We start from the raw sequence: 251,181 nt of genomic DNA, 5'->3' as shown, positions 1-251,181 counted from the left end.
GAACACATGACTTATGAGGAGAGGCTGAGGGAACTGGGATTGTTTAGTCTGCAGAAGAGAAGAATGAAAGGGGATTTGATAGCTGCTTTCAACTACCTGAAAGGGGGTTCCAAAGAGGATAGATCTAGATTGTTCTCAGTGGTAGCAGATGACAGAACAAGGAGCAATGGTCTCAAGTTGCAGTGGGGGAGGTTTAGGTTGGATATTAGGAAAAACTTTTTCACTAGGAGGATGGTGAAGCACTGGAATGGGTTACCTAGGGAGGTGGTGGAATCTCCTTCCTTAGAGGTTTTTAAGGTCAGGCTTGACAAAGCCCTGTCTGGGATGATTTAGTTGGGAATTGGTCCTATTTTGAGCAGGGGGTTGGACTAGATGATCTCCTGAGGTCCCTTCCAACCCTGACATTCTATGATGCGGGAAGGACCCCACTTGCTTTTCAGACGCCAGGCTGAGTTACAAAGATCCCAGCCTTGGACATTAGAAACAGAGTAAGTCCTGCAGACACTGAGTCCATTTAAGGGAATCTAGGGGCATTCTCCTCTCAGAAATGCTTGTAAGATAGAAACTCAAAATTGTACTATTTTCAGGCAGATGGTTGTCTAGTTGACCTTTTAACTGATAACTATTTAATTTAAACCCCAGGGACCTCAAATTTTTTGTTAGACTAAAAAAAACCCCCAACCTATACCAACCCTATAGTTCTTCTTAAAATATCTGCTCACACAATTTTAAAAAAAAATCTGATTTAGGTGATTATTCAGAGATTTCATTGTTCAATGTGCAGGTCCTGCCCTCCTAGTACTGTTTGGCTGGAAGCTAGAAGTTTGCAGCATGAGCTGGCAAAAAAAAAAATCCTGTTTTGACTTGTAAACGGAGCATGTTTGATCTAGAAGGCAAAGGAAGGAGAATAAATATTGGACACTGAGATGTCATTTAGACTGAGTCACTTTTCTGACCCTCTCCCGCTTTTAACATTAAAGGGATGTGGAAATAATGACCTGAGGGGCAACCTCTTGGAGCTTTTAAAAGCTGAACTTTTAACATGAGAGACTCTAAATGCTGGTTAAAAAAGGAGGCAACAGATTTGCGCGGAGGCCAGGGACTAGAGGAAGGAGATTTGAATGCAGCTGCTCACCTCAAGCATAGGAAGCACCTCAGGGTGCAGCCAAACCCTTTCATTACCTCCTTCAAGTGTTTGCATCCCCCTACCCTTTGTATGGGTCAGCACCATCTGCTACTCCTGCTGAGACACGTGGATGCCTAAAGAAAATATTTAGTTCTAAGAGAGGTGATAACTGTTTAGGTTTTTGTTTTGGTTTTTGCCCTGAGTGACAATTATATCTGTCTGCAGAACCACTGCACTGCAGGGGACTTGTATGCTTGACCACACACACTGGGAAAGAAAATAATCTGTTGCATTAACAGGATGTAAGGCAGCAGCAGCACTAGCATATTTTAGTCTTGGTTTTGCTCACTGTGAGTAAGAAACACTTGGAAATTGAAACTCAGTATGTGCTGTATACGTGCATATCTGATACTAAGTGTGATGATTTGGAACCACACTAACTTCTGCTCTTTTCCTGGATGGGCTGTAATATCATGATCTGGACATATAATATTTGTATCTGGGGATGCTCTAGTCTAGCTCCATCTCGAAAAAAGCATGAAAAATTAGCCATCGCATGGAAACATAGGGCCCAGTCCTGTGAGGACTGAAAGTGTATCCAGTGATGCAACTTAGGTGCCTAAATTCCAGAGTTAGGTGCCTAAGTGCCCATGGATGGCACCAATGTGATCCAGGAAATTCCCACCTAGCTGCTGCCTACCCCTATAGGTGCAGAGTGAGTTTAACTTTCTGCAGTAAAAGTCTCCTAGGTACCTAAATTCTAGACCCTGGGGCATAGGCATTGTGGTTCCACTCTAAGCACCTGAACACCCATCTGCCACATAAGTCCCAGAATGATTCACAAACTGGGGGAAGATAGGCATTTGGCCACTTGTGTTGTGGGGCCCAATCTGGTGCAGGATAGAGTGGAGGAGGTAGTGGTGGTGCCCACCTTATAACTTAGCCCAGTGGTTAGAGCAGTGACCTGGGATGTGGGACACCCAGGTTCAATTTCCTCATCTCTACCAGAGGGGACAGAGGATTTGAACAGGGGTCTCCCAACTCTCACAAGAGTGCTCTCACACTGGGCAATGGGATATTCTGATATGGGCCTCCCTCAGAGTCTGCTGCTTAATCTGTTCTACTATGGATAAATCAAGAAAGGCTACGACTACACTTATCACTGTACACGGTTACATGTGGTGTTGTGCCATTACCTCCTTATTGCCCACATAGCATATTCCTGAAGGAGAGTGCACAGTGTGAGAGCTAGCACACATGAGGTGTAGGTATGTATATACCTGCACTGTGGCATGGAAAGTTCTACAGTGCAGTGTGGACGGGGGCAAGGGGCATGTGCCAGGTCACAGGTATCAATAGTCCTCCAGGACCATTCCCACAATGCACTGCTCCTTTTGCTGCCTGACCTTTACCAAAGGTGTGGAGGTCCCTGATCCCACCCCACCCTCTGGTTGTCAGTGGTAGTAGTGACCTGCGCTGAGCACTTCTGTTCTCATGTGAACTTTATTGATCAGCACAGACGAGCGTGGATCATGCTCCAAGAGCAGCCACCTGGTCTCCAGAGCACACCTGGGTGCTGATCAATGAGTGGTGAGAGTCCACTATCCTCCAAGCCTTAGTCCAGAGTGGCAGGAACATACACATGTACCAGGACATTTCATGGAGGCTAGAAGAGACCAGCATTTCCTGGATTCTGTCCTAGTGCTGGGAGCGCATGAAGCACCTCAGGCTCTGTCCTGGATGGTGAAGGACTCTAATGGTTGCTCTGGGAGGGGACCTAGCATATGCCAATGTTACAATGAGCAGGACTGTGTGCTCTCCAGGACTGCAAGTACGTAGTGACTTACAACCCCCTCCTTAAACCTGCCAGCTTCCTTGTAGGATGGGAAGCTGATGAGAGACAGGGCATAGAGGCAGCAAGGACCTTGGAGGAAGTCCTGGGAGACCCAGAGGAAGACAAGGCTATGATTCTGCACCTCTACCCAGCAAACCTAGCTAAGGAAGTCCTCCCTCCCGCAAGGAGCCCTAGGAGGATCCCCAAGCTGCAGCAGGAACCAGAGCCCAAGGCTGGTAAGTTACGATATACCCCTACACTCCCCGGAAATATTCCCTCTTGCTCCCATAATGTGTCTGAAGCCACCACGCCCCCCGCTCCACCCTGACATGGTCCCTGAAACAGACATGGCTGTAAATCGAGACTAAGGGTATGTCCACACAGTCAAAGAACACCTCCAGCAACAAGTCTCAGAGCCTGGGACAACAGACTCAGGCTTGTGGGGCTTGGGCTGTTTGGCTAAAAACAGCAGTGTACACATTCAAGTTGGAGCCTGGGCTCCAAGGCCCATCCCTCCTGCCAAGTTTCAGAGCCCAAGCTCCAGCCCAAACATTTATGCTGCTATTTTTAGGCCTGCATCATAAGCCTTGCAAGCTCGAGTCCATTGACCCAGGCTCTGAGACTTGCTGCCACAGAGTGTTTTTTTTTTCCCCGTGTGGATGTAGTGAAAGGGAGCTAACTCCCTCATCTTTATGAACATAATTCATCTTGCCTCAAGACAAGACTATTCCCTTACAAAAGTTTCCTCTATTAATGTCCTGATGCAGCACATTGTACTGCCCTGGCGGTTGGTCTGTACCATCCGTTATCTTCTGTCTTTTATACTTGGATTGGAAGCTCTTTGCGGCAGGGACTGTCTTTTTGTTCTGTGTTTGTACAGTGCCTAGCACAATGGGATCCAGATCCGTGACTAGGGTGGTGGTAATACCGATAATAAATAATCATAGTAATGTTCTGCAAACCCCCTAGGCGATGGCTTATGCTGAACAGAACTTTGCAGTCAGACTGAGGTGACCTTTCATACCTGTAGGACAGTGGGACTTTCTGCACACAACTGCCAATAGTATGGAGGAGAAGTGTGCATTGAGCTACCTCCTTATTTCTCAATACTTTGTAAGTGGTACTCTGGCGAAAAAAACAGTTTTACCAACCTCGCAAGCAAGACCTTTCCCCTTCAGATCTGCAGCCCCTTATTGGACTGCTAACTAGAGAGGTTTCTTAATCTGTTATTGTTTAATAAGTTGGAGGGAAGAGTGCTCCTTTCCTCAGGGTTTTTTGGCACTCAGTGAAAAGGAGTTGTGGTGTTTTCACACTTGGCTTTCTGCTAGGAGGTGGCAGCTCTTCATTCATTGTTTTAATGTGAGTTTAAGACATCTAAAGGGCAGGAAGAGTGCTGTCACTAGAACTCCTCCTTGCCTCCCCATCTGATCTCATCCTGGTACAGCTCAGAAAGGAACTGTGTTAGGGCTTGTCTGTACTTAAAATGCTACAGCTGTGCTGCTGTAGCACTTCACTGTAGGTGCTGTCTATGCTGACAGGAGGGATTCTCTTGTCAGTGTAGATAATCCACTTCCCCAAGAGGCAGTAGCTAGATCGATGGAAGTATTCTTCCGTCGACCGATCATCATCTACATGGGGACTTAGGTCGCTTAATTATGCTGCTCAGAGGTGTGGATTTTTCACACCCTTGACCGACGTAATTAAACCAACCTAATTTTTTTGTGTAGAGAGCAAGAGAGAAAACTGGAGAGTGACACATTGGGAGGTACTGATGGGTTGCTGTGACAGGTTAGATCACAGAAACCCTCTTGGGAACTGCCACCTGATGTGCCAAGACTACTTCTGCCCCTGCTTTCCCTGCCAGCTTGGGACCCCAGCACCCTGTCTTGCTGAGCCAGACACTCCCGTCTGCTCCAACACAGATCCAGGGTCTGAATTACCTGCCTCACAACTGCAGACTTAACTGAAAGCAGCTCACAGAAGTGTGCTTGTCTTTAACATTCAGATGCCCAACTCCCAATGGGGTCTAAAATCCAAATAATCCCATAAATTGTTTGCCCTCTATAATACTGATAGAGAGATATGCACAGCTGTTTGCTCCCCCCTAGGTATTAACACATACTCTGAGTTAATTAATAAGTAAAAAGTGATTTTATTAAATACAGAAAGTAGGATTTAAGTGGTTCTAGGTAGTAACAGACAGAACAAAGTGAGTTACCAAGCAAAATAAAATAAAACACACAAACCTAAGCCTAATACAGTAATACAATTGAGTACTGATAATATCTCATCCTGAAAGATGTTTCAATACGTTTCTTTCACAGACTGGATGCCTTCCTAGTCTGGGCACAATCCTTTCCCCTGGTACAGCCCTTTTTCCAGCTCAGGTGGTAGCTAGGGGATTCTTCATGATGGCTCCTCATTTTGATCTGATCCACCCCTTTGTATATCTTTTGCATAAGGGGGGAATCCTTTGTCCCTCTCTGGGTTCCCACCCCCTCCTTATCAATGGAAAGACACCAGGATTCCAGTTCAGGTGACATGACTGTAAGACTTCATTACCCACTTGCCCCCACACAGGAAGCCTTACAGGTAAAACAGAGCCATCTGCAGTCAATTGTCCTGGTTAATGGGAACCAACAAGATTCCAAACCACCATTAATGGCCCACACTTTGCATAATTACAATAGGCCCTCAGAGTTATATTTCTAGTTTCAGATACAAGAGTGGTACATTTATACAAATAGGATGATCACACTCAGTAGATTATAAGCTTGGTAATGATACCTTACAAGAAACCTTTTGCATGAAGCATATTCCAGTTACATTAGCACATTTTCATAAAATCATATAGAGTGCAACGTCCCAGTTGCCACTGATAAAATCTGTCCTGCCAGGGCCGGCTCCAGACCCCAGCGCGCCAAGCGCACGCTTGGGGCGGCATCCCGCGGGGAGGGCGGCAGGCGGATCCGGTGGACCTCCCGCAGGTGTGCCTGTGGAAGGTCCGCTGGTCTCGCGGTTCCGGAGAACCTCCCGCAGACGTGCCTGCGGAGGGGCCGCTGGTCCCGCGGCTTCCGTGGAGCATCCGCAGGCATGCCTGCGGGAGGTCCACCGGAGCCGTGGGACCAGCGGACCCTCTGCAGGCACGTCTGCAGGAGGTCCACCGGAGCCGCAGGACTGGCGACCGGCAGAGCGCCCCCCGCAGCGCACCGCCCTGCTTGGGGCAGCGAAATTACTAGAGCCACCCCTGTGTCCTGCAGATTAAAAAACTTTGGTGATTAAACAATGGGTTATAAGGAGACCACCACTACCATAGCTGCTGTCATTTAGTATGGGGTCTGATCTCTTAGGTGGCCTCTGAGAACACCCACTGAATAAGGCCCCACAGGTGAGATAGGTGGGGAAATGCCTAGTTTGTGAATTCTGTACATGTGAGTTAGGAGCCAAGCAGCTTGGTGGTGTCAGGACTTAGGCAGCTGCGTGCATGCCCAGCAGCAGAAATGTAGATGCCTAAAGCTACTGATCCCATGAGAACAGGTTGGGGGACGGGGGATGCCTTATGACAAATATCTAATATTGGATATTATATCTGTTACATGTAATATAGGATGCATGATGGGAGTGGATAAAGGTTTTATCAGCATGAGTTTGCAATGACTTCATATGCCCTTAAGAGTGCTAGATTGAGCAACTTCACGGTCCTTCTGCCCTACAAATTGTGCCAGACAGAGCTCACAGCAAGCCAAGAAATGTGGTTCTCAACCAAACTGCTAAAGGAGAAACCAGTTATCTGCTTTCAAGGGTACGTGTGAGCTAACTGTGGCCTCCTGAGTCACTTATACAGGAAAAAGAGGAGGGGTTGGATGGGGTGGCAGGGGTCTGGAGGCGGTCAGGGGACAGGGAGCGGGAGTGTGTGGATGGGGCGGGGATCCCAGGGGGGCTGTTGGGGATAGGGACCACGGGTGTGTGGAGGGGGCTGTCGGGGAACAGGGGGGTTGGATGAGGCAGGCGTCCCAGAGGGGGCTGTCGGGGAACAGGGGGGGTTGGATGAGGCAGGGATCCAGAGGGGGTTGGATGAGGCAGGAGTCCTGGGGGGGGCAGATAGGACGTGGGGGTCAGCCCTCAACCCCCTCCCCGAACTGACCCTCAACCCCCTCCCCTAACCGGCCCTCCATACAATTTACGAAACCTGATGCGGTCCTCAGGCCAAAAGGTTTGCCCACCCTTGGTCTAGATAATACTTAATCCTGCCTTGAGTGTAGGGGACTGGACTAGATGACCTCTCGATGTCCCTTCCAGTCCTATGAGTCTATGAAAAGGCTAGCATTCCCCTTCACACAGGAAAATCCAGAAGGCAATCTCTGCATGGTGCCCCGTACACAGTTATTCCTGATTCCTTCCATTGGGTGATAAGTTCGGCAGGAGGTTCCCTTCTATTGAATGGGCTGCAGAGTGGCCTCCAAAGCCCACAGATCTTGGAGAATCTGCCAGAGATATGCAGCCCTCTGCACTGAGGCTGTCTGGCTGCCTCTGCACTTCCTTTGGGCCCCCAGCTCTGAATGCAGCTCTAATGGAGCCAGGCTGCCTGAGAGTCCCTTGCTGGAGAGAGCTCCCCAAAAAAATGAATCAGCCATAGGCTGTATTAACTTTTGGGCAGAACCAGTGATAGCGGCTACAGTAGTGATACTGAATTAGATCTGCCCATGAGCTGATTTGAGAATTTTAGAGGTGGGCATTGAGTTCTTATTCTGTGACTACATTCCTATGGTCACAAACTCTTGAAGTTCCTGGTGCCACTGCTCAGAATCTTTTGTAGGAAATGTGTGTGTGTGTAGCCAGCTGACTGTTTGATATGGGGGATGGTGTAAATAGCAGCTTTGTTCTACTGACACACACACAAATGGTGTCAAATCTATTTAATGGAGAATTAAAGCTTCACGTAGGACTCTTCCAGCCCACTGTGTGATATACTAGTCCAACTGGACTCCTTTCCTTCTCTCTGTTTCAACAACTCTCTACTCATTAGTTATCCTAACCATCAAGTGGGAAACTTTGGCTGCACTTTGTCATGTTTGGCCCCTGCAGTGACGGTGACAACAAAACTCAAGTCTGTAGCCCTCTCTAATGTAAAGACCTCCCCCACCATGTTGCTGAATTAGCCAGGGAGTGTGTCATTCTTGATGGCATCGCTCTAAGGTTGTTTGTCAGGCTTATTGCTTCTGACTCACCCGCTATGACATACCGTCTCCTTCAACACAGAGGCAGTCAGCCCAATTGTCCAACTGCTTATAATAGCCTCTTCTTGCTGAGAGTGAGTTTAAACAATTGAAATGGAGAATAAATGCGTACACAAAGTAAAATGATTTGGGACTCTACATTGTCCTTCTTAGCAGCATTCATAGTCTTGACAAATGCTCCTGAATAAGATCTAACATTTCAAGATTCTATTTGGTGGCACTTATATCGGTCCATGCAGCTGGGTGGATTTCTGCCTGCTGAAAGAGAATTATACTGGTGAGTAAAGATAAAATATAATTTCTGTTCTTTGGTGATTGAAGTCACCAGTTTTGTGCCTTTCAGCTTCACTAGAGATGTGCAATAGAGTAATCGCTCCCAGCATGCCTGGATGTTTTAGATGAAATACCTGGCATTTTAGTGATGTGGTCAAATGCTTATGTGAAATAGTCACTTGACCAGTTGACTGAATGTTTCCATATTATTATGTGCTATGAAGCCCTAGCCAACATTGGGGCCCCATTGTACTAGACACTGTACATACACATAGCGAGAGACAATCTCTGTCCCTAAGAGCTTACAATTTATATAGACCACACAGACGAAAGGTGAGAGGGAGAACAGAGGGATGAAGTGATTTGTCCAAAGTCTTGCAGCAGGTCAGTGGCAGAGTTGGGAATAGACCTTAGATCTCCTGATTCCAGTATCTGCTGATGAAATTACTATCACAATTATCTCTCTCCAAAAAGGAATTTTTCTAGGGCAGTTGAAGAATGTCATCATTCACAAATGACACTCTTCATCACATTCAACATTTCTGCAAATAAAATGGAACAGTTTTTTGTGAATTTTGGGAAAACTTTTTTGAAGCTAGCTCTGTCATTCCTCAGGGGTGTTGCAGTGTGTGCGTGTGTATTAAGGAAGGTAAATTTAGGGGCCTAATTAAAGCAGAAACCAGCTAGGTGAAGGAGAAAACATAACAGCGATGAAAATATTATTTGTGCAATTTTAAAATGAAAACAAGGAGTAGGAAAAGTTATGGTTAATTATCATATGGAGCTGTGTGCAGTACAGTAGAGTCAACTGGTCAAGTGACTATTTCACTTTGTCATTTGACTATATCACTAAAATGCCATGTGTTTCATCTAAAACATCCAGGCATGCTGGGAGTGATTACTGTATTGCACACCTCTGGTGAAGCTGAAAGGCACAAAGCTAATGACTTCAATCACCAAAGAACTGAAAATTTATTTTATCTTTACTCACCAGTATAATTTTGTGCACTTCCAGATGCTGAGATTATGCTTTGCAGCAAACAAAATTCCATTTCCCAGAGGCCAGATGTGGGATGCTGGATCCCTAATCCTAGAAGAAGTGTCAGGGAGACATATTCCTTTGACATCAGGGAGATATCCAACCAACTTCAGCAGGCTTGCTTCATGCTCATGTGTAGATCTCTGGTCACATGCAACAAAAAAGATGATGTGGGTTCTTCTAATTGAAGTGGTAAAAGGGGGGCATATGTGAGTCTTACCTGCTCTGATGCAGCAAAGACTGACTTGTGTGGGGTTGATTATTGGATAACATGCTTGGATTACGATCTCCACCCCCACATCCTTTCCTCTTTGTCTTGGTTACCGTGTATGTGCAGGAATGTCTCAAGTAGAAATGCTTGGTACTGGAAATCTTTTTCTTGATGTTTGTATGCTGAGGCTAAGAAACATCATGGAAATTCTTAAAAACACCACTTATGAGCCGATGGGAAACATTATTCACATTGAGTATTTTCAGCATTGTGGCAACAGCATTGATGGAGATTTAGAGATGAGAAGGGCACCACGGCCTCCTTAATAAATATTGCTCCAATGCTTTTGCCAGAGTAAATATCAATACAACAATGCATTTAAAAGCTGCCACATTAGCGGTGACCTACCCATGAATAGTGGTCCTGAGTTTTTCACTTTTCCAAAGAAACCGGCTCATTATGTCTTATTCATCTCTCCCTAACTTAAAAGGCACGTCATTCCCAAATATCATCTGGTTATCATGAGGGTTTGAAATTCCTGAGTCTGGAGCATCAATGTAACAGATACAAACAAATACATGTATAAAATGAGAATGAATGTTAAAGCAACATTAGGGTTCAAAATCAAGAGTTCAAAAGTGAGTACACTGAAAAGTTACACTAATTCACTCACAGAACCCTTGTTCCATTTGTTTTTACTGTACGTCAGAATCTCTATGGGCTTGATTTTTCTCAAAGGTGGTGAGCACCTGCTGTTTCCATTAACTTCAGCTGGAAGCATGGCTGCTCAGAACTTCTGAAAATCAGGCCCTCACATACATTTAAGAAGTATATAGAACACTCCTCGTGTGCCAAGTTGCTGAGTTAATGAGGTGGGAGTTACCCCAACTTTTCCATTTCCCAGCTTCTGCGTGCTTGATTTTTCAAGCTGAATGTTGCATTAACACTAATTCTAGCCCCAAGGAGTCTTCTGTCTAATTAGGAAAGAGAGACAAAGAAAGTATTAGTATCCCCATTTCACAGATGGGGAGACTGAGGCACAGAGGGACTGTGATTTGCTTTAGGTCACACAGGAAGTCTGTGGCAAAGCCAAGAGTTTGAACCCAGGTCTCCTGAGTCCCAGTCTAGTGCCTTAACCATAATGCCATCCTCCTTCATGAAGGATGGCCAGAGTCAGAGTGGTTCTCAATCAGGGGGACAAGTACTCCTGGGGGCATGCAGAAGTCTTCCAGGGGGTACATCAACTTATCTAGATATTTGCCTAGTTTTACAACAGGCTACATAAAAAGCACTAGCAAACTAGTACAAACTAAAATTTCATGCAGACAATGACTTGTTTATACTGCTCTATATACTATAAACTGAAAAGCAAGTGCAATGTTATTATTTCAATTGATTTATTTTATAATTATATTGTGAAAATAAGCACTTTTTAAGTAGTGTGCTGTGACATTTCGGTATTTTTATGTTTGATTTTGTAAGCAAGTCATTTTTAAGTGAGGTGAAACTTGGGGGTACGCATGACAAATCAGACTCCTGAAAGGGGTACAGTAGTCTGGAAAGGTTGAGAGCCACTGAGATATGGGATCAAGTGCTGTTCCCAGCACAAAGCCTGAGTAGCCAGAAAAGAGAAATCCTTCTTGCCAGCTCAGGGTGCAGGGGCGGCTCTACGTTTTTGGCCGCCCCAAGCAGTCATGCGCGGGAGGCGCCCCGGAGCCGCGGGAGCAGCGGACCTCCCGCGGGCATGACTGCAGAGGGACCGCTGGTCCCGCGTGGCTCGGCTGGACCTCCCGCGGCTGCGGACAGTTCGCGGGTCCGGCGGCTCTGCTTGAGCTGCCGCAGGCATGCCTGCGGGAGGTCCAGCCGAGCCGCGGGACGAGCGCCCCCTCCGCAGTCATGCCTGCGGCAGGTCCGGTCCTCCCGGGGCTCCGGTGGACCTCCCGCAGGCATGACTGCGGCAGGTCCGCCGGCCCAGCCTGCCGCCCCCCCCCCCCCGGCGGCAGGGAACGCCCCCTACATTTTGCCGCCCTAGGCACCAGCTTGTTTTGCTGGTGCCTAGAGCCGCCCCTGTCAGGGTGGAAGCCTCAGGGGGACAGTAGCCCCTCGGAATTATCTTTGCAGAGGAAATGACAAGAGGATCTGTACAATGCTTGATCTTTAAGCCCTTGCCCATCTCTCCTCTTTCCTGCACCCACAAAAGCAGCAGGTGCACTAGGGCGCAGGGAGCTTATTACTCTGGGGAAATTCTGAGCCACTGCACAATGCAGAATTTTGCAGAAATTAATGTCCCCTCCCCCCACCCCAGAAAAGGGGTTCCGGTGTTACTGGCCACCACTAAGGGTTGCTGAACCCAGCAGAGCCCTGTTCGCAAGTAGAAGACATTGACAGAGGGAGGGAGAGAAGGACCTGGAGGGTTCCCGGCAGCTGCAGTTTCCAGCATGCCCTGAAGGAAGGAGGCAGTGTGCCAAAAATTCCAGGCAAACCTGGGACCCAGCATCAGGCCATTTCTCCTTCTGGATCCCTTGGCTCTGGGGGTGATAGGAGTAGAGGGTATGAGTGTCTGGGCTGGGGGATGGTGTGGCTGGATTCTGGGAGGTAAGGGGGTGTGAGTATCTGGGCTGTGGGAGCACCCTGCAACTGGGCTCTGGGGAGAGGGGGTGTAAGTGTCTGGGCCGGGGGTGGGGGAGGGGGCACAGCTGGGCTCGGGGGGGGGAGGGGATGTGAGTATCTGGGCCGGGGGGCCCCACAGCTGATTTCTAGGGAGGAGGAGGTGTGAGTGTCTGGTCCCTCAGCTGGGCTCTGGAGGAGCGAGGGCAGACAAACAGGAACTGGGCTGTCATAGGGGTTTCTTTCACTCTCTACTCCTGGGGGAATTGTTGTGTGTGTCTGTATTGTTACAGACATACTTGCCAACAGGTATTTTGAAATAAATTACCAAAATAATTGAAACTGGTGTGATTATATAGTGTTAATTTGACAAATACATTTTGCAGAATTTTAAAATATTGTGCGCAGAATTTTTAATTTTTTGGTGCAGAATTTCCCCAGGAGTAGCTTATGCAGAGCTTTGCTCCACAATGTGCAGGTTTCTGTACATTCTCTATAGCCTTGCAGAATCTTGCCTCTCTGCAACTGTTGTGTATTTGGTTGTCATGGTTTTGTTGCTATGGCAACTGAGTTAGATTATTATGGGTTAGCTCAACCGGTTTCAACCGGCTGAGAAGCTCTCTGTAGATATGTAAATAAAATGGAAGTTTTGGTTAGCTGCCTGCTCTCTGGCCTCAAGTGATTGCTTCCTACACCGGCTGCCCCAAGGATATAACACTGGCGACGAGGATGGGATCCTGGTGCTGCTCCAGTAACAGAAGGAAGTAGAAGTCAAGGTAAAGACCAAACAAAGGAAAAAAGCTGCTTGTTTGCACTGACTGTGAAAGTGAAACTAAAAATCATGGCTACTCTGACCAGGCCCCTGGAGCCTTTTGATGAGAATACAGAGCAGTGGCATGTGTATACTGAGCGTTTTGAGCTTTTTTTTATTGCAAATGACATTACAGAAGCGAAGAAGGTGCCAATATTCTTAAGTGTTGTAGGGGCTAAAACCTACTCCCTGCTACACAGCTTACTACACCCTGTTAAGCCAGCAACTAAATCTTACAGTGACATTGTGGAAATCCTGGGGTCTCATTTCTCCCCAAAACCACTGGTAATTGCTGAAAGATATAGGTTCCACAAAAGAGACCAAAAGGAAGATGAAACAGTTGTACAATTTGTAGCCATTTTAAAAAAGCTAGCAGAACACTGTGAATTTAAAGAAATGTTACATGATGCCCTGCGTGACAGGTTAGTGTGTGGCCTGTACAGTGAAGCTATACGGAAGCGCCTACTGACAGAGGCTCAGCTTACATTACAGAAGGCTGTTGATATTGCTGTCTCCATGGAACTGGCTACAAGGGAGGCACAATACATCGGTGCACCCCCTAGGGTGCAAAAAGTGTCACAAGAACCGACCCACAAAACTGTGCAGATTCAAGAATGTTACCGCTGTGGTAAGCCGGGTCACCAGGCATCAGAATGCTGGTGTAAGGACCTGGTGTGTCGACACTGTGGCAAAAAGGGACACATTGAATGTGCCTGTAAACAAAAGAAAAAGAGGCCTGTGGTCTGGCCGACAAAAAGAGGAACCCTGCATACCCTAGAGCAGACCCAGGATGATCAAGGTGACACCTCATCGCAAGAGGAAGTGCCACTGCATGTTTTGTCTTTGGCAATGGGCTCACATGAATACTGGGTAACCCCGTTATTGGATGGCAAACGTATACGCATGGAACTGGACACCGGTGCAGCCGTCTCACTGATCTCCGAGACTGTGTATAAAGAAAAGCTACAGCATCTTCCGCTTAAGGCAACAAAAACTGTTCTGAAGACGTATACGGGAGAAGCTGTGCCTATGCTGGGCACTATTGATGTTAAGGTGGAGCTCAATGGACAGGTGGCTAAATTGCCACTGTTTGTGGTGAGAGGTAACTACCCAGCCTTAATGGGTAGGTCTTGGCTTGGGAAGATTCAACTGAACTGGGCAGAAGTGCACCGGTTGACTAAGGAAGAAACCAGTCTAACCCCTATACTAAGGAAACATGCTGCTGTTTTTGGAGATGATTTGGGAAGTATGAAGGGAATCACTGTGACATTGAACATTAAACCTGGCAGTCCACCAAAATATCTGAAAGCCCGAACTGTGCCATATGCCATCAGGCCAAAAGTTGAAGCAGACCTGGAGCGCCTGGTCACCAATGGAGTTCTAATACCAGTTACCCATAGCTCATGGGCCACTCCTATCGTTCCAATCGTGAAGAAAGATGGCTCTCTCCGGATTTGCGGTGATTTTAAAGTCACTGTCAACCCAGTGTTGTGTGCAGAGCAATACCCGCTTCCCCGCATCGATGACCTCTTCGCAGGCCTGGCTGGGGGACAAAAGTTCAGTAAGATTGATCTGAGTCAAGCATATTTACAGATGCACGTCGATGAAAAGTCCCGAGAGCTGTTGACTATTGTGACTCATAAGGGGCTTTATCGATACTGTCGTCTACCCTTCGGAATAACATCTGCTCCCGCCCTGTTCCAGAGGGCTATGGACCAGATCTTGTGTGGCTTGTCAGGAGTTCAGTGCTATCTGGATGATATCCTGGTCACTGGAAGAAATGAAGAGGATCACTTAAAGAATTTAGAGGCTACCCTACAAAGACTGGAAGAGTATGGCCTACGAGTTCGCAAAGACAAGTGTGAATTCTTCAAGCCCTCTGTTGAATATTTGGGTCACATCATTGATTCTGCAGGTCTTCATAAGGCCCCTGCAAAAGTTAAAGCTATTGTGGAGGCTCCCCCACCTCGAAATGTAAGCCAGCTGCGCTCGTTTCTAGGACTCCTGAACTATTATGGAAAGTTCATCTCACAGTTAGCCACACTGCTAAAACCACTTCATGAGCTCCTTGGGCAGAACAAGGCCTGGAAGTGGACTGAAGCCTGTGATGTTGCGTTTAACAAAGCTAAGGATGCATTGCTAAATTCTGAAGTTCTAACGCACTTTGATCCATCCTTACCACTGCAATTGGCCTGCGATGCCTCCCCTTATGGAGTGGGAGCAGTCGTGTCACATATTATGCCTTCAGGAGAAGAGAGACCTATTGCTTTTGCTTCACGCACTCTAAGCAAAGCAGAAACTAACTATGCCCAAATCGAACGTGAGGCATTAGGAGTTGTTTTTGGAATTCGGAAGTTTCATCAGTACCTGTTTGGGCGAAAATTTACTCTTCTCACAGACCATCGACCTCTGACATCAATTTTTGGACCTTACACAGGCATTCCCCCATTAGCTGCTAGTCGTATGCAACGTTGGGCATTGTTACTTTCAGCACACACATATGAAATCAAATATCGGAAATCCACTCTACACGGCAATGCAGATGGCCTCTCAAGGTTGCCTTTGCCGGTCAAACACCAAGATAGTGCCCACAAGGAAATCTTCTACTTTGAACAGGTAGAGAATACACCCATCACTGCTACTCAGATAAAGAAGGCAACTCGCGTTGACCCAGTATTGTCCCACGTTATGGACCTGGTGATGCATGGAACATCTCGACAAACCTCTCCGGTCTCATCCGACCTTGTTCCCTACATGTCCAAGCGGACGGAGTTATCGGTCCAATCTGGTTGTTGTTTGTGGGGGAGACGTGTCATTATTCCACCACCACTGAGATCACAGATGTTAGAACAGCTACATTCCGGTCACTGTGGAATAGTGCGCATGAAGGAAATTGCACGAAGCTATTTTTGGTGGCCTGGACTGGACAGCGCTATTGAAGAGAAGGCAAAAGCTTGTATGTCATGTCAGGGTGTGAGGAATGCACCCCAGTGGGCACCCCTACACCCATGGGACTGGCCTGAAAACCCGTGGCAACGTATTCACGTTGACTTTGCTGGCCCCCTTGAAGGAAGCATGTTCTTGGTGGCAATAGATGCCCATTCTAAATGGCCAGAAGTCTCTGTAATGCAGTCCACTTCTGCAGAGAGTACTATCCAAAAACTACGAGGACTCTTTAGTCGTTTTGGTCTGCCAGAACAACTTGTGAGCGACAACGGACCGCAGTTCGTTTCTCAGGAGTTTCAAAATTTTATGAAAGCAAATGGGATACACCACATCACGTCAGCACCATATCATCCGTCCACCAACGGATTAGCTGAAAGATTTGTGCAGACAATGAAAAACGCTTTGAAATCAGCAAGGGGACAACACTCCATTCAAAAGCGTCTGGATACCTTCTTACTTTCCTACAGAAACACACCTCATGCTACGACCCACGCATCTCCGGCCTTTCTAATGATGGGACGACAGCTGCGCACTTGCTTTGATCTGCTGAAACCTTCTGAACCCCGACAAATTGTGCAACATCAGCAGCAATATCAAGTCATCAGACGGGCACCCAGAGCAAAAGACCGAACCTTTAGCCCGGGACAGCCAGTTTTGGCTCGGAATTATACTTCCAGAGCTAAATGGGTTCCGGCCACAGTCATCACTCAAACAGGACCTGTTTCCTACACAGTCCGGACTGCAGAGAATCTTACCTGGCGGCGACATGTAGATCAGCTGTTGCCAGGTCATGCCAGTCCTCAGGACCCATCTGCAGTTGAGGGGTCTGACTTCACCTCTTCTGGTGAGGGATCGAATCACGAGTCACCTGTTTCTGACTGTTCTCCTCCATTACTGCCGGCGGCTGAGATACCCCTTTGCCCAGCACGAGCTGATACCACCTCCTCACCTGTTCGTGCTGCGGACCCTGAGCCCCTAGTGCTTTCGGGTGCAATAACACCAGTAGTTCGCCGTAATCCACCTAGAGACAGAAGGCCTCCTCATCGGCTGGATCTTTAGCTAGGGCGAACCCACGGTTATGGGGCAAAATAATCCCCAGGGTTTAGCCGGGAATGGAGGCAGTCTACCCTCCTTCCCTAGTCTAGTGTGTGTTTTATTTAGGGGATGTTCTTATTAGGGGGGGAGGAATATGTTGTGTATTTGGTTGTCATGGTTTTGTTGCTATGGCAACTGAGTTAGATTATTATGGGTTAGCTCAACCGGTTTCAACCGGCTGAGAAGCTCTCTGTAGATATGTAAATAAAATGGAGGTTTTGGTTAGCTGCCTGCTCTCTGGCCTCAAGTGATTGCTTCCTACACCGGCTGCCCCAAGGATATAACAGCAACGAGTTCAGGACCTGCCAGGGCCCCATGCCATCCACAGCGGAGGAGATATTTAGTCCATTGGCTATACTGTGTATTAAACACATTGATACGCCAAAAGGAAGGAGAGAGAGCAACAAGCTTCTGCTGCAGTAACCAGTTATGCAAATCAACAGAGGTGACTGAGTTCTAGTTAGCAATACTAAGGGTATGGCTACACTTACAAATCTGCAGCGCTGGTCGTCCAGCTGTGCAGGGCCAGCGCTGGTGTGTGGCCACATTTGCAGCACTGTTGGGAGTGATGCATTATGGGCAGCTATCCCAGCATTCAAGTGGCAGCAACGGTGCTTTTGAAAAGAGTGGGGTGGGGCAGGGCGTAGTGTGACAGGGAGCGGGGGGAGAGAGAGAGAGTGGATTTTTGGAGCCAACACTGTGTGTTAGCTTCCAGCCTTGAAAAATCAGAACATGTTCCCGATCCCTTACCCTTAACTCTTAACTGCAAACAGCCTGCAGCCAACACGACTCCCTTTCTCCCCTCTGCCCCCGCTGTTTCTGTCAAGCCTACACTCACTCCCTGCCTGCCTCATTATCTCATTTGATTGTTCACAGATTGATCACAGCAAACAGGAGCTGTGTTTGTAGATAAACAGCTCCGGGATCAACGGAGCTACGGAGCTCGGAGTTCACAACAAAACAAAGAGAGGCTGCATAACAAAACAAAGAGAGTAATTTATAAAAGCATTCTGGGATACATCCTTATACCCTGGAGGCCAATCACAGCGCTGGTGTGTGGCCACACTTGATGACCAGCGCTGCAGCACCAGCGCTGGAATCCTTATTCCCCATGCTGAGTGAGGTGTACGGCCAGCGCTGCAGCCAGGGAGTTGCAGCGCTGGAAGTGCCCTGCAGGTGTGGCCACTTACTAATTGCAGCGCTGGTAGAGGCTTTCCAGCGCTGCAACTTGCCAGTGTAGCCATACCCTAAGACTAGAGTATGTGGGGGTTTAGATGCAGTTGTTTTCCTATTTTAACTGAACAGGTTCTGGCTGGATTGGGTTCACCGCCAAGAAGCGGCTGGTTGTTTTAGCTGTGTGGTCTACATACCTCTGTTCTCAGAAGAACTGATTCTCCCTGCCACTGAAAATGGTACTTCCTAGAATGATGGTTCATCAGCAGTCCATGTAAATGGACTGCCACTGTGGTGTGAATTTTAAGTGCTGTCTTCTAGGGCTGTTACTGTTGGGAATGATATAAAAAAGATAGTTCAATAAGATACGGAGGAGTTGTAATGTACAGGAAGATGCCTGATGTGTAATCAGTACATTTGTATTTCCCTAATTCATTTAATCAATGGAAAGTACTGGTTAGCACTGAGAGTTCTGATATTTAATAAGGGAGGCATTGATTCTCCACTAGTACTATGCACCTTGTGTCGTCATTTACACTTATGCAAAGTGAGCGTAAAACACTACCAAATCAGAACAGTACCTGTTCGCCGTTCACTTTTGTACTAATTTGCTATGGGGTATATACTGTACAGAGTGCAAGACAGTGAAGAATCAGGACTGAAACATATTTGTAAATGTTTGGTCTGACAAAAGTCAGGAAACTTCCACTCATAGAGCAGTATCCCTTCTCCAGTTTGCAGCCTCATTTTGGGAGGCATTCATACGACAGCAAATTAGTAAAGCTGGTTTTTAAATTCCAAAATACTCTGCACTGTCATCATAGGGGTTTTTGGACAGTCTGCAAGACCAGCTCTGCTGTCATGAAAGTAACAAATGATGCTTCTTTGGCTATGGATTGAGTGAATGTGACAACTACCATTTTTATATTGCTGCACACAATATACTAATTTTGAACATCCATGTATGACATTTGAATGAAACAGCCTTAATATTTTTTTACTTAAGTGTTGATTCAATATAATAACCTTGCATTTTGCTTTATTCATATTTTCTTTTAAAATGTCATGGACAGAATTACTACTCACGAAAAAGAGGAACAAACACAGTAGCACAGAGGAGAGCCTGGAACAATGTAGGCTACTCTACATATGGCATCTCTGTTAATACAGTCCTAAACTGCAACATCCTCTGTTGATCCAGTCCTGGGTTTTGCACAGCTCAGTTCTGCCAAAAAACCTCAAACTCAGGGCTGGCTTTAGGCACTGGCAGTCTGAGCACTTAATAATTGCATGAGCAGCTTGCCACTCATTGCAAAAATCATTGGGTCATCCTGATTTCACTAGCTCTGCCTTGTGTCCTGCAAGCCCTGCTTATCAGATAATTTTAAAGCACCAAATGCACGTGTTAACTTAATTTTACTCAAGAGTATCTGCAATTCTGTTTATTTTCTGACATCAACAGTAGGAGAAAGGGTGGCAAATGTACAAAGTGCCGTGAATGCCAAATCAAGTGCCCAGTCCTCAGCCGTAGCTGAGTCAGTGGCTGGGAAGACGTGTTTGGTGTTAGAAGGAAAGGGAAGATAAGGCAGCATTCTCCTACCTACGGCTGAAGAGCCACTATACAGAGGATGAAGTAGCTTTTGTGAGCCCTTATTCCACCCTCCTGTGAGGGAGTATCTGCCCACTGGCAGAAATTCTGCTTTCTCCTCTGGCTCCCCCAGGTCCCATCTTCCTCCAGCCCCTGCAGTTATTCATCAGGGACCTCGCACTAAGTAGCACTCCATGCTATACAGGGGGCATGCAACCCTTCCTTTGCCTACCCACTAATAGAGGCACACAGGTTTGGCAGCCATTTGAGGCTTGCCTCACCTGAAAGTTATAATTTAAACTGAATAAGGAATACAGGTATGTCGCAATTCCAAATACATCAACTGGACTGTGGCGTATAAAACGATGTAATTGATCATGGCTCTATTTTCTCTGTATTAAAACTTTCAGTGTCAAAGAAGTGTGTCTGCCAGCAGGGGCAGTAGACACTTTGCAAGCCAGAGTTCAGGCAGTGTTTTAGATCAGACACACACTTTCATTCAGATATTAGTTTAGTCATTTCTCTTCATCTAAAACAAGTCATCCAGACTGAAAGTACATGGTTTCTTCTGTGCGTATGGAAAAATGAATCCTGGGCCAAATTCATCCCTGATGTAACTCCATTGTAGCCAATAGAGTAAAAATAGCTAGATATGATTTTGTCCTGTTACATTTAGACACACAATCAAATGCCTAATTCTATTAAAAATATCTTTGCAAGTTTAAATTGGGGACCACACTCCAGATGCTTCCTACATGCTTTTATTACTATTAGCAATCGTTTTTAGGCTCTGCATTGTAAAAGTGTGTGCAAATGCAGTTGTTTCCAGTCAGATGCTCAGTTTGTTTTTTACAAACACCTCTCTCTGAAAACGTAGCCCACATTTCACAGTTGGGCCTCAAAGCAGAGGTGCGAGGAATGGAGCCCTACTAAGGGCTGGTCTACACTAAGGGGGAAAATCGATATAAGATACGCAACTTCAGCTACGTGAATAACGTAGCTGAAGTCGAAGTATCTTATATCGATCACTTACCCGTCCTCACAGCGCGGGATCGATGTCTGGGGCTCTCCATGTCGACTCCGCCACCGCCGTTCGCGGTGGTGGAGTTCCGGAATCGATAGGAGCGCGTTCGGGGATCGATATATCGCGTCTAGATGAGACACGATATATCGATCCCTGAAAAATCGATCGCTACCCGCCGATACGGCGGGTAGTGAAGACGTAGCCTCACTCTGCCAGTTCTCTTTTCTCATGCAGGGGAATAGAACTCCATAGGAGTTAGAGTTAACATGGCTTAACGTTTTTCATAAACAGAGAGGAAAATATAGTGTGAAGCCAATATTCCACTGGCATATTGTACCAAGTTTCCCATTTAGGTTCCGTTTGAGTTAAATCACTGAAGTGAGCAGGCACACAATGTTTGCAGCTTTGTCTATATGAGGTATAAAATGACAGTTGACAGGAGCTAGTCCATTGATTTAATTCACAACACCTGCTATCTTGCCTTACAGATGTAATGGGACATTAGGGGTCATTAAAGTGAATGGGAGTCATGCAGCTAAAATTCCATGCATCTCTTTGGGAGCTTATGCCCCAGGTCTTGTTACCAGAATTGTAAGTAAACCAATAGGCCTAACTGTGTGTTGCTATGGAAGTTTTGTACAGCTGTAGCTGACATATAGGGCTCAATTCCATTTGGCTTTGACTGGCCTACTACAAGAGGTTGAGTATCCTCCATTGCCACTGCCTTCTGTGGGAGTGGAAGATGCTTAGGACCTTCCAGGATCAGCTCCATAATAGCTGCCAAAGGAGACCGGAGACCGTATACATTGCTCTTGGTTGCGATGCTTGCAACTATCTTCCTTCAATAATTCCAAGAGGATCATATAGACAAAAAGCACCAACATACCACATCCTTGTCTTGGATTTGGCAGCCCATCCCTAGTTAGTAAAACACTTAAGTGGGACTTAAGCATGGGCTTAGATCTTTTGTTAACTAAGGGTCTCAGTGCTTTAAATTGAGCTTGTTGCAGTGGGAAGGACCAGAAGCAATGCTCCTCCCTTGAGAATATCCCTGATTTCTGCCTTGGCCATATTTTAATCTTACTTCTGGCAAAAGCGAGAAAGAGGTACATTTCGGAGATCAGGGTTTACATATTCCCTATGTATCTGAATGCTAGGCTGGAGATGGGATGAAGAGACGGCCAAAAGCTTGCACTCGAGCTGACATAAGTCATCACAAGGGCCACAGCTATTGAGCCGTACAAATGAAATAATTAAAACCGTGCCAGGAATGCATGTGGTGCTGTAAAGCTGCCACAACTCGCTCTGACATAATTGTTCTTTTAAAATAATAGTAATTCCCATGTTTTTATTGCTATGAAGCACCACTGTACACGAAACCCCCATTAAACTGTTGGCCCTCTGCAAAAAGAAAGCATCTGTGTTTCATTTAATAGCTAAAAAACAGTAATTAAGACGCTTTTGTGGAGCCAGGTCTTGGAGAGCTTAAAAAAAATCCATTTATGCACAATACCATCCCTCTGAGCGTCATAAACTTTTCTTTTCCCCCCATCTTGTCCTTCCAGCCCTGTCAGACCCTCAAGTGTAATTCATTTTTGTGCCAAATTGCTGGTTTCCATTTCAGGGTACTGGAGTGAACTCCTGAGAAAGCCCTGGATCAGAGCACAGGTATGCTATACACTGCTTGAGTTTATGTATGTGAGTGTGACACATATGTATGTATAAAATGGACGTTACGAAAGGAGGAATTTTGGACCGTGAATATTTGGTATAATTGGAAGTGCATCAGACCCACTAGCTTAGTATTACAAAAATCTACCAGAAACACTTCTAAAAGAAACCATGTGTTCTGATAAATATTGTAATGCCAGATACCCATACTTCTCAGGCAGTTAAGGGCACTTGGGCATTCAACTTCCTGCCTCACAAGTAACTGCTATGACTGCATGCTATCTTGTGTGGTACATAGGCCCAGTTAATACACACCAACAGAAAAAACTCAGGGAAAGCTGAAGCTGGTTGGAAAAATCTGAACTCAGGGCTACAGAATTTCCACCTCATGCTAGCAGAGATGGGAGGGGGCTTGTCTATCTCAGATCTGGGTATATAAGGTCTGGATGGGAAATCTCCTGGTTATTAGGACATCCTTGGAGAACCAAGGCATCAGTGCAGAGGCCCTGACCCTCTGTGGTTCTCCCTGACACTCCTTGTGATAGCCCTGGCCAGCCAGTCTGCACCTGGCCCAACCCTCCCACAGCATGCAGGGAACAAAAAAAAACAACCATGTGATGAGGTGATTGATGATAATAAAGCTTAAATGTCTATGAGCAAAGCCCTAGACTGAAATGCCTTTGTTCAAAAAGAAATACCTGTAGCAAACTAACACATTTTTCCACGAGCAGGTCACCATTTCCACAATCTGCTGGCAATAAATGGAGCTAACTGCAAAGAATCAGTTGGGTGCTCTGAAGAGCGTGTCCACCTCTACGTGGGACAAACTGTGTGTATGTTACCTAAGGCTGCTCTGCAGCTTGAACCATCAGGATCCTTTAAGCCTATAACCAGGATGCCTATTATTTAAGCAGGTGCTTCAGTTGCATAGCCAAGCCAGTAGGAGCCATACTAAGCTTTTCTCGACAGATAACATAGTCATTTTCTCATATATTGAAGCGTTCCCTGACAAGGAATAGTAAAGGAAAGGATACAATAAAACAAAATCTGTATGTGTTCCGTTTACAGAAAAACTATATGTCTGGACTGGTCTCTCTTTTAATCACCTTCTGTTTTAATTTTTTCTGGCGCCTAGAAACCTCAAACGCTGGTCGGAGGCTGGGCTCTTTTCAGCCAGCAAAAAGGACTTTACATACCCGTGTCTGCCTGATGTTCTTAGGCTAGCAAGGCTGTGAGCTCTCCAGTGGGCTGACACACAGTCAAGTGCCCAGCACAGTATACCTAGCACCTGACATCTGCCACATGCTATTGCCAACCATACATTTGCTTTCATCTTTCCAGCAATGTAAAAGTGGGTAGAGCCTGATTTCACTTTGGCTTTAACCAGGCCTCCCTTGTTGTGCCTACAGTTCTCAAGGTACAAATAGCTGTGGCTGTAAGTTTGCTCTCCTGTACGAGTGCAGACATAATTTGTCATTTAGATGTTTAGCTCCCTTATTATACCTGCATATCAGCTAGTAAGACAGATCAATGACAAATTATACCTGTTTCTCACATTTAATGTGCAAACATACGTTGTGGATGAGAGAATTTCCTGTCCATGAAGAATTAGCCTAGCTTTGGGGTGTTCCCTTTCTGAATTTCCCAAACCCTTTTGCAAATGAAAAAATAATTGTCACGGTTTAGGAAGCAAACAGAAGACACTGAAGGACACAGTTAAATGAAATTCACTCTAAAATGCTAACTGAATTGGCAGGGGTCGTACTGGAATCATAACCATTATTTCTGAGACCTGCTGGGGGACAAATGAGGACCCAGAGCAGTAGAAAAAGCAAATTTCTTAGGCTTAAGAGAGAGAAAAAGAGATGTGGGATTTACACGTCACTACATGGTAACTTTAGCTGGAGCTTGGTAGAAAATTAATAACCCAGTCACTGTGTACTGAGAGGAAAACATGGCAATAAATAGAGAGCCACATGGTTTTGTCAAAAACATATGCCAAGTTAACTTTTTTTTTATTTTAGAGGAAAAAAGTGCATTGAATGCCATAGCTCTTGTTTATGTCTACTTAGGAAGGCATTTGCTGTCATTCCATGTGACATTTTCCTAGGAAAACTAGAGAAATGATGTAGACTTGGTAGAGTAACTATTAAATGGAAATAATTAGCTAAAATCCTAAACTAAGTTGCATCCAAAAAATTAGGTTGTGAGATGTTAAAATCAAGTGGCGGGGTTTGCTTTTGTTTTGGTTTTTACATATAGAAAAGTAAACTGATGTTAAGCGCTGCCTAGAATCGGCACCACATTCTCTGATGTGCAGTAACTTATTTTCCTGGGGATCAGAGGGAGTGAGCTGGGAGTGCGACATACTCCACTAATCCCCGGCTGGTAGAATGGCCATTAGGCCAAGTTAGAGCAGCTCTGTGGTCCAGCAGCTGCTTTAATTTGTGCTGGAGGATGGCTTGGTCTTCTGCCATCCCCAGGATCAAGGGGACGAGTAAGATAGCTCAGAGCTACCCTTGCTTCTGGTCCCTGAGCTTTTGTTCAGCACAGCTGAGGATTGCATTCCCTTGTGAAATGCCCAAACTCATCCTGGTCCCAATGTCATTCAATCCGCCTATTCATTAATGTCTTGGAAAGATGGATTGGAGAGTATGTTAATCAAATTGGTGGCTGGCATGAATCTAGGAGGGATCTCAAATTCTTTGAGTAGGATTAAAAACTCAGCTGGTGTTTATAAAATGGAGAACTGGGTCAGTATAAATAAGTTGAGCGTCATGGAAGAGGTTCTCATGAGCAGGAGTGATAAAATGCACAGCTACAGACTAGAGAGTGCCCTAGAAAAGGAGCTGAAATCAGAATGGATAATACATTGGACAAGAAGCAATGGGATGCTGCTGCTACACAAAAAAGACACATGTTGCATTGGTGTTAGAGACTGGGCCATGGGTAGGGTTGCCAGATAGCAACTGTGAAAAAACGGAACAGAGGGTGGGGGATAATAGGCTCTGTGAAAGTAGAATAAATTATATTGTAAAAATAAGAATGGATTAAAGAAATGTTGTATGTACCTTTAAGCAGAAATAAGAAATGTTGAAATACAGGTGCCAGGAAAAGAAACATTAGGCATAAACAATGGTGCTAATGGCAAAACATTAACAGAAGATGGGTAGTAGTTAGTAAGGGAATAAAATATGCATGCCTAACCCAGGTAAACTTATCTGATTCTGCTCCCTTTGTTATCTTGTTAAGTTCTCATCCTTTTATCTGTATAAATAAGATAGTTTGTGTCTTGCATGGGGCTCACATTATCTGGGTGTTATTAGCAGAAGCGCTGTGCTAATAAAACAGAGTGGTCTGACAAACTGTGAGTCCTGAGTCTAACTTTGACAATTTGGAGGTTCCACCGAGATGGCAACCGTCTTCACTGGGGCTGTGTGATTCCTGACTGTTTTTGTAGGACGACCGTGGAAGCCGGCACCTGGGCATTTGGCCCGAGCGGTCCTCCACCAGAACGGAAAGGTGCACGACCACAGTGAAGTCTACGCCATTGAACCTGTTGGTTCCCACTCTGTTCTGGTAGGGATCCCGGGATCTGACATCAGGAATCTGGTCAGGTAATTATTTCTGTGTTTTGTCCGGACTGAGGACTGTTCTGTCTCTGTGTCTATCCGTCTTCCTGTGGAGTGTTTGAGTCTGGGTGCCATCTCCGTCCGGGGATCGGCCAACCAAGGGGTTCCTGTCCCTGCGGTCTGAGTGAGTGGAATCTGCACAATTGCAGCCGCACCACACTTTGGGTAAATCCCTGGGTGTGAAAGCAAGGGCAATTGAGGCAGTAGCCTGTGGGCTCCTTTTGTGTGTTGCACTGGGCATTGCTCTGACAAACCCGAATTTCCTTCTTGTGCGATTGGTGTGTGAAGTCCTCCTGTATGGGTAACCAGACGTCTAAGTAGGGACAGTTCCCTAAACGAACGCCAGCTCATTTTATGTATTTAGGATGGGTCCAGACTCCTGTAAGAAGGGTCCGGACTCCTGTAAATTTCTGGAAAAATGGTCTAGGCTAACTCAGGGGGATCCCAAAACTCAGTGGCCACTGTTAAAATCTTGGAACAAAGACCGAGTGGACATCTTAAAGGACAAACTCGGCCAACCTAAAACTAAATTGGCTAAAGAAGAGGTTAATTGTTTCATTCAGTGGTGGGAAGAGGCAAATCGTAGCTGGACAAAATCAAAAACTCGCCTCTCTCAAATATTCAAATAATAAGTTGAAAGCTTTATTAAAAGCCTCCTCTCCCACCACCAGACCAAGCGCTCCCCTTTACCCCGTTCTCAGAAAAACCCTCCCCGGATCGATCCAACCCCCTTAATACTCCCATCTCATTGTAAAAAGGACAAAAAGCAGGATCGGGCCCAGAAAAGCAGGCAAGCAACAGATAAAAAAAAACAACTGAAAAACAGGTTGGAAGCCCTAAGGGCATAGTGTAAGGAGTAAGAAAAGCAGTAAGTGCAGGCATGAACCCCTGGAACAATACTTAAAATGGTGAAATCTGAGGTGATAAAGGTGTTATTTTGGGAGATAAACGAGTGATTTAAGGAAAGAGAGTGAAAAGTTAACTCTACAAAGGCTGGAGAGAATTAAGCAGTTAAACTTTGTGAAAATGTTAAAAAGGACCATGTTAAAGAGAGAGAATTCTTGGTTTCTTTGCAGCCATTCTGAAGGGAAAATGGGCCCTTTTCCAAAAGAATGCCTGTAAATAATCCAAATATATATAGAGCTATGTAAAAACAAAGCAGTGCAAAGGAATGTTAAGGAAAAGAAAATGTGTATGTATCTAGTTGTCTGTGAAATATGTAAAGTTCTAAGAATCTAAACCAGCACATCTGGTTTGTAAAACTCCTGTTTTGTAGGTGTAAGATAAATTAGTTTTGTTTTTGTTTTTAATGCCACTAAAAATTCATTTGACTCTTAATTCAAAGTTGCAAAACTGACAGACCTTTTTGCAAGACACAGGTAATTAGTGTTGTTTGGCTTTGGGATTTAGCATTTAACCCTTAAGGGTAACTTGATTCTTTATAAAATTTAAAATGTTTTTTTAAATAAAAACCAAGTCATGGCTGCAATAGGGCAGTCAAAATCAGGAGAATAGGGAGAGATTCTGGAGTCTTTTTGTTTGGTTGGTTGTTGGTTTTTTTGGTAACAATAGCAGATAAGAGCTGTAGTGAAAGAATTAAAATATTTTAACAGTGCCCCTCTGAAGCAACAGCAGAGGTGAGGTGCACAAAACAAAAAGAAGCAATGTTAAAAACACTGAGCCTTAAAATGGCTCTGTGTAATCAGACTGTCACTTTTGATAAGGGTACATGAAAACTCTGTAAGAAAAAAGAAACAGTTACATCGTATGTAAAAATTGATATGGCTAATGTTTAAAAAAAAAAAGTTGTAATATAGAAGGAATGTGCTTTTTCCCTAGGACATGTGCAGTGTATATTGTAAAAAGGGGTAAAAGAAATACAAATGAAATATGCTACTGAATTAAAATCCTATTAGGGCTCCAAAAAGAGCCGCAATAGACTGTTTGTTTTCTTTTTCAGCTCTCTGTGTGTTTTGTAAGCAGGAGTTGAAAGTGGAAAGAAATTAAAACTCTGGTGGAAGTTAATTGTGTCCCTTTTAAGACAAAGTCTCTGAGCTCTGCTAATGGCTTTGAATCCACAAGCCAAGCCTGTGTTAATGCAAATTACCTAACTGATAAAGGAAGGTAAAAACTGCCAGCACAAAAGAAATTGCCTAAATAAAAGACATGGTATAACAAGATCCCTTTAAGAGATTTGATGCTAAATGTTATTGTTAATATTAAACATTGAAATAAATTTAATGTTAGTAAGTACCCCTGTAACAACGTATAGTGTGTATGATTTTTGGAAAAAAACCTTGAAGGTAATATGGTAATAATGCTTCTCAGCTATTACCTGTGAATAAACTTAAAGCTTAACACAGCAGGAAAAACATTACAAACTTGGTCTGCTATATAAGAAGAAAAACTTTAGTTATTAAATTCATGAGGTGGTATACCTCAACAGTGGAATAATTTCCCCATAACTCTTAAAAAGTAGAACCCATTAAAACCTGGCCTGCCTATAGAACAAAAAAACCACAGGAAAATATGGGGGTAATTCCTCTGTTTTGCCTGCAATCAGCAAGGGTATTTGTAAAAGAAAGGAATATTTTAAGCAACAATCAATGCCACCCTGAAAGGGGTAGAAAAATGTTATTTTTGTCTTTCAGAAAATCAGAAACAGCTAATACCAGCTACAGAACAACCTATTACAAAAACAAATAAGTTAAAAAAAAAAAACATACTGCAATAGCTATGAAATGTACTAAAATGCAGATAATTAGAACATAAGATGTTTTGGGTAATATCAGAAAATATTAAGGTTTTGATGCATCTGTTAAATCAAAGGAAAAGATTATTGTTTAATACCTATCAATATAACTGGATGCAGTATGACTCCAGTACGGTAAGACAAAATTTGTTAAGTGAAGAAATTGTTGTTAAAATTGCACACCAACAGGCTCTGGAAGCAAAAAAAATGAAAAGTTAGCCCACTCCACAGATTGCACCTGGGATCCTTCTGGCTACCTCAAACCTCAAGCCAGTGGGCTGGGGAGGAAGGGAAACTATTGGACACTAGAGGTTGTACCACGTGAACTCCTCAAAAGTGGGTATGCTTATCCATGCCTGTTGCTCCAAAGCTCTGTAGTAAAGACACCTCACTAGGATCCTGTATGTGGGATAAAATTAATAATTAGGCCAAAGTATTGTATAACGGGCAATGTGTGTGTTAATTCTTGGAAAGAAGTGTTTTAAAAGAATAAAAGTGTTAGCAACCCACCAGTAGACAAATGTACATGTAATGTAAGTACTGTGTTTACCAATAATCACATTTACTATTTGCCACAACCAAAAAGTCTCAGCTTACTGTAAGCACTGATTTAGCTGAGTTCTCTATCAGTCTTGGCATTAAATGGCAAACAGTTACCCATTATCTGTTTAAAAAGGTAACAAAACAATGTGGGAAACAGAACCATTCATATTATCTGGATGGTCTCCCACAACTACTGGCATACTAATGTTACTACCCCTAATTGTTTTTGGTTTTAAATTGTATGTGTTTAATTAAAATGTTTAAAATATGCTGGTAAATAAAACAAATGTATGCACAGCTAAAGCCACAGGCCCAAATCACCTCCCAGTATTTTACTACATAGGAAGTGACACTGGCGATTGATAATCTTAGTGTCAAAAGGGGGATATGTAGGAGCTGGACTTTATAATGTATAATTTGATTTCATCCTACCAGCCACCCTTTTTGAATAGCAGAAAGAAATGACCCTCTGGGACTATAAGATTCTGTTTTCCCATATGCATTACAAATTGGGCCCTCTCTAACTCTTTGTTTTAAGATTTAGGTAGTAAGAGACAGGATTCTCTATTGTGTCTATGTTAAGTAAATTAGAGAAACATTGAAGGCCTGGGTCTCAATGTAAATTGTCTTGGTTAATTGTAAAACTTAGCAAGGTTTAATTTGCAATGCCTTTTTGCTCAATATAAAATACTACTGTTTGTATTCTCAATCTGTTTGTGTGAATGAGGAATGAATGCATCAGGAAAAGATAAGGTGTGAAGGCCATTGTTATAGCCAGAGTCAAGAAAAGAAGCAAAAAGACTTAAAGAGTATCAAAGAATCATCAGGTACTGCTTACTACCCAAACTGCTGTTAAACTGTCTGGCATCCGCAGCATGAATACATGCTTTGCCGTGTAAGAATGCACCACCCCAGCGAACCAATCATCACCTCAGGACCACGCAGAGTCAATTTTGACTCCAGAAGATGACGTAGAGGAACAGCCTGCAATACCTTACAATCTACGTTCTCGTAAGGGTTGCCAGAAGCAGACGACTACCTAAAGCAAGGCCCAAGAAAAAGCAGTAGTGAGCCTAGCGCCTGCTGCCTGGTGGACATAAAACTGTGACTACAGTTCCCTCAGTTGAGGTTGTCAGAACCAGAAGGGCCCTGCCTCCAACATGTGGTGCCTGTTCCTCGGCTGTTGGTGTCTGAAGGTCGGGGGAGTCCACAATGACAATTCTTTTATCCAGCAGCAAGTGTGGATAGCTCAGACCCTTAATATTTCTAAATGCTGGGTCTGCAGCCACATCTCAGCCCACTGTCAAACTGATGTTCCTGTCCTGGCTATCCCACTCAATTCCCCAGACCTCACTGGAGGACCTCGTCCGTTTAATACAATATGGAACAGTAATGACACCTGGGAAGAGACTATTGGCAGTTCCTTTAACCCACTTGGGGGAGTAATACACCGGGCAAAAAGGCTCCTGAGGTTAAAAGAAGTAGTTAAAATAATGGCAAATAAAACTGGAGAAAGTTTTAAGAGCCCTGGCCAAAGAAACAGGGGCGGTCCGACAGGTGGCCCTCCAAAAACGTCAGGCATTGTACATAGTGCTGGCGGCCAAAGGAGGGACCTGTGCTCTCATTAAAAAAAAAAAAACAATGTTGTGTGTTTATACCTGACGATACCAATAAGGTAATAGATCATGCTAGCCACTTAGAACAAATCGCATATATTCCCCATAAAAAGCCAAGTTCTTTATGGAAGTGGCTAAGTATTCTGTGGTATAGGAAACTGGTTGTTTCAGGAAGCCCTAACTATCCTGTTTGAAATCCTAATAATTTTTGTATGTTTTCAGTTAGTCTCCTGTTGTACCCAAAATTGTGTAAGGCATGCTACTCAGGTAACTGCCCCAGAACAGAGTGCTAATACAATAATTTTAAATATTGCTAATGAACAAAGAGATAAAAAAACGGTTAATATGTAAAACCCAGTAAAATTTTGGTCATGGCGTAAGCTTGACCAAAAGGAGGGATTGTGAAAGTAGAATAAATTATATTGTAAAAATAAGAATGGATTAAAGAAATGTTGTATGTACCTTTAAGCAGAAATAAGAAATGTTGAAATACAGGTGCCAGGAAAAGAAACATTAGGCATAAACAATGGTGCTAATGGCAAAACATTAACAGAAGATGGGTAGTAGTTAGTAAGGGAATAAAATATGCATGCCTAACCCAGGTAAACTTATCTGATTCTGCTCCCTTTGTTATCTTGTTAAGTTCTCATCCTTTTATCTGTATAAATAAGATAGTTTGTGTCTTGCATGGGGCTCACATTATCTGGGTGTTATTAGCAGAAGCGCTGTGCTAATAAAACAGAGTGGTCTGACAAACTGTGAGTCCTGAGTCTAACTTTGACAGCTCCTATATAAGAAAAAGTCCCCAAAAATTGGACTGTCCCTTTAAAAATGGGACATCTGGTCACCCTAGCCATGGGTGGTCTGTTCTAGTGGCTAAAGTGGGAGTTCAGCCTACTGGTTAGACCTGAGTCCAGGAATGCGCCAGAGGGACAGAAGCCAAATGCCAGAGCTGAAGACAAGGTAAGCAGATTATACGTCAGAGGCAGAGCCGAGGATCAGTACTGGAGAGGTGGAAATCGAATGCCAGAGCCAGAGGGTCAGCCAGAGTCGTAAGCCAGAGGTGGAGCCAAGGATGAATACTGGAGAGACAGGAGCTGAAAGGGAACTGAGGCTGGAGCAGAATCTGGAACAGGAACTGGAGCAAGAGCTGCAACAAAGCAGGAGCAGGGACTACTGCACCAAGGGCAAGTGCAGCTGCAGGCATGATTCGCATTGAGCAGCCAGAGCCAGCTGCCAGCCAGCCGCCCTCCCTGACCAATTAGGTGGTGAAGTCAATCAGGTAGTCTGCTGCAGGCCAGCGATGCTTGTTGGGTTGCCAGGAGACTGACTCTGCTGCAGGGCCTGATCCCTGACAATTGGTTCGAGAAGTATTGCATGTAAAACATACAAGGCAATTATTCTGCTCTACTTGGCTCTGATTAGCCCTACCCTGAAAAAAGACAGAGAAATTGGACAGAGTTCAGAGGAGAGAGAAGAGTTCTGGAAAGTCAGACCTATGGGGAAAAGTTCAGTGAATTGGGCACGTTGCACCTAAAGAATAGAAGGTGGAGGGGAGACCTGGTAGCTATCTACACATTTTGTAAAGAGATGTTAAAAAGTGGACAGGGATTAATTACTTTCATTAGTAAACATGGACAGAATTAGAAGTAATGGGCTTGAGCTGCAGCAGGGAAAGTGCATATTATGCACTAGAAAAAGCTTCATAGCTACCTGTATGAAAGCAATGACCGAGTGAACCAGGCTGCGAAAGGAAGATGGCTGAAGATATTGAAGGCTAGACTTGAAATGCATCCCAGGGGTGATTTATGAATAATAAAGATCTAAAGGCTCTCCTAATGTTCCAGGATGAGGACCGTGGTTGAGCGCTCCCTTCCTCTGGCACAATGGAACTTTCTACAGTAAGGAAACAGCTCATTGATGCAGGAAACAGAGCTTTCTGAGGGACCAATCTGTGACAACAGAATAAACTCCCCCAGGACTAAAGACCATCACAGACTTTACCATCTTTGCCTTTAAGTGCAAGGTACACTCCTCAAACCTGGCCTTCTCTAAAATAAATGGGCCAACATGTACACTTAAAAAAAATCCACAAAAACAAAACCCCACCAATACAAAATATTCCATTGCGCACACAATTCCCCACTGGGGAGAGGATGAAAGAAGAAAAAACCAAACATGACCAATGCACTTTTGGAAGGCACTTGACAAGTGGTGGAAGAGTCAGTTTTGAATAGAAATCAGTCCCGCTGATACTTAGAATGATTGATACGACTCACCAGAGGTCGCTTCCAACCCCAATGATTCTATGAAATAAGGAAATACTATACCTGGACCAAGTTTCGATAGATAAATTATTAAACATTGTAAAACCAGGACTGTACACTGGAAACACAGGTACAACCAGAGCTGCTGGAACAATTTGTATAGTGGAGGTGCTGACAGCTATTGAGCCAAACTGTAAACCCTGTATATCATTGAAAACACTTCAAGCTAGGGAGTGCTGCAGCACCCCCATAACCCCTAGTTCTAGCATCTGTGGGTGCAACTTTAATCAACCTTGTTTTATTCTTTTCAGCCAACCAAAATAGGACTTAATTGTCAAAGCATCTTCCACAGTCCAGTGCAGAACACAATATTTCATTCTTGTCAATCCACAGGCATTTGTGCAACTTCCATCCATCTATTTTTATCACCAAAGCGTGTCGCTGTTTAATTTGGTGAGACTAATAGCACTCTCTGAAGCTAGATATAGTGTAGCAGGTGCTATGCAAGCTTCTCTCGGATAAGGTCTGCCAAAGCATCTCATTCCTGACACGCTATACCCCCCGCTCTGTGCCCTCCTTGGACACTTTTCATTTCTACCCATGTACCCGAATTTTGACCTGTAGCACTTGCTTTTGTTGATATTTATCTAATACTGTATGTGTGGTGTTTACAGAGTGTACCCATCACCATAGTATTTCAGGCACAGATTTTTAAAGGTATTTAGTTGTTCTCAGGGTTGTAATGCCTAACTGATTTAGGAGCCTCGGTCTCATTTTCTGAAGGTTTAGGCACTTCGGAAAAAACCTGCCTACATCTTTTTTGAAAAATGAGACTGAGGAGGCTCCTAAATCAGTTAGGCACTGCAACCCTGAGCAGCAATCCTTAAATACCTTTAAAAATATGAGTCTATGTCCTAAGCAACCTTGCTGAGCAGTGTGACGGCTGTGGAGAGTTGGGTTAAGGATCTGTGATCTGGGCAAACATCTCCTGGGAACTATACAGAGACAGCCTGATTTATTTTACGGGTCACTTGAGGCAAATTTTAACTCAGATCTTCATAAGTTAATTTCTTGGCCTTAGTGGCTTTGGTGAGACCCTTCACAACAAAAGAAGTTAAGAGGGTGAGCCAGGAGGAATCCTGCTCCTAGCACACAAGAGTTGGTCTGCACTGTCACTTACCTTTTTTAGATTGTAGAGTTTTTAAGTACTGAATTATCAAGTTAATCCTAGTCTGAAAACCAGGAAAATCTGTAATGTTTCCCCACCGCTTCCTATTTTCTTGGAGGTTACAGCCTTTGAAGTGATGTCGTTTGTATTTTTGGTTTATGCACTTCAGTGTGGACTGAAGCTTGTAATAAAACCTCTGTGTGGCTTTTTTATGTAATCTGAGGTTGTGCAGACTGTCTGAACTCCTCTGTGGTCTCTGCTGACCTGGAGTTCAATGTCAGCTTCAATCATTCTCTAGGTTTGATTTATAATTATAAAGAAAGAACCTTTTTATTGTTGTTTAATTTACACTCTCTCACTTTCTCCCTCTCCCCTCCCCCCCCGATTTCCTTTGTTCTTCTTTCAAAGCTGTGTAACCTCCTAGTGGTTGGTTGCTTTTTCTAAAGTAGAGAAGAACTTTTCATTGACATGTATCATGGTAAACATTTATCTGTGAAACTTTGCTTTCTTCTGAAACTATTAGTTATTCCTGCTTCAGATAAATGGTTCCTAGAAGGAGACCTATTTTAACTCTATCCTTCTTCACTAGCTCCCTCATTAGCCAGTTACAGAAGAGGTTGGAAAGCATCCAAGCTTGTCAGTATAAATCCTTATGACCCTGTTTCATCAGCTCTGACCTTTCAATCAAGTTTCTGAGATTAGCTGGGGTTGCATTTGTTTCCACAACATGATTTAAGTCTCTGGCACATTTTACCTGTTTTTCAGCTCTACAGTTTCAATTGTCAACTTTCCTATTTATCATTGTCTCTCCCCATCCCCACCCATGGAAGGCATGAATTATGCAGTAGTTTGAGGGCATGGGCCTACATGCAACTTTTGTCCTACTTCCTGGCCTAAAACCTCCCAGGTTTGATCACACATCACCACCAAAGAAAATATCTTTCAGGAACTCTGAGGCACAAATGTAGCTGGAGCTTTGCAAAGAAAGACTTTTGTTGATTATTCTAAAAGTAGCTAAAAATAGATAACAATGTTGGTGAAAGGCAGGTTGTTTAAGTGCTGCTTTGGCCTCTGGTTCCTTTCTGCAGGACTCAGGTGATGTCTAATGGAATGATGCTAGACCACAAAGCCCAAGCACTCAAGGATCTAAGAGCTGTATTCAACAAGTTTGTCTTAAATAAAAAAAGACAATGAAATGAAGTTTAGGCTCAAACTTTGACTTCCCCTTTGTAGTAGATTAGTACTTTTTTGCCCAGAAATTAAAGAGTAGGGAAAATCAAATGACCAGTCGCCAAAATCATCCCCCTGTCTCTCAAGACTAAAATCTTGGGAGAGGCCACGGATAGAGATGCTGACTCTGACATAATTTCCACCAGAACCCTGAGCTGACCTTTCACGAGGCCCCAAATCTCGGGCTAGCGAGAGGGCAGACCAAGGTCAGAAGGGGGCAGAGATGGGGACCCATCCATTATTAATGCATCACCATTCTCATCTCAACAGTGCAGTAATTGAGCTAGAATGTTAATAAAGATCAGGCCAGTATTAATTCATTTGCACACATGCTCCGTGCTGTTGAGCAGCACCATGAATCAGGTGTGCTCTGGGGCCAGATGGGGAGGGAGAGCTGAGCTGCCATTGAGCCAGAGGTCTAGGGAAGGAGCGTAGAGGCACAGGGCCTCTGCTTGTCCTGGCCCTTCCTGCTCCCCCAAGATCTATGCAGCTCTTTGGAGTGCAGAGGCTGAACCCTCTGATCATTCCACAAGGGTGTCAGGATAAGCACCGTTCTGGAGACAATCCAGAATGAACTCTGTGAGGGAAGCTCACTGATTTTTCCTGTGTCTGCATAGGGAACTGTACGGGCCATTGTATTTATAGGGCTCCCACAAACCCAATGTATCATGCTTCCTTTGCAGAAACATACAATTAATAACTTCTATTACCAGAGGGGCATTGACATCACTGACAATTTGACAAAGGACAAAATCCATTGAGAAAGAAATTGAATTTTGAGCTTCTAATAAAATTAGTGTAAGATCTGCAAAGGGCTCCTTCCACCTCAACACCACTGCACAAAGTCAGCTAAAAAAGGAGCAGGTGCTGTGCTGAGCCTCCCAGACAGAAGACAGGTGTTAAAATCATAGAAACATAGGTTGGGTGAAGGTCAGAAAGGGAAATAACAGGGGTAAATGAGTGCTAGAACAACAATCCTAAGGACCAATCTAGAGCACCTGCAGTTCAGAGTTATAAGAAAGAGACAACTCTTCCCTAGGAAAGAGCAGCACTGATTTCTATCGACCAGCACAAGAAGGAAATTCACCTCTGTAGGGTGACATGCATTCCATTCCAGGGCAAGCCATTTGCTCCCCGTCCCATATAGATGTCTGGATAGATGGATACTGGATTGGAGAAATACCACTCAGATGAGACACTATGGTTTTAAACTGATGCTGTTGGGAGGCCAAAACTCCAAAAGAAAGAAAAAAGAAGAAAATATCTGCAGTATATTTTCACAGCCCATTTGAGTCTTTGGTCCTGCAGGTTAGTGTGGAGATGCTGGCAGTTCGGTGTGTGGCCTCAGGTCTGAAAGAGCAAGGTTACTGCAGGTGAACCAGGTGCTGTATCAAGATAAAACGGGAAACTCAGGACTCCAGCAAGCATTTGGAGATCACCTCCGGGGAAGGAGGGGATGAAAACCTTTCTGTAATTGCAATTCAGCAGCAAAGTCTCGTAATCGTGGATCCAGTTATAGAAACACATGCGGTTAATAAATGACGGACATCCTCATAACCCCATTTAGTGGAAGATTTACTGTTCTCAGGAGGGATTTTCCTGTCATTTGCATATATTTCCTCAAGATCTCCCTGTAATAACTTGATTTCACAGTTTTTGGTTTATTGTTTCTAGTCAGCACCATAGAATCTTTTACCAAAGCAAAATGGCTTAATGTAACTATGGCTAAGAGCATCTCTATGACTTCATGGAAACCTAGAGGGCAGTCTCCCTTGCAAAAGCAAGCCATAAAATGTGTTTGTGTTTTACTAGTGTTCTTGGAAGGGAACAGGTTAGGGCTCTGTTCTTATATGACATAACTGTAGTTTCTACATCTGGCTGGCCTTGACTGCCCAGGAGAAATGGAGATTTTCACTTAGGCGTTTTTGTAAAATGTATCAAAGTGACTTAGGAACCTTAGTCCCACTGAAAAGCAATAGGACATAAAAGTGGAATTTCACATCAGGGGTCACTAGCTAAGTACAGAGTGTTCATTAATAATTCACATAGTATATACCGTTGAAATCTGTTGATTTCTAACAGTGTCTTGAATAAAAGGTGCAGCAATGCAGAGGTGTTTAAGATGCTTTTGAAAAAATAGCAAAGAGTCTTGTGGCACCCTATAGACTAACAGACGTTTTGGAGCATGAGCTTTCATGGGTGAATACCCACTTCGACGGATGCATCCAACAAAGTGGGTATTCACCCACAAAAGCTCATGCTCCAAAACGTCTGTTAGTCTATAAGGTGCCACAGGACTCTTTGCTGCTTTTACAGATCCAGACTAACACGGCTATCCCTCTGATATTTTGAAAAAATGTGCAAGATGTTTGAAACTCTCATTAATGTCCACAATAGTTTTAGAGCCTCAAAATAGGAACTTGGCCAGATTTTCAGAAGCACACACATATTTTTACAAGTGTCCTGATTCACATGCCTGCAAAATTGCCAGTGTTGGCATGCAGCTCCTGATTTGTGCACACAGATTGATATGTGCCTCTATACGTTAGCAACACACTGGAATTTGTGAGTATGCAAGTCAGGCATGTGTATTTTTGAAGAAAAAGGCCTTTAAACCTTTGCTACCATTTTTTTTTGCCAGGGGTCAGTACAACCCTCTTGAAATTTGCTCAGTGTATCCCCACATTCCGCCTCTAAAACCCATATACCACTTGAAAATGCTCATTTCTTTCATCTTAACAAGGGTTGCTCTTTCAAAATGCAGCATCTTGGAGACTCTGTTGGGAGCAACTTTTTAATATGACTCTTAAAATCCTTCATCATAGAGCTTGAATGCTGGCCATGGCATGTGTCGTGACCATGATGCAGGGAGCCCCGGATAAGCCTGCCCCTCATCTATTTTTCATCTCCGCCCTAAGTTGTGTAATGGCAATTTGCAGGATTGTTTTTACACAGCAGTTCTGAGGCCTAAATGTCATTATATTGCATAGCGATGAGACAAGTCAGGATGACAGAGCTTCACAACATTATAGTTATTTGCCCTATGGGGCTCCAGAAAAGGTGATCAGCCTACTCTGTTCGTATGCTCTTCCCCAGAAATGCATTTATTTTACTTGATCTCTCTCCTTATTTTGGTACCACTTCTGCAAAAGTCTAGCGGTGTATCTGTCATTTACCTAAACCTTCAAACCGTTTCAGTGACTCTCACTTTTTTGCCGCAACCCCCAGATGCTTTTGATAATAGACTCAACTCCGTATTCTGGCAGAGAGCAAGCCTTTTTAACGGGCTTGGGAGGGGTAGTATGAAGACTACAAATGAGGGGGGGAAGAGTGGGATCTGGATTTTACAGTATTTTAAGACAACTTGACAAGAATGTAATGTGCATTATAGAGATTAAAATTGCTTCGGCCAGGATGTGGCTCTGGAATTCTCTCGGGAGCTGTTTTCCTGGCTTGCTCTGTCCCTGTAAGGACTTTTCCATGACACATATGGGTTTCTCTGCTCATAGTTAACATGCTTTTTGTACTTGCTGTGTGTTGGGGGTGGGGGGGTTGTTCTGATGTTTTTTCTTGCATCAGGGATGCTTCCCTCTCACCACTCATGGTGCAGCAGTAAATATTTTCCATTTTAATCTAATCACAGCTCTGCACGTCTGAGGGATGAGGTCATGCTCATTCATAGAGAGACTGTCAGCAGCTTCTCTTCAGTCCCTAGAGGGGAGGCTTTCACTATCTCTGTAAAGACAGTAGGACCATGGACACTACACGACGCTCAGTAGTGTATACTGATGTCAAATGTCATCCTAACAACTAGCGCAACAATGCAGAGTTTAGGAACAAACTAAAATCATGTTAATCAACCAGACCAAACTTCCTCTCATATTCTGTGTGTGTGTGTGTGTGTGTGTGTGTGTGTGTGTGTGTGTGTGTATGTAATGTCACATGTGGTGGCAATCCACTGAACAACTTCAGACAGTCACGTTCAAGAGAACATAAAACAACCTGCGGGAGGCATATCTTCTTTTTCCATTCACAAATTTAAAATTTTCTGCCAAAATCCCCCCTGCCCTGAAGTGCAGGATGGTCAATATTAAGTCTTGGAGCAGTCAACAGGCTGAAAGTCCAATATCTTTTACCACATCAGGTCTGTAAGTGGGATCTTTATATCTTTGGAAAGAGAAAATTTGCAGCTTTCCAGTGGGAAATTAAGCTCTCATTTCTAGCCCTGGTGGGTCCCAAGATATTGGATTTTAAAATCATGATATTATGGGTAGACAAGCTATTTTAGGTAATGTGTAGAGATTTCTCTTCCTATGAGGCCTGCACAGTTGGACTCATGGTAACTAAGGCACTTGGAGGCAAAAAATAACCCCAACTAATTTTTTTAGAACTCCCTCCAATGTTACTAAAATAGCTCTTCTGTAACATGTGGCATGTACAGAATGCATTATAGTGTGGTATAAAGGTTATACTGGCACTCGTTTTGGATTAGCTCCACTTCACCACTTGTTAGTAATTCAGACGTTCCAAACACAGGCCAAGTAAACCCGTATAGCGCACCACACGATCACATGCAGCATATAAAAGTCTGTGTATGCATGTGCATATGATATGATTTTATAGCTATATATTTATTCATGGTTTTGACTAGAAAGGTGTTACAAAAAACAAATGTAATCCTGGGAACAAGAGCAGTGCTCAAAATGAGTGGGAACCAAGCATCTATACTTTTTTTTTTGCCAACAGAAGCAGAGTGCCTCCAGACTAAAAGAGAGCTGCATACTTTTTTACTTGGACAAATGAAAATAATGTAAATATTGAAAGGACCAAATAAACAGCTAAGGCAAATGAAATGAAAATGAGAGGGGAGAGAAATTGAATCTATTCTCTAATACTTAGTTCTGCTTTTCCTTGCCCACTGCAGAATTACAGGAGTTCTCTACTTCTTTTTCCCCCAAGCGCTGAAGCTACACACTCCAGATTCCTCCTGCCACAATCCTTTGATGTTACTATGGGTGTTTGCAGGGCCTGTAAAGGCCTCTTAGCTGGATGAAGGACAATTCCCACCTGATGTAGGCCCTGCAGAAGCCAGTCATAGGTGGTTTCACACAGGCCCCTTGCAAATCCCAGGATAGGAGGGGTGCTGTGCTGCAGAGTAGCCCATAGCCAGCCTGGAGGAGGGTGTGTGGCTGTGTGCCATAATTAGAGCAACTCCCGGTACCTCCAAATTACACCACGGGCTGCACTAGTCCCTGGAGCAGCCCTGAATAGGGAGGAGGTCTTAAAGTCAGCTTTGCTCCCCTTCCCCAAAGGCTGTACCTCTGGTGGTGGAGGGCAGATGCAGGCATCAGCAAGCTGGAGGAAAGACTTCAGGTGCAGATTTGTTGAAACTGGGGACATATCACTGCCACAACTTGTTGACTAGACCAGGGGCGGCCAACCTGAGCCTGAGAAGGAGCCAGAATTTACCAATGTACATTGCCAAAAAGCCACAGTGATACATCAGCAGCCCCCCATCAGCTTCCCCCCACCCCGCTCCGAGCGCCTTCCGCCCACCAGCAGCCCTGCCAATCAGCATCTGCCCCTCATTCCCCGCACCTCCTGATCATCTGTTTCCTGGTGTGCAGGAGGCTCTGGGGGGGAGTAGGGAGGAGTGAGGGCAGTGCAGGCTCAGGGGAGGGGGCGGGAAGGGGTGGAGTGGGGGCAGGGCCTGTGGCAGAACCAGGGGTTGAGCAGTGAGCTCCCCCCGGCACATTAGAAAGTTGGCGCCTGTAGCTCCAGCCCCAGAGTCGGTGCCTATATAAGGAGCCGCATATTAACTTTTGAAGAGCTGCATATGGCTCTGGAGCCACAGGCTGGCCACCTCGTACTAGACCATACCTCTCAGCACTTGACATTATGAGAAGTCCTTGGGGAAGCTAGGCTCTCTAGAATTATAATTAGTATGGCCTCTTAACTGTGTACAAGAAAGAAACAATATAGGAGCCGGGGCCCAGGCTGGTCCTGGTACTAAATCTCCCAGAAAAATATCAGTCTCGGAGAGCTATAGAGATGTCATTGACATATCTGATGCAGAAGAGGAAGGCCTGTTTCATCAAGAAATGTGAGTTCTGACCCAGCCCTGCTGTTAGAGGAAGTGGAAACCAAGGAAAAGAGAGACAAAAAAAAAAATATCAAAAGAGAGGGGTTGGGTGGGGGAAAAGTCAAGAAAAATGTCTACTCTTAAAGTCAAAGACAAAAAGAAAAAGATTAAGCCTAAAAGTCAAAGAGAAGGGTCAAACCAGAAAAGGAGGACGGGAAAAGGCCAAGCATAAAGCCAAAGAGATGAATAGAAAGGCCAAGCCAAAAAGAAGGCCAAGCTTCAAGTCAAGAAGGAGGAAAAGAGCAAGCAAAAAGTGAAAGAAAGGAAGAAGCATAGGAAGCCAAGAGAGCCAGTGGAATAAGAAGCACGTTCTCTGCAAGTCCAGAAGTTCAGGTAGTCATCCCCAGGGGTTCTCAAACTTCATTGCACCACAACCCCCTTCTGATAACAAACATTACTACATGACCCCAGGAGGGGGACTGAAGCCTGAACCTGCCCAAGCCCAGTTTCCCAGGGCAGGGGGCCAAAGCCTGAGGGCTTCAGCCCTGGGTGGCAGGGCTCAGATTACAGGTCCCTCAATTAGGGCTGAAGCCACTGGGTTTTGGCTTTGGCTCCAGGTGGTGGGGCTCAGGCTTTGGCTTCGGTCTCAGGCCCCAGCAAGTCTGATGCCAGCCTGGTGAGCTCATTAAAATGAGGATGCAACCCACTTTGGGGTCCCGACCCACAGTTTGAGAACTGCTGGTCTACCCTGTCCTCCGCCTACAGTTTATAGTTAGTCCTTGTTGGACATTCCAGTGTTAATAAGTGTTTCTGAAACTAAAAAGAGGGGAGATGTTCTGTAAGGCAGTGAAGAAGCTGAGTGAAGGGGCCACTGCACCTGCACCAAGACTGCTATAACATGAAATATATGGCAGAATGCAGGTAAAACACAGAGCAGGAGACATACAATTCTACCCCAAGAGATCAATCACAAATTTAATTAACACATTTTTTTAATGAGCATCATCAGCATGGAAGCATGTCCTCTGGAATGGTGGCCAAGGCATGAAGGGGCATATGAATATTTAGCATATCTGGCACATAAATACCTTGCAATGCTGGCTACAGAAGTGCCATGCGAACGTCTGTTCTCACTTTCAGGTGACATTGTAAATAAGAAGTGGGCAGCATTATCTTCTGTAAATGTCAACAAACTTGTTTCTCTTAGTGATTGGCTGAACAAGAAGTAGGACTGAGTGGACTTGTAGGCTCTAAAGTTTTACATTGTTTTGTTTTTGAGTGCAGTTATTTAACAAAAAAAATCTACATTTGTAAGTTGCGCTTTCACGATAAAGAGATTGCACTACAGTACTTGTATGAGGTGAATTGAAAAATACTATTCCTTTTATCATGTTTATAGTGCAAAAATTTGTAATAAAATTATATAAAGTGAGCACTGTACACTTTGTATTCTGTGTTGTAATTGAAATCAATATATTTGAAACTTTAGAAAAACATCAAAATATTTAATAAATTTCAATTGGTAGTCTATTGTTGAACAGTGTGATTAAAATGGTGATTAATCGTGATTAATTTTTTTGAGTTAATTGCATGAGTTAACTGTGATTAATCGACAGCCCTAGTAAATATTTATGGCAACCCTTATGAATAGGATTATATCTTTTGTATTTATTTATTTGTTATAGGTCTCTAATACATGGGACACCAGCTGAGGTGCACCAGCAGGACTGAAAGCCATTAGTGGGCCTGTGTTCTAGATGGCTCTAGACATCACCTGTTCTGTAATCATATGGTGCCAGATTCCTGATGGCGATCTTTACAGTGAACATACATGATGAGTGAAGCCTCTTTTCTGTATTAGAATTTGTTGAAATGCTGTTTAACTTTAAGGAGAATATTTGTTCTGGGTTAGTCAAGCGAAGATTTAATGGAAGTAATGCACTTACTACTTCTCTGGGATCTCTGTTACGCTACTTCTTTCCCTTTCTTTTCTTACTTTCTCTTCTTGCCCAGAAGACTTTGTGAATAAGCCCTCCCCTGAGAAAGGCTAGGTCTGATTGTCTGATAGTTTTTGCTAGTTCATGGTGTTTATATTTCTAAGCTCTTTGTCCTTCTCATTCTTGTTTGGCAAGGAATCGTGGAACTTTTTTTTTCCTATTTCTACCCATGCTAAACTGATAAGAATGACAATTTATTTTAAAGTTCTAATCACAAATTAAAGTTTATAAAGCAAAACAACAAAGCAAAAAGCTATCTCCATAAATCTTATTCTTAAAGAGCCACTGATGACTCTTAGGCAACTTATGCACAGATGTAGTTAGAAGCCATTCTGCTAGTGTCGTTTGTATTTCTCTGAATATGGGAACTGAGGTCCTTATGATAACTTCCATTTCTGCTGCATACCTCTCACCTGAAGACAGAATTCTCCATTCAGTGGATGTGGAAATAATCAGATGAAAGATGTCTTATGGCTTCAGGTCGGGAATATGCAGCAGAAGATGTAATTTGAAGAAACAAGATCCTAGTCTTATGCAAATGTCCCTAAAAAAAAGAAGAGGGAATTATGAAAAATAAACACAATTGTTTCTAAACAAAATATTTTTAAAAGTTTCCCCTGAGGCACAAGCTGCTCTTTAAGGGATTCAAATAATTTGGTTTGGCCTAGCCCATTGGGCTTATTTGATCAGGATCCACCTTTGGTATGTCACAATTTTGCCAGAACGAACTAATGTGCACAGACCAGTATCAAAATGAAATTAAAATTGTAAATGATTTTAAAAGGCAGTTGTGAAGAATCACGATGGGGCTTCGACTTCTGTGTCTTTGTTTAGGGTGTTATGCATTCTTAGTGTGCGGCATTCTCTCTCTGCACCATATATGGAAATATTATATATCAATAATATTTGCATTTCTGCATCTCTTTACATACAGGCTGAATCAAAAGCACTTCACAAAGTAAAGCGTTAGATGCTGGCAAAGCACCAACTGAATAGGCAAACAGATCAGTCCTTACGCACTTCACCTACACACTTTTCTGTTGCAATCCAAATGGTGTCAATGCTTACAAAGCTTCTCTGATTTTTTTTCTGTAAAAGACCCATTGAACTCAAGGGGGCTGCTCACATGCTTAAAGTTAAGCACATGCTTAGGTGCACTGCTGTATTTGGACCTTAAATTTTTCTTTGCATTTCTCTAAGTCTTTTACCAATTTTGCCATTTTTCTTTGGGTTCTCATTCAATTTTCAAGCATAATGTAATGATTAGTGCAAAAGGCACCTGCACCAATAGATGGTGCTATATCTTAGTGTTAAATTGTGTTGTTATGTTGTTGTATTTGATCTGGTGTGTGTGTGTGTGTGTGTGTGTGTGTGTGTGTGTGTGTCGGGGGGAGGGGGGGAGAGGTTAGCAGGAAGTTCCATCCTCTCTGTGTGTGCTGGAGATGGTACTTGCAGTGTTTCAATAAATCGCTTTGATTGTATAAGCGAGTATCACACTATCACATCAGCAAAACTTCTTTTTGGCTAAAACTGTGGACTGGCAACCATAGGAAAGAAAAAATACTTTTGTCCCAGGTGGGAGGTCTGTTTTGTGTTAAAGTGAGTGGGGGTGTGATTTCCAGAGCGGATGTCCAATTAGTGACCATTTAATGAAATCTGGCTTCCAGAGCTCAGTGCATCAGATGAGGGATTTTCCTTGCTGGCCTCAGTGCATCCCTCTACAGATCCTCCTGGCACAGAAGAAAAAGGGAAACAGTTGCCATTGCCTAGCTTCAGTACAGATGAAGACCCAAAGTCAGGGTGGAAAACCAGAAGTAGTTCATCAAATCCACTCCTTGAGCTTCCAGATGGACACCCCTTTTTCTCAGTCCCTCATAGAATTATATAAATTTAGGGCTGAAAGGGACCTTGAGAAGTCATCGAGTCCAACCTCCTGTGCTGAGGCAGGACCAAGTAAACCTAGACCATCCATGACAGGTGTTTGTCCAACCAGTTCTTAAAATCCTCCAATGACGGGGATTCCACAACCTCCCTTGGAAGCCTATTCAAGACCTTAACCATCCTTATAGTTATAAAGCTTTTCCTAATATCTAATCTCAATCTCCCTTGCTGCAGATTAAACCCATGACTTCTTGTCCTACCTTCAGTGGACATGAAGAACAATTGATCACCGTCCTATTTGTAACAGCCCTTAACACATTTGAAGATTATTATGAGGCTTCTCTCAGTCTTCTTTTCTCCAGACTAAACATGTTGAGTTTTTTTAACCTTTCTTCATAGGTCAAGCTTCTAAAGTTTTTATCATTGTTTCTCTCCTCTGGATTGTCTCCAATTTGTCCATATCTTTCCTAAAGTGTGGCGCCCAGAATTGGACACAGTAATCCAGCAGAGGCCTCACCAGTTCTCAATAGAGTGGGACGATAACCTCCTGTATTTTTCCTGTGACCCTGGTGTTAATACATCCTAAAATGACATTAGCCTTTTTTTTGCAACTGCATCACATTATTGACTTGCCACCTAGCCAATTATCCCCCATTTTGTAGTTGTGCATTTGGTTTTTCTTTCCTAAGTGTAGCACTTTGCACTTGTCTTTATTGAATTTCATTTTGTTGATTTCTGTCCAATTCTCCAATTTGTCAAGATAATTTTAAATTCTAATTCTGTCTTCCAAAATGCTTGCAGCCCTTCCCAGTTTGGTGTCATCTGCAAGTTTTATAAGCATGCTCTTCACTGCCATTATCCAAGTCAGTAATGAAAATAATTAATAGTACCAGATCCAGGACAGACCTCTGTGGAACCCACTAAAAATGCCCTCCCAATTTCACAGTGAACCATTGATAATTACTCCTAAATTGAGTATGGTCTTTCTTTCAGCTAGTTGCGTAGGCTCCTTATAGCAATTTAATCTACACCACATTTCCCTACTTTGCTTATGAGAATATTATGTGGGACTGCGTCCAAAGCATTGCTAACATCAAGATAGATCATGTCTACTGCCTTCCCCATCTCCTAGTCCAGTAACACTGTCATGGGCTGCAGGTGCTTGTAGCTGCATAATAATGGTTGGCTAGCAGGATCGGAATGTCCCTGCCTGTACATCCGGTGCTTATAATGGGCTCCAAGAATTACTGGGTACCATGGACTTTCCTTAGCCTGTAACAAAGCTGTAGGACTAGCACAGCATTTTCAGGTACACTGAGACAGCGAGGGACCTGCCTCTCAGCCGCTTGTTTCTGCTGAAGACCTTCTACCTTTGGCTGCCCCGGTAACAGGGCCCCACCAACAAGACAGCTGGGTTTCAGGGCTGCAAAATGCGGCCACAACCCGTGTCGTGGAGCAGAGGGGCAGGTCTTCGCTCGCAAGAGGAGAGCAGCAGCCTGCTAACAGCCCTAATGTGGGGCTCCCCAGGGGCTCCATCCGCACTCCGCTGCTAATGGCAGCTGTAGCAATGCCGAAAGCGCCACGTGCAAGGGACCTCCCCTCCGCGCCTGTCTGTGCCTCCCCCAGGAGAGGCCCTCGCTGCCCCCCACCTCCCCGGGACTCTGCAGCCGGCCTGACACTCACACGCCGGCGTCACGGCGCGGACCCCCCAGCTGGCACCAGCGTTTGCACCAAGCAGCGGCGGCAGCAGCCTCTCGGGCTCCCTCCCAGCCAGTGTCTCCTCCCTCCTCCCCACTTTGCGTTGCCAGATGCATGGGGGCTTGTCCAACTTGTGCACAGTGCGGCGGGGACCAGCAGGACCGGCTCCTGCTCTGCGTGCGCCTCTGACCGTCTGCAGCACTCCAAGAGGAGGGCGCATTGCTGAGCTCGCCAGATCCCGTTTCGCCGCCCGGCTTCCCGGAGGAGCCGCAGGAAGCCGAGGGGAAGAAACTTCGCTCCATCTCCCTTTGGAGAGCTGCTCCCTGGTGCGCTTGTTTTCGGAGAGAGCCCCCAGAAAACGCTTCGCTAGCACCAAATGGATTATCTCTGTGTGATGCTGTCCTGCTTGTTTCCTCTCAACTACTGGTTTGCTACAGCCAGGGCAGCAAAACCCGAAGGTAGGAGAGTTCCCCTCGCTCACGGATTGAGTTGGTTTTTCTTTTTAACCTATAGCATTCAGACATCACTTAAATCAGTGAGATCGGAAAGAGAAAGGTACATTCACAGGAGCAAAGCCAACAGGGGCGCTCACAGAAGGGAGTTGAACAGAGGGGAAAACTAGTGTGATATTAAGAGTTTAATTTCCTTTACTTTTCTCCTGGCTCATGTGTGAATCTCTCTCTCTATGTGTTCATCAGTCCATCCATCCACCTTCCCTTCCTTTTAACTGTTTTTAGGTTTTCAGTTATTTAAACTGGTGGGAATTTAGCATTTTTCCATATTGCCAGTAAGTGCAGAAAAACACTTTCTTTACATAGCCCCCACCCCTTACCTAAGTCTCATTTACACTCTCAAGATGGGATGGGGGCAGGGAGTGGAAATCAAAGGCTCAAACTGAAATCAGCACGCTTGGTATTACAAGTGCCGGGCCTTCTGTCAGATTTGCAAAGTAATTTTAGCTGGCATTTAAGTGTGCATGGGAAAGACATAATTGCCTAAAAAGTTAGAGTGCAGGATTTGCATTCAGTCATCAGTCTCATTGAAAGCACAAGCTACCTTTCCAGTGTCCCATGTTATTTTTGTCATGCTAAATTTACTTAGCGTGGGTGTGTGGTGCATCAAATCTGTGCAATAACATGCCAATTAAAAAGATACATTACTATATTTGACTTGAAAATGTTAGACTCATTGTATGCTTGTAATTTCTATTTGTCTGCATGTCCGGCTGGTTATTTTTTGCCTTCTCTGATTTAGGCGGTAGGAGTGTTTTAGGCTGTTTTGACAGGTGTATTTTTATGTAACTGGCTGGAACTGTGCTGTGTTGATTGTGATAGGAAATTGCAATAGGGAGGTATGTATCCTACTGGGGGGTCCATTGCAAACACTTCTAAATTGATGCTGATGCTGATATAGCTTTGTTTTAATGGGATCCCTTGTTTTTGAGAAGTAATGTTAGATGGAAGCTGAACAATAAATAGTTTGCATGCTTGGTGTTAGTTGGGTATGCAAGAGGCATAAGTGTATGTCAGGATGAGTTTATTCTGCTACATTTGATATGCCTGATGATTTAAAAATACAAAGTAGACACAGAATAAACAGGAGTTTATAGGAGGGGGAGAAAGTTTATCAGCTTAAACATGTTTATCTAATTTAACAAGAAAATCCAGTGTCGAAATGGCTACAAAATTCCTGATGCATGTGGAAATTAACATACAGTACTGTGGAGGAAATACTTTTCATAACACATTTACAAAGGGTTGCTCTTTGCTTTGAATGTATTGAAGTCTTTCTATCTGTATTTATTTCCACTAGAGCACCTCCTGTCCGGAAAGCTAAGTGAGTATGGTGTGATTGTGCCCTTCAGTACAGATTGCCAGGGACGGTTCCTCTCACACACGGTATCTGGCTCAGTGGCGGATGGCAGTGCTGAAGCCAGCCATCCTTCCACCCCACCCTCTGCTCGGCACAGGGTGGCCCGCAGCACCCTGGATGAGCCACTGCACCAAGGCAGAGCTGGAAATCGCTTGTTATACTTTAATGTCACGGTCTTTGGGAAAGAACTGCATCTCCGCCTGAAGCCCAACCGTCGACTTGTGCCACCTGGAGCCTCTGCCGAATGGCAGGAAGATTTTCAAGAGCTATTCCGAGAGCCCCTCCAGCAGGAGTGTCTCTTCATCGGGGATGTCTCAGGCATGCCGGGTGCCACTGTGGCTATCAGCAACTGTGATGGACTGGTAAGCAGAAGGCAGATCACCCTTTTTCAGGACAAATGTTCCCCCTTTCTCTTCTGCCTCATTATTTAACCTTTGCTGTCTTTCTGTGATTGAATATTTAATTTTGGCTTTGTATCGAAGCAACTCGCATCAGAGCTTCCAGTACCTCTTTGCTGGCAACCCAAGGAATGAGCAGAGAGGCCTATGGCAAGTTTGACGGTATTGGTTTGTTGCTAAAATTAAACCTTCCATCTAAAAGTATAACAGGAAGATGCTGGTTGCTTATTTGCAATTCCCTTCTTCTGCCCTGGAGATCCTATCTGCTACCAATGTGCCCTCAGTGCTCCTCCTGCTGCTAAAAATACATGACCAGGTCTATAATGTGAGGTTATTTCTAGTACAGAAGGAAACGTAAAAGCCAAGGAGACATTTTTCCAGAACCTCGCTGGTTCTTCTCTTCCAGCATACAGAAGTGCCAGGCATTCCTAGAAACTTGCTCTCCACTTTAGAATGTTGAGGGCAGGAACCTTCTGGCCAACTCTGCATGTCTCATTAGATTTTGAATTGTAGTGCCCTGTGTGTGGCACTCTTGAGAGATGAACTACAGATCCAATTAACTATGTTATCTGGTAGTAGGTTGACCACCTACAGCATGCAGCAGGTTGTCATTCATTGGCTCTTTGCCACAGATTAGCTTTCCCTTAGTTGGCCTACAGTATATTGTCTATTACTTCCCTCAAAAGGGTTCTGTCCTGAGGATATCTATTTCCCCTGCCTTTCACCTCCATCTCTCACTGCCTATAGGTCCTCTTATTTTTGTTTTTCTGCATCAGCCTTCTGGGCAAGGAGCGTAGGATTGGAGTCTCTTTAGGACCAATCAGCATTGTTTAATTGGCTAAGAGGTCAATGTTGGTGCAACGTGTCTCTTCTCCTATCGTATGCCCTGAAGCATGAGGTTTGTCAGACAGCCTTTGTTATCGTTGTCTTAGTCGGTGTAACTGCAGGCACCATTTTTGTTCATATAACTTTAGAATCTTACAAAGTTAATGTAATACATTATCTCAATGTAAGACATAGTTAAGTGTAAACCCCCATAGCGGTTTACAAAATATATATGTATATCTGTGTATTTAAACAATGTATAGTCATCTCACCCACCACTAGTTTGCAACCAAGTCAGGAATGGAGGAGGTTTGCTATGTTGTATCAGGGGGTTTCACAACTTGATAGTAAATTGCACAGTAAATATTTTCTTTGACTTTTGTTTTCTTCTGTTAACTTTTAATTTTATTGAACGACCCCTTTCCTTTAATAATGAGAAAGGGCAAAAAGGACTACTTACAAAACATTCTCCACTAACCGTTATTTTCTATACCTCTATGATATTTCCTCATACTATTCTTTTCCCAAATGAAGTACTGCTAAATGTTTTGATAATTTCTTACTCTAAATCATCCATATGTCTCTAATAATTTTAGTTGCTCTTCTCTATGGATGAGTATTAGCTTTGGCTAGGAAATCCATTCCAAATCCAGTGGATGTCCCAGCGTATTTGTCTTGTAGGATTGCTGCTCCCCAACTCTGCTGCAGTTCTGGTTGACAGCATTCCTGGATGATTATAAGGAGATGCCTAATGCACGTTGTTAGTAAGAGGAAACTTCTATGAGCTTGGGGGCAGGAGAGCGTGCTGTGTTGCCCCAGTCTGCTCCTTCTGTGCTTCCAGGCCCAAGCTGTGGTCCCTTCTCCTTAAGATGTGCAATGGAGGGGAAGCAATCTTCCCTCAAAATGGTCTCTAAAGTTGAGTAACCTTAATTGTGTTCATTTTGTTTATAGCAAACGCTGCCACCTCAACATTCACCTGCTTTTCCAGATTGCTAATAAATGCTGTATATTGAACCATGCCAGTCTTGATTCTGATCCTGGGGACAGCCTAGGAGTAATCACGTTCCACATTCAGAACGGGCCATTAATTTTACTCTAGTTTTTAATCCATAAGAGGACTTTTCACTTTTTTCCTGTGGTGATGGTGGTGATCACCACAAATGCTTTTTGTATTGCACTAACAGTATATGTTAGGCACTTTATAGACAGGTATAAAGACAAAGTCCCTGAGCTTTTAATAAGTAAAAATAATACAGTAATAAGGATTCAGGTCTGTAGTGAGCTCTGTGCAGGCTCATGAGACCATCCACATGGAGCCGATTGTAGGATCAAGGCCTAGGTGGAGACTTCCCAGTCGAAGGGCTGAGCTCATGCTGGAGCATTTGTAATTCCCATTGAGCCCTAAATGGCTACCAGGTTGCCTCAATAATCTTTTGTGAGGAGCTTCATTTACAAAAATCTGGAAGTGTAAATGCTTTGTATTCACTGGTTCCATTTTAGACACTATTCTGTTAACTCCTTTGAAAAGGTCTAATGGGTTATAGTGGTGTGACTTGTCCTTTCAAGAGCTGTGCTGGTTCATATCAAATTATACTTATTTGGCTTTATGATTTTATTTCCAAGGAATTTCTCTGCTATGTTTCCTGCTACTGAAGTAAGGTTCAGTGATCTACAGAATTCCTGAGATCACACTAAGCACCTTTTGAAAAACCGGTATCATATTGCTGCCCTCCTTTTCTCTAGAAAACGATAGTAATTTTTTTCACTGATAACGTACATGTTTTTGTTAATAGCTCAGTTTTTCAAGACTTTAATTTCTTCAGAACTGGTAGTTGAACTACATCTAATATTGCTAATTTATTGCTACAGTATTTAAGTTTTTGAGTTATTTCATCACTTCTGTGTACCCTGGACATCCAACTGATATTACCACAGGCTTCTTTTGATACACTTGGGAAATTTCTTATTATTTATTACATCTTTGGATATTTGCCCTTCAAATTTTGTCTGACTCCATTTATTCCTTATTCCACATGCCAATATTTATTATTTTGTCATAGTATCACTTGAGTTATATTAAGCAACCTCCCTTCCCAGCGAATGGATTTTAATTTTTTAACCTGACACCGAGTGCAACGATCTGATAAGATCTGATGAGGATGTCAAACAGTTATGTTATGGTTACTGCTTTTAGTGGCTCAGCCACACTCACTGCCACTCCTTAATCAATTCTTGTGTTTTACTCAGGCCCAAGTCAGGAGAAACATATGCTCCAAATGAGCTCCTCCAAGAAACAGCTGTTTATGGCACCAGGTCTTGATGTTCAATCAGTTTCTTTTTGGGTATCCGAAGGCACTATTTATAGTTATTCTAGTGACTCTATCACACTGCTTCCTTGAGCTGCCTGATTTCACCATCACTGTTCTATCCCTTAGACTAGCTGAACTCCGCCTGGGTCACAAGAATGCAAATAGAAGATTCTACGATTTTCTGCAAGATTTCCTGTGTGCATAATGGTGGATTCCACTAGAAATGGTAGAATCTTTCAAAGCACTCACACATTTTTCTTCAGAAGTGCACATTTTTAAGGTTGCCCTTTGTGCTGTTTGGTATCTGTATTCTCTTAGCCTGCGATTTGTATCCATCTGTAATCTGGGATGCAGATCCTCTTTTCTTTACATTTTAATGAATTTAGTTCTTAAGTGAAGGGTGCCAAGCTGACAGCTCTGGAGACTGAAATCCTCTGCTCCATAAAAAAGCATAAGCTTGGGCAGGTGGAGTTGAAACCAATATACCTCACCTCTGACCCGGAGAGTTCACTGCAGGAGGTCAGAGGTGTTCCCTCTCTCGGCCCATTCAGTCCTTAGGCTCCCTGATCAGTCTAATGACAATAGCACCAATTGTGGAGGTAGCATGTGATGTGGATGCTCCTATACTTCAGGCTTGTCTACCCACAAAAATTGTACTGTTTGAACTATACTGGTATAGTTAAAGTAGTACAATCTCCCCTTGTCTGGATGTAGTTATACTGATATAAAGATGCTTTATACTGGGATAGCAGTTCCTGTATGGGAAAGGTAATAAGCTAAACTAGTATAAGTTACCTATCATTCTGCATCTACATCCAAACTAGGGCTTCTACTGGTATAACTATATTGGTTAAAAAAACCCACACCCTAACCAAAATAGTTAAATCAGTACAAAATCTGTGTATAGGCCAAGCATAAGAAATGGACTAAAATGACCTATTCATTTCACATTGGCAGGGGTTTGTGTATTGTGCTGGATTTTGCAACAAACTCAAAATTTCAGAGCAGCATGGAAAATCATTTTTGAATGGAAGTTTTTGTATTAAATTAAATAAAATATTAAAGTACATTTTAAAAAAGGTCTTTGCTGCATTGAATTCAATAACAAATTGTTTGTGGATGTTTCCCCTTGCATTACAGTTTGCTGCAGAGCTCAGTGCGCTGTAGAAGTTGGAGAGGTTTGACATAATGTTTAGGAAGCAGTGGTTGGTGTGGTGATCAAAGCTCTGGTTCACCTGGAGGAAAGGAATGGTGGCTGGGAGGGTAGAATTAAGATTTTAAGGGGAGGACAGCTCTACTTTGTTAATGGGTAGGTATGCAGAGACTCCCCTGTTCCTGGCTCCTGAGAGTGGAGATCGATGTCTCTTTCCTGTTTGACTTTCAGGAGTTTTTCTTCTGCCTCTTGTCATGGTCCACTGATAGTTATGCTCCTTCTTTTCCCCTTTACCCCTGTAACAGCTGCTTCTCTCATTCTTCACATAGTCAATGACCCAGTGAGTAAAACAATTCTCAGCCTCGTCAGAGGTCTATGAATGCCTCTTTCCATTGGCTAATTTACCACATATCACATGCTTTTGGTAGCCCAAAGAAATACCGAACTATCTAGAAATTTTCTTGTAGCAGATGGATAAAGGATTTTGTATCTTCAAACATACATTCAAAAATTCTCAGTAAATAGTGTTTCTGTAGGACCTGCTGATTTGCAGAGCCAGGGCTGCCCGGGGGGGGCAATTTGTCTCAGGCCCCCACGAGAGTTTTTTGGGGCCCCTGGAGCAGCATCCTTCACTTGCTCCGGGGCCCCCGGAAAACTCTCGCGGGGCCTGGGCCCCCGGAGCTTCTTCCGCTCCGGGTCTTCGGCGGCAATTCGGCAGCGAGGGTCCTTCCGCCCCGGGACCCACCGCCGAAGTGCCCAAAGACCCTGGCGGGGGGTCCTTCCACCTCGGGACCCGCTGCCGAAGTGCCCAAAGACCCTGGCTGGGGGGTCCTTCTGCCCCGGGACCTGCCGCCGAAGTGCCCAAAGACCCTGGCTGGGGGGGTCCTTCCGCCCCGGGACCCACCGCCGAAGTGCCCAAAGACCCTGGCGGGGGGGTCCTTCCGCCCCGGGACCCGCCGCCGAAGTGCCCAAAGACCTTGGCTGGGGGGTCCTTCCGCCCCGGGACCCACCGCCGAAGTGCCCAAAGACCCCGGCGGGGGGTCCTTCCGCCCCGGGACCTGCCGCCGAAGTGCCCAAAGACCCTGGCGGGGGGTCCTTCCGCCCCGGGACCCGTCGCCGAAGTGCCCAAAGACCCCGGCGGGGGGTCCTTCTGCCCTGGGACCCGCCGCCGAAGTGCCCAAAGACCCTGGCGGGTGGTCCTTCTGCTCCAGGACCCACCGCCGAAGTGCCCAAAGACCCCGGCAGGGGGTCCTTCCGCCCTGGGACCCGCCGCCGAAGTGCCAGGTCTTCAGCGGCAATTGGGCGGCAGGGGCCCCATGCCGCTGACAAGCCCAGGCCCCCTGAATCCTCTGGGCGGCCCTGTGCAGAGCAGGATTCATTGGGTTTTGCTGATTTGCAAAGCAAGATTAGTAGAATTGCAGTATGCTGTTTCTCAGAGCTTCGGTAACCATATACTCCCAATGGCTGCAACTCACTTTTTGGTCTCCCCCGTCATCCAAGCTAAATCAAAACAAGATGTTACATCTTTTAAAAAGTAAATACGTTGCCTTTCGGTATTTTCTTTCTTTATAGCTCCAATAGAATCATGGGGAAGAAAAAGGCTGCTAATTTTCCCGACATTGCATTTCTTGTTCTCTTGCTAAAACATAAGTAGCCGTTCCCCAAGCAGCAAATTCCTTCCCATCATTAGTCCAAGTACCTGGAATGGGAATGCCATCTCCAAGTTGGGAGAGGAGGGGTCAGAAAGACAGGACCTAAGTGCAGACTGTGATTTCAGGGTGTCAAATGACATTTTTGTCCAAAGTAGTATCTAGTTTTGCTCTTCTGCATGCAGGGACAAATCCTCAGCTGGTGTAAATTGTCATAGCTCCATTCCCTTCACTGGGGCTATGACAATTTACACTAGCTGAGGATCCGGCCCCCATAGTGGACCTATAAGGTTGAAGGGGAATAAAAGCTTGGTTTTAGTAGATAAAACTCAGAAATTCAGCAGTCATTCAGGGAACAGATATGGGCAGAATTTTCAAGGTAATATTGTTACTTTTCTGACCATCTTGATTTGCAGATGTGATTAAGCGTAGAAAAGATGGGTGTGTTGATTTACAAGGTAGCAGTAAGGTAATTGGGAAATCTAGAAGAATATATACATAATCGCATAGCGGAGCTGTACAAACCTGCCCCTTTAATAGGAGAGAATCTGGCCAAAGGAGTGTTGCATTTCCCTTTGTTATGTACATGTCCTGTAATTGTTAACTTTACTAGTAGTTATCCACAAACTTCAAAAAGAGAATATAGCTCTTACGTTCCAGTATAGCTTGTGTGGGACACATAGGATCTCTTGGTCACTAAGGGTACATCTACACTGCTGTAAAAAACCTGTGGCCCCGAGACTCTGAGCCCAGATCAAATGTCTCTGGATCACGGGGCTCGGTCCATAGGACTGAAAATAGCGGTGCAGATGCTCGGGCTGCAGCCTGGGCATCCTCGCAGGATTTCAGAGCCGGGGCTCCAGCCTGAGCCTGCACATCTACACTGCAATTGTTAGCCCCACAGCCCGAGCCCCGCAAACCCGAGTCAGCTGACCCAGGCCAGCCATGGCCGTTCTGTGTGCCTTTTATTGCAGTGTAGCTGTACCACACAGTGTTGATAAAGTTAAGTGCTTCAAATGAAGAACATGTACAGATAAATTATGTTGTGTCAAAACTGGGAACTGGGACCATGAGTTTTTAGAAAGTGCTTAAAATTATTGTCCGAAATCCATATTTACACACGTAAATAGGTAGCCTGATTTTCAAAGGTGTTGAGCCCACAGCATCTCCCATTTTTATGCCTAGCTATTGGCACTTGTGTTTGAAAATGTTGTCATGGGTAGCTGAGGTACATTTGTAATAGGCTGGTGAGTCCTTGTCTTTCATATTAGTTCCAAAGGCGGCCCTGAGTTCAGAAACAGTAAGAGTGGAATCCTTTGACTTGCCATCACGCTTTCCCCTCCAGACATAGTCCTTTGCAGGCTCCTTAGTTTTCTTGGAAGCTAAGGAATCTCATTTTTTTGGCAGTGTTTTACTATATATGTACACACATGAAATTGAGCTAAGATTCCAAGTATTTTTATGGGAACAGTAATTAGAGCAATTGAGTGTTGCACAGACACAGATCAGGAGCTGAGCCCTTGATGTTTTTTCTGCTTTTCTTTGTGTATCTTGCTGTCACCGTGTTTTGTTAATTGCAGAGGTCATTTGCTGGTGGGGAGAGAACATATCCTGCAGTTATATGAGACACTGGATTCAGGTGTAAAGATGGACACCCATTTTGGGGAAAAATGCTAAAATAATATACTTGACCACTAGTTAGTTTGATCAATGCCTGTGTTTTTCATAATTTTCTTTGCTAATTATCAAGGAGGATTTTTTTAGAAGCAAAGGTTTATTCTCCTTTAAATCACTTCTCTTTCTCCTTTTTGATGCAGCACTAACAATATAATGCTGAATTTGTGACATCACAATCAATTCCAGGGGAACAAACTTGGGGTGAAATCCAGGCCGCATTGAAGGCAAAGGGAGTTTTGCCATTTTTTGATGTTTTGATGCTTTGAACTCAAGATTGTGTCTTAACAGCAGGGACCAGCAGAAGATGAATTTTGGTGGTTGTGGAAATGTATTTATTTATACATCAGTGAGTCTCATTCTCTGTTATCCTGCAACTAGTCATTTACTCCAGGGCAAAGTAAGTGTAAAATGCGACCACATCAGACTGCTAGTATTTTACAACAGAAAAGCAGGGCCCATTGTCTTTAAGAAGCAGCAACAAAGAAAGTGAAGGGATAAATAAATTACTTTTTGAATCTTTTTTTCTCCAGGGTTGTGCACTATGTAAGTTCCTCCACAAGGGCTACTCCTGCTTTCATTGAATATAATGATTGTTTTGCCATGAATCTCAATAGGAGGAGGGTTGGACCCCAAAATGTAGATGTTGGTCTTTTAGGATTATGCTTGTAATTTCTGGAGCATGGGCTTAGTGTTAGGAGGGAGACAGATCACTTGTTTAAAGGTTCATAGGAAGGTGTATCTAATTGCTTACTATAGGCATCATACCAATTCCACTAGACTGATTTTACTGGGGTCTAACTCTATCACTTGAATGGAGTCACTCCTCATTTGCAGTGGTGTAAGTGAGATCAAAATGAGGCTCTATTTTGGTTGAAGAGCTAATTAGTGGAGTGATTCTCTCCCCTTGACTTTCACCTCTGCAAGACCTAGATTCAAATTCCAACTAGGGCACCAGTAACAATGAGTTCAGAATAGTTCCTGTTCGTAGACATCACAAAACCACTGCTCATTTTGGCACACTTTTGCACTGTTAGCAATCTCTGGTAAGGAGAGGCCCATAACTAGAACAGGAAGGTTGTTGCAGGTCAGAATTGATGTGCATAGACAGGGCTGCATGGAAGCCCAGAACTAGAGCAGTAGGAGATGTTGAAGATCAAGACTGAGGTGTGCTGGCAAAGGTTTGCAGGAAAAACTTGCACAGTTCTTGCCTGTACTGTGCCAGGCTCAACCCAGTTCTGTTCTCTCATTTTTCCTGAGCATTAAATCTGCTAAAAAATAGCTACCTAGCTTTCATTTGATTGGTTGCAGGGTTATGGGTTTATTATATAGCCAGTTATTCTTTTTGGAAGATTGAGTAAGTCAAAGGAGGAAGCTGGGAAATTTAGTCTGCACAGGAGTCACGTTTCTCAGACATAGTTGTGCACTAATTCTGTACATATGGGTCCCATTTCAATAATTCTCTTCACATTTGAAGCTAATCTTTTTGATTCCTGATCATTCAGCTTCAATCCAAAGTGCTGTAAGACTAAATTTTACCCTCAGGATAAATGAGCATCCCATTCCCATTGACTTTAATGGGAATGAGGCAAACATATTTGAGGGGAGACTTTAGCTCCCACTTTGAAGTCTGAAAGAAGAACATTTAGACACCTCGCACATCGCCACTCAGCATGTTTTTGAGTTTGTGACACAGGACCAACAGGGTAAATAGGGCAGATAAAGACGTCAATTCCCAGTAACTTCACCTAGCAGAACTGTGCTGGATCAAGCCCATATTCATTTGCAAGAAATGTACTGGTCTAGAGTTATCCAAGTGGCTAAAAAGGCCTCTAATTTAGTTTCAGTATATTTGTTCCATATTTTGCTGTGTTTTATAAAATTTATTCCACATGTAACAATATATAAAATATACTGGAAGTGTGTTACACTGCTGCCCAAATTATGACATATGGGATCGGTTTAAGGTGCAGAGTACTATGCCATAACATATTTCAAAAAGGCTATTAATTTTGTAATATTTTAAATATATTGTCTCATTTGAAACATACCATCTGTGCAATAAATTTTATTATTGAACAGAATTTGGTTTTGAATGGTGCCTTTCATATTTAGGGAATTGTACGCTGCTTTCCAATGTGATGGGTCAGATACAGAGTTCTCTAGCTAAATGCCGCAGCTATCATGCACCCATGACAACAATTGTCAAACATCAGAACCTGTTTTATCAGAGGAGAGAATGTAGGTCAGGGCAACAGGTTTATCCTTTACTCTTTTTAGGGACAGATTCTGTTACCCCTTCTTTAATTGAATAGCACCATTGACTTCAGTCGGACTACTCCTGGAGTAAGGAGCTACCCAACATGAGTATAGATATCAGAATCTGGCCCTTAGAAATGTGTCAAGAGATCAGCTCCCCATGAGATAGACAGCTTCTGTGCTTATCTACCAGTAATGTGGGCCAACGCAGTTGCCAACTTAACACAATGCTGCCTTCTACTGCAACGGAATATAGTAGGGATGAACTCCTACTGATGGGTTTCCAGATGAAAGAGAGCTCAGTTCAGTGTCTAAGCTGAAGGATGGCACCTCTGCTCAGGTATCACTTCTTCCCAGTACTGCTTATCCAGATGAAATGATAATTTTATATTTTTGTGGGAGTTTGAGCCTCTTTTACCCACTGATTATAGAGGATACATTAATGGGGGAGAGATTTACCCCTAGCTCCGTGGGCCATCTCTGGGCCCAACTGTCTGACTTCCGTTCGGAAGGAAGGCATCTCTCCAGCTCTGTGAATTCCACGGTTCCTCAGTGTACATTGACAATCAGTGAAGAACTCACACTCCTCCCATCCCTCCCGCTCATCCTCCAACCTCCTTCCCCAGTAGTCTTTGTAAAGGTTGAGCCTAGATCAGGGCCGGCTCCAGACCCCAGCGCGCCAAGCGCGTGTTTGGGGCGGCATGCCACGGGAGGTGCTCTGCCTGTCGCCGGGAGGGCGGCAGGCGGCTCCGGTGGACCTCCAGCAGGCGTGCACGTCTGCAGAAGGTCCACCGGAGCCGCAGGACCGGCGACCGCCAGAGCGCCCCCCGCGGCGTGCCGCCGTGCTTGGGGCGGCGAAATTGCTAGAGCCGCCCCTGGCCTAGATAGAAATAAGTTTACTATAATATTTTAAATATATTTACGAGTGTTTATGGTGGAATTCTGTCACAAAGACTGATTAGGGCAAGCCCTGCTTTGATAATTATCTTTGACTGAAAACTACAGCCAGCTCCATAAAACAGTGAGTTTCTTAAGTTAGCAACAATATTTCCATCTTGCCAAGACAGATTTAGTTCTAGTTAGTATTTTAAAAGGTACAAGTCAGGTCAATCAAGTTATAATTGGCATTTTTACCAGCAGCTGAGTGGCACTCAAAACAATGTGATTTTTTTCCCCAACCGTTGAAAATATCAAAGGGAATAAAGGAAATGGCTTGAAACTTGTTCCTAATGACCAGTTGTCCGGCTGGTGAATGTGGGTCATATTTCACCATATTACTCATATTGAGTAGTATCTTACTCGTGAGTAATCAGGATTACTTGTGGAGTAAGGCACTATTTAGTATGAGTGTGGATGGCAGAATCTATCCTCTGAGTGATATCCAAATACAACATCAATAGAAATAGATTTTGGAAAGTAATTTTGTATTCAGAAAGCTAAATGAGCTCTACGAGTGATGCTGAGTAAAATCAAATTGCACCATCCTGGAATGGAGCCCATTTAATAAAGCCCTGTCACAGGAACATATTCCCTGGCTCGCTCGTGCACGCACACACAAAAAGAGTGAAGCACTTTACAAGGCATAGATGTTGATAAATAGGAACTGAGTCGTGAACTCCTTACTTAGGCAAAACTCTCATTGACTACAATGGGATTTGTTTTAACACACACTTAAGGATTGGGCCATTTGTGATAAAAAGGTATTCATGCATTTATCATGGAACTACCTCATGATGCTCTAACCATAGTGATAGTGAGGAGGCTTGTGTGCAGAGTGTCCATGTGAATCTAAGGATATGAGGAGCAGAGAGAATAATGGAAAATGACTGATGCTGACAGGCACCCTCACGCTGCATTTGCAGAGGGTGGGGGGCAGAATGGAGCCCATGTTTTCTGATGTCCACTACAGCAGGTGTGGTACTTAAAATGGTGTGTTGCTATTGGATCTCCTGATGTCAATGGATGGAGTAGAGATGTGGGGGCAAGACCAAAAGTGGTAAACTCATTTAATCACTGATGACCCAATAACCCTCTTGTAAAGATTCAGGCTAAGTATTTTGAACCAGGGTTGTTGCATCTGAGAGCTTTTTCCTGTGTCACTTTAATTCTTACACAGCTGAAATATTTAAATAAAACAATACTGGTTTTAGAATGGGCAAACTTGTACATTCCGAGCGCTTTCCTTCTCTTTCAAGCAGGGCTTTGGAGCGGAGCCTGGAGCTGGAGTGCGGAGCAGCTCTGGAGCAGTGGAGCTGCAGGCTTTTGCCTGGAGCTGGCTCGGAGCCGGAGCACAGCTCCAAAGCCTTGATTTCAAGAATCCGAAAGGCTGCTGTGGTTTGTGCTTTACTTTTTATTTATTAGAATACTTTGATTATAGATTAAGTGCGCACATTAGTCATTAGTGTTTCACTTGCCTTGCAGTGGGAATTCTGGACTTTGATAAATGGATTGGAAGCTTACACTCAGCATCACTGTAGACTTTACAAATGACTCTGTGTCCCCTGCTGGTAAAAATGCTCTTTTGTAATTTCCTTAGTTAATACTCAATCTACTGCAGTTTATATCCCCGTGCCTCCCACAACAGCAGTATGCTAGGGGAACTATTTATTGTTTATTCCTCTTTTTTCCAGTGATAGAAGAACACCAGTAGAGCAAAAGGCCAATGGAATTTTTGTGCACTGAAACTGTTAGTGTTTCTACACTGATATGGGAAGCTCTGAAGTTTGTCATTTTTCAAATTTATAATTAACAAAATCATTAGTATCTTAAGATGTAATCACCTCCCCCTCTTTACCCTAATTGCTGAAACTCTAACTTGTACCAGGCATCTGGCAGTGGTCACAGGCAGCTGGCAGTGGTTGCAGACATTGGCAATGATTGCTGAAGCATTGCCTGCTGTCGTCTTGTCTTGGGGCTGCCAGGATTTTGTGCCAAGCAATCTCTCTTGGCTCTGAGCTGCTTAAACTCTGGAGCTGCTCTGCAGAGAAGATTCCTGAGAGAAACATGTGATTTAGTTCACTGAAATGGTTGGTCCTGGGTCTGTCAGGAGAAGTAAAATTATGATATTAGGCTCCTGTTTTGGTTTGGTTTGGGATATGTCACTAGCAGATGTACAGCTATGACTTTGTTCCAAAAGAAAATTCAAAATCACCCAGGTATATTCAGGCAATAGGATTGCTTGAATTGCTAAACGCACCATTGTTTTTTTTCTGAAGGAAAGATGTTCCTGTGTGCAACATGACTAACATTCAAGCTGCTCAGTGACTACTTGAGTATTCTGCCTCTGTTCTTGACTAAGGCTGGATGTTTCAGAACCAGGCAAACTCCCCTGCTATAATGCACTACTAAAAATGTATGACACTATAGTGTATGAAGGTGGGGATTATTTATTCCTGTTGCCAGTTTATATCCTAAAACATGAGGATTTAAAGCCCTTAAAGTTTAATTGTTCTTAGTGTAAATTCATAGAGTATTCTCATATAGGACCAGATTTTCAAAAATGAAGCAGTCAACATTTTTGCACTTGTCTAACATATACATGGCAATCTTCTATGTGCATACCATAATCAACTATTCATAATGCATGGGCAGCTAAGCATCACAAGCAGTTGATTTACACACATGCATCAAAGTTTTGCAAACATAAATTAGGCAAGCACAGTAATTTGGATTTGTCTGACTTTGAAAATCTGGCTCACAGTGTCTAATCCTCTTTTGAATTTTACTGAATTGTTTGCCTCAATATTATTCCACAACAGTTAGCTTCACAGGAATGTAAAAAAGCACAGGCAAGTAATTTTTCTCCAAAGTCATCATGGATTTTGTATCTAATTGACAAGAAAGTATGACTTTTTTTCTGGACCATACGTAATTTGCAGTGTGCACAATTCCAAAACTGCAGAAACGCACTGGGAACTAGGTACTCCCATATTCTAACCCCAGCTCTGCCACTGATTAACTATGTGGCTTTGCTCAAGTCACTAAGGACAAGATTTTTAAAGAAACTTAGGCACTTAGGGATTTAGGCTCCTAAACACGTAAATCCCTTTTGAAAATTAGACATAGGCTCCTAAATCAGGTAGGTATTGCAATACTGAGCACAGCAATGCCTAAATATCTTTAAAAATCTGTGCCTAAATGCCTGATTCAGTGATTTCCTTAAGCACATGCTTAATGTAGTATTCCCATAGACTTCATGGAGTCTCACTGACATCAGTGGAACTACTCATGTGAGTTAAGTGAAGCATATGTGTAAGAGTTTGCAGGGTCAGGGGTCAAAACTCTGTGCTTTATTACCCCATCTTTAAAAAAGGGAAAATAATAAATACTTACATTTTATGGAAATTAAATAGAATTGGTTTAAACACCAACAGAAATTTCACAGGGGTTCCTAAAACTTAAGCAAAAAATATTTTCTTTTGTTTTTGGAAACAAAACAAAACAAAAAAAATTCAGTGGCATTGGTTTTGTTTTTCAAGTCAGCAATTTTTTTAAATGATTTTTTTCTGTTTTTAAATTGAAAACCTTCAAAATCAAAATGATCTGTTTGGAAATGATTGCATTGTGTGGCTTATCAAAATTGGCAATGGAAAATAAACTTTAAAAAATAAACAAGACAAACTGAAAATGGAAAACCCAGACTGGCTTTGTGAAAGTTTTCAATTTTGAAAAACGGTCTATTATTATTATTATTATTATTTTATTTTAAATTTTGTTCAAAAATGTCAACCAATTTAGTTTTGAGCATTATGAAGTTAATTAGCACTTTGTAAATATGAAAAACACTACAGAAATTACTATTATTATTTATTAATCAGCACTATTAGTAAGTGGCTAAGGGAAGCAGAAAAGAATTTAGCAAAGCGATGGGTAGGACAGACAAAACACGCATTACTTTTGTCAATTTGTGGCATTTATAGGAAATGGAAACAGGAGGCTAACTTTCATTTGATACTCAACTCTGATACACCATTCAAGCAACATACCCAACCTTTTAAATACAGGTCCAGCAGGTAGTAAGCCCCAGATCCTCAAATTATTTAGACTCCCAACTCCCACTGATTTCAATAGGAGTGACCCTGTGACTATAGTTGCCAACAGTCTCTTATTACAAGGGACGTCCCTTATTTTTTCATCTCTGTACAACAAGACTGGGAGTAGCTGAGTGCTCCAAAAAGAAGCAAGAAGTGCCCTGGTGAATGTAGGTGAGTACTGATTATTATTTATTAATAATATTGGGAGGAGGGGTGGGGCGAGGGTGCTAAGAAAACAGTCCCTTATTTTTGAAATGCAGTGTTGGCAACCCTCCGATGCTTTGTTCCCTGCATTAGCTACTGAGCTTTTTCCATATCTTGAAGACTTGACAATGGTAGGAAAGGATCTTAATACAGTGAAAGAGACAGCCATAGCTAAAATCAGGGTATGCAATAGCACCTTGTTACGCACATTCCATTTATAGCACAAAAGTGATTTCAATAGGAGTTAGGCACCTAACTACCTCTGGGGATCTGTGCCTAGGTAATTAAATGTCACTCGTCTGGACTAAGTTTATGATTGTCCCAGTATGCTGATTCATAGGATTTTTCCCAGGTGATGTGTTGCATAAAAGGTATTTTATCCATGTTACATTTGTTGCCTTTAAATGTCACCAAGTGTCTTCAAGTATTTTTCAAATGTGGAGAGTTTTTAAAAAGTATAACATCTGTGAGTGCATAATAATGTTGTTAGGAATCTGAAGGAAAAGTGGAGTAAGATGGCTTTGCATTTTTTGACAGTGTAATCTTTCAGTGCCATTGTAATTGGGTTTATGAGAACCAGGGTGAAGAGCTGAGATGGTGTGCACCAGCAGGACACACAAACTGATGCTCTGGTACTACCCAGAAACGTGGAAAGGCCTGTGAAGCTGAAGGTTGCATGATATTTGCAACATATCATATGGCTCTGTAGTTATCACATAGTTATGCAACTATCTCGTGTGTCCCTTTTACATACGTGTATGTGTATAGTCTAAATTTTCTAGGTAGCGTACTCTTGGTAGACTTACTAGGTAGATCCTAGGTGGTGATCAGTGATTTTGAGTGCTCAAGTGGACATCTTAAAGGGGTCTGGTTTTCAGAAAGTACTGAGCACACACCCTCAGAAAATCAGGCCCCTTTAAGGTGTCTCAGGTTGGCCACCCAGAAACGGAGGCACCCAGAATCACTAGTGACTTTTGAAAATTAAGGCCTAAATCTATAAAATAATAAAATCCGCCAGGAATATATCTTCCTTCAAAGAGTGGTACATTTGGGGGCCTAACTGGGTTGACTGTCCCCTTAATGAGTGGCTTCAGCACTCCTTGGCCAATAGGATGGTTAGAAAGTCATGAGTTCACACTACACGATCAAAGAGGAGGAGCTGGCTTGCAAAGGTGAGAAGCCCATCTTCAAACACAGCCTTCTTCAATAATAGTGTAGGGAGTACAGGAGACTAGAGGGAAGGCAAAGATCTTTGTGTTAAATGTTCTATTTTTAAAGTAGTGAAGTATGGAAAAGCCCAAGAAACGATATTTGTGTAACAGGTGGGCTTTGTCATTAAATCAATCCTATATAATGTTGAATGGTCAGTGGATGTTTCCATGCGCAGTAAACTACTGCTGTGGTCCTGTTCCACTTTGGAAAGCACAATTTTCATAGCCAGGAGGAATATTTAAAGTTTTAATAATAAGATTCAAGACTGTTAAGGCATTTTAGTTAATAGGATTGTAATATGCAAATAGATTAAGGAAGTGAGGGTGGAGAATAGTAAGGAAGGAGAAAGGAAAGGAGTTGGGGGGACAAAGAGATGTGAAAAGGAGGAGAGAAGAAGAGGAGAATAAAGACTGGCTGACAACGCTGATTCTACCATCCCAATTCTTAACAATGAGATGTTCAGAGGGAGGAAGAAAAGGAACGGAAAATGTTTAGACACTATGCTGATGGGAGCTAAAGAAAAGCCCAAGGTAACAGATAGAAAGTTACCTCTGTCAGAACTGCACCACCCAATGATGAGCTTCTATGAGATTACATCACAGGGGAGAAGAGAACAGAAAAGGGGAATCTGAAGAGAAGGAAGAAAAAAGGCAGGGGTAGAGGAAAGGAGGGATTGGAGTCAGAGCAGCATTGATCAAGTCTATCCTGGGTTGTGCCACCAGCTAATAACAGAGTGCAGTTGTAATCAAGCTAATCAGAGCCTTGGGAAGCAGCCAGAAACAAGACCTTCATAAGGCTATAGTAAAACGGGAAGGGCCTGAGAAATGGTATTTTAGGCCATTGTTACAATCCTAGAACAACTAAATATACCTATTTTCCTGGGGAAAAACTTGTTTCCAAAAGCATTAAGCAGCTAATAAAACTGAAGTGGGGCAGGAAATTTGGTGGAGTACAAGCAAGCCAGGTTGGCTAATGCCACAATGAATATGACCGTACACAAATATGAAGGGAATCAAATGACACAGTCAGCTTGGAAGGGCCCCAGATTTGCCTTTCCTGTCCCTTCTAAATATGCCTCCCAAGTCCAGTCATTTGTTTGTACTTCTTGTAAAACAGTGCTTTTCAATGCACTTAAATAGAAATTCCATTAGCCTAGTACTGATGTGTAACCCAGTATGTACAGCTCCAGCGCTCATAGGCAATATTATAGAAACAAATCAGTATGCTCAGCCTGGTACTCACAGGCATTCATACAATAATAAACCAGTGTGGACAGCCCATCTTTCATGGGCAAGCCTGCAGGAACAAATTACCATACACGTGCATGATGGAAGCCAACAACTCTCATAACATGACGGTGTTAAAGTTTCAAACTCCTGAAGGAGCCTGTTGATTAATAACAAGGGTAAAAAAATTGAAACTGTGAAAGATATTTAGTCCTGCTGCTGAGTCTCCAAGGGCACTGTGATGTGCGTGTTGTGAAAGAATTTGCTTCTTGGTCACTGGATGAAGTAAAAATGATATGATATAAGGACTTGGTGGCTGCTAGACCGTGGTACTTGTTTTTGCTAAAACTAGGCATCCCTCAGTGTGTGATTTCCTTTTGATTGCCGAAGGTCCTAGCCAGCTGGAGTTTCAGTGCATAACTGATTTGGTCAATTTCAAGCTAAATTTAATGGACGCTTAATGCTAATGAAGAACAGGTGGTAGCCAGAAAACATTTCTAATAACATTTGTTATTTCATACATCCTTTCCTTGTCTGGAAGGTATTACTAGTCATAATACTTTGTATTTATAAAGTGGCTTTAATCCAATGTTCTCAAAAGGCTTCATGGCCAAGGATGATCATCCTCTTGTAGCTGTGAGTGGAATTAATATGTTTGGTAGAATGGCTGATTTCTCTCTTTGTCCTCATCATCTCCACTTTGGGGAGGGCCCTGGAGGGTTGCTGGAGTTTGAAAGCAGGAGTGCATGATAGATGATGGATCCCAGGGTGTGGATGAGTTAAATAGAAACACTTGTAACTGATCAAAAGAAAAGGGATTTTGTAACCACATAAGGAGCTTAGTTTGAAATTGTTTTTTCCTTCATTCCTCTTTTCCATCAAGAAGGAGAAGTTGAGGGACCTTTTATGACAGCTGGTGGTCAAGAGTCAAAGGAAATTAAACAGCTAAAAGATGCCCACTCTGTCTGTCTTCTCTGATAGATTGTCAATCAGTTTTGCAAAACAGATTTGATTTGAATAGATACCTCTCTTGAATCTCCTAAAGAAGTACTGCTACTTGGACTGATGGAAGGGTTGCAGATGAAGGCCCTTCCTGGAAAGTGATGAGTTGTTCCTATGCATGTTACTGTAAGGGGAATAATGGGGCATGGAAAACAAAGGGAAATTATTATTTGTATTGCAGTAGCACCTAAGGGCACCAGTTAAGGATTGGGGCTACATTATACTAGGCACTCTACAGACACATAGTAGGACAGTCCCTGCCCCAAAGAACTTGCAACTTAGGTTATGACAAGATGCAAAATGTGAATGATACAAAGATGCTGTCCAAGGCAAGACAGCAGTAAAGTGCGTACGTCATTGTACAATAGGAAGAGGGCTGAACTAACCAGCTGTATTGTAGACATGACAGTAAAGGTACTTTTAAGGAGATATTTGAAGGAGATAAGGTGGAGGCTTTGTGGCTCTTTTCAGGGAGTTTTCCCCACTCATAAGGAGTGGCATCAGAGGAAACATGGAGGTGTTTGAGAAAGCAACATCCTGGCAGATGACAAAGGCTAGTATGTTGGTAAAGAACAGGTGGAAGTTGACATTATGGTAAAATGCATCAAATGGATAGGGCAGGGCTTAATTGTAAAGGGCTACAGATGGAGATAGCAAGCTTGCCCTTCATGTGGTGGAGAAGGGGGAGCCAATGGAAGATACAAGGAGGGGAAATCTGCCCTATTGGGGCTGAAATGGGAATTTCTGCACGGTTTTGAGTGAACAACTCTAAGTATTGCAAAGGTGTTTAAAATGGTTTTGAGAAATGTCTAAGGGATCTAAGGCAGTATCATAAGGATTATTCAAATCTTTAGGGGTTAGTATGTTTTTGTAAATTATCATGGAACATAAGACAGTGTTCTGGAGAAGAAACAACTGAATATGTCACTAAATTTCTCTCTTTATTGATGTGCATTTTATTTTATTTTATTTTATAGCGCATACAGGTGTAATAGCCTCTTCAGAGAAAATTCACGGAAGACTGGTCCCAGCTCTAAAGAGCTTATGCCATAAGGGACCAATACTGCCACACTCATGGTTGAGTAATATCTTTCTGTGCAAGTAGTCTCATCAGTTAATTTCCAAATTCTATGAATATTGGCAAAAATGTCTCTGGCAATAACGTGAGGTCTGAGAAGGGTAGGCTAACGAATGTGCAAGGGTGTACCTTTGAATTTAAGGTCATAAGTAAAGTGAATTTGCTGATTTCAGATTATCCTGATTTCCATCATCAGCTGTCATTGTTGGTAGTTTATTAATTAAATACAAATCCGAGTTTACTCTAGGAGTTGGCTGTTGCACATGAGACTTTTGCATTTTCTTCTTTTTTCTTTTTTTGTAGTGAGCAGTGATGCTCTAGTGTTAAAGATTTTAATGCAAATTGCCTTGGTCCACACTGTTATGGGGGTGGTCTTGTGTACTCTGGGGTTCCTTTTCACTCCATGTCTGCATGTTCTCTTTAATGCACTCTTTTAGCAGTACCGTGAATGTGTGTATATATATTCTTTCTTTCTTTCCTTTTCCCCTTTCTGTTTTGTGCATTCTAGGCTGGCCTGATTCGGACGGACAATAGTGAGTTTTTCATTGAGCCTTTGGAGAAGGGGCAGCAGGAGAAGGAAGAGAATGGGAGGGCACACGTGGTCTACCGCAGATCTGCCGTCAGACAGGAAAGAGCAGAATCACACAAGGATCTTCATAATGAAGGTAGGACTGTGTGTGTGTGTGTGTGTGTGTGTGTGTGTGTGACTTTACTACGTGCTGCATGCACATGCTTCATTTGCTCTGGCTGAGCTGCGATAGGGCACAAAATCTGATTGATAAGGGGAGCTTTCAGCAACCTTTGTGTTTTCCTGAACCAGGTGTATATTCATCCTTGGTGCTTCTTAGATTATGCTTGGCTACCCACAGCTCCCAGGGAGCTTTCTGGCGGTTGACAATCACTGCTAGCCATGCTGTTTGCTCAGCCATGATACCTGTGCTGGGAAGTGGGAGGAATCCTGGTGAAAATCCTTTGGAGCTCAGTTAAGCTTAATGGTCTCTTTATGCCCTAAAGCACCAGAGAATTTGGCAGCCAGAGTCTCCTAAATCCAGTGAAAGTACCTTGCGATGAATCGGCTCCATAATTTTGTTCCAATGAATGGAAATGATATGTGTTTCATCTGTAGAAAAATAAAAATGCAGGTGACTGGGTGCAGAGAAAACCCCAAGTCTCCTCTCCCTGGATAAACATTGAAATGGAGAAGTCTGCTGTCACTGAGTTCATTTATTCTCTTCAGTATGATAAGGCCTGTTTTTGAATTCTGTACAGGTTTCAATGCAATTAAAGATCTGATACTTGGTCATAATGCCGTAAAGATGTCTTTATTGGAAGACCAGTTTTAAGAAACCAGTAATGATAATAGTAATACTTTGCATTTCTATAATACCTTCCACCTGAAACTCTCAGGGTGCTTCATGAACAGTAACTGATTAAGCCTCACAGTACTCCTGTAAAGTAGGTTTTGTTACAAAGACAGTTAAGTGACTTTCTCAAGGACACATGGGGTCATTGTCAGAGATGGGATTAGAAATTAGGTCTCATGATTTCCAGTCTTTGTTCTAAGCACTACTCCCCCTGGATCCCTCTATCTCAGTGTGACAGTGGAGCTGGTGTCTGGGGATAGCAAAGCTTATCTGGTTCATGGGTTTAATCAGTCTCACTTTCATTCAGTTATATTTGCAAAACCGGTGAGAGATCCCTGTAACTGTCTGGTGCCCAGACTAGATCACTCTAGTCTCCAATATCTATAGATCACCATTTACCCTCAGGGAGAGTCATCATTTGCAGGGTGTGGAGAACTAAGGGCCATGAGCATTTCCCATCCAGGCTGCTGTGGAGAAAGGGGTGAAGGGCTACGGAATCAGGAGGGTGGAGTCAGCTTTGTTCAATCCACTTTGAGATGCCCCCATCCAACATTTCTACTCCTGCTTTTCTAGGGCCTTAAGTATCATGACAATATATGTAAATGATGGTGTCTAGTTGTTAGGCCTACATCATGCCTGCTTAATTTTTTCCTACTGTTTACTTACAGGGTGCCTGTCTTTATGATTTAACTTTTCATAGAGAAGTCTGCTCTTTTTCCTTAAAAAAAATAAGAGTGAGAAAAAAAGAGAAACAAATAATCAGTGCCATCAGCCTACAGCAGGGGTCGGCAACCTTTCAGAAGCAGTGTGCCGAGTCTTCATTTATTCACTCTAATTCAAGGTTTCGTGTGCCAGTAATACATGTTAACGTTTTTAGAAGGTCTCTTTCTATAAGTCTATAATATATAACTAAACTATTGTTGTATGTAAAGTAAATAAGGTTATTTAAAATGTTTAAGAAGCTTCATTTAACATTAAATTAAAATGCAGAGCCCACCAGACCAGTGGCCAGGACCTGGGCAGTGTGAGCGCCACTGAAAATCAGCTCGCGTGCCACAAGTTGCCTGCCCCTGCCCTACAGTAACAAGCCAGCCTGGGCAAATGTGTTGGAGGAAACAAAATTGTCAGAAAGGAACCAGTTTCAGTTTTAACTCCCCCAAAGGGATTGTTATCAACAACAGTGAACAAAAAAAGTCTTTAAAATGATGAAAAATTGCTTGAGAGATCACTTAAACAGAGGCAACTATCTTCTTGGCAGATTTACATTCAGCATTGATTACTGTTAGGGGGTCCAATGAGAGTTAATGCCTTAGAGTTTAACGTGAGGCTAGGGTACTAGTTAGGTTTAGTGTTTTCTGTAGGCTTTTCCTATAAGTAAAATAATTGGACGGTTTGGTCTGTTGTCCAGAGAATCCATAATTGCAACATTTGGAACCGAGTTCTGATTCAAATTTCAATTTTTTCTCCCTCTTCCCTCCTAGTGGCAACAAGAAAAGATGAGACTTATCTTTAAAGTAAATTGATTTTGCTGTCAGCCACTTGTTTCCCTAGCACTGAGATAAAGAGATGAGGCCAAGAAGAAAGGATAAGATAGACAATCTCACATCTTATGATCTAAAGCACCAGGGTAAAGTGCAGTTGGGATAAGGGTGAACTGAGGTTAGAATGGCTGGTTCTGTTTGTAATTTTGCAACTTTTTTGATTTGAAGACAGATGTGTAGATGCAGGTTTTTGTTTTAATTGAATATACTTAGTGAAACTAGGTGTTGATTTTTTTCTGGATGTAAATAACAATCCCTAAATCTTCCTTTTCCTGAACTTTTGTCCTGTGTCTTGTCTTCTGTGTGTTTGTCTTCTCTTTTTTAGATTATTGGGTCTTTTGGGCATGAGGTGTGACTTATTTATAGCCCTGAGCCTGTAGACACTTAAGCATGTGCTTAACTTGACACACATGAATAGTCCTGCTGACTTTTTTACTTGCATGCATAAGGTTAAGTGCGTGCAGAAGTTTTTTATAGGATCAGGATCAAAGTTTGTAAAGCACTGGCACTTTGTATATGTTTGAGTAAGAGTTAACGTTCTTTAGCATTATTTCCTTCTTGTAACATCATACTCATTTCCACAGCTAAAAGTTGTGTTGTTACAAACACAGCATGGAATGGAGGCAGGAGCAAATAAATCCCAACAAAGAAAAGATCCTATTAGCAAGCCTATGTACTTCAGTAGTAAAGAAGGAGGTGAAGAAACACACCAAAAATGCAGCACATACCGGGAGCAGAATTATCTCCGAAGAGAATGGGATTTTAAAAGTCTCCCATGTGATGTCAGCTGCTCTTTAAGATTAAATATATCTCATAAAATTTTTTGAAAAGAGTCATGAAGCAATAGGGGCAAAGAAAAGGTGACAAATGACTTGTTGGGACTGTTGGTTGGAGGTGGAACCTTTCATGTTTGTTACTAGTTCTTGTTTAGAGGAGGCTGGAGGATTGGAATGCTCAGATGATGATGATGCCATCCGGAAATCACTGTTTCCTGTGTGGATTCAATTGGTCTGATTCCGTTACCCTGCACCTTGTCTTATCATTTACACTACTGCAAAGTGGATGTAAATCACTACCTCATCAGAATGGGAATAAGTTACCCCCACTTTGCACTAGTAATAGCGCAGGGTGCAGAAGAAGGGGGAATCAGGCCCTGCAAGTCACCATCACTTGTTGGCTATGTGGTGGGTAATCAAACCAGCGAGTCAGGCACCTTTCACGAGCACTAAATTCACTTTAAAAAGAAAGGCTTTACCATAGGAAGAGTGAATATATCACCTGAGGCAAAGCCCACTGGCTGTGTTTACTTACTTGCATTCTTGTTGGGTCTTTCCCATCTGTCTGCACATTCTATGCTATAACCAGGCACCTGGCCAATGAGGACATCATGTAAGAGTGGATCGACAACTCTGGCGCAAATGTGTGATGTGTCTGTCAAAGCTTGCTCTGTAGAAAGGAGAGAGGATAAAAATAGAGAAGGAATTTCTTGAAACACTGTGACTGGATAAGTTATTTTAAAGGTGGTAGGATGGGGGTCTGGGCCCAAAGTCTGAGTTGTGGTGAGAGCTTAGCTTTTTTGCAACATTTAATGTTCTTGATCAATGTTAAACACAATTTCACAGCTTGGGCCTCACAGTCTTCATCCGTCTGCTTGAAAACGAACCCCTCATTGGCAAATACAGAAATTCTTGCAAGATGTGCTGTGCGGAGATCAGAGCTCTTACACCAGAAGGGAGAGATGCTTTATGTGACTCACTGTTTGGAGCAATGGAATTCTCTTAATGTCATCCAGCTTTATTTAGCTAGATGACATGCTCCCAAATAGGGCACAAGAATCAAAGAATCACGTGGCTATCAAGAGGCCTGGGGGTGGAGAGGTTGCTCAGCTGCCCCGTAAGTTATTATTGTCTTCAGAGAACCCTTAAAACTCATTTTGGGGGCACTTACTCAGATCTTTGGCTTGAGTGGTGAATTTAGTGTTGAATTTAGTGAGGAGTGGGATTGATAATGTTCCTGCTTCCCATGCTGTTAGTATCCTTGGAAGTCATCTCCCTTTGATGTCTAGTCTTGTACTTTTCACCACCATGATAGTCACTTTTAAAATAAAACATGCTCCGGGTCCTTAACTCATCCTTTCTGGTGTTGGCAATGTCTGCTCTCAGTAGCCACTAAGAGGTGCTGCTTCCAGAAATGACATCTGATGGATTTTGACCCAGCTCCTCAAAGGTATTTAGCTGCCTGTTTCCTATGCCTTTGGGGATCTGGGTCTTAACTTTCTGTTTCCTTTTGTCTCCCTTTGATCACTCTTCTCATCCCCTTTCGCTTTCCTGCGTTCTTCTATATATCTTGCCTGTCTATGGTCCTTCTTATATGTATTGTACAACTCCTAGCACAATGGGGCCTAATCCTGGATACAAACACTGAACAGTAACAGTGAAGGTGAAGGTGCATTCTTATTGCTGTCATTAGAGATTTTAAGCAACATAGTAGCCAAAAAATGTTCAGAATGTTGGACTTGCTGTTTTCCCATCAGGGAGATGATAACATTTCACTGCAGAAACAGAAAGCATCTGAAATAGCCACATGGTTATTGGCAGAGGTGGGGAGAGAGTAGGCACAGTGTGGGGTCTCAAGGTGTATGCAGACATGGAGAGTGACATTCCTCTTGGCACCCAGGATGAGCAGTCCTTTGGGCTTGGAGAAGTCGTGACTGACAGAGAAAGCTGACATTAGAAATGGCTGGTTCTGGGCCTTGGAGCCAAAACTGCATTCCAGTTCCCCAGTGAATAAAAACTGGAGCACACATGCACCTTCTCCTTAAATGGAATAAAAAAACAGACACTGCAGCTCTGTTGCTAAACAGCCACCAGGCACTTCTTTATTCCTCAGGCTGACAAAACTGTGTCTTTCCTTCCAGAACCTTCAGGAGGAGGAGAGGGAACTGGAAGAAACACAGGGCTCTCTTCTCCTTCACTGGCCACTGCAGGGCTGGGGGATAACGGGGTGCGAATCAATACAGGGGGCAGGCAGGTATTTTATAGGCATTGATACTGACAGATGACAGATGCATATAAGAAAACAGACAAGTTCCATATATACTTGATGATAAGCTGGTGCATTTATAAGCTGACCCCCCCCCCAAGATGGATAAGTAAAAATGGAAAATTTTTATAACCCGTTCATAAGCCGACCCTATAATTCAGGGGTCAGCAAACTCTGGCTCCCGGGCCATCAGGATAAGCTGCTGGTGGGCCAAGATGGTTTGTTTACCTTGAGTGTCCACAGGCATGGAGGTAAACCTAAGTAAACAAAGTGTCCCGGCACACCAGCTGCTTACCCTGATGGGCCGGGACAGCAACTGGTGGGGAAATGTTTTGTGGGGGAGAAGCTGGGAGTCTGGGGAGTAATCCCTGTGACCACGCCCCACATGACCCCACCCCTAGACCGGAACCCCCACACTCTCCCCATCCCATCCCTTCCCACCTTATCTGGGGAGGGCCAGGGGAGGATGTCTCTGGCCTGGCTGGAGCTGCTCCGGCAGGCTGGGCAGCGCGGCTGCAGCCTGCTCCGGTGGGCCAGACCTGGCGGTGCGGCCGCAGCATGTTCCAGTAGTCTGGGCCGGGTGGTACGGCCGCAGTGTGCTCTGGTGGGCCAGGCGGCGCGGCCACAGCCTGCTCTGGGGGGCGAGGCCGAGCGGCAGAGCTGCAGTCTGCCAGCCCCAGAGCTGCAGCTGCTTTGGAGGCTGGGGGCAGAGCAGCGTGGCCAGAAGTAGAGAGACTCTGGCCTCGCCTCTTCCCTTCTGGCTCTGCTGGCTGTGCTGCCTCTCCTTGCTCCTTCTGTTGGGGGGAGGGGCTGTGTCCCACTGCTCCCTCCCTATACCCGTTCATAAGCTGACCCCCATCTCTGGTGCTTCCCTTTTTTACTAAAAAAAATTCGGCTTATGAACGAGTCTAAACGGTAACTATTAGAGCCAGGAAACATTGTTAAAGCCACATTGTTAAAGCCTTGAAATCTCTCACCATTTCCTCTTTCCTCTCACCCCTTCAGTTCCAAGCTTCAGTGTGGGTGAGCTCCCAAACTCACTGGACCTGATTGAAGACCGGCTCGGTGAAGTGGACCGAAAGAGACGCCACGCCAAGAAGGATGACTACAACATTGAGGTCTTGCTGGCCGTGGACGATACAGTTGTGCGGTTCCATGGGAAGGAACACGTCCAGAATTATGTCCTCACACTCATGAACATAGTGAGGTTTTCTTTTCTTTTATTATTTATAAAGCACTGGTCCTAAAAGGGATGTGGGAGGTTGCAGGGATTGAGTGGATGCAAATAGAAATTGGTAGTGATAATTACTATTGAAAGCATTGCTTTGTTTACATATGCAGTGTGTATGATTTCATATAGTGGCAATTCTATAGCCAGTTTATTCACCAGCGGTTTGGCTGAGTTCTGAATATGAATAAGTCAAGTAATCCAGGTATATTTCGGTGTGCCTTTGGACAAGAGATGGATTTGCCTGATGAAGGCTGTTGGTTCTCCTTTCTGGACTTTGAAGAGGAATTTTCACACGGGGGTCAGACAGGAGACAGAAGGGGCCTGTGTACAAAAGACAGTTTTATTTTTAGTGTAATTTCCCCCTCTTTCTTGGAAATTTGGATCAGAGTTTAGGGTGCCCTTCTAGCTGTAGGCTGTCCTGCAGTGAAGCCCTTACGCCCTGTTTTGCCATCACAGTCTTCTGACACAAAACTTATTGTGATGTCCCAAATCTATTGTTCTGAAAAACAAGCCTTGAGAAGGGTTGTCTTTGACACTTAACAAATGTAGTTGAAATGATGAAAAGTGGATATGCGGCAAAAATGGTTTTATACTCATCTCTGTGACTGTCTCAACCACTGCAAAATGCATACTACTAGGGCATGGATCAGTGTTCACGTGGCACTCCCCGTCAGTACCCAGCCCGGGCCGGGGAAGCCATTGATTCAACCAGCAGACCAAACTCAGTGATGAATTCTGGTCACGTGCCAGTTGTGGCATGTTGCACATACGCTAAAAAGACTGTATAGTGTCCTCCATAATGTTACTGGTCTGTATTGATTGGTGGTTGTGGTTTTCTTAATTCACCGTAACCCAGTTGTGCTATTGCACCATCAAGCTGTATGTGCATTGTCAGTGCAGAGTGTCTCAAAACGGCTTCCTAATCTGTTCCTCTTTTGTTCCTGGGAGTCCCAGGAAGGGGAAGTAGGCAGTGTTTGTTGCCATCTGGCTGGTGTTTAAGTGTCTCACTCAGTTGTTTTATTTAAGGGGTGAAGATTTTTCCTTCTCTTCCCCATATGTGAGCCTAGATCTGGAAGACAGCTTTGGAGCTGCGGTATTTGAGAGAGTGCAGACAAGGCATAGTTATGGGAGAGAGCTCAAGTGAACTATCCCTTTACTACAGTGGTTCCCAACCTTTTCTCTGCCATGGCACATCTTGCTACCTTTAATTATTTTGAGGCACACCACCATATTAAAGTCTAACATCATTGTACAGATTGTGACAAATATTTTCAGTCGACTCACACATGCACATCAATAAGATATCAAATAAAAAAATAATTGTTTTATTATATGGTGAACAACAAATACTACAAAAGTTGTACCAATCAAGAAAGGTCAACTAATGATATTATTATGCATCAAGACTTATGGTATTACCTTTTCATCTTTGAGCCATTTCTTCTTTTGTATGGCTTTGGAAGTGAGCAACAGCAAAAGCCAGACTCCAGAGATTGCAAGCCTAGCACCACCTGACACAGAATGGATCTCTGAAATGCTACCCTGAATTCGATGCACGCTGTGATTCAGTCTGTGATGAATGACCACAAGTTATATACAAGAATTACAAATAACAAAAAGCTTTGAATGAGACACCTGAGCTTGTCTTGATGCGCAGAGTCATTTAGCCTTGGGAGGAAATGTTATCAGTGCCACTCTGAGCTCTTGCTTCACTGACCTCAACTGCTCTCTTTGGTTGTTCTTGATGTAAGTCAGGCTTGAAAAATGTAACTTGCACAGGTTGAAAAGGGCAACAGAATGGAGATACTGTGGTCAGAGATTACAGGATATTCTCCTCCCACCTTCAACCAGAAAGACTCCCACGGCGTATCATAAAGCTTTATTTTCAAAACGTCGTCCATCCTTAATTCAGCAAGCTGACCTTGAGCCATTATTGTAACATTCTTAGGAGCTGTAAGGATCTTGGACCAATCAAAATCTTCTCTATTAACTGAAGGAAAATATTAACTGAATTTTAATTCCAGACTTTCCAAATGCTCAGAAATGACATTGACCAAAATATTGCCAGCAGGATCTGCTGCATTTGCCAAGGGGAACATTTCTATTGTTCCTTTTGCTACTTTTTCATGCCAGAGGGCTAACTTAGACCTAAACCCATGCAGTTTATCCATGTTGGAGAGAAGATGCTCATTTCTACCTTGCATTTTTCTGTTCAGCTCATTAAGGTGGCAGAATATATCAGACAGGTAGGCAAGCTTTACAGCCCATGCCACATAAGCAATCAAGTCCGTGTACATTGATTTATCTGAGTTCAGGACCATTATGATCTCCTCTCTCAGCTCAGACAAGCATGAGAGAACTTTTCCATGGGAAAGCCAGTGTACTTCAGTGTAGAAAAGTAAACTCTGGTGCTCTGTTTCTGTTTCCTTATACAGCAAGGAGAAAATGCGTGATATTTAGGCCCGTGATTTTATAAAGTTCATTATTTTTACTGCTCCATCTAACACTGAAGACATTTCTTCTGGCAGTGTTTTGGTGACAAGAATTTCATGGTTCAGGAAACAATGCATCACCAACACATCTGGGTTTTGTTCCCTGGCCTTGCTTACAAACCCCTTCACTTTGCCAGTCATGCAGGTTGCCCCATTGGTGCAAACACTGATACAGTTTTTCCAGTGAAGTTCTCCTTCTTCAAGGTAGGCTGTTGTCACACTGAATATATCCTCTCCAGTCACATGACCTGGCAGTTCTTTGCAAAATAAAAAAATGTCTTTGATACTATCTCCGTCAACTTACCTTACATTAGCCAAGAGTTGAGCATGGCCACTGATACCTGTTGATTCGTCAAGCTGCAATGCAAATTTTCCACTTAGTTTTAATTTTTCTTTGAGCGCCATCTTAATATCACCTGATGACATCAATGCAGTGACTTATCTTGTTATCTGAAAGGGAAACTTTTTCAATTTCCTTGACTGCATGTGCACCTAACATTACTCTCACAATTTCTTTGCATGCTGGTAAAATTAATGTCTCTCTGATTGTATGTGGCTTTTTTGCCTTTGCTACAAGCTCAGCAGCCATGTAGCTTGCTTCCAGTGCTTTGTCAGAAACAGTTGCACAGTCTATCATCGGTCATGCTTGCTTCTCATTCTGGTCCCTCAAATGCGTAAAACAAAGTGTGTCCTTCTTGGTAAGGGATGAATGTTTGCTTGTAAGGTGTTGTTTTAACTTATTTGGCCCCGTGGCATTGTTTGAGAGTTTCTCCCTGCACATGAGACAATGTGGAAGAGTGCAAGATGGGTCCCCATACTGAGGATAACTCTCGCAGAAGTGTCAGTTCACCACTTTCACTTTCTTAGTTTTAGGTTCAGCTTCATCACCGCAAGTAGATGTGAAATTGCTAAAATCTTTTTTCTTTGAATCATACACATGCATTTGTCCATTTGTGGGATCATAAATTCAGAATTCACCACTGTAACTTTTGAGATTTGTAAGATTTGAAAAACGTACTAACCACCACTTGACTCCCGTAATGTCAAGTTCATATAACCATAGTGTAATGTTGCATCTATCATAGGCCACTCTTAATTTTATCTCATGAATATTTATGAGCCAATCCAGAATGAGGCTAGTAGTGTTAAAATCAAAACAACCATGGCGGCTAATGTTAGATCGCGACCTGTCTTTTGTGCCAGAATTAACATTTTCAACAGTGGAAACTAACGTTAAAGCTAAATATAAGAACTCTGGACAAACGCATGCTCAGTGGAGAAAGTGACCCGCACTTGAGAATAATATTTTGGGATGACAAGCAGTTAATAATTAATCATTTCTTCTCATTCCCAAAATAGTCTTCCCAAGTGTGTGTAACTTTCTCCGCCATTTTTAAATGCAATGTAATTAATTATCATGCAATCCCGGGTCCAGCTCATTCTGGCTTTTACCACAAGTCAAATGTAAATATAAAACTTAGGCTTGACTTGTATGTTTTTTTGTGTGCATCATCATCAAAGGCGCATTGCATTCATCAGGGCACGTCATCTTTGTTTACCGTTTATCCCTCTTAACCTCACTTTGGGGAATGGAACGTGATGCATGCATAATATTTGAAAGGGGCCTCATCCCGCAGAGGAAAAGTCCAGAATGTGATCTGGCTCTGACACTAATTAAAATAAAAGGGAAGAGGTTTTTTGTTCTCACATGTAGTTTTTCAGAGAATTCCGTGGCACACCTGTTTGGGTCTGATGGCACACTGGTTGGGAAACACTGCTCTACTGACACTGTCCTCATTGCAGGGAAATATTAGCAAGAATGGTGTTGTCTTTCTCTGCAAGTATATAAACAATTCATGGTTTTGCAGAACTCTTGACAGGCTGGAGCTGGGGGCTTATGACCTAAACAAAAAGCTCTGTATGAAAATCCCTATAGAGGCCTTGTGGATGATGGCTACTGTCCAGAACACCTGTTTGACTGAGGGGCACTGAAGTTGGGTGGGTGGGTTGGGAGAAAGGGAGAGAACAAAAGTGTGGGGTTCATTCACATTACCTTCTTCAGCAAAGACAGACCGAGAATGTCCTATTTGTTTTGGATGTTCCCAAGAGGGATGGAGAGAGAGAAATGTCACCTCCTTTTGCACCTCCCTGAAAACTGTCCCCCAAATCCCAGGAAATGCTGTGAAAACTGTTCTTCCGGCGTGAACAGAGAAGGGCCTATTGCATTTCATTTTTTTAAAATTATTGCTTCATGTTAGCAAAAGATAAAATTTTCAGAGGCTCCTATGTCACTTAGTTGCTTTTGAAAATTGTGCTCAAAGAGCAGCTATTCATGATGAAAATCAGGAGCTTCTCCCTCATTTCGTAGCTCCTCTTTGGCAATCCTCAGCTCCTCTCCATCAGTTCTGAGTAGCCTCTCCTGGTTTCCCCTGAACCCTCCTCCAGAGCTTCCCTCCTACTGACCTGAAAGAGTTTTCCTTTAACCATTTATTAACAAAAAAGAAAAATTTGCATATTCCAAAAGAGCTGGTTGACCTGGAAGACCAGTATTTATTTTACTACTAATCGTTCAAAGCATTTGCGCTGTTGAGCATTTGGCACCTAAATAGCTGCAGATATGAGCAGTCGTCACAAATATGAGCAGTCGTCTCTCTCTCTCTCCCTCCTCCTCCCTCAGTCTTTACTTCCCTTCCTCATTCCTTCCCTGGCTGAATGTCTCATGCTAGGACAGAGTAGATGCAGTGTCTGTGCACCAGATGGGGCCTGAAGAGAAATTCCTTCTAACCCTGTTGTCTTTCCTGCTTTCTCGTTCGCTGCTTTGGTGTCTGGAAGCTAGAGACGTGGATTCTGTGCTCAAAGCCCTATTTCTTATAACGGGGTTCCCAAATGATGTCAGGTGGACCAGCTGAGATATACTGAGTGGTATCTGTACAGTTGGAAACTGGAGAATGAAAACAGCTATTCTTCCTTTCATGCATTTTCCCTTCCTCCCTGTTTCAATTCTTTTCTGCAGGGTCATGGAAAACGTTATGCAGGCATGACCAGTTCTGAAGTGACAAATCTATGAAGACTTTTTAAATTGTAGAAACCAAAACAGCATTAACTGCAACTGCATTGCTATGGTGCATTGCAACTGACTATTTACCCTCTGCTATGTAACTGCTATGGTGCCAATCAGGCTAGGGGTAAATTATCAGTGTGAGATGTAAGGATTTACTTGTATGTCTCCCATTAATGTCAGTGTGAGTCAATCAGCTAGCTAAATTCCTAACACACCTGCTCGCTATTTACCTCCTGAAGTCTGAATTTTAAGGCATATCAGTATAACGATAAAGAAATAGTAATGCTTCATGGTAATTCTTTTCTGTTAATTGCAATAAACATAGTTCCGACATGGATAGATTACTGTGAACCTACTGTACTGTGCAGTTCCTTAAGCATACCTAACTGGCATTATCATCCTCCATTGCTATCTTGCATTATTTTTTAACACTGTTGCCATCCCCAAATATACAAGTGGGCTTAAAATTACAGCGAGATTTAAATTTTAAAACAAAGTATGTGAAATTTTTTATTCTTGTGCATTCTCCTGATTTATTTATTAAGCACCAAGGGTTTGTTCAATGCTGCACAAGACACAAAGAAATATGAGGCTCCTGCCCCCAGCGCTTAGAGCAGGTGGTCTCAAACTTTTTTACTGGCAACCCCTTTCACACAGCAAGCCTCTGAGTGTGATCCCTCCTAATAAATTAAACACACTTTTAAATATATTTACCACCATTATAAATGCTGGAGGCAAGTGAGATTTGGGGTGGAGGTTGACAGCTCGTGACCCCCCATGTAATAATCTCGCAATCCCCTGCGGGGTCCCGACCCCCAGTTTGAGAACCCCTGGCTTAGAGGGTAAATAGTCAGACAAAGATAAAACTCAAAAATTCACTAAGAGCCCCTCAGCATGGTGGTAACTTAGGCCCTTATCCTGCAAAGTTTTATGTACTTATTTAGCTTTATGCATGTGAATAATCCCATTGAGTTCACTTTAGACTAAGTTTAGACTAGCATATGCAAAGAATGTGGTTAATGTTTGCAGGATCAGGGCCTTGGAGTGTTCATTATTATATCATTTTACTCTGTGTTTGTTTTTATTTCAGGAAAGGTTTGGGGCTGTGTTTTACAGGTATGGTTTAGCATTATGAGCTTTATAGGGGAAATGAGTTTTTCAGAAAGAGACACGAATAAAAAGAAGGCTAAGTATGAGGTGTACTGGACTAGAAAGGGTATTCCAGGCATGTGGGGGAGGGGAACATGGAAGAAGGTACGAAGATGAGAGTGAGAGAGAAGGAAGCTAACAAAGCGGTGAAGCAGAGTGGTGAAAATCCAGTTCCTTCATTACTTACCTGACAGAACCTGAGTTTGGGATTCCATTTTTCCCCAGTAGCAGTTGATGACAGAGCTGGGAATAGCTTGAGAAGGCTGGGTATCTGTGTTGTCTTCAGCTGTTGCAGAGGAAATCTTGAATCTTGATCATGGAATTTGATAGATTCAGCATATGTGGGAAGATCCAATTTCCAGATAATTCATGTAAGGTGTAATTGCCCAGTCAAAGACCCTGTAACTGATCAGGGACTTTACATTGCTTACTACACTTTTATGAGAGCTCTGCATTTCAACTTTAAGCTAATAATATCCAGGTTTGCCTGAAAGTCCACATGCTTCTCACTTGATTTAACGTGAGGATTCTATAATGAGATCTTATTAAGCAACCCCCAAAGAGACCAGCAGACGATGTTTACTTGTTCTTTAACAAAAGGTCAGATGGCTTTTAACTACTGCAAACACTGGAGCTACTTTAAAGTGGTGTCTTGAGAGGTTTGCTTAATGGAGGTGGAATCCTCAGGGCAGCTTTCATGATTTTTTAAAATAACATTTTCAGTTTAAATGATCATTTTAGTTGGCTGAGTGCACTTCTCTTCCTGAGGAGACATCAATGAATGTCAGAGCCTGGATGAGACTAAAATATTTTTAATATTTCCCTGAAACCTTAAAAGCCAATTTATCAGGGGGCCCTTGACTTTGTCTCTGTGTGCCCAGTCATGGTAATAATTCTTTTGTTCTGTCACATCTGTAAAACACAGTTTGACTGTGCAAATTGGTTTCATGTACCTAAATCCTGTCATTTGCATGCACAAGAATTGTAAATGCAAGTAAGTTTCTTATCTGTTCATGAACAGAGGTTGCAGTGAGGCCCCTTCGAAAATTTGCCCTGTTGAATTGTTTGTTAAATTGTTCTGAAATCAGGCGGGGAAGGGGTTACATGCTCTGACACCTGTCTCTCCCCACACTGCTGGTGTCACAGATGATGTCATTTTTTTCAGCTTGGGGGACAGCATGGGAAGCTCAGAATTGTCAGTTTTAATCAAAAGCTTTATTTTCAAACACATTTCATGGTTTATACACAGCGGGGAGTGCTTTTCACTGTGTGAATGTTCAGGATGCTATCTGAGTGAAAGAGGGACAGCTGTCTTTTGAAATAAAGGGCCCGTTTGTGAGTTTAATGAGTTTGAAAGAAAAGATCAATAAAAGGGGAAAACATGACCCCATTGGGTAATATGCTAAATGAATAGTTTACCAAAGCATTTCCCTTCAAGGAGGTCTTTTTCTTTTTTATTTTCTTGCTTCTGGCTCTGACGCATCTCTTGCACTCAGTGGGCGATACTCACAGTTTAATGGACTCACCCGCTGGTTATCCATCATTGTCTGGGACTCCTCTGAGCCTTCTCTTCAAGCCAGTCCCCCACCATGTCATGATGTCACAAAGGGCTACAGGATATATATAGCGGGAGGGGGGAAGGTGTCTTGGTGTGGAGTTTTCCACATCACCTCCTTGCTTCCCTTTTACATACTGTTGTAGTAATTCCCTAAAGTACTGAATTCAGCAGAAAAAGGTTTTAAAATGTACTTGGTGAGCCAAAAGTGTGCCATGAGAATTACACAATATAGTCATAGTGAGATGACAGGTCATAGCACTGACGAGACTGTCCTGGCACTGCGGAGGGAACACAAGAGTGTGCTGGATGGTAACATTCCTCTATAATAGTTCTCTGTTTTTCCTTTTTTTAACTGAAAACATGTTAGTGTAACGTGCACTTCAGCCGCATAGTCTGTGCTTTGTGTTCTGGAGGACACGGGATAGGAGGATGCTTAGGGGTTCATTGGGAAGGAGTGCGCAAGAAGACGATGCCAGCGTCTATAAATCACAACCTGACCAAGACCACACAATTGAGTACTAATCCCATTCGTTCAAGGCGAGGCTAAAGCGGAGAGGCTTGGCTGGTGTGCCATCAGGACTGTAACAAGGGAGGATTTAACGAGCTGATAGCTCAACCATGGCAAGGCTGGAGTGCGGTATGACTAACTAGAAAGAGTGAGGCAGGCTCAGATGAGAGCCAAAACTCCTGGAGTTTTAAAATCTAAATATATCCTAGGTAAAGGGGTTAGACGAGCAATGAATTCAGAAGCTCATCAAGAAATTTTTGCAAAATTTAGAATCATCACAGCTCTTGGGTAACCCCAAGAATCTCAAGGTATTTTAGGCCAGTGGAGGAGGACGGGGCCATTTATTCAAGGTGTTTGTTAGGGATTTCTACCCACTGGTGCTTTTAAACTGAGATGCAGGAGCTAACTTGCCACAAATATTTTGAAAAATCTATTGCCAGATGTCTACTCAACCCTTATGTAATGGAGGTGTATTCAGACATAAACCATCTTTAGTTTTTGCCCAGATCCTGATTCTGAAAGTTCATAGCCTAAGAAGTACTTCTTATAACATATAAACAGAATTATATTTATTTATACCAGCAATTCCCAGCTCAGGATCAGGGTTCTTTCAGTGCTGCTTCAGCCCCGTGCAGGGTCAAAGACCGCTCTACCACTGTTTTGCCCTTTCACAGTAGTGAGCTATTCTCAGCCACTGAGGAGCAACTCCCCACCACACCCCTCCCCTCTCTGCTTCTGTCCCTTATGCAGAGTCTTTGGGCCAGGGCAGTTTGTAGGGGCCTGACACTGTATTGTTAACTGTGTTCATCTCCTTTACTGACGACACTACCCTGGCTGAACGCATCAGGGAACTGTCACCCCAGATGCCATCATTCACAGATTGCTAATTTGTTGCCACTGATCTGTGACTCTGAGATAACATCCCTGACCTCTGGGTGAGCTCAGTTCCATATTGCAACCCAGTCAGGTCCCTGAGGCACCAGTGGTCTGACCAACAAGAGCAATGTCCCTAAGACCTTTCCTGCCAGAGGTCACGCTTGGTTAACAACCTGCACTAAGAAGAAAGAGACGCTACCTTTTAAGATACTGTCAGAAGGCTAATTAAGCTGTTGTTGTGGACAACTGAGTACTGTAAGAACGATGCGACTTCTGCCTGGAGGAGCTCACACTGGGGGAACTGAGGTTTGTATCTGGATGCTGCAGTCAGGAGCATGCCGTGGGGGTTTCTGCAGGGCTTTGTGAGAGCTGTGTGGTTGTGTCCTTCTGTGGGAGTGCATCAGAAGTATGTGTGGGGAGGGTGGAATTGCTAACATCTGTGGCTCTGCTTGGAAATGAAGGCAAATACTTTCTCTTTTCCAAGAACACTGTTGTACGAATGCTTGTTGAACTATAGTTTCATCTGGTGAACAAATTGTTCATTGCTGTACATAAACACTGGTTTAACCCATTCCTCATCCATTTGGAAGTATGTTGAGCTTGCAAAGGTAAACAAAAATAATTTGTCAATATTCATATATATGCAATTTGTTTTTAAATGTCAGTTGGCTGGTTGATCCCCTTTCCCTGCAAAAGCTGGTTCATATTGTGTACAGTAACTCTTCACTTAATGTCATCCCGGTTAACGTTGTTTTGTTGTTACGTTGCTGATCAATTAGAGAACATTGTCATTTAGTTGCGCAATGCTCTCTTATAATGTTGTTTGGCAGCCGCCTGCTTTGCCCACTGCTTGCAGGGAGAGCAGCCCATTGCAGCTAGCTGGTGGGGGCTTGGAACCAGGGTGGACTGGCAGCCCCCATATCAGTTCCCCTAAGTTCCCTGTGTGGCAGCTGCCCAGAAGGCTATCAAGGACTGGGCAATTCAGGTGTCTCTCCTGCCCATTTACACTAATTCTTATGGGGAAATTGGATTCACTTAACATCATTTAGCTTAAAGTAGCATTTTTCAGGAATATAACTACAACATTAAGTGAGGAGTTACTGTACCTTTGCACGATTGGGCTGTAATGATAATGGCACATCACCAGTGCAAAATAGAAAGCCAACCAGGTTGCAGTAATATGTCTAATGGGACTACCCCTGGCAAAAGAGTACAATAGAGGAAGCGTAACACCAGCAGCCAGGCTGCACTGGGCCGTTAGCCCATCAGCCGTGTTAAGTAGAATGGAACTATATTTTTAGAGGAGGATGAAGGCAGGAAATTGCTGTGATTTGTGTTGTAACAGGTCCACAGTCCCCACAAGGCTGTGCACATGCCATTTTCTATCCAGCTTGGTTTGTCAGGGAACCTTTAGAAGAAGTTTTGTTTTGTTTTGTTTTTAATTGATAGTCTCACATTGGCAATGTGAGCAGTGTCTCTTCAGGAAAGCTGTTCCCAAATCCATTTTACTTTTGATTTGCAGTGTGTGCCTTCGTTTCTCTACTCAAAAAATATCTTTCCTTGTCTTGTGCTGGGAGAGATATGCGTGATATGTAAAGAGCCTCTCTGTAAGATAGAGGTGCATAAACATGCCAGTACTTTATTCCTGATGGCTTTACCAGCATGAGACTCTCTTCTTCAAACAGCTATTAATTCTGGAGGTTGTAATGGTGGTAAGGTGCATTCTCCTTTCCTGTGATGCACCCGTTAGCAGTTACTTCTTGGAGCCTCATTGCTGAAGTGAGTGACATAATTTTATTGCAGGGCTTGTAGGTGTCAGTCTAAAAAGGGCTGGTGTCCTGATGCAGTACAAGCTTTTTGTGACAGCGATAGATACGTCCGTTGCTGGTGCCTTCGTGTCCTATTGCTATAGTAAGGATGTTTCACCAAGAAGGAATCATATTAGAAGTTCCAAACACTATTTCAGCACAGGACACAGAAGCACTTACCAAAGAAACAGTGAAAGTAGACAACCTTCCAATCCATATCTCAAAGTACCCAGAGGTCCTGTTTCAAGGTCAGTGAAGCTGAGATAATTATTCAGCAAGGAAAATTAAGATTAAACCATGATCTTGTGGCCAGCTGGGGGTCCACTCTGGGCTGCTTTGAATTGCACCAGGCAGCCAACAGTCCAGGGCTATTGCAGCCGCTGGGGATTGCTGGAGTACAGAGGCACCGTCTCATCCTGGCCACGCTCCCTTTTGGCCAGCCTATGCTGTGAGGGTGTAACATAGTATCAGCTATGCTTTATGCCAGCAGGGGTTTTCTTCAGGTCAGGGGAATCCTCAGCTGGCAGTTTAAGCTGGCTCCTGACCAGAGCAGTTTTGAGAATCAGGACCAGTATCTTCATCTCAGCCAGTATCAGCCAGACCTGAGAATCAGGCCCAATATATTTGCTATGACTCGTTGAATGAGTGTGTCATGCATTCCAAGACAAACAGGATGGAGGCTCTGAAACTGCACTACAGAAATCCAAACAGAGGGAGAGAGAGAAGGCTCTGAGAACCTTCACCAAATAAACTCCCCAGTATTGGGCTTTCCAGATCTTGGGAAGAAAAAAGCTATTTTCCCACATGATCCTCTGCTTAAGGAATTTAGGCTGCTCTCTGTGAGCCTGTTGGCTTTTCATTAGGAGGGCCCACTAGTTCCTGCCACCTTAATCTGATTAGAGGGGGAAAATCCTTCCCATCAGATTCTCACACTGAGCCAGGTTCAATCTGTAACAGTTACCATTTGGCATTAACGAGGTGTCCTGATTATCCAGCGTCCCAAATGCTGGTTTTGGAAGTAAATGGAGCCATAAGAGGGAGGAGTTGGGAGATTGTCATGTATAGTCCATAGGCTTTATTGTCAGCTTGGCATTTGCTGAGCTTAGTACAGCACTGCTGCTGTTAAGGTTCTGTCAATGTCTTCTTTATCATGATCCAGTGGCCAACTGATGGACACTGCAGGCAGCTCGAAATTGCACCAGGCATACCCTTTATTATGAATTCACTCCCAGATCAAACTTACTGATAAATCGGTAGTCACTTGCTTATTTACTTTATTTAGTTGCAGATAATGGGAAAAAGTAGGGTGGTGGATTTTTGTTTGGCTTTGGGAGTTAGATGAAACACCTTACCTCCCCTGATTTGATTGCCTCTTTGCGCTGTTCTGACGGATTCCTCTTTGTGTGTGTGTGTGTATGCATGTGTTTATTTGGGGAGTGTGGATGATTTTCTTTTTAAACAGCTGAGTTACTTAAATACTGAAAAGTTAAAAGTACCAGAGATGACCACCATTGTACATCTGTGGAAAATTTGGAAAACACAAAATTTCAAGCTACAAATGGATTTTGAAAACTGATCTGTGGTGGAAGAAAAGTTGGACTTTTGAAATTTTGTGAAAAACAAAATTTGGAGGAACTCCAAAACCAGATGATTTGGAGAGAAAACATTGTTAATTTTTTTCTACCTGTTTGACACTGCACTAGGGACTCCATGGGAGCAAGTAGTAAATGGACGAGGAACAACTACTGACACTTAGAAATCCCGGATGTTTTGTAGCTCATGGAGAAATCAGGATAGACAGGAGGTCAGATTAGATGATCTAATGGTCTCTTCTGGCCTTAAACTCTATCAGACTGTGAAATAGTTATGAATATTGACTATGACCTCTGATAATATAAACTCAGTCCTGGAAATTCCTCTTGCAACAGGATTTGTGAGACTGTTATAGGTCATGCTCATCTTCCATGGGTCTGTACAGGAGTCAGTCATATTTTCAAAAGAGCTCAGCACCTCACGAATCCCATTGTTCTCAATGCTCCCATAATGTCCCTGAAAAATTGTGCAGTGCTGAATATGAGGGGAAAAGTCCTCTCTGAGCCCCAAAGATGATTGACCAACTTACACGCAGAAGCTTGAGATGTGATCACCCTCAGCATCTTTGCCAGTACTGTGTAGCTACAAATTTAAATTTTCTGTGCATGCACGTATTACACAATTAGAGCCAGATTTACAACAGTGCCCCCAGCAGCTCCGTGGCTCACTTGTCTTACAGCATGATCGTCCAAGAATAATAGTGTGGAATATCTGGTAGTACATATCCCTCTTTCTCATCTTCCTTCCATTTCCTTCTTCTCCCACAATTGTCTTCCTCTTACCAGCCTCTTTTTAAAGCATTTTCTCCAACAAAGAACTTAGTATAAAGTTAATTCTATAACAGAGATAAATTAGCTATGTATACATCCCTATATATGTCCAGAATGTTGTCATCTAGAGATAAGTATTTGATTATCTGTATTGTTTTAAAGCTCCTACTTTGTAAAGTTTGTTGCCTGTGGGAAAAATAATATTAGAATTCCTGTTATTAAAACATTAGCATTTTCAGTGACTATACAGTTTGTGTGAGAGAGGCACTGTATGGTGTGGGGTTCCTGGGGCTGGGAATTAAGACTATATCTAACACTATTTGAGGGACAGAGGAGAGGAAGTGCTTTGTACCCAGCTTTGCTTTTCAATCTGTTGTCATTCCTTTGAGCTCATGAAGAGGGAATTAACCAATTAAGACTGGGACTCTGAGATTCTAAAGCCGAGACATGGGAAACGTGATTTTAGGATTAAAGAATAATGCAAAGGAGTTGTTTCCTCCTTTTACCCCAGCATCACCATCCCATTCACCGTCTGCTGCTGCTACCAGGGTTCATATCATAGCAGTGGGATTTGGCCATCCCTCTAAATCCTTCTGAATTTCTGAAAGGTGGTAGGATGAGAATGGCCCATGCTGGGAGGTGAAAGGATGGAAGGTTGTCAGCTTTTTCCCCCTTCATACCCTTCCCCCAGTGGGGCAGGAACTTCATCCTGTTCATTATATGAGGATTTTTTGTTATATGTGTGCGTGCATCTTTAATCCCTTTAAGGAGATTTCATGGGGAACATTGTCACATAAAGGGTGTCATTTTGCTTTCTCCTCTGGAGTTCCCACCAGCATTTGTCCACTCACGCTTATATTTTTAATGATCAGGCTGGGCCCCACTCTGACAAAAGAAGAAAGGGGATTGCACTCAATACAGAAAATTGTTGGCTGTGGCTCCATAAATGGATATTAGCGTATATGGGCTGGAGCACGATTGCTTAATAAACTGCTCTGGAAGAAGCTTGAATAGCAAGGAATAGGAGTTGGGGGGAGGATTTGGGGTTTTCATTCAGGTTCTGATTTGGAGGGGAGGTTCAGGTACAACAAGAACCCACAGAGAAATCAAACAGATAAAACGATATTCTAAAAATACGACCTAACTCAAAGCAACCAGCCATGTTCAGGCAGAGGAGCCTAAGTGTGCTATGTGGCACAAGACCATAATGGCTAGGAGCAAATATTGGCAGCCAGGGAGCTACAGTAACTGCAGCCAAAGGGAATAGGAAAAATAAAGAGTAAGGAGTGTGAATTTATAACAGAGAAAACAGAGGGACATGGTAAAAAGCTTGATTCTGTTACTGTTTTGAACAAGCGTAGAGTAGGAGCCCTGTGGGACTCCCCAGCGGCAATCTCTGGTCTGTTATCAGATTTCAGACTCCTGCTCCCTTTTGATTGCCGCCAAGCGTTATAAGGAACACAGCCAGAATCCTTCAGTGGAACTGGAATTTCCACTCTCCTAATCTGGGAGACGGTCCCATCTCGCCCAGCTTTCAGGCCACACTGGTTCCCTGTAAGTGCCCTTCAGTTAGATTTTGGGGAGTCATCACTCAGTTTGGTTCTGACTTTGGAAGTTAAACACCCTTTTCATTTGCGTTCATTCTAGCATTTGATTTGACAGGTGATTAGAGGATTTACCCAGAGAGGAATCAATGATACTATATTTCTCAACACAGCACGGGAATGAATTAAAGATGAGGTGCAAAGTGATCCACTCAGGGGGTTGGATTTAGTTTTTATTCTAGGTTCTGAAACTTGCCTGCAAAGCTAATCCTGGGCATTCTTTCTCTCCCTGCAGAACCAATTCTGGATGCTTTGTGCTCACAGAACTAATTCTGGGCATGTTATCCACCTGCAGAACTGAGACAGTAGGCAGAGTAGAACCAATATCATTAGATACAAAGATGGCGTAGCTATAATAGGAATTCTGCCTTCACCATGTTGCTGGAAGAAGGATTTTCATTTTCTACTTCTGTGTAGTGGGGTGGGCAGGTAGACAAAGATTTCTTTCACTGGAACCAGACTGCAGCCTAGGAATTTTCCTATTGGTGTTTTCTCACCAATGCTCTGCATCTACCTATTAAGAAAACCTGGATGATAAGATATTTCCAATGAATTTGCTTGACAATACAAAGTTACTAAGTATTTTCCTATTGTTTTGGGTTGCTAAGGAAACCTCCTGACTCAGAGTTCTGCTAGAGGAGTGACTTACATCCTACCATTCTGTCAAGTATTTAATTGTTTGTAAGTTCTCAGCAAAACAGAACTTTAATGAAGCCTTATTTAGAGATTTTAGAAAACACAAACTACTTTTAGGTGGAGAAACAACTTCCTGTGGATTGTAGGTTTCTAACTCTGGAAAGGGGATTGCCACATTGGGGAAATTCTTTAGAACAGATTTGCACTTTCATGTATTACAATTTTCCTTGACATTCTTATCCAAGATATTGGTGTTTTAATAAGGAACATTACTCTCCTCAGGCCATTTTTATTTTTTGCCTCAATCAGTCACAATGATAGATTTCTGAGATCACAGTCGTTTCCATGGTTGTGATATCAAAAATCAAGTATTATTGTGAATACTTTGAAGGGCCAACTAGCTGAATGTGGTACTATATTGGGAGGGAGAAAGCTCTTATTCAAACACACATCTTCAGCCATGACAGGGTGAATACAGAATGTCAAAGCATTATGCTTTAGGCATAACAGGTTTACAAATTTGCTTCAGCATGAAAAGTCCCTTTTTAAAGCTGACATTGGGGCAAGAAGGGACAACTTGGTACAGTAACTAAGCACAGTGTCTGGGAGCCATCACTACAATAGCCTTATTATTAGGAAGACTTGTTGCAAACAGCAGGGACAGTGTTAATCATAGTAGTACAACCAGCTGCGTGTGAAGGGCCCTAAGGTATGAGCTACCATTTTTATTTCAAAGTTCATATATAGAGAAACTTGTCTTAAGTGGCCACAAAAGGGACCAGCAAAAATCATTTAGCCAGTTCTGTGCCGCGCAGGGAATTCATTTACATTAGGGGTATTCCGTGGTGGGCAAATCCAGCAGGGTGGAAGTCACTCGCAGCGTAAAGTGGTCATAACATAACTTTCAACAGGCTTCTTTTTTATGTTGTAAAGTGGTTAACAGAGGGGGTTGCCTGTTTGGATATGAGGCTCTTCACACATTTGTTGTTGTTTTGTTGAGGAGCCGTATTGTGTAGTGGGTAGACATTGGTGCTAGAAGCTAGGAAGTCCTGACTTGCAGTGCAGTCGTGGACAAATCACTTAATTGTTCTGTGCCTCAGTTTTCCCATCTGTAAAATCTGGATAATTACACTCACCTAACTTACAGAAATGTTTGGAGAGCAACTTAGTTTGTGTGGCACCCAAAAATGTAAGGTGCTCTCTAGTATTAGCTCTGAGTATACTTAGTATAGTAAGTAGTGCTTTTGCCCCCACACTTAAAGCTCCAGAAAAGATTTTTCACACGTCCATATTGGCATGGAAATTGGGGCAGAAGTTAATTTGAGATGAGCTTGCTGAGCTGAATCTGAAATCTGGGATTTAGAAATGGCAGGGATTTTGCTCATTTGGAAAATTCCATTTTTTTGGTCAAGTCATTGCTCAAAGACAGTGAAGTCTAGAAATTGCAAATTTGTTTTGTTGTCATGCAGACCTCTGGTGCCTCTTGCCATGATTACATATTAGTGATATGCGCTGTATTTGGGCAAGTACTCACTGTGAATTAGGAGCATCAGAATGACCCATGGTATGTGGCAGAATTGTAAGGTTCACCTCCAGAACTAGCCAGACTCAGAAAGGACCTGATGGAACTGGCAAGTTTATCATGTGACTGACAGGAGAGATGGTATCCAGTATGTTAATGATCACTTCCTTGTTTTACTGTACCAGCATCATCCACCATGTCAGCACAGTCCTAGGAGCTTTGATGTTACCTACTGCTATACAGCCAGGGTCATACAGATTGATTTTTCTTGCTATTGGGCACCTAAATCATAGATAGACTCTAGGAATTAGCAATAATGTTGGTGATAAATTTGTTTATTAAATAGACATGTTGGTTTTGGAGGGTATTCCTCATCAGAGCATTATGAGGGCTGGGTATATAAACTATCTGATAAGTCTGATAATAAGAGTTTCACGCTAGCTGTTTTCATGTAGTCTGGTCCCTTTAACAGATCCATTTGCTGAGCAGGTATTTGCACAGAGGGATTTTCTTTTAAGACATTGACCAGCTAATGGTATCAGCAGAGGGCATGAAGAGTCATGTCATTCACTTAATGCTCCTCACATGGCAATGAAAATATTCTCTGGGGCTTGCTCCTAGAAACAAGTGCACAGAAGGTTTCCATCTGCAGTAGCCACTCTGCTTTTCTACTCAGTGCAGGCTTGAGCGTGTTCCAGGATATTCCAGTATCTGTGTAACTGTATCTTTCCCATTGATTAGAAAGGAAAGCATATAACAGCATCTCCTGCAAAGGAAGAGTGGCCAAGGATTCCCTCCCCACCCCCTTCCCCTTCTATCCCCTTCAGCTTCAATCCAACTTGAAATCATAAGTGTATATGGCAAAGGATTAATCATATTTGAGTTGTGGAGACAAGGGAAGGGATTTATTTCATGTGGTGGAGAGAAACAAACTGCTACCAATTGGCAGATTTAACCTAACGTTTTTCATGATGTCGAGTTGCAGTTTCTCCCTTCTCTTCTCTACCTCCCCTCCCAAATTCTTGCTGCCCATCCTCTCTCCTTGCCCTCATTCTTACCTCCTCCCCACTCCAGCCAAGTCTAACCCAGTTGGGGGGGTGGCGTAAGCTGCCAAAATGCTTCTTAAGGCACTTCAGGTCAGAGCTGTCAGGTTCAGAAAGGAGCTGGCATTTGGTGTGCTTTTGAAGCTCTGCCAGTTTTTCTCTAACTCAACAGGCACTTTAGCCCGAGGGCAGAGGAGCTGGCCCCGTGCTGGCGTTTCTCCTAGAAACTCTTCCTGATTGGGGTCGGGCTCATCACACCAGAAAGCAACGCACCCCTGTGCTTCTTGCCAGTGCAGAAACTTTTGATTTTGTTCAATCAATTATATAATCTGGATATAAAAAATATGCTGTGCAGTTTACCCCTGGGGCAATGCTGATCCACATGTGGGTTTTTTTAAATTAACCTGTGAAAGTCATATTAGTTTCTATCAGATATGGATCCTTTAGTTTCCTACTAAAGTGTTGTAGAAATGACCCTGATCTCTATCTGGTGGTAGAGAATTAGATTTCTGCTTCAGCACCTATGTACATAAAAGGTAGGAGCTTCTAGCAACAGTCATCTGAGGGAGACGTTAGACTGAAGTTCATTCTGCACATAACTGTCCAGGTGGGAGTTAAAGATCCCAAGATATTCCTTTAAAAAAGGAGTAGGGATGAAATTCCCTCTCTCAGTAAAATAGTTTCCAGCGTCCTACTTTTACATAATCTATTTTTGAGACCGTAATGGCTACAACCATTCCCATAAGCATTGTGCTACTCTAGATCAAGTTTGAATTCATTGCTTTGTGAAACACATTTGAGATATATCTGAACTTAATATGAAATGTGTCATACTAACTCCAGTTCTCTTCTACTTCCCAGTGCCAGAATATTTTTCTTGTCTGTAAGTAGCTAGTGCAGTTTTTGGATCACTGTGTTGCACATGGATAGAACTGTTCTCAAAGAGACTCTCAGATCTTGGTGCTTAGATATTATGATCAGAGCCGTAACTAGGTATTTTTGTGCCCGAGGCAAGAATATAAAATTGCGCCCTCCCCCAGGGGCGGCTCTTTGGCAGCAATTCGGCGGCGAGTCCCTCAGTCCCTCTTGGAGGGAAGGGTCTGCCGCTGAATTGCTGCTGAAGAATGGATGAAGCGGCGGCGGTAGAGCCTGTGATTTTGGGAGGTCAACTCATGATTTTTGACTGCTTGGGCTGGTAATGTTGCTTCCAAGATGGTCTTTGGTTCCAGTCCAGTTCCAATCCAGAGAGGGACTCACAGGTTAAGAGAGGACAGAGGTGCTGGATATCAGCAGTGGCTTCCTAGTGTCCTGAGAATGCTGGGAGTTCAGGCTTGCAGGGCAGGATCAGGGGTGGCAGGTTTGTAGAAATTTGGGTGGTGCCCAGAACCTGTCCCTGCCCAAACTCTACCCTGCCACCCGCCCAAGGCTCTGGGAGGGAGTTTGGGTGAGGGAGGAGGTCTGGGGTGCAGGCCTTAGGCTGGGGCAGGGGATTGGGGTGCAGGCTCTGGGAGGGAGTTTGGGGATGGGAGGGGGTGCAGAGGGAGGGGGTGAAGGTTCTGGGAGGAGTTTGGGGATGGGAGGGGTGAAGCGGGATGGGGTGCAGGGGTGAGGGCTGTGGGTTGTGGCTGCAGATGAGGGGTTTGGGGTGTGGGAGGGGCTCAAGGCTAGGGGCAAGAGTAGGAGTGTGGGGGTGAGGGCTCTGGCTGGGACTGGGGATAAGGTGTTTGGGGTGCTGGCAGGGCTGGTGCTTTCATTAGGCGACCCTAGGCGGTCGCCTAGGGCGCCAGGATTCGGGGGGCAGCATTTTGTGTGTTCCCCACGGGGCGCACGGGAGCTTCCGGTTCCGCTCCCATTGCGCCGCCGAAGAAGGACCTTCTGCCGACGTGCCACAGAAAACAGCGGCAGGCAATTGAGCAGCTCAATGACTGCCGCTGTCGCCTGCGGCATTTCGGCGGAGGGTCCTTCTTCAGCAGCGTGATGGGAGCGGAACCGGAAGCTCCCGCGCGCCCCGTGGGGAGCGCACAAAATGCCGCCCCTCAAATTCTGCCTAGGGTGCCAGAAATCCTGGTGCTGCTCCTGAGTGCTGGAGGGGCTCAGGGCTCGGGCAGAGGGTTGAGGGTGCGGTGCAGGGCTGAAAGCTCTGACTTGGGGTGTGGGCTCTGGGCTGGGGATGAGTTTGGGGCTGCTCTGGGACAGGGGCCAGAGAGAAGGACTCCCCCCAGCCCTTTCCCTGCCAGCAGCAGCGAGCTCTGGGGGAGAAGCCCCCTTTCCTGCCCCCCCCCCAGCAGCGCACTCTCCCCCACCACTGTCACTGCATGTGCTCCTAGGGCCCCTCTCAGGTCCAGGAATCTCCCTCGCCTCCCCCATGGTGGGTGCCGGGGGGTGCTGCGTGCGCCTCCTCCCCTGCTGTTGCCCCTGACTGTAGGCTCACTGGGGGTGAGGGATGGGGCTGCCTCCTTCCCAGCATAGGGCAGGAGGGTTGACTGTCGGCAGGGGGACTCCCTGTGCTTCTGGAGGGTCCCATTAGAAAATGAAAGGGTCTGAGGGGGAAGGGCAGGCTCAGAGTTAGTCTGCCCTGGCAGTGAGATGGGGGGCACTAGGACCCTGCGGCAGCAGTTGCTGCAGGTATTGGAAGCATGGAGATGCTCTGCTCTGGGCGGGGAGAGGGGGGGAGCAAGTCGGGGCTGGGGGACACTCGGGGGAGGCACAGGGGGGCGGCAGGTGGGGCGGGGGGGGGGGAGATCACCTGGGTTGTAAATATCTCTGTGCCAGCCAGTGGCTTTTTTTTTTTTTCCTTTTTCTCCACCACTTTCTGCTCCCCTTGGCTTTGTATGCCTGAGGCAAGTGAGGCACTTGCCTCACCCTTGTTACGGCACTGATTATGATGATGAATATGCTAGAAATTCCAAGATGGATAGATAACTATTTATGACCCTCAGAGAACCAAGCTTTCTTTTTCCAGTAAGAAAGAATAAGCAAGTAATTACTAAAAATATTTCATTATTTTTACAAACTGTACTTCAGAAGGTTACTAATATGCTATGAAATATTATCACAGCTCCACTGAGCTACATTTGCTGAATACATTATCAGAGAACATTTTGTGATGTATTATCCTTGCTATTTTGTTGGGCTTGTTTGCTTGCTTTCTGCACTTGCTGAATAAGGGCCCACTTGTGCAAACTTTGCTTGCATGTGTGTAGTCAGTCTCACAGGAAACACTGAGACAAATCATGTGAGTAAGGGCTGCAGGACCAGGCCCTAAATGTCTAAGGCGAATTGCAGCTTGTTGCACAGACAGTCCCATTGACTTTAATTGTGTCTGCCTGTGCACAACAAGTTGCAGAATCAGGGCTTAAATTACTCCTTTGCAAACATCAGTAATTCTTAGTAGCTGTATTAATCCCTAGAGAGATTTAGCAAGGTTGTACTGTATTCAAAATTGATTTACACTCCAGCTTTTAATTACTGATGCCATTTCAAATACAAAATAAGTACACCTCTACCCCGTTATAATGCCACCCCATATAACACGAATTCAGATATAATACGGTAAAGCAGCACTCGGGGGGGCGGGGCTGCGTGCTCTAGCGGATCAAATCAAGTTTGATATAACATGGTTTCACTTATAATGTGGTAAGATTTTTTGGCTCCTGAGGACAGCGTTATATCGAGGTAGAGGTGTATATACATTCTAGGTTCCATACATTAAAAAGTATTAATGTAGTCTGGAAAATTGCAATTCTGGCTTCATACAATGTCTGTATGAATTCTTAAAGAATCCATAACTTTAGCCATCAAAACAGAGAAGTCCCATAAATCTGGATGACATATTTAAAATATTCTTATAGTCTGGAAATTTATGGAAGAGTAAAGGAAAAATATTTCTCTTTTGGGTGAAATAAGGAAACCGTTTAAGTTAACTTACCATTTTTACTGACATACTGTACATTTTTTTACTGACTGTAACTGACAGTTTTAAATATATTTCCTGATAGTTGGCAATCCAGTTCACCTTTTGCTTAAATCTGTGACGATTCCGGCTTTTGTATTTCCAGTGGTTTAGTTGGGAGACTGAGGAACTAGCAAAAAAAAACTCTGATAGCTTTGGAACCCTTCCTACCCCCACTCCAGCTGTGTGCCCCATAGCAGTGCTAACCTGATCAGCATTTGAAAAAGGCAAGTCTGATGTTATAAAAATCAAAATATTTTAGAGACCAGTTTTTCTGCCAAATTCACATCTGTTTTGTGGGTGGTTGAGGGCCACAGATGTCTCTCTTGCTTTTGTATATATTTTGTCACTGGAGCTGCATGCACAGACTAGATTTCTTGGCATCTGTGCAAGTGTTTTGCTTAGTGGCTGACTTCATTAACAAAGCCATTTTAAAGAGCATTTTCAGTATTTCAGACTTCATTCTTTCCACTTTTCAGACAGCCCCCTTTGTGTTTCCACCAGGATAGTTGGTTTGAATGGACTACATCTCCCAAAAGCCACTAGTGTGTTAAGGAAATTGTACTGGGATGGAAGTTATCACTGCTGGCAGATGTGGTTCATTAGTCTAAAATTTTATTTTGGGCATGTGTTTACTGTAGGCAGGGCCGGCTCCAGGCACCAGCTCAGCAAGCAGGTGCTTGGGGCAACCAAGGGGAAGGGGCGGCAGGTCGAGCTCTTCGGTGGCAATTCATCAGCGGGTCCCTCGGTCCCTCTCAGAGAGGAGGACCTGCCACCGACGAAGAAAGCGGCGCGGTGGAGCTGCCGCTGATCGCGGCTTCTTTTTTTCTCCCGCCGCTTGGGACAGCAAAAAACCTGGAGCTGGCCCTGACTGTAGGACTATCCAATAGCTTCCAAAAGAAAGGACAGAGTAGGCTATTGAGGAGAATAGCAGTAGCAAGGTTTTTTAAAAAAATCTTCAGATCCAGCCCTGTGAGGTCTGCAAGATTCGAGCTTCATGATAATTTTTGTTGGGCCAGATAATATATTGACACATTCTATCACGCCGAGATTATTTCATGAGATAAACAGGCACAAAGAGTACCTGCACATGTTAGTGCTCCTTTCTACTGCAATGACCTACTTCCTGTGCCCCTAAAGCTGTCCCATATCCTCTTGCTCAGTAAAATACTGCAAGAAAACCCTTTCTTGAACTATGGAGAGCAAGGACCAATGGGAATAGCAGTAAGAATTCAGACCCTGGATTTGTCCCTCTTAAAGGTGACCTGCAAAAAATAAACCTTGGCTTTGTCCCTTTTCTCCATGATGTATAATGAAGGTTTGAGGGCCAAGATCTTTAAAAGTGACTAGTGATTTTTTGGTGCCCAACCCGAGACAATTTACAGGGGCCTGATTATCAGAGAGGGGGGAGGCACTGCTCAGCACTTTCTGAATAGTGGGGTCTTTTAATGTGTCTCAAGTTGGGCACCCAAAAAATGAGATATCCCAAACCACTCGAGACTCTTGAAAATGTTGGCTGATTTTTTAAATTATTATTTCCTGCTTGTAGTTACCTTAGAAATTCAAAGAATGTCAAGTCTTTCCCTCTCTGTTTTTGTTGGAGGCATCTGATATGTTTTAAGACTTATTAAACTTTAACTGTAAGGTGCTGGGTGTTATATCTTAAGTAACAGATATTTTCTTCTGGCCATTTATAGTACATGATGTGTGAAATAGGTATTGACAGAAAAAACAAACAAAACCTCTAAACAGATAGTTGTAAACAGTCTGAATAAAAATAACTTCCCCTCACTCAACCAGGTTTCACCTGCTTGCTATATGTGATGTCATGATCCTACTAGTTCTCAAGCTGTCCAGAGTCTCTTCCAGGAAAAGCAGGGTAGACAAGACCTGAATTTCTGCTTTTAAACATATGTGGAAGAAAAGTTTTTCTGAAGCTGATGGGAAAGACCCTTGCAAGCCTCCTTTATACATCCTTGAAAGGGGGAAGAAAACAGCACAAACCCATTTTCTTTCATTTGCAGGTTACCTTTAACTACAAATGTTGACACATCTTTTGTTCTTCCTGATGCTTCGTAAGGAGGTCCTGTCCTTTAAAAATGTATTTGTCTTTTCATTTGGATTCCTCCTTGGCATGTGAATTGGTAGGCCAGATTTAACAGGCTCTTATAGCTGATGTGGACTTTCAGATGACTAATTCATTCAGCTTGATAAGATCTTGTATCTCTCTCTGAAATGCCATTTTTCTCCTTAAAATGCGAGGATATTAGGACATGAAACAGTTCCTTCCACTGGATGAGATCAGACTCTCCGCTGGTAATAACCACTCATTGCAGGATGATCTGAGGTTGATGCAAGTGCCATGGGAAATCTAGCTGTTCTGGACTCAGTTGATGATAACAGGGATATCACCAGACAGCAAAGCGCCCAATCATTTGGAAATTTTGCTTTTTAAAAATGGACCATTTATTAAAAAAAGAAAGACACTAACTCTGCACTGGGCCATGCATGACTTTGTATATCAGAATCAGAGTGAGGAAAGGAGCAGGAGTGGGGTTAGGCAAGGCTTTGGGACAGTGTTTAAGTGTCACTATGGAGACTGTTCAAACAGAGTATGTGTAGATGTGTGTCTGTGTTTAAATATTTATTTGGTGTTACATCTTTTGAAGAGAGTCTGTCTCTTGCCCTGTGTGGAGACAAACAGCCCACTATGTTCCAGTAATGAAAGGCGTTTTCATGTGGGTTATGTGATAGGCACCCCGGAAAGGAAGGATATTCTACCCGTGTCATCCTGCCGTCAGTTTTGCTTTACAGTGTTTTTCTTCAAATGAAGCAAGGGAAGATTATTTTAACCATTTCTTGCTCCCGTGAGGCATGCAAACATGAGAAAGGAAGGGAAGGGCGAAGAGCTGGGAGGAAAGAGAAGGTGAAGAGGTCTGGAGAGACCTCACAGAAGGAATCGGAACAGATTGAATTCAGTCTGCTTTGTTCAAGTACAGGGTGAGGAAGGGGCTTGTGTACTGAAGGGGGCGGTGAGAGAGAGAAGGGTGTTGAATCACATCTAGCAAGTTTCCTTTGTCTCTGTATTATCCTCTGGTGTCTCTGGGACATTTCTGTCAGCTGCCCCTCAAAAAGAACCTCTGATAGGATCTCTTGGCAGTGGCAGAAAGACGATTGTGCCAGCTGGAAGAGAGACTCTGAAAGCTTTTTATCAGAGGCTTTTCCTGATTTTTGTTTTGCTATGGGGGATGGGTGTGAAGTGCATTTGGAAGGCTGGGGGTTGGGCAGTGATGTATCAAAGCAATAATGTACATTCTAAAGCATTGAATGGATGTCCACCTAGTTGAATTGCTGGATTTGCAAAACTTTCCATACCCTGCATAGCCATTGACGGTCCATGGTGTGGACAAGGACCTGCATCCAGCATGCTTTTGTCTCCTTCGATTGAGAGTGATATGGGGTATCTTCTTTCTGAGACTACACTCCCAGTAGTGGGCTAGTGTCACTAGCTACTTATCAAGTACAATGCGTTTTTCTTCAAGGAGTTAGCAACAAAGCCCTTTTGGAAAGAGAACCACCACAGTGCAGGATGATTGCGTTGTGTTCCCCAAGAGAGTTTTTAAATGGACGTAGTGAGAACCATGGATAGAAATACCTGCTTCATAAGAACTGTTACACTGCATCCCCAGAACTGGGATACTACATAAGTCCTTCCCCCAGACCAGAACTACTACATCAAATAGCAGTCCCTCTACGTGTAGGCACAGGAGGAGCTCGGAACAAAGACCTAGTTAATATACTAGTGGTCGTGTGAGGGGAAAGCGGGGTACAGCTGGCACGGCTGCGTTCGGTGTTTGGAAATTAAAGAACATGCTGCTCCACTACACAAGGGTGGAGTAAATCCTGGCGATATCACTCAGCAGGGAATCTCTTGACTGTGACCAGAGACTCCCATGTGATCAAAGAGGTTAATAAGCTGAAATAGGGTTTGAACCTTCAGAGAGATACTGCTTATACCAGCTCTACCTGGAAAGGGATCAGCAGTTACTGTAAGCGTTAATTTCAAGTTTTGAAGAAGCAATTACAAGAGAGACAAAATATTATACTGCTTTTTAAAGATGTTGTCCGACAGTGTCTCCTCTTAGTGTTCCACTGCACCTTTTTAGATCAATAGTCACATGAAGAAAGCTAGCAGATACTCTGTACTGTCACAGGATCTGGAGAGGTTTGCCTATTGTTATAGGCAGGAAGACATTTCAAAAGCCAGTGTTTTTTTAAATAGGGTTATTTTTAACTTTTTATTTTCTATTTTCTTTTCCTTAGGTGGATGAAATTTACCATGACGAGTCCTTGGGGGTTCACATTAACATTGTCTTGGTCAGAATGATCATGGTGGGCTACAGACAGGTAAATACAGGGCTGGAGTGAGTAGAGGATGCTATCTAGGGGAAGGAGATGTTCACAATATACAGCATGCTCAGACTTGGGCTGAGGGATGCAATGAGTTTCCAGACTGGGTTATGTCTATAAAAACGACACCTTCAGCTAACTTCCCCGTCTGTCTGCACCCCCTGCTTTCAGATTGGTGTGTATGTCTGGGGAGATGACTCAGGATTCAGTCTAGTTATATATTAGTGTTTGCATTAGAGATCCTCTTCCACACAGCCAGTCTTCTCCTTGAGCTAATCCTCTGTGCAGATGTATGTGGTATCAAAATCTGTTACGTAGAAATTATTGGGATCTCACAGGGTCAGCAATCAGCATTGTAGCTTCAGCACAGGACCTGCTAGGATGGAAAAACAAAGGAACAAATGCTTTACTTTAAATGCAGATACAATTATTGTTGTTAAAAATAACGTGTGCAGTGTGGTAAATTTGCACTGGGCTTTACAAACAGTAAGGCAAGTTCCCTGCTCTGAAGAGCTATTTTTGATCTTTTGCTAAAGTGTGAAAGGCAAATAGATTCCTGTTTAAATATGAAATATTAGTTCCATTCCCTCTGTAAGCAGCTGTCACATGCTGTGGCTTTGCCAGACTGAAACAAAACTATCTTGAATCTCTCTCAGTTTCACGTGAGACTTGCTGAAATTCCTAGACTCCAAAGATTTTCCTTCTATAGAAGGCGAACATGAGGACATCTCTGCCTTACAGTACCCCTGTGTTTTTGATTGAGAACTCTTACCCTTCCCCCACTGCTGCTGCTAACTCCAGCTCTGAGCTGGCTTGGGAAGGGGTAGGGCAGGAGGGTTAATCTCTCAGTAATTAACATCTTATTTGGTTAACTGAGGTTAATTTTTGGTTGCAGGGATTTTCTGTCACACCACAGTGCAGAGAAGAAGCTTTCTGGACTGGTTCTGTGGCATTTGGTTTTTGTTTTGCTATAGCTGCGCTCATTTTGAGCTCTTCACCAAGACAAAGAGCAGTGTGGAGGGGGCATGTAGTAGTAGTAAGAGTCAAGGCACAATACTCCCCTGTCGCCCTTCAAAAGGGAATTAAGTGCACAGCAACAGTCTGGTGTGGTGTCTACTAGCAGTAATAATTAGCACTTACATAAGCCCCAATTCAGGAAAATGTTGCTACTCAGGACAGGACTTACACACATGCTCAAGTCCCACTGAATTCCAGTGAAGCATATGCTTAAGTGCTATGGTGAATATGCACACACAATTAAATGCTTTCCGACATTGGGGCCTTCATGATTCACCTCTTCAAAGCAGAGGACAAGTGTTAACTAATCCTCACAACAGTCCATCAGGTAACTATTTTAATTCCTATTATACAAATGGAGAAACCAGAATACAGAAAGGTTAGGTGAACTGCCCTAGGACACACAGTGAATCAGTGTCAGGGCCAGGATTGGAGTTAGGCTTAGTTTGCTGCTCAGTCCACTGGACAACATTGCCTCTCAGTGAGTCTCAGATGTTCAAATCCTGATTTTGTCACTTTTTTGCTGTGTGATCTTAGACCACTCTGTGCCTTTTTCCCTATCTGTAAATAGAATATTTAATTCACAGGGCTGGTCAGCTGATGTGGAACACTGAGATCCTCTCATTAAATGTGCTATAACGTACAGCATAAGCCCAAAGTGTTGTGATGATGCTAACAAAATGGCATACAAAGCTTTCTCTGAGGAGTCAAAGGGTATGTCTGCCCTACCAGCATAGCTGTGCTTCCATAGCCCTGTAATGTAGATGCAGCCTACACCGATGGAAGGGTTTTTCTGTCTGGTTCCTGCTGAACTGAAGCAAATAGCCATTTTATGAGCTGCTGCAGATACAGAACACCAGCATTTCCTGGAAAATATCTGATTACAAGAGAAATATTCCTGGTGAGCAGAAACTGCGTGCATCCTGAAGGCGGTGCTCATGGTTTCCCAGGTACATGAAGAAAAGATTTGAGGCAGCCCACATTGTGGCAAGCATCTCCAGGCAGGTGACAACAGAACATCATGTCCATCTGAGGAAGGAGATAGGGTTTCTGGCCTCTCAGCTAAGGTGTTAATGCCGGCATCTAATTGATGATGATATACTGAAGATGCAAAGGAGGCAAAAGCAGAAGGTCTAAACATTGAGATGTGAACTAGAAGCCACAGGTTGCACTCCTGACAGGGCCAACTCAGACCTTCACCCTTCTACAGTACATTGAGTACCAGGCAGTTTGCTGTGTATGGGTTATCTGAACAATCAAGGTCCTCTCTGCTGTGCTTGAAGATCTTACCTAGGTTTTCATAAGATTAGGCACTTACTTTGGGATCTTTGTCCAGCATTACCCCTCCCTATACTGCTATTCCATTTACTGTGTGCCAGACATCCTCCATTCCTGGGGGTGCTGCATGTTTATAATTTCTGGAGGGGGAGGGGCCAAGGAAGGATATTTTTTGCCCCAAATATATTCTGTTTGGGTTTGTTTGTCTCCTTCCTCTGAAGCATCAGAGATGGCCGTGGCTGGAGATGGGACACTGGGTAAAGTGGGCCAGGACTCTACAGTGGCACAAAGCATTTTCTCTCTCTGCTTGGTTGGCTGGGTCTTGCTCACATGCTCAGGGTCTAACTGATCGCCATACATGGAGTCGGGAAGGAGTGTTCCCCTAGATCGTATTGGCAGTGACCTGGGATTTTTTTCCCTTCTTCTGCAGCGTGGGATGCAGGTCACTTGCCAGGATTGACCGGGTATATCTCAATCAGTTCCCTGCCATCGGAGGGGCCTTGGGCACCGGTGCACCTGGCCCCTCCTGTTCTCGCCCTGTGATACACAAGAGCTTAGTCTCCTGAGGGTTGTGATACATTTGTCTGATTTTGGCTGTTGGGTTTGCTGCGCGGGGCTGGGTGGTGTTTAGTGGCCTCTGACATACAGGAGGTCAGACTAGATGATCTGGTGGTCCTTGCTGGCTTTAAGCTATGATTCTATGAAATTTAATATACTATGTTTTCATTGTTAATGTCGTGGAAACTCTATCTGGGATCTTCCGAACCCTCTACCTCAAAACTTGGGACAGGTTCATTGTCACCTGGTAATGCCCCCTCCTTTCTTTTCACCCCCCAGTCAGTCAGCCTGATAGAGCGGGGGAACCCATCTCGGAGCTTGGAGCAGGTCTGCCGCTGGGCCCATTCTCAGCAGCGCTCAGACCCAGACCATGCTGAATACCATGACCATGCCGTATTCCTCACCAGGCAAGATTTTGGTCCAGCAGGTATGCAAGGTACTGTATTCATCTTTATCATGTATGTGCAGTTTGCTGGGCTTGGGGGAAACCCAGCAATTGGAAGGGATTTCCTGCTAACACAGTCTGTGTGCCTACTGGCTGAGGTCCACAAAGGTTTTGGAAAAAGTTATAAAGATGAGAACTTAATAAAAGTAATGGAGGAAAGACAAAATTGAATCCCATGGGGGTCGTCTTATCTTGACCTTTCCTTATGGTTCCTTACATTCTGTTAGGTTTTTTTTAATGCCATTGTACATTGAGTAGATGTTTTCAGAGAACCATCCACAATGACTCCAAAATAAATTAGCTGTTGCCGCTCAAGAAAGACAGACCTCATCATTTTGTATGTGTAGTTGAGATTATGTTTTTGAATGTTCATTACTTTACATGTATCAACATTGATTTTCATCTCCCATTTTCTTGACCAGTCCCCCAGTTTTGTGAGTTCCCTTTGTAACTTTTTGCAGTGTGCTTTGACTTAACTATCTTGAGTAATTTTGTATCAACTGAAAACTTTGCCATGCCACTGTTTACTCCTTTTTCCAGATAATTTATGAATATCTTGAACAGCACTGGTCCAGTACTGATCCTTGAAGGACCCCGCTATTTATCTTTCTCCATTCTGAAAACTGACCATTTATTCCTACCCTTTGTTTCCTGTCTTTTAACCAATTACTGATCTATGAGTTGAAATCCTCCATTATTACTGAGTTTTCTGTTTTTATAGCCTCTTTTAATCTCCTTGAGCATTTCACAGTCACCGTCACCATCCTGGGCAGGAGGTTGGTACAGTAACTCCTCACTTAAAGTCATCCCAGTTAACGTTGTTTCATTGTTACGTTGCTGATCAATTAGGGAACATGCTCATTTAAAGTTGTGTAATGCTCCCTTCTAACGTCGTTTGGCAGCTGCCTGCTTTGTCCACTGCTTGCAGGAAGAGCAGCCCGTTGGAGCTAGCTGGTGGGGGCTTGTAACGAGGGTGGACCGGCAGCCCACTTATCAGCTCTCCCTATCAGCTCCCCGCTCCTCTAAGTTCCCTGTGCTGCAGCCGCCCAGCAGGCTATCAATTGCCAGCAGTTCAGCTGTCCCTCCTCCCACTGCCATGTGCATTGGCCAAGAGCAGCGAACTGCGGCCACTGGGAGCCAGGGGCTTTCCCTGCACAAGCGGCGGAACAAGTTTGGGAGCCACTGCATTATAGCATCCTATTTTCCTATGCCCATAATTTTCCAAAACATTAATCTATTGGTTTGAAATTTTCCGTGCCTGGTCTTTGCCTGAACATACGAATTATAATACTGGGTTAGACTAATGGTTCATCTAAGCTGGTAGCTTCCTCTGACAGTGACCAGCACCAGATGTGCCACAGGAAGGAGTAAACCCTCAATAATGGGCAATAATTTGATAACAGGCAGTTGGAGGAAGTTTCTTACTAAATCCAGTTAGTGGTTAGCATGTGTCTGGAAACAGGAACATTTACGTTACTGAATATTTTGTAATGCTAGCTGATATAACTTAGGACATTTTTATTATCCATATAAATATCTCATCACATTTTGCATCCTACTGTGCTTTTCGCCTCAATAAAACCTTTTGCCAGTGAGGCTCACAGGTTAAGTATTTTTTGAGTAATTTTTTTTATCATTTTCAAATGGATTGTCCTTTTAATTCATTGGGTACCCTCCTTCATTGGTGATCTTCTGTTTTGAGAGAGTAAATGGACCTTCCATTCAGTATTGTACTCTAAACAAAATCTATTCAAATCTCTCCTCATAAAGAAAAACTTTCCATGGGTCTAATCATTTTTGTTCTCCCTCTTGGGACCACTTCTATAAATTTATTTAAAAGGTTTGGCCAGAACTGAACACAGTACATTGTACATTTATTTAAGGTGTGGCCCATACAATGGGATTCTTGTACTTTCAGCATTACTCTCTGTCTTTTTCTTGATTCAGCCTGCCACATCTTGCTTGCCATTTTGACCACCACCTCACCTAGAGCAGATGATTTCGTTAAGCTCTCAAAAATTGTGCATCGGTCTTTTTCTGAAGATAATATTTTTTTGTCTGAAAGTTTGAGTAAAAGTTTGAGTTTGAATAAAGTCCCTTCAGCCATTTGAGTTTGGAGAAGGTGAACACACATTTCCCATGTTAAAAAATTCTCACCATTCTTGTTTGAACAGAAGGCCAACTTGACTTGGGTTGGTTTGAAAAAAAAAAAAAGAAAAATGGTATTTTAAGAAATTTATGATCCTTTGAAAATTCCAGAGTAAGCAGGCTCTATAGAAAATATACATTCTGTTTACAAATTATTCACTTAAAATTACTGGGTTTTTTAGCAAACAATGTAATTGATGAGTAGTATTTCAGCGTTATTGAGCTGGTTGAATATCATTAAAAATTATTTGTTGAAAACCGACAAAATTGCCAAATAACATATTCACCAAATAGTACTCAATCCAGTCTCTCAATAAACATACATAACATGGCACATATGCTGTGTGCACATGCATCTCAGAAGGTGCACGCTATTAAGCTAGAGTCAGAGGTAGCTACCAGAATTGGCCATAGGGTTTCTTATGCAATTGCACCCTGAGGGCGCTTAAATAAGAATGACTGAAAGTCAGGAGTAATCATTTGATAGACTGGTGCCTATTTGTATCATTATTGAATTCTCCTTCTTAAGGAATGATTGGGAATCAGCTGTTCGGGAGACTGCTGCATACTCGCTAGCTATATGCCCCCCTTGTCCTCCTGAAGTGTATTTTTGTTGTTTATACGAGTCAAAACCTCAATAGCTCCTGTCCTGCTCCCCATCTTCCACCATCTGATTTCTCTTTAATGGCCTGGGGATTGTATTGCAGTAATTCTAGTGTGCCCAGCAGTGTGGCCATAACTGGCTGTATCTGACCCAGCACAGCCCAATAACACAACATGGTCTCTTGTAGTTCCTCTATCCTCTCCTCTTCCCTAGTCTCTTCTGGGCTCCATGTGGCTCAGTCTTTGAGCTGCCACCTTCGGACTATTTAAGGGAGGCTTCTTTTTTCCCTGTCCCAAATCCCTGTTTAACAACGGTGGCTGCTAAGTTACCAACCATGGAGCACCTAGAGGTGTATTACACCCTTGGCCCTCGCCCCAAATATGTAGCTTCTATGACTCTCTCAACCTGCATTTCCAGAAGATCCCTGGAAGGGCCCTGCTTATTTACCTCCTTGAGATCCCTATTTACAAAAATGACTCTCATGGCCGCAACCCCAATCCATTGTCTCTGTAGGAGCTGAGAAGTCACGTCTTGTCCAGTTCCATGTTTGCCCAGTTGACTACCTTACTTGTAACAGACCATTACTATGGGAACACTGGAACATAGTTGCTGGTCTTGGAAACTCCTTGTAGCATGAGGTAAACAGGCAGACAGACAGCACAAGTGTAAAGAATTACACAACGATTTAATTGAACTCCATTTTGCTTAACAACTGCCTTTCTCTTAGGCATTCAGTCCTATCAGGGTGGCCATGGAGTCAACTACTGATGTCTTCAGGACCTTCATTTGGGAGGAGTCTTCAGGAAACTGTTCACTTTTGCTTTATTTTATCATCCTTGGCCACCTGTACAAAGTGCTGATCCACTCATTCATTCAGTTTATGAATTAGATTCAGTTCCACTCACATCCTTCCCCCTCCACCTTGTTCCGGAGTAATTAATATTAGTTGTTCCCTCACCACTGGGTTTCTGGGGAACAAATGGCCTAGAAGATACATAGTACAGAGAAGTCACTGCAGTCACAAGCTTCCTGGAAAAGCCGCAGCATAGTGTCAGTGTTCAAAATTGGGATACCAGTCAGGGGAGAGAGTCAGTCAGGCTGAAACAGTCGTTAGAGCACAGCGCCTATAGGAGGTCTGCTGCCTGTAGGAGGAGATGGGGTTAAATTGAACAGTGGTGCCATTCTACACAAGCAGTCTGGTTAGTCAAGATGCATTACCATTATGGAATGGAAAATATTAGGAATGTTTGAGTATGTATGTGTAATATTAGCCTGTTCTTGGCACTGGCAGCCAAGATGACCTCACCGGAAACCATGTCCATGTCCCAATGGGTACTGACCAGTTGAGGTATTTGGTAAACTCCTTGGCTTAAGTTTCTTTATTGGTAGTGTTTGTTTTCCCCTCTTGTCACCTACCTGACATGTTGCCCTCTTAGTTTTGCCTGCTGTGACAGTGCTCCAGATACTGTCACTCACTGCTGAATAACTAGTGCAAATTAAATCAACTTGTGAGAGGGACAGGAGAGAACTTCCCACTCATCCTTGATCAGTTCTCTCCATTTGCTCATTGCCCCAAAATGCCAGGGAGCATTCCAGGGTCCGAGGGATTTTTTTTTTATTTAGTGCTGATGAAAGTTGCCCCAGAGACTATCCCTTGTATATCCATTGCGCTGACAGCTGCAGTGTACAGGCTGCTCCACACCACACCTCTCCTTGACCTCGAAAAGCTGTGAAGCTAGATTGGCTTCCAGGCTGATTAAGTTTTTGTCTGATGAGATTATCAATTGGTGTCCACCTCTCTACTATAAACTGGGCTCAGACTGCCAGTCCATTTCACATAGGGCAGTGGTTCTCAACCAGGGCTACACGTACCCTGGGGGCAGGGCCGGCTTTAGGCCTATTCCACCAATTCCCCCGAATCGGGCCCTGCGCCTAAGAGGGCCCCGCGCCCAGTGAGAATCCTTTCCCTGGCTAGAGGCACCTTTTTAATTTTTACTCACCTGGTGGTGCTTTGGGTCTTCAGCAGCACTTCAGCGGCGGGTCCTTCACTCTCTCCGGGTCTTCGACGGCACTTCAGCAGAGGGTCCTTCGCTTACTCTGGTTCTTTGGCGACACTTCAGCAGCGGGTCCTTCAGTGCCGCTGAAGACCTGGAGTGAGTGAAGGACCCACCGCTGAAGTGCCGCCAAAGACTCAGAGCACCGCCCGGTGAATACAAGCCCCACGTGTTTTCTAACATGTTTTTTTTTTTTTAAGTCATCCCTGCCAGGGCCCCGTCAAAACTGTTTGAATTGGGCCCTGCACTTCCTAAAGCCGGCCCTGCCTGGGGGTATGCAGAGGTCTTCTAGGGGGTACATCAACTCATCTAGATATTTGCCTAATTTTACAATAGGCTACATAAAATGTGCTAGTGAAGTCAGTACAAACTAAATGACTTGTTTATACTGCTCTATATACTGTACACCAAAATGTAAGTACAATATTTATATTCCAATTGATTTATTTTATAATTATATGGTAAAAATGAGAAAGTACGCCATTTTTCATTAATAGTGTGCTGTGACACGTCTGTATTTTTATGTCTGATTTTGTAAGCAAGTAGTTTTTAAGCGGGTGAAACTTGGGGGTATGCAAGACAAATCAGACTCCTGAAAGGGGTATAGTAGTTGGCAAAGGTTGAGAGCCACTGACATAGATTGTCAGCAGCCATCAGATTACAGTTTTCAGGACCTGTGGATTGGATTAGAGTTGGAACAGCAATCTAAGGGTGGAAGACTCTGTAACCCATGAGCAGTCCCTTCTGCCACCTAGTGCAACAAGCTCTGAGGAAAATTACAAGGAAACTACTATGAGATTAATCTGAGAAGGAGCTGGCAAATCAGACATGCTGTCAGAGATGTGAATAGGTGCAGAAAGGGGCGAGGAGGCTGTCAAATATGTTTTCAATCCATCTGTACAGGTGGCCGTTGGATTATAGCAGTTGCTGGTGCATTTGTTTAGGATACGGACAATGTTCACTGTTCCTTTAGTGTGAGAATGAGTCAGGAATGAATGCAACACAGTTATTGCAGGTGGCAAGGCAAGGTTCAAGCAGTGTGTAATTCTAATACCCTCCAAGCCCGTTTCCCTCCATGAGCTATGAGCTGGTGGAACATATGATAGGCTTCATTTATATTCCCAGGCAGCTGTGGAGTCCGTGTCCCTCAGCAGGGAGCTGGGCATGAAATACATTTGGAATGGCTCTAGCTTGTGGTTTTTTCCTTCTCATGAACCGCCCCCTCCCTTCTCTTGCTTTGTCTTCTGTCTTGCTCCAGGTTATGCTCCCGTCACTGGTATGTGCCACCCTCTGCGCAGTTGCACTCTCAACCATGAGGATGGATTCTCCTCAGCATTCGTGGTTGCCCACGAGACCGGCCATGTGTGAGTCATTGGAGGAGACAGTTGGACATTTTATCTTTTTTTTGTTTTCATCGTTGCACGGTGGCTCAGCAGGGTGTTTAGTCCCCCAGGCTCAGCATTGCCATATGCAGTGGACTTGCTGATGTATGAAAAGTTGTGATGTGATGAAATAAGGGCCCTCCAAGTTACTAACACGGCTGCTAAAACGGGCAAATACAGGAGTGAATAAATCTATTTGTAGTATAGTAAGTGCAGCGAGCAACTCAAAGGCAATCTCTGCCTTCGAGTTTACAGTCTACATATCTGCACATCTTAGAATCTGTCACCTTGGTACCAGAATGAGTCTGGAAATTGAATGTCTTTGGATGTTGTGTTTTGTTTCTCAACATGAACTGTAGGTGGAGGTGCTGTAAAGTGGGCAGAAACATAAAATGTCACCTACTACTCATGTATAGATATAAACCATAGCCTCCAAAGCCCTTTAATTATCAGACACCATTCTGGTATGTACAAGTGCCCCCAGGTTGTCTGACTGCTTCTCCTGTGGGTACAGCAGCCTCTCAGTTGAGAACAGAGTGATTCAAGGGGCTGTAAGAGGGAATAATGGGATGGAATCAAGAATAGCAATATTTGGTGTGTACAGAAGGAAATATTTCCAAAAGTGAGAAACACCTAGGCTCTGAACAAAGTGATATAAATCCCTATTGCTTGAATAATTTCAAACTAGACTGGACAAACTGTAAAATATTGTAGTGAGCAATCTTGATATGAATAGACCTCTTCCATCTTGTTTCTGTTATTCTGTTCTCCTCAGGAATGCTAATGGGTGTATGTATATGTATTCAATGGCAAAAAAACAAACAACCTACATTAATGCAGAGTTAAGGTTGCTTGGTGGTTTGTCATCTTGCAGAATGCTGACTTGAGCAAAACTCAAACTTCTGAAAACCAGGAAATGCAGAGTCAAGGTTGCCTATGCAACCTTAACTCTGCCATCTTTCAGCAATGTGCCAATGTGCCCCGTTAACGCACGTATCTTTACTTTTCCAACCCCAGCAATGTACAATTTCTTCACCTCCTTTTATATATCCATTCAGTGTCTCTCATGGGATTCCACCTAGCACTATTAGAGGATAAAATTAAAAAAAAAAATCTGTGCCACTTACCCTCTGCTCCCCTGGACCTCGCAGTAGCCAATGGAAATTGTTTACATACACTCCAGCTGCAGTCAGTGTGTTAAGTTTCATGGGCAATCTTAACTTCGCATTTTATGGTTTTCAGATGGTTGAGTTTTTCTCAAGTCAGCATTCTGAAGTTCCTCTAAAGGAAAAATGCCCAAACTGAAGCCCACAGGCCAAATTTGACCAATAAAGTTGTGCAACAAGGTCTGTGCCTGTGCTCACGTTTAGAATTGGTGTGTAGCAGGCAGACAGTACATGTTCCATCAAAAAATGCTCCTTATTTAACTCTGAAGGGGCTGTTCGGATCAAAATGGAGCATTATCTGCTAGGACCTGTACTGTCTGCAGTCCTTGAATTTCTAGCACATCACTACTCAGGATCTCAGCTGTGAAAAATATAGAAGCCTCTTCTATAAGTTCCTGTCTTGGACAAAGACTTTTCTTATGCCTCTGAGTTAAGCCTGAGCCATATCCTAAAGGCCAGCTCATAGTTCTAATGGACATAGCTGGTAAGTTCAGTTCCTTGCATTTTATTCCTGCTCTGTCTCTGTACAGACCTGCACTCTTAGAATCATAGAATATCATAGAATATCAGGGTTGGAAGGGACCTCAGGAGGTCATCTAGTCCAACCCCCTGCTCAAAGCAGGACCAATTCCCAACTAAATCATCCCAGCCAGGGCTTTGTCAAGCTGGGCCTTAAAAATCTCTAAGAATGGAGATTCCACCACCTCCCTAGGTAACCCATTCCAGTGATTCACCACCCTCCTAGTGAAAAAGTTTTTCCTAATATCCAACTTAAACCTCCCCCACTGCAACTTGAGACCACTGCTCCTTGTTCTGTCATCTGCTACCACTGAGAACAGCCGAGCTCCATCCTCTTTGGAACCCCCTTTCAGGTAGTTGAAAGCAGCTATCAAATCCCCCCTCATTCTTCTCTTCTGCAGACTAAACAATCCCAGTTCCCTCAGCCTCTCCTCATAAGTCATGTGCTCCAGCCCCCTAATCATTTTTGTTGCCCTCCGCTGGACTCTTTCCAATTTTTCCACATCCTTCTTGTAGTGTGGGGCCCAAAACTGGACACAGTACTCCAGATGAGGCCTCACCAATGCCAAATAGAGGGGAATGATCACGTCCATCGATCTGATGGCAATGCCCCTACTTATACAGCCCAAAATGCCATTAGCCTTCTTGGCAACAAGGGCACACTGTTGACTCATATCCAGCTTCTTGTCCACTGTAACCCCTAGGTCCTTTTCTGCAGAACTGCTGCCTAGCCATTTGGTCCCTAGTCTGTAACAGTGAATGGGATTCTTCCGCCCTAAGTGCAGGACTCTGCAGTTCTCCTTATTGAACCTCATCAGGTTTCTTTTGGCTCAATCCTCTAATTTGTCTAGGTCCCTCTGTATCCTATCCCTACCCTCCAGCATATCTACCACTCCTCCCAGTTTAGTGTCATCTGCAAACTTGCTGAGAGTGCAATCCACGCCATCCTCCAGATCATTAATGAAGATATTGAACAAAACCGGCCGCAGGACCGACCCTTGGGGCACTCCGCTTGAAACCGGCTGTCAACTAGACATGGAGCCGTTGATCACTACCCGTTGAGCCCGACGATCTAGCCAGCTTTCTATCCACCTTATAGTCCATTCAGCCAGCCCATACTTCTTTAACTTGCTGGCAAAAATACTGTGGGAGACCGTATCAAAAGCTTTGCTAAATTCAAGGAACAACACATCCACTGCTTTCCCCTCATCCACAGAGCCAGTTATCTCCTCATAGAAGGCAATTAGGTTAGTCAGGCATGACTTTCCCTTGGTGAATCCATGCTGACTATTCCTGATCACTTTCCTCTCCTCTAAGTGCTTCAGAATTGATTCCTTGAGGACCTGCTCCATGATTTTTCCAGGGACTGAGGTGAGGCTGACTGGCCTGTAATTCCCTGGATCCTCCTCCTTCCCTTTTTTAAAGATGGGCACTACATTAGCCTTTTTCCAGTCATCCGGGACCTCCCCGGATCGCCATGAGTTTCCAATGGCTCTGCAATCACATCCGCCAACTCCTTTAGCACCCTCAGATGCAGCGTATCCGGCCCCAGACTTGTGCTCGTCCAGTTTTTCTAAATAGTGCCGAACCACTTCTTTCTCCACAGAGGGCTGGTCACCTTTTCCCCAAACTGTTACTGGTGCTGGAATTGCATGGAATGCTGGAAAAGTGGCAACTATTGGTCCAACCAGTGGAAGAGACACAGTGAATATGTTTCCTTCCTCATCCAGTTAAATAGAGGCTTTTACAGGAAATGTCCTTATTCAGAATGCTACTGATAACTGTCTATCTGGCACGTCCCTTTGGAACACAACTCACAGGCTTTTTTAACAGGTTAGGTATGGAACATGATGGCCAGGGGAACCGGTGTGCAGATGAGACCAGCATGGGGAGCATTATGGCACCACTGGTGCAAGCTGCATTCCACCGTTATCATTGGTCCCGATGCAGCAAGCAGGAGTTGAACCGATACATACAGTAGGTCAATTTCCACAACTATGATTTAGACTAGCTAGTCTATGGTTTTTATTGTACAAATGAATGATTGCATGTATTTGTATGAACTAGCGTATGCATGGAAGAATGAGAGTGGAAGCATCTTATTGCAAAGATACATTTGAATAAGGAAAGAAAAACCAAAAAGAATCTTGTGCAGCAGACACAATATAAACTTTCTCTTAGGGCCTTAACTCTCGTCTCTGAACCCTGACCTTGAAAGATAATGCTTGCTTTAGCTTCCCTGTTAATTCTCCCCTTCTTTTAGTGATATAATGAATTGCACTGACAAGCCTCTGTTAATTTTGTGCTATGGACTGATGATCATTGCTGAATAGGCTCAGAATATACCATACTCAATATATGAAAAAACATATTGAGTGGAGAGCCCCTGGGCCTCTCCAAAGATCATGTTCATATCTTCGTTGAAAAATGTTTATGTGAAAGTGACTTTTGCTGAAATGACACTTATGATCACCTGGGATAGATCTAGCCATTCAGAAACACATTAGAAAAATATGTGAGCTTCTCCACGTGACCTGCCTTAACAAATCAGGTTCTTACTCAATGGACTGTGCAAATAGTAGCCTGAAAAAAGATGCGGATATCACTGAAGCTGAAGTTCACAAAAAGTTACACACACACACACACACACACACACACACACACACACACACACACACACACAATTCAAGTGAATCATTGCTATTTTGAGGAAACATCAAAGCTGATATTAAGTAATTTTGCGGTTTGAGTTGATCAGTTCACATGTTTCTACCTGCAGTGCCCCTGCCTATCCTTTAGACTGGCCAGTGTTCTGCATCTTGCAGAAAGTGTAACACCCCAGTAAGTTATGCATTTGTTTGAAGTAAAATTGAAAAAGAATTACTGGAGGGACAGATTTATAACCAGCTGAATCTAGCCAGGATTTGGTTGCATTTCAACCTGTTTATTTTGGGCAGGAGAAGTAGCAATAAATCCTGGACTGGAATCTTCTGACCACCTTGAATGTGTTGTAACAACAGCACCTATTGCTAACATAGAGTTTTTCCTTGACAGTGACAGTTAGGCACCTGGTAGTGAACTTGCTAGTTCTTCACTCCAAGGGAGAAGTTGTCAGTGAGTGATGATGGACACCACCAGAGCTGTTGTAGTGGAGACAAATTTTTTCTAGGAGGGTGCTGCTCCCAGCCTGTGAAGTGGCTTTGGTAGAGGCCATGCGTCATCCTCTCCTAGCTGATGGGAAAAATGCACATGGTGGTGGTGGCTATTGTAAGGGATGTGGGGGATGGTCAAGACAGCAAGATGTCTTAATGCGGGGGGGTCAGGGAAATAGATAGGTAAAACCACAAAACAATAAAGAAGAAAGGTGTGGAGAAAGAGAGTAAATTTTGCAACATTCAACCCAACTTTGTCTTTGCCTTTACCTGATGTCACTGCAGTTCCTATGACTGCCTGCTAGATGATCCCTTTGAGCATGAATGGCCCAAGTTACCAGAGCTCCCGGGAATCAATTACTCTATGGATGAACAGTGCCGCTTTGACTTCGGTGTGGGTTACAAAACATGCACAGCTGTGAGTATTGCTCCTGTTAATAGGGTCTGGATTTTTTCTCTTGCTGTAGAATGAAAGGAAGTCCCCCTCAGTGATAAAGTGTGCTAAGGAAGCAGCAGGGGGGTTGCGTAGTGGTTCTGTGGGCCAAGTGTGAAGTAGTCCTGGGTTTGGTAGCATCTTGCGATGTCTCTGGTCATTGTCTGGCATGGTTTATTAGGCTTATTTAGCCACCAAGAGGATTCGAGTGGAGGGACTGGCTCCAGTCTTTTCCTTTCCTGCCCGTTCACCAGATTGGATCAGAAGTGATAGCACCCTGGAGGATGACTGCATCTTCTGTTTGCCCTGATGGAAGAGCTGCAACAAATTTCTGGACTGGGGGTTAGAAAAGTGACTTCAAAACGAAGGAGCTAGGATTGTCCACATTCAGACTGTAGGAGAGGGAAGGGGTCCAAGTGGGTTGAAAACAGTTGTCTGAAACAAGAGACACTCTCAGCTCCACTTCAAAACTAATTTTATGAAGTTGCTCCTGCCTCCCTGGGGTCAAAGTCTCTGCAGTGGGAAGGGTTCAGAGGAGGGGGAAGGGATAGCTCAGTGGTTTGAGCATTGGCCTGCTAAACCCAGGGTTCTGAGTTCAGTCCTTGAGGGAGCCATTTAGGGATCTGAGGCAAAAATCTGCCTGGGGATTGGTCCTGCTTTGAGCAGGGGGTTGGACTAGATGACCACCTGAGGTCCCTTCCAACCCTGATATTCTATGATTCTTGACTCTACCTGCTCTCTCTCTTACATGCTCATAATTTCAGGGTTGCGAGTGGATGAGGCTGTTATTTTATCTACCCATTAAAATAACAGAAGGGCTCTTGTTTGCTTCACAGTTCAGAACCTTTGACCCTTGCAAGCAACTGTGGTGCAGCCATCCAGATAACCCTTACTTCTGCAAAACCAAGAAAGGGCCCCCCTTGGATGGGACCGAATGTTCATCAGGCAAGGTACCTGTGGTAGTGGGCAGGATACAGACTGGATTCACTATTACTGGGAAATAGACATGACCCTCATCATAATGGTACATTCAAAAATGTACAAGCACATAGATGCCAAGGCATGCAAATCCACCGATACATGCACAGATATTTACTTACAAGTGCACACACTGACTCACACAGATCCAAGCACGTGCACACACTGAACATACACTGTATTCTGTAAGAAAATTGTTTGTAAGTCGTATTTAAATTACAGGCCTGGGGCAAAGAAGAACTATAGTCTCATGCATCTTGAAAAGCATATCTCTTTTTTTACATCTGCTCTGTACCATATGTTTTATTCAGAAAGATTGGAAGGGCCCATTCCTTTAGAGGTAACAGTGAGCCTTTGAAAGAAGCGTCCATGCTAAGGATTACTTTATAACTCATTCATAATCATTTCCACTTATGTGTCTTTCAACATTTTCCTCACTTAAAGAAGTACAGTTATTTGTTGTTTTTTCCCTAATTATCCAATACATCTATGTTCAGACAAGGGCTTTTCTTCCTTACAGACCATCTGCTCCTGCTACTTGCCTACTGCTTGCTAACTTTGTGATGTTACAGTTAATGCCATGGTAACAGGCTATGATGTCATAAATTCATGATTATGACTTCATCACAGGATCTGTCTACTTCAGGGTTTCCTATAATGTTCGTTACCACAGTATGCAAGTGCCAATGAGTCAGAAAAGCAACTGGAGCGTGGGACTTGATTCTTATTCAGACATGAGGTCCCAGAGGCAATGACAGCAGAAAACTTTGCATTTTGAAGAGGCTGGCCCCAAAATACTTATTTGAAAGAGAAGGGGAAATCTGGATATAAAATGTTTAGATGTTGTAGGATGAAGCTTCCTATTCCACATCATACCAACATTTGAGAAGGAAATTTTTTCACAGTGGATGGACGTGTTTAAAATAATGAACAATTTCTAATAACTTTAAAATAAGTCACAATGATCTCACTCAAGATATTGCCTTATTGAATGGCTTCTCCTTAAATGAGACCTGTCTAGAACTTCTAAAATCAGGTTGTTAATGTATCTGTGCACGTTACATATAATGGTGGTGAAAGGTGCCGAGGCTGAAACATCTGGAGACTGAAATCCATGGTTTACCCACACAACGGGGATAGCATAGGTAGCAGTGGCATCATCCTGCCAGTGTTTCTCAACCCTGACCACAAGCTGTCGCTTCTAGAGGTGAAAGACAGTTTAGTCTCCAGACGTGTTCATTTCCCTTCCTCTCTCCTGTGGCTGCCAAAAAGGATCTAGTTCAGGGGCAGGAAACCTATGGCATGCATGCCAAAGGTGGCACGTGAGCTGATTTTCTGTGGCACTCACACTGCCCAGGTCCTGGCCTTTGGTCCGGGGGGCTCTGCATTTTAATTTAATTTTAAATGAAGCTTCTTAAACATTTAAAAAACCTTATTTAGTTTACATACAACAATAGTTTAGTTATATATTATAGACTTATAGAAAGAGACCTTCTAAAAACATTAAAATGTATTACTGGCACGCAAAACCTTAAATTAGAGTGAATAAATGAAGGTTCGGCACACCACGTCTGAAAGGTTGCTGATCCCTGGTCTAGTTAATGCCAGTTGTGGTGGTGGTTTGGGGCTATGAATCATTGTCCACTGGGATCTGGACTGAGAGGACCAACCCATTTCAAAAAAGGCCTTTGTAGAGACAGTGCCATGTCTCTGCCTGGGCTGGATTTGAATTGGCTGACTAGATGTGAAAGCCTGTGCACCGTATCAAATTATTTGTTATTATTACAGTAGCACTTATTGATCGGAGGTCCATTGTGCCCAGGTGCTGTACATACACAGACTAAGAGACAGTCCTTGCCCGAGGAACTTAACAATCTAAATAGAGAGGAAAGACAAAGGATTGCAGAGGAAACTGAGATGAAGTGACTCACCTAAGGTCATACACCTGTTTAGTGGCAGAGCTAGGAATATAGCCAATCCTGCTAAAATGCTTATTTGTTTTATTATCCATATTTGATTGTCTCCTAACATTCCTTTTCCTAGTGGTTGGGACCTTTTCAGTTTGGCAAATATTTCTGGACATGATTCGTCAAGAAGCAAGCCAACTTCTTTATAAGTTACCAAATGCCTTCAAGATAAGGCAAGTCATAGAATCAGAGAAGATTGGAGTTGGAAGAGACCTTAGGAGGTCATCTAGTACAATCCCCTGCTCAAAGCAGGGCCAGTCCCCAACTAAATCATCCCAGCCAGTCATTTTCTATTCAAAATAACATTTTCTCCTTAAAGGATCAGATCCTGAAATTCATACTCAGTTTTTACTGTAGCAAAATTCCCACTGATTTCAACAAGAGTTTTGCCTGCAGAAGGGCCAAGGAAGTGCTTTGGCTGAATATTCTTATTTGATATCCTATAGAACTCAAAAGTAGAAATCCAGAAAATGTAGAAAGCTGCTGAATATTGAATGCAAACACAGTTATCCTGCCTCATATGCAGACTACAGCGCTAATGACAGGGGTAATTGACATCATCTATGCAGTGCATGCTGGAGTTTCTGGACAGATAGAAAGTTAACAGCTGAGGGAAAGCCAAGCCACGAACCCAAAAAACAGTTTACATAAAAAAGGATCTTAAAGGGCATCTCTTGCCTATGAATCATCTAATGATGTGTGTTTGTGCATTCAACAGCTTCTAGCAAGGTTTGTGCATTCACAGGTAACAAACTTGAACTTGTCCTTCTGCACTTTCTGCCTCTGTCTCTACAGCAGTGGGGCAAACACAGAATATTGTCATGAATAAACAGTGGCCATTGTGTTTTTCAGTTTCTCAGATACAAAGAGATGATTAAAAAAAAACACACCAAAACAAACCAGATGCAAGACCCTCAGCTGGTGTAAATCATTATATTGACTTCAGTTGAATTATGCTGTTTTACTCCAGCTGAGGATCTGGCCCTATATATTTACAACTAGAGGATATTCTTCATCAGTTTGTAACAGTTCTAAGGAAAGTCAAATTTTGAGCCTCAACTGCTTGACAATGTTCCTCTGAAGCATTATAGACTATTAGTCCTGGCCACAGAGTAATTCTATGCTCTTGTGGCAAAGCCACTGGATTTGGATTGCTTCACTGTCTGTTTAAATGCGAAGCTGAGGGACACGTGCCATTCAGGCTGCAGGATCCGTGGGATACACCCTGCGGTCAGCAATAATTAGATGCAGTGTATCAAGCCCAAAACCAAAGTCAACAAAACTATGGCTCAGGTCCTGGGGTGCTGTGCTGCTACTTCACTGTTGTAATCTGGGCACGTAGCTAGCACAACCAGCCCCAGAGTGCTGGCAATAATTGGTGTGGCTGAGAAAAAGGAGGCATGACTAGGACATCTCTATATTCCTCCAGTGCCCCTGGTGCTGTATGTGCCCCTTAGAACCATTGGCAACCATAATTTAGAGCAGCCTTTGCACCCCTTTCTGAACTGAGCTATGTGCTCTCTGGCTGTAGCTGAGGTTCTGGACCCAGGCAATTTTCATGGAGACAAATCTCTGTTTTATGGGAGATTTTGTTATAACATTTGTTACTGAATTTTGTGTTTGTGAAAGGGATAAGTTTGTTGCACATGTGAGAACGAAGCATAATAGAGGCAAATGCCACAGTCCTGATCTGCGATGTCCTTTGCTATTTTGGTCCTGGGACACAGAGAGCTGTACCTGTGCAGTGAACCCTGCCAATCCACTCCTAGCTGTCTTCTGAGCAGAAGTTTTACCTAATGTGATGTGAACAAATGGGAACTAGGATGAAACCACCAAACCCAGCTCACTTTCACTGATGACCTATGTCAGGTTTGAATTTGGCTATCTGGAGGTGATAGGGTAGTTCATTAGTCCACTCCTCCACCCAGGCCCCCGAGACCTTTCTTTATTACTTTAAGGTTTCATGACTTCACAGTTGCCACTGTCTGTCATGTCCATCTGACCAATAGGAGTGGGAGACCCAGATTCCAAACCATGTTGTTAAGCTGGGTGCCCCTGTGGCTATAGAATCTCTCTCCTCACTAACACTGGACAGTTATGAAGAGGCAGGTGTTCCGGTAACCCCTGTTTCTTCTCCTGTTCCAGTGGTGTTTCAAGGGTCACTGCATCTGGAAGACTTCAGAGCAGCCTTACAGCCAGGATGGCAGCTGGAGTTCCTGGTCCAAATTTGGCTCCTGCTCCAGGACATGTGGGGGTGGGGTGCGCTCCCGCAGCAGGAACTGCAACAACCCACCGTAAGTTTGGCCTTCTGCTAATTCTCTCAGTCCTTGCCGTATTGAAAGTGGCAGAGAACAAGGGCCTCCTCCTCCTCCTTCCTGCAGTAGGTCAGTCACAAGGAAGGTGAGAGTGTTGTTCTGGACAGCTGAGTGTAAGCTGGAGAGAGGAAGGGCCATGCCTTGGCACCACAGCACTGAGTGTCAGAGCTTTAAAGGGAACTCTCCTTCCCAGAGCCTAGCAAACTTTAGGGATATGCTTGTCCATCCTTTCTTTGCTTTTGTTGCTATAAATCATGGGCATCTCTTATGGTCAGATATGTAAGATGGGATTGTCAAAGGAGCCTGAGGGAATTAGGCTCTTAACTCCCATAGGATTTGTTTATCCTACTCCCTTAGGCTCATTTGAAAATCCCAGCTGTAATCCCTAAATTTAAACATTGAGCTACAATTCGTTTAACTCCTTCTCTTCACATGCACCTAATAGGATTGAAGCTTGACGTAATCAAACTGAGCTGGTCACCTTCCTTTAACCCAGAGGAGCACTAACAACAAAGAAGCACTGTCAAGGCAGATGGGCTCCAAATGGATCAAACCCAGCTTCTTGGCTCAGTGACCTGGTGATAGCAGCTAGCAGTTATGGCAATACACGTGCACTTTGTACCACTTCATTGCTCTTATATGCTGGCAGGAGACAAGAATCCTAACGTGTGAGCCAAGTGTGCTCACATGGACTGTCAAACTAGCACAAAGTTGGTAGTGATAGGTATGGATTGTGGGCTCACCAGCTTTCACTGTTACTTTGGTGCTTTAAATGACTAACCTAATATAAATAAGTCTTTCTGTGCAAACATGTGTTTGTCCTTTAACACGATGGTAGTCTGGACTGGATTGTGGGGAAAATCAGTCGAGTGAAGAGGAAAAAGTATTTCACGGAGACCTGTGGACAGTGTTTCTAGAGTTAAAGTTTTCATGGGACCTCATGCCATTGTACTAGAACATCCAGGCTTCAGAGAGGCAGTCATGAAAGCCCCCCTCACACACGATCCCTAGTAGGACTGTGTTGCGTCAGGTCTGAGTACCCCTTTCTGAAATAGTTTCAAAATTCTTTATTCCCCTATTTATTTTCTAGTCCGGCCTATGGTGGGCGCCATTGCCCAGGTGCCATTTATGAGTACCAGGTCTGCAATACTGAAGAGTGTCGTGGACCCTACGAAGATTTCCGTGCCCAGCAGTGTTCTAAGCGTAACTCTTATTATACCCACCAGAACTCCAAACACACCTGGCTTCCTTATGAGCACCATGATGGTGAGTGGAGACAGCCCATTCGGCCAGGCAGTGCTCGTGTAGTCATCGACTGGACTTCTGTTTGCTTTGTGGGCTGCGTACATTCCCTGGGGACCATTCAGAAGAGTTTGGATAGGCTACAATATGGCAATGGGGATAGCTCTTTGGACAGTTCTGGGATTGGTCCTGAGTTACTTATGACCTGTATATATATTTTTTTCCTTGCTATTGGAATGACACTGCTGCCACTGTTTGCCTACTGTAGCAGCTCCTACAGGTGTACGTGATTATGCCTTTCACATTGCAAGGACACTATCAAAGACCCCTGCACTGAGCTGTCATTTAAAGAGAAAAATTTGAATTGGGTTTTATGTGACATCTTTCACGCTTGTATGATCTCAGTGCTCTTTAAAGAGAAGAGCTTCATATTCCATCACCAGCCCTTCAGGTTCCCAAAAATCACTTTCCCTTACCTACAGAAGCCTATGCTGAGGGTTTCCATTGCGAGCACTAAGAACATTACAAGCACTGGAAATAGAGCATGAAAATGCTCTTTGTATTATATGTGATATTGTCAATAATTGCAGGGGAAATAAAACCTCTGCACCTAGATCCAGGCAAGCAAGAGGAGCAAAACTGATTTTCATGTGCCACTGGTATTCCTTAATGCGGCCCCTAAGTTGCACCTCTGACCTACATCAGGGCTGGGGACAGTGAAGACAAGCCAACAGAATCAGAGGACCATAAGCAGTGCTCTGATATCTCCCCCACTGACTTTCACCAATAGGAATTTTTTATGCAGGAGAGACTCTGCTGTTTGTTTTAAATATAAATGTATCTGTCTGTACTTTTTTAGGTTGGATTTTTGTCACTGTTTTACAGTCTTTTCGTAACACTGTGTTGCTTTACACAGCTGGATGATATGTTGTATTTGTAGCTGTTGTGGGACAAATTCTGTCCTCAGATACGCACAACTCTCATTGAATTAAAGGAATCAAGTGATTCTGTAGTGCACCTCTACCTCGATGTAACGCTGTCCTTGGGAACCAAAAAATCTTACCACGTTATAGATGAAACCGTGTTATATTGAACTTGCTTTGATCCACTGGAGTGCGCAACCCCGCCCCACCTGAAGCACTGCTGTACCGCGTTATATCCAAATTTGTGTTATATTGGGTGGCGTTATATCGAGGTAGCAGTATACCAGCTGACTCAATGTGTTTGCAGTTGTGAGGATGTCAAAGGGACTTGCACGTGCATATCTGCAGGCAGAATTTGGTGTTTCACTACATAAACAATCATTTCAGATTTCAACAAAGAATGAAAACAGCTTGCCCAATCATGTACTTCTTAGATCATTTAATTTGCTCTGCCAGAGTCAAATATTAATATGTTGTGGTTAACATCCACCTCCCTAAGTTTGCTATAAGAGAATATAGAGTACTGAATGGCAAATGTAGGAGAGACTTAGAGACAAGAAGGGAATGGCTCTTGAGAATATTCTAATTCAAGATAGCAAGTTCCTCTTATTAAGGTAGTTTATATTTTGTATTGACTCCATTGTGTTTCCATGAACATGGGTTTTTCAATGTTTATTTTGCTGCAGATGCTCAGAAGTGTGAGCTGATTTGTCAGTCAGAGGAAACAGGAGATGTGGTGTTCATGAACCAGGTGGTTCATGATGGTACCAGATGCAGCTACAGAGACCAATACAGTGCCTGTGTTCGGGGGGAGTGTGTGGTACGTATGTAACTAATCATTTGGTCTGGCAGTTTTTGCCTGTCCTCTATTCAAATGAGAGAAAGAGAGAGAGAACAAGCATGAACATTTCTGGAGTCAGTGGAATCTTAAATGCTCTACATTTTTCATAGAATCTAAAATTCCTTTCTAAACTGGGGCACTGTGTGAAGAGTAAATAAAGGTTTAGGTACACTGTTATTTACCCAGGCTTCCCTGCACTCACAATGGTAGAGAAGCTGTGTATGTGTAGGAGGCAATTCATGTGCATTCAACTAGTAATGTGGGGGAAGCTCGTTAAATATTTTCCTCCAAGTTCTGTTTTATTATGTCACACTGTTTTTATAAACAGAGAATCAAGGGTGCCAGCAGAGGAGTGGCTGATTATACTGGTGGATGGGCTAAGACTTCCATCCAAAGTTGGCATCCAAGTCTGCACAGTTCACCCCTATAGACTCTTTCTGAGGGACTTAAGGGGACTTGGAGCTATCAGGTGGTGGTCAAGTGTAGCAGAGAATTGAAGCAGGACAACCCTGAAGGCTTACATCAGCCTAAAAGCTCCCTAGCACCATAAAAGAAGTAGGGCACATGATATCAGATCCATCTCCCCATTTGTCATGGGGAGTGACTGCTAGTGAGAATGATTCACCAGCTGACAGAGTTTTTTGTGAGGGTTTGCACTGGAAAGTCACTACCATCTTCCCCTGCCATACACATCTACACAGCTGTCATACTGCTGTAAGACTGGAGGGTGGCTAAAGCCCAGGACAAGCTACGAGGTATGATGCCTGCCTTGAATTTTGAGGCTCTACATATGTGACCTTTTTAAAATCTCTTTTCTCCCTCTTTGGTGACAGCATGTTGGATGTGACAAGGAAATTGGCTCTTTGAAGCAGGATGACAAGTGTGGTGTTTGCGGGGGTGACAATTCCCACTGCCGGACGGTGAAAGGGACTTTCATCAAATCCCCAAAGCAGCCAGGTGAGAGTCTGGCCCGGGGGTAGGGGAAGAGTATTCATATTTTGGAAGTGATTGCTTTAATGTACCTTTGCACGTAACAAATATAATCCACCTGTGGGCTAAAACCTACTCTTAGTTCTGCCTGTGTAAACCTAATCTAGAGTATCTCTGTTGAAATCCATTGGAATTACTACAGATTACACGGGTGTTGCTGAAATGAGAATTTGGCCCTACAGATATATGTACAACTACATCTCATAGTTTATCATCAGTAGTAGTAGTAGTATTTATTTGTATTATCATAAGGCCTAGGAGCCCTAGTCATGGACGAGGACCCCATTGTGAGAAGCACAGTACAAACACAGAACAGGAAGGTTAGAGCGATATTGCTGCTGAAATGAAGGCCATGTCTTTCTAGCCAGAAGTGTATCCACAGGCTCAGAATGCTTGCTTATGTTCCCTCTGGCCAACTGCACATCACTTAACAGGCTATTACATACAGGTTTTGCATTTTGAAATTAAAACAAAATACTGAGAAAGAAGACTAGACCTTTGTCTTACTCTGCAGACCTTTGGCAAACAAAATGAAAGCCCAGAAATTTGATGTCCAAGTGCTGGTTGTGTGCTCAGATATGATGGTCATCAGGTAGCGTATCTGTAACTTCTGGGTAGTCTTCTCCTACAGTGCATTGCATCGGTCTAGCCTGGTGATGCAATAGCTTGAATCATATAAATAGCCAGCTAATAGATAGGCAGAAAGAAATAGATACCATAAATAAGCTGTTGTAATTGACTAAATGATTGGGTCCTTGCTCAATCAACAGAAGACCAAGCACAGCTGGGAGCTATCACTTTGGCAGTTATAGAGCGCACATCCTTAGGTAATATCAACCAGCAGAGCACCAATGAAGTCAGTAAAGTTCTTACAGCACACAGTGGATTACCTGCTAAACCACACAAACTGGCACAACTATATCACACCACTGCTTTTCCCTTTGTGCCAGAGGCCTGATCCAAAGACCATTGATATCAGTGGAAGAAGTCCCCTTTCACTTCAGTGGGGCTTGGATCAGGCCCTGTTTGCCTATTGAGTTCAAGGTTGTGGTCCTCATCTACAAAGCCCTTGATGTACTGGGGCCAGGCTATCCCAGCAACTGCTTCCCTGTCTGCATCCACGTATGGCAGCTTCATGTAACTGACAGAGTCCAGGGCGTACGTTGTGAAGGTTATGGAGCTTGCTTGTGTTGTAGATCAATCAGCCTGAGCTCCCAACCTTGCCAACTTCAGTGCATGTTGCAAGACATACATCCCATGTAGGTGTTTTGCTAACAGATGGGTGGGATCACACTGATGCCACTTGGAGTCTGACCCCTCAAGACTATGAAGGAAGTCAGAAATGAGAGAGCTTTGCTGAGGGCAGCTCTTTGCATAAGAGTAGTCAAGATACTACAGTATCTTTAGCAATCCATGTGAAAATAATTTCTGTCTCTTTACCTAATCTCTCACAGGGGTTAGGAGTAGGATAAAGTAGTGGAAAGGCAAGAGCCTTTCTAGAGAAATGTGGTGTTGCAAGAAGGGAGAGATGTGATAGGAGCAAGGAAGAGTGCAGGGGGTAGCCACAGAATGCTGGGAACCTGACCAGGAGATGAGAAGGATCATGCAATACTTTTGCAGGGGTAGGATTATCAGAAAGAGAAAGATAGGAAGCTGGAAGGCTCTCACTGAAGTAAGATTTAGGGAGAAGAAGGGGAGCCAGGAGGCTCTTAGGCAAATCTTGGGGAGGTTTCAGGAGGAAAAAACAGGGAGTTATGAGAGAACTGCAGAATGAGAGGGCAAACAACTCATGTTCATATACAGTCCAGATAAGAATCCACATTTTTGGATGATTATCTGAATTGAATCACTGGATCTTTTGAATTTGACCCATAGTTAATAAAAACACAGATTTCCTGTTAGCTCAGTAAACTGCCTTCTAGTGCTTTACTGTATTTAGTATCTGCATAATCGGATTGGGGCTGATCTTGCAAACACAGAGTTATATAAAACCAGTCTTTTACCATCAGCAAAAACACAAGGTAAAAGCACCAACCAAAATGCTCTTCTCCATTTCCTTTCTCTCACTGAAGAATCCTGTGGTTTCAAAACCTAGTGGGAGTGTTCCACAGAATTTAAACTTGCCTGCTTTGCTATCAGTTTTGAGAATGCTTTACTTTTGTTTAATTTTCAGTGGGTGTTTTGAAAATGTTTGAGATTCCGGTTGGGGCCAGATATATTCAGATAGAAGAGATGGAGCCGGCCTCCCATAGCATTGGTGAGTACTGAACAACCAGAGAGCACAGACAGACTCAGAGATGGGTATTAGCCAGTTTGGCCCAGTGTTGATTAATCAAAGAAGCTTTCAGGCTTGGGTTATCTAAAATAGATGTGGTAGTCACACTTTCAAAATGTGTATGGAAGTGCAAAGGGGCAGTTGCATGCACAAAATATTCAGGTGCATGGATAAAATGGGAAACTGAGTGCAAAAGGCTGATTTATCACCCAGATCCCAGTGAAATGAGTAGCTCTTAGCCCACTTCCTTGCACAAAAGTCAGAGAAGACCAACATTTGTTCTTACACAGAACTACCAGACAATTTAGCCAGTTCTGTGTGAATATCAGTTGCTGCTTAGGAGGAGGAGCCTTGAAATGGAATAGCAGAGGGTGGTGAAGAATTGAACTGTTTTGGCAGAACTGGGTGTGTGTGCTCAGAAGTGGAATAGCAAGGCATGTTCCATGTCAGAATTGAGGTCTGTTGGCAGAGCTGGGAGCAGGAGGCCAAAGAATTTGTACAACATTTGCCTTTGTTCATGGCTGGCGCTAGCCAATGATTCCATTCCTTCACTTCCATGAGCACTAACAGTCAACTGAAAAAAAAGAAAATGTCGAGTCCTGGGGCCAAATCCTTGGGACAGGGGAAGGATGTTAAGGGGCAACCTTAAAATCTATCCTACCCCACCCAGTCCTGTGGCTGCTGGGTGCCAAGTATGTCATGAGTTGCTTCTAAGAACATCCTCATGGCTGTTCTAAGCTGCACTGGCTGGTAATGGCTCCCAAGGGACCTTACAACAACTGGGGATTGGCTAGATAGAGCAGCTCCTCAGCCACGCCTGTCTATACCAGGAGCATAGGGGATAGTGTAGGAGCTGCTGTGCTGGCCCTAGGCCACTTGAGGATTTCTCCACACTGGGGGAAGCCCATGTATCTGGTTAAGCCAGATTTACAGCCCCTTTGTGCTGCTAGAACAGGGCCAGGGAGGCACAGTGGGGCAACATCCTGGCCTTTAAAGTCTTCTATAGAGCGATCCTTCTGTTTCTCTTACTCCGCACTGTTTAAAAGCACATTGGAGTGAGTGGGTATTTGTGTGTGCGCGTATGACTGAGAGAGAAAGTTACTTGAAAACAGGGCCGCCCAGAGGTGGGGCAGTGGGGCAATTTGCCCCAGGCCCCGGGCCCAGCAGGGGCCCCCATGAGAGTTTTTCGGGGGCCCTGGAGCGGGGTCCTTCACTCGCTCCAGGGGCCCCAGAAAACTCTCGCGGGGCCTGGACCCCCGGAGCTTCTTTGGCAGTGGGAGGGTCCTTCCGCCCAGGGCAGAAGGACCCCCAGCCACCGAATTACCACCGAAGCGGGACCCGCCGCCGAAGTGCCGGGTCTTCGGTGATAATTTGGCGGTGGGGGGCCCCCGCCGCGGGTCTTTGGGGCACTTTGGTGGCGGATCCCGGAGCGGAAGGACCCCCCTCCGCCAAATTACCACCGAAGCGCCGCCGAAGATCCCAGACCCCCTGAATCCTTTGGACGGCCCTGCTTGAAAATGACGAAGGAGTTAAGCTGGAGTAGCTGTTTCCCAGCATCTTGCATCTCAATTTGCAGCTCTCCTTTTCTGCTGTCTCCAAAATCCTTCTTAGTGAACCTTCCAGTGAAGCTGGCCAGTCGAGCTCTGCCTGTGTGATCCTGTAGTGAGAACTCACACAATGCTCCTCTGTGTGAGGTATATTCTCAGAGGGCTGGGTCTTGAAGCCAAATCTCTTTCAGACATAGGAAGGGTGTGTATGTGTCTGTATGTTTTCTTTCTGCTCAGAAGACCATTAATTCAAAGGATGAGTTGGAATGTCAGGGGGATTGGTCTGTCTTGATCACCAGCCCTACACGCACATGCCTGTTCATTCAGTGGAATGTATTTAGGCTCTTCCATGAGCAGCTGCTCACAGCCTTGTTCTCTGCACCGCGGACACAAGCCCCACAAGGATGTATTTTCTTTAGAAGGGCAGAAAAGGGACACTTTCATCTGCCTGCATGTCCCCTCGAATTCTGGGCCTGAGGCCTCTGCCAGTGCCTCTCAGTTCCAACCGGCAATACTGCTATTCCAGTCCTGGGCCTTACACAGCTCTGCCAGTGCATCTCACTCTTGACCTACAGCAACTCTGCTATCTCTTTTTTGGGCCACCCTATATGTAGATTCCTAGGGGTGTTATCTTAAATGGTCGGTTTGTGATGTGGGCAAACCCATTTTGCTTGCCATTTAAGCTACTATTTGAGCCCAGATGTTTTTCTGTAAAGATCTAGTGCATTAACCCATGGCACAATCCAGGCCTGCAGTCTCGTCCATGAATAACGTTACTTTTACCTTTCTGACAGAAGATTAGATCACAATCGAAAGGCTAATAGGACTTGCTTTGCTTACAGTCAATAGTATACAATTGTTAATACACCTCTACCCCGATATAACGTGACCCCATATAACACGAATTCGGATATAACGTAGTAAAGCAGTGCTCTGTGGGGGCGGGGCTGCACACTCCGGCGGATCAAAGCAAGTTCGATATAACAGTTTCACCTATAACGCGGTAAGATTTTTTGGCTCCCGAGGACAGTGTTATATCGGGGTAGAGGTGTATATAGGGCCAGAGTTGCAGGTGCTATTTTGGTACCTAAATAAGAGCCAGATTTTTAATTGCTCAGCTCCCAGCTGCTCCCACTGTGATACTTAATGACCGGATTTTCAAAAGACCAACCAGCTGAGCCCGGATTCTGAGATCTTTTTTATGAATATCTGGTCTGTAATGAGGAATATTTTCACCATGAAGGTCTATCCATACAATTCCCATCCTTAGGGATTTCTTCTGGTCAGTTAAATTCCCATGCATTATGCTCACAATTCATTTTTCTGTCCCTAAAGGTCTTTAACAGGGGAAAATTACTTTGTGAACTTCTTTTCCTAGCTGTTAAGAATCAAGCTACTGGAAACTTCATCCTTAATGCCAAAGATAAGGAAGCCAAAAGCAAAACCTTCATTGAGATGGGCTTGGAGTGGGAATACACAATCGAGAATGGCAAGGAGACCTTGAAAACCAGCGGCCCCCTACATGAAGCAATCAGTGTGCTGGTGAGTCACACTGTCTTGTCCTCAGGAGATGTGATGGGCACAATCATTCACTGAAGCAGAGCACACAGTGAAATCACTGTTGCAAATGCTAGAAAAGCCTGATATACAATGTAGAATGGAATGGCAGAATTTCATAGTGGCGTAATTCCTACAAAACTCTTAAAAGTTATTTTAAAAAATGAAATTAACTAGCCATAATCTAACAGCGATTAAGATACTTCAGGATGTGTAGAAATACACTACGAATGCACTTCTCAGAACCGTGAATGTTTTTGACCTTACATCTGACAAAGTATCAAGGCATACAACCATAGCCTACCATACACACCCTGTTCTGCCTTATCCCAGCATTAACGGGTTCTAGATTCCCCATGCCTCCGTTGAAGAAAAGCTCATCCTCCCTGCCCTGCAATGTCTTGGAATACGTGTTCACTTATTGGTACAGAGTGTTACAAACAACACTTCTGTGTCTCCTTGTATGTCTAAAGTTATAGTACAGTTTTCTATTTATGCAGATAAGGTAGAAAGTTCTGTGTATGAAGTCTAGAGTTTGAGCATATATTTTGATAGATCATGGGCATTTTCTGCACATGTGCAGTGGTCCAATACAGAGTATGTTCCGTGAGTATTTTAGAATCCTTCCAGTCATTTTAGATTAATTGAAATATTTTGAATGGATCAAGAGTTCTTCATGTTAACTACAGTTTTCTCTTTTCTATCTGTGGTATTTGTTTAATTTCTTCCCTGTTTCTTTCTCCTTATTTCTTTTCTTCTACTTTTCATGTTATGTGTCTACATGCTACATTGTCATTGTTTGCGTCCTCTTTAATTCCTCTCCTCCTTCCCCTCTCACCCTATCCCACAATTTCATTCTCTTTCTCTCTTCCTTGCTCCCTCTACACTGCCTTTGTTCTTTCTCTGATCCCAGGTTATCCCACAGGAAGATGAGTCCAAGAGCAGCCTGATGTATAAGTACATTATCCATGAAGACTTGCTGCCGGTGATTGGAAACAATAATGTCCTTCTTGAAGAGATGGATTCCTATGAGTGGGCCCTCAAGAGCTGGTCTCAGTGCTCAAAGGCTTGTGGAGGAGGTCTGTTTCTCTTTTATATGTCTGTTAAGCTGTAATACACGGTCACATGTATGTCGTGCTCAGATTTCTTGGACCTGTAGGGCAGTATGAGTCAAAGTAGACCTCTGGGTTTTAGATATCCATATACCTTAATTACCTAATTCTCTATTCTTTAGCAATTCCAAGCCTTAAATTCCAGGATGCTTGGGGAGCCAATCTAACTTCCTTTGGCAGTACTCTGATATACTGCTTTATTTGGGAGTCTGGTTTGACGCATCATCCGATTCTCCCATTTGCTTAAGATTTCTGTGGCTTCTTAAAACCTGGGATTTCTGAGATGAGAATTTGAGTGTCACAGGGAGATTAGCCCCTTTAGGAGGTTTTGGAGTGGTCCAATGCACTTGTGATATGTCAGCTGCTTCCCAGTTGGATTTTAAGAGATGGAACCTGGGCCATATAAGTGGAAGAGCCTAACAACAGACCAGGTCAGTCTGGGGATTGGAAGGTGAGAGCTGTCAGAGATCAGCAATCTGGAGGATTGTCTCCGGGGAAAGCTGAAAAGAAGGAGGGCTAGTTTGCTGACTTTTCAGCCTCTCAGCACTGGCTCTCTGGCTAAGGAAAGGGCTGAGGGCCAGGAAGCCAATGGAGGGGCTAGCCTGCTGACCTTCCTGGGCCAGAGAGTTTCCATCTTTGCCAGAAGGGCTTGGCTACACTTGCAAGTTGCAGCGCTGGTAGAGGCTTTCCAGCGCTGCAATTAGTAACCGTCCACACCTGCAAGGCACATCCAGCGCTGCAACTCCCTGGCTGCAGTGCTGGCTGTACACCTGGTCAGGTTGGGGTGTAGCGATTGCAGCGCTGGTGATCCAGCGCTGCTCATCAGGTGTGGACACACACCAGCGCTTTTATTGGCCTCCAGGGAATAAGGAGATATCCCAAAATGCTTTTAACTAAATTACTCTCTTTGTTTTGTTATGCAGCCTCTCTTTGTTTTGTTGTGAACTCCGATCGGAGCTCCGTTGAACTGCTTATCTAAAAAAACAAACACTGATCACAGCAAACAGGAGCTATCTGTACCTGGCTGTGAACGATCAAATGAGAGGCAGGGAGTGAATGTTTGCTTGACAGAGAAACAGCGTTGGATGCAGGCTGTTTGCAATTAAGACTAAGGGTTCGCGAACATTTTGTGATTTTTTCAATCCAGGAAGCTAACACACAGTGTTGGCTCCAAAAATCCTCTCTCTCTCTCTCTTCCCCGCTCCCTGTCACAGTACACCACAGGGAGTGAGTGAAACAGCGGGGAGTCCATGTTGGAGGCAGGCTGTTTGCAATTAAGAGTTAAGACTAAGGGTTCGCGAACATTTTGTGATTTTTCAATCCAGGAAGCTAACACACAGTGTTGGCTCCAAAAATCCACTCTCTCTATCTTCCCCGCTCCCTGTCACAGTACACCACCCTCCACCCCCCTCTTTTGAAAAGCACGTTGTTGCCACTTGAATGCTGGGATAGCTGCCCATAATGCAGCACTCCCAACAGCGCTGCAAATGCTGCAAATGTGGCCACACACCAGCGCTGGTAGCTGTGAGTGTGGCCACACACCAGCGCTGTTCCTGCACAGCTGCATGACCAGCGCTGTAACTCCCAGCGCTGCAACTTTCAAGTGTAGCCAAGCCCGAAAAGGCTGGAAAGGGCCGAAGGCTGAGAGCAGCAGAGAGAGATACCTGCTGGCTCTCTGAGCCGGAGAGCTGAGCTGGAGAGCCAGAAGAGGACTAAAGACTGGGGGAGGCATGGTGAGAGACACTGAGCCGTACTAGAAAGGCGAGCCTGGTGAGAGATGTTGGAGCTGTACCAGAGAACCTGAGTATGGTGAGAGATGATGGGGCCATACTTAGTGTATTCATAGACTATTGGGACTTGGAGACTGACTGTACTATTTGGACTTTGCTGGGGAATTCTGGATTATGGTTGTGGGACTGTTGTTATGGTTTATGTGCACAGAGCTTTATTTGGTAATAAACTAACCCTGCAAAGGTTAGGTATCCTTGGAAAGTCTTTGTGGACTATTTCTGAGATGATCCACTGAAGGGGAAACAGGCATGTGCATGGGATGTGCTGCGGCATGACGCTGGTGGGCACCCTAAGGGGCTGCCCCATGACAGTTATAAAGACCCTTGCAATTATTGCAGAGCATTCTCTGATGCAGCTCCACTCCAAACGCACAATGTCATATTTTTCAACATTCTTTTTTAATGATACCTGCAGAAGTTTGAGTGGATATCTTTTGTGCACACAGCATAGGTAATTGTGCACACAGGTGCCACTTTTTATGTGTGAATGTTGGTTTTGCACAATTACAAGGTGCACTAGCAACTTTTGTAGTCTCAGTTAAGGAGGATTCCTGAAAAAGTAACCTGGGGTCTTTAAGTCAGATTTCTGCAGCTTTGCTTAAAAGCACAGACCCAGGCGCTATACAAATGAGAATCATCTCACTGTTATTCTTACAGATTTGGGGAAGGGCCTAATCATAGGAACTTATAGAAATGGAAAGACCTGTAAGACCCAGTAGCACTTCCACCTGTTATTGCTGGTTTGTTCCCGCCGGTACCTGAGTCATTCCCTACACTGAGAAACAGGAAGTGTGTGTCTGTGTGCAGGTTCTAGGGTGCTTGTTACGCAAATGAATGGATAAGACACCACACTTACACAAGTTACAAATCCTTATAGCTCTCGTTTCAGGGCAGGTGAAATCATCATAATTATGGAGCAAATAAATGTAAACTCTATCCAGAGCACTGAAATAAATCAGTTTTTAAAAGTCAAAGCAGATCTGATGGCTCCACCTTGTTCTCATTTCCTTGTAACTGTGATTTTTTAAAAATAAATATTGGCATTTGGGAAGGTTTAGGGACTGGCAGAGATGGAACTGAAGTCCTTGCTTTAGCTACAAGCTGCTGCAATATGACCTTCTCTTATACGTGCTCCACCAATGAACACAATCCTGACATGGAGGGATCACCCTCTAGAAGAGTGAATGGAAGCTCATGCTTCAGGCCAGCTTAGCCCAGACCCGGTCTTTTTCCAAGCAAATGTGACCAGCGTGCCAAATTCTAACAACATGTTGAGGCTGTCTTGTGATGTGGATTCTTTTCTTTTCCATCAGGGGAAGTAAGCTCCAAAGTAAGACCCATCAGATTCTTTTCAATAGTCACAAAATGCACCAGAGCTCAGGGGCTCGTCTGCTAAGTCCACTTTGTCATCCCTGAGGGACCTTATGGCAGTGGCCTAAATAAGAGCTACTCCCTTGCACACTCACCCTGTGTCTGAGCAGAACTTGGATGCAGTCAGGATGCAGTATGGAATCTGGTCCTAGTGTTGCAGAGATGAAATGGCATTTCCCATTTGCTACATAGCAGCCAGCAACCATATGGGTCAGGCAGGAAGATGGGAATGACTGGGGTATTCCAGACTTGAGTAGCAATATCTCACCACCACCTCCTTGTTGACTGCAAATATATTTGGTGCCTTTGTGTGTTTATGTGTGTACAGCCTAGAGGAAGTATTGTCTGGCTGCATTATGGCCCCTTGTATGACATGCTGAACTCCATAGTTGGAGAGCGAAGTCATATCAGAAAAGCACGAGGAGCTAGTTAGGGAGATCCAACTAATGGTCATCAAGGTGGAGTTTCAAACCAAGTTGTGTCTATACTGGTGATTCCTTTACTCCCTGTGTATTTTTCTTTCTGTGGTTCCTTCAGGCATCCAGTACACCAAGTATGGCTGTCGGAGGAAAAGCGATAACCGGATGGTGCATCGGAACTTCTGTGATAATGGCAAGAAACCCAAGCCGATCCGAAGGCGATGTAACCCGCAGGAGTGCTCCCAGCCAGCGTGAGTTCTTCCCCCTACGCTCATGACACTCTGCTATGCCTGCAGGAAGGTGCTCAGGGTTAAAGCTGGAGGCTCTGGTCATTTTCATTATTTGAAAATTGTTGTTTTATTTTAAACACCCCCCACCCCGATCCCACCCCCATCCTGAAAAGTATAAAATCTTGGTGACCCAGTACTGTCCAAATAAGGCAGGGACATGTGCGAAGGAACTGACAATGACTTAAATCATGGAAGGCATAACCATTCCTAATGGGTTATGCAGGCTGTCATAGAGGGACCAAGACAAACTTGCCATTGTTTGGCCTACTGGAGTCCAACACATTAGATCAGCACAAAACCCAACTGTAAGGCTCAGAGAGACAGGTTCTCAGCTTCTGTAAATCAAGTAGTTCCACTGAGTTCAGTGGAGTTATCCTGGTTGACACCTGCTGAGGATTTGCTCCTTAATCTGAAGTCTATGCTGCAGCTAGGAATATGAGCTTCCAGATCTCTTCCAAGGACTCTCAATCTGTGATCTCAAAGCTCCAGAAAGATAAGCCAATCAGAATCTGAAAAAGTCCAAATATTCTCCCCCTCAGCCTGTTGACAGTGCTGTATTTTAATGATTCAGCTGGATGGCAGAGGAATGGGGAGCCTGCAGCAAGTCCTGTGGCAAGCTAGGAGTTCAGATAAGGGTGGTGCAATGCATCCAGCACCTTCTGAATGGCACGAACCGGACGGTACACACCAAATACTGCACAGGAGATCGACCGGACACACGCAGGCCCTGCAGCCGCTTGCCCTGTCCAGCCCAATGGAGGACAGGGGCCTGGTCCCAGGTGCGTGAGCCCAGGTTCTGCAATGGCTACAATGTTGGGACATAGTAAAGCTTTTATTCCACAGATCTGTAATTGGTTGCTACCTGATTCAAAAACTCGAGAAAGCATGATCATCATACATCTCGGGAGCCAGCTGGCTTGCAAAAGAACCTGCTTCACTACTGTGGAAAACCCACCAGTCTTGGGTGATTGGTGGCCAGCGGCCATGCTGAGTAGCTGGGGGTTAGCACTGAAACCTCCCTTATTCTGGTGGGAGCTGAGAGCGTTTTCACAGTCAGGAGGATATTTTTATACAGAGCACACAGTGTAACATTATCCAGAGATATATTTCACTCTAAGTGCCTGATCCAAAGCCCAGTGAAGTCAATAGGAAGATTTCCATTGAATTCCTTGGGCTTTGGATCAGGCCCTAGAGAACAAGGCCTGTGGGAGGACCACATTTGTTATGGGTTAATGTAAATCACCTAGATAGCAAATGAATTTTCTAGTGAACTAGATAATTACATAGACGGCTGCTGACATTATTGTTTGGGTTTGTAGGAAGACAAGTGAAAAGTAGCTTTCTGTGTAGTCCTTTTAGAGGCAGACAGGGGTGTGTATATGTGGGCATGGTAATGCCTCTGTCCAGCCCTGAAGAAAGCTAAGTCATTGGTGGCAGAGTAGGGATGGAGGATTTGGGGGGGCGCTTATAATGGGTGACCAGTGGTATCAAACCTGGGGGAAATGCTTGGTATGTAATTCACTTCAGTGCATTTGGGAAGCCAAACCTTTCATCTCCAGAAGTACCTTTATGATATAGAGATGAAAGTCATTCTCAGTTGGAAGGTTAAGCAGTATCCAGCCAAGGGGACAAATTTCACCAGAGCTCTATCCATTGGTCTGAATACTAATTTGTGTGTGTTTATATACATAATCTTGCACATGTGCGCACACACACAGAATTCTTTTTGAAGCCTCTTGTAGCATGAGGTGCATTTCGATGTCTCCATCCCTGCTTTTTCCCCCCAGCACTGATAGGTGTATTTTTTCCCCTCCTTGGTGATTTGACACAGTGCTCAGTCAGCTGTGGAGAAGGCATCCAGCAGCGCCAGGTGGTGTGCAAGGCCAGTGACAATAGCATTGGGCAATGTGAAGATGAGAAACCAGAGACTGTCCAAGTCTGCAAAATGGCAGCGTGCCCAGGTGAGAGGAGCTGAAATGTCACTGGAGCAGACTCTGCTAGAGTCAGTCATGGAATCAAACTGAGAAACGGTCAGTGGTGTGGTACAAGTTGGACTCCTTTGCATGGTGATCTATTCTACTGATGTGTAAGGCTATGGAAGGTGATGTAGTTTACATGCCGAGGAGCAGAAGAAGGTGTTACAAGATATAAGTTAAGGATTCAGGTTGTTCCTGAAAATCCACTTCCATAGATACAGGTATTCACATATTCCCATTCGCTTCCATTTAAAACAGCCGCTGTTACTGTCTTGGTAGAGTACCTGTGCTGTGCTGCTAACTGTACTAGTCAGTAAGCCCTGATGTTCCATCAGCTTCAGGGGAATGCTAATGACACAGTGGCAACACAGCTGAAGTGACCTTGAGGACCAGCAGGGAAAAACGTTAACAGACAAGACTGACATTACCGAAATGTACAGCACTCCTGGCCTTTCCAGTTTTTGTCCTTTCTTTAGGACCAGAGATCGTGTAAAATTTTCTGATGGTGTTGCGATGTGTGAATAATTGATGATTAAGGTGAGACCATCAAATTTATTTTAATCCTTGGCCAAGATTTTTAACAGTGGTTTTGGATGCCTCCGTTTTGGGTGCCCAATCTAAGATTCCTTACAGGGGCCTAATTTGCAGAAAGCTGAGCACCTGCTCTCAGAAAATCAGGTCCCTTTTTAAGGTGGCTCAGGTTGCACACCCAAAAATTGAGGCACCCCAAAACCCTTGTTACTTTAAAAAATCTTGATGTGTGTCTCTAGAAGACAAGGGCTAGTGCAAGGAACCTTCCCCACCATACCTACTCTCAGATTCTTTTGGAAATGCCTCTGTTGGGCTAATCTTTATGCCTAAACTTTCTGGCCTTGATCTACCTACAGGAAAGCTACCAAGTATTGCAGCAAACGCAGACACCAGTGATCATGTGACTCCGAAAGTACAGTGGGTACCCCAGGATGGGCCCAAAAATCCTGTTAACAAGATATCTTCAAGTAAGTTTTCCCTCTTCCTAAGTTTGTCTCTTGGAGCAGAAGTCTCTTTACCTGCATTCCTCAGGAAGGGATTCTGCTATTAAATGTTTACAAGCTGCCTTCTTCCTCTTCCGTGACTGAAGTGGAAATAACTTAATGGAGGACACCATTTTTTGAAGGTTAGTGGAGGGAGACCTTTCTCAAAGGGAGATCAAAAGGTTAAAGCCCCATAACGGACATCAGAGGAGAATACAAGCTTAGCTTGGTTGCAGTCTGAAGTTATGAAATGCTACCATGCTAAGATGGGTGTGCTGGGAAGTGCCCCACCACCTCCCTATTTCATGCGTAGTGAGATTGAAGTTAGACCACTAACACTGTTCTTTGTCCTTCCCTAAAGTCAGCATTCAGCACTCACCTGAGCTGCCTGTTCAGAAACCAGACCTTTGCAGCACTCTGTTCAAGTGTTGTAGGTTCCCTTCTCCATTTCTTCCCCTGCCATCCTCCCTGCTCCCTTCTGTGGGTTTTGCAGTTGGAGAATGACTCAAACTCTCTTCTGAGTCTTTCCCTTGACAATTAAACAAGTCACTGAGGTTTCACTTTTGCATCTAACCCTGAAATTAGGGTGCCATCTAGTGGCCCTTGATATACAGTTGCAAGGATTTTTGTAGTATCAGAGGGGTAGCCATGTTAGTCTGTATCCACAAAAACATCGAGGAGTCTGGTGGCACCTTAAAGACTAACAGATTTATTTGGGCATAAGGTTTGGTGGGTAAAGAACCCGCTTCTTCAGATGCATGGAGTGAAAATTACAGATACAGGCATAAATATATATTGGCACATGAAGAGAAGGGAGTTATGTTACAAGTGAAGAACCAGTGTTGAAGGCCAATTTCCAATGGCCTTCAACATTGGTTCTCCACTTGTAAGGTAATTCCTTACACACGCACATGCACAAACCCCAATATTTTTTGGCAAGTGAATTCCCTTGTAAATATTGTCATTAATTTTAATGTCATTATTTTTGTGGTGGTACAAAGAGCAGTGACACGTTAGGTCAGATGGCCTTTTCCTAATCTTAGAGTTCTTGGGTTGTGTTAGGAAACTGGATAACTACATGGACAGGGAATTTGTAACTTTTAAGTTATTTCAAATCTGACATAAGGAGGTAGTGACAGGAAGTTATTGTCATTTGATGGCCTCTCTGGATTAAGCTGATAGTCCCATTCTGTTAGTGGGCAAATGTCAACATCATAAAATGATTCTAACAAATGACTTTCTTGTCATTTTTATCTGCTACTACCAAAAGTATGCTAGATTCTTGTCTAGATGTGAGGAAGACAAAGTCCCTGCCCCAGGCCTCAGTTCAGCAAGGCATTTTAACACATGCATACAGAGTAATTCCATTCAAGTCAATGGGATGTATGCTAAAAATTATGCATGTTCTTAGATACCTTGCTGTATCAGGGCTCCAAAGAAGTAGACATGAGAAGGATTAAGGGTCTGATCCAAAGCCCTTGGAATGCCTTCCATTGATTTCACTGGGCTTTACATCAGTCCCTAAATGAGCCTGGAGTCTTTAATTAGCGTCTCATCCTTAAAGATGATTCTTCCTCAGCAGCATTGAGGCCTATTGGCATGGAGGAACTTCCACTGCTGTTGATTTTACTTCTTCTGTCCTGTGGGTGGGTGGATGTCTTCAGCAGCAATGTGACTCCAGCACCTACCACTCAACGCTAACGTCATCTAGTAAAATCAAAACAACGGAGTTATTCGGTTATGTTGGTTTGTAGTGACAATTGTAGCAATGTTTATAAGGCTGCATCTGGAGTCTGTAAACTCCCTCTAAAATGCCGGCCTTATTTGAACTGGTCTCCTAAAGGTGAAAGGTCCTACATCCTATTGCTAATCCCCTCAGCCAAACATTTCACCATTTTGGTTCATTTAAGAAAACATCTGTGCATCTTTGCATGTCTTGATTTTGTTAGGAAGTGGGAGTACCAAAATACCGCAGAGAAGCAAGCTGTAACTTTGGTATGAACAGTTTATCTAATAATAATAATTAATAATTAATATTTTGGTACTTCTGTTCCACCTTTCCTTTGAGGAGCTGAGTGCTTCCAACATGCCTGAAACCAGAAAGTAAAGATGTACAGATTCAGAGAGGGTCACAGGAGAATTCACAGTTTTCAATGCTTAAATCAAGCCTTGAATTTGAAATTTGACCAATGCTAAACATGATGTAACACCAAGTGTAATATGGCATTTTACTCTGACAGCAGCTTTATGGGATAATTTTAAACCCATGTATGCAGTGATTTTGGATCGTATTTTGTGCACATTATTATTGTACGTCCTGGTTATACTCACTAGCTTCTTTATAAATGTCTTTGTCACAGAAGAGCCTTGCCTTGGGGACAAGTCCATATTCTGCCAGATGGAAGTTCTGGCTCGCTACTGCTCCATCCCTGGCTACAACAAACTCTGTTGTGAGTCCTGTGGCAAAAAGGTCTCCACCACCAGCGTGCCGCCCAGTGTAGAACAAGGTGCTTCAGAGACTGGTGCTTTCTTTCCCAGCCCAGTCACACCCCTGCCCTTTCATCCCACTGCCCGGCACCGCCCACACAGGATACAAAGCACAGCTGCCAAAGAGACAGATGCATCCCAAGCTGCTCATGCCCAGCTGCCCAGCACGGAAGGTTCAGCTGCCCATGGAACCTCTTGGGCTAATGCTGCGACCCAATCTCGGGGCACTCCAGTCGATGAGACTTCAAAAGTTGACACTTCAAGACTACTACCTCCTAGCCGGCATGCTGCAGCAGGGCAGAGTTCTGGGGAACTCTGGGGCAGCACTGCCTTTCAATGGTTTTCTCTTGCCTTGAACAAACCTGCCGGTGTAAACAGCGAAAGCGATTCCTCTGTCCCTTCCCAGGGCGTAGCACGACGGAGAAGACATAGTACGGGATCCGAGCAGCTGGGGAACAGTCTCAGGACCTCCTCCCCTGTTGTGACATGAAACATTTCCCCAATGTCTCTCTTGTTGACGGTTTACATGGGCAGAGCAGCCAAGTTTCCGAGCCACTTTCGGAAACGGATGAGACACAGATTTAAAAACCAAACAGAAGGCTACCGAAAAAACGGCTTCATTTTTATGACTTTTCAGCAGTGGCACTTTTTAATTCTTTATTGGAATAACGAAAAAAGATCAAATCAAAGGAAGAAACAAAAGGAAGAAGCAGCACTGGCCGCTGGATTGCAAATGAACCCCAAACAGTGGCTGAGCGCGCACAGCTTGTGTAGACCACGCCTGGTTACCTCAGAGAGTGGCTTGAATCAATTGGGCATTTCCTTCCAAGGTGCTACAAAGAGGTTTTTCAAGCAATAAAACAAAACTCAACCAAAAGGACCTTTGACCCTCAGCTCAGTCCTCACTCACCTGCTGCTGTTATCCATGTGGCAAGGATCACAGTGGATTCTGAAATCCTGTTGGAAATGGTGCTGCAAATAGATTTTCTACTCTTAACCTCAGCGAAGAGCAGAGCAAGGGGGCCAGATGGACTTGTACTCTATATGTGTGGATGGGGAGACCCAGTTTCAAAAGCAGGGTCAGGAGAGGAGCTGTCAGTATCCTGACCTAACTGGGAGAGGGATGGTACATGGCAGGGGTGTTTGGCTTCTCTTGGGGGTGTGTGGTCATTGGACTGCACTGTGCTCACAACCTGTCTCCAGCTGCGTAGGGTGTCCTTTCAAGACTGGCAGTGGGTGTTTGTGTCTGGAGGCTCTACCTAGTGAGGCAATGGCAAGGTCAGTCACCAGAGAAAGAGGCAGAAGTGGGGGAAGAAGTGTGGCATTACCTGCAGAGAGAACGAGGGAATTCAGTACATAAATATGTTGCAAATTCCTGTGTTTGTGAAAGAAGTATGTTTCCCTGAAGGTCCCGAGGAGAGCATCCCCTGCGTAGAACAGTTTGGTTAGCGACGTGTGGATCCGACAATGCACGTCTCTTCATTTGAAATTTTGGCTGTGGGAGTGTGTGCTTGTCCTCTAAAACTGTTCTGTAAGGTGCTGTTTTGATTCCTGCTGAGACCCCATGAGTGGAGAGGGTCCCAGAGCCTGCGTTCCAGCCCAAGCATAAACATCTACACTGCAGTTAAACAGCCCTGTGGCCTGAGCCCTGTGAGCCCAAGTCAGCTGAAACGGGCCAGCCACTGGTGTTTAATTGCAGTGTGGACATACCCATCTAGTCTGACTCTGTTCCTGCTCCCACTGAAGTCAATGGCAAAACTCCCACAAGCAGGATTAAACCCAGTCAAGCAAGGTGCTGAACATCTCCTGAGAGGGCTGACTTCAGTGGGATTTGAGGGCTCTCAGAAGATTGCAGCTGGTGTTCGGTGCTTTGCAGGAGCCAGGCCTAATCTGGACAAGATGGACACAAATAAGACAAGACAACAGTTTGGGCAAAGTCAGGTGAGGGATCATTGCAAATGAGAATAAGGTAGGCAAATTTGCTGGAATAGTAGGTGGGTTTGAAGGCCAGGCCTGGCTTGGCAGTCGGATGTTGAGACATGAGTCCGGCTGCAAATCCGTTCTCACATTTTTCTGACATTTGTGCTTACAGTGGGCTTGTTTTTGCTCCCACTGAAATCAGTGGCAAAATTCCCTGCTGTCTTCAGTGGGAGCAGGATTGCACCCCTGTAGTTGTCACTGGTGCAGGAAAGAATGTGGGTCAGCTGATTTGCAGCATGCCCTCAGTCTCTAGACTGCAAGCCTGATGGAGTTAAGGAGTGTTCAGAGCTCAGTAAGAATCAGATCCACCTCATGCCTCGTGTGAAGGGCTGAGTCCAGACCTCGTCTTGACTTGGCTGCTGAGGAAGTCCAGCCCTTTGTAGGAGGTGCCCAGCATCCTGAAGGGGTGGATCCTAGATAATCTTCCTCTTGTGTCAGAGACCAGGATGCTCACTTGCCTCAAACAGGTGCTGTAAAGAGAAACATCTTGTTGCCCCTTCTTGACGCGAGCAGCTAGTCAAATTTCAGGGCCTTGGGATGTTCCAGCTGGAAGTAACAATTGATGGAGTCTGGTATTTTCTTTGCTGCAATCTTGTTTATTTACAAGGAATGTGCAAAGCCCTGTTTCTCTGATTGCAGGAGGAATCGAGAGCAAAAGGAGCATTTCCTTAGCTTACTGCCCCAAGCCTCTTTAGCCAACAGGTCCAAAAGCTTTTTCCCACTAGCTTTGTCCGGGGTCACACTGTGCTCACAGGCTATTGCTTGGCTTTCTTGCTTTTTTGCGTGCCTCTCTGTTCTTGTCTGTCTTCAGTTTCTGTGTGTTCTCCCCTTCTCCTCCAACTCACCCCTCCACCTACACGATCCAAAACTCCTGGGTGGGCTCTGTTAGGCCTTGTTTTAAGTGTGGTCCCTTAAATGTCTCACAGCTATTTTAAGTGGAAGTCACATTCATATGTCAGTTTCAGTGAGGTTTTAACTTAACCCATAACAAGGTGTAATCCAGTCCATATGCATATATTGTTGGTTAATGCTTTTAAAGCTTTAATTTTAAATGATGTGTTTGCAAGAAGAAGGGCTCTATAGTATGAATGAAGTGCATACACACCAAAGTGACAAAAGGGGTAGAAATGCTCAACCCCCCCCCCAATAATTTGTTAAACTAATGAAATCCTTTGGAGCCTTTTGGCAGGAATGGGAAGTAGTGAAAAATGGTTCGTTCTTTCTTTACTACCTCTTACATTTTCTGTTTTTTACCTTCTGCACTGGAAGGCTTGCTGTGACATTTTAGCCAAGGGCAAAAAATGCTGAGTATCTGGGTTGGTAGTAGCGGCAAAGAGTCCTGTGGCACCTTATAGACTAACAAACGTATTGGAGCATGAGCTTTCGTGGGTGAATACCCACTTTGTTGGATGCATTGGTAGTGACTCTCTGCACCCTCACATGTGGCTGACAAGATGGGTAGGGAACCATCTCTCGGAATCTGAGACGAAGAGGGGTAGCTGGGGTGCCCACATGTTTTGGGCCTGAGTGAGGTCACTGGCAGGCACGGAATTCAGAGTCCCAGCTATATGCTTCTGAAGGCTACATTAAGTATTTAAAGGCCAGCTTAGCCCAAGAAAAGGAAGCCATGGACAGAGTGCCTAGTTGGTACGCTGTGTATGCTGTATCAATAATACCTGCCTTGTCTGTTGCAGCTGGTTAGTTTCTGTTGAAGGGAATTTGAAGCTGTTGGAGATCAGATCAACCAATCCTTGAATGCAAACTGCTTGTGACCCATTGTCCCTCAGAGACACTTTCCCAGCCCTGAGATATACTGGTATATAAAACGGGTTTAGTGAAAGCAGAAACCTGATTGGCTTACAAAGGTTCATTTAATCCAGGTAGCTAGTGCAATTTCATGTCAGACCATTGCAGACCCCTTACCAATATGTAACAAACAAGCATTCTTAAAACTAACAACACATGTAAGGAAACGCAGTAACAGGATGTCTGTGATAGAGGCATGCAGGTTTCCGGAATCATCATGGACCCTTTCATAGGTTTACTGCAGACCTTGGGCCCAATTCTGGCAAGAGCATCACCAATGTAAATCTGGAGTAACCTCATTGATTTTAATAGTTACTCCAGATTTACATGGGTGTAACAAATCAGAATCTGGCCCTTAGACGACTTCTTACTGCAAACTGCACACAACATTAGTGGCTTGTCCCTCTGATTGAAATATCATTATGAACTTTTTAAGGGAGTGCTTGAGTGTCAATGTTTGTTTATTATGCCAAAGATAATGCTTCATTTTGTGTGTTGTTTACTCTTTAAAGAGCATTATTTTCTAAGACTCTCACCTGAAGCTTACAGCTCCCACCAAGGTACATTACCTTGATGGCAACACCCACTGGGAGGAACGGGTTAGGAAATACCGCATCATCCTCCACAATTACTGTCTGTAGCCAGTGGTCATCCCTGATCAGTATTGTGAGCAGGTTTGAGTGCCAGAATACCAGCAGCTCCACTTCAGCCCCAGCCTCTGGAGAGTTTGGGGCGGGGTAGGAACCATTTGCCATCTCACCAACAACTACTCCCAGTGCACCAGCATGACTAAGGTCTGGAAACCTGTCACATGTGGAGTCAAACTGAGCCCTGATTTCAGGTCTCGGGTTCGACACATTATATAAACATAGCACATAATTAATATAAATTATGCACTAGAACATAGTACGTAATTGTGATGACTCACTGCATCAGCTCCAAAGTCGTAACGTGAACTAGTGACTTGTAGGCCACATCTGCTGTGACATTTACTTTGAATCCACAGGGAAAAGCTGAGAGGAGGGAACTGTTCCCTGGTGGATATGATAACATGCATCTCTCCTGCTAGTTCTGTGGCAACTCAATACCATGTTGGGATTAAGATGAACATAGGCAGTTTTTCAGCTTTTTCCCCGTGAAGCAAAATTTTCCCCTTAAGCGGGTTCAACACATTTGCTCTTTGCGTCCCCCAAAACCTGTTTACATCAAGCATTAAAAACCGATTGCTAACAATCATTGCTTGGGATGTCTCCAGAAAGCAGCACATGTGCAGGCCCTTGCACTTCACACACAACAGCTGTCCTAGGTGTTGTACGACTTTTCTATTGCAGCATCTGGGGGCAAGTTGTCTCAGGACTGGCTGAATGAGTAGTTTGTACCTACAGGCTTAGCAGCTACGCCAGCACACCCATTTCTGCCGCCTATGTCCCACAGTGCAGTGTGTCAGATTTGGAAATTACCCCAAAGCCCTCACTCCCTGCAACATGATAGAGCACTATAGGATGGTGCTTCAAGGAACCTGGAACCCACTGGTACAACAGTGGTTGTAAGACTGTGTGTGGAGGTAGCAAGAGAGTTCTGCAAAAGTATTGATGTTGCGAGGACAAGCAACACAACAAACCAGTTGATGCAATTGATGTCCCTAAAATGGTTTTCTTGCTTAGTGTAGACTGATCTGTAGCGAGTTGGGCATTTGTTTGATGTTGGTGAGGTCCTAATACATACCTGGTTTGCAAATCAGAGAAAACACTAGTCACCACCAGAGCTGGGCACAACAGTGAGACTCAAATGTATATGAAGGAGGTGTAGTTTAAGGTCTTGCACAGGGATGTACCAGTGTTACACCAGCTAATGACACTATGTGTATGGGGTAAGTCACATCACCAATCTCTCCATCCCACAGTAATGAAATTTGTCTCCTCCCACCTCTGCCATTCCCACCCACAAGAAGATTGTATGTTGCAGCCGATACCTAACAGGGTGAGTGGAGCTGGGACTTGGGGTGGTTTCCTATCTCCTCCTTGGCCGATGAACACGTCAAATCATTCCTGTGATGTAAACTTGTCCAGTGTTATGATGTATAAAGTTTTGTACATATAAGATTCAGAGCTTTTTAATATTTATTAATTTTGTTGTTGTTGGGTTTTTTTTTTTGAAACTCTTAATGTAAAAAATCCATTCAATGCCCTCACCTTTTTCTGTTGGTTTATTTTTGAGGGCAGTGGGGGAAATATACCATGTGAATAATGCAACCTGTGTGTGGTTATTGAGAAGTGGGTTGAGCAGTAGCAGGGGTCCTGGGCAATAGTCCCAGATTGTATCTCTCTGCACGTTATGCAAGAGGGGAGGAATGGGCAGGAAGTAGATTTCATTCTGGGTTCAGGATATGGGGAGGAAGATTATAAAAGTGATGGGAAAAGTCCCATCATTAGATGAAGTAAAATGCCAAGTGCAGAGGCCCATTGCACTAGTTTGTAGAGCACTTTGAGGTCCTTGCATGGGCTTCATCTCCACTGCCTTGCACCTGTTTAAAATGAGTATGCAGTACTACTGAGTCTGGATTAGTGGAGTGTAACATCCAAAGAATGAGCTTTGTCCATATTTCTATCATTAGGGGACTGTGTTCAATAACCCTTTCCCCACCTCCAGTCCACCTCTCTGGCTGGGGTATAAATCCGAGGCAGTATCAGTTAATTCACGCTTTAAGAAGAGCAGTATTTCATTTCTTTATTTAACTTCAACAAATCCCATACAGACACACACCTGGCTGGGTCCCATGAAATCTTAGAGACATTTTGGCAGTGTTTCTATTCAGTAAATGAGAGTGGCCCAAGAAACACACAAACACATGCACTTATAAATTAGCAAGCACACTGAAACGGCTGCAATAACTACATTTCATAAAAACCAGATGAGCCTGCTTGGTTCATGCAGTCTGACCCACTATTGCAGTGTTTGGTTTTAATTATGTTTCATAGTTTCTGTACAGTGAGACATGCGGCCATCTGTTCGGTGAGCAAAATGGGGATGGATTCATTCAAACAAACATCCCATTTTTAAGAAGGCCATGCTGGTTAAAGGGCCAGAGAAATTGCTCCCAGTGGTTTTAAGCTACAAATTTGGAGTAGTAAGTGTGGTTTATCCTAGTTATAAATGTATAGCAATGCAACCACCAGGAAATCCCATCTCATGGACAGATCATGACCTCTTCTCACAGATTAGAATGTTACTGGAATCCCTGGATGGAATCCAAGTGTATTCGTAACTCACTGCAATTCCATCCCTGTTCTCTGTATAGTTTAATTGTCAGGGCTCTGCCTTGATGGACGAAAAGCGTGTTACCTCATTCAACTTGGCTTAGCATGTTTGGAGAGCCCCATCAAGACCTAGGCTCAAACATTCGAAGCCATGTTACCTGGCCCTGTTTTAACCTAGGCTACATCCTTGGCTAACCCACAGCCTGCTAACATGGCTTCAAATGTGTTAGCTTAATAAGACTGGAAAGCTCCATCAAGACACCAGCTAACATGTTTGAAAAACACACCCTTTCTGCCAGTCAAGACAGGGCCTAGGGCTCTGGGGACTGAAGCTTCCCTCTTTATATCCGGTACCATCAAATTAGAGAAAAATAAAAATCAGTTTAGACTTTCTAAAGAAAAGGTGACTGACCACTTCAAGCCAAAGAACACCATCCAAGTTTTCAATGTCAGATGAAACTGACAACAGACTAAAGCAGAGAAAGAAACTCTGCTTCATAAATGTCAAACAGAAGTCAATATGAAAAAGTATGAAATACCTTGTAGGTCCTCTGGTAGGAGGTGACATACCACTAGAGGGAGCCAGACACCATATTACTGTTCTAGTACAGGAAGTGGTGAGCTCAGTTAGGGGTAATCCTTAGGCTCTCTAGGCAAGTGCCTTGTCATTTGAGATAAGGTAGTGCTAATGAGCAGAGATTATTTCAGTGTCATCTGCTCACTTCCGAACACAGCACAGCAGCCCACTAACTGAGCTCCTGTTAGTGTTATAAGCTACCTGGAACACAACTTGTATGTTGCTGGGGTCACTGCCCAGTTCAGCTCTGGGCAGAAAAGTGGTGGAGAAAGACGTAAGTAGAGAGAAGCCCAAACCATCCCTATAGGCCCTAGCCCTACAATGGGTGCAGCCCATGTGCCGCAGCTGAATACCCACCAAGCTTTGGGGTGTTTCATGCCAGGATCAGAATTTTGCTTTTCAGTTGCTCTCCAGTTGTAATGCCACCTTGGCTGTAGCAGCATTTAAGTAAACATGAAAGGCACAGGCCTAGCGCTTGTTTCCTGCATCCTCCTCCTCCTCCTCCCTTTATGGCAGCCTTGTGCTGTGAGAGAGTCTATCCTCTCAGAAGCTCAGGGGTGTGCTGTGGTGGAAAGGTGCCGACGTAGGTGTCTGATAAAGTCCACTTGAGACTGAGGTAGGACACGGTTGATAATGGACTTGGGGATCCATCCCTTAAAAAAGCAAAACATCTTTAAATAAGCAGGGCTGAAGATGTCAGTGCAATGAATTTTCCAGTGTCAGCTCAGTTTTGGAAAGAGGGCTCCATCAATGTAGGTGCAAATTCAGGAGTCTGGCAGCTTGGAGTCCATCCTGGGGAATGCACCCCCAGTGTGGGGGTGGTGGGCATGTGGATCGGAGGGAGGGGGACACTTTGCAGGTGCAGAACCGGCTGTGTCAGCTTTGTGCCTCCACTGCAGTAGCCCTGGGGTTGGGGTTCATAGAAGGTTGGACTAGAGGAGACAAGGACAGAGACCTGAGGTTATCCTGTGGCCGGGCAATTAAAGCTAGTCTGAATAATGGCGGTGCAAGATGCCTCCTCTTGGTCCCTGCCCCAGTGTCAGCACAGGGGTGAATCATGCCCACACGGCACATCCCTTACTACTGAGGGCGTTCTGTGCCAAAAAAAAAAAAATTCTGCGCACAGATTCCCCCCGGACACAGACTCAGCAGTGAAGTTGCACCTGACCCTGACACAGTGCAAGGACCAGGCCTGCCCCAGAAACACCCCAGGACCCTGCCCCTCTGTACCAGGTGCACCAGGTGTGTTCTGGCAGGCAGGCTCAGCAAGGTAGGATCCAAGTGTGGAGGGGCTTAGTGTGGGGGCAGGGGTGGCTCCAGGCCCCAGCACACCAAGCGCATGCTTGGGGCGGCATGCCGCGGGGGGCGCTCTGCCGGTCGGGCAGCAGGCGGCTCCGGTGGACCTCCCGCAGGCGTGCCTGCGGAGGGTCCGCTGGTCCCGCGGCTTCGGTGGAGCATCCGCAGGCACGTCTGTGGGAGGTCCACCGGAGCCGTGGGACCGGCGACCGCCAGAGCGCCCCCCCGCGGCGTGCCGCCCTGCTTGGGGTGGCGAAATCGCTAGAGCCGCCCCTGTGTGGGGGATCCAGGTGTGGGTTGAGAGAGTTCAGTGTGGGGCAATCTGGACGCAGGTGGCTCAGTGGGGAATCCAGGTGTGGGGGGGATCTGGATGAACAGGGGCTTGTTGGGGGGTTCTGGGTGCAATGATAATGGGACTCTGCAGGGGGGTCCAGGTGAAGGTGGTTGGGGCTCAGCACGGGGGTCTGGGTATGGTGGTGCAAGGTAGGAGCCACCAGTCGGGTCTTCCCCAGTCCTGCCCCCTACCCCACAGTGATTTGCCAGTTTCCCTGGGCACCTGAAGCATACTGCTGGGGAAGGTTGCATGACTGCTCTTGTGGCTTCCCTTTGCTTCCCCGCAGAAAAATGACTTTCTGACGGGGAAGCAAAGAAATCTGCAGGGAACGTAAATTCTGCACATGCGCAGTAGTGCAGAATTCCCCCAGGACTACTGTGTCAGCTTGCACTGTGCGTTCCTTCTCTGAAACAAAGGAAAAGAGAATGCACCCATCCCAGGGGCTCCTGAAAGTATAAACAGTATCAATGTGATGACACACCATGTTAAGGAACGTGAAGTTAGTGTCTGGCTATTATTTTACAGCGATCTATTCCCCAGCTCCCAGAAAGGATCATTGCTTTAGAGTCCTCCTCCTACCGCAAGTCTGCCTCCCACAGGTGCCAGGAGCAAAGTGGTCATATATCCTAGCAAGGCAGCATGAACTTGCCTTGAGGTCCATGCACAGGAGCCAGGTGAAGCGAGTCTGACGTTGGTCACCCTCCAGCGGTTGCAGAACAATGCAGCTCAACCCAGACTCGGCCCTGGCGGTTGCGGGAGAAAAAGGAATTTAGCTTCTTTCCAATGAGAGACCGACTGAACCGTCTGACTTGGACACTAAAGTGGTCCCAGCCACCTCAGGTTTGGATTAGCACATCTGCTCACATTGAAACCTGCTTACAAGCTCTCCATGACATCCCTTCTTACTGGACTGAGCCAATTGTGCATGAATTAAATACAAATAGATTAAAAGTATGTTTATTGAGGTCTAATAATAAGGCCACAGATGGGTAGTTCTTCCTGGGGGAAGAAGTTTGTCTAACCATTGAAGTATACAGGTATCAGCTCTCATCTTAATAGGCATCACCTCACTAGTAACATTTCATTTTAGATTCCTTGCCCAGTCCTTCCATGACATCTGTGCAGGCAGACCCCTGCAGCTAATGTATCTCTGCGTGGCCACGTGGGCATTCCTGTGCAGATGTTATTGTAGGGTCAGGCAAGTGAACCTTTGCAAGTGAATTTAGTGCTCATAAACATAATGGAGTGTACCAGCGATGCAGGCTAGAAACCAGGCATAGCACTCTGTACAGCCCGTCTAATGCACCTCAGGCCTAATCTGCATCAGACCCTACCATTCCAGTCCTGCCCCCCCTACCAAGACATCACATTCCTGAGCTGCACCTTATTCTGTTTCAGATCTTCTCCTGATTAGAGACTGATATTAGTGTCCATCTGTGCACTAGAGGGGCCCAAAAGAGGGCTCGGATCTTCACTTGTAATGGTGCCTTGTTAAAAATAAAATGTAAACGCTCAATTATTTAACGCCTTACCTGTCTTGCAGTTGCTAGGTGCTAACTGTTCAGAAGAGTGGTTTCTGTGTGGCCCTAGATGTGTGTTGTGCTGAACATATTTGTATTCCACCGAAATTCTGCATTCGTGCTCTCTCTCACACACACACACACTACAGCATCTATAGGGAAGATGTACCTCTTGAGTGCACAACACACATGCTAAAATAATGCATGCACAGATTCCTGTTAACATTCAGAGCCTTCACCTGACTTGCCCCTTTTGCATGGGCATGAACTCGGAGTGGGTTGCAGTGCCAACCAGATACACAGTTGTCTCCTTCTTCCAGCAGTGCCGTACGCTGACAAAGTCCCTTTGACCAATGAGGTTCCCAGGATGCTGAGCAGCGATCTCATGAGTCAACAGGGTGTCCTTCCCAATTCTTTGGAGGATCTTTAGCAAGAACACAGACCAAAGAACTGAATAGAAACTACTGGATTGGAAACTGAAATAACCAAACAGTCTGGAAAACCTGGTCCCCTTCCAAACAAGCATAAGGGGTGACAACAGCCCTTGAACCAGCTGGCCATTTTGTTCCCTTAAAGGCACTAATGGTTTTGCAAAACAAATGTTTGTTCTCCTTGCTGGCACCTTTCCATAGCTGTGGAAACCCACCTTTAAATGTATTCTTGGTAGATCTTTGAGTAGTAGAGGTGGAATGTTCTAACTATCCCCCCATCTTTTTCCAAAGCTGCTATGATCAAGGCATATATACAGTAGCAAAGGCTGGATTTCATGCCCCATTTAGAACTTGTTCCTTCCTTGCCTATATAGGCTTAATGATTGGGAAAGTATCAACCTGTCCTAAGAGTTGGCAGGGATGGGGTTAACACTATCTTCCGCAGCAGAGGAAAGATCACAGCTGCAAGCGCTAAGTGCAGGGACTGGCAGGGTGGGAGAGCTTGACCAGCTGCGGATAATTAAGTAATCCTCCCAGTACAGTATAAGGGGGATGTGCTCCTAGGAACTTGGGTTAACCAATATTAGGAAGGATAGACTGTGAGGGCTGAAAGAAGTAGTTAGTCCTATTGACCTAAGAAGAAATGTCATTAGCTAGCAACAGTTTATGGGTTAGGTACTTCACTTCCTTTAAAAGGGTGGGGAGTGTTTCTAATACTAGTGTGGAAGCTAAGCTGAAAGAGAAAGAATGTACTGATTAGGAAATACTGTATGACTCCACTAGCCTGCCTAGAAGCTAGCCAGGGATGTGCCTTGAGCTATAACGCAGTAGAGGTAACATTGATCTCTGACTAACAAGTTACTAAATTTAGGAGAGCAGGAATTAGAGGCCAAATCAAAAGAAAGCAGAGAAACTTAATTCTAAGCTGCAATGCACTCAAAATCCACTCCCAGTGCTGTGTTCCTCCCTGCAGTACAGCAGCATTACTAGCAGTCTTGGGTCCTGAGAAGAACAGAACATTTCTGGGAAAACATCCCAGGGTAGGAATAGTCAGATCTACAGTTTGTTAGCCAAGGGGAAAATGCTGCTTCTGCTCTGACTAGCTATTTCTTTACTTCTGTTTAGGTACTTGACCTCCTATTAAGGCCCATCTCAGAACGCAACCCTCTATTGTTTTTGGGGTGGGGAAAGGAGGTGTGTTTCTCTATTTTATTGCTGAAGACCCCTTCAAAGATCTTTGTATAATCAGTTTAATTATCCAAGTAGTTGTACAGCAGAAACCTATTGGAATGCTGACATCTGACTTGTGAACTTTAATTTACAGGGACTTCATTAAATGACTTAGCACATACATTCATTTCACTCAGTTAATTAGCATTATCTACGCATTAGTTCATGGGCCCTTAACTTGATGGTCTTATAAAGAAACTCTGCACACTGATGTCTGCAGGGGGATATAAAGGCAGCAGCTTGTTTCTGTATAAAAACTAAACTATTCCCGTTTACTGTTTGCTGTGACCCAATGCAAATATCTAACAGCTGATCACACAATGAGGGGATGACCCTCCCATTCTGATTCCATCTTTGGTCTCATAGGCCAGTCACTAATATATTGGACAATGATCAATATAAGTTTCCTACAATCAGGGTGCCCAGGGGAATTGTTTTACTTCCTCTTTCTTGATGAATATGGTATCCAAAACAAAAAGCTGCCCCGCTCCCCAGCGCTCACGCTCTCAAGTAAATCTTAAAATATATATTAGTGTATCACAACTCCCTGCCCCACTTTAACACCTGCTCTTTTACTGCATTTAGTTTCACGTCCATGTTCTCAGCAAGGTGCAATAGTTGTATGTAATAGGCTCCACCTCTTCTAAATAGCCGGAGTCCTTCTGTGCAGTTTTGTCTGTGGGTTTATATCCTGCCCTTTCAGGGAATGGCATTGGCATTCAACACATTTCTCTCTTCTAAGATCCTATATAGGTTCCTGTGATCCTAGGTCTAGTTGGTAGGTGGAGAATCTTATCACGAGTACATTCTGTCGGAGCTCCACTATCAGTATTGGCTGTCTGTGAGTTACTAAGTAAGGTTTGAAGTGTTGGTTTTGACCTACAAAGCCCTAAAATGGCTTATGTCCCACCTATTGGAGAGACCACCTCTTTCCCTGTGACATACTGTCACAGCTGAGATCAGCAGAGGAGCTGGACTTGAAGCCCCGCTGGCATATACAATACACAGAGGGGCTGCTGGCAGGGTGTTCTTGACAATGGCCCCATGGCATCAGAATTCTCCCTTCCCCTTGGCCTGAAATAGCCCCAGCCTGCTGACCTTCAGGCCATGCTACAAACTTCAGCTCTGGATCCAGGCATTGGAAATGGAGGGGAGTGGGAAGCTGTCATAAATGGGGAATTACTTAGAGGGAAAAGGGGATTTGAGCTCCTGAGTTGCCTGGCTTGCTGCTGGAGGGTTATACTGAAGGACACAGCTGCACTTCAGCTATATTTGGGTGTATATTTAATTTGGCTGTTTTCAATTCTGTCAAGGGTCCTGAGAGCATTTATATAAATGTAAAATAACTGCAGGAGGCTTTGGGAGAGATTTGTGAGCAGGCAAATCAGTAGCAGTCAAGAAACTGGAGGCTGTAGAGTATCCAGACCCATCTCTCCATTTACCTTGACTCGACTAAGGGTAGGATTCCACTCAGGCATTTGCTCCAGGTTCTCAAACAGTTCATAGTATAGCTGGTCCACTGGAACGTCCAGCACGGTCTCCATTCGGAAGACTTTGCCGAGCCTGGGAAGAACTGTACTCAGCACCAACTCTCCTTTTCCCTGGGATGAAAGAACACCTGGCAGGGTAATCCTGACCACAGTGATGTAGGAGGCCTGGGTCCTGTTGCCAGCACAATGTCAGTTAGCCTGCCCACACTCCCTGCCAGGTCATGCACCGCAGGGCACTGAATCGCTCACTGACATAATGGGCCTTTCTAATAAATGATTTTGGTCCTTTTTCATCACCATTTGTTTTATAGATGAAAGTCATTATATTTAAATCGTGTCACTGCTACCGGTATTTATTTATAAAATATTCACCACCAGAGGTTCATTCTGTGCTTGCTGTTTCCTTTCTAGCTAAATGAAACTATCCTAGTAAAGATCTTACTATATAAACACATAAATAACAAAAACCAGAACACAGCCATGAACTGGTATCTGTTCATTTTGTAGCATAAACATTCTGAACTTTCTCTGGGACTATGATTGACTGAGTTTTCCCCTCAAAGCCTTTTCATCTTGTCTATTTGTTTAATGTATTTGTGTGTGTGCTTAGCCAATTGTCTGTTAGAAGTTGCACCTGTTTCCTTTTACACTGACCATAATGTAGAATGGTTTCCTGTAAGCACTCCTGTTATCTACCTGCTTTTCTGTATCTTCACACATACCATGTGCCCTGGCAGTCACACCCACTCTCCCCACCACACAGCCCCCTAGCCTCTCAAACTAATTCACCCACAGTCCTTTCCATGCACAGACAGGTGGAAATGTGATAAACACGTTGCCGTTGCTCTTTTGACACTGGCCTTTTAGTCTTGAAATGAGCTCTATGGGAGAGGGCACTGCTAGAGATAGTTATTAACAATAATAAGAGGAAGTGATCGAGATTGATTCCATCTAGCCCTTTCCCATTCCCCAAGATTTTCTCAGCATGAAAGCTTTTTTGGACTACTAGAGTAACAAAAGCAACAAGTGCAAGGACTGTACCTGGTAGGTTTCTGTCTGCCAGCCATCTTGCTGCTGCAGTATCCCTAAAGCCCCACGCAGGGTGGCTTCTCCTTGATTCACATAGGAAAGCTCCGTGTTTGAAAACCAGCTGGAGTTAACTTCAGAGCCATGTTTTTCACCCGCCACTACAGGAGCAAGCGCAAAGTGCTTGTTCATGAATGTTCCAAAGCCTCCCTACTTTGCCTATATACTCAGGCCTTTGATAAGGCTACGTGATAGATCTGCTGTTTTATGAGTTGTGTATGGAAGTACAGTGTGCACTGATGGGCCTCTCAGCTCAGGCTCAGGCCTGTAAGAAGATAGATCTGAATCTTCTCTGACTTTGGAGAGGTCCAGACCTGAACTTTTTTTGCTTTGCTTGGGGGGGGGGGAGGGCATCTCCAATGTAACGTACAGAGCAACATCCCATTGCCAGCTAACCACTTAAATCAGTTTTCCCATCATTGATGTCAGAAGGCTATGAGTCCTAGTCATGACATCACAACTGCGGAATAAAATATCTTTACAGCAGAAAACCATTTAAACAGGTGACTTTTTAAGCAATAGCATTAATATCCAAATAAACTATCGCCAATATGCTGATTGGCCCAGTCACTTCAGGTAGTATCATTCCACCAACTATAACAAAATTTTCCTGAAATCAAACCACCTATATAAGCCTCTTCTACAACAGCCTCACTTGGACAATGGCTCTCAAAAGCTCAGTGTTGACATATCGGCACCTGCATCTACATCACAGTTTTTACCATTATAAGAAACTGTTTTTAAGTGCAAGGTATAAAAACATTTTCAGTGACCATAGTTGTATTGGTCAGTGGAGATGGGGCTTGATAAAATCAAAACCATTTGCAGGAGGCAGGTACTAGCTATGTGCTGACTTGCTGAAAAGTATTTTCAAAAAATTGCACTTAAAACTAGTTCCCAACAGTAATGTGATAGAAACTGAATGCAGATGGGGACTATTTAGTAGCATTATATATACCACATTGCCTCTCCAACCAATGGTTCAAAAGAACAGGACAGGTAGTTCCCATCTGCAAATTTTTAGGTAATCATTAGATGGGCCTAAAAACACTGTCTAGATATAACAAAACACTGTTGACTGGACTTAACCTTTTCTACAAGTCTTTGAATTTCATTTTGTGATGAGTTCATTTTGTCTCTCTTACAAGTCTCAGGATGAATATACCATTGGGTATTACAAAACTCTGGCCTCTAGCCAATATTGAGATGGCTATGAATTATTCAAGGTATTGAGACCTCTCATGTGATGAGAATAACATTAATTCTGTGCTCCCTGCAGTATAGCACTACCTCTGATTAATCAGCCACATTCAGAACAGTCTTTTAATACACATCCATCCATCCATGAGTTTGCAGGTAGCACAGAGGCTGTGCCAGCTGCAGTAGGAACCACCTGTGGGAGATTTCTTAGGACATGCAACATCCACGCATCTGTGATAAACAGAACTCTTACCAGGGTCCTTCCACATTATCCTCTGAATATAATCAGGAACTGTAGAAGATGGGCAGTGAGATCCTTTTGACATGAGTCCTCTTGTGTCATGCCCAGTAGCTGAGAGAGCCATTCTCTTCAAACCTACAGGGGGGACAAACATAGACAGCTACTAAAATGTATCACATTCAGTACGGAGGCACGTTGGCCTGGAGATTGAGGCAAAGGTCTGAGAGCAAAGAAAACACTAATTAGAGTTATTTGTTCACTGGATGACTGTGGATGGCTTTTGGGCAAGGCACTTCACTGCCTTATGCTTTAGTTTATTTTAGCTGGAAAATAAAATTAAAGAACCCCCGTGCCTCATGGCAGGTGTTTTTTCCAGCCATGGTAGAGTAGCAATCAACTGTTTGGAGAGGGAAGAATCTGGTGAACTGCCAGAAAATCACCTGGAACTGTAGAGGTGACCAAAATGTTTCAAATTTTTTTACCTGGCAGAAAAGTGATGAGTTTCAAAATTTTTCATGCAAAAAGTTTACAGAAAAATTTTCACGAGAAATGTTCTGATTTTTCAGTCTGATCTAGCAGGACTCCTCTCAGTAAGGTGTGTGTTGGCCTCATGAACTGTCAAGGCCAAGTTTGTGATGATGGCCCAAAATAAGGACCATGAACCAAATATTCATATAGGAAACTTCAGATGCTGTGAGATTGCTTCCGTTAGGGTAAATGGTCTTTTTATAACCTCAGTACTCATTATACTTTAGTTTAATGTAAACAGTTTTCAACAATAAAGGTAAGAGGACATCAGATTTGTGTGGAATCTAGGTAATTTGGGGATTAAAATTAGTATCATCCCTCAAAATGAGGGACACTTAAGTGGTATGGTGAAAATTTCTAATGACTGGTAGCTTGCAGAAAAGAACTGGATGTATAGAGTTCTAGAATTTGAGGCCATTATGATAATATAATCTGGCCTCCTGAGTAACACAGGCCTTAGAAACTCATCCAGTAATTCCTGCATCAAGTCCATAACTTCCATTTGACCTTGGGTGTCAAAAATGTTCCAGTGGAGGAATGAGGGGAGTTTGCCTTTTTCAGTTTTCTCTAACATTTTCCTGTCCAAATCATAAATTAATGAAAGCTACAGTATAAAATGTTTAGCACAGTACACTTTTATCCCAGGATGTTACATCATATTTCACTGAGCTGCGGCATATCATTGTAGCTCTGTCTCACTGCAATTCTGCACCTCTGCTATAAATCAGTAATATCTGCTTCAAAACATACCCTCTCCCTGCATCCTACTGTAATACACTGCACTTGACTGCTGCAAAGAGGATCCCTGTATCATAGACCAGGGTCTCTCTGCAGAACAGTGCAGCAAGAAACACCATGCTGGCGGGGAAATCTGATTCATGGGCATCACAATGAATTGTTCCATGGCATCAAAAATTTGGTTTGGAAGGATTTGATTTTTGAGGATAAATTTCAGTGGATGCCAATGTTGATTTCCAAATACTTCTAAGTTAATTTTTTTGCACTAGCAGGAACTACTGTCCCTCTCCAAGATACTAATAATTGTTGTTTATTCTGAATGTAATAGATTCAGGAACAAAGTCATAATTTTTGACCATGAGAATATGTAATGATTTGTTGTTGGGTCTGCTAGTGAAGAAGGTACCTGTTGTCTACCAATGCAACATATCCTATGGGTCAGATCCTCAGCTTCATATGTCTTCAACTTTCCCTCCCTATATCTATTGATTATTAATGATCCCATTTTTGTCATTATTTTTGCATAAAGGGAAAGAACAATTAGCATCATTTACAGATTAAAATCTGACCCTTCCTAAACATGATATAGCAAAATAGGAATATATGCACTAGATACGTCAGCCTGTTTATAAATGTGTCTCTGAGTGTTTGTCTATATAAATACATGCATATATATTTTATCTATAGAGTGGTGACTGATGCTATTTTCTGTGTGACTGAGAGAGCCCACTGTACAGGACATAGAGATTTATTGTGGTTGTCCTGTAGAATCACACCAGTTATTCAGAGGACAACACTTTTCCATGGTTGATACTACATGGAGGAATATATTTACAGTATATTGTATGCTCTGCTTTATAGACCAAGGAGAGTTCTGCTTACCAGTCATCTTTCGGAGGTGCTCCTGTGAGATCCCACAGCACAGTTTGAAAGTTGCTGACAACATGGTGTGGAGGTGTCTGCTGCCTCTTGTATTCAGTGCAAAAGCTGACTGTGGCACTAAAGCATGCCTTTATAGTGATTTTGAAGGACAACACCTGATGATATGGACCATGCTTCTAGAAAGCAGCTGGGAATGAGGAGCATCCAAGGACAAGGCAACCAGAGGGATGGGCCGAAGAGAGGCATCCACAGTAATGAAAAATCACCGCTTTTGTATGTTTCTTTTTAGACCTTTTACAGTCGGCACTTTCCCTTGCTTTTGGACAGTCAGACTCATTACTGTATTCCAAGCATATCAGTCGGTTACTAATCCTTTTCAGGAACCTCCTGGCACTTTTTACTCTCTCCAAACAAATTGCAACATACTGTGATGAGCAAGGACCATTTTGAGGTTAGATATCCCAGATTAAAATCTATTTTAATCACCCACATGGACCATTTCAGCTACTTGTGAACACCTACTTGATTTTTACTCTGTTAAGGCAGCTGCCCCTCTACCCACATCACTCTGAAGGTCCCTAGGGCTAACACCATGCAGGAAACATGAGCTATGTTAAATTGTAGGTACCCACTGAAGATTATGATGAAGGTTTCTGTGCACAAACTATAACAGACTCACTTGTATGTTTTTGGCTCTAAACAGGATGTGAATGTAGTTCCAGGCCTGTAATCTTCTGTAGTGTAAGCTTCTTGCTGCTCTGGTTAAAATGGAAATGTGCACCTTTTGAACCCTTCCAAACATGGCAGAATAACACCGGATACAATTGATTTGTTAGGAAGTGGATATGAATACTCTCACTAAAAATACTGATCTGACTTGCCAAATGTTGGTCATTTGACAGTTCTCTGTTACCATTCAATTCCTGTTTGGTGCCCTTTGTGAAATGAGAGAGTGAACTCTATTCAGTGCCCAGAAACAGCTACTTGTCTGAAAAAAAAAGACTATTACAGGTGACACCTAGTTATCACACTGGTTAGCAGACTCAGATAGGTCATTCTTGACCTATGACCTGGGGAGAGCTCAGAGGTAGGAAGCTTGCACTTTGCACTTGCTTCCCATTATGGACCTCAGTGTTCAGGCCTGGCACCTTTTGCCAGTACTAATAAATTCACTCTTGAAAGAGTGACAATGATAAAGAGAGATCAAGCTCTCTAAGGTCTAAAATCTGCCAGTGTGTTCAGCTGGGCTAGATGGCTTCTTATTAACTCATTTAATTCCTTGCTACCTCTCCAGAGAACTTGGTGATTCACTGACTGCCTCTCTGTCTGCTTGTTTGCCATAGTGAACCCACCCAGGTTCCTGGCACATTGCAGGGGCACAATCTAGTCTCACTCACGTTTCAAGGTTTCTTTTCACTGTAGCCGAGACAGGAAGAGCACTGAACATCCTGTGACCTCTCCGGTGCTGCAAGAACTCATACCACTTCCCACCGTACTGGGTCAGTGCTTTTAAATGCGGCACTTGTAATGAAGAAGAGAAGGTGCTGCTTCCTCTTCACTGCTTCACTGTTGTGTGAAGAAGTAGTGGAAGCCTTCTTTGCCAAAGTTCTTTAGCCACATCTCTAATATGAGTATTGCAATGGGCTACTTGTGTGGTGTTCGTAGGTGTGTATATATATGAGTTAGAAGCCTTTCCTCATTGCCTACTATCCATCACCTGGGAAACCTGGACTTCCCTGGCGTACATTTATTTCAATAGCCACTGGAGGTCTCTGAACTACAATATATGAAGTGACTCTTGGAGAGATGTTTGGAAAAATTGCTTCCAGATGTCAGTCTCGTTTATAAAAAACAATGCAAGGTTTTAAACAATCTTCTGGTAAGGTGCTATTATGTGACAGGCTTCATCCTTTAATATGACCTCAAAAAATCCCAGTTAGAAAGATGATTGCTGGCACGTAGCACCAGGCTAGGGATGGAATCCTGCACACTTGAAATCTCTCCTAATTTTCAGTGCTAAATCTTTCCTTATGAAATAACCTTGCACTGAAATGAATGGGACCATCAGTTCTAATTGTGCAGATCAATTTAGTGCAAGTCATTTCTCAGCCTGGGGTGGAACATTTTCTCATGAACTATCCAAGGTCTCCTAAGGAAAGACAGTTGCCAAATGCTGGGTGCAAAAGTGTGTGAATAGCATATTAAGATTTAAAACTAGAATCACTGCTGCTAATTCTTCACACCAAGAAGTCGGTAATTAAAGTTGCCCATTAAAAATGTCATTCATTTAATGGAAAGGTAGATGTGGATTCCTTTGGTTTCTCCATTTCTTCTTGGCACCTTCCTTCCTCGTTTAATTAACATTGCAGGGTTCTAATTAATGACCTGTTTACATGTTAGTATACCATACAGTGTAAGTAACTTTTACTGGTGATGGGAGCATGCATAGCTCAGTGGTTTCAGATCTGATCCTCTAGAGTTTTCTTTGGAACTTTCCATGACATTGGCAGTCTTGCTGGTGAATCCATAACCTCCCCACAAGGAAAGGTTAATGCACTTATAAAAGTGGAGCACAGACACTTTATTGGAGTGCAGCCTAACATGGGTTAAATTTTTGCTACTTCTCTTAGAGTGGTTATTGGAAGTGCCAAACTCTGTGTATGCCTCCTGCTCTAATACCAAAGGATATGATCAGTTGGTATTGGGTACACTAAGTTATTTTATGGTATTTCCTCTTGTACATTTTATTTTGCATGGCCAGGCCATTGGCCCCTCTAGTTGAAAAAGCAGCATGGAAGAGGTGATCCATTTATTGAATTCAAATGTAACATATAAAAAAACCAGTTGAACAATTGAGGATCGAGAGCAGTACTTTCATCAATTTCTTTTATTGTGAAAAGAACAGAAGTTATATGACACTGGAAGACCCATGACTAGGAATTGGGTTTATAACATATTGTCACTTGATGAGCTGACCCTTTAAGGAACACAAGTGGCACACGTTGACAATTTTAGGAAAAGGCCACCTGGCCCAATCTATCACCGCCCTTTACTTTATGGTTCCAAGTAAGACCCTGGGACTCTCTCAATGTCAACTGCCAGAGGGCCCACCATACTGTGACTCAGATCAGGTCTGATGCACTCATTACCCCCAACACTCTATCATCATAGTATGTATCTAAAAATTGTCATGTAAAGTATCATATGTAAACTGGTGACACGCAAGCCCCCAAAATCATTGCATAATATATGTATGGGTTGTGTACAAAGAGTTTATACGTGTGTGCTGGAAATATGTTCTTAAAATGTGTTTGGGAGTCAGTGCATAAACCCAGCCCACCCTAGAAAAAGGAATGTGGATTTATTGGCAGAGGACAATGAAAGTACATTTATACCTATGGTGAACAAAGCTATACAGCTAATGAGCAGTGGCTAAGTTCCGATCTATATTGGAATACCTATGTATCCCCGGAGTATAAAAAAATCCACACCCCATGAAAGCCACAGCTATACTGACCAGGCATAGAAAGCTCTACGTTCACAGAAGAATTCTTCCGTCAACCTAGCTAGTGCCTCTCAGGGAGGTGGATTATCTAGGCAGATGGGCGACCCTCTCCCATTGGTGTAGGTAGTGGCTACATTGTAGCATTTTAACTGTAGACATACCCTTAATGAGCACACTGCGGGGGAAGACTCTGCACCCCAGGAATCCTTTCTGGCTCTTGAGGCAGAGACAATGGCCTTTGGGTAATGTAAGTGGAGCAAAAAGTCATTTTTGTTATCCATTACTTAGGCCTGATCTACACTGGGGGGAGGGATCGATCTAAATTATGCAACTTCAGCAACATGAATAATGTAGCTGAAGTCAATGCACTTAGATCTACTTACCGCAGTGTCTTCACTACGGTGAGTCGACTGCTGCCACGCCCCCATTGACTCTGCCTGAGCCTCTCATGGCGGTGGAGTACAGGAGTCGACGGGAGAGCGCTCGGGGATCGATTTATTGCGTCTAGACTAGACATGATAAATTGATCCCCGCTGGATCGATTGCTGCCCACCGATCTGGCCGGTAGTGAAGACATACCCTTAGGGAACAAAGAGAGCAGCTCCCTTTGATTCTCTGAATGTTGGGTCCCCAGTCTGGAGATGCTGATAACTTGATGTGAGTAAGAAAACTGCTTAGGCAAAGATTGTAACTTGCTAAGATTAAGTTTTAGTCACTAGAAAGTGCATTTTGTTTTGTTTGTATTCAGACCCCCTCTCTCTTACTCTTGCTTAGTGTCACTTAAATCTCTGTTCTTTTTTTAATAAACTTATTCTTGTTCTATTACAAATCCATCTCAGTGCTGTGTATTAAAGCAAAGTCTGAGTCTTCAGCTAACCTAAGAGGCTGGTGTGGGCTCTGTCTCTCTGGAGGCAGCAATCGTAATAATTTCTGTGAGTATCCAGTCAGGGGGACTGGACACTTCAGGGAGTCGTCTCTGAGAAACAAGGGGACTGGGATTCATTGTTTGTTCCTCACAAGGCAAGATTCAGATTGGCAGAGTCTTGAAGAGTTTGCTGACCAGGCAGACAGGCTGGTATGTGAGGGAGCCGACACATAGTTGAGCAGCTGCAAAGCTCTTGCTCTTGTTAAGGCAGAGGTGTGACACAGTGGATCAAAGTTCTGAGTGCCCTGAGCAGGATGTCAAACCAAGGAACAGCTAGAGTTGAAAAACCTCTGGAATGGACCTTGAAACTTTAAGATATCATTGACTTGTGAAAAGGAGAGTAAAACTGCCATCAGTAGCAAAAGTTAATGAATTGCACTCCAAAACTTTCCAGAAACTTCCAAAGAAGCTAGAAATATGCCTCCAGACAAAATATGAAGAGTTAGTCTCGCCACCTGGGAGGCTGAGGAGATAATCTTTCTTAAAGGCCAGAAATTTTACTACTCTTTTATGGGGAAAAATACAACTATTTCTTTAAGTAGAATCCTTGAACCAGACCTAGATTAAGATCTTCTGGTCCCACACTGAAATGTCAGGTCCCTCACTCCCTCCTAATTACTATCTTAGGCTACTTTAGATATAATCCTCTTCCCTACATATCCCCAACCCCAGGCAAGCTGGACTCAGTGATCAACGGTCCCTTACACCAAAAATCACAAAATATTCAGGTTGCTTCCAGTCCCAAGAGCCCAGTCATTTACCCCAGATCAATTTATATCTTAGATCTCACACCAAAGACAATGCTGTAGCCAATCCTATAATAAACTAACAAAAGATTTATCAGCTATAGAAAAGAAATGAGTTATGTGCAGGTTAAAGCCAGCAACATATAAGCACAGATGAGGTACAGTCTTTGATTACTACATCTCTGTCACCTTTTGGAATCTGTCCACTGAATGTCTTTTAGGGCTAATCCAGGTTGCCCCTGGGGTTCTCTGCTTTTGTTCCTTAGCTCCAGCCCTTGTGAGAGTTCAAACAGCCAAGAGATAACCATTTCCTCTTTTGAGCATCTTTATATGCCCTTTCCCCAGAGTTCAAACCGATGGGACGAGCGCTCCTGCACATAACTTTCTCATGGATGGATGAGGCAATCAACAAAGATTTTGTCCTCCATGGCCCATTTAGTCTTGATAGTCCTTCTTGACAGGCAGGGGAAACGACTCTTCTTGCTTAGGTTCACAAGTTCAGAGCAGGCATTTTCACAATTATAAGCAAAACTTACATATTACCTTATAGCATGGGATACTGATATTACAATTAAGGCGTATGTATGCAGCAATTTACAAGCATTTTATAGAGTCTAAACACTAAATACATTCTTCTAACTCTAACACCTATCTTGAACAATACTAATATTTAGGTGAGCTGGTCTGGTTTCCAGCTATGAATTTGTCAGTGCTCAGCTGACACCTACAGCGTTGGCAAGAGCTGGCACCTGGTTTACCAGGGTTATATACACCTCTGTGACCAGAGGTGGTCATCTTGAAACTGTTACATGGGTGTGTGGCTAGTCAAAGCCTTAACTTTCCTATGGTGGTGGCTGTCTTAGGACAAGGACAAGACAAAGTAGCAGGGAAAGTGAAGATGCTGCTGGGGCCAGTGGGACTTGGCAGGATCTGAAGGCTCTTTACTCTGACTGCCCTGGCTCTAAAAGCATCAGTAACAAAAGGGCTAGAGGGGTTCTGCTCTTTTTGAAGTTTTGGCTGTGCACCATGGTGCATAGCTGGGTCTGAACATCACCATTAAGGTCCAATCAGCCATTTAGAGCACTGCTGGTGACAATCCGTGCCTCCTGCCATACTCCAACAGGCAGTGGCCATTCTTAAAACTTGCCAATTGATGCTGAGAAGTAAATAGCTTGACTTTGGGTTTGGCAGCTGTCAAGGTGTGCCATAAAGTAAGTATTTTAAAGAGAATGCAAATACATGTTTAAACAGCAATTTAGCTGCAATCTTAACAATGCATTGCCAAAGATTGCTTCATAACAGGGAATAAAGCAGATACTGAATCAATTTCCTTAGGGCAAAATGGACACATTTTTCTGAGTAACGCCAGTTAAATTCTTCCAATTTCTAAGCCCCAGCGTATACAATTACTGAATTTTTTAAATCCAAGAATGTGCTGCTATGTATGTAATTTCCTATTTGACCCCAGGTAATACAGCCCCTCAGCTGGGTCGCAAAGGCCTCTGTAAATCCTAGGAGAGCACATGGGAAGTTAAAGGAAACCAAGAAGGAGGTGAAACTCTGGGAATGCTCTCAAGTACTATCTTGACATCTGGCAACCAGACCATTCTGTTCATTGGTTTGGACTAGCAGTGAAGGAGTGTGACTGCTTAATCTGTTCTGGTTTGATGGAGGTTTCAATTCTGAAATTGTCTTCCCCAGGCACCTTGCAGAATAACGTGGTTTCAGACATGAATTAAGATCACTCGGGCCTCATGCTGTGGCTGCAAATCCATTTGTGGAATAAGTTACAGGCAGGGTTAACCGCAGGACTGTGTCATTAGCAGCTTAACCTTCAGTTCCACCGAAGATGGTAAGCACAATGGTACATGCCAGCAGAACTGCTAGCAAGCTCTGAGGTGTTTTAATTCAAACAGGGAGGACAGGAAAGCAGCACTGGAATAGGAGAATCAAGCTAGCAGGAATTAAAGTTGATGATGATGAGAGAGTGTAGGGCCCCACAGGGAAAAAGTAAAGATGGAGAGGCAAGTAAATGAGTCTCAAAGAGGGACAGAATTTATTGATGGATAACTTGAATTTGAAAGCAGTTTGAAGCCCAGAATACAGTCTAGAAATATAACAAGTGAAGCATGTTCCTTCCTTCCACAGTCAGGGGGTAATTCTGCCATTTAGACAAGAGAGCAGTTTACATTGTAATTAATCTCTATGACCTTGGGCCTGCTCAGTGCAAATTACCTAGTAATCTGCAGAAGTTTGAGCTGCTCAGAAGATGAAGGTAAACCCTGATTTTTACCAACATTCTGAGTGGTATCCAAACCCTCCTATTTTGTGAAGGTTTTGGATAACTGGGATCTTTAAGCCTATGAATTGCACAGGGCTGAAGGTCATCTCTAAGTTCTGTAGAGGCAGAGCAGAAGAGACCAGAGGAGTTTTGTGAGAATTTAGCTTCAGCTCTCTGGAACTTCTTGAGGCTGAAGCTGTAAAGCAAGCTCCTGTCCAGCTCCTAGCAGCATTAAATATAGCTGGCGTCAATGACACCATTCCCTCTGGCTTCTGCTTGGAACGTGTTGCAAAGTGGTTGATTTCTGCCTATGTACCTGTTCTGTTCACGTGCAAGGAAAAATTAACAAAGTCAAACAGAATTTTAAAAAAAAAAGATTAAATTTATTAAACTAAACCAAATGACGCATAATTAGTATCTCCCTCAGAAAAAGCAGCAAAACACCACCAAGCAAAAATATGAGAATCAATATGAAAGAAATGCTATCAGGCAACAAAATCCTCAGCTTTTGCAGCGTTCTCATACTCCACAACCCTCCATCCCCCAGGATTTTTTGATATAAAAACTGTAAGTGGGAAGCAAAACTGGGACACACAAAGTCTTATCAGAAAGTGATCCAGGAGCATTGCTAGTTGATGTGAATTTCCCTTCCTTCTGCAATTGCTGCAGTAATATTCAATTTGTAGCACAAAAATAACTGATTAAATAATGCTGGTCACTTTTAAAAGAAAAATCATTGAAAACTTAAAAAACATTTACTCGAAAAAGCACATTATAATGTACTTTAATTACCACAAATATAACCAAAATATAAACACAAAAGGGAAGTTTCTCCATCACTTTGCTACTTGAATATTGCCTCATTATCTTTAGGATTGAGTAATGTCTCATCGTCACCTTGTGCTTCATTTAAAAGAGTGGTACCACTTTTAAGAAGCTAAGAGATGCAAAAGGCTGTGGAAGCCAATTAATAATTAACAAGGATTTGAAGAGATCTTAATGAATGTTAGTTAGTTAGCATGAGTTAGGCTAGCTGTGACCCTAATGACGTGAGATTTGTAGAAGCAAGATAATATAAGACAGAGTGAACTGTGTGAAAGTTATTACGACCTTGCAATATGCAGTCTTGCTTTTTTCTAGTAGTGAGACAAATAAGATAGCAGAAAAGCTTATGTATAAACAAAATGTATTTGTTGCTTTTTACCATCTGTATTATTGCTAGAAATTGTCTGTAACAAAGGTATAAAGGCTTGATGTAATTGTTTACCAGTTGAGAGACCTGTCCGGGACTGGGGTGACCCTGTGTCCTATGGCACTCTCTCCCTCCATTGTAATTACTGGAGAAATAATAAAGTATTTGATTTTGCTGCACCCAAACAAAAAGCGAGAACTAAGTTTTTCTCCGACAATTTGGGGGCTCGTCCGGGATGGCAACGCCCATGGACCCACAGACGGCTACTACGGATCATTCCCCTTCGAACCCCATGGCGCCACATGAGAGGTATGAGACCTTTTGAAATCTCTATTGGGGTATCGGAGGACTTTCCGTGAGGACATCTGTCTCTGTTGGGCTCACGCCATCTGAACTTATTGACTGTGCAGGAGGATCAGATGCAAAGTGGTATTGGGAAGAGGCCCCAATAAGGTTAGTTTATAGCAGTACTGGGAACTGCTGAGTTGGCCAAGGTAAATGCATAGGTAAATGCATAAGGTAATGCATAGGTAAATGCATTAGAATGCACCGGTGCTGAGGGGTTTTTACCGCCTCAAGAGGGGTTGTCATACTGCCTCATGGTATTGGTCCGGACCAGGTAAAGATGCATCGTGGTTAAAAAAAAAAAAAAAATTTAAAAAGATAAAAAGGTTAAAAAAGGGTTAAAAAAAAAAAGAGGCCTTCGTGTGTGTGTGTGTGTACACCAGTGTGAGTGATCGTTATCGGAAGATGCCCAGAGTACCCTGTGAAGCGGAAGCTAATGATCAGGGCTGCTCTAACGCAAGCCCGGTAACTAGTGGATCTTTAGGAGATCCGACCCACGGTGGGCTGACTCAGCCTGGCATAGTCCGGCGAGGAAGCTGCCTGGGTCTAGGAGTGTGTGAACCCATCTTCCCTCCCCTTTCCCTTCTGTGTGGGCTACTGACAATCTGATCATCTCACTGGATGCAATTAGAGTAAGCGGCGCCGTCTCCCAGAGACTAGCCGACGCTCTTTGCTGAAGGGAGGTGTAGGAGAGTCGTAGTCTTCCTTGTGAGTCTCTCCTGTGTGAGTGCCCTGTAGGGAAAGATCCTTAGTTTTTGAGCCGCTAGCGCGGACAGGGCACCCTCTCTGTGTGTGTAAGTGGAAAATGGGTAAGGGACAGTCTAAACATTCCACCTTACCCCCTAAGGGTACCCCAGCATATTACATGTACGTACATTATGGTCCTAAAACCTGCAGATATTTAGAGAATTGGAATCTTCACACACGTGAAAATCCATCTAAACAATGCCCATTAGAAGGTACCTTCAATCTAGATAAGATCATATATCTCAGAGGAGCCTTTAATCACCAAAGAAAAGCCTCTGACACAGTGTGAGCAATTTGTCTAGGAACGGGTTAATTTGAAATTCAGCTTAGCCCTGCGATAAAGGAGAAGTTGTTTTGTGTTCAAGGTCAAGAATCAGTGCGGACTATGCTAAGTGCAAAGTAAAACTGCTTTCAGCCTCAGCTGATGTGGAAAAATAGAGACAGAGGCAAACCAAAGGCAGTACAAGTTACAGAATTGGAATTATATTTGCAAAGCTTAGCTTTCCAGTGAGACGTGTGAGTATTAAAGTGGCTTAAGGCTTGGGGCATTCATATTTTTCCTGAGTGAGGTGGGAGCATTCCCAACACTCTCCATTGTTATTTTATTATTTTTAATGAAGCTTTAAAATTTGGTTATATGGTGTGTTTTCTTCCCTCAACCTCCTGCAGTGTCAGTCTGTCTGATCACCTGACATGAGGGATAAATTAGTAACAGGAATTTGTCACAGTTTGGTGAGCAATTAATAATGGGGGAGCCCTGCAGAATTTACACCATCTATCTGTTTTACCCTTGTTATTTTATGTTTGCTTTGTTTGGTATTGTTGGTGTTATATGATAAGGATTGTATGATTATAGGTGAGCCCTAATAGAATAAGGAAACACTATCTGGTTTTGTTCTGTTTTGTTTAACCGGTTACTGTTGTTTTTCTGCTCTGTTCATTTGGGCGTTGGGTGTGTGAGCGGAACTGAACTTCTCGTTCGTAATTCCTCAGAGTGGAAGCCATGTGTGCGATGAAGCTCTGAGGTTTTATTGAGATCTTTCTGTCCCGCCCCCTGTAACGGACAATGTAATAGAAGTAGAAAAATCTGGCTTAGACTGTAATTCTCTTTGCTTTCTGTGTAATTTTCTTTTCTGTTTAAGCGTCAGCAGACAAATGGGTGGGTCTCTGGGTAGACCCCCTAAAGGGGTTTGGATTGTGTGTTAAGTAAATGGCCTTTACCCAATGGCCATGTATTTTTGCCCAGGTGGCAAGCCTTACAAGGGAGGACTCGGGTAGTCTTGTGAGTAGAAATGTTTTGGGGAAAAGACCAGAAGGGTGGGGGCTAGTTGAGAAGCTCACCATCCTAGCTAAACTGGTAGTGGCGCAAATTGGCAAATTGGTGCCAATGGAAGGGACGATTCAGCGAGAAAAAAAGGATCGGGCCCAGACGGGCAGGCAACAGACAAACAAAATGTATTTGTTGCTTTTTACCGACAAGGCTTTTCCATTACTATGTAAACCTAGGATCAGCAACCTTTCAGAAGTGGTGTGCCGAGTCTTCATTTATTCACTCTAATTTAAGGTTTCACGTGCCAGTAATACATTTTGACATTTTTAGAAGGTCTTTTTCTCTAAGTCTGTAATATATAACTAAACTATTGTATGTAAAGTAAATAAGGTTTTTAAAATGTTTAAAAAGCTTCATTTAAAATTAAATTAAAATGCAGAGGCCCCAGACCGGTGGCCAGGACCCGGGCAGTGTGAGTGCCACTGAAAATCAGCTCGCGTGCTGCCTTTTGCACACATGCCATAGGTTGCCTACCCCTGACCTAGAAGGAGGAGCACCATAGGTAACTATCCACTAGGACATGAATCTCAAAAATATATATATATACACATAAACACATCCTTTCCCTAACTCCTGCTATCTTCTGACAAGACTGGGAGGAGAGTGGGATACTGGGAAAGACACCCCCACACTGCTCTGTTCAATTTTTGTTGAATAATAAAAAGAGAGAGAACTATATGAAATGTCTTTGTTGTATTAACCTTGACCAAACTCTCCATTTCATAGATTCATAGATTTCAAAGCCAGAAGGGACCATTATAATCATCTAATCTGACCTCCTGAGTAACACAGGCAAGGGAATTTCACCTTGTGATACCTACTTTTAACCCAGTAATGTGGGATGAACTAGAGCATATCTTTTAGAAAAACATCCAAGTGATGGAGATTTAACAAATACTTTAGTAATCTGTTCTAATGTTTAAAGCCTCTTACTATTGAAAACCATGTCTCATTTCCAGTTTGAATTTTGCTGACTTTGGATCGTGTTATGCTGTTGTCTCCTAAATTCAAGATCCTTCATCTATTTGATATCTTTTCCCTGTGTAAGTATAGGCCATGACCAAATCGCGTTGTAACCTGGTCTTTTACAAGCTAAATAGACTGGATGCTTTCAGTTGCTCATTGTAAGGCAGATTTTCCAGATCTCAAATCGTTCTTGTTGCTCTTCTTTGAATTCTCTCTAATTTTTCAACATCCGTTTTAAAGCGTGAACACCAGAACTGGACACTCTGCCCTAGTAGTGGTTCCACTGTTTCACTTGTGTTGTATTGGTGAAATAAGAAGTAATATCCCTAGTGGACTTCCAGTCCTTTAAAAGAGGAGTCTTGCCAAGGGAAAAATTGCCATATATATATATATATATATATATATATATATATATATATATATATATATATATATATACACCCTACTTAAGCAGAACCCTATTTACCTTCACATTAGTTTTCCATAATGTGTTTAATTTTTCTTGCTAATACTGAAAATTGTGTGGGTCAAATTCATTCATCTAACCCCTAAAATTAGAAGTTGTGCTAGAGGTAAATTTGCCCTATTTAAACAAAGGATTAGCCACTTCCAGCGTCATCTTCTCTTTCTGGATTTCTGACATCAGTCATTTCCCTGGCAAAAGAGCATGAACTCACTGGAGGATCAAGCAGAAGAAGTTCAAGTTGTGAGGGAACTGAGATGAACTCCTATCCAGATACAAACACTTCTAATTATACCAAAAGGAAGGTACATAATTGCTGACATATTATGCAGCTTTTTTTGTCTTTCTGCTTTTTTTAAAAAAAATCAAGTACCACAAAAAATCAAGCTACCCTTTCCACGTGCATGGCACACTATCACAGTCACCAAATCATGCAACGTTGGATTCCATTCACTTCCTCAGTCTTGGGAAGTTCTGACCAGACGCTCTGAGAGAGGTCACTTGATTGTGGTTACCAGGGGTGAAAGTAACTGAGGACACTTACCGGTACGGGGGGGTGGCTCTGGACCCCGGAAGGGGCGGGGCCTCAGGTGGAAGGGGCAGGGTTGAGGGGGGTCAGCATCCCCCAGCCAGCCCTTGGACTGCGCTGCCTGGGGCTCCCGTGTTGATTTAAAGGGCCCGGAGCTCTGGACACTGCTGCTACAGTAGGGGCAGCGGCGTCCAGAGCCCTGGGCCCTTTTAAATTGCCGGCCCCAGGGCAGCTGCTCCCTTTGCCCCTCCGCCCATCAATGGCTGGGTGGGGGGCGCAAAAGGGGCAGGGATGTTAAAGCGCTGCAGGGTCCTTTGCCGCAGAAGTGCTTTAATGTTGCTGCCCCCTCCCCCCCCACTGTTGGTGGCCCTGCCAGTACAGACCCTACTGGCAGGGCCCCCGACAGGGGAGACAAAAGGGTCAGGGACATTAAAGTGCTGTCCCGTACCGGCTCCCTTTCACCTCTGGTGGTTACTCAGATGAGTGGGGAGAAATGTGTGATTAACATGCCATTCTGGGTATCCTCTCTCAGAACACTTTCTTAAGACTGCCTGAAAGTCACCTTGTGACTCTCAAAGCAAGGGGTCTTAGTTGTGAGGTTTATCGTGGCCCAGTTTTGCTTCTAAGGGACCATCCCATATGGAAAATAACCATCATAGGGAAGCGTACGTGATTGTGAAAATTCTACCTCTCTCCTTTCTTGGTGTCTTAAGGATTCTCAAGACCAGACCCAGAACATGTTAATTCTGCGGTTCCTTTGACTGTGCTAACAGGATCTTGCACATCTCAGAGCTGGCCCTTTACAAGGGACTTGCTTTGATAGACTCTAGGGATTCATGTCCCAATCACGTTTGGCACCCTGATTTCAACATGTTCTCTGGCAATAGGGACACTTGTTTTTATGACAGTCAGTAAAAAGCAGACTCTTGTGGGAGCTAGAAAGGGCTCTGGGCTGCCCACATCAATCCTGGGCCTAGCTCATGGATGCAGCTCACTGAGAATTTGGGACCAAGGAAAAGGGAGGAATGATAAATCCAGACCCAGGACACATTGATTCCTCTACTGCTCCTTTGCCTCTGTCAACAGGATCTTGCACATCTCGGAGTTGGCCCTGTGCAAGGAAAGTTCGCGTCCAGCAATAGTGCCCCGTCTCCCCTTGCGAACAGTGATGCTTTGGTTCGGTGAAGATTCAGAGATTGTAAAGATTTCTCTGTGGGGCAGAACAAGAAGAGCAACAATGAAGTAGTTAGGAGACTTTAGAATGAGACAAGATTGGACCCAACTTGTCTCCTCAAATCAGCATGTTCCATTCCTTAAAAGTCTGATCTGTTGGAATGTTATGGCATATTCTGACAGGTGTTTTTCTTGTCTTCTGTCAATAGAGATTTATTGCCCTTGAAAACAGTATTATATCCACCTTGTATAACCATGCTAGAAGCTGCTGTGAGTTTAATCTTTAGCACAGATTAACTAGCACACTTTAAAATAATTCCAACATTTCGCAACACTGGACAGGGTAATTTTGCTGATAGTGTCACCTATAATGTGGATGGGGCCTAAATGTTTCAGTAGGAGGATGAACCACTGCTGTGTCAAGTTATCCCTCTGCTCCCAGCAATTGACTGAAATGGGGAAGATTCTTAGAGAATGAGTTGATTTCTGGCACCAGTCCGCAGTGCACACTGAACAGATGGAGCAGACTGGACTTCCAGGAAAAGCTGTGTAGCAAGATTTGATCTGTGGAGAAATGAATAACTCCTCAAGAGTTTCACTCCTCAAAGGGAAAGGACCTTGGACCCAAGGGCTCCTTTCTCTCCCTGTTTTTGATGCCTGACCTGTAGGTGAGGTTCCCTTCATGTCCCATCTCTGGGTTGGTTAGGAGGCCCAAGGCTTTTCTATGGGAACCTATCCATCTATTATTTGCAAGTATTTCAGACAGCTACACTCAGCCCTGTTAGCTTGAGTCAGCTAGTAAGTCATGGGAAGAGTGCCAGGGTGTCTGCCTCTGATGCCATACAGCAACAACAAACTGCTTGACGCTTATTTATGTCAAGAAGGAGCCATGAAGGACTTATCAGTAACAGAGTAAAAAACAGTGATGGTATGTCTGCGGCAAAATCAATACTGGCATTAGGACCAGCAATTACAGTATAAAAGAGGTTTATCAGCACAATACTGTAAAAGATAACCCAGCACTCTTCTGGGCACAGGGCTCGTCTTAATACTCCTTAGGCTGGCTAATTCTCCAGCATCGTCCAAGGCTTCCTTTAACTTTTTACTGATCTCTCCAAATGGAGAGACTCAACGGAACTTGCTTTAAGTCAAATGCTGGACAATGAAATTCTTACCACGTGCTACAAGAAACAGGGCAATAAATAACTAGCTTCTTAGTGGGAGGGTGAGAACTGGCTTTCATAAAAGCCTCCTCTCTTGTATCCTGTAGGTTTTGTATCCTTGAATATCTCAGATGCTCATGATATTGTGGAAGGCCAAGCACCACTGGAGTTAGAGAGCATTGTTGTTAAGGTTCTGAACTGAGCTCTAGTGTCAGGAGGGCAGGGGAAGTAATGCATGATCTCCTTCCGCACCTTCCCTGCCACTGGGAGTCACAAACTAATGTCCCTGACAGTAGGAGTGTCCCAATCCCCACCCCTGAGTAAAAATCCACACCCTAGTAGTTCTGGACTAGAATGCCACAGTTTACCTGTAAGGGAGCTGCTCCTCCCTTAGCTGCAGACACATGAGCACAGGATTCCCAGAAAATCTCACTGCTGTATCAAAATTGATTGAGGTTTCTGCCTCTGTCTGGCTTTTCACGCTGGCTTGAAAGAAAGGGGCATCAATTTCTGCTGTGAAATCAATGGCCAGTCCACCCCTGCAATAGGAGAAAGCATAAATCCTGTCACTGAACAATGTCTCCCAGGGGAATGCACTGTCTATGCAATGCTGGCACTCTATGATTTCATTATTTCTTAATTTGTCAGCAGCTGTGTGGTGCTTCCTGATCCCAAAGGAAGGGGAGGTGCAGAAAACTGTTTGTTAAAGCCATCTATCAAAGTGAGGCTTTTAGCCTGATCCCAAGCACAGGCTATGAGAGCCTAAAGACAATAAGTGATGGGTGTCTGTGTTCATGGGGAAGCAGATCTTTTAAAGGGGCGTGTAACAGATGTAGTTCTCACAGCTGGTATAGAGGTATAGGAGACTCTATGCAACTCCCTCAACTCCCTTCCCCGCCAAAGAAGCCCTCATCCTCCCAGCATAGAATGTGCATTGGTGTATTTGGTGGGAAAGGCATGGCTGGAAAGCATGGAGCTCTAGTTATCTTTGGCCAATTATATAAAATAGCCCTTTGGGGGCTGTTAAAAGTCAGCCTACGTTGGAGCAGCCCTGAGTCTGTTCTAATGTTTGGAGCAGCTCTGAGGCTGTTCTAATTAATGCTAGTTCCTGCTAAGTCTCCTCAGTGTTCAGAGATTAAATAAGTTTTCACTCATTTACCTTGTTTTGATGCTGGTTCTTGATTCTTGCTCCCATAAATTCATATCAATGTTGGCTGAAATATCTAACCCAAGTGCCCCCTGAAGTTTAACCATTGTTTGCAGTCCAGACTGAAGTGGAATTGCCTGTAGAACAGAAAAGAGTGTATTTATTTTGGAAGCACTTTTCTTGATCTTGGGTGCTCATACAAAAATATAAACAGCAGCTGGCCAGAGGGGATGCTGCCTACTTTGACTCCCAATGCCTACTGGGCTGGGGCGGGGAAGACAGGAACTGAAGCCAGGTCTCCCACATGGCAGTGCAGAACCCACCTCTAATGAGCCAACTCAGAAAACCAATTCTTAACATCCTTTGATCAGTGCCATCCCATGGTTAGATTTGGCACTGTCATGAATATCGGTCATGAGCCGATGGCTTGCAAGCAGGCCCCCTCCAGAATATTCACTATGTTGCAGTGTACCATGGCACTGTTTAACAGGCAGCTTGGATGAGGGAAGGTCCGCATATCATACAGCCATTACCTGTTCATGATCCATCAGCAGGACAGTCCCTTTGACCACACTGGTTGGCTCTCCGCTGCTTAAGAGGACCTTGGCCATTAAATCCGTATATCCTTGGAAGAAAACAATTGGCCGTAACTGGACGTCAAAGAAAATGGCAGACATCCCAGCCATGAGCTCCTGCTCCTCTTCTCCTTCAGGGTTACTCTCTCCCAGCACAGATTCCAACCCCTGGGCTTCAACAGAGACCTAAAATACGCAAGCAGAGAAAATGTGCTGCACAAGGTAAGGCTTCCTCAAGGGTTGACCTTCACTACTTCCACTAGGGAAAGTTGGATAAAGAACATGCTGATGTACTGATAGAAACATTTGTATTGCGAGCAGTTGGTTGGCATCTTACATTACTGTACTACTGATTCAAGTAACATCCACCCATGGGGCTAGTGAACTGGAAAGTGATTATATTTAAAGCCCAGTGAGCCTGATACAACACTGGCCTATCCTTTGAGCAGTCATTTAAGTTGAACAAAGTGATTGCAAAACACTATTGATCCGATTTGGAATTATTTTACACCAATTTTGGATGAGTGTAAATGATAACACAGGTGGCAAAGCAGTGGAGAATCGGGTTCTAGTATTTGATATTATTTATTTTAAGGATGTTAATTAAAGTAGAGATGAAGGCTGTCCAGTGGTTAGGACACCAGCTGGGGACTTGGGTGACTGGGTTTAGTTTTCTGCTCCATCACAGTGATCTTGGGCATGTCTCTGAGCGCTCTGTGCTTCAATTCCCCATCTGTAAAATGGGCATAATAGCAACTCCCTAATTCACTGGGGTGTTGTGGGATACATACATTAAAGATAGTGAGATGCCCAGATACTACAGTGATGGGAGTCATATAAGTATGATAGATAGATAGAAAAAAGATTCTATTTGCAATCAACCTTACAGAGTGATTAGCACCATAGAAATCTTAGAGGGATTTCAGCTCTCCTTGCACTGTGTCAAATGTGGATCAGACCATGATATAAAATTCTCTCACACTAAGCATGAACGTGCGAGGAAAATTTCTCAAAATATGGGGGCACTTAGCAGCTTCCAGATTTCACCCAACCTCTACTTGGACATTCAGGATAACAGTTATTACAGTAACTCCCCGCTCAAGTTGTAGTTATGTTCCTGAAAAATGCTACTTTAAGTGAAACAATGTTAAGTGAATCCAATTTCCCCATAAGAATTAATGTAAATGGGGGGGAGGTTAGGTTCCACGGAAATTTTTTTCACCAGACAAGAAACATTATATATATACACACACAGTATAAGTTTTAAACAAATAATTTTATACTGTACACAGCAATGATGATTGTGAAGCTTGGTTGAGGTGGTGAAGTCAGAGGGTGGGAATGCCTTACTGCTAAATGATGAACTAGCATTTGGCTGAGCCCTCAAGGGTTAACACATTGTTGTTAATGTAGCCTCACACTCTACAAGGCAGCACAAATGGAGGGAGGGGGGACAGCATGGCAGACAGAGACAGAGACACACACCCTGTGTGTGGGGGGGAGAGAGAGAGAGATGTGCATTGCCCCTTAAAGTACGCTGACACCACATTCTTTAAAAAGATCAGGAAGCTGAGACAGCAGCTGCGGCCAGCTCTCTCCATCCTGAGCCCTGTTGTGTCTCTCCCCTGCTCTATATGGTGAAGGGGTAAGCAGGGGGCAGGAGTAGGGGGAAGGGGGGGGACACTGACATTAATTCCCTCTCTTCCTCCCCTCCCCCGCCCAGCAAGCAGGAGGCTCCCAGGAGCAGCTCCAAGGCAGAGGGCAGGAGCAGCACATGGCAGTGCGGGGAGGGACAGCTGAACTGCCAACAATTGGTAGCCTGCTGCGCAGCTGCTGCACAGGGAACTTAGGGGAGCGGGGAGCTGATGGGGGGCTGCTGGTCCACCCTGGTTCCAAGCCCCCACCAGCTAGCTGCAATGGGCTGCTCTTCCTGCAAGCAGTGGACAAAGCAGGCGGCTGCCAAACAACGTTATAAGGGAGCATTACACAACTTTAAACGACCATGTTCCCTAATTGATCAGCAATGTAATAACAAAACAAAGTTAACCGGGTCGACTTTAAGTGAGGAGTTACTGTATCTAAAAAAAACAACGAGGAGTCCTTGTGGCACCCTAGAGACCAACACATTTATTTGGGCATAAGCTTTCGTGGGCTTAAACCCACTTCATCAGATGCATGGAGTGAAAAAAAACAGTAAGCAGCATATATATTATAGTACATGAAAAGATGGGAGTTGCCTTACCAAGTGGGGGGTCAGTGCTAATGAGCCAATTCAATTAAGGTGGATGTGGCCTATATTCAACAGTTGACAAGAAAGGGTGAATACCAAGGGAGGGAAAATTACTTTTGTAGTGTTAATGAGGCCAATGCAATCAAGGTGGCCAATTTCCAACAGTTGACAAGAAGGTGTGAGTATCAGCAGAGGGAAAATTACAATTAATTTTGTAGTGACCCATCCACTCCCAGTCTTTATTCAGGCCTAATTTGATGGTCTCCAGTTTGCAAATTAATTCCAGTTCTGCAGTTTCTCATTGGAGTCTGTTTCTGAAATTTTGTTGTTGAAGAATTGCCACTTTTAAGTCTGTTATTGAGTATCCAGGGAGACTGAAGTGGTCTCCTACTGGTTTTTGAATGTTACAATTCTTGATGTCTGATTTGTGTCCATTTATTCTTTTGCATAGAGCCTGTCCGGTTTGACCACTGTACATGGCAGAGGAGCATTGCTGGCACATGATGGCATATATCACATTGGTAGATGTGTAGATGAATGAGCCCCTGATGGTGTGGCTGATGCAGGGGCGGCTCCAGGCCGCAGCACACGAAGCATTTCGCCGCCCCAAGCACAGCAGGCAGGCTGCCTTCGGCAGCTTGCCTGCAGGAGGTCTGCTGGTCCCGCAGCTTCGGTGGACCTCCCACAGGCATGCCTGTGGAGGGTCCACTGGTCCCGCAGCTTCGGTGGACCTCCCACAGGCATGCCTGTGGAGGGTCCACTGGTCCCGCAGCTTCGGTGGACCTCCCACAGGCATGGCTGCGGGAGGTCCGCTGAAGCCGCGGGACCAGTGGACCTCCCGCAGGCAAGCACGCCGAACGCAGCCTGCCTGCTGTGCTTGGGGCGGCGAAATGCCTAGAGCCGCCCCTGGGCTGATGTGGTTAGGTCCTATGATGGTGTCCCTTTAATAGAATGTGATATATGCCATCATATGCCAGCAATCCCCTCTGCCATATACATTGGCCAAACCGGACGGTCTCTATGGGTTTTAGCCCACAAAAGCTTATACCCAAATAAATTTGTTTCTAAGGTGCCACAAGGACTCCTCATTGTTTTTGCTGATACAGATTAACATGGCTACCACTCTAAAACCAGTTATTATCTAATGACTTTTAGGATGAAACCCTGGACCCATTCATGGCAAAACTCCCATTGACATTAGGGGCCAGGATTTCACTCAGTCTTTGTAGTAGTAAATTTAAAAACAGTAGTGTCTCTGTTCCAGTCTTTTTGAAGATGCCATGGGCTAGATCTTCAGCTAGCATAAATAGGTGCAACTTCATTGAAGTCAATGGAATGAAATTGATTTACACCAGCTGAGGATATGGGCCCATATATCCATAGATAGATGATGAATAAAAATGTCAGGAAAATATTGACGTATGTGGGACATTTACCCAAGTTAAACAACTTTCAGTGCAGGCATTCTTAAAATGTCAAACAGCAGGTTTGCCCTGGTTCTCACTTCAGAACAGTGAATAACAAGCAGCTAAGGTATTAAGCCTTCCTATGTGTGGCTAGATACAGCAGATGTTCTCTGTTGTGAGGGCTTCTGAATGCGTACATGAAGTCATAGAATCATAGAATATCAGGGTTCGAAGGGACCTCAGGAGGTCATCTAGTCCAACCCCCTGCACAAAGCAGGACCAATCTCCAACTAAATCATCCCAGCCAGGTCTTTGTCAAGCCTGACCTTAAAAAACTCCTAAGGAAGGAGATTCCACCACCTCCCTAGGTAACCCATTCCAGTGCTTCACCACTCTCCTAGTGAAAAAGTTTTTCCTAATATCCAACCTAAACCTCCCCCACTGCAACTTGAGACCATTACTCCTTGTTCTGTCATCTGGTACCACTGAGAACAGCTGAGCTTCATCCTCTTTGGAATCCCCTTTCAGGTAGCTGAAAGCGGCTATCAAATCCCCTCCCCCATTCTTCTCTTCTGCAGACTAAACAATCCCAGTTCCCTCAGCCTTTCCTCATAAGTCATGTGCTCCAGCCCCCTAATCATTTTTGTTGCCCTCCGCTGGATTCTTTCCAGTTTTTCCACATCCTTCTTGTAGCGTGGGGCCCAAAACTGGACATGGTACTCCAGATGAGGCCTCACCAATGTTAAATAGAGGGGAATGATCATGTCCCTCGATCTGCTGGCAATGCCCCTACTTATACAGCCCAAAATGCCGTTAGCCTTCTTGTCAACAAGGGCACACTGTTGACTTGTATCCAGCTTCTCGTCCACTGTAACTCCTAGGTCCTTTTCTGCAGAACTTCTGCCTAGCCACTCAGTCTCTAGTCTGTAGCAGTGCATGGGATTCTTCCGTCCTAAGCGCAGGACTCTGCACTTGTCCTTGTTGAACCTCATCAGATTTCTTTTGGCCCAATCCTCTAATTTGTCTAGGTCCCTCTGTATCCTATCCCTACCCTCCAGCATATCTACCACTCCTCCCAGTTTAGTGTCATCTGCAAACTTGTTGAGGGTGCAGTCTACACCATCCTCCAGATCATTAATGAAGATATTGAACAAAACCGGTCCCAAGTCAAATATTAGGAACCCACCAGGCCTACAAAGAAGGTTAAAGAGGAGCTATTGAATGTCTGCTGGCACAATGCAGGAATCCTGGGTTCCCGCATGTGTATCTGTTGTTCAGTCATCTAAAGTGTTTCACATTTAGTGAAAAAACCTGATAGCAGACCTGAGCTGCCTGAAGTTGGTGGCCATGGCTTCGCAGCATGAAACCTGAGACACTCTTCCTCAGGAGACCACTCTCCGTGAATAGCAGCTCCAGACTGAAAGTGGACAGCATGTCATCAGTGACTGAAAGACAGAAAGAGACACCAGCAAGTAGAGCTGCACAGCAGTCATCACTGGCAAAATGTTACACATTCATTTTTAAAACATTCCAATAACGGCTGAGGGGAGGGACACGTTGCAACTATCTCACTGGAAAATAAAGAACTTGGTGGCCTACCATATAATATAATGGGAAGATCTGAGGATTCTGCCATAGGAATGCAGAGGAGTCCAGTGTGGTCTCCTGTGTTCAAGGTGTCAATTTCAGTGGAATTATAACTCAAAGTACAGAAGAGCTCTGATGGGGGTGCAGGAAACATTACTTTGCTATATTTCCTGTTGGGTTTCTGGGTAAATCAGACAAGAGGCTAGAGGCCTTTTGGTAAGTACTAACCCCATTCAGATCATATTATATTCAATAGCTCTTCCCTTCCAGGCAATGGTAGATGAACAGCACTGTTCCATACACTAACAAACAATCTGATCAAGAAGCTGAAATGAGGGAATTTCATCTCCGTCCAAACTTATAATAATCAGAAGATTAGCCCTAAAATGGGGATAAAAATATTTGGGCAGGTGATAAAGGTTGTGTAAATTGTCATAGCCATCAGCTAAGGATCTGCCCCTTTGAAAAGCTTATTAAAATACTCTAATGAATTAAGAAATAATCAGGAATAGAGCTAGTCTCTTGGCCTAGCAATAGCAGCAGTGTTCTATCACACAAGCGATCTACCACAGGTTTCGGTCCTAGATTTGGCTCATCTTTTGTGGTAGCAGATTCTGGGAGACCTGTGATACTGGCATGATCAGTGTTTGTACAAAGTGTGTGGGAAGAAGTACCACATGGTGGCACTGGTTCTTTAAGAGGAAGAGGCCAATGCACCTGTGATTGGTCAGCTGACTCCCCAAACTCGGCTGGTGTGGGTGTCCTGGCAGAGAGACAGAAGAGGCCTGACAAGGAGCCTCGGTGTGGTGGAAGACACTGGAGTACCGCATGGAAAGACTCCCAACAAAGAAAGTGGTGTGGGAGGTGGCCTGCTGGGAAGAATGGGGTGTTAAGGACTATATACCCGGGGTGTGGTAGGGGTATTATTTAGCGAACCTGAAGTGGAGTTACCGGGGCCTCTGAAAGGGGAAACGGAGACAGGCATACTTGGCATGCTGTGGCTGTTACAGGAGGGTGCTCCAGGATGGGGGTGCCCTTTGACAAGCAGTATGTCAGAAACATGTATTTGGATGATGGCGTGTGTCTGACATCACTCCACACAGCCAGCTTCAGAGTGGCACTGATACACTTTGTAAAGAATCAAGAACAATGGCTCTGCTAATGTGTGACCATGTCTGACTGATGTTGTGCCTCATTCCATAAAGGAGTCATTTTACTCTCTACATGTAGAGCTAGCTTTAGGATTGTGGTGGTCCTACCACAGCAGTTTCTTTCCCTCACATATCCTTCCATCGCCTGTCCTTCCCCACTGCTTTTAAAGTACATGCAACTAGAGCTAATGGAGAAATAACCAATGTGCTTAGACATCTCAGGACACATACAGAGGACTCTTGCCACCTCGTGTTAAATTTGGGACAGTCACACAAGTTAGAGATCCCTTGTAACTCCCAGTGCCCCTTGACAATGGATTCCAAAAGTAGGCTCTGCCTACAGCTACTTTCACTTGGTCTTTTGAGATGAACTTAAACATAATCTTGTTCATGTTGTCACCTGCCAAGGGTCCTGAGAAAGAAGAGGAACTGCCAGCTTTGGAGAGGTAGTTATAATTATTGATCTGTGGATCTTTCAGAATTTCTTTCATTGCTTTCCTAGAGAAAAAAAAATAGGAAAAGGTGTGTATGGGTGGGGCAGAAAAAGAGGAAAATCTAGTGTCTGAATCTAAATAGAAACTCAGAAAAGTCAGCTGCCATTTTGGAAGGTTTTATAGAGAGGTAGGAGATAACAACACGTTAAGAACAATATAAATGGCATAAAAACAGCTTTACTTAAACAAGCTCCTTTATAATTCTCTCTCTTCTTTTGTATCTCCCAAAGGAGGGAGAAAATAGCTCAGCAATATCCCCTATGGCATGAGCAACTATTCATGACATGCATAAGTTTGAGCCTTAGTGGTGGTTGTAATTATTGTTTCCTCAGCATGAGAGGGACAGAAGAACATGGAGCATGACAGAAGAAGAAAATGAGGGAGAGAGGGTGGAGCAGAGTGGAGTTGTGAAATGCTATAAAAGCCTTTCCTAGCTCAGGGTTTCCTTGGTCTGGGTGTAGTTTTAGTCCTACAAGAATAGAATGCGATGTGCTAGAGCTGGCTGAAGTATTCACATTGGCCAATGTGGTCAGTAAACATAATCTTCTTCTATTGGTGGATTATCTGTAAACTGACTGATTTTTTTTTTTTTTTTTTTTATCATTTAGTATGTTCAGAATGATTTAAGAACTGGTTTGTGCAAACATATCCTGGCCTGTGAATTGCTTACAAATGATTTACCATTAGCACTGCTTTGATTAATGGCTATTTCTAATTTACTATTCAAGCATGTGATTGTAACGTAGGTGACCATGGTATTGTTTCTTTCTTGAGTGGATGACTTCCAAATCCCCAAAGAGCTCTCAAGATGGTTATGTGAACACTCATGTGAATATCTGTTCATTGGAGCATTACAACACTTTCCCTTTCTGTGTATATTTTTGTGAATGAAAAGTTGCTTGTTATAAATGTTTGCAGAAAATGAATGAAGAGACCGTGAATACCTTTGAACTGGATTAACTTTTTTACCTGAATAAATGTATTCAAATACATTGGTGCGATATGTCATAGATTCTAAGGCCAGAAGGGACAACTATAATCATCTAGTCTGACCTCCTGTACAACAGGCCATAGAATTCCCCCAAAATAATTCCTGTTTGAACTACAGTGTATCTTTAACATAAACATCCAATTTTGATTTTAAAAATGCCACTGAGGGAGAATCACCCCCTACATGCCTTAAATAGTTCCAGTGGTTAATTACTCTCCCTGTTAAAATCTACATCTTATTTCCAGTGTGAATTTGTCCAGCTTCAGCTTCCAGCCATTGGGTCTTGTTATCCTTTGTCTGCTAAATTAAAAAGCCATTTATCAAATATTTGTTGCTCATGTAAGTACTTACAGACTGTGATCATGTCACCCCTTAATCTTCTCTCTTGTTAAGCTAAATAGATTGAGCTCCTCGAGTCTATCACTATTTGCCTAGCTCAAAAACTTCAGCATTTCATTCAGGTGTTGGGCTGGGCTTTTTTTGAGAATCTGGAGAGACTAATATCATTGCTCATACTTTATAGATATCTTGCAACCCTGGGATTAAGCTTCCGAACACTTCTACAGTTTTTACACTGTCATTTTGGTGTTCCATATTATATTGTTTACTGTCTTCAATTGGCAACCACACATGGAATACGACTGGATTGAGGCAACAAATCTGGGAACTTATATCAAATTAGTTTTCTTAAGGGGAAAAATAACAAAAAAGGAAAGATTAACAGATGAGAGTGAAGAGAGAGAATGTTGGAGAGAATGAAAGGGAGGAAAAAGAAGAACAGGGGAAAAAAGGGATTTGGGTCTTAAGAGTCACAGTTAATACTTTCTAGTCTCCATACTCACCTGGTTGGGTGATGGTGAGAATGTAAACTAGTCTGGATTTTCGAAAGTAAAAATTTTGACATTTCTGCTTCCAGCTCTTTGGTGGCCAGCAGGATATTGGTGAGGTCCATGGGCAAAGGCTCATTGTCCAACAGAATTTCAGCAGCAGCCAGTCGAGAGGTTTTTTCATAGTTTCTGCTTTTCTGATGGAAAATCCTCCTCATTGCCTTTTTCACCTAATGCCAGAATATAGTTAAAACTTTACTTCTCACCATTCCCAACCCCAAATGTATAATTATGGCATCTCACACTACACTCTGGGCTTTGAACAGAAGATCTACTATTTACAACTCCAGGAAAAAAAACAGAAGTATAGTCATCACCAAAGCCTCCTGTTCCTAATCTAGATGGCATCTCTCCTAGTGGTGGCAAGGCATGGAGAAAATGCGCTCTCAGAAAGTTGAGAGACCTCTAGATGTTAGAAAGACAGGCTGAGATCCAGGGAACTATATCAGATTTGAAAAGACTATCACATTTCCTACTGACTTGGGTAAAGGGAGTCTCCATTCTGGCTCCCTGGGTATGGCTAATGCCTATGAGCCACAAAGCTCATAGGCATTCCCTCCTTTGGGGGAGGGATAACTCAGTGGTTTGAGCATTGGCCTGTTAAACCCAGGGTTGTGAGTTCAATCCTTGAGGAGGCCACTTAGGGATCTGGGGCAAAAATTGGTCCTGCTAGTGAAGGCAGGGGGCTGGACTCAATGACCTTTCGAGGTCCCTTCCAGTTCTAGGAGATTGGTATATCTCCAATTATTACCTTACCTAGCTCCCAGTTAATTTCAGCTCCAGTAATGTGCAGAACAAGTCTCAGCAAGTCCAGTCATCACAAGGAGACTCTGCTAATTGGATACATCCATGCAAGCACACCACTTATTTCCTTCTCAGTGCAGGATAGAGGGACTTCTGGGAATAGCAGCTAAAATTTAAGGAAGCATTATCTCCCAGATGAGAAAGATGGAGAATGCTGGTAGTTAAAAAGTGACTTGGTGAGAATGAGATCTCATACACTTCCTGGAACACAGACACCTGGGCTGCTTCATGGAAGGGTGTTTTAAATGCATAAGGAAAAGCTCTGATTCTAAGTAGGCTCGTTCCATACCTCACCAGTGATATGCTGAGAGGAGAACCTTTGTAGGGCAGATACTGCGGTACCTGAGACCCCTGCAGACCCTTCCTCTGCATAATGCAGGAGGGTAGGAATGGTTTCTGGGAGCAGGGCATTCTGCAGGGACAACAGGTAAATGATTATCTCAGAATTCTCCTTGGTGTCTCTTAGTCTTCTCAGAACAGTTTCCATTCCAAGTCCTACTTCCTGTTTATTTGGAGGAGGGAGAAACAGAGCAGGGTGAAAAAGAAGCATGATACAATTTTCAGGCAGCTGTGGGGAAAAAAGGGGAGGGCTAAAAAGAATAACTGAAGCAATCCTGTCAGGAAACCCACCTGCAATCCACACAGCTTCATCCGGCACAGCTTGCCAACTAGAGAGCCAATGACAATTATCCCTGTTTCCCAGATGGCAGGGTCTAACTCCTTTCCATTCAGCTTGTCCTGGGAGAGTGGGTGTAACAAATGAAGGCAGGACATGAGGGGAGAGAGAGAATATGTTTTAGTTATTACCCCAAAGGGTTTTTTGAGAAAGTCTCTCTAGCCTTGCTTTCATCTGCCTGGGAGGGGGCAATTCATGGCCCAGTCCCACAATATTCTGGTTTCCATAACAGGCAATTAAGCTTTTATTGTCTATATCAGCCAACTGATATAAAGCCATGCCACCTATTTCCTCAGAATGTTTATTCCCATTTCAAGTATTCATGTACAATAATAATTTAAATAGAGGGATTTGACACAGAAATGAATTTTCCTCCCCCACTGTAATCCTTTTGGTGGGATTTTGCATGTCTTGGATGGAGTCCTAAAGATCCTGGCCAGCTTTTCCCTCCAGTTTAAACCCGTCTTTTACTTTATGCGGTCTCAGCACTCTAGCTGAGGAGGGCTGCACAGGCTTCCCTTTGAAGGCCAACCCCAGGCCATAATGGGATTACTGTTGAGCAAAGGAAGTCTCTTTGTCAACAGAGGTGTAAAACCACCTTCCCTCCAAGCTCTCATAGGCTCCACTGGTGCAGACAGTATGAGGCTGTGCTCTGACCTGAGTCCAACCTGGAACACTCCTGGACCACTAGTTACTCCAGAAATGTGAAAAGGAATTCCAACTCCAGCTTAGGTTTGCCTTCCTACATAACAACATGGTGGCAGGAGATCATTCTCAGTGCCCCTCTGCTCTCAGACTGCCAGAGCTAACTGTGGTTTTAGGGGTTGCTTCACAGAATTCCTCATTTCCCTTTCCTCCCTCCCAACTCCCTGTGGCCTTGTGTAAGTACAGTTATTGAGATGTCAACATCAACGCTGGCTGAAAAAAAGAGAAAAGAGATTTGTAAAAAATGTTGCAATTTCAGAATTATTTCCACTTTGAGATCAAAATGAACTCTTTCATTGTCTGAATTTTTTTCCAGTTGTTATTGACATGTTAATTAACAGCATTATTGATTTTTTTGTTGACTATCAAACCTGTTTTTCAGTAAGTTTAACATGTTAATAACCATTTCCATAATATCAGAGGGGAAGCCGTGTTAGTCTGGATCTGTAAAAGCAGCAAAGAGTCCTGTGGCACCTAATAGACTAATAGACGTATTGGAGCATGAGCTTTCATGGGTGAATACTCCCCACGAAGTGGGAATTCACCCACGAAAGCTCATGCTCCAATCCATCTGTTAGTCTATAAGGTGCCACAGGACTCTTTGCTGCTTTTACATTTCCATAATTTTGATAAAATTTTAATTGAAAAATAATGAAAAAGAGAGTCCGTTTTTCATGTAAAATTTCATTTCCCAAACATACCATTTTTGATGGGGGGAAAAAACCCATCTTATTTGAAAAAATTTCAACCAGTTCTAGTCAATACACCTAGGCAACTTGCTCCCTTTAATACACGGCAGCATTTTGTCCAAAATCATGAGGCTTGCTGCTGAAGTCGCTTCATTAAATGCTAGAATGGACAAAGGACATACTTAGCGTTTTATCTTTCTCCTTTGTGAGGGCTTGATCTTGCTCCACTGAAGTCACTGAGAGTTTCTCCTTAACTTAATGGGAGCAGGATGAAGCCCAAATCCAGTAGTCGTATCACCAAAGAGCAGAAGGGGAGTGAGGAAATGCCTCTGACTTACTAGCACCAGGCGCAGAAGTTCTTTTGAGGGCCGAGGAGAGAAGGCTGCAGCATAGAGAAACTGTTCTAGCAGGGGCACTTGCCCTTTGTTGCTAAAATCCAGAAATTCAGAGACAGCTGCCAAGGAACCTGTTGACTGGGCAGCAACTGCAGCATCAATGAAGAAGGTACTGGAATGAGAGGAGAAAGCGAATTATGTGCGTCATGTACAGCTGAACATGGAGAGGATGGAACCACTTGGGGCCAGATCCTCAACTCGTGTAAACTGGCATAGAGTCCAGTAAAGTCAAATGAACCCACACTGATATATACCAGCTGAGAATATGATCCCTTGTTTCTGTTTCCCCCGGCTCCAGATAAGGAAGTAAATTCAGACCTCCATTGAAGTCAGTGAAACTGAACCCGCTTACATCAGGGCTAAATTTGGTCCAGAGGCTTTTCAAAAGTGTGCAGGGTAATTCCAGCTCAATTCACATTCTACCTATATAAACACCCTTTGCAGCTTCAATTGGATGAATTATAAAACTAAATAATTAGCTACCATTTCTAGAGAAGCTTTCATCCATAAATGAGATAATTTACAGCAGTTGCTGAACTGGAACCATATATATGTAATCACATATGGATTTCACCTAGCACTGAAATGCAACCACCTCTTTGGGTGGAAAGCGGCAGCCTTTAAAAGCGCACAGTAACATCATGCAACAGTTCAGCACAGGAAGTGGAAAATGACATTGTCCTGGAATTACTGAATGGGACATGTAGAGCAGGGATCTGCGTTTATATGGGGCACGTGTCTCTGAAAGGTTCACCAGAGCGTTTACTCTAAAATGTGCTGAATCTGCATCAAACACATCCAATTACCTTATGGTACCTTGTAAGAAAAGGCCAAGTCCTTAAAAGAGTGGCCCTTGAACTTCTTCAGACTGGTCATTTGAGATACTGGGAATAATAATGTGCCCTTTTCACATCTGCCTGAATGAAATGTGGTTAATCATTAAAATGAGTCCAGAAACTGCCCTGTGCACAGGTGTCTGTAAGAATGGCTGCTGCCTTTTCCAGACAGACAGTCACTGGGGAATTTACTTACACCATCTTCTCTGGAGCTTTCCTCAGCAGCTGGAGGACATCTCTCTTCTTGGCACCACGCAGCATCTGGATGAACCTGTGGAATTTCCAGGTTGTCGACACCTTGGAGACATCCATTTTGACTCTCCTGTTACCAAGAGTCCTCAGATATGTTTTGAGCTGAAAACAAACACTCATATTATCAATAAAGGCAATTTTATATAGTTGCCATAGCATGGGACAAAATGTACACCGTATAAAGGCAGGGATTATTTCACCCATCCCTTAAATGCAGCCATCTATGGCATGGACATTGGCAGCCTTTCCACAGCTAGCAACAACATTAGCTCCAAATATTTAGGACAGAAATAAAGAAAAGCATGTCACTGTAAGGGGGATTTTGGTCAGCAGAATATTATGGTCCAGCTGGAATTTGGCCAGGACTAATATCTTTATTCTTGTAAAAAGTCCATGAGATATTCAATGACCAGAGACAATCAAGATCTCAGTTGTCAGCTGCAAATTCTCCTTCATTTCCCCCCACTCCCCTTGCAATACCAGACTGGGACACTGATTAAATAGTGACTCAGAGGGAAGAGTACTACTTTCTGCATCAACAGCATTCCTTCCTTCTTTAGTGTCCTGTATTGACCCATTTCAGCTCCACTTACATTACATGGGCTGACAAGTTCACAGAAGTGTGGCTCCAGGCTACTAAACACCTCTGTTCCTTCACAGGGAACATGGATGGACTTGACAACTTTGGACATGCAGAAACTACAAAGCGAAGAACTACAGTGTGAAGAATGAGACGTGGGAGCTGAATCTTGGCCTCTCTATTTGCAAGGCAAGTTACTCCTACTCAGGAGTCCCAGATACCAGGTGTCCTCCTGCTGTAGTTTTCTCATCACCCTTTGAAAAAGATCAAGCAGGGGAGTTAAAGCACCAGCCTTGAAAAGCTAATAATTTCAGTGCCTGACCTTCAATCATCAAAGCTCTTCAAGAAAAGCATGTGAGCAGTGAACTTCCAGGACTAGTTACTGAGGCCAAACACCTGACAAAGAACTAGACAATACCTCTGACCAATCAGGAATGTGGGTTCATAATGGAGCAGAGGGCTATGCCTTTGGCATGCAACCTGACATGAAATTGAAAAGTTTGATGGCTAAGGTCAACTGCTCCATCCACAAAATCACAAAACCAGAGAAAATACATTTAAATGGGCTGGTCTGCGAAGCATGTGTTGAAGAGCAGACATGAGAGGGAAACTTATGCTGTGCAGTGACAGTTTAATAGCCCCAGCTGGTACAATGAGGGCTTGGAACACTATCAAGGCTCTGACCACTTTAATGAGACAACCTGTACAAGGCATGGTTCAGTGGATAGTGCACTGGACTGGGAGTCAGAAGACCTGGATTCTGATCCTGACTGTGCCACTACACTGCCGTGTGACCTTGGGCAAGTCACTTCCTGCTTCTGTTGCCCTCCCCTCTTTGTCTGTTTTGTCTATTTCGACTATAAGCTGTTTGGGGCAGAGGCTGGCTCTTACTATCCTTTTTACTGGGCTTTGAACAAAGGGGGTCCCCATCTCAGCTGGGGCCCCTGGGCACCACTAGAATACAAATCATGTTTAACATGGGCGTTGTTAGGGGTGCTGTCCTTGGTGTGAAACTTTCACCCACGGTTCCTTCTTTCCATTTCTGGTGGCTACTGTTCAGGTGCTATTAAAGAACCCATCGCACTTCCAAAAACAATGGAGGGTAGCCCCAGTATCCTGGGCAATATTTCCTCTCTCAGTACAATAGTTTTAATGTCCATGGTTGAGTGTGTATTATTTCAGAGTATATAACAGCAGACTGGCTTACCACACTCCATGGGTTTACTCAGAGATCCTGTTATTCCAGTGCTGCAGATGAACAATAACATTTTGAAAACTTATGCGGCACTTTGGAATGTTATGCAGGGTCCCCAATCAGACTGAGGAACTATGGAAAACTATAAGAATACCTGATATAAGTGTTGCCTGGAGGAAGAATCTCTAGTTGCTTTTCTCCCTGTGGGCACACTAGAAAAAGTGTTTTTACACTAGTACTTCATTACTTTATGAGATGAAGCAGCCCTTGTGATCATGAGACTTTGGTGGACAATCTCCCTACCTACTGCCTGGGTCAAAGTTAGCCAGGGAATTCTTTTGAGCCATTGTGTTTATGCTCACAGTGATAGATACTGGCTGTGTAGCTGCTGTTGGCCCTTCCTTGCCATCACAGTGTGTACTGATTTTCTATTTAAACTTCTTAGGCCCTTCGGCCTTCTCCAGCTAGATCTCACTTTGTTTTACATTTCCAAGTGTCACATTAGAAAGAGAATTCTTCTGCAAGAGTTTGGTGCTACTCACTGATGGGCACTGCATGCAGGTCCTCTTGAAGAGTTCACTAATTGTGCTTATAGGCTTGTGCTTTTCCAGTATGCCAGCCAGAGCTTCCTGAAGGCTTTCTCCAGGAGTCTCTGCAGGGCCAGGCGTTGAAGAAGACACAAGTTTAAGCTGCTGTCTGATGAGAGAAGAGAGGCTGTTGAGAAGGGTTTCATCTTTTAAACCTCCCTTTGCTTAGGGGTTGGTCAGGACATGTGCTGGTATCAGTATGGTATATCCCAGGGGTTCTCAAACTGGGGGTAGGGACCCCTCAGGGGGTCACGAGGTTATTACGTGGGGGGGTCATGAGCTGTCAGCCTCCACTCCAAACCCTGCTTCATCTCCAGCATTTATAATGGTGTTAAATATATAAAGAAGTGTTTTTAATTTATAAGGGGGGGCACACTCAGAGGTTTGCTATGTGAAAGGGGTCACCAGTACAAAAGTCTGAGAACCACTGGTGTATCCTATGATGAAGTGAAATGGATCTAGTGGTAAATGAAGGGCATTTAGTATTTCAGAAGGTGCAAGGGGAAAATGAAGAGGAGGGGAGGAGCCTTCAAGGTAGCTAATTTTGGGGTGTGTTTTGTACTCCTGTAGCCTGCCCTGGGCTTATGTAGGAGCCAGAATATGTAAATCCTCTGGGATGATTTTTGCAGTATGCCCAATTTTTATCTCACACCATCTCTCCACGGCCCACATCAAGACACAACAAGGACATCAAACCCACATGGGAGGAGGGTATCTCTGGTAGGCAGACATTGATCCCATTCCAGCCTACTCAGTGTATGCAAGTCCCTGGAACTAGCACAGCACTAACCTTGACGTGATCTTGGTGCCAAAGGAGGACTTCAAGGTTGGAGAGACCACGTGGCTTTCCTCCGACAGCACTGACTGGATGAGACTTCCTTGTACAGAGTAAAAGCTTTTGCTGGTGGGTTGCCACAGAACTCCAAAAATCTGCAAAAGAATGAAACGAACACATTATCTTTTTGCCAATCTATTCCTTTCTTGTTCTCCTTTCAGTGTTTGCTCTCCTTTTTATTTCTAACAAAAGTTGTGTCTATGCATTTGATAAGTCTTACCTTGGAGCCTAATGGATGAAAGAACCACCTCATGACAGAACCACCACACAATTTGGCAGCTTTAACACTTTCTGATCATTAGGGAAGATGCCCAGGACTGAACTAGGAGGGGATGTTGTTTGTGGGGCTTGAGGTGCTTGGACACATCTATTACTATAATAGTAGGAGGTCCTGCATTGCATATATTGGCATTATTGTGTGGAGTCCAGGACTATAATGACAAGCAGGGCTGCCCAGAGGATTCAGGGGGCCTGGGGAAAAGTGGGGGAGCTGCGGCGCTTGTACTCCTCTGGCGGTGGTCTGGGTCTTCGGCAGCATTTCAACGGCAGGGGGCCCTTCAGTCACTGCGCGTCTTCGGTACCACTGAAGGGCCCCCTGCCACTGAAATGCCACCGAAGACCTGGAGTGACTGAAGGGCCCCCTGCCGCCGAAGACCTGGACCGCCGCCAGGCCAGGGCTCGCGGGGCTTCTGCGGGGCCCAGGGCCTGGGGCAAATTGCCCCACTTGCCCCCCCCCCGGGGGGGCCTGATGACAAGGCGTACTGTGACTTGGGATTGAGATGCAATAGCAGAACTAAGAGGTGGTTCAGCAGAGGGTGGGTCAGATCAGAAGTGAAGTACAGAGACAGACCTATTTAGGAATCCAAGGCAGGGATATCAGTGGTTGTTGCAGGTTAAGACTGGTGTCTATTTGCTAAGCTGAGCTGGGATCTAGTACTAGACTATAGGGGACTGCTTCAGGTTACAGCTAAGTGCACTGAAGAGCTGGGAGGTGGCACAGGCTTGGAATAGCTAGAAAAGGAATGAGGAAGGCTGACTGAGCTGTGAGAGGACAGGAGTAGGACAGCTGGAGATGCTTTATTTGAGAGCTCAAGTGCATTGGAATAACTGTCTGGGGTAGGGCCCACGAATGGAACAGTCTAGTTCAGTTCCTGAACTGTGGGCTGGCGGAGCTGAGTGGGGCCATCTTCAACAAGGCTGGGGGCTGAGGAGAAAGGTTGTTAACTCAACCCTACCCTTTTACGAACACCAGATTCATCTTAAAATGTATCTAGGAAAAATAAAGAAATGCCTTCTCTATTTTCTATATCTAACTGTAGAGCACAAAGTTAATAGTTACTTTTAGGGCAGTAGGATCTTGTTAATCTCTTCACTGCTGCCAGAACCTGCATGACTCCCATCAGCAATTTTCTGTGAGTGGAAGAACAGGCTCTAAGAGGAAATCCAGCCTGCATGAGAGGAGTGGTTCTTCCAAGATATAACCTGGCGCCATGTTCAGCACCAGACCACTTAAACTAAAAAGAGATGTTTCCTGTCAGGTTCCCACGCTATAGCGGAGATTAGTGTGGAGGAACAGTGACACCCAGTGGAAAGTTCCATGTATTACAAATTGCCATTGCCAAAGCCTTAGCTAAAGGGAAAAATAGTGACGGTTGGGATTTTAGACTAGGGGAGAAAGAATTACTGTCTGGGGTCATCCAGCCTCTAATCACTCATGTGCAGCACAGGACTGCACAAGTAGTGGCCCAAGAAAAGGCATTGAAGGTGGGTTTTGATGCATAATTTTGTGAAGTGGTTTTGTGCTATGGACACATGTCCCAGGGACTAGATTGAGCACACCAAACACATTTCACTTTTGACTTACTCCATATTTGAGCCCTGGTCTCCAGAGATGAATAACAAAATGTATTAACACAGGGCATCTCTTATGCTTTGGGTGGCTTGGCTGTTTCTTTTAGTCATCAAGAGGTACACAGTGCTCTGTGCAATCACTAGCTAAACAAATGTGAAATGAATGCCTCACACGGCAATAGCAATGGATTCTGAATGGGGTTCCATCAGCCTCTGTTGACAGCACTACAGGTCTGACTGTCTTCAGCTCTCTTTCTAGGTAACTCCCTACTATCTTTGTTTCATATCACACTCATTCTGGTCACAAAGATTCAGACAATCTAGAGAGACAACCCCCATCCTCACCCCCAATATCCTTGCAATTAAGGGATACCCTTAATTGGGGGGAATTATGGTTCAGGGAATTAGTAACAGATGTTATAGATTGTTATAAAGCCTAGCAGGTCACTATAACCATGGCTTATAAATATCTATAACATCTTCTACTGTTGTGCTTATAACCATCTATAATGCAAACAACTCACATTTGTAACATCTATTATTTGTTTAGTAACCCCTTATAAACAATGTGTTAATAGATTCCTAAAACAGAGTGTGACCAAATCATATTAAAGGGGCAATGTGAGGGGATCTTCTGTGGATAAAGAGAAGCCTCATTCTGCAGCAGTGTCAATTCAGCAAATTTCACCAGCAATACCCTTGTCCCCACCCCCCAATCTGTTGTGAAAAAGGAAAGCACAGAAAGGAAAAGCCTCCTAGGTTAGTGTGCTTATTCACAAGGCCATTCACCAAGTAAAAAAGAGAGAAAAAGCACAAATTATCAAGCGTGAACCCAAGCCAAAAATGCTTGGCTCCCTTGCTGTGCTGCAGAGTGACCTTGCACGAGATTCTTTTGTTTTCCAAAGAAATGGAGCACTTGCTGGACTTCACCATCACCTCTCTGTTGCTCTCAACTTCACTCAGAGACCTCTGATAACTTCAGGAGACATTATCTGAGCACCTGGGTCATTATCTGGAGGATTCTTTATGAATGGGGAAGTCACAGGGGAAGAACAGAGCTGCTGGAAACTACCAGGTTTGCTTTGTGAATGTTTGTACATGAGATACAGTGACCCAATTTACATAGTGAATTATAGGAGTAATAACACCCGGCTCTTATACAGTGCTTTACATCTGTGGATTTCAAAACACTTTACAATGGTGGGTCAGTATCATTAGCTTTGTTTTACAGATGGGAAAACTGAGGTTCAGAGAGGTCATACTACAGGCCTCTGGGAGAGTCAGGAATGGAATTCAGGACTCCTGAGTTCTAGCCAAGCACTCAGCACACTTGACCATGTTGTCTCTTAGCCTAGTGACGGCACTATAGTTCTGATCCTGATCAGGACTTCCATTAACTCAATGGGAATTATTAGACTAAGCCCTAAAGTTCTACCACTGCCTTCAACCTCATCCTCACACACACATCCACCCTGGACAAACCTGTGTCCTCATGAATTTGGTCCTGACAAATTCCATTAATTTCTTTGGGAAATGTGCCATGTTTACATTTAATGGCTTTTTTTATATAAATATTCCTATTAGGTCACCTATAGTACAGGTTTGTTCCCTACAGTTTATTCCAGTGCTTTCAGTGAAATCTAAGATAGGGGTCAAATCACTCTTGACATAGGGAGATGTAAGGCCACTAGCATCATTAGAATTTGTACCTAATTTTGCCAGGTCTGAATGCCTGAAACCAGCCAGTGGGGCTTCTGCCACTTCTCTTGTCACACTCTTCCACTTCAACAATCCAATTGATTTCACTATTAGCAAACATTTCTGGATATTCAGTCTCCTTTGCTCCTTTTGAGCATAAGGCTCAGAATGATCATTTAATCTGATTCTGCCTTAATTCTTCAGTAGCCACCAAGCTTTGACAGAAGAGACCCCAAGGAGGCTTCAAAAGTGAACTTTTCTTTCTTTTCAAAGCTTTCTTTAAGCCCCAGCATGAAATGATCATAATACACCTGAGACTGTTCACTTTGGGACCTCCCTGAAGTTACTGGCCCTATGGTAAGATCTGGAGAAGTGTAGTACATTTAAAAGGGGTGTGACTGGGGCAGAAACATTCTAACCCACCACCACCAATGTAGGAATGGACTTGCTTTGTTAACGGAGGTGAATCCAAACTTTGGCCTTGTACAGCTTTGCAGATCTTTTGTCTTTACAATGGAATCCTTGGAAACAACATATGTGACTTGACAGCTCCCAGAAACATCCTCCTGAAGCCAAACAAATATAAGAAATCATGTCATGAAATGATAATGTGTGAGTAGAACTTGTGGCAGAACAAAATACAGTTCACTATACACAAAAATGATGCAATCCAATTTGAACAGATTATGTAGAAAATCTGCACAGAACCAGATACAGGCCCATATTTTGAAAATGAGGCTCAAAAAACACATGCCTATTCTACCTAGCATAGTTACTGCAACAAACTGAGTGTATAAAATCAGGCAACTGCACACCCAAATGGGTGTTTGACATTTAAGTCATTATAGCAAGTAAACACAAAAAGAGCATGAATATAATGACAGAAATTATGAAAAACATTATGGTAACTGGCACTAATTAGCAATTGCAGAAAAGAGCAATAGGTTTGGAGAGGGAAACACCCTCTCACTCCAGGGGTGGTTTTATTGATGCACTAAGATCAGGTTCCTGCATCTTTTTCTTTGGGAAAAAAAAAATTCTGCTCCTACCTCAGTTACTGTCCCAGAATGTGGCTGGAATTGGAGGAGACTGATGAGGCCCCGTTTCAGATTCAAGATCTGCGGCCTTCCTCCGCTATCTCCATAGATGCCTTCTACCTACGAGAAGAAATGTATGATTTATAGGAGAGAATCCTGGACACTGCTGAGAAAGGGACAAGAACTCAGCATGAAGGCATGGAGATAGCATGATGATGAGCATGATAATGAGAGAATTCCCCTCTCCCCAGGCTGTCAAAAGGGTTTTCTAGACTGATATGGCAGTTCAAGGTGGAGAAAAATTTCATATGAGGGGGCAGTAAGGAGAACCTCAGGCAAGGGACTCCATGGGGGATGAGAGAAACATTTATTGTGCTGCCACTGTACTAGAACTAGGTGACGACTACACTGTTTTGAAAGGCTTAAAAAAACCCAGCTGATATCCCTGACTAGCACGGGCTTAATTTCACAATACATTTTTGGCCACAAAGTCTTTTTAAAAAGTGAGGCCTCTCCACTTTGCACAAACCTTAAAGCAGTGGCAGTTCCACCTGTGGGTACCTGGAACGTTGCTCTACTGAGTCGAAATAACATTCTTTTATCTTCATCCGAATCCTATGACGCATCCACAGCTGTTAACTGAACAGTAAACGTAGGACCAGTGCAGGGGCAGCTCTTGTATACCACCCAATTGCGTAATGTACGACAGAGCAGGGGGCTTTGTAGCAATAGCAGGACTTCAGGAAGAGTATCTGTACTTCCCTGAACAACCTACAAGTCACAGCAGAGGGGTGTAGGAGAGCTTCCAAGAGTTCTCTTAAGTAATCAGCTTCTATGCAGCAATAACCAACACTCTCCCACCTAAAAATCTGACCTAGAGCCACCACAGCTAACCCAGACTACTCAAGCCTATTCTATTTCAACAGAACTATCACACCTGGAGCCCACTGGCTGACTCTATAGTCATTCCGTGCACAGCTATGCAGGAGATCTACTTCCAAATTCTTTCATTTGCTGTATTGTATTCTATAGAGGTGCTCAGAGCACCCTCCTCACCATAATATTGGAGTGCCTTCCATTAGTGCATGATGTGAAGTGACTAACTGTCTGGGCTGGCAGGTGTTCAGACACTGAAAGGCTGGGGTAGGGCACTTATTCCCAGAAAGGGAAAGCCTTCTGCTACTCAACAGTCTCTCCCACTAGCCAGTTAAACAGCAGCATTGATATCATCTGAGGAGAGTTTCATCTTGGGGTCCATGGCCAGAAGAGTGGTGCTTACCACATACTGAGAGTGGCAAGAATGTAAAGCAGGGAAAATGAGGGACTCCTCAGGGTTTGAATAGGGATGTGAGGTGCTCTTTGTGTGTCTGTGGGTGGGGTACTATTAACACACCTTCCCATTATTCCAGTGGAGGAAGACTGGCAGCTGAAGCTCTGCGGTGTCCTCTTTGCCCAGCACAACCTCGGTGGATGGGTCTCCGGTAACATTCTGAATCTTCTCGTGTTTTGAATCATGGTAGACTTTTAGGTCTTGGATCTAAAACCACAAAAGACAGATGGAAGGTCTGTGGGTATGGGTCACAGAGCGTGTGTGTGTCTCACTTCCCAGCACCTCTGGCCATTTGACTTGAGGGGAGCCACAGAGTGCATTTTTAACTAGGGCTGTCAATTAATCGCAATTAACTCATGCGATTAACTCAAAAAATTAATCACGATTAATTGCAGTTTTAATCACACTGCTAAACAATAGACTACCAATTTAAAATTATTAAATATTGTTGGATGTTCTTCTATATTTTCAAATATTTATTTCAATTACAACACAGAATACAAAGTGTACACTGCTCTCTTTATAGTTATTTTTTATTACAAATATTTGCACTGTAAAAGTGGTAAACAAAAGAAATAGCATTTTTCAATTCACCTCATACAAGTACTGTAGTGCAATCTCTTTATCATGAAAGTGCAATTTACAGTAGATTTGTTTGTTACATAACTGCGGTCAAACAAAACAATGTAAAACTTTAGAGCCTACAAGTCCACTCAGTCCTACTTCTTGTTCAGTCAATCACTAAGACAAACAAGTTTGTTTACATTTATTGGAGATAATGCTCCCTGCTTCTTATTTACAAAGTCACCTGAAAGTGAGAACAGGCATTCACATGGTACTTTTGTAGCCAGCATTGCAAGGTATTTACGTGCCAGATATGCTAAACATTCATATGCCCCTTCATGCTTCAATGACCATTCCAGAGGACGTGCTTCCACACTGATGACGTTGGTTAAAAAAAATCATGCATTAATGAAATTTGTAAATGAACTCCTTGGGGGAGAATTGTATGTCTCCTGCTCTGTGTTACCCACATTCTGCCATATATTTCATGTTATGGCCGTCTCAGATGATGACTCAGTACATATTGTTTGTTTCAAGAACACTTTCACTGCAGATTTGACAAAACACAAAGAAGGTACCAATGTGAGATTTCTAAAGATAGCTACAGAACTGGATCCAAGGTTTAAGAATCTGAAGTGCATTCCAAAATCTGAGAGGGACAAGGTGTGGAGCAACACTCTGATGTGGAAACTACAGAACCTGAACCACCAAAAAAACCCAACCTTCTGCTGGTGGCATCTGACTCAGATGATGAAAATGAACATGTGTTGGTCCACACTGCTTTTGATCGCTATCGAGCAGAACCTGTCATCAGCATGGATGCATGTCCTCTGGAATGGTGGTTCAAACATGAAGGGACATATGAATATTTAGTGCATCTGACACGTAAGTATCTTGCGAGACCAGCTACAGCAATGCCATGTGAACAACTGTTCTCACTTTCAAGTGACATTGTAAATAAGAAGCAGGCAGCATTATCTCCCGTAAATATAAACAAACTTGTTTGTCTGAGCGATTGGCTGAACAAGAAGTAGGACTGAGGGGACTTGTAGGCTCTAAAGTTTTACATTGTTTTGTTTTTGAGTGCAGTTATTTGTGTACATAATTCTACATTTGTAAATTCAACTTTCATGACAAAGAGATTACACTACAGTACTTGTATTAGGTGAATTGAAAAAATAAAATTTCTTTTGTTTTTTTTACAGTCAAATATTTGTAATAAAAATAAATATAAAGTGAGCACTCTACACTTTGTATTCTGTGTTGTAATCGAAATCAATATATTTGAAAATGTAGAAAACATCCAAAATTATTTAAATAAATTGTATTCTATTATTGTTTAATAGTGCGATTAATCATGCGATTAACAGCAAGAAATTTTTTTATGGAGATTATTTTTTTAATCATGCTATTAATTATTTTTTAAATCACTTGACAGCCCTATTTTTACCATATCTCATAGACTCTTCACAGACACCACTTCTGTTGGAAACAGAAGATGGTTGAGATTGAATGTCCCCTGTGCCCACCAACTGAAGTTAGCATTGCTATGTGTTTATTCAGTGAAGAAACTCTCAGGCAAGCACTTTAGCCCTAAACTGGCTTATTAATGTTTGGGTAAGGACAAGCCACTGGCCAGTTTCTCCACAGTCAGCATGCCTAAGTAAAAACTTCATCTGCTTGCATGGGAGGAACCAGTTGCCGATGGAGCCCAAGATGATCCAGCAGTAGTAGCTCTACCACTTGAACTAAAAGGAAATCCTCATAGCCTGTTGGTACTAGAAGCACCAATAGCTTTTCTCGGGCCTGCAGGTACTAGGGGACAAAACCATCACATACCTGGATCTGGAGAAGCTGCTCCCCTGCATGATTGCTCCAGAGCAGGTGCACCTGAACCAAAGCTTCAGCCTTCATCCAACTTCCTTGCAAGGACAACCTTGAGATATAATCTAGCTGCAGCTCCAGTGAGTAGCGGTATTGATAGAGGATTCCAGGCTGGAAAGATGGTGTCTCTAAGTTCCCTATGAAAGGAGACCAGAACTGAAGCCACGCACACACTTTCACATTCCTCAGTACCCATGATGGCTTGGATTCAAATTTATCTCAGCAGATAGGTTAAGTGGCAATGAAAAGAATCCCATTGACCTCAATGGGCTTTAGATCAGAACCTGTCTGAAATTAATACATATGTTTTCTTATTCTCCCTGGTCCTGCTGCTGAGGCCTAGGTTGGTAGAAAGAACCTCCACTTATTCTGCCTTTAGTAACTCCTATTCCTGGGCCCTTCAAAAAAGGGGTACAATTAGGAGTAAAGATTAGAAAGGACCTTGTCCACACCCTTAGATTTGACTGAGCTTTCTGACAGCTTGTGTCTCTGCTCTGCTTTTCCCCACCAAGTGCCAATAACAGACTCACTCCTCACAGATGTAGATGTTTCAAAGACTGTGATTTATACAAAGAGCCTTTAGGAGGAACCCTGCAAAAACTACCAGTGATTTATGGCATTATGAGAGCTTAAGCCCAGTAATGGGTCTTGCACCATGAATTCAATTTAAAAAGAGACAAATCAGGCTAAATACTAAGAAATGCTTCCTGACCTCGAGATTTGTAGCCTGTGGCATAATCACCCAAATGGTGGAATTGCCATCCAGGGAGATATTTAGAACTAGACTTCATAAAGCATTAGAAACAATGTACAGTACAGGGCTGGCCAGCACTGGCCAAGTGACCTAAAAGGCCTTTTCTATTTCTAATGTCCATGATAATACCAGCAATATACATTTGCAGATGAAGCCAGTGGGGTGACACTAGGGATGAATCTACTCCCATGTCCGACAGTCATTTGGATTTCTCTCTGTCCAACTCCACTGACTCTGAAAGCTTGAAAGATATATATATATATCACCTTAAAAAGTTGCCTTGAGTCATTTGCAGTAAAGCCTAACCAAGTGACTGGCAGGGGAAAGAACATTTTTATTTTACAACAACAAAATTATTTGCTTTATCTGCCTGTGTCTTCCATTTTACAGAGTATCAACAATAGAGCAGAAAAATAAATGGAATCACTTCTAAAACTGAGAGTGAACTAGCAGTATTTATTGTAGCTAACCCAGAAAATTGAGTTTCAAGGCCTGGATCCTCAATTAGTGTAAATTAGCCCAAACTTCAATGAAGCTACCCCAATTTACACCTGCTGATGTTCTAGCCTCAAATGTATATTTGGATGCTGCTGTACTGATGTGAACAGGGTGACTTTCAGATGAGAAGATCAACCCAGCTTCTACAGATTCAGCTGGGAAGAGAGGCTCGCCTTGGCTCTAATGGATGCTGGGAGGGGATGTAAAAGGTTGATCAAAAGCTCCTTGATACAGTTCCATCATCAGATCAAAGGGTGAATTGGGATTGATTTCACAAACTCTGATGGAGTTCGTTCCCTTCTCTGCCAGTGATGACTTATCCCTTGGGCTCATGAAAATACTTCTGAATTGTATTGCTTTGCTTTTTGAAATAGACAATATTGCACCAATACTGATAGGTGGATACAACGAGTCTTAGTTAGAAAATGCTTAATGCCCCAGTCCCCCTCTTCAACCAATACAAGTAGGACACTGCTACACTACCAATATACGCACTATATTTTTCAGGAATGGATACACATTTCCAGCAAATGCACATACGTCTGTTTGCCCAGTGGTACTGCCTCTTTCCTTGGTTGTGGGAAAGTGTTTTTGTTTAAATGAGAAAATAAAGGAATGGATTTCCTGATCCCTCCCTCCCCAGCTTATCATTCATATATCTGGGGTTTATCAAGGACTAAGGATGAAAATTTAGTAAGATACCTTTGTTAACAAAACATCATTGCATGGAAGAGTTCGTTGGTCTATGTAATTACCCAGCACAGGTCCATAGCAACTTTAGCAGCCAAATGTGGGCCTATTAAAATTAATTATGTGCACTGTAGTGTCTCACCACCAGTTTGAATATACAGCCTGGAGCAAATCCTCAGCTGGTCTAAGTTGTTATAACTCTACTGAAGTCAATGGAATTATAACAATGGAGCTATGACAAATTATATCAGATGAGGATCTTCTTCCACTATCTGCTGTGGTCTCTGAGACCTTGGGTAAAGTTACTAAGTAGCCCTATCATTCACCTTTGAGTAGTGCTGTATGTAAACTCCATCCACTCACAATTTACAGGGAACCTTCATTCTATTTCTTAATCCCTTACAAACTGTTGAATTATAGATTGCTGGAATCATAATACAATAACATTTGCTATTGTCAACCAGTGGAAACCTGTACAAACTTTCTTCATTTGGTGCAGTTTTTTTCTATTGTATTCTGTGTAGGTTCTTGTAGCATGCCCGTCACTGAAATATTTGAGTGTCAGGAGATCTTTTCCTAGGGTTCATAGTGGTTGATTCACTGGATTAGCTTGCACAATTCACACAATCTATTAAGGATTAGCTTGCACAATTCTGCTGAAAGGTAAATAAAAACAGGAACCCTGCTGTGGGCCTTCAAAGACTTCACATGGGAGCTTGGAGATTAGCTCTCAACAGAAGACTTCAGTCCCTTTTTCATTTCCTACTCCTGTCCACTGCTGCCGGTGTCAGAGGTTTCTTTCCAAGGACTGAATTCTAGTCCTATAGCACAGTTCCATGGATATGTTCATGCTCAGGAAAGTTTGAAGGATTCTTACAGAGATGACCATTCATTCCATCCTACCTTGGACAACCTAGAATATTTAATGGTGAGGGAAGAGAGTACATACTCCCCCTTTCATCCACTCTTTTGCCTGTTTTAAAGTAGCAGTGATGAGAACTGTAGCTAAGTCATAACCCCCTGTCCCTAACTTAATTATTTACCTAACCACAGCATGCTATGATAAAGATGCTGGAGAGGCCTTGCCTCAGAATATTTTTGTTTTTCTACCTCAGCCTTAATATTCTTTAATTTTTCATTTTACATAGTATGTCTAGAATTATCTGAGATCAATCTTCTTGTGTATTTTATACTCTGTATATACTTAAAGATTGACTCTGATTTTTGTGTTTGCTTTTGCCATGAGGAATAATCCATTCAATCCATTATCTAAAGATACAGTTGTGCTTGAAATTCTCAAAGGGACCTACTATTCTTCCAATTCATTGCGAATGTAGTAGGTTACTGAAGTGTTTTGGAATTCTGTCATCTGATCCTTTATAATGACCAGCAAAACAGGTTTTAAAACTCTCCCCAAAGGATGCCAAAGTCTCCATGAAAGGAAAACTCCATAGTAGATCCAGGGATACATAGGTGTAAATCTAGCTGAATTCCTTAAACCATTCTCTGTGTATCAGAGGTAACTGGTGCTGGCTTCGTTTACATGACGTTGAATCTTTAAAGGCCAGTATTTCCTGTATTTCCAGGCACCCAGAGAGAAGCTTCTAATCAGGAAGCCTGAAACTAAGTTATAGCCAGCCACCTGTCCCTGAATTCTGCAGATGCACAAGCTGTTGTTACTTCCTATGCTAATGAATCTTCATAAAGAGATTAGAAATGTGAGCATTTTCAGAGCTTTCCTTCTACTTCCCTTCTTTGACTGTGGGACTATAATTTTGAGATCTAGAATTCCAGTAAGCACTAGGCATTATACAGAGTTTTGTGTAAGGTGTGACAAGCATCCTGTATCTCAGGTCCACAGGATCCTTTCTCTTTTCATGCCATTTCAGAAGCTGAAGTGCAAAGTCTCTTACCTTTTGCTGAGCTGGTAAAGAAAAAGAAAATCAGCCAGATGTGTCCTGAAGCTGCTTGTGAATTCATGGTGGGGATTGTGTGTGAGCAAAACAGAGTGCTAGGGAAAGAGGAGAAGGCTAAAGAAAAGACAGGGCAGGGAGCGGGGCAGGAGGAAAATACAACAAACCCCCTCCAGAGTGGCCAGAATTGACAGGATTCACAATGTCAGGTGACCAGGCCTGACCTTCTCCCTATTCCTGAATTACACATTGAAAGAGAAGCAAATCATTAATCCCTTGCTCTAACCCCCAGCAGCAGTAGCAGCAGCCACAGCAGCAAAAGAAATAAAACATTTGGAAATCATTTGGATTTGCCAAAGCCTGCAACAAGGAAATCAACAAAAAATGCAAAATTGATTTCTGGGTGGAGAAAAGGCAACAGTCTGGAGTCTGCCCTGCTGAATCTGCCTGGGGGTTCAGAAGAGAAGCTCTGTCCCCTGAAACATACCCGCTCTCCGCTCCTAGCCACTTCCCCCTCTGTACGGGAAAGAAAGGAAGGAAAATTGACAAGAAAGTGGCCCAAAAAGCAGCAGCAGAATCATCCCTCTTCCTTCCCTTTTCAGGGGCTGTGGAGTTCCAGCCTCTAGGATCAGGTTACTTAAAGGGCCAGGCTGGAGAGGAATAAGAAAGCTGGGCTCTGTGAATGAAGCTTATTGAATAGAAAACACACACACACACACACACACACTTTCAATTAATCTCAGGCCTCTATCACAGCACTTCACCAAGTGTCTGTGAAAGATGATCAGAATTGTAATCTGTTTCAGAAGAAAATAATTCTGAAAAGTAGGGCATTAGGGTTACGAGAACAGTACCTTTCAGAAGTGCTATGCCGAGTCTTCATTTATTCACTCTAATTTAAGGTTTGGCATGTCCGTAATACATTTTAATGTTTTTAGAAGGTCTCTTTTCTATAAGTCTATAATATATAACTAAACTATTGTTGTATGTAAAGTAACTAAGGTTTTTTAAATGTTTAAGAAGCTTAATTTAAAATTAAATTAAAATGCAGAGCCCCCCGGACTGGTGGCCAGGACCCGGGCAGTGTGAATGCCACTAAAAATCAGCTCATGCGCCACCTTCGGCATGTGTGCCATAGGTTGCCTACCCCTGTGCTAGGTGCTCTCCAAGCACAGAAGGAGGAATGTCCTTTGCCAGGAAGACCTTATAATAGACAAACACATAATCAAAAGGCTGGGGAACTGTGATCGACAACATATGACAGGTTGTAAGGTAACTGGCCATGCTAGATTACAAATGCTGCGATGTAAACTGAGCCTAAATCAGTAGAAATTGGGTGTCTAAGTCCCTTAGATCTCCTATGAAAATTCCACCCATAATGTTTTTATATGATGTCTAATCTTCAAGCACCCAGTTCAGAGGGGCCTTAATCAATTTGTATCTCTGAGTCACAACTGAAATGGGTTTTTGGGAGAGATTTGCATGTAGAGAGAGTAATGACCTCTGGAGAGGAACGATAACTAAAGACTGCATCTTGCAGTGTGTTAGGGATTTGGCTTGAGATCAAAGGACACTCACTTACCAGCCCCATTGCCCCTGCTAACCCACTTGTCTGACTATACCAAGTGCAGTGTGCCTCGCATTTCACAGGGTCTTACATTTCAGACAAATGTGTTGGCAGGGGAAGGAAGTGTGGCGCAGCCAGGGAAAGGAGGGAAAAACAAGAGCTCTAACAGGATTTTTGTGAAGATTTTGAACTAATTTATTTACAAACTCTTAACATAGGTTATGGGGTGATGAACTGGTCATGCACAGTTCCCCACAGATTGCGCATATACAAAATAGGACTTGAGTCCTACTGACTTCTGCTCCATGGCATTATTCCTGGCTCTGCCACTGACCCACTGAGCTAGTTATTTAGGCCTTGTCTATATTGGGACTTTAGCCATTGGTGTAGCTGCACTAGTGCAAATCCATAGTGCATGCACAGTTTATATTGGTGCAATGCAATTTGCAGCTTACTCTGGTTTTGAAACTGGTAGCTAAAAGCTCAGTGTACACAAGGTCTTAATCTCTGTGAGACTGAGTTTCCCTTCCTGAAAAATGGCATAAAATTCACCCACCTCACAAGGGTGTTTTGAAGTTTTGCAGAGCACTTTGAGCTCCTCAGGAAGGTGACATATATGTGCAAAGTAACAAGTCTGGCAATTATTACAGAGGTGGTGCTAGCCCATTAGGGGTCTTAAGCAGGGATATTTTGCCCCCCAACACATACTAAAAAGTGAATGGGGGGGCCCTTGAGCCGCTCAGGGCCCTGAGCAATTGCTTAGTCTGCTTATGCCGAGCTCTGCTGGCAAACCACTTAAAATCCCAATTCTGACCTTTCACAGTAAGGTGTAATGGAGCTGAGCTTGCTTCATGGAATGGATGGTCATGCAAGTGTGTCATCTCCCATCAGCCCCCATTCCGCTCAGAACCATTGTCCTTTTCTGCACCAAGTTTGGAGTCACTCAATGCACTCAGAAGCTGTTTTAGCACACAACCAGGTGTGGGATGCCTGTTCATTCATTCATTTCCATGTCACCTGTGTTTGAGGCAAGGAAACGTATTACAGACCAGCAATCACTTTGTGCATACACGCACACACATGAACAATGTGGTTGGAGACTGGACTTACTGGTTTGTGGGGCAGAGGATTCTAATGGTTTGGTCTATGGGCTTTGGCCCGTAGAAGTTCAACATCTCATACCTTTATAGTACTGGGCACTAGATTGACTTGGTATTGTGTAGGTATCGCATGCAGTACTATTGTATTCCTTTGTAGATTTGCTCTTCTGTCTCCAGCAAAGCCTACTAACATGATTCTGATTCGGAACACTACTTTTATTAAGAAATAGAGTTGCATTGAAGAGATGCGTGGACACCATAAAGCACCTCAACTTGTTAATGAGCAGCTTGCTATTGAATTCTCTGCATGTGCATAAAGTACCAGACCCAGCTTACTTTCTTGCTTGGTTCTGTGGCCCACTGGACAGAAGCTCTGTAGCAAGAACCTCCAATTTCCATGATATTCTGGTGCAAATGCTTGCACTAATTTGAAATCTCGGTGGCAACATGAAATGGGAACACAAGATTACAGTGTTATGGCACCTTTCACCAAAGCACTTCAGAAACCCTAATTAAGCCTCTCAGCATCTCCAGTTTCTGCTCTGACTGCAGTGGCCATAGTGCTGTGCTCTGCTCTGCTTCTTCCAGATGCTTTAAGCTGATCACAGAGTGGCAGGAGTCACAGAGATCAGCTGGCTACACAAGCAGATAGTTTATTCCTAAAAGGACCACAGGCAAATACTAGGAGTCGTACAGTCTTTATACAAGTAATTGATATGCAATGATGTCTTTACCAAAGAAATCTGCACATTTCAGTAACCTAGCCTGGCGGAGACAAAGACATGGAAGATTGTTCTAAGGTCCACATTAGAAGAAAAATCATACAGCCATAGATGACAAAAGGAATTGCAGGCCACCACTGCTACCTGAGAAGTCAAGAGCAGGGGTGATGGATCTAGTAAGATCAAGCAGCTGTGAGCTATTTTGCCAGAATGCAGACATACACCCTCCATAGGTGGTGTTTCCACCCAGTCCTCTAAATGCCTCTGTGAACAAACATCACTTCTCTCTTATTTGGATTGAATTGCAACCAGTTCTTCATCCAGATTGCTACCTCCTGGCATGTAGTGGGAAAGTAATGAGGCAGCAGCTGTGTTTAGTGAAAAGGAGCCAAAGAGCTGAGAATCACTCAGAATGGCTCTGTCTCCGTCAGTGGCTTTAAAGAAGCACTGACAGGACTGATTTGAGTCCTTTGGAATGGTGAGCAATTGCTCAACGCTACCCATGGGATCTGAGAGAAAGGCCTGAAATGTTTAATGGCCAATCTTTCAATCAGCGAGTCAACCCACCTTATGAGCCATGCACCTCCTGCATCTGAGATCACGAAAAAAAACCAGCCACATTCTCTTTGTGATTCTGCATATTGAACCAAATACTCAACCAGATCATAGCAGAAGCAGTACTTTAAGCATCTACAGCTATGGGGATGTTCGGAATTTCACAGAGACCCATTCTACAGTATGACTTAATGTCTATGGCACAGTCATTAAACAAATTCTGTTTAAATTTGCCATGTCTCAACATATGATGTCAAAGTGAAGAGAGAGATTATGTGATACTGGATATTGCATGCCTTTTCATGTACTCTACAGAACACTTCTTCACTAGGTGAGTAATGAGAGTAAAACACTGCAGCTATAGCAGGAAATGTGCTAGCACTTCTTGAGGTTCTTCCATCAGGAATGAGAGAAGATTCCATGTTAATTGGGTGGATCTGGCTGGTTCTGCTTTCCTTCCTGGGATAAATGGAACTGGAGAACTTCTGCAGTACCCATACGCACTGAAAATGAAAAATAATTTGGGATGGGTCAATGTGCATAGGCACCATCTTCCCCTCTGTCCCGTGGGTGCTCAACCCCCCACTCTGCCCCTGGCCCCACCTCAACTCCATCCCTTCCATGAGGCCCTGCCCCTGCCCTGCCCCTTCCCATCCCTTCCCTGCCCCCATTCCAACCCCTTCCCCAAAGTCCTCACCCCAACTCCGCCCCCTCCCTGCCCCTATTCCAAGCCCTTCCCCAAATCCTCGCCTTGGACCTGCCTCTTCCCCACCTCCTCCCCTGAATGTGCCACATTCCCTCTCCTCCCCCTCCCTCCAAAAGCTTGTTGGTTGCCAAACAGCTGTCTGGTGGCGGCTGGGCGGGAAGTGCTGGTAGGTAGGTGGAGGAGTGGGAACACGGCGCACTCGGAGGAGGAGGTGGGGCGGGGAGTGAGAAGAGCTTGGCTGCCTGTGGGTGCTAAGCACCCACTAATTTTTCCCCATGGGTGCTCCAGCCCCAGAGCACTCACGGAGTCGGCGCTTATGTCGATGTGGGTCAACACCAGTTATAATCTCACAGAGTAGCTAACTCCTTGCCCATATGGATAACATTTTCAGAGCCTGAAGGCCAGATTTTTAAAGTATTTAGGCACCTACAAAAGTAGATAGGCACCTAGTAGGATTTTCAAAAGCCCCTACACACCTATCTCCTATTGAAATCAATGGGAGTTAGGTACTTAACTACTTTTAAAATTCCAGCTGGGTGCTTATTTGCATTTTAAAGCATCTAAATACCTTTAAAAATCTGGATCTAAGAGATGTTGTCTGTGTCTAAGTGCCTAAATGACTTTTGAAAATGGCCATGCACTGCTACAGACTAGAGACTGAATCACTAGGCAGCAGTTTTGCAGAAAAGGACCTATGGGTTACATTGGACAAGAAGCTGGATATGAGTTGACAGTATGCTAGCGGCATTTTGGGCTGTATAAGTAGGGGCATTGCCAGCAGATCGAGGGACGTGATCATTCCCCTCTATTCGACATTGGTGTGGCCTCATTTGGAGTACTGTGTCCAGTTTTGGGCCCCACACTACAAGAAGGATGTGGAAAACTTAGAAAGAGTCCAGCGGAGGGCAACAAAAATGATTAGGGGGCTGGAGCATGTGACTTATGAGAGGATGAGGGTACTGCGATTGTTTAGTCTGCAGAAGAGAAGAATGAGGTGGGATTTGATAGCTGCTTTCAACTACCTGAAAAGGGGTTCCAAAGAGGATGGATCTAGATTGTTCTCGGTAGCAGATGATAGAACAAGGAGTAATGGTCTCAAGTTGGAGTGGGGGAGGTTTAGGTTGGATATTAGGAAAAACTCTCTCACTAGGAGTGTAGTGAAGCACTGGAATGGGTTACCTACTCTCCTTCATTAGAGGTTTTTAAGGTCAGGCTTGACAAAGCCCTGGCTGGGATGATTTAGTTGGGGATTGGTCCTGCTTTGAGCAGGGGATTGGACTAGATGACCTCCTGAGGTCCCTTCCAACCCTAATATTCTATGATTCTTTCACAGGGCATGCATTACTGTTCACTCAGAGGTAACCACAAAAAGGCTATCTGAACTCCTACTCTGTGTTACCAAAATATAGCCTGCAAGGAATTTGCTGTCATTTATTTGTCTATCTGTAGTATATTCTTGCTCTCATAGTAAGGTGTGAATGTTCAGAAAGTCTGATCAAGTGGTTAGAGCATTGGCCTGGGAGCCAGGACCTCTTGGTTTCTATTCTTAGCTCTGCCATTAGTTCACTGTGTAACTCTTGGGAAATCACTTAACTTCTCTAAGGCATCACCCATAAAATGGGTAAAATACTTCCTTACCTCAAAGGTCTATTGCTGCTTAATTAATTAATGTTTATAAAATGTCTTAAGACCCTTGGATTCAAAGGGAGTATGTAATAAATACAAAGTATTTACTTATAATAATATTTTTACCTGGCTTGTCTTCCTCTGGAATGGGTTCTTGCTTCGGACTCTGAGATAATCTGTTATAAAGAAATGCAGAGAAAACTAAGTATTTTTCTAAATCTAAAATTCTAAATTTTGAGTAAACCTGGTAGTCATGAAAATGAAAGGTTGCATTAGTCTGCCACTTTGCCATTCACTTCCTGTGTTTGTGTATTTTTATTTTCTAGTTACTCTGCTCATGCTATTGACTGGAAGTCCACGTACAAGTACTGAAATCCAAGCCTCGGCACGATTTTACCAGTTCACCTTAATCTCTGACCCATGTGCTACTGAAATAATGGGCCCCCATTGAGCAACGACTGCAAGCCATGCCATTGCCTTAAATGGGCTTTGGATCAGGCCTTCAGTTAAACCAGTTGAAATGTGGAGAGGAGAGCTAAGTAGGTGGACAAAATCAGTTTTATTGTTTGCTTGATGAATCTCTTGCTGTGTAACAGCCTCTTTCTCTCTTCTTGCTGCTGTATATGCAAACTAATGTATCCAACATGTCTCCAGCCCTCAGTAAGTGAAATGTTTCAGTTCTCTGTCACACTGTGAACATCCAGTTGAATAGTTTTTATGAGAGAACCTGACTGGATGATTCCTTCCCAAGTGTTGCCCTCTGGAGGACAGGCCCACTGCAGTCTGGGACATCTGGGACTGAAGTCTCTGCTCCATGCTTGTGCTCAAGGATTTGGGCTCCGGTTGTAGGTTGGCAGTTGCAGTCTGCAACATCCTCATAACAAGATCCTTTTCTGTAATGAAAGGAAGACAAGTAGGCAGCAGAAGAAACAATATCTCACCTGTTACAACAGAGAGAGAGAGAGAGGTTCCGATCTGGAAACATTTGAATGTCACAAAATGATTTCCCTATGCCTTGGATTCTGTCACTTTCTTCACCCCCTATAAGCAGCATGTGTTCAAGGAGAGCAGAGAGAAGTTGATCAATCAGAAGTACAGCAGGACTCCAGTGATACCCTGTTCTTGGGAGAGTGGCATGTGTAATGGTCTCTTGCTGCAATACAGGTCCATGGAGCCGCGAGCTACAGTGCTACCTAAGATAGAAGAGCCACTCTAGCTCCCACTGTTCCCTTTTTGTGGAAATAGGGATTTCCCCTACTCAACTGGTACACACCCAGAACAAATACCCTTAAAATGAATACAATAAATACAATCTGACCAACAATATTTATCTTCCTACAGCTGCATTTTTATATTGGAACTCAATAGTGAAGCCTGAATTCAGCAGCAGCAGCATTACCTTAAGCTGCAGCCTGTAACTCAGAAGCAAAATATTCAAACATAAAAGCCTAACGCTAGGCCTTTAAAGAAATATTTAAGCAGATAAATAAGTGATCTGACTTTCATAGGTACTGAGCACCTGAAGCCCCCATTGAGGTCAATGGGAACTCAGCACCTGTGGAAATCAGGTAATTGATTTAGGAACCTTACTTTGAAAGTTTTGGCCTACAACTTTTACATAGAAACAGTCCTTTACTCTGATGCTGGGCCATATTCAATAACAGTCAGTGAGACCCAAAAGACAATCACTGGCAGGAAAGATAGAATGAAGAAAAAACTGAGACTAGAGAGAGACAATTTTTAGAAAGCCATGCACGCCATCCATCTGTCCAGATTCTATACCAATCTCATCATCGCAGCATCTGAGTCCCTGAACACCAAGCAGAATTCATATCCTTAGTTCTTCACCAGTTACTGCAAACCAGGTCATTAGAAAACCCTAAAAGATTCTTTCCAAAGGAATCTTTCCTCCCAGAAGCAACTTTTCCCTCATAGAAAAATGTGTACTCCACAAACTCGGTTGATCTGAAAGGCTGTAAAGTGTGTATTGGGAATAAACTTGTGGTTGCTGAAGTAGAGATAATTAGTGTGCCAAACTCTGAGAATAGAAGTGGGTGTCTATTCCTCTTGCCCAGGCACCAAGTTGAGGTTCCAGGTTCTCCTCACCCCTCGGACCAGCTGTGAGCAGCCATTGCTGAATAGCCGACAAGGAGTCTGTCTGCAGGATCTGACACAGCAGCTCCAAAATCTGTTGGCAGAAGAGCAAAGTAGAAAGTGACAGCATGATCAGGTCAGAGTGACACTGATTGTACCTGGAACACAGGAAAACAGGAGGTCATTAGGGTATGCATACACAGGCACCTTGCTTATCTAGACACCGTACAGGTGTGGACTTTGTCTTTCAGTTTTATGAGTTACTGTTCCCTGCCCAGGGTCTAACCTACACATTTTTAAATATAATAAAAGCAGTAGAGGATGATCTATCAAAGCCTACTGTGTGCAAGGGTAGATATCCCCCTCTCCTCCCCAACAGAGACTAGGATAAGGCCCTGATCACTGAGTCAGTGTTTAAATTGGACTAAACTTGTTAGGACATTGGGTTTTCCGTTGCACTGCATCTCACCTCTTTCTGACCAGTGTCCCTGTATACAGGCACTCAAACGCACCACATCAGAGTACTTTAGCAGTTAGGAGTGAACGCATGTCTCATATTCTGGGTTTTTTTTTACCATCTCTTGTTTCCCTCTATCTATTGTGCTTAGAGTTAGCAAATCAGGGGCAGGCCTAGTTACACTTGCTATACATGCTAAACTGGAACTTCTCATTCTCTTCCCAGCCTACAGAGGAGATGAACTTCAAAATGTTTCTTGGGCACTGCTGCAGATTCTCATGAATCTCTCTTCTTAATACCCCTTTCAGCTGCCTTTCTGCAATTAACCTGGTGCTGTCTGCTGTCACTTCACCCTTTACAAACAAAACCATATCAAATCCAAGATGTAAGAAACAAACCAACTTCTAGTAAATAAACTTGTCTCCTTGAGGGAGGGAGGAAATGACTCCTACAAGAGCAGTATTTATTCCCTTCCCATTGTTTACACACGTCAGTCCTCTATTCCCTGCCCCGCCTGTCATCAGTCAACATTTTAATTAATGATCTCGAAGTAAATATCAAAATTTTCAGCCAAAGGTGAAGTCATACATCCAGGAACAAAAGAATGGCTAATACAGTCTTTGGATGTATAAACCAGGGGAATAGTGAGTAGGATTAGGGAAATGATTTTTACTTCTGCATATGACATTGGTAAGACTTTTTTTTTTTTAATATTAGAATACTGCATCCAGTTATGGTGGCCACATTTTTAAAAAGATGTTGAAAAATTCAATCGGGTGCAGAAAAGAGCCACAAAATTATTTGAAAGTTAGAGAAAATGTCTTTAAGAGCTCAATCTATTTAGTTTATCTAAAAGACTATTGAGCGATGACTTGATTACAATGTACAAGTATCTTAATGGGGAGAAAATACCAGGTACTAAGTGGCATTTTAATATAACAGAGAAAGGCAGAACAAGAACCAAGGGCTAGAAGTTGAAGCCAGACCAATTCAAGTTAAAAATAAGGCACATAGTTTTAACAGTAAAAAGAACGAGGAATACTTGTGGAACCTTTGAGACTTACAAATTTATTTGGGCATAAGCTTTCATGGGCTAAACCCACTTCATCAGATGCATGCAGTGGAAAATACAGTAGGAAGATATATATACAGAGAACATGAAAAAATGGGTGTTGCCATACCAATTCTAACGAGACTAATCAATTAAGGTGGGCTATTATCAGCAGGAGGAAAAAAACGTTTGTAGTGATAATCAGGGTGGCCCATTTCAAACAGTTGACAAGAAGGTGTGAGTAACAGGAGAGGAAAAATTAGCATGGAGGAATAGTTTTTAGTTTGTATAATGACCCATCCACACCCAGTTTTTATGCAAGCCTAATTTAATGGTGTCCAGTTTGCAGATTAATTCCAGTTCTGCAGTTTCTCATTGGAGTCTGTTTTTGAAGTTTTTTTGTTGAAGAATTGCGACTTTTAGATCTGTAATTGAATGTCCAGGAGGTTGAAGTCTGATTTGTGTTCATTTATTCTTTTGCGTAGAGATTGTTCGGTTTGGCCAATGTACATGGCAGAGAGGCATTGCTGGCACATGATGGCATATATCACATTGGTAGATGTGCAGGTGAATGAGCCCCTGATGGTGTGGCTGATGTGATTAGGTCCTATGATGGTGTCCCTTGAATAGATATGTGGACAGAGTTGGCAACGGACTTTGTTGCAAGGATAGGTTCCTGGGTTAGTGTTTCTGTTGTGTGGTTGCTGGTGAGTATTTGCTTCAGGTTGGGGCAACCTGAAGCAAATCTGTAAGAGAGGACTGGCCTCTCCCAAGGTCTGTGAGAGTGAGGGATCGTCCTTCAGGATAGTTTGTAGATCCTTGATGATATGCTGGAGAGGTATCACTCCACACACCCCTAAGTGGCGCCCCACTCCCGCAATGGGCCAATCAGCCATGCAGTCCCACCGAGCTGGGTTACTTTATTGACTCTGGCCATTAGGCCAAGCTGCCCTGAGTGGAAGGGCTGCTTTACTGACTCCAGCCGCTAGGCCGTAGTACCATGTTTTATAGTCAGAGACACGAACACAGACCTAACGGGGTGCTGTACAGTTTTTTTCCATACCTGACCCGGCACACGGGATGGAATGTACCTACACTGCGACAGTCCTAAAGGAAAAACAGTCACACAGAGGAAGTGAGCAGCAGGAAGTACCAGGTGTAGCTACTCTTTCTCATTATGTTCTACTTACTACCAGCTCTTGGTCCTGGAAAGACAGGGCAGCATCTTTGCCTTTGTTCTTTGCATTATTCCGGCACAACTGTTGGGGGGTATGGCGGGCTGTTGCCCGAGAAGAAGGTGGGATGAGGCGCCCAGTTTCTGCTGAGTACTGTGTTGCTCTCCGGGGCTCTTCCGCCTGTTAAAATGCAAGTGCACACATGCTTTCTGATTAGAGGGCTGAGAGTGGGACAGGGCTTGCACAGGAGATAAAATGATTAGAACAAGACTGAGTGTAAAAAGTCTGTGACAAAAGGGGAAATCTTCATCAAAGAGGTGCCTGTCTGTTGCAAAAAGTATGAATGCACCCGCTGCTGTTAAAGTGAAGCTACTGTGTGGTACTAAAAGCTCACCTGGGAGGTGTGTTTCTCTCCAGCTGTGAACTGTGCACTGATTTTACAAACAATGTTTTATTTAAAATTGAAACTTGTGCACCACCTACTGCTGTCAGTCAGAAGAGACAGACAACTGAATGGTCAAAACCCAAACACTGCATCTAAACCCATAGCTGTCCTTACGCAGCTATAATCATTTATAAGTTAACACTGACATTATCCGGTCCCACTATTAAAGAATGCTAATCCAGGGTGCTAAATTTGGTGCTCTTGAAAGTGAGTGACTGATAGCACTCACTGGAGCTGATACAGTGCATGCAGAGGTTGTGTAAACTTCTTCTACGCAGTGCTACATATGCACCTCAATCCTGATCTGTAATACGCATTGGTATTCTAGTTCTGGCCCCCCACAGCACTGCCAGTGTCCTTTGATCCTGACCTAAAACACCTCTGCTGTGTCCAACCATGATCTTTCATGGCTCCGTAATCTTGACCTGCAACATCCTGTAGGTCCTGATCCTCCCTCCACTGGAGATTAACAGTTGTGCCGTTGTGCGATTGTTTTGTGATGTGCTTTTACACACCAATTTCGTCTGTACCCTAAAGTAGATTTGAGCCTATGTGTCAAGAGGTGAAAAACTAGTGTTGACCCACTTCTCCTTTTGGTGTGGTCCCCTCTGTGTAGTTGTTAAAGACTCAAACTACAAATTTTGGCTCCAGATATTAAACACCACAGAGAATGGGATAGTAGAGATCCAGAAGTTACGATCCAGCACATTATAAAAGCAAAGAAATCATCTGCAAAATTTGGTTCTGGGTTCAGATTTCGGTCAACCTTCAAAATTTGGGGATCTCCAGATCTGGGCATAGGTCACATTCCATTGCACATTTTGCCTTGTTTAGATTAGGAGTAAATAGTTTTAAATTACCCATCTTTACAAAATAGATTTCCACATGACCCTTCAAGTCTTGATGCTGTCACCAACAGACACGTGACCTATGGTAGCGATATAGCAGGCTCATAAAAAAACTCTCTTCAGGTTTTTCTGCTCCCTCTCCTCCATTTCTTTATTTCATTCCAGGTGTTGGTTAGATGACACTCAATAGCAAAGCAGCCCTAAGTGTCATGCTCGCAGTATGAAAAACTCACCACTTCCTTTTGCTCCACTTCAGTGGAGGAGGAAGCACTAACTCTGGCAGCAAGTTCCCTCAGTTCTTCTCTCCATGCATCTGACAATGTCCCTGTGAGAGAGAGGAGACGTGAGAAAGCTCAGTATAGTAGAACCACTTAGTTCCTACAGCACTTATAAACCTTGCATATGTCTGAACAGAGACCACACTTTGAATTCCTCCCCCTAGGCATCCATGACTTCCTATTTTCACTGTGGAAAAGAATTTGAATGGTCTCATCCTGAGGCCAACAGTTCCCCTACAGAGCTTGGATGGAAATGAGACACAAATAAATGGTAGCTACAACCACTGGATATATTACAGTGTATTATGGGATGTACTGTATCTTGAGCAGTGATACTCTTTGTATGAGAGCAAGTGGAAAGGAAGGTTCCCATATTTCACACCATGAGTAGCCCTAGAGGTAACACAAACATGCATGTGCAAACGTCATAGTATAATATGGGAAGGAGATAGAGGCTCATACAGACAGGAGGGTTGTTGCAGAGCTGTATGAGAGGATGAGGAGGGGAGGGAAGAGGGGAGAATCTCTCAAATCTCTGATCTTTTCCACGGTTAAAGCCTCCTGTTTGGGCTCTGGGCTCTGCAGGGAGGATCAGGGCTGCGGGGGTACAGAAGGCTAAAAACGAGACCACTAAAATCATGGTGAGAGCCCTGTGCGCCACAGCCTCTTGCTCAAGTTGGGCAGTTCAGAATCAGACACCCTGCCCCCTCCTTGGGTTCTGTTGTATCAGGTGGTTGGTGCAACACCAAAGCATTGTGCATGTCTGAGGTCTGATGCCTTCCAGGTGAAGGGAGAACCCATGGCTTCATATTGCCAGAAATAAAGCTGCTGGAGAATGCGGAGGAGTCCAGAACAAAGGGGCACTGTGCTCACAGTGATATCTCTGAAAGGTGGGAAAGGACAAGCAGGCACCTCTAACCCAGTGGCTCTCAACCTTTTCAGCCTACTGTACCCCTCTCAGGAGTCTGATTTGTCTTGTGTACCACCAAGTTTCACCTCACTTAAAAACTACTAGCTTTGAAAAATCAGACATAAAAATACAAAACTGTCACAGCACACCATTACTGAAAAATCGCTTACTTTCTCATTTTTGCTATATAATTATAAAATAAATCAATTGGAATATAAATATTGTACTTACATTTCAGTGTATAGAATATAGAGCAATATAAACAAGTCACTGTCGGTATGAAATTTTAGTTTGTACTGACTTTGCTAGTGCTTTTTATGTCACTTGTTATAAAACTAGGCAAATATCTAGATGAGGAAGATTTCTGAGTACCCCCAGTGCTATGGGTACCCCTGGTTGAAAACCACTGCTCTAATATAAGAGGCTTTAGGGTTAGGAAATAATTACTCTCACTCCATTTATTTGAGATACTGTTAATTAGGTTGTTTGCAAGGAACCAATTTAAACCTGATGATGATATTTAATGGCATGGCCCATCACTTAATTGCCATGGTAATTCCACTTGCTTGGGATACGTGCAAGCGGTTAAGTGGTTCTAAAATAGGGTTATCTGGCCCTTGTAAAAATGAGAAGCTGATGGTGCTTTTGTATACCACAGGAAGACTTCTGCCAGGGTAAATCTGCTTTTCCACCAGTGCTGTGTGGCAATACATGATGTCTCTGAAACCTGGCGTTATGTTCCTCTGGTTCAAAACCACTTCAGCTCAGAGGGGCAGGAAAAATAATCAGGCTGAGCCTTTTGTCAATGTAAGACCTGATCTACCTCCAGTCCTGTAGCAAGTCAAAACAAGTGAAGTCATTTGAGAACCATTTCAGGAACAGCATGATTAATTCTGTTAATTAAGGAATTCCGCTTAATTGGACAAAAGGCCATCTAACAGGGCATCCTGATCAAGCAGTCTACAGCACACTAACCTACAGTTAACCTGGGGACCAGATTACTATGTGGATCTCCAATGGGCATCTGAGCCCCTGGTACCCCCAATACGGTAGTAGAAAGCTGGCCTTTTATCATTGGATGAGGTGACAGAGGGGTCAGCACAGACCACCCGTCATTAACCATACAGATGGGGACGCCATTTAAGCCTACAAAAGAAAATGAAAAGAGGCAAATATCAGTGAGTAACTCAGTGGAAGAAGCACACAAGAAAATTGTGTCTTTCACCTTGCGTAACACACACAGCATTTATAGTTACTTTCTGCCTGAATAATAAATCTGTAGGTGCATGCGTTCTGCTATGGCATACATAGATCAATTTTCCTCCCTGGCCCCAATAATACTGAATGGATTCCTGAAGCACCTCTGTTTATAGATCTCTATTTAGTTAGGGAATATACAATTTGGATGAATTACACTACTGCAAATACACAGCTGGGATTATTTTATCCAGATGATGCAGTAGCTGATTTTCTGAACTAGGTCCTGGGATGGAGCAAAGACATGCATGGGATTAACCTAAGGAGTCTCAGATTATCACAGCTGCTCAGAATAACTATCAGGACAACACTTACTCTAGAAACATTATGCAGTCAGAGTTCTGCTACTTTCCTCATATCCCACTGTACTCTGCAATCAGGCCTGTGCTGAAGCATTACATGGATTTTTCTGTTTCCTCCCATCCCATCTGACCTCTGCTCCTCAGCAAAGAATGGCCACATAATTAATGCCTTCAATTCCCGTTTCCTGCCCCCCATCCTAAGGCCATACCTTGGATGTGGGTCACTCGGTGAGGATGGGGGTTGTGCCGTGAGAAGAAGGAATGGTGGCTGAGGTTGCCAAAGCGAGAGTTGTTCTTTGACTGGGGTCTCATGGCCTCCGTACTAAACCGCAGTGGCGTGTTCAGGGCCACGTGTTTGAGTTTCCCTGCTAATGCTGTGATGTCTTTTCCTTTGACTGGACCAGCAACTGGGCTCCTTAACATCTCCATCTTCTCCTTAGCAGATATACACTTGGTTCTTGGAGAAAAAGAGAAAAAAACCACTTATCAGCCTGCAATCACATTTTATGAAAATGTCTATATCTTAGGTACAAGTCAGGTTCATGGAAGACAGAGTAAGAGTCCATTCCAAGTAGGCATCAAACTCCAGTGCAGGTTATCTTCCTTTCAGGGATTTCACCCCAAGGCCATTGTGACCAGGCAGAGAGATCCACCATCACCTATTCTTTTCCTCCACATCCCAAGGGATTGCGGCAAACTGAGGGAATCCTCTCCCTTATTGACATTGGAGCAGACTTTGTTAGAATGCTTCATTTACAGAAAGGAAAATCTTGAATCTGAATTTTGTACCCACCTGAAATGCACTTAATGCTCTAGACAAATTTACTGAGGAAAAACAGCTTGAATGAAATACCCGAGTGAAGAGAAGCTGATAGGAAAGTTTGCTTTCAATGTAACGTGTGTTGAACAGGTCCGTTCTGTATTTATGCGAACATTTTGTTGTTACCTGTAGGCCAGCAAGAGCTCACATGAGTATGGAAGCTGAGAAGCAAGCCCACACAGACTCCTGTGTTTCTGCTGACATGCAGAAAAAGGAGCCTTCTGAGGAAACCCCCATGAAAACAAAAGCAACTGAGAACTGCCTCAGCTGGCAGCTTTGATGAGTGACTCAGAGTCATGGCTTCCTAATCTGTCATCTGCTGAGACAGGCAAGGTTAGAAGTACAACTTTACCACAGCACTGAGATCACATTCTCAAAACTGACAAAAACTCCTCCACTCAGAAGATCATTAGCTGGCATTTCATCAGATGACTCCCAGCATTATCAGCATCAACGCTAATATGAGGAGCAGGAGCCATTGCAGCATCATGCTCATGCTGCAGTGCATTTCTTAGCTAGAAAAAAAATCATCATATTTTACTGGAGTGTCTGGCTCAGTGTTCTGTTTCCTAGATCAGAAGCAGAGGAGACCCAGGAATATGTGGGTTCTGATTTTTCCTCATGATCATCTTAACTCAGCTCTGATCCTTTTGAAGTGCTACAAAAAAAGACCATTTTAGGACTCCCCATGTACTTCCCGATGGCAGCCCACTAAGTATCAGAGTGCTCTATGCTTTGGCAGGAACAAAGTTTTCAAAATGCTCTCTGTTGCAGCAGAAGAATGATGAGCAGGGAAGGTTTCTTTGGAAGTGATTTGTAGGCCCAGGCAGTATTTCAAACAGGGGCTATTAACCGCTGAGCAGAGCTGAGTGAATGCTGAATTTTGCCTGAATATTCATTGAGAGCCCTTCTGTGTTTGCTTTACACATGAATACAAGTTGATTGACAGCCATGTTTGTAGAAATGGCATGTTTTCAGGCAACTCTTGTAGAAAGTGAATTTGAATTCATTACCATGAGTATTTGCATCAGAAACCTGATTCTAAGCATTGTGCTCATCCAATCAGGGAATGGAAACATATTCTGTGTACTATGGGCAAGACTTGGGGTGCTGGGAAAAAGGTGGTTTAGAGCAGGGATGGGCAAACTATGGCCAGCGGGCCAGATCCGGCCCCTCAGGGTTTTGGATCCAGCCTGTGGGATTGCCCCCACCAGTGCCGTGGGCCCCGCACCGCTCTCAGAAGCAGCCAGCACCACTTCCCTGCGGCCCCTGGGGCGGGGGGCAGAGGGCACCGTGCATTGACCTTGCATCCAGACACTCCCCCCGCAGCTCCATTGGCTGGGAACGGGGAACCGTGGCCAATGGGAGCTTCGGGGGAGGTACCTGGAGGCACAGCAAGAGTAGCGCACGAGGAGCCCTCCTCCTCCCCCCCCTCCCCCAGGGGCTGCAGCGCTTCCTGGAGCGGCGCGGGGCTGGGGACAGAGCAGGAAGGCAGGGAGCCTGCCCTGGCCCTGGTGCGTGCCGCTGCCACCCTGGAGCTGCTTTAGGTAAGCAGTGCCAGGCCGGAGCCCGAACCCCTCCTGCACCCCACCCCCCAACTCCCTGCCCTAAGCCCTCTGCCTGCACCTCGCACCCCTCCTGCACCCCAACTCCCTGCCTTGAGCTCCGTCGTACACCCCACACCCCTGTGCACCCCAACCCCCTGCCCTGAGCTCCCTGCTGCACTCTGCACCCCATGCACCCCCTCCCACAGTCCACACCCCTCCTGCACCCCTGCCTTGAGCCCCCTCCTGCACCCCGCACTCCTCTTGCACCTCAACCTCCTTCCCTGAGCCCCCTCATACAGCCCGCACCCCTCCTCTGCCCCAATCCCTTGCCCTGAGCCCCTTCCTCCACACCACACCCTGCACTCCCTCCTGCACCCCAACCCCCTGCCCCAGCCCTGCATACAATTTCCCCACCCGGATGTGTGCCTCAGCCCAAAAAGTTTGCCCACCCCTGGTTTAGAGCCACCTTTGCACCCCACTGAGGCTGGGGGCAGCCAGGGGACAGTTCATCCTCTCCTGTAAGTATAAGAACAGCCTCAGGTTGTTGTAACCTACCCCAGCTATAATAGCCCCTTAGATGGCTGTTCTGCTGTCTCAGAATTACCCCAACATGCCTCTTCTGCCTGATGTGCCCCCGGGATCTTTGGAGCAGGGCATGAAAAGGTGGCATACAACTGGCTACTCGGCTTCTATACCAGCCTGGAATTCACCTACAAAAGGAGAAACCCCAGTAATCCTGTTATGCCTCCTTTGTCCCAAGGACAGTGTAAAAGGGTCAGCTCACATATAGAGAATCTAGCCCTGGGCATCCAAATAAAACAGCTCACTCTGAAGTCACTGAACATCCCCAACAAACTGCTCATAATCAAGCCACAGACCAAGGATTATCAGCAGAAATTGCTCAGTGAATAATTTCATACTGCAAAAATAGTTCAGAAAAATGTTCTCTTTTTGCAAACAAAGTGGGAACAGGAAACAAGGTGACATTCATTGTGAATTATTTGTTATGAACGATTCACCCAGGTTTAGTTCTGGGAATGGATGCTGCCTCTGTAGTTATCATCCATGGTTTCAAAATGAAAACCAAAACCAGACTTTTTGATTGTACGTCACTCAGTGTTGTTACCGCACAATGTAACTTGAACTCTGCTTATGTCACTGCACAGGAAACCTGGTGTGTACAGGTTTATTAGCTAGAAAGCTAACATGCCAAACTTCAAGCAGAATGTTTCTTTTGTCTGCCTGATGGAGATGGGCCCAGCAGGCTTCCTCTGTCAGCAATGAAACACCCATCACCACCCCATATGACCATATTTAGTCAGAAGCCCCATCAGCTCAGTTACTGTTTGCAGGGGTACAAGCTGCTGCTTTCCCACCTGCTCACTCATGGCATTGCTGCTTAGATGTTTCTTCCAAATATAGGGACTGGCACTTGGGTACTTACTCCAGCTGCTGAAGAACAGGTTCCAAGTTCTTTATCTCTGTTGCCATTTTAGTGATTCTATGACAATACAGAAAAATTGGTGATTATTCCAGCATCCGTAGCTGCACAGTTCAGTTGGGAATTCAGACACATGGATTCTATGTACATGTTCTATATACCTATGGAGACACTCTCCATCTGTTGTGTGGGGAGACAGAATCTTTCTTTGCACAATTGCTATAATTTAAGGTACATTCAGCTCCTGAACTCACTTATACCATGGTTTGAGAGGTGTTGAGCTCTCACAACAACTCAAACCATTGACCTCTCTTTGTGTCAGTTTCCTCACCTGTAAAATGGGGCTAACAGTATCTCCCTCACAGGGGTGTTGTGAGGATTAGTGAATGTTTATAAAACATTCTATAAGGGGGAAGTATTATTATACCACACTGTTTTGGCAGGTGCTTCCTGAAGTAGCATTTACAAATAGAAACAAAGACTTACTCCCTCAGGGCTTTCATGGGTTCCCTCAGGAATCATGACACTGGTCACCTTGTGACTGCACAATGAATCCCTAAATCACACAACAGGCCTTGGGTGTGGGTTGGTGCTTATCAGGGATTAGTGGGAGTCATTGCTCAGTACCCATGGGCATAGGTTTGTTTCAAACACGCCACACGTACTAAAAAAGGGCAGAACAAACCACAGGAAGACGCTTTAGGTGCTATCATTTCCCTCTACCCTCTGTTTCATAATTCACCATTTCAAATGTAACTAAAGTGGAGCCCACTGGGGAGATCATTGACATACAGTTTATCTATATTTGCTTGAGCATTTCTTTAGCTAGGAGTTTAGAAACTACAGCTTTTTAAAGGTCAGTGCCTGAATATCTGTTTGAAAGCTATTTTGTCCATGCCCTACCTAGGCCAAACCACCACCTTGCCATCCCCATGGTAATTCTAAAGAATGCCTGGTGCTGAAGAGGCAGCTGGGCAGCAAGCAAAGGAAGTTTAAAGAAGTATTTTGCAAACTGTAGTGTGGGTCTCAGTGACCAGGCCTAGGAGGAGATTCTGATACCCCCCTCATATTCAGCAGCACCCCAGCAATGCAGTCACATGTAAACAGTGGGCCGTAAGAAGTCCAGGCAGCCCTCACAGTCATCAGACAGATGACACCTTAACAAGTCACTGTGAGTTATTTAATTAAAGTTCATTTAAATAAATCCTCTGCAGGGCTGCCCAGAGGATTTAGGGGGCCTGGGGCAAAGCAATTTCGGGGGCCCCTTCCATAAAAAAAAGTTGCAATACTATATTCTCGTGGGGGCCCCTGTGGGGCCTGGGGCAAATTGCCATACTTGCCCCCCCGGGTGGCCCTGATCCTCATCTCCCCAGTAATTTGGGGCTGGTTCTTCCCCTTGTGAAACAGACTTGTGGCAGTTTCACTATTGTGATGCATCTACTGTATGAATCAAAATTGTGAGCTGTATACATATAGTTGGTTTCCCAGCTGAGGTGTATAGGATTGGTGTATGTTGTACTTTAATTAGATGACCTAATGAATCTTTTCACCCCTCATTTCTATAACTCTTTGAAAACTCCCTAAGAATGTATTTTAATTCAGGTGAAACCTTCCTAATAGTAGTATGCCCAGAAGGCACAGGCAGGATGGTCTTGTGATTAAGCTGGTAGACTGCAATTTAGCAGAGCTACATTCAAATCTTAGCTGTTCCACAGATCTCTTGTGTGACCTGGGGCAAGACACTTAATCTCTCTATGCTTCAATTCCTCCACTGTAAATGAAGATAATGGTACTTATATTCTCCCATCATTTGTTTATCTTATCTATTTATATAGATTGTAAGCTATTCAGAGCAGGGACTGGTTCATTCTACATTTATGTACAGCGACTAGCACAATGGGGCTCTGTACCTGGAGACCCCAACCAAAATCAATGGTAATGCAAATAAATAAATACATAAAATAACGCCAGCAGGGACTCTGCTAATCATGTAAATAGTCAGAGCCGAGAAACAAAATTAGCCTGATCTTGCAAAATGCTGAGCACTGTCAACTCCTCCTGAAGCTAATGGGAGTTGAGAGTCCTGAATACCTCATAGGCTCAGGTATGAGATAAAAAAAACACAAACAATAAAAACCAAGGTAATGTGGGGGAGTGGACACTCAAACATGAGGGCTATAAAAGCAGCAGCACTAAGTCTCAGACTTTGGGAATTATGAAGCTACCTACCTGCCCATCCCAGCCATTTTATGTGCAAGTGTACCTTTCTTTTCACACACAGGTGGCCTGGGACCATAGCTTGTTCGGACATATTTGCATAAAGCAGGGCTACTTGCTAGAAGCTTCCTCTCCCCAGCTTCCTACATTTCAGAGGGCTGCTGTTTCAAAGGGAAGGTTGGGACTGTGGTATTTGAACAAAGAAAAGCAGTAAAAGCCAGAAATGTGCCTGTTATTAAATATATATATAAAGGACCTACTCACCATTTACACTGCTATCATAGCTTGGGGAATGAGTCCCCTTTGCTCCCACGGTCTGGAGGGAGGCATGCAAAGTTACCTCACTTCTGTTAAAAAGTCTGTTTACTTTGTCCCTGATTGTGTTCAGGTTGCTAGGTTACACTTTTGGTGACAGCAGCCAAGCCTCCCCCTCTTTCTCCCAGTGTTCAATTTCCCCTCCTCCTCCACCCCCAAACGGGGCTGTCAAATAACCCCCCTTGCTCTTTATTTTACTAATCTTATTCTCAATGGCTCTCCATAGTTACGTCTTGAGGCTTTCAATGTGAGAGGCAAGTAAGATCAGCTTGGGTGTGTCAAAGTGGTAGAAGCAAGTTCCAGCACTGCACATCTGAAGCTAAGTACTCATAGACCTAAACAGACATACTCATAGCCAAACCACATATGCCTCCTGTAAACAGATAATCTTGAGAAAGGAGTAGGCTACTTGAATTCCTAATGAGATTTGTTTTTCATTCTGTTGTTAATTTTCTCTTCTGGGAGCAGTGGCGTAATCAGTACACTGCTACCTCGATATAACGCCGCCCGATATAACATGAATTTGGATATAACGCGGTAAAGCAGTGCTCGGGCGAGGGGGGAAGGGGCTGCACACTCTGGTGGATCAAAGCAAGTTCAACAGAACACGGTTTCACCTATAACACGGTAAGATTTTTTGGCTCCCAAGGACAGCGTTATATCGAGGTTGAGGTGTACTTCAATTCTATGGGGGCAAAATGTACTTCTTGAGGTCAGAAACTTTTCCTGCTAATTTAAAAACCCTAAGGATGCAAAGTGTAATGCATTTTCTTTGGAATTATTAGTACATATACACATTGCATATAAATAGGAAGGCAGATCTTTAAACAGATGAAGCACATTCTACCCTGGACAGCTGCCACCGTAGAGAAACATATATTCCATTAAGAGAATGTGGCATGAGGTGTGTATTCAGTCATACTTACCTTCACCAAACAGCCCCAATATGTGCACACTTGGCTGAGAGAGAAGTTCATGGTGCCTATTGGAAAAACAGTAAGAGACTGAAATCTGGAAATAAAAGAATGGTTCTGATGCCTCCAGTAGGCAGAGATTTGGAGGTGACCTAGTGGGAGGCCCTCCAGACTCTGAACAAGGTGTTTAAGAGTAAATTATCTTGACTCGCTTTTTAATGATTGAGAGAAAATAGGATTCTCAAGCAGAAAATTTTCACTCAGTGAATACTAAACATATGGCAAAAATTGCCATAGGAGGCCATCACAGCAAAGAGTAGGCATGAATTTAGGATTTAGAATCTGGACTTTTACTGGAAGAATGTGGGCTGAAAGTTACATAACATGTAGCAGGCTTGTTAGGACAAAATAATTTTTCCCGTTCCTAAAATTGTGTTATGTTCCAACGAGCTAAGTTCCTTCATGTCCTCCTGCTATATCAATTGGACCAAGAATTGCACAAAGTATGGATACGCTCCACTGCTTTACCTGCAGTTATACAAGCTAGGATAAGATTTACATCAGCTACCAATCTTTATGCTTCAATGCATGAGCTGATCATCAGCTACAATGAGGAAGAAATTTCCCCACCAACTCAACACAAACACATCACACAGCTACATATTTGGGCATTTTCACCCTTTTCTGCAGCATTTAGTAGATGTTCCTGTCAAGAAGAGAACACAGAACTAGATGGAGTGTTGATCTTTCTTGTGTTTCTGCTGCTGCATTATTAGCCCATGGCATGAATATGTATTGACATTCATCTGTTTTGTGTGCTACCACTGTGTTAAAGTCTGCCAATTTGAAACATAGGCTCAGTAATGCACTGTGAAGCTGTAGGAAGCGTTAGGCTTTTATTACAGACTGCTATTATTACAGACAGAAGGGAAAAGAAGCCAGCAACAGGGAAACTATGTGACGCTAGAGAGGTGACAGTATTAACTGGGACATCACAGTAACAGCCCAACAGAGGTCACACACAAAACAAAGTGGCACCAGGCACCAAAATCAAAAGCAGAATGTCTGTAACTTGTGTCATGAGACTCCATTTCTTCTACCACACAGTGCAGCGACTGGGGCAAGCTTGGGGGTCACTACATTTCAAGCCATCCAAAATCTCCATCTGTAACAATATTTTATACTTCACTATAAATGCATTAATAAGTATTGGGGGTGGCTAAATTGGTAGCGCAGTGGCTGCATGATATGGGATACAGGGTTCAGTCCCTCACTCTTTGGGCTAGTAGGGGCTAGAAGGCAGTGTGCTCTGCTGTGTGTGGCTGAATGAGCTGAGTGACTAGCTTGAAGGGTGACAGGATAGGTGAGGTAATATCTTCTATTGGACCAACTTCTGTTGGTGGAAGGGACAAGCTTTCGAGCTTCACAGAGCTCATCCATAAGTCTTGAAGGATGTGAAGCTGTACACTGCTGTCTTTGTTCAAAGGACAGTTACTATGAAGGGACTCTAACAATTCCATGAGCTATTCCATGCTACTTTGATCTCTTCTCTACTACTATAGTTTTGGCCTCTGGTACCCCCTTGCTGCCTTCTCCACAATTCAGGGCTAGAGAGTTAGTTTGGTTGTTCAGTTGAGCAAGTATATCTGGGACACCTTTTCTGGTCCAAGACATTGAGTCACTTTGCTAAAATCTTGTCTTAATCTTCCTTCAGCTGATCATTGACCTAGAGCATTCAGAGTACTTGAATTATGCTACAAAAATATGGTATATTCTGCAAGTGAAGCACCTCTGAAACTAATAATTCTCAGGAGACTTTTCTATTGTAATGCATCTAGAAGCTATTGATCATTTTTCTTGGACCTTGAGACATGACCATCTATGTTAACACAATTGTACAAGATGCTGTGCATGCTCCATCTTTCCTGCATGGTTCATTAGGTTGTAATCTCGGCTGTTGCAAGGGAAACCATTCCAGTCCTGTCAATTGGAGATACAACTATTTATTAATTTATTTTTAAAATAGGCTTGTAAACCAGTCTATTCTTTGCTATTGATTTGAGATCTTGATTTAATAAGAGACTGTTTAACAAGATCTTTACAATGGATCATTAATGCCCTTCTGCAAGGGTGAGAGCCTAGCAGTTGGCTGGGGCAGGTAGGGTTGAGAGGAGAGGGAGGAGGAAGGAAGAAGTCTTACTATGCGATTTCCTTTAAGTGTAGAGTACTAGACTGGAGACAGTTTAAAAGCCAAGTCAGTGTAAAACTGATGGTCAATGAAACTTAGGCTCCAAAGTACTTAGGAGAGAGGATGCAGACTGCCGATTGTCAGGGAAGTAGGGAACAACATGAAAAACTCTGCTGAATGGATCTGCAAAACCTACTGAAGTGTTGAAGAACAGACCTTCATTGCTAGATTTTTTTTTTTAATATTTCAGCAAAAACTAAAACCTCAGCTAACATGTACAGCACTGCTACTGCACAGCACCTTTTGGGTTTTAAATAGGTAACTGCAGGAAGAGCATGACACTGGTCACCTGCTCTCAGATATGCAGATACTCATCCCCACGCTGCCAGCAGATCTGCCTCTTCATATATAATTGAAGGGCCTTTCAAGTTTAACCTCTTTCTCCTGCTGAACAGGGAGAATAAAAGTATTTTTAAATAGGACTTGAATAAGCAGGATTTAGCAGAATAGAAAGGGATGTAAGTGTAACTGACACCATAATTGATATTTCAGGATCCTAAAGAATATTTTAGAAATATAATGGGCAATCCTCTTTATCTCTGAGGTATTTTTGGATGATTGACATTTCTCTCCCCCATGAAAGACCTACATTTATTCTGCTCTTCACTTGATTTTCTTGTGGGCAATTTTTTTTCTTTTAGGTACTTATATCATTGATTATCACGATTATTTTTTATTATGGAGGCCTAAGTAGAGACTTCTTCAAGGGACCCCCCTTTCAGAAAGCACTGAGCACCTATCATCTGAAACAAATCAGGCCTTTTGCAAAGGGCACCCCATATCATGAGTCACTTTGGAAAGTCTGTAAGTACCCTTACAGCTCTGGGTTATGTTAGTTAATTTCTTACTATGAAACCAGCTAAAGGGATATACTGGTTTTCGTGTAGCCCATGGAAAAATGCTTTTTTGAACGTCAAAGTAAAGGACTTGTGTGTTTATATTTTGGTGTGCCACATTTGCTAGTGTACACTGTTCCTTTAACTCTAGAAGTCATTGGGACAGTCCATTAGTCCTGCTATTAACAACGTGTTGGATGCGAAGATAGGCGTAATTGGAGAGCATGTAAACCATCATGTCTGTGCATGTTTTACTCTTTTTACACCCCTACTTTTCAGTTGACATGCTACCATCAGCACTGCATTTGTTTACAGCCTGTGCTCTAATCACAAAATCGATCACCCCTTTGTGCTTGATATAATGTTACTTGCTAGGGAGGACATCCTAACAATCATACAAGGTACTCTATCCACCAGTGTAATCTATACTCACTGTGTGCAGATGCACACTCCAGTAACAAACATCAAGGCAGCCAGAGAAGTCAGTGCCAGAATCATTGTTCATTTGCCAGTGCTCTCTGTTACCAAAAACAGAGCCACAGGCTGGCACTGCCTTATTACGAACCCCACCAGACAGCTGGGGTAAGTGCAGCTCATATATGACAGGTTATATACAGGGGAGAGATGTACTTCCAGCCCTTCCACCCAAGTTTACTGCTGCTTTGGGCATTTCCCTTCCCACCTCCCCGACTTCCTTCTTCAAATGGAAAAACAGCCTACTTCAGCAGCTCTCAGTCCATACTCCATGGTACTGTATATACACTAATGTAGAGTACTGTATGGTGATACAGATTTCCTCTCTAAAGTAGAACAAGGAAATGGTCATCATCTGATTCCTCATACTCTAAGCTCAATTAAGTGTCCCAAGAGTAAAGTTTCAGATAATAATTGTTTAGTCAGCTGCAGGTGCATAATGAAAGCTTGTTATTTTTGTAAATCTACAAAATTTCTTAATAGGACAGTTTAGAGATGCACAATAAGAACACTGTATGTCTTTGTTTCAGATAAATTGGTGGCATAGTGATTAGCATAGATAGTCTTACAATAGATAAAATTTTCCACCCAGCTGAGCCTTTCTACCTTTTTAAGAGGAAGGCTAGTATTATGTTTAAGGCACTGGACTGAGTCATAGGAGATATGGGTTTAATTTCCTGCTCTGCCATTTATTTCCTGCACGATTAAGGGCAAATCACTTAATCTGTGACTCAATTCCCCATCTGTAAAGTGGGAATAACAAAGCTTCTTTTCTCCCACCTTTTATCTATTAGATTGTAAGCTCTCTAAGGCTGGGACTCCCTTACTGTGTGTGCACAGTACCTACACATGTCTCCGTTGGGATCTCTAGAGATTGCAACATAGTTTTGTAAGTGCTGCTTTAGCTTGGCAGATAGGCCTTCCAGATTCTTCTCTTTTCAGCTTCATAATAAAACTCTTCTCTGCTATCTGTGGTAAACATTGCCATCTTCAAGCCTCCAGGGGATCATTTTAAGCTTTGAGTTCCTTGTGTTTTACAAAAAGGTTCATCAGCCTCTGACAGCTGTTGTCTAGTGACTGAACTTCTCATTGGCTGAAGGGTAGCTGTGGGTAAAAAAGAATTGATTACTTTGAAGTAAGAGTTTCCACTCCAATAGCAACATGCTCCAGGTGATTTCTGAGAGATGGGCAAAACTGGGGAGATTTGGATGTGGGTCACAGTTTTATCTAAACATTCAAGTTCAGGAGGTAACTAAGAGTGTTTTAGGTAGAAGTATTTGTCCCTTTGTTTGAAAGATAATGTGCTGTGTTTCCTCTTTGAGTAAAAGAGGGAGTTCCTGAAGCTATTTTAAGGCTATGCCTACACTAACACTTTTGTTGGTAAAACTTTTGTCGGTTGGGGGTGTGAAACCCCTGCCCCTCATCCCCCCACCCCAGACCAACATAGGTTTCACCAACAAAAGCACTGGTGTGGACAGTGCTATGTTGGTGGGAGACGCTCTCCCGCTGACATAGCCACCACCACTCATTGGGGTGGTTTAATTATGCCAACGGGAGAGCTCTCTCCCATCAGATTAGAGTGGCTACATGGGAGAACTTACAGCAGCACAACTGCAGTGGTATAGCTGTGCCACTGTAAGGTCTGTAGTGTAGACATAGCCTGAGAGAATCAAAGCTCATGTTTTAGAATGAAAATTAAATTTGAAAAGCTTCAAATGAAGTTACAAAAATTCTTGCTCCCCTGTATTCTGAAGAATTATGAGAGGCATGAGTCACCAGTCCAACTCCCACTGCATTTTATGCATATTTTCACAATTAAACAAGTTGATAAGATTCACATGAAAGATACAATTTGAAAGCATGTTAGGCAGAATCCTTTAAACATCTTTGGTAATTTAAAGACCATCAAAACAGCAGTTTACAGGTGCAAGATTAAAATAATCAACATAAACATGCTTGTTGCCATAAGTGTCTCCTGTTAAAAGTAGCTTGAGCATAAACATTCATTTAATTCAGGAGCTATAGAGTTTGACAAATCCTCATCCGAACTATTGAGACTATTCCCTGTCTGATCTCTTTCCTGCAGCTATACCAGCAACAGCAATTAATCATATATGAAGAAAGTGTTCTTCCCTAGTGAACACCTACAATTTAGCTGGAAATGATATCCAATTACATTAATTCTCATCTAAGAAGCATTATCGTCACCTTCTGTGCATGAGTTATATCTGCTATATTGGGAAATGGGGCAAGTATTATTTGCAGGCTTGAGTCAACCAATTTGGTGGCTCAGAATTTGTGCATTTTTTGAAAAAATAACTAATATTTGGCGATAAAGCCCTCAAATATGTGAAGTGTGTATTTAATCATCACTACATGCCATTACATCTTTAAGCACTAAGACGTAAGAGCTGCTAAAGGAAATGTAAGGCACAAACTATGATTATTTTTAAGTATTTATGAAATATTATTCCAATTTCAAAATACAATAGGGATGAGCCTGTTTTTCTGCTCCATTAGCATTGTGACAAGATGTAAAGGCTCTCTGGCATGTAAGGAGTTACTCAGATGGTTGATCTGGGCAGAGTTATAAAAGGAAAATGGAAGGTAAGGTAGGGGAAGTTACTATAGGGCAGTGATTATCAACCAGGGGGACATATACCCCTGGAGTACTCAGAGGTCTTCCAGGGGGTACTGAACTCATCTAGGTCAGTGTTTCTCAACCTGGGGGTTGCAGCCCCCAAAGGGGTCACAGGACAGGTTATGGGGAGTCACAAGTGCAGGGCTGGCATTAGGGGGTGCCAAGCAGGTAAATGGTCTGGGGTTCCACACCACAGAGGGTCCCGTGAAGCTAAGTTACATGCTTCAGCCCTAATGCCTGAGGCTCAGGCTTCTCACAAGTGAAAAACAGGCTAAGTATCACACTGAAAGGTAAGTACAATATTGATATTCCAATTGTTTATTTTATAATTATATGGTAAAAATGAGACAGTAAGCGATTTTTCAGTAATAGTGTACTGTGACCCTTTTTTGTATTTTTATGTCTGATGTTTGTAAGCAAGTAGTTTTTAAGTGAGATGAAACTTGGTGGTATGCAAGACAAATCAGACTCCTGAAAGGGTACAGTAGTCTGGAAAAGTTGAGAACGACTACCATAGGGAAAGGGTGTGTTGTCTCTCTTCCCAGGTGGCAAGACCTTGGCTGGTTATTACCTAGTAATTGGAGTTGATTTATTCTTGTTTTTAGTTTGGGTTTTTGGAAATAAAGGAAGCCCAGAAGAAAGTGATGTGAAGAGATTTGGAGTTGGGACTTTATTCTTCCATCCCTGGCTGGTAGTGCACACTGCTTTATTAGCACCCAGAAGTCTCAGTTGGGATTGTGGCCTCAATACAGTTGTATAGAGAGGTGTGCTTCCTGCCCCAGAGAGCTTGCAGTCTAAAGAACTGGCACTACAGAGGAGCTCTGTGAGGTTGGACCGCCATTGGCCCCATTGGCTCCAGTGGAGTTTGTCGCCATGCAGAATTCATTGCAGGATCAGGGCCTTAAACCAGATGTAAAAAGTGTGGTTACTACACAGGAAGATGAGGGTAACCCTGATAGCTGGTCTATAACTACATACTTCTAAGTGTATCAGCTGATAGTTCTAAGTCTCTTAAGGTTCTTCTTAACTACAACAAAACCCAACAACTTAACAAAAAGTTCAATCTCAGCAATCCTCACTGGCCATCCACCTAGCAGCATGTAACCCTAAAAAACTGCAAAGACCACTACCTGTCAGAGTGAAAACTGCAAACATTCTCCTCGCTCTTCTGCTAAGGCTATGCTGAGCTGCAGTGAAAACATATGCATTCGGCATAGAATATTCCACACACACCAGGTATGTCTAGAAAATGCTGGATTGTTTTGTCACACTTTTTTTTATTATGTAATAGAATAGTGACTGCTATGCTGCCCCTTACTGTTGGTATTCTGAAATATAGCTTTCCATGTTAGCTTCAATGATGCTGTATACTGCAACATGCTTTCACTGGAAACGGAGCTTTTATGGGAAAAATGAGTCTTGCACATAAAGCTGGATAAAATAGCAGGGATCTATGGTTCTTTTTCCTCTTGTCACTTTAAATTTGGAACTGTCTGCTGCCAGGCCAGCTCAGCTCTGGAGAAGTAGCACTTCCATACTGAACAGTTTCCCCTTGCTTCCTGAAAATACACTATTAAAGTGTATGTATTAACACCATGTGTATAATTAGCTAAGCAATGAAATAGTGGTTGTGTAGTGACTGTAAGCCAGGATATTATTTGCTATGCACAAAGTAATAGCTAAACATATTGTTGGCTGTTAAAACCCATTTTCTCTTACTCTTGAGTAGGCCATAGGATCTTTGACTTTTCCTTGCCCCACAAGTGGACCACTGGGTTTGCATAGGTCCACCTACAGCAGCCTCGCCCACCTATGGCTGATGTTGGGGAAAGGTCTCTCCAGGACCCGTGTAGGTTGCTTACAGCCCCTGAAGTAATGGCAGAATCCCGTCATTTAGTGTCTTTGAGTGAAGAATGACACTTCAAACTGTGCGACTCTCTGAGTGCAATACTCCAGTGTTAGGATTTGGTATGATGCCAAATCCTGTCATGGGACTTCAACTCTCAGATTTATTCCTAAAAGTGTCTTCACGCTCTAGAAAGGCAGTTTAGAAAATCTGGCTTCCAAGGGAGGAAAAGAGTTACTCATCCCACTTTGTGCTAGTTCCTTTGAGAGACCACCCATCTTGGACAAGAATGAAGCAAAATAAAGCTACCTGTTTTGTTTGAGTGTGAGGATGGAATAAGGGATGACTTAAGCATGACATATTGTTCATATTCATATTCCTTTTTAAAACACCTTATTCTAAAATTTGGTAGTCCCACTAGAGTTAAGTGTCTATCAATATTTCTGTTACAAACCTCTCTTTTGCAGGTTAACTCAATTGGAAGAGTTGGGCATGTCATGTTTCTCTGAGAGAGTTCAATAAGTTGAGTTTAGCTGTCCTTGAGTTACATCAGTGAGAGCTATAGCAGAAGTTTCATACACTTGTATAACCAGGTTTTTAAAATTAAGTTCCATAATCTGCAGTAGGAATGTGGCCTTAAAGCGAAATTAATTTGGTGTTAATATGACTAAACAATAAAATCATTACTGTCTTCAACTGATCAGAACCCTTGATTTACAAAAATTGCCTCTGATGCCCACCACTGCCACTCCTAGCAGAGGATGAGAAGGGAAGATGATGTGGCTGGAAAGACCCAATCCATACCTTATAGGAATGTGTACTGCCTCTGTAGTGTTCCCAGCCCATGAGTGAAGAAGAGGGCAGGTTTTTCGTTTGTCACTCATGTGACAGGGCATTGCCAAACTAGGCCAGACCTAGTGTTGTACTTCGGAATCTGACCTACTGTTACACTGAGTGTAACATTAGAGACATTCCATCCTGCTTAGACAAACAGATAGAAGCAATGATGGTTTGAGTATCTACTACTAGTGCAGGCAGGCTCATCAGAAACCACATTTTCCAATTTAACCAAGTGTTTTGGAGAGTCAAGCAGGATCATTTGAGAATCTGTTCCCAAAAAGCCACAGATCGCTGACATCACAATATAAGAAATGTGACCACTCATGACTCTTGCCTGCAGTTGGAATGCATTTTGTACGTTAGAGGTAGATTCTGTGGCCAAAACTAAACAGGCACGTCGGCTACTGACATAATAGGACCAAATCACATCCAATTTAATTTGCTTTCTAAACAAGACAATGATTTTCCTGGGCTTAGAGTAAAGAGATCTAAACTACCTGACTCACCGCTTACTTTTGGAATAAAACTCCTAGTTGGTTTTTCTGTAAAAGACAGATGGCGAGCACCTCTAAACCAATTTTAACCAATTATACGATCCTCTCAGCCAATCACATAATTCCTTCTAGTCAGCTGATGAAGCCTCCCTGCACCAAATACTGCCTCCAGCAGGTGAGGGCAGATTGCTGCCCTTAGGTTCTGCTTATTTGTTGACATGACTGACTGAGGCTATTGTTGCATTTACTCTTCTCAGAACATGGAAATTTGTGGAATTATGCCAAATTGCATCAGATCAGGAAGTGTATCAGAACTGGATACTCATTGAGTCAGGGGCGGCTCTAGGCACCAGCAAAACAAGCTGGTGCCTAGGGCGGCAAAATATAGGGGGCAGCAAAAGGCTGGGGCCCCAGCTCATCCTGCCGCTGTGAGCCGAGGAGCGGCCTGTCCCCTGCAGCCGGGGCAGGGCCGCGCTACCGGCTCCGCTTGGGGGAGAGGGATGGCCCCTTATTGGTAGCGCGGCCCCGCCTGGCTGCAGAAGATGGGCCGCTCCTCCTCCGCGTGTTTGCGCCCGGGTCCTAAACAGCGCAGCAAGAGCTTGGCTGGGGGGGGGGGGGGGCTGAGCTCCGCCCCGCTCAGAGCCGCGTGGTGAGGGGGCGGGGCTGGGAGCTCCGGGCCGAGCGGAGGCAGCTGAGCTCAGCCCGGAGCTCACAGCCCCGCCCCCTGACCACGCGGCTCTGAGCGGGGAAGAGCTCAGCCCCCTCCGGAGCCACGCGGCGGCCTCGCTGGGCAGGGCCGCTTCTCGAGGCGCGCGGTGAGCGGGGGTAAGCAGCTGGGGCCGGGGGGTTGGCTGAGGGGCAGGGAGTTCTGGGGACACTCAGGGGGCAGGGAGGGGGCACAGGTTCTGTGGGGGGGGGGCGGTCAGGGGCCAGGGAAGGGGGGGTTGGATTGGAGGGGTCTCAGGGAGGTGGTTGTCAGGCACCCCCCGACCCCATTACCCCCCAGGCCCAGCCCTGACCCCCAGCTCCGAGCCCAGCCCCTCGGACCTGGGCACCCCCCCCAAACCCATCCTCCCAGCCCTGACCCCTAGCTCCAAGCCCAGCCCCTTGGACCTGGGCACCCCCCTGACCCCATTCCCCCCACAGCCCTGACCCCCAGCTCTGAGCCCAGCCCCTCTGAGCTGGACACCCCCCTGACCCCATTCTCCCCACAGCCCTGACCCCCAGCTCCGAGCCCAGCCCCTCTGATCCGGACACCCCCCTGTACCCATTCCCCCCACAGCCCTGACCCCCAGCTCCGAGCCCAGCCCCTCTGAGCTGGGCACCCCTGACACCATCCCCCACAGCCCTGACCCCCAGCTCTGAGCCCAGCTGCTCTGAGGTGGGCACCCCCGACCCCATTTCCCACAGCCCTGACCCCCAGCTCTGAGCCCAGCTGCTCTGAGGTGGGCACCCCCCGACACCATCTCCCTCACCCCAGACCCCCAGCTCCGAGCCCAGCCCCCGTTGAGCCGGGCACCCCCCGACCCCATCCCCCACAGCCCTGACCCTCATCTCCAAGCCCAGCCCCTTTGAGCTGGGCACCCTCCGACCCCATCCCCCCCACCCCAGACCCCCAGCTCTGAGGCGAGCCCCTCTGAGCCAGACAACCTCCGACCCCATCTCCCCACAGTCCTGAGCCCAGCCCCTGTGAGCCGGGCACCCCCCAGAGCCCAGCTCCCCACCCAGCCCTGGGCAACAGCAGCACCACCTCCAGGCAGTGACAGCCCATTGGCACCAACCATCACCATCACCCAGCAACAGCCCATTATGTAATTGCAAATGTATACAGACCAGTAAAACATTTAATGTTTTTAAATAATGTATTTGGTGTATTTTCAAATTATTACAAATTAATTTTCACTAGTTATTTTTTACATTTCCAAATACATGTTACTATAGTATTGCAACTTTTTTTTATGGAAGGGGCCCCCAAAATTGCTTTGCCCCAGGCCCCCTGAATCCTCTGGGCTGCCCTACCCAGTGTGTGTGAGGAGCTGGGGAGGGAGGGAAACGGGGTCCCCTGGAGCCGAGCCCGGGCTGTGATGGCGGCGAGGGGCTCCTGGAGTGTGTGAGGAGGTGAGCGGCTGGCTGGGTTCGTCGGTGCTGAGCAGGTAGCCCCACAGCCGGAGATCCTTGCCTTCCCTCCTGCCAGGACTGGGCCAGGGCACCGTGAGGCTGAAGAGCAGCAGGTCCAGGGGGCTCTCCAGGTCCTCGGCCGCCAGCATGTCGGGGGTGAGGGCGGTGAGCGCGAACTGATCCACCTTGGCCACCAGCAGTGCTGCGAAGCCCAGGGAGGGGGCCGTGTTCTTTGCGCCACCCCGTAGCCGCGCCGCCACCTGGAAGTACTCCTGCTCCGCGCCGCCCAGCAGCTCCACCCGCATGGGGCCAGAGTCGCAGCTGGGCCAGGGCTCAGCTGCAGTGTGCTGGTAGCGGATCCCACATTTGGGGGGGAGCCCAGTGCTGGGGCAATAGGGGGTGTGAGTGGGGGGCACTGGTGGGCAGGGGGGGCTCATGTCTGGGGGCGGGGGGGGCAGCCAAAATGTTTTGCTTGGGGCGGCAAAAAACCTAGAGCCGGCCCTGATACTCATCACAATGAAATGCCACAATAAATAATAGAGGTGCAAGAGACCAACCCAAACACCTCTGACCTGACATATTTCTGCACACAGGCAACTACAGCTGTGGAAATCAGCTGTGCCATGTCAGCCACATGATCTGGAACTTGAGTAAGATGCTTTTTTACTGTAAAAATCAACTTAATTTACTACTTCCAAAAGCTCACTTGTGGCTTCTTCTCTCTGGACAATTTATCACTGACCGCTCATGGGTTGGAATTAGTCTGCAGTGCCAGAGGAGATTTTGATACTGATGACTATTTTTAATAAATGGCAGTGGCAGAAGTCTCTCAATCAATATTCTATAACAATCTGAGTCCAGCTGTCAGGGCTTCATAATTAAAAGGTTCTGAGCTTTATGGTGTGAGAACAAACAATCAAGGGTCCACCCCCATCCACCTATCTAAGAACCCCTCCCTTTTCTCCCTCAGTTGATGCCTTGAATATACAAAAGGTAATACTGTATGGATAAGCTGGACATAAATGTCAAAAACTGACTAAGGGTCAGATCTTTCTTTACACCTCCATAGATGCAAAGAACCCCGAACACAGCAGGATCAGTGTGGTTTCATTGTGGGTGCGTGCCCAGAACATGGGGGAGCAAACATAAAGAAGCCAGAGATTTGCAGGGGATCTTTGTAACCCAATGTATACAAGAAGTCTTTTTCGGGGGCAGTGCAGGTGGAGCCATGATAATGAAAATCCATGGGCAGTTCCACCTGTAGAACAGAGTGGCTCCGCTGTTGCGCCATGATCTATGACCTTCTCAGTTCATGGCCTGGTTACTCAGGCTGGGAGCTGAGACGATAATTTGTCTGTGTTATTAATTATGGTAGTGCCTAGAGAACCTGATTAGGGGATCAGGGCCCCATTGTTTTATATACCGAACACGCACAATAAAGAGTTCCTGACCTGGAGAGTTTACAATCTATATATGTTTCCATTCTGTCCTGAGAGACTGTGGGAAAGCTTCTTATTGATACAGAGCTCTGAAGAAATCACTGGGAAAAGTTACAGTGCTGCATTTTAAAAGGTGAGAGTGACAAATGTGGCATCATTATAAATTCAGAACCACAATACAATTTTTGCAACAATCTAAGTGTACGTTTCTAATCACAGTGTTTGTCTCCAGAATCCTGTGCTTTCATGTCAGTGATGTTAATGTCTCCAATACCATCAAGAAGAGGATGTGCTTTTATCAGCAGAAAAAAGTTGAAAACTTGAAGTGAGTACAATCTAAAGGCTTGGAAATCAGAAGGCAAATACAAAATATCCCCAACTCTATTATTTGAAAAACAAAATGTCATGTTTTTTTGAGGGCCTGACTCATGAATTTTGAATGCTTGGGGTTGACAGTGGTAATATTCTCATCAACTGTATAGCCATATAGTGGAAAAGGAGACAATGGCAAAGAGACAAGTAAATCTAAACCCACTTCACTTTCTCCATCATCTATCTACTGCAATTTACATGGCTCATCAAGGACTGAGCACCCTGGACAGCTTAAGGTGTTGAATCCTTTTTACTTCTCTTACTTTCATCTCCACACTTAATCATTTTGCAAACTTGTACTGTGTGGGTATTCTAAAATGCTTTGTCAGTGTTTTGTTTCTGTTATGTTTTTGCACTTGTCAGATTGTCATCTATTTGGAAACCAAAGGCAGAAAACTTCTTTGAGAGGAGGTGCATGTGGTTCTAGGAAACTGAGCAGAGAGGTTTTTTTTAGCTATTTTTTTAAAATCTGGAATTAAACTTACACCTATTTTGACTTTTCCTGGTACGTGACTATAATCTTTAAACCAATTCAGGTCTTAAATTCTCAGGAAATATTAAAATTTATTATGACCTTTTTAATGTCTGGGGACTTTAAATATAAATATTTGATCTACCTGAATGTTGTATTTGTTTTCAATCCATTTTTGGATGAATCTCATTTCAGCCCTTTGAGCAACTCACGAGTCCAGAACAGTGGCACAAAGAGGAAAGCTTCAACCTTTTAAAAAGCCACATTTATTGCTGTTTTAATCATCCCCCAAATATGGTTACTGAAATAAGTGGAATTCAAACTGTGCTAATACAGAAAATAGCTATAATGGTCTGTTTAATTTTAGTTATAAATCAAACACCAATCAGTTGGAAGATTGTAGTTAAAACAGACTGAGTGTTATTTGCATTGGTGTGTTAATCAGCCATAGATTTTCATGAGTCCAATTAGAATTAGTCCTATCTAATCTATGGCCATGCTCATGCAAAGACTTACACATTTACTTAACTTTATGTGCTGCAAGTAGTCCCTTTGACTTTGCAGTACATAACTTAGGCACAAGCATAAGTGTTTGCAGGATCAGGAGGACCTATATTTGCTTAATCTGAATGCATAACAATTGTTTAAAGAATTAAGCCGTAGTCCTGCAACTGGTTGCCTGTGGACAGGCCACTCACCAGCACAGAGACCCATTGACTTCAATGTGGTTCCATGTAGTGTGGCAGTCTGTGAGGATAACAACACAGGAGCTGAATCATAGGGTGGAGGAGGGAATGAGGAGAAATTGAGCATCAGTGTATCTTGCTCTTATAATCAATTACTCCTACCTCCTGTCTTCCCCAAAATTGCACAATTACACTGACAAAACAAATAAACTACAGTAACTCCTCACTTAATGTTGTAGTTATGTTCCTGAAAAATGCGACTTTAAGTGAAACAATGTTAAGCAAATCCAATTTCCCCATAAGAATGAATGTAAATGGGGGGGTTAGGCTCCAGGGACATTTTTTTTTGCCACACCGGACAGTCCAGTACTATAGTTGGGAGGTGCCCCCGCCTTACCCCACACAGGCACAGCCCACTGGCACTGGAGACAATGAGGCAGGCAAGGAGGCTGAAGGTGCTGTAGGCTAAGAGAAGCACGTTGCGCAGCGGCAGCTTCCCCTACTCTGCAAGTACCAGGGGCGGGGGGCTCAAACCTTGGCCCGCCCATGCCCGCCTCCGTCCCCCAAGCCCCCACCCTTAACCCGCCTCTTCTTCCCTCCCTCCCCCTTTACTCCGCATGCCGTGTCCTCACTCCTCGCCCCTCCCACCCCTGCCTCCAGTCCGTGGCAATCAGCTGGCTTGCAGAGTTCGAGGGGGGGGGGAGGAGTGAGAACACAGTGCACAGGCTCCCCCTCCCTCCCCTGCTTCCTGAATGCCACAAGCCAGCTGATTGCTGCGGGCAGGAGGCAGGGGAGGGAGGTGGAGGTGCGCCACGTCCTCACTCCTTCCCCCTCCCTCCTGCCCGTGACAATCAGCTGGTTTGCGCATTCAGGGGGCAGGAGGGAGGGGGGAGGAGTGAGGACTCAGTGCGCAGCCTCCCCCCTCCCACCCGCCCGTGGCAATCAGCTGGTTTGTGGTGTTCGGGAGGCAGGGGAGGGAGGGGGAGCCTGCGTGCTGAATCTTCGCTCCTCCCCCCTCCCTCCTGAACATCGCCTCCTGAATGCTGTGGGCAGGGTCTGCCGGCGAGCGGGAGGCGCTGTGAGGGGGCGTAGGGGAGCTGATGGGGGAGGGCTGCCAAACAACGTTATAGAGAAGCATTGCACAACTTTAAATGGAGCATGTTCTGTAATTGAGCAGGGACGCAAGATTGAAACAACCTTAAGAGAGAGGACGTTAAGTGGGGAGTTACTGTAAATAATAGGAGAACTGCAATGTTTTGAGTTAGGTTAGTTGGATTGACTTCATATTGCAAACATTCTATTCTAGATCTGTAGAAACCATTTGCAGTGTACAATTCATTCAAATTAATTATGTTCCTTTAGCTTTCCTGAATTTGTCACTTTAAATTTAATCTAGTACTTGAAATTATTCAAATAACGATATAAATTATATTGCAGATTTTTGTGAATACATTTCAGCCTATGAATTGTTTACAAACATTGTCTGCCCGAGGGGTTCATCAGAACTTTGGTCACATTATATTGTTTTTGTTCCTTGATTGGATACGTGAAAATGTTATAAAGGGTATGTGTTTGTGTGAAATCTAGTCACTGGGCCTTTGATTCTCTCAGGAAAATGGGTCAAAGAGGTTCAGAGTATCTGTAGGCCTCACCTGAGACAACACTATGAGGCAATATATTTTAATATTGGCTCAGGTTAAACTTAAAATGTTTTCTTGTGGTAGTCAAACAAAATAATTGTGTGTGGTGCCAACTGTAAAGTGGGTGTATGAACTATTTAACTGCATCAGTGCCAGGGTTTTTGCATGATCCTAGTTCTGAATAATGTAATTACATACTCTTGACTTCTCATTTAAATATTAGTGCAAGGGATTTAGCCAACACAGGGAATCCTTGGGGGTCCAGATCGGCTGACTTTACAGATTCTTTGTGCTACCAGAGTGGCTCACAGTGGCTGTAGCTGAGTCGGATCACGCCCAGAGCCACATACACTGTAATTTTAGGCAATCAATATGGAGTAAATTAAAAGGAAACGGGGTTGGTGTAACATACGACACACTCATAATGTATTTTAAAAAGCCAACACATTCTTCCTTGCATCTCCTACAGGCGATCATTAGTTGAAGTAAAGGTTGCAATTCCTGTTTGTAGTCAGATTGTGGAGCTATGTTTAGCATTGGGAACATGAGGTTGAGGCGTATGCATTATGTTTTGAGAATTATGCTTGGATTTTTTTTACTGATGTCTTAATTGCTGATTCCTATTTTTTAATCAGTTAGTATTATGCTTAGGTTAGCAACCTTAACTTTCTACAGTACTGGTTTTTGTTTTTGAATTATCTTAAATTTGACTTTGACCAACATTTGTTTCTAACTGTAGCCTGAACCATTTGATGTTTGACTGATGTAATTCCAATAGCTTTGTTGTGAGACCTGATGTTGGTCTCCGTAATTACTATTTATTATATATCACAGTAATGGCCAAAGATGGCAGCTAAAATTAGGGCCCCATCATGATAGACACTATATAAACACAGAATAAGAGACAACGCTTGCCCCAAAGAGCTTACAATCTATAAAGATGAAACATCTAAAAGGTGGTGAAGAATCAGACACAGAGTAACAAGTGACTTGCCCAAGGTCAGTGGCAAATCCAGGAATAGAACTGGGGTCTCCTGATTCCCAGTCTAGTACCCTTTCCACTATACACTGTCTTCTTTCTTTCTGTTTTTGTTTTTTAAATCCATCCTTATAGATTGACCAACTACACATCTTACTCCTTGCCACTTCTCTTTCCTTTTTTTCTCCTATCTTGCCAGATTTATTTCTCATTGGAGTGAGCAGGTTACCTCTGATATGGGATCTTGAGGTCACCTTCATGATATTCTTCAGCACACTGAAGTCCTACATATAATCTCAAAAGAATGGTAGAAAGATCAAGTGTTACTGAAATTTCCAGTTTCAAAATCTTTCTTCTAAACCTTGCTTCTTATAACAGCATTCTAAAAAGGGAGAGGGGTATTGTGACCCAGTAACCTTTTGGTACCAACTGGCAGAGGGCATGGGGAATGCAGGATTTTAGAGGAATCCTCTGGGTCAGATATATGCATAATAGTTCACTGGTTGTCATAATCATAGTGAAATGTATGTTTGGGTAATATTTAAGGAATTATATATCTAAACTAAAAATTACATTCTTAAGGTCTGGACGTTAAGACAGATCACCAGGAAGTGACATACCTTGGACATGTTCCTTTTAGACAGGAGCAGGGCCGGCTCCAGACCCCAGCGCGCCAAGCGCGCGCTTGGGGCGGGTCCGGCGGAGCTTCCGCAGTCATGCCTGCCGGAGGTCCAACGGAGCCGCTGGACGACCGGACCTCCCGCAGGCATGACTGCGGCGGGTGCGCTGGTCCCGCGGCTCGTGTGGACCTCCCGCAGGCATGCCTGCGGAAGCTCCACCATAGGCGCGGGACCAGCAGCACGTCTGCAGGAGGTCCCGCCCGGCGCCCGGCAGCGCGAGCGACGCAGCGCGCCGCCTTGCTTGGGGTGGCAGAATTCGTAGAGCCGCCCCTGGACAGGAGGCAACAAATCCTATGTGCCTGGCCCTGAGAGTATTGTGTATCATCTGCCTTACAAGGATGCCTATTTGCATATTGGCCCAGATACCAGTTAAAAGATTGCAAAATCCACAAGAGAAAATTTACCGGAAAACACAATCATCAGGGGAGTGTCCTCTTTATGACTAAAATTAAAGGATTAGTCCGGTGTATCAGGGAATGCAAAGAAACACAGGATCCTTCACTGAGGAAGCAAGATGACAGCATGTTGTGTCTCATAAAAGCGGGGTCACAGGCAGCCTGCTTATAAAGTGCTTGTGAGAAAAACATTATTAGTCATGAGAGTATCTTGTTAACATGGATTCTGAGCCTAGACTTAATTATGATTTTATTTTACATGTAACCATTTGTTTCCAATAAATTTACTTACTATTACTTTGAATCCCTATGCTTTGTTAAAGAAACCTATTTTTGATTTCACTATAAGCATGTCTAAGTGCTGTGTGGTAGGTACAATGGTGATCTGAGTTGGAATTTGTGAGCTGGGGTGTGCTGTGTCTTTGGAAGCAGTAGATCTTTAAATACTGTAAGTGTCCAGTGGAATAGGGTCTGGACATTCCAGGGAGATGCTCAGGTCTTGGGGGTTGGTGTGTGCTTATTGTTAACCTGTAGAGAGATGGCGGGGCCTCCGTAGGCCTATTCAGGAGTGCTTGTGGTGCCGGTGGCCAGTGAAGTTGGGGAGCTGACATCCCACTGGTATAGACAAGGCTTCCTCCCCTTAAGGGCAGGTGGTAGTGAGGAGCCTAAACCCTGGAGACCCTCTGAAAGTGTCCCAGATATCATAGAGCAAGTGCATGACAAGAGTTTGATAGTTAAATCCATCCAGCACTTTGTTGCAGCTGGGATACCACTGTCTCCTAACAATTGTCCCAGCTACATGAATTTAACTAGAAAGTGAAGGAACATGTTTGGTGGTGTAGTTTCCTTTCAGCGGGTTAGTAATAGCAGTAAAATAAAGTAGGGCTGAAAAGACAAATCAGTTCAGGTCACATAAGAACTTCATCATTCCACCCCTCTCCTAAATGTGCCCCCCCCCCTTTTTGGGAGGAATCCTTCTGTACTTCTGAAGCCTATCCATGACCACAATTAAAGTGTTGAAATATCACCCAAGGTCCCCATCCTGCTATCAGATTAATGCTGGTTCAGGGTCCATTTGTGCAGAGCTCATGGCAGGCTCAGGGCCTAAGTGTCTGAGCATTGGTAGCCCCATCTCAACCCTCTATCTTCCTGTTAGCTCTGCAGGGATGTGGAAACAGACAGGAAAGGGCTAAAAAGTGTGGAGCACATGCATATTCTACCAGGCTCAAGAGCTGGGCACAAAAGAAGGAAGTAAACTGTGGAAGCCTGGGTGGGGATTGACTAGGCCAGGGGTCGGCAACCTTTCAGAAGTGGTGTGCCAAATCTTCATTTATTCACTCTAATTTAAGTTTTTGCATGCCGGTAATACATTTTAATGTTTTTAGAAGGTCTCTTTCTATAAGTCTATAATATATAATTAAACTATTGTTGTATATAAAGTAACTAAGGTTTTTAAAATGTTTAAGAAGCTTCATTTAAAATTAAATTAAAATGCAGAGCCCCCTGGACCAGTTGCCAGGACCTAGGCAGTGTGAGTGCCACCGAAAATCAGCTCGCGTGCCGCCTTTGGCACACATGCCATAGGTTGCCTACCCCTGGACTAGGCTAATATAAAGAAAGAGAGAAGACTGGTCTTCTGCTTTAATCCTAAAAGCAAACAACTTTTATTTGAAAGAGGGTGGATAAAGTCTGAAGAGGGTACTATAGCTATCTCACATCATAAAACCCTGGTGAAGGTAAGGGTATTTCTTTGTCAGACTGTTCTATTGCACACAACTGAGGGCTAGTTTGTTTTCATTTGGGTGTAGCCTGCTCACACCTCCAGCATGTATGATTGTTAGCAGCACTATTATAGTGACATAATAAGGGAACAAGAGGTGAGAGGCAAGGAGCTTCGAGAAGAGGTAGTCACATTAATCAAGCTGTGAGAGAGAATCTAGACTTAGAACAAGAGCTTTAGCAATTAGGCTAATTGGGAAAGGGTGGATTTAGGTTAAAATAAAGCATTGACAGGATTGTGCAAGAGGCTGGATAAAGAGAAGAGTCAATATGGACACTAACTGCCCCTGGAAATTTCCACTACATGCATCCGACGAAGTGGGTATTCACCCACGAAAGCTCATGCTCCAAAACATCCGTTAGTCTATAAGGTGCCACAGGACTCTTTGCTGCTTTTACTAACATGAATGTGGGAGACAGAAAAGAGGTGTTGCCGGCCCAAAGGGCCCGAGGAGGGGCAACAGTGGGGTTCGTTGCCCGGTGTGCGTCGCACTAATTAACACACCAGGGTGGAGAAGCAAACCAAGTTTATTTGAGCTCAAATAAGGTGCAAGGGAGAAAAAGCCATCTCAAATCCTGCACACCCGCACGCAGGCGGGGTCCCAGCATTTATACCCCCCTTGTTTTTCCCCTTCTTTCCTCCCCCTTGCAACAGTTACACTTAACACTATAATGTAGCTTGTTAAAACTGTTCTCATTCGCATGTTTATCTATGGTCTTCACAGCACAGACACATGCAGACTTTCCTCCCCCTTTTCCCCCGTCTTACTGCCGCTTTTTGCTGTTTCAAGTTGTACTACAGCTGAAAGCTAAGAAAGCTGACAGTTACACATTTTGCTTGCTGTTTATTAGCATCTTAGGCTGGTTAAAGTTTACAGCATGGAAGAACTTTGGTTCACTCAGGCCTAGAGTCACAACTTTGGTTTACTTAGGCCTAGGGACACCAACAGAGGTGTTGAGAAGGGTGGGGAGGAGGCAGATAATGGGCCCCCTCCTGAGCTGGACAGAGAAGCATGGTACAGGTCAGGCATGGTGTATGCACAATGGCCTTCAGCAACCCCTGTGCTCCCTGTGTATCTATACCAGGCCAGTGCCCTTCATGATGCTGCTTTAGTGCATTAGTCTAAGTGGGCTATTTTAAACTGGGCCAACTGCCCGTAGCCCCCAGGAGCTGTGCCGGGTGCTGAAGCAGAGCACCCCTGAGGAAAGTCGGCTGAGTTTGTCATCTAAAAATGTGAACATTTTCAAGCAGCTGCAACCCCTGGTAAGCGTCAGTCCCCGCCCTGGCT

The 251,181-nt window shown here is 43.9% G+C and overlaps 4 protein-coding genes across 8 annotated transcripts; 1 reads left to right on the top strand and 3 right to left on the bottom strand.

The window, feature by feature from the left end:
* The first annotated feature begins 47,877 nt into the window (after positions 1-47,877).
* Positions 47,878-144,997, top strand: ADAMTS14 (ADAM metallopeptidase with thrombospondin type 1 motif 14). The gene is made up of 22 exons (XM_045024598.1): positions 47,878-47,959; positions 49,314-49,735; positions 69,904-70,060; positions 76,348-76,544; positions 103,469-103,552; positions 106,688-106,844; positions 112,918-113,023; positions 116,560-116,703; positions 118,164-118,296; positions 119,148-119,261; positions 123,402-123,550; positions 124,662-124,837; positions 126,423-126,556; positions 127,411-127,534; positions 129,741-129,824; positions 132,768-132,931; positions 133,860-134,025; positions 137,757-137,889; positions 138,500-138,707; positions 139,760-139,889; positions 140,792-140,902; positions 143,278-144,997. Exons 1-22 carry the CDS (start codon positions 47,878-47,880, stop codon positions 143,892-143,894), a joined length of 3,792 nt encoding a protein of 1,263 aa, XP_044880533.1. The 3' UTR covers positions 143,895-144,997.
* Positions 144,998-149,986: 4,989 nt separating this feature from the next.
* On the bottom strand, positions 149,987-166,763 carry LOC123373732 (steroidogenic acute regulatory protein, mitochondrial-like). 2 transcript variants are annotated; one of them, XM_045022832.1, is made up of 7 exons: positions 165,889-166,763; positions 159,865-159,987; positions 158,367-158,512; positions 157,278-157,436; positions 154,414-154,598; positions 153,304-153,397; positions 149,987-151,677 (listed from the first exon to the last, which is right to left on the bottom strand). In XM_045022832.1, exons 2-7 carry the CDS (start codon positions 159,974-159,976, stop codon positions 151,576-151,578), a joined length of 798 nt encoding a protein of 265 aa, XP_044878767.1. In that variant the 5' UTR covers positions 159,977-159,987; positions 165,889-166,763; the 3' UTR covers positions 149,987-151,575. The 2 variants fall into 2 exon arrangements, with proteins under 2 accessions (XP_044878767.1, XP_044878768.1); XM_045022833.1 differs by having other exon boundaries at positions 151,564-151,956.
* Positions 166,764-174,454: 7,691 nt separating this feature from the next.
* LOC123375045 (microsomal triglyceride transfer protein-like) lies at positions 174,455-207,820 on the bottom strand. 2 transcript variants are annotated; one of them, XM_045025611.1, is made up of 18 exons: positions 207,607-207,818; positions 203,707-203,888; positions 201,367-201,510; positions 199,986-200,093; positions 199,386-199,502; positions 195,343-195,482; positions 194,508-194,661; positions 192,135-192,292; positions 191,046-191,214; positions 189,268-189,375; positions 188,927-189,139; positions 187,789-188,003; positions 185,862-185,959; positions 184,047-184,168; positions 179,046-179,273; positions 178,525-178,649; positions 177,734-177,904; positions 174,455-176,239 (listed from the first exon to the last, which is right to left on the bottom strand). In XM_045025611.1, the coding sequence occupies exons 1-18, from the start codon at positions 207,671-207,673 to the stop codon at positions 176,089-176,091; spliced, it is 2,670 nt and encodes an 889-aa protein (XP_044881546.1). In that variant the 5' UTR covers positions 207,674-207,818; the 3' UTR covers positions 174,455-176,088. The 2 variants fall into 2 exon arrangements, with proteins under 2 accessions (XP_044881546.1, XP_044881547.1); XM_045025612.1 differs by lacking the exons at positions 174,455-176,239; positions 177,734-177,904; positions 178,525-178,649; positions 179,046-179,273; positions 184,047-184,168 and adding an exon at positions 184,182-185,179 and having other exon boundaries at positions 207,607-207,820.
* Positions 207,821-210,841: 3,021 nt separating this feature from the next.
* Positions 210,842-229,112, bottom strand: TBATA (thymus, brain and testes associated). 3 transcript variants are annotated; one of them, XM_045022730.1, is made up of 10 exons: positions 228,989-229,112; positions 226,511-226,567; positions 222,909-223,156; positions 222,116-222,286; positions 220,186-220,277; positions 218,675-218,839; positions 215,920-216,070; positions 214,610-214,775; positions 214,009-214,058; positions 210,842-212,053 (listed from the first exon to the last, which is right to left on the bottom strand). In XM_045022730.1, the coding sequence occupies exons 2-10, from the start codon at positions 226,555-226,557 to the stop codon at positions 211,974-211,976; spliced, it is 1,170 nt and encodes a 389-aa protein (XP_044878665.1). In that variant the 5' UTR covers positions 226,558-226,567; positions 228,989-229,112; the 3' UTR covers positions 210,842-211,973. The 3 variants fall into 3 exon arrangements, with proteins under 3 accessions (XP_044878665.1, XP_044878667.1, XP_044878666.1); XM_045022731.1 differs by having other exon boundaries at positions 210,843-212,053; positions 215,989-216,070; XM_045022732.1 differs by lacking the exons at positions 226,511-226,567; positions 228,989-229,112 and adding an exon at positions 224,533-224,761.
* Positions 229,113-251,181: the final 22,069 nt, after the last annotated feature.

Source organism: Mauremys mutica, chromosome 7 (assembly GCF_020497125.1).
Source record: "Mauremys mutica isolate MM-2020 ecotype Southern chromosome 7, ASM2049712v1, whole genome shotgun sequence".
Lineage (NCBI taxonomy): Eukaryota > Metazoa > Chordata > Testudines > Geoemydidae > Mauremys > Mauremys mutica.
The sequence above is the reverse complement of the archived record's forward strand: the minus strand, read 5'-3'. Positions and strand labels throughout refer to the sequence as shown.

Bases quoted from the DNA above. Each gene is read 5' to 3' on its own strand.
- ADAMTS14 (XM_045024598.1), top strand. From the start codon at position 47,878: ATGGATTATCTCTGTGTGATGCTGTCCTGCTTGTTTCCTCTCAACTAC. The intron at 47,960-49,313 runs GTAGGAGAGTTC...TATTTCCACTAG, and splicing joins CAGGGCAGCAAAACCCGAAG to AGCACCTCCTGTCCGGAAAG. The intron at 76,545-103,468 runs GTGAGGTTTTCT...TCTTTTCCTTAG, and splicing joins TCCTCACACTCATGAACATA to GTGGATGAAATTTACCATGA.
- LOC123373732 (XM_045022832.1), bottom strand. From the start codon at position 159,976: ATGGCTCTCTCAGCTACTGGGCATGACACAAGAGGACTCATGTCAAAA. The intron at 157,437-158,366 runs GTACAGTCCTTG...CTTTCATCCCAG, and splicing joins GGCAGACAGAAACCTACCAG to GGAAAAGGAGAGTTGGTGCT. The intron at 154,599-157,277 runs GTAAATGGAGAG...TTCTTGCTAAAG, and splicing joins CTACCCTTAGTCGAGTCAAG to ATCCTCCAAAGAATTGGGAA.
- LOC123375045 (XM_045025611.1), bottom strand. From the start codon at position 207,673: ATGAATTCACAAGCAGCTTCAGGACACATCTGGCTGATTTTCTTTTTC. The intron at 195,483-199,385 runs GCAAGTCCATTC...ATTCTTTTGCAG, and splicing joins GATTCACCTCCGTTAACAAA to ATTTTTGGAGTTCTGTGGCA. The intron at 194,662-195,342 runs GTTAGTGCTGTG...TTCTCTCATCAG, and splicing joins GGCACCAAGATCACGTCAAG to ACAGCAGCTTAAACTTGTGT.
- TBATA (XM_045022730.1), bottom strand. From the start codon at position 226,557: ATGGCAACAGAGATAAAGAACTTGGAACCTGTTCTTCAGCAGCTGGA. The intron at 216,071-218,674 runs GTAAGTAGAACA...TTCTGCCAACAG, and splicing joins TCCAGGACCAAGAGCTGGTA to ATTTTGGAGCTGCTGTGTCA. The intron at 212,054-214,008 runs GTAAAAATATTA...TTTCATTTTCAG, and splicing joins TCCAGAGGAAGACAAGCCAG to TGCGTATGGGTACTGCAGAA.